At 41.9% G+C, this 288,358-nt stretch overlaps 1 protein-coding gene across 1 annotated transcript; it reads right to left on the reverse strand.

Moving 5' to 3' along the window:
* Positions 1 to 52,161: 52,161 nt before the first annotated feature.
* Positions 52,162 to 184,519, reverse strand: CERK (ceramide kinase). Its single transcript, XM_077470446.1, has 14 exons — positions 184,228 to 184,519; positions 143,634 to 143,705; positions 124,237 to 124,347; positions 117,804 to 117,926; positions 115,822 to 115,947; positions 112,760 to 112,823; positions 110,284 to 110,429; positions 105,546 to 105,620; positions 100,029 to 100,181; positions 70,398 to 70,503; positions 70,142 to 70,218; positions 57,249 to 57,457; positions 55,725 to 55,942; positions 52,162 to 54,637 (listed from the first exon to the last, which is right to left on the reverse strand). Exons 1-14 carry the CDS (start codon positions 184,403 to 184,405, stop codon positions 54,553 to 54,555), a joined length of 1,743 nt encoding a protein of 580 aa, XP_077326572.1. The 5' UTR covers positions 184,406 to 184,519; the 3' UTR covers positions 52,162 to 54,552.
* Between the last annotated feature and the right edge of the window lie 103,839 nt (positions 184,520 to 288,358).

Consider the following 288,358-nt stretch of genomic DNA (forward strand, 5'->3'; position numbering starts at 1 on the left):
TTGGAACTACAAACAGATTGGAGTAGAATCCCTGAAACCTTTCTGGTGTCGGTACAGGTACTATCACCCCGCGCAGCAGCAGGTCCTGTACTGCCCCAAACAGGGCCTCCCGATGAGCCGGAAGAAGATGAAGGTTGGAGGGAAAAAATCTGTTTGGTGGACAAGAAAGAAAACTTTATCTTGTATCCTGAGGAAACCAGTTCGCAGACCCACTGGTCGGAAAGTAGGGAGGTCCACCGGGCTGAAAACTCCCGAAGATGACCCCCCACCCGACTCATGTGGGGGGAAAACCTTCATGCAGTAACAGATTTGCTTGTAGGCTTGTTTGGTTTGTGAAAACCAGGGAAGCTTTTGTCCCTCAGCAGGTACCTTATTGGGCTGGGAATGCTTAGCTGCCGACCCGGGCGGGCGAAAAACCTGCTTCTGAGGGGAAAAGGAGGGCCCTTGCATACAACATGCCTCCTTCCCTTTTCTGCACTGTGTGAGCAATGTATTCTTACCCCCAGTAACATTCTTAATAATGTCATCCAGCAAGGCTCCAAATAGCCTCTCTCCCTGGAAGGGCAAGTCCGCCAGTGCTTTCTTAGATACCTGGTACGCAGACCAGCATTTCAGCCAAATCAGGTGACGTAGCACTACTGCTGATACTGAGGCTCTAGAGAGCAAGGGCGCCGTATCTAAGGCTGCATCACAGACATACTTAAGGCCCTGCACCAACTGGTCCAGCAGCTCCTTGCAGCACGGGGAAGCCTGTTGCTTCTCCAATTCACGGTGCAACAATTTAGCCCATTCAAAAAGCATGTTTGAGACCAGGGCCGTGGCTGACACTGGCAGCAACGCTAACCCCACCACGGTAAACATGGAGCGGGCAACTGCCTCGGCCCTTCTGTCGGCAGGGTCCTTGAAAGCAGCAGTCCCTTCCACTGGAATTGTGGTTACCTTATTTAACCTGGATGCCGGGGGGTCAACAATCGGAGGAGATGTCCATTTCTTCAGGAGAATCTCCTCAGGGGTAATGCACTGCCATGCATTTTGGGACTGAAAAGGCCTGCTGCATTTTTCCCCACTCCTTGTAAATAAACTTATCAAAATAAGTTGGGTAAGGAAACACCTTAGCATGCGGGCCAGCTTTTGGGACCCGAAAGGGACCTACACCTCTATAGATGCCCCGCCATATCTTCCATTTCAGGGTATCCCGCACCTCTGTAATAAGTGCTCCTAAAAGGGCCTGGTCCGCATCCTCTGATACATCAGATCAGGGGCCGCCTGTCACAGCAGTGCCCGAGTCTGAATCAGAGCTGTGGGGGGAGGGGGTGTTGTTTATCCCCCTTGCACCCGCACACCACTTACATCCTGGCAACAAAGGCCTCTAGGACTGCCGACAGAGCGTCCATAGGCACCACAGGTGCAGGGGAACCAGTTGCAATAAAAGGGATGTCTGGGGAAGAAGCACCAGCTTCTGATGCCATGCTGACCCACACTCACTTGTCACCACTTAGGGACCTAAGGCAATCAAACAAAAAGTCCACCCTCCTAGCTGCCACAGACTGAGGGGCCCCCCACAGAACACACCACCCTGACCCAGGTACTACGCTGTGCTGCTGCTGTCTGTTCTCCCCTGTGTCATCCAAGAGGTATCTGTGAGGAAAGTGCACTGTTCTAGAAGGAAACCAGCACCCAGCGCTAGAGGCAAAATTAGCTGAGGCTACTAGAAAATGGGCGCCTCAGCAAAAACGTCTGAGGGCGCCAAGAAAATGGCTGTCGAACTACTAGAAAATTCCTGAAAGGCAACAAACTGGCCGTGGCTACAAAAAAATGGGCGTGGCCCCAGGTAAATGGGCGTGGAGCACACGGCGGCCTCCCCTTATGTCTCACACAGCACAAACACCCCATCATGGCCCAGAAACAGGGAAGAGGATAAGCGGACCCCCAACACCCAGCGCAGCCCCTACCAGGGCACAGAGGACACAGGACACAGAGCCCCGGAGGGCCCCCGGCCAGGTGTGTGCACTGCACCCCTATGTGCCCAGTTAAACAGCGGCACATAGTATGGGGAGGAGGAAAGGGACAGGGAGAGAAGAAAGGGAGAGTGAGAGACCCCCTAGTCGACCTCCCAGGGAATGCCAAGCTGCTCCATCCTGAGACAGGTGGAACCATACTTACCCCTCCTGCAGGGACTGCTGGACGCATTCCACAGACAGACCCATCACTCGAGCAGTACAGGGTGGCTGCCGGCCACGGCATACTTTGACACAGACAGCAGTAGCCAGTCATATGTGTGCCATGCAGAAAAAAGAAAAAAATTCCCAGGACCAATGGTCCCATCGGGAGCCAGGTCCTTCTCCTACCCTAGGCAGAAAAAAACTGAGCTGCTGGATGCAGTGTGAGGGGTTATAGCCAGTAGGACCACCCCTTGTGCAAGTGTTGCTGTTTTTAACACTTTCTGCCTAGTCCTCTTCTAAAGGGGCGATATAACCCTAAGATCAAGAAGAGCTGCTGTGTCTGTCAATGAACGATAGAGAAATATGTTTTCAACCAGATGTACATTACTTGGAATTTTGTGATACAGAAGAGATGCTCACTTAAAAAACTTTTTCAACAATACCATTTGAACCTTAGCAACTATTTAAATTTGTGTGGGTTAGCAAAGAACATTGATGTATTTTTCATCATAAGTATATACTGTACAGCTGTTCAATACATCCACAGATCTAACAGAAACTGATAGGAGGAAATAGCTATCAGCGAAAATGTTAGGGCTATCTCCATTCTGTCTGCTCCGATTACATCCACAGTATCTCAATCTGAACAAAGCAAAAAATATCCCTCAGAATCACTTACACCCAAATACATGGCAGCTATCTAAGTTAATAGTTGGTTACTTAAATCATCTGGTTCCTGAAAAAGATGTCAGCCATATGTCAAAGCACCAAATTTTACAAGTTATAGGTGTATCTATAGTTAACATCAGAGATAAGGTAATGTGAAAATTCTACAAATTTTCAAAAACACAGAATTATTATTGCGCATATCTAGTTCCTGTTATATTAAAAAAGGCTAGACAGGTAAAAACTATTTAATGCTTAAACAATCAGAGTAAAATATATTTTCAGGGATACCAAGCAACTTTGGCAATAAAATATATTACCTCTGACTTTTCTTGTACTTTAAAATGTGTCTATTACTGCAAACATTGAACTGTGACTGCAAGGTATGACAAGTAGGAAAGGAAACTGCTGCAAATAATGTTAAATTCAGTCAGTCTGATTCATTAAAACCCCCCAAAAAAACATGAGGACAAAATAAATTGTTGTCAATATCAACAGCATTTACCACAAATATAAATGTTTTGTGATTTTTGTAAAATATTTATTATAGTCAGGACCATAATAAGAATTTTGGTACTTACCCGTAAATCCACTGAGGGACACAGAAATTCAGAGATTGTTGGGCTATACTGCCACCTACAGGGGAACACTCTCAGCATGCCTCAGTTTTGGAAGAACAGTTAGTGCTTTGAAACGCCTCCCTAACTAAATCAAATAATATACATCTGCCTGCCTGAGATGTAAGCTGCAGACATGGCTGGAATGTGTAGTCCTGCCCTGGACACACTTATTTCTACCTCCCTTTCCAGGGGCGATATTTTTGCTTCTGTGTTTTTAGGGTTTATTTTGAGATATGCAAAGAGAGATCACATGAACACTTGCAGGTACAATTAAACTGTATATAACATTTAAACAAGTAATGCCAGATAGAAGTAACAAAATGTAGAAATGTTGGAAAAATATAACAGAAACCTAACTACAGGTATGATATAGATGCCTTTCCCCAAGAAATCTTGGCCATTTCTAATGGCTTAGCAGATGATCAAGCACATGCATGAAGCAGCTCTGTTGAGAGAATCAATTATTCTTATAGTTCTGGCTGTGGTATATACAGGAGTAATTTGTAGTAATGACCAACTATAACCCCTGGAAAGTAGTATTACCTTTTAAAGAAGATAATACATTCCTGAAAGTGATTTGACAGTTTGTAGCATAAACATTCCTGTAGTATTTGGACAGTTAGGTGAAAACCATCCCTCAGCTACATTATTATGTATTAGTGAGCCATGAAATGGGAAAAAATACAATTTCTCCATAGCCGCAAATGCTTAATGTACACCATTACAGTGGTATTGTCATCCAGTCAGGATGTCTATCATTGCAGGGACAAAAAAAAATCGCCTGAAATTCCAGAAAGTCATTTGGGAGATGAGAGTCCTCTGCAATGACAAAATGTCCAGGACTCGCCAGCACGATAGGCTGTCATTCATCGCAAGGGCCTTCCCAAACTCCCGAGCAGGATGGCCAGGGAAATAGCCACCAGGCCAGGGAAAACCTGGACCATGGTGCTGGGTGAATTGGACTGGACTAACTTTTCCGATGATGAAAGAATGTTTTGTAGAAGGGTTTTGGAGTGGAATTTGGCAAATGCAACTGCCTTAAAAGGAGGCTATTATGAGCCCAGTGACCTCTTATGCAGTGGTGAAGAGTTGGGTGACTCATGGTCTGGGAGAGGGAAGTTTAACCACTTCCCATTCAGGCCAATTTTGAGATTTCTCTTCTACATGTAAAATTCATAATTTTTTGCTAGGAAATTACATATAACCCCCAAAAATTATATATGTTTTTTAGCAAAGACCCTAGAGAATACAATGGCGGTCATTGTAACTTTTTATCTTGCACAGTATTTGCGCAGCAATTTTTTAGAACACTTTTTTTTTAGAAAAAAAAAACAGTTCCATGCTTAAAAAAAAAAAAAACACATTAAAGTTAGCCCAATTTTTTTGCATAATGTGAAAGATGAAGTTACGCAGAGTAAATAGATACTTAACATGTCACGCTTCAAAATTGCACACGCTCATGGAATGGCGCCAAACTTTGGTACTTAAAAATCTCCATAGGCGACGCTTTCAAATGTTTTACTGGTTACATGTTTTGAGGTACAGAGGAGGTCCAGGGCTAGAATTATTGCTCTCGTTCTAATGTTTGCGGCGATACCTCACAGAGACAGGGACACTTATAATTTTTTTTTTATTGTTAATTTTACTTTTCTTTTTTTATTTGGACACTTTAAAAAAAATTATCACTTTTATTCCTATTACAAGGAATGTAAACATCCCTTGTAATAGGAATATGGCAATAAGACACCACATCTCACCTCTAGGCTGGGAAGCCCAAAATAAAAAAAATAAAAATAAAATGATCTCGGCTTCCCAGCCAAGGCTGCACCATTTGTTTGAATGAAGAGGCCACGCCAGACATCATAACATCACGCCCAGCCTCCGAACGATCATAGAGACTTCAGCGACCATCCGGTTCGCTGGAAATCTCTATCGTCACCATCGGGGGGCGGTGGATCCTGTGTCCAACTCACCAATGGAAGCGGTGAGTCGGTAGAAGCACAGGAGGGTGGCAAAAGGGGGTTGTCCCCTTTCACAGCCCATAAGAACGATCAATGGGCAGAACAGCCACTATGATCATTCTTATGGTGCAGGGAATCGCCGGCTGAAAAAGCTGATTTCTGAATGATGCCTGTAGTTGCAGGCATCATTCAGATATACCCCCGCAAAATTAAGGACGCCATATGACGTACCTTGGGTGGGAAGTAGTTAAAGATTCTTCTAAGCAAGGAAAACTCTGGCTTGAGTTGTGTCTAGAAAAATATCCAGATATTCCAAGTGATGAGTTGGTTCCAGCACTGATTTCTAAATAGTCAATACTCAGTCAAACCTTTGCAAGATCCAGATGGTTGAAGCCATATTGTTAATCAGGCTTGAAAAAGGAGCTTGCAGTGTGTACTCTGTCTACAGCGCATGCTCTGAAACGCGACGCAGACTATTGACGTCACAGGAGAGTGCTGCGTTCCAGAGTGCGGTCCACCCCTCATCCAGGTAATTTCCTTACTCCACCACACACCCGGCTGGAATCAGCTCCATGAGTGGCACTTACAGCCCCCTTCTATATTGTTAGTCAGAACCTGTGCTTACTGAATCCTTCAAAAGGAGATCATCCAGATATCTCACAATAGGAATGCCTAAAGAACTCCATGCGCTGGAATCATGGGGACATGTAGGTAAGCATCCTTAATGTCCACAGAGGCCAGAAAGTCTGCCTGATGAAGAGAGAGTATGACAGACCAGGATGATTCCATTAGGGATTTCTGGGCCCAAATGAAAACATTTAGGACCTTGATATCCAAGATGGGGTAGGTGTCCCCTTTTGCTCTGGAAACATTGAATGGGCAGGAGTAGAAACCCTGGAATCCAGCAGTACAATAACCAAAGCTACTGATAGGGATATCCAGTCTGAATAGCTGAAAATAGAGACCAGCTAAAGTCGCTCGGGAGAGATCCTGATTAAAGTGTAAGTTCACTGCAGGCGTGTGTGTGTGTGTGTGTGTGTGTGTGTGTGGTGGGGAGGGACGGGGATGAAGAAGTTAAAGTTATTTACAGAGAACCTGGTAACCCCTCTAAACAACCTTTACACTCTTTGTTACATTTATTACTTAGGAAGGCAGCAGAAAATACCCAAATCAGTCAGGTTCAGACAAAAGACACAAACTGCATCAAATCCTCTTTACACCTGAGTGATCTGTATCATGGGCGGAATTCTCAAAATCGCAGCAAATCGCAAGATGCATGTGCAATGGCCTTACTTCTAAATGGCACCCCAATCATGGCACGATTTTGCCATGATAAATCACGCTACAATTGCAGCAAATCACAACGCGTGACCCTTGTCACTCAAAAAGGAGCAGGAGCTTCTTTTGAGTGACAGCATCACACTTTGCGATTTGCCGTGCAGCAAAATCGTACCGCGATTGGGGTGCCATTAAAAAGTAATGGCATCTCACAAGCATCCAATGATTTGCCACGATTTTGAGTTGCCCAGGTTGCAGGGAATAAGAAGATAAGTAAAACACCTTACACCCTGTTCCAAATTATTATACCAATGATATTTTACGCATTTACCTAAATAATTGATGCAAACAACAGTTAGCATAATTCTCATGTTATCAACTATTAAGAGTACAATTCAAATTTTATTGAACAAACCTCCTAATGATAACAGTTTTTTTTTTTTTCAAAATAAAAAACTTACAATGCACTGTTCTCCAAATTATTACGCACAGTAAGTTTCAAAACACTTTATAGGTTGTAAAGAACTGAAAATTGTCATTTGTTGTGTTTGCAGCATATTTACTGAAATCATAAGCTATTTCAATCAAACTTTGAACAACATTTTAACTTTTTAAACATTTTAACAGGTCACGTTACATTTTAACTTAGGACCCCTTATTTGAAAGTAGCTTCACAAGTCTTGCATCCATTGAACTTGTGAGTTTTTGGACAGTTTCTGCTTGAATTTGTTTGCAAGATGTCAGAATAGCCTCATAGAGCTGCTGTTTGGATGTAAACTGCCTCCCACCCCCATAGATCTTTTGCTTGAGGATGCTCCAAACGTTGTCTATAGGATTGAGGTCAGGGGAGGATGGAGGCCACACCATGACTTTCTCTCCTTTTATCCCCATTGCAGCCATTGATGCAGAGGTATCAGGGGCATAACTAGAAATCACAGGGCCCCATAGCAAAATGTTGTATGGGCCCCCCCTGCATACAGCCCCCCCACAAAAAAATTTCAGGGCTTAAATTAAATAGCGGGCGTGGCTGAAAGGGTGTGGCTCAAAGGGGGTGTGGTTTGAGTCTGAGACGAATGAGAGATGGAGGAAGGAAGGAAGGAAAGATGGAAAGAAAGAAAGGGAGGGAAGGAGAGAGAAGGGATGGAGGGACAACAGGCCCAGATCCTACACCACAATAGCAATATATGTATTCCAGAAAGTTTAACAATCAACAGATAAAGATACTCTAAAACACCTGGTGTTAGCTCTTCAATCATCCTCACCTGTCCCCAATACAGCGTGACCAGTGCCCAATGTGGCTTGCCTGTTCCCAATGCAGCATGGCCTGCCCGTGCCCAATACAGCCTCACTTGTGCCCAATGTGGCCTGCCTGTTCCCAATGCAGCCTCACCTATGCCCAATACTGCCTCACCTGTGCCCAATGCAGCCTCACCTGTGCTCAATGTGGCCTGCCTATTCCCAATGCAACTGCCTGCCTGGCCAATACTGCCTCACCTGTGCCCAATGCAGCATGGCCTGTGCCCAATGCTGCATGTCCAGTGCCCAATACAGCCTTACCTGTGTCCAATGCAGCCTCACCTATGCCCAATGCAGCGTGATCTGCCTGTGCCCAATGCAGCGTGACCTGCCTGTGACCAATGCAGCCTCACCTGTGCCCAATGTGGCCTGCCTGTCCCCAATGCAGCCTCACCTGTGCCCAATACTGGCTCATCTGTGCCCAATACAGCCTCACACGTGCCAAAAGTGGCCTCACCTGTGCCCAATGCAGCCTCACCTGTGCCCAAGCAGCCTCTCCTGTGCCCAATGCAGCCTCACCTGTGCCCAATGTGGCCTGCCTATTCCCATTGCAACTGCCTGCCTGTGCCCAATACAGCCTCTCCTGTGCCCAATGTGGCCTGCATGTGCCCAATACAGCCTCACCTGTGCCCAATACTGCCTCACCTGTGCCCAATGCGGCATGACCCGTGAACGATTCAGCCTCACCTGTGCAGAGTAAGAGGCGAGACAGTGGCAGAACTACCGGGGAGGATGAGGAATGCATACTGCAGCCCTCGAATGGCTGTTGGCGAGCGTGAGGCTGCCTCAGAGTGGGGGGGCAAGCACCACCCGCACGGTCCCCCATCCAGAGCAAGTGAGGAGAGAAAGAGGCAAGCTGTCCATACGAGCAGAGAGCTGTAATAGCTTTCATTTGAATTTCCTGTGTTCCCGGTGCTCACCGTCACATAGCTCCACCTGTTAGCCCGGCACCTTTGATGACATCACACATCCCACATTGGACGGGTGTTCTGTCTATCAAAGGCGCAGGGCCAAGAGGTGGGGCTATGTGACGTGAGGCCCGGGAACACTGGGAGTTCTAATGAAAGCTATTACAGCTCTCTGCTCGTATGGACAGCTTGCCTCTTCTTCTCCTCGCTTCCCCTGGCTGGGGGACCGTGCGGGCGGTGCTCGCCCCCGCAGTATGCATTCCTCATCCTCCCCACGGGCCCCTCTCGGCTGCTGGCCCCATATCGGCCATGTGGGTCGCTATGGCGGTAGTTTTGCCACTGAGAGGTATTCTTTGCAGCATGAGATGGTCATGCACGAAGATGATTTTATTATGGAAAGCATAGTTCTTCCTTCTGTACCAGGAAGGAAGTGGTCAGTCAGGAACTCCACATACTTTGCAGAGGTCATCTTTACACCTTCTGGGACCCTAAAGAGGCCAACCAACTCTCTTTCTATGATTCCGTCCCAAAACATGCTTTGGTGACCACCGCATTGCTGACATTGCAGCCTTGTTGGAACAGGGTGGCTGTCCACCAGCCATCTACTACTCCATCCATCTGGACCATCCAGAGTTGCACGGCATTCATCAGTGAACAGGACTGTTTGAAAATTTGTCTTCATGTATTTTTCTGCCCAATGCAGCCATTTCTGCTTATGAGCACTGGTTAGTGGTGGCCGAATGGAAGGTTTATGCACAGTTGCAAGACTCTGGAGGACTCTACACCTTGATGTCTGTGGGACTCCAGAGGCACCAGCAGCTTCAAATATCTGTTTGCTGCTATGTAATGGTGTTTTAGCAGCTGCTCTCTTGATCCGATGCATGGATCTGGCAGAAATCTTCCTCAATGTGCCTTTATCTGCACGCAACCCGTCTGTGCTCTGAATCAGTCACAAATCTCTTAATAGTGCGATGATCACGCACTATTTCGTGAAATATCTAATGTTTTCATACCTCGTCCAAGGCATTGAGCTATTTCACTCTTTTTGGCAGCATAGAGATCCTTTTTCTTCCCCATATTGCTTGAAAATGGTGTTCTGCTTAATAATGTGGAACACCCTTTTATAGCAGTTTTTCCTTTAATTGGGCTAACCTGGCAATCTAATTATCACAGGTGTCTGAGACTGTTTTCAGTGATCAAAAGAGCCCTGAGACACTATGCCATCCATGAGTTAAACTGAAAAACAAAATATTTAATCTTTGTGACACTGAAATAGAATTTGCATAATAATTTGGAATAGGGTGCAAAAATGATAATGTGCAATTTGCTAAAAAAGGAAAAAATTCTACCTGATCCCATAGGGCAACCAGTTACTTGATGGTTCAAAAATCAACAGTATTTCTTAAATTATTAGCTAGTTATATTTTATACATTTAAACTCATTACATTTTTTTTAAACAAGAGAGTTGGCTACAATTATGCCCCGTACACACAATCGGACTTTCCGACAACTAAACCGTTTTTGATGGAAGAGTGTTGGCTCCAAGTTGCATACACACGGTCACACAAATGTTGACCAACAATTACTAATGTAGTGACGTACAAGACGTACGTGTTATCTCCATTACGAAGGCTAGTTTTACAAGACCGAGCACTTCCGGCTCGTACATGATTCTGAGCATGCATGGACTTTTGTGCGACGGACTTGTGTACACACGATTGGAAAGTCCAACAACAAACATTTGTTGGCGGAAAATTTGAGAACCTATTAGCCAACATTTGTTGGCAGAAAGTCCAACAACAAATGTCCGATGGAGCATGCACATTGTCGGAGTTACCGCTAACAACCTCACCTACAGCATTTTCCATCAGAAAATCCAATCGTGTGTACGCGGCATGACAGTGACCTCTGTTCAACATTTTCAGCTCTTAGCTTGGAAAATATATAAAACATTTGCCAACATAATGCCAACTCATTTTGGGGGAAGGACCTCCCTTTTTTCAGAATTAGCTATTTGAAAAGCAATAAAAAGTAATAAAATATGGTAAATGATAATAATCAATAAGTTATATACCCTATGTAATTTCCATATTTAAGGTTAAACCTCTTTTCCTCCAATCACAGAATGCCACCTTGTCAAATTTGTAAAGTTTACTATACTTTTTTTTACATTGAACACTTTATTGTACATTGAACACATCCATCCTTAACCATTTGAGGACCTTAGGAATAGTAAATGTGCTCTAAAAAAACTTAAAAAAGTTTTTAGGAAGTACAGTCATGTGAAAAAGTAAGTACACCCCATGAAATTGTTGACTTCAACATATTTAAACAGCCAAACATTAGACTTAATTCAAATAGTGATATACTTGAACCAATGACACATACAATTGATGGTACAGCATCTCACAAAAGTAAGTACAACATCACATTTTTGTAAATATTTTATTATATCTTTTCAAGTCACAACACTGAAGAAATTACACTTTGCTACAATGTAAAGTAGTGAGTGTACAGCTTGTATAACAGTGTAAATTTACTGTCTCCTCACAATAACTCAGCACACAGCCATTAATGTCTAAACCGCTGGCAATAAAACTGAGTACACCCCTAAGTGAAAATGTCTAAATTGGGCCCAATTAGCCATTTTCCCTTCCCGGTGTCATGTGACTCATTAGTGTTACAAGGTCTCAGGTGTGAAGGGGGAGCAGGAGTGAAATTTGGTGTTATCGCTCTCACTCCCTCATACTGGTCACTGGAAGTTCAACATGGCACCTCGTGGCAAAGAACTCTCTGAGGATCTGAAAAAATTATTTTTGCTCTACACACAGATGGCCTAGGCTATAAGAAGATTTCCAAGACCCTGAAACTGAGCTGCAGCACGGTAGCCAAGATCATACAGAGGTTTAACAGGACAGGTTCCACTCAGAACAGGCCTTGCCATGGTCGACCAATGAAGTTGAGTGCACGTGCTCAGCATCCTATCCAAAGGTTGTCTTTAGGAAATAGACATAGTGCTGCCAGCATTGCTTCAGAGGTTGAAGGGGTGGGGGGTCAGCCTGTCAATGCTCAGACCATACGCCGCACACTGCATTAAATTGGTCTGCATGGCTGTCATCCCAGAAGGAAGCCTCTTCTAAAGATGATGCCCAAGAAAGCTCGCAAACAGTTTGCTGAAGCCAAGCAGACTAAGGACATGGATTACTGGAACAATGTCCTGTAGACCACAGATGAGACCAAGATAACGTATTGGGTTCAGATGGTATCAAGCGTTTTTGGCGGCAACCAGGTGAGGAGTACAAAGACAAGTGTGTCTTGCCTACAATCAAGCATGGTGGTGGGAGTGTCATGGTCTCGGGCTGCATGAGTGTTGCCAGCACTGGGAAGCTACAGTTCATTGAGGAAACCATGAAAGCCAACATGTACTGTGACATACTGAAGCAGAGCATGATCCCCTCCCTTTGGAGACTGGGCCGTAGGGCAGTATTCCAACGTGATAACGACCCCAAACACACCTCCAAGATGACCACTGCCTTGCTAAAGGAGCTGAGGGTAAAGATGATGGACTGGGCAAGCATGTCTCCAGACCTAAATCATATCGAGCATCTGTGGGGCATCCTTAAATGAAAAGTGGAGGAGTGCTGTGTCTCTAACATCCACCAGCTCCTTGATGTCATCATGGAGGTGTGGAAGAGGATTCCAGTGGCAACCTGTGAAGCTCTGGTGAACTCCATGCTCAAGAGGGTTAAGGCAGTGCTGGAAAATAATGGTGGCCACACAAAATATTGACACTTTGGGCCCAATTTGGACATTTTCACTTAGGGATGCACTCACTTTTGTTGCCAGCGGTTTAGACATTAATGGCTTTGTGTTGAGTTATTTTGAGGGGACAGCAAATTTAAACTGTTAATACAAGGTGAACACTTTACTTTACATTGTAGCAAAGTGTAATTTCTTCAGTGTTGTCACATGAAAAGATATTTTGTGAGATACTGTATATTCATGATTAGAGATGGGCTGAACACCCCCCGGTTCAGTTTTGTACCAGAACTCTCGAACATCGCAAAAGTTAGAGCACCCAAACCATGAACCCTATTAAAGTCTATAGGACTCAAACTTGAAAAATCAAAAGTCCTGATTTTGAAGTCTTATGTGCAGGTTATTAGCCTCAAAAAGCATATAGGGGCCCAGGTACTGCCCTGGTGGACATGTACCAATGCAAAAAAAAGCAGTGATTTTAATGATACTTAAAGTGAAACAATAAAAAAAAGTATTTTAAATATAGTGCCTGGGGGGACCTCTTAGTCTGCCGCATCTGTGCCGTGTATAGAGCCTGCTGCAGCAAAACTGAGATTTATAAAGAGAAAAAAAAGACATTTAAATTGATTTTGCCTGCAAGCTTTCTTTATATGGACAAGCTGGAATTTAGATGCTGGCCATGTGGAAGGCAGGGAGTGTATTTTTTCTTCAATGCAGAAGCTGGGGCAGAGAAATTTGCTTGCTATACTCTACAGCTGGTGGTGTTCTGCTGGCAGATGTATTGCAAGGACCTGTGACGCCCTTTGCTATACCATCATCCCTGTCAGTGGAGGCTGCTGAAAGGTCATGAGATATAGCAGGGGTAGACATGAAAGGTGGAGGAGGAAAAGAATTGTGTCCCTTCTGTGTGGCTTTTAGGTGCTCTTGTCAAGGGGCTGAGTAGTGGGAGGTCAAACGCCATGTCAAGGATGTGGTACCCAAATGGCTGGTGTTTTTTCCACAATTGATCTCTTGCAGCAGATTGCAAAATGCAACAGTGCGATCGGCTGCACATGTGCTATAAAAGGCCCACACAGTTGAGCTGTTGGAAGTGGGCTGGGAGATAACAGCTCCACAATGTGATGGAATAGGATGGCTGCTCTCTACTCTTCCATGATGTCTGCCTCTGGAGGACATCCCGCTCCCCCTCACTTTCCTCCACTGCTCCATCTGACACTCAAGTTGCATCAGGGACCTCATTGTTATCATCCTCTCCATGCTCATCATCACTGGAGCCAACTTGGCAATACACTGGGGAGACATGACTGCCAATTTGTTGTTTATAAGTGTTCCCCCTCTCTGTAGGCTCATGTTACTCCTTTCCTCTACCTCACAACCATCAGAATCAAGTATTGTCTGTGCATCCTCAAGAAGCAAGTGACTGATGTTGTGTTCAAATCATTCAGATGACTCCTCTATGCATGATGCTGGTGCTATGGCAGGAGTATCTGTGGACAATGAGGCAGAATAAGCCACTCAGGCATCTGCAGTGGACTATGCACTAGTGTCAGCTTTTGTCATAGAGGATGGAGAGGAGAAGAATGCGGATGATATAGTAAGCCAGTCCACCACCTCCTCTGCATGCTGTGGTTGGATAGCATGGGCAACATCACTAAATAGAGACAAATGTGCCCTGCCTGAGTATGGACCATGTCCACCTTTGCTTGTGGACACAGAAGCTGTTGCCCCCTCATAGTGGCATGGGAAAATTTACCTCTACTTGTTGGCTTCCCAGACATGATGGGGGAGGCGTATTACCCAAATTAAATAGAAACTGGTAAATGTGTGATTGGATACACTTTATTGAATGCAAAGCCGTGCTTTGTGCACTTTAAAATGAGGACTGATGCTGACAGAAATCTAAAAACTATAAAAAAATATATATATAAAACATTAAAAAAGGGGGAACACCAGCATCACAGTCAGATAAACGAGGCTAACAATTTAAAAAAAAAGGGGGCAGGCAGAGGACAAAAAAAACTAAATGTTATGTAATGCTGTGTTAAACACTACGCTACACTAACACACTACACTATTCTGACACACTATACTAACTCTACACTCAGAGTCACAATAAGTGAACACACTAACTCGCTAGTAGCAAACTCAACCCTGCTCTATATATCTCCACTCCAACACTCGTGGGAAGGAAACTTTTACAGTGTGGGGTGGGACTATGAGCACTGAGCCATGATTGGACATCATCACTTTGTGCAATCGTGGCTCTGACAGTGCTCTGTGCCCTAATTAGCAAAGCCTTGCAACAGCAGTCAGGTGCAGGGCTTCATCTAATTAGGGCCCTACAATGCACTGTGAAGCATGCACAAATTCGGATGTTCACCAACTTTTGCTTGGCCCGAACCTTTCGCCCAGCTCTATTCATGATCTAAATTATTGAAAATGCAGATTTATCAAATGGAAAAAATAAGTACATCCCTAAATTGTAAATCTCAGTTATCCAGGATCTGGTGTTCTCTTTGCTACTGATGATTGTGGGTTCATCATGCTTAGATCAACAAAGCTTTCAAAGGCTCTCACAAAGAACAATGAGGATGCCTAGGAGTCTAGCATGAGTTTTAAAAATATAAAAAAAAAAATCAATCATTCCACTATGAGGAAAATAATATATAAGTGCCATAAATTTCTGACAAAAGCTAACGATTTAATGTTAGAAACCCAAAATGTCATCACCGGGTATTCAGGTAACTTTTATAATGCTTGATGAAAATGTGAGGTAATCTGTTGGAAAGTTGAAGTTTCAATGGAATAATGATCTAAGACACACTAGCAAATCCACCAAAGGCTGGCTCAAAAGAATATATATATAGACTGCTCTACTCACTTACCTCATTTGATTCCCTTTGAAGTTTTGTAGGGGGATTTTGAAATGGGTAGGATGCAAGGAAACCCTGAAAAATCCTACAACATCAATGTCTGAGACTAGTGGACATTTATACAAAAATTGCACATTTTGCTAAAGGGGGCCATGCCAGATTTTGATGCCAAGGGTTTGTTATCTGCAGAATGCTGTCCAGACTCGCATCACACCCTTTGATGTGTACCAGTCTCAGAAGCTTAATTCTGTAAGTATGCCCACAGATAGGGTGAACATTACCTAAAATGTCACCTACAGGCATCAGGCTTTGCATGTGGAAACTCTCTGTTACCTCGGTACTGTGCTTGTTAAGCACAAAGCACTCCCCAATTACACCACTAAGGTGTGTGTCTATTGACCTTCTCCTCTATTTTATGAGCACAGCATACTATTAAGGGGTAGTAATATTTCATATTCTAATATACAGTATAAATACCATCAGATTCCAAGGGGTTACCATAGTGGAGTCTTACATCCGGCATCACTGACGCCTGTGTTGTGAGCATGTTATTCTACACTCCCCATTCCTGCTTTTAAGTGTGAAGGAGGTCTTCCATCATTGTTCTAACTACAAGGGTCACATAACTATTGCCTCATGTTGCAACATGACAGATCCCAAATTCGGAGGAAGCTGCTCTGATGGTTACTCCAGCTCACGATCCACTAACAACAAAATAGCCTGTATTTGATGCTTTCCAGACTGTGTGTATTGTGTCAGTTTGCCAAATATTTTTCTCTAGTTCAGAGCAATGGTGCAGCCTCTGGTGTAATAAAATCTCTGATATCTACATCCCAAGTATTCCATACCCAAACACAAAGGCAGCTACCGAACACTCCAATCAGCCGAACAAGAAACCCATACGAATAATTCTTCCCCAAGTACGAGACGAGCCTCTGTATTGAGGTTTAAACAGGAATTAATTTTTATTTTGAGATCTCACTCAAATATATACAGCAGGATGAAAATACAACCTCTCATCAGAAACCTAATTAACATGAGCTAATTATCTAATCCTTTAGACAGCCTAGGTGACTCAGAGACATGACCTTTAGGACTGACTTCACGTCTCCTAGCTCACCAACTATACAATACACATTATCATACATGTCAACACAAAACTCCTTCATACAATTGCAGGGTTAATTAGCCCAGACAACAATGGCTGAAAGAGAAGCCACACTAGACTCATTTACATTATAGCAGACACAGACAGAGACAGGTGGCTGGAATTGACATCAGCATCTCCTAACAGTATTTGTCCCAGCATTATGAATCAGCCACTATTTCTAATATGGCATATACAGGGTTCATTATTTTCTTGGTCACCCTGCGCCCAAAAGTGACTCCCGTAACACTACCAATGTATGTACACCTATACATGTGTCTTTTGACAAATGCTCCTCTGCATTAAAGTGTTTAGAACCTTATTAAATCAGTTCATTCCTGCCCCTCCCTTTATCAGTCGATAATGCACAGTGTAAGTGTTTATTGCAATGCACGCCTTTTTATTAGAGATGTTCAGGTCGGTGATGTGACTCCTGGTCGCTTTGCTACTCCAATCCCTGGGCAGCAGGAGGGGCCGTGCTCTTCCTCCAATGTCAGCTGGGAGGTCACGTGACCACTGTGCTGGCTGCTCAGCCCCTCCCTCTGTAGCCCAGGATCAGAGTAGCAGAGCAGCTGGGAATCACATGACCGGCCTGAACATATTTGAAAAATTTATTTAGAGGTACTGATTTCCATAAAAATTTGCACTGTGCATTATCGTTGGATAAAGGAGGGGCAGGCAATGAAATTTGATAAAGTTAAATGTACTAAGAATAGCGCCAGAGGGGGGGGGGGTGGAGACAGCTCACACAGACACACAGAGCTGACAGCCAGGGAGGGAAGAGGAGATCTGCGGATGACGAAGGCAAATAAACTGACCACAGTGTCAGGGCTTAGCAGCCATGATAAACCATGGTCAGTTTGCAGGGGGAGGGCAAAACCAGGCAGGATCAGGCAGGTTTTTTTTTACAGTTTAGAGAGGGGCAGGTTAGACAGCACAAGCACTGTGCTGTTTAATCTGCTACAAGAGAACAGGACAAAGCAATCTCCTGCGCTCGGGAGCTTAGTCCATATGTAGTGGTGTAGTCAACCCTTTGGATAGAATATGGAAAGTCATAGGTCTTGTTGCCCTCCTCAAAACAATGGGTGTCCTTAGAGCTGATTAGTCCTTGAGCATTACCAAAGATAAAATTTATTTAAATAATAGAAGAAAGAGTCATACTCCCAAACGTTTAAAAACGCTTAACATTGCTCCAAAAAAATCGGAACTGTATCTTCTGCAACCTGGGCCGGGTGTTGGGGGGAACCAGATGGTGTCACAAACAGCTTATGCGTTACGAGGGAGTACCCTCTTCATCAGAGCCTCAGCAATCGCTGAGGCTCTGATGAAGAGAGTACTCCCTCATAACCCATTCGTGACACCATCTGGTTCCTCCCAACACTCGGTCCAGGTTGCAGAAGATACAGTTCTGATTTTTTGGAGCAATGTTAAGCCTTTTTAAATATTTGTTTGTGAGTATGACCCTTGCTTCTATTATTTAAATAAGGGAACAGGATCCATTTTTTTTAGGGTTACAAGCACTTTAAGCTATCTTATTCACAGAGCACTCTACCATTTCAGTTGTGTCCCAACCGATCTCTGCACTCTTGTATTTTTGAGTGAACCTCTAAACGCTGTTATGAGCTTAATTGTGGCCTTGGGCATTGGGTTCTATATTGTGACATTTACCTCAGAGCCATGGCTTAGCTTCCTATGAGTGAGTTTATTGTTTGAGATTAACATTAATCCTTATATATTTATATGAGTAGTAATCTAAAACTGAAAAAAAAAAGGTAATACCAAATACCAGAAAAGGTAATATATGACCACACAGCCACAGACTACCACTGGTACACTGGTGAGCAGCGCTATATAACAGTGCAACCTTGCTATAAGGACAATCAGATCATAAAATGTTCAAATTGTAAAATGTATATAAATGTGTATGACCGTTACATATATCATACACTGTACAATCACATACTATATTATTATACAGTCCGGGTGAGAATATTTAAACTCTCTCCTTTATTACTCTTCTCCCAAAATCAAACACAATGTCACTGCGGGAGGCACTGCACCAATGTCGCCTGTATGTACAAGCCACAATTCATTCCAGGAGAGTAAAGTCCCACATTTCAAACGAATAGTCTCTTTAGTGTTGGAACAGATTAATCACCGCCACCATTCATCTTATCACACCTCCACACGTGGTTTCCACAAACGGGGGTTCTTAGTGACAGGTGGAAAGAAATCCCCTTTTGGTTAAACTCTTACCGGAATATATAGGTCTAATCCGCACGTCACATATACCCAGCGAGATCCTTTCTTTACATCATCCTCCCATTAGAACATGGTTATGTCTGTTACTTCAACAGTTCCAATGATTGTAACGTGAATGGGAAATCAAAAGATATATATAGTGTGATACCGTAAAACACTCTGATTTATTAAAATATAACAAAGAATACACTCACAAACGAAAATTAAAAGTCAGGCAAATTCAGATTATCATCCCAGCATAATCGACTGGATCACCTTCCCTTGGACAGCATCGGGCATACAATCGAATGTGTACCTCAAACCTTCTTATTATGGTGGTGTGTCCTTGTATCGTTCCCCTGACGCGTTTCGTCCGTTAATGGACATCATCTGAGGGTGCCGATACATCTACTTCCTTCCTATATATACCCTGTGTCATCTAAATAATTTGACACAGCGTATTGGCTCAATTATGTGGTAATTTCCCGCTTACCTTTTCGAAACATACAGCGTCGCCATCTTAGTGACATCACCAGACGGCGACGCGCGTTCACGTGGCAAAACAAAGGTCCCGCGCATGCGCCACTCTATGGATCAGAGGGAGTGTCCCTCCGTCCATTCTTAAATGTGACTACAGCGCATGCGCGCGCTTCGTTCAACGCCATATTGAGATGCTAACATTAAGCCTGAGAGAGATGTACTTCCGCCCATAGTTCCCATGAGCTCACAACCACCAACGCACATGCGCGTTGGTGATAAGAATACTCATAGCAAACTACGATTGGCGTGGAAATGATACTGCAAGTAACTGCTGTAACCTCCCTCTGTGCAATGTGTACAATGAATTCACACAAAATCAACATTCCACTATATCGAAAACGGCTACATATTTTCACTTCCATTCACATCATATTGCAATGCTAGCGCACTGTATATTCTACTCAAACGTTAATGATAATAAAAATTACATAAATGAAAATAAAATTCAAATCGCTGACAATGGTACTTCTCAGAGTGTCTACGACTCTCCATAAAAAGTTCACACTATGGAACATTAACTATTACCAAGTCCAGAATATAGATCCCATATAACTAAAAAAAGTGCAAACTGGAAAAATATATATATATAAAATCCAGAAAGCTAGCTGAATATGTATACCTCTATAGGTGTATATTGACAAACCCTCTCTTATCCTTACTAAGTACAGGTACTAGAACACCACCTAAAATCCCATTAATTATATTTATAGGAGACTCATTATACATATGTAAAAATCCTAAGTGTATGAAAAATAAAAACTTATTTATAAGAACTATGTTAAACATTGTATATGTAAATATAAAAATGGAAAATCCATATATAATTACGAAGAATGATAAAATGAAATGAAGTAAAATAAAATAAAATGAGATGAAATGGACAATCCATAGTACATCTAAAAGACCACACTTGAAAACATACGGAAAAAGACCCCCCAAAAAGGTCCGGTTAGAAAGTCAATAATTGCTAATGAAACAATTTACATCTAGTTCAATATTCAATCCTTTTGGCGATAAAGTGTTCATAGAGTATATCCATTGTGATTCTCTCTTTGAAATCTCCCTAACCATATTTGAACCCCTCCAACTTGGTGAAACCTTGTCTACTCCCCAAAATTTCAACAAAGAGGGGTCTTGGTTATGGTATTTCTTAAAATGAAGGGAAACGTTGTGATCTTTATATCCTATTTCTATATTATACTGATGTTCAGATACCCTCTTTTTTAAGGTGCGTTTAGTTCTGCCTACATACATAAGATTACATGGGCATTGTAACACGTACACTACATGTGTCGTGTTACAAGAAATAAATTCCTTAATCCCAAACGTACGATTATTACCCGATGAAGTGAACTCGGTCAGTCCTCTAATTGGATGTGTTGTCTTGGCACATGTGGAACACCTTCTACAAGCAAAGAAGCCCTCTTGTTCCCAAAACGGGACTGGGCGTTTAGGAGGGTTCAGAACTTTTTTTACCAATTTATCACCCAAGTTAGGAGCTTTCCTATACACGAAAGATGGATTCACTGGCAGAACCTGATTTAAATTCTTATCAAGATGCAAAATATGTCAGTGATCCTTAAAAACTTTCTCTACATCCTTATACTGATGATGGAAGTCTGAGAAGAAACTCCACTCCTGTTTGGATCCCTCTATTTTTGGTTTGTCAATCAGACATTCGGTCCTAGTTAGATTGCCCACTTCTAAAATTGTTTTATTGAGCATCCCTTCATCATAACCTTTCTCTAGAAAACGATTCTTAATCACCTCTGATTGTACTAAAAAATCTTCATCCTCTGTACAGTTTCTGCGTATCCTCATTATTTGCCCTTTGGGGATGTTTCTTAACCATCGAGGATGGTGGCCACTCGAAATCGGTAAAAAACTATTACGATCAGTGGGTTTAAAATACACCTTTGTTACTAACCTTTGATCACGCCTCATTATTTCCACATCTAGAAAATGAATAGTATCTCTACTGAATTCATATTCTAAACGAATATTGTTAGTGTTAGTGTTCAGGTGTCTCATAAAATCATGTAGAGAGGTCTCTGTGCCTTCCCACACCATAAGCAGATCATCAATGTACCTCTTGTAAAATTTTATGGAGCTATTCTGATTGGAAAATACTGCCTTATCTTCCCATTCTGCCATGAATAAATTCGCTATGCTCGGCGCAAATTTGGCGCCCATGGCTACACCCCTTTTCTGAGCATAAAAACTTTGATTGTACCAAAAATAACTATGGGATAAGCAGAAATCTAAAGATTGACCCAAAAACACTTTCTGCTCATGAGGTAAATCCTCTCTTTGACTTAATGCCCAATTAAGGGCTAGGAGAGCATCGTCGTGTTGGATAACACTATAAAGAGAGGAAACATCTGCTGTTACCAAAAAAATCTCCTGGGTATCAGCCAGCATAATTTGATCAATTAGTTGTAATAGATTCTTTGTATCTTTCAAATAAGCTCTTGTGTTCTGCACACTTGTTTGCAAGAAACGATCTAAGTATTGGCCTAATCTAGCCGTTACTGAATCAATACAATTCACGATTGGTCTTGCAGGAGGTACTGTAGGATCCTTATGGATTTTTGGCAATGTGTAAATGATGGGTACTTTGCAAAAACTAGGAACTAAATAGCGACTCTCTTTTTTGTTTAAAATTTTGTTTCTAGAGCCTATAGAAACCAGTTTCTCTAGATTTCGATGATGTGCCGTTGTCGGATCACCACTCAGTTTGACATAAGTGTCCTTATCGGATAACATGATTTGTAATTGGCCCTCATAAAATGATTTATCTAGAATTACCACTCCTCCACCTTTGTCTGCTGGTCTCACTATAATCTCTTTCTTCTCTTCCAGTGATTTAATCCCATCCCTGATATAAAATGGATTAATGTTTTTCTTGGGTACTATAGCTTCCAGATCCCTAATCACTAAATTTTTGAAAACCTCTATGTGGTGGTTAGTGGAGATAGCAGGGTTGAACAGTGATCGATTTTTCAGACCACTGTCCAACCCTATCACACCACCCTCACCTTTATTTTCTTGTACGCGATTCATATTTAAAAAATATTTTTTCATATTCACCTTCCGTATGTACTTATGAATGTCCATATACACATTAAATTTATTGATGGGCTTTTTTGGGGCACACTTAAGACCTAATTGTAAGATATTAGATTCTTGCAAATTTAATGTTACCTTACTCAAATTGTAGATTCCGGTTGGTCGTGCTCCCTTCTTCTTTTTTTGTTGAATTCGTTTGCCTGCTCTACATCCCCTTCTTTTAAACCTGGAGGGAGTGCTATTTTTACTGGTGTCTTTTTTCGGGGTGTTGATTGCCATGTTCCCACTCTTTGGGATAAATTTGGGGGGATCGCTGGTTGCAATGGATCCACCTGATTCTGTGTTGGATTGCTCCAACCTTGATACCCCGGTGGAAACCAGGGTCTTTGGATATAGTTGTTCCTTCCTCTTTGGACCCTTCCTCGCGGTTTCCATCTCCCTCTCCACCCGCCTCTCCCTAAAAAAGGACGGGGGGAATTATGATAATGACCACCAATATCTCTCAGAGCATCAAACCGATTATTCATCGGAATGTTATGATGTTGTTGAGGAGCTGTATAAATATCATTTGCCTGACCCCAGGTATCATTTCTTTTGAAACCATTTCCTCTTTTGTCTTTTCTGATTCCCCCCGGTGCTGTCTGGGAATTTTTTCCCAATTCACCCCGAGATGTTGACTGATGTGTCTGTTGGGAATTATTCTCTGAGGTATGTCTTCTGGGGGGCTGAGGAGGAATGGTCAAGGTTGCCCCGTTCTCCTCTGCTCTACTAGTTAGTCTATTTTGCCACGTATAAATGCTTTCATTTCTGAAATCGTTGAGATCTCTGTGAAATTTTTTTACTTTCTTTTTTTGGGTATCTTTATCTATCTTCTCCAATTTTTTATTGATATGTGTATTAAATTCAACCCATTGTTGTGTTCCTTTTATACTCTCTACTTCCTTCGAGAGATCATCAATCAATTTCTTTAATTTATTCATCTTTCTTTCCTTTCTTCTTAATACCAACTGTTGTAACTTAAAACCTACCCCATTAAAAAAATCAAGCCATTCCCTCATAGATTCTTCATCGTCTAAACCGTCCTGTGGAGCTACTTCCCACCGTAAACTCCGGACTATGATATTTTCTTTTAGATAATGTTCCATAGTGCATATATCCCACCAAGTGCGAACTTGTTTCTCTAGGGCATAGCCCAATTTAGATAGACTCTCTTTATAGTCATCTTTCACCTCTAATACTATATTAGTAGAGAATAGAGATCCTATATCTATCTGCCTGCTTCCAAGAAATTCCACAGCCTCCATAGCTGCCTGTTACTTCAAAACTAATAATCCTCACAATGTTTATACTCTCGTGCCCCAAATCCAAAAAATGTATAAACACAAGCGCTTAGTAGGCAGCAGTGGAAATCACAAACAAATCTGCAGCTGCTCAAACTTACTATTCATATGAGTAGTAATCTAAAACTGAAAAAAAAAAAGGTAATACCAAATACCAGAAAAGGTAATATATGACCACACAGCCACAGACTACCACTGGTACACTGGTGAGCAGCGCTATATAACAGTGCAACCTTGCTATAAGGACAATCAGATCATAAAATGTTCAAATTGTAAAATGTATATAAATGTGTATGACCGTTACATATATCATACACTGTACAATCACATACGATATTATTATACAGTCCGGGTGAGAATATTTAAACTCTCTCCTTTATTACTCTTCTCCCAAAATCAAACACAATGTCACTGCGGGAGGCACTGCACCAATGTCGCCTGTATGTACAAGCCACAATTCATTCCAGGAGAGTAAAGTCCCACATTTCAAACGAATAGTCTCTTTAGTGTTGGAACAGATTAATCACATAATTGAGCCAATACGCTGTGTCAAATTATTTAGATGACACAGGGTATATATAGGAAGGAAGTAGATGTATCGGCACCCTCAGATGATGTCCATTAACGGACGAAACGCGTCAGGGGAACGATACAAGGACACACCACCATAATAAGAAGGTTTGAGGTACACATTCGATTGTATGCCCGATGCTGTCCAAGGGAAGGTGATCCAGTCGATTATGCTGGGATGATAATCTGAATTTGCCTGACTTTTAATTTTCGTTTGTGAGTGTATTCTTTGTTATATTTTAATAAATCAGAGTGTTTTACGGTATCACACTATATATATCTTTTGATTTCCCATTCACGTTACAATCATTGGAACTGTTGAAGTAACAGACATAACCATGTTCTAATGGGAGGATGATGTAAAGAAAGGATCTCGCTGGGTATATGTGACGTGCGGATTAGACCTATATATTCCGGTAAGAGTTTAACCAAAAGGGGATTTCTTTCCACCTGTCACTAAGAACCCCCGTTTGTGGAAACCACGTGTGGAGGTGTGATAAGATGAATGGTGGCGGTGATTAATCTGTTCCAACACTAAAGAGACTATTCGTTTGAAATGTGGGACTTTACTCTCCTGGAATGAATTGTGGCTTGTACATACAGGCGACATTGGTGCAGTGCCTCCCGCAGTGACATTGTGTTTGATTTTGGGAGAAGAGTAATAAAGGAGAGAGTTTAAATATTCTCACCCGGACTGTATAATAATATCGTATGTGATTGTACAGTGTATGATATATGTAACGGTCATACACATTTATATACATTTTACAATTTGAACATTTTATGATCTGATTGTCCTTATAGCAAGGTTGCACTGTTATATAGCGCTGCTCACCAGTGTACCAGTGGTAGTCTGTGGCTGTGTGGTCATATATTACCTTTTCTGGTATTTGGTATTACTTTTTTTTTTCAGTTTTAGATTACTACTCATATGAATAGTAAGTTTGAGCAGCTGCAGATTTGTTTGTGATTTCCACTGCTGCCTACTAAGCGCTTGTGTTTATAAATTTTTTGGATTTGGGGCACGAGAGTATAAACATTGTGAGGATTATTAGTTTTGAAGTAACAGGCAGCTATGGAGGCTGTGGAATTTCTTGGAAGCAGGCAGATAGATATAGGATCTCTATTCTCTACTAATATAGTATTAGAGGTGAAAGATGACTATAAAGAGAGTCTATCTAAATTGGGCTATGCCCTAGAGAAACAAGTTCGCACTTGGTGGGATATATGCACTATGGAACATTATCTAAAAGAAAATATCATAGTCCGGAGTTTACGGTGGGAAGTAGCTCCACAGGACGGTTTAGACGATGAAGAATCTATGAGGGAATGGCTTGATTTTTTTAATGGGGTAGGTTTTAAGTTACAACAGTTGGTATTAAGAAGAAAGGAAAGAAAGATGAATAAATTAAAGAAATTGATTGATGATCTCTCGAAGGAAGTAGAGAGTATAAAAGGAACACAACAATGGGTTGAATTTAATACACATATCAATAAAAAATTGGAGAAGATAGATAAAGATACCCAAAAAAAGAAAGTAAAAAAATTTCACAGAGATCTCAACGATTTCAGAAATGAAAGCATTTATACGTGGCAAAATAGACTAACTAGTAGAGCAGAGGAGAACGGGGCAACCTTGACCATTCCTCCTCAGCCCCCCAGAAGACATACCTCAGAGAATAATTCCCAACAGACACATCAGTCAACATCTCGGGGTGAATTGGGAAAAAATTCCCAGACAGCACCGGGGGGAATCAGAAAAGACAAAAGAGGAAATGGTTTCAAAAGAAATGATACCTGGGGTCAGGCAAATGATATTTATACAGCTCCTCAACAACATCATAACATTCCGATGAATAATCGGTTTGATGCTCTGAGAGATATTGGTGGTCATTATCATAATTCCCCCCGTCCTTTTTTAGGGAGAGGCGGGTGGAGAGGGAGATGGAAACCGCGAGGAAGGGTCCAAAGAGGAAGGAACAACTATATCCAAAGACCCTGGTTTCCACCGGGGTATCAAGGTTGGAGCAATCCAACACAGAATCAGGTGGATCCATTGCAACCAGCGATCCCCCCAAATTTATCCCAAAGAGTGGGAACATGGCAATCAACACCCCGAAAAAAGACACCAGTAAAAATAGCACTCCCTCCAGGTTTAAAAGAAGGGGATGTAGAGCAGGCAAACGAATTCAACAAAAAAAGAAGAAGGGAGCACGACCAACCGGAATCTACAATTTGAGTAAGGTAACATTAAATTTGCAAGAATCTAATATCTTACAATTAGGTCTTAAGTGTGCCCCAAAAAAGCCCATCAATAAATTTAATGTGTATATGGACATTCATAAGTACATACGGAAGGTGAATATGAAAAAATATTTTTTAAATATGAATCGCGTACAAGAAAATAAAGGTGAGGGTGGTGTGATAGGGTTGGACAGTGGTCTGAAAAATCGATCACTGTTCAACCCTGCTATCTCCACTAACCACCACATAGAGGTTTTCAAAAATTTAGTGATTAGGGATCTGGAAGCTATAGTACCCAAGAAAAACATTAATCCATTTTATATCAGGGATGGGATTAAATCACTGGAAGAGAAGAAAGAGATTATAGTGAGACCAGCAGACAAAGGTGGAGGAGTGGTAATTCTAGATAAATCATTTTATGAGGGCCAATTACAAATCATGTTATCCGATAAGGACACTTATGTCAAACTGAGTGGTGATCCGACAACGGCACATCATCGAAATCTAGAGAAACTGGTTTCTATAGGCTCTAGAAACAAAATTTTAAACAAAAAAGAGAGTCGCTATTTAGTTCCTAGTTTTTGCAAAGTACCCATCATTTACACATTGCCAAAAATCCATAAGGATCCTACAGTACCTCCTGCAAGACCAATCGTGAATTGTATTGATTCAGTAACGGCTAGATTAGGCCAATACTTAGATCGTTTCTTGCAAACAAGTGTGCAGAACACAAGAGCTTATTTGAAAGATACAAAGAATCTATTACAACTAATTGATCAAATTATGCTGGCTGATACCCAGGAGATTTTTTTGGTAACAGCAGATGTTTCCTCTCTTTATAGTGTTATCCAACACGACGATGCTCTCCTAGCCCTTAATTGGGCATTAAGTCAAAGAGAGGATTTACCTCATGAGCAGAAAGTGTTTTTGGGTCAATCTTTAGATTTCTGCTTATCCCATAGTTATTTTTGGTACAATCAAAGTTTTTATGCTCAGAAAAGGGGTGTAGCCATGGGCGCCAAATTTGCGCCGAGCATAGCGAATTTATTCATGGCAGAATGGGAAGATAAGGCAGTATTTTCCAATCAGAATAGCTCCATAAAATTTTACAAGAGGTACATTGATGATCTGCTTATGGTGTGGGAAGGCACAGAGACCTCTCTACATGATTTTATGAGACACCTGAACACTAACACTAACAATATTCGTTTAGAATATGAATTCAGTAGAGATACTATTCATTTTCTAGATGTGGAAATAATGAGGCGTGATCAAAGGTTAGTAACAAAGGTGTATTTTAAACCCACTGATCGTAATAGTTTTTTACCGATTTCGAGTGGCCACCATCCTCGATGGTTAAGAAACATCCCCAAAGGGCAAATAATGAGGATACGCAGAAACTGTACAGAGGATGAAGATTTTTTAGTACAATCAGAGGTGATTAAGAATCGTTTTCTAGAGAAAGGTTATGATGAAGGGATGCTCAATAAAACAATTTTAGAAGTGGGCAATCTAACTAGGACCGAATGTCTGATTGACAAACCAAAAATAGAGGGATCCAAACAGGAGTGGAGTTTCTTCTCAGACTTCCATCATCAGTATAAGGATGTAGAGAAAGTTTTTAAGGATCACTGGCATATTTTGCATCTTGATAAGAATTTAAATCAGGTTCTGCCAGTGAATCCATCTTTCGTGTATAGGAAAGCTCCTAACTTGGGTGATAAATTGGTAAAAAAAGTTCTGAACCCTCCTAAACGCCCAGTCCCGTTTTGGGAACAAGAGGGCTTCTTTGCTTGTAGAAGGTGTTCCACATGTGCCAAGACAACACATCCAATTAGAGGACTGACCGAGTTCACTTCATCGGGTAATAATCGTACGTTTGGGATTAAGGAATTTATTTCTTGTAACACGACACATGTAGTGTACGTGTTACAATGCCCATGTAATCTTATGTATGTAGGCAGAACTAAACGCACCTTAAAAAAGAGGGTATCTGAACATCAGTATAATATAGAAATAGGATATAAAGATCACAACGTTTCCCTTCATTTTAAGAAATACCATAACCAAGACCCCTCTTTGTTGAAATTTTGGGGAGTAGACAAGGTTTCACCAAGTTGGAGGGGTTCAAATATGGTTAGGGAGATTTCAAAGAGAGAATCACAATGGATATACTCTATGAACACTTTATCGCCAAAAGGATTGAATATTGAACTAGATGTAAATTGTTTCATTAGCAATTATTGACTTTCTAACCGGACCTTTTTGGGGGGTCTTTTTCCGTATGTTTTCAAGTGTGGTCTTTTAGATGTACTATGGATTGTCCATTTCATCTCATTTTATTTTATTTTACTTCATTTCATTTTATCATTCTTCGTAATTATATATGGATTTTCCATTTTTATATTTACATATACAATGTTTAACATAGTTCTTATAAATAAGTTTTTATTTTTCATACACTTAGGATTTTTACATATGTATAATGAGTCTCCTATAAATATAATTAATGGGATTTTAGGTGGTGTTCTAGTACCTGTACTTAGTAAGAATAAGAGAGGGTTTGTCAATATACACCTATAGAGGTATACATATTCAGCTAGCTTTCTGGATTTTATATATATATATTTTTCCAGTTTGCACTTTTTTTAGTTATATGGGATCTATATTCTGGACTTGGTAATAGTTAATGTTCCATAGTGTGAACTTTTTATGGAGAGTCGTAGACACTCTGAGAAGTACCATTGTCAGCGATTTGAATTTTATTTTCATTTATGTAATTTTTATTATCATTAACGTTTGAGTAGAATATACAGTGCGCTAGCATTGCAATATGATGTGAATGGAAGTGAAAATATGTAGCCGTTTTCGATATAGTGGAATGTTGATTTTGTGTGAATTCATTGTACACATTGCACAGAGGGAGGTTACAGCAGTTACTTGCAGTATCATTTCCACGCCAATCGTAGTTTGCTATGAGTATTCTTATCACCAACGCGCATGTGCGTTGGTGGTTGTGAGCTCATGGGAACTATGGGCGGAAGTACATCTCTCTCAGGCTTAATGTTAGCATCTCAATATGGCGTTGAACGAAGCGCGCGCATGCGCTGTAGTCACATTTAAGAATGGACGGAGGGACACTCCCTCTGATCCATAGAGTGGCGCATGCGCGGGACCTTTGTTTTGCCACGTGAACGCGCGTCGCCGTCTGGTGATGTCACTAAGATGGCGACGCTGTATGTTTCGAAAAGGTAAGCGGGAAATTACCACATAATTGAGCCAATACGCTGTGTCAAATTATTTAGATGACACAGGGTATATATAGGAAGGAAGTAGATGTATCGGCACCCTCAGATGATGTCCATTAACGGACGAAACGCGTCAGGGGAACGATACAAGGACACACCACCATAATAAGAAGGTTTGAGGTACACATTCGATTGTATGCCCGATGCTGTCCAAGGGAAGGTGATCCAGTCGATTATGCTGGGATGATAATCTGAATTTGCCTGACTTTTAATTTTCGTTTGTGAGTGTATTCTTTGTTATATTTTAATAAATCAGAGTGTTTTACGGTATCACACTATATATATCTTTTGATTTCCCATTCACGTTACAATCATTGGAACTGTTGAAGTAACAGACATAACCATGTTCTAATGGGAGGATGATGTAAAGAAAGGATCTCGCTGGGTATATGTGACGTGCGGATTAGACCTATATATTCCGGTAAGAGTTTAACCAAAAGGGGATTTCTTTCCACCTGTCACTAAGAACCCCCGTTTGTGGAAACCACGTGTGGAGGTGTGATAAGATGAATGGTGGCGGTGATTAATCTGTTCCAACACTAAAGAGACTATTCGTTTGAAATGTGGGACTTTACTCTCCTGGAATGAATTGTGGCTTGTACATACAGGCGACATTGGTGCAGTGCCTCCCGCAGTGACATTGTGTTTGATTTTGGGAGAAGAGTAATAAAGGAGAGAGTTTAAATATTCTCACCCGGACTGTATAATAATATCGTATGTGATTGTACAGTGTATGATATATGTAACGGTCATACACATTTATATACATTTTACAATTTGAACATTTTATGATCTGATTGTCCTTATAGCAAGGTTGCACTGTTATATAGCGCTGCTCACCAGTGTACCAGTGGTAGTCTGTGGCTGTGTGGTCATATATTACCTTTTCTGGTATTTGGTATTACCTTTTTTTTTTCAGTTTTAGATTACTACTCATATGAATAGTAAGTTTGAGCAGCTGCAGATTTGTTTGTGATTTCCACTGCTGCCTACTAAGCGCTTGTGTTTATAAATTTTTTGGATTTGGGGCACGAGAGTATAAACATTGTGAGGCTTATATATTTATAACCTTAACCACTGGTCTCTGCTTTAAATAACTTCTCAGTTGCCTGTATTCAATGTTTTGCAGAGTACTCTCTGGTTTTAGGACTGTGGCACAAGCTGTAAGTGAAATCCAGTCTCTCTCATTCATTTATGATAAGACAGTGCGTTACAGCAAAAGGCAACTGTATGACAACTTTAGCCTTTGAATGCCCTTTTTTTACTTAGGTTTACCCAGTGGCACTTGGTACTGTTGTCATCTACTGCTAGTGTGCAACAAGCTTTACCTCGCGAGGAGGAATAATAGCCGATTACCAACTCCGTTGCATCACATGATCAGCTGTCATTGGCTGACAGCTGATCACGTGATAAGGGGTCGGGATCGACCCCTTGCTCGGATCAGTGATCAGGCGAGTCTGAATGTGTACTAAAATTATGGGCCATGCCAATTGGTATTGTCCAATAAAGGCAGCAACCATTGACATTTTCAACAAGGAATTGTATTTGCTTGTTGACAGTGCATATTATAACAATATCATCTCAAAACAGTTATGGGATTTTTTTAGAACTACTTTTCCCAAAACAGCGACCAAAATCCCCCAGGCAGACCTATCATTTCTGGTAATGGTGCCATTACCAAAAATTTGTCCAGAGTTGTGCACGAACATCTGAGACCCTTTGTTACCTCTCTAACCTCATATGTTTGTGAAACCATTCATCTCCTGCAAATAATAGAAGGCAAACATGTGTCTGGGGACTCTATATTGGCTACCATAGATGTAGAAGCCTTGTACGGTTCTATACCACACACTGAGGGGATTGCCTGTATCTAAAAAGTACTATCACAGACTAGTGATCACAAAGAATCTTTCAATGCAATTATTTTGCTATCGCTGGAACATGTATTGAAACACAATGTTTTCTCCTTTGATGGCAGGCCTTTCCTCCAGGTGCAGGAGGGTGGCCATGGGCACTTGTTGTGGCAAGAGAAGAGAGCTGGCAATTAGCCGACAGCTGAGCGGCCAGCCCAGAGGAGGAAGGGCTAAGCCAGCCCTGACACCTCCAAACTGTGAGATCATCATATGGTCTAGAATTCAGCTGTATTTATAATAACTTTCATATGAATATGTTTTTAAGCTAATCTATGTGACATTTATGTCATTTTTTGGGATATATATATATATATATATATATATATATATATATATATATATATATACACACACACACAATTGTGTACTCAAATTTGTACTTTATTATACTTTTTTCTACTCTGTATCTGGTATTTTTCTTTGCCCACAAAATCCCTAGGGGCACCCCCTTTTTTTTCTCGTTGTCATCAACTACAGGCAGCAACACTCATATACTCTCCTTTTTCTCTTTCCAGCCTTAAGCGCACAAGAATGTATTTTCCCACTGCTACCTCTGCTTAGCACATTTGTTTATCTTCCACTGCCTACAACTCTCATCAGCTTCAGCTGCCTGGGTTTGTGAGTATGTATAGCTTGTTTCATTTGGGTCTGTTGATTTCTGCTCTGAAGGGCAACAGGTTTTTTTTTTAAATGTATAGGATCCCACTGTAAAGGGTAATCTTATCCTATACTCCCCTACTGTTTCAGGGAACAGATACCGAGATCCTTGGAAGGATCCAATAATCATATTTGACTTCCTGGGCCCATTTCCATTGAACTGACCTCAACAGCTTTTACAACTCTGCTGTCATTGTCTGAAACCTGCAATACCTAAATACCTAACATATCCGCTTCTGACTTTTGTTAATCTGTCATTCTGTGTAAACTTATCTGTGTAAAACGTAGCTGTTTTTTTATAAGGTCTCCTTTAAGAAGATCAACCTGCTGTACAAGGAAAAGGTTCTCTTTCAACTTTGTCAAAACAAAGGCCTTCTCTACTTCCTCTGTTCGGAAATGGCTTCTCTGAAAACTGGGAAGTACCCCTATAATCATGGCTCGGTTTTGTTTGTGCACATATATGTTTTCCCCACCCCTTGGGATGTTGCTTCCAGGCTTCTCACTGTAATGTCCACTCTAATTGCTCAAATTGGACATCTTGTTCAGTTGTCCTTTCCTTCCTTTCCAAAGTCACTACACCGCAATGTGCTTATTCCCAGACTGTTTAGGTTCCCCACACCCTGGGTCCATTGTTTCCTGCATTCATAGCAACTTGTTTAAGGGTTTTTTCCCCCTCTCTTCCTTTTTCTATAGGGCGTTTGTCATCCAGGATGATTGTACTTCTTGCAGTGCTCAATTATCTTCTGCCATGTCTCTCTTATGAGAAATTTCTCAATCCATTATGTTAACAACACCCAGTTCCTGCTATTCCCTTCCTGAATGAGGCTCAGAGTCCTCAAGTAGTGCTGGACTGTTCTGCAGCACTAGCACGTGAGATGAGGATAGTGTCCTCTTCTACCTTCATAGGAAGTCCACTTTATCTGGACTTTTGCTTCCCCTATAGTATTTCTCTTTCTCTATTCAGTCCCGCTTTTAAAGTTCATGAGTCTGCATTCTGGAATGATTTTCTGAATAGTCTTTTTGGTACAAATAGCTTTGGTTGCTATTGTTTGACTTGTGTGGTTGCAGATTTTACTCCACTAAGGTCTCCTTTAACTTGAGTTTGTTTGACATGGTTACTTCTTCAACTCTAATTCCCTAGATCTTTCACCCCTTTGCTTCTGTTTCAGGTATATCCACTCGTGCCACTCCAGATCATGACACTCCCACCACCATGCTTGACTGTAGGCAAGACACACTTGTCTTTGTACTCCTCACCTGGTTGCCACCACACACGCTTGACACCATCTGAACCAAATAAGTTTATCTTGGTCTCATCAGACCACAGGACATGGATCCAGTAAATCCATGTCCTTAATCTGGTTGTCTTCAGCAAACTGCAGGCTTTCTTGTGCATCATCTTTAGAGGAAGCTTCCTTTTGGGACGATAACCATGCAGATCAATTTGATATAGTGTGCAGCAATCATACATCTATTTCCCAAAGACAATCTCTGGCACGTGCACTCAATTTTTTTGGTCGACCATAGCAAGGCCTGTTCTGCATGAAACCTGTCTTGTTAAACCGCTGTATGGTCTTTGCCACCGTGATGCAACTCAGGGTCAGGGTCTTGGCTTCTTATAGCCTAGGTCATCTTTATGTAGAGAAACAATTCTTTTTTTTCAGATCCTCAGCGTTCTTTGCCATGAAGTGTCATGTTGAACTTCCAGTGATCAGTATGAGCGAGCGATAACACCAAATTTACCGATAACCATGCAGATCAATTTGATATAGTGTGCAGCAATCATACATCTATTTCCCAAAGACAATCTCTGGCACGTGCACTCAATTTTTTTGGTCGACCATAGCAAGGCCTGTTCTGCATGAAACCTGTCTTGTTAAACCGCTGTATGGTCTTTGCCACCGTGATGCAACTCAGGGTCAGGGTCTTGGCTTCTTATAGCCTAGGTCATCTTTATGTAGAGAAACAATTCTTTTTTTTCAGATCCTCAGCGTTCTTTGCCATGAAGTGTCATGTTGAACTTCCAGTGATCAGTATGAGCGAGCGATAACACCAAATTTAACACTCTTGCTCCCTATTCCCACCTGAGTCATTGTAACATTAATGAGTCACATGACTCCGGGGAGGGAAAATGGCTAATTGGGCCAAACTTAGACATTTTCACTTAGGGGTGTACTTAGTTTGTTGCCAACGGTTTAGACATGGCTGTGTGAGATATTTTGAGGGGATAGCAAATTTACACTGTTATACAAACTGTACACTCTATAATTTACAGCAAAGTGTAATTTCTCCGTGTTGTCAAATGAAAAGATATAAGAAAATATTTACAAAAATGTGAGGGGTGTACTCACTTTTGTGAGATTCTGTATTTATAAAGCTTGTTTAGCTGTACGTCTGTGGATCACAGGCGTGCAGTCCCTTCTGCACTCCTGTGAGCCATTTTCAGGCTGTGGAAAGATAGATACACTGAGAGCTTGAGGCAGCCGCTCACCCCTTCCCCCACAGCCCAATGCTCCAAATAGCACGGGGTGGGAGAGGGGGTGCAGAACAGAGAGGCAGTAACTGACACTCACCAGTTTTCTGCTCACAGAACACTGAGAACTGCACGATCAGAGGTCTTTGATCGCTCAGTTCTCAGTCTTAAATCCGGTAGGGGACACCTAGTTAAAAAAAAAAAAAGTATGTTAAATTCTTCTATTTCTGCATGTACTGTATATTAATTAACCCTGTCTATCCTGCAAGGATATACGTTTGTGGGAATAGTTGCAAGGTTTGATTCCTCAGCTCATTTAATGTAATTTTTCCCGTCTCTGAGGGTTTTTTGACAGGGATATATCAGGAAGAGATAAATAGAAATCATCCTGAATCTAATCTGTATCTTTGTTATAACTGCATATTGTATGCTAATACATCTATGTGAGCATTTTCCGATATACTACATTCAACCTGTTAAAGGTTCTGGTATCGCTTTGCTATTATTATATATTTTTGGAAGTAGATAATATTTAAACAATTGAAATAGAACAAACATCCAAATAGAAGGAGGTCAGCAACCAGATGTATGATGCCTATAAAAAAGCTTCTGTATTGCATGCTAATCAAGGACAAATGATTAAATACACATAAAATGCTGTTGTGTTTCTGCCTTAAAGTAGTGATGGGAAGTCTGGATCTTTAAAGTGAATCGGTTCATTTCGAACTGCTCACTGAAATGAACCGATTCAATGAATCGATTCTTCAGTTCTTTGGTTCACTTGCTGAGTCTACTGTCAAGCAAGTGAACCGAAGCTCTGATTCAACCATATTAAATGATTAGAATCAGAAGACTGATTCACACAGAAGGTTGGCAGGTCCTGGGGACGTTTACTTTGATTTAGTTCATCGGCGCAGAGCACAAGTATATTGTTGTCAGATTAGCTCAGTGTCATGAATTTTGGTGATACGCAAACAGCTGTGTTAGGCTGGGTTCACACTTGTGCAATGCGGGAACCCTGCGATTCCACTACGGGTTCCTGCATCGCACCAGACTCGCACAACAGCTCACAACGACATATGCGATCTGCTGGGGAGTGTCATACAATGTTAATGACACCCCCATTTCAGCTCGCATGTCGCACTGCAAAGTGTCAGTTTGAACATGAATCGGATCGCATGAGTGCCATGCGATCCGATTCTGGTGCGGACCAAAAAAAGGGTCCTGTGTGAGTTTAGTCCGAATGCGATACGATTTCAGCCATACTATCTGTATGGCTGAAATCGCATTGCACGGACATCGCCTGTGATTTGCACTGCAGTGCAAATCGCATGCGATTTTGCACTATGCAGCAGTGTGAACTGGCCCTGAGCCTAGGTTTCTGCAAATTTGATGGTTAGCAATGTTAACTGTGAAGTTGCCCCAGAATGCAGTTCACATACACACAAACCCCGCTTTTCATTTAGGCTCTGTTTCCACTTGTGCAACTTGTCCTGCGACTTGGGACTGCAAAGTTGCATGACAAGAAGTACCCAATTTCCAATGAGTACCATTCATATCTGTGCGACTTCAAGTCACAGCGACTTCAAAATAGTGCCTGCACTACTTTGGCCCCATTTTAATGTGACTTGAGGTCCATAAACCTCCAGAATACACAGGCATTGCTTCAAGTCGCAGCAGAATCATGCAACTTTCATGCTTTTTAGGCTAATGCAGCCTGAAAGTTGCACAATTCTGCCGCAATTTTGATGCGACTTTAAAGCAATGCCTGTGTATTCCGGAGGTCTATGGATCTCAAGTTGCATCAAAGTGGGACCAAAGTAGTGCAGGGACTACTTTGAAGTCGCACAGATACGAATAATACTCATTGGAAATCATAGAGTACAAAGTCGCAGGACAAGTTGCACAAGTGGAAATGGAGCCTAAATGAAAAGTGGGTTTTTGTGCATGTGAACTGCATTCTGATGGGCTAACTTCACAGTTAACTAACTGCTAGCCATCAGATTTGCCCGTAGCCTTTACAATGCATGCGCAGGAATGATGATCAGATTTTACTACCACTACCATGGGCGAAGTATCCCTGGTAGTAAAATGCAATCGTTAAGGCTATTTTCACACTTGTGAGACTTGAAAGTCAAGTGCTTTTGCCATGATTTTTGCCACGACTTGAAGCAATGTTTGTGTAATCTTGAGGTCTCTGCCACAAGTCGCATCAAAGTCAGACAAAAGTAGTACAAAAACTACTTTGAAGTCGCACAGATATGAACTGAACTCGTTGGAAATCATGGGGTGTGACTTGTCATGTGACTTTGCAGTCTCAAGTCGCAGGACAAGTCGCACGAGTGTGAAAGGGCCTTAGGCTGTCTGTACCACCTTATTACTGCTGCTACCTCATTAGTTTAGTGTATTGTTTTACTGGTGGTGATTCGTGGTTCTTTCAGTGTACTGTGTTCTAAAAACTGATATGATTCTTTAACTCAGTAACTTGTATGATTCTTTAACTCGTTGTACTGTGAACTCCTGACTCTTGTTTTAAGTTTGTATCCAGTTCCTGAGTGTCACTGTGCTTTGAGTCAGCTGATTGGTTGCAGGGAGGGGCGGAGCTCTCTCACTCTAGGATCATATTACCAGGCCTGCTCTGCTATGTACTGACTGCATTTTGAACTGTTTCAAACTAATCAGTTCACTCAGATGAATCGATTCATCCAGTTCACTGAAAATAATTGATTCAAAAGAACAATTCATTCGTGAACTGGACATCACTACCTTAAAGGCCATTTTTTCTGTATTGGATCCTTTTTGTCCTGGACAGGTATGCAATAAAGAAGCGTTACTGCACATTGTACACCTAGTTGCTGACCTCCTATTTGGAGCCACCTTTACTATCACAGGACGGCCTTGTAACCTACACAAAATTGTAAAGGTACGTACACACATTAGTGGAGACAGTGCTGATTAAGACAGGCTAGATGGTTTTAAAGCTTCTCAACAGCTGTGGCTAGCATTGTTTGACAAAAGTTCAATTTCATTGTACCTTCAGTCTCTTGACTGATATATGTTCGTGAATTCAGCCTGTGTTCCCTAAAAAGAGAAATCCAGGTTTTCTGGAACTTTAACTGCTTGGGCCAGTTGTACCAAAGACATTATGCGCATGCCATAACAGACTGGCTGCTATATGCCGAAGTAGTTTGCACTACTTATAGTAAGCGCCACTGTGTTTGGGGCAGCATTATGATGGACTTTCCCTCTACTCCTGAGTAAAGAGCTTTGGTTGTACTGTTACTCAGCCATTTAGGAAAAGTCTTGTACTTTTTTCAATGAATACAAGGCTTGGAGGTTTCTCCGACGAAGTTCCACTGAAACTGTCCTGCGTACACACGATCACACGAAAGTCCGATCATTAAGAACACAGTGACTTACAACACGTACGACAGGACTAGAAAAAGGAAGTTCAATAGCCAGTAGCCAATAGCCTCCATCTCGTACTTGCTTCAGAGCATGCATCGTTTTTGGTCCGTCAGAACAGCATACAGACGAGTGGTTTTCCAGATAGGAATTGGTTCCGTTGGAAATATTTAAACCCCCAGCCACCGCCTGCAGAGACTCCCACAAACATCTGCCAGTATTGTCGTGAAGTGGAAGAGAACATGGGGACAAGGTGCTTTGAGGGGAAGGGTGTGGGGGCCAAAGAGCCCCCCCACATGTTGAAGGCATGTGGCCTGGTGTAGTTCAGGAGGGGGATGATCCCTTGTGCCCCACCTTACTGATCATGCTCAAATAAGAGTCTGGTATGGATTTTTATGGAGGACCCAGCTTTTTTTTTTTTTTATTATTGGTATGCCGGGTTCCCTTCATTTTTCATTGCCGAAAATTTTTTTTTGCATTCAGCTGTCAGCAGGCAACCCTGCTGGCAGCAGATGGCTCATTGGTTGATAAGAATGCAGTGCCCATGACAGTTACTGGCTGTGAAGGACTCCAGTGGCAGCCCGCTCCTTAACAACATGGTATTTACTACTGGTAATAAATACACCAGCTACCACCAGGCATTAAATTACTGCATGTTTTCACTACTAAAATACTGCATGACTTCATAAAATGTGGTATTTTAGTAGCATTTTTTTAATTGCATGCCAAAAAACTTTATGGAAACCGCTGAGCGGTATATCACTAGATACTCAGATGTGGTAAGATACCGCTTTGCGAATGGAGCCCAGAGTTTACAAACACACACAGTTGTGCTCATAAGTTTACATACCCTAGCAGAATTTATGATTTGTTGGCCATTTTTCAGACAATATGAATGATAACACAAATTTTTCTTTCACTCATAGTTAATAAATGGCTTCAGCCAAACACTATCAACCAAATGTGTTTGCTCTTTTTAAATTAAAATGGCAACAGAAACTATCTAAATGACCCTGATAAAACATTTACATATCCCAGTTCTTAATACCGTGTATTGGCCCCTTTAACATCAATGACAGCTTGAAGTCATTTGTGGATGAGGCTCTTTATCTTCTCAGGTGGTAAAACTGCATATTCCCCTTGGCAAAAAGCCTCCAGTTCCTGTAAATTCTTGGGCTGTCTTGCGTGATCTGCACAGTTGAGATCTCCCCAGAGTGGCTCAATGATATTGAGGTCAGGAGACTGAGATGGCCACTCCAGGACCTTCACTTTATTTTGCTGTAGCTAATGACAGGTCGATATGACATTGTGTTTTGGATCATTGCCATGTTGGAATGTCCAAATAGGTCCCATGTGCAGCTTCCTGGCTGATGAATGCAAATGCTTCTCCAGTATTTTTTGATAACATACTGCATTCATCCTGCCAACAATTTTGACCAAATTTCCTTTTCCTTTGTAGCTCACACATCCCCAAAACATCAGGGATCCACCTCCGTACCCTTCATCGTAGGCCTTGTTGACTCCATGTAGAGTTTATGGTTGTGACCAAAAAGCTCAATTTTGGTCTCATTACTCCAAATAACTTTGTGCCAGAAGGTTTGAGGCTTGTATCTGTGCTGTTTGGCGTATTGCAAGCGTGATACTTTGTGGCATTTGCGTAGTAATAGCTTTCTTTTGGCGACTCGACCATGCAGCACATCTTCCTTCAAGTGCCTCCATATTGTGCATCTTGAAACAGCCACGCCACGTTTTCAGAGTTTTGTATTTCACCTGAAGTTATTCGTGTTTTTTTTTTTTTTTGCTTCCCAAACAATTTTCCTGGCAGTTGTGGCAGAAATTTTAGTTGGTCTACCTGACCACGGTTTGGTTTCAACAGAACCCCTCATTTTCTACTTCTTGATTAGAGTTGGAACACTGCTGATTGGCATTCTCAATTCCTTGGATATCTTTTTATATCCCTTTCCTGTTTTATACAGTTCAACTACTTTTTTCCACAGATCCTTTGACAATTCTTTTGCTTTCCCCATGACTCAGATTTCAGAAACTTCAGTGCAGCACTGGATGAAAGATGCAAGGGTCTGACAGGAGTCCAGAAACTCATTTACCTTTTATACACACAGTCAGAAACCATGAATCAGACTGAGACAGAACTACAGTTAAATCACACTTGTTTAATAATAAAAAATAATAGGATTTTTAAAACAGCTTACCTGTAAAAAGAGTACTTACTACGGGGGTTATATCGACGTATCAGGTGCTGGACATTGGCACGCTCCTTAAGGTGTGAACTTCCCCCATATAACCCCTCCCACTACTGAGAGTCCTCAGCCAAAGTGTATAAAGAGAAGAAGGGAGGGACCTCTGTGTCCCCTGATGTACATCAAAGAAAAGGATTTTACAGGTAAGCCATTTTAAAAATCCTATTTTCTTTTCTTACATCAGGGGACACAGAGCTGTAGTACTTACTACGTGGAATGTCCCATAGCAATGGGAACTGAAAGGGGGAGACACAACAAAAAAGGAAGTCAGAGGACTTATACTGCAGCCTGCAGTACACTGCGCCCAAAGGCAGAATCCTCCTGACCATTGACATCGATTTGATAAAATCTGGTAAATGTATGAACGGAAGACCATGTTGCGGCTTTACAGATCTGAGCCGCAGAGGCCTGATGATGCACTGCCCAGGAGGTACTAATTGCCCTGGTAGAGTGTGCTTTAGTATGAAAAGGAGGAACCTTCCTCTTTAAACCATAAGCCTGTACAATGACCTGACGAATCCACTTAGCAATAGTAGATCTAGACCCTGCCTGTCCATCCGGCAGAACAAAATAACTGTCTTACAAACTAAGAGCGGTTGCTCTTAAATATACTCTGACTGCCCTCATCACATCAAGGGAATGTAGCAACCTCTCTTCCCTAGATTGAGGCTCTGGGAAGAATGAAGGAAGAACGATATCTTGGTTTAAGTGAAAACCTGTCACTACCTTTGGCAGGAATTCAGGATGAGGGTGTAAAACCACATTATCCATAATCAAATATGGCTCCTTACAAGATAGAGCCGCTAGTTCAGAAACTCTTCTGGCAGAAGAAATTGCAACCAGAAAGACTAACTTTCTGGTCAACAGAACCAAGGGAATTTCCCATAAAGGTTCAAAAGGCTGCTTTTGTAAAGCTGACAGGACCAAGTTCAAATCCCAAGGATTTAGGGGTGTCTTGATCGGAGGACTGATCCGTGTTACCCCCTGCACAAAGCTACGCACTAAAGAGTGAGAAGCTAAGGCCACTGAAAGAACACTGACAAGGCTGAGAGCTGGCCCTTGATGGTATTCAAGGCCAGATTCATCTCTAATCCCATCTGTAGGAATTCAAGAATTCTACCTATATTTCCTGCGGTGACAACCCCTGGATCCGCACCAGGCAGATGCCTGATGAAGGAGCACGCATGCTCCGAACGCGTGCAACGTAAACCACAACGAAACGTCATCGCAGTGCGCCCCTCAACATAACAACGAACGGACCTCCCTGACGCTGTTACACCAAGCCGTGCGACGCTGGGAACCACCGGCGCCACCGAACGAGAGATACAGCCGAACGAGTTACCGCTTCTCCTCGAGAGCCCTGCGATGCCCTCTAGATACATGATGTGCCTGAAACCTTCTGGTAGAGTGTGAGTGCATAACTTCACAAATTAAATGTCTTTGATTCAACAATACTGCACTTAGATTGGCGCTGTTTTTTCTTCTGAACATATGCCTTCCAGACTCTATAGTAGATGATCCTGGAAGCTGGCTTCCTGGCGTTAATCAAGGTAGATATGACTGAATGAGATAACCCACAACCCCTTAGGATTTGGGTCTCAATAGCCAGACCATCAAATTTAGCGTCTGTAAGGAAGGATGGAATACCGGACCCTGTGAAAGAAGGTCCGGCCATAATGGCAGAGTCCAGGGAACTCCTACTACCATCCTTATGATCTCGGCGAACCAAGGCCTTCTGGGCCACGAGAATCACCTCCCTTTGTTCCTGCCTGATCCTGCGAAGAAGACGCGGACGTAGCAGAACTTGAGGAAATGCATAGATCAGAGAAAACTGATCCCATGGGAAGACTAATGTGTCTGTTCCACAAGCTAGCGGATCCCTTGTCCTTGACACAAAGTTGTCGACTTTGTTGTTGAATCTGGACACGAACAGGTCCACGTCCGAAGTACCCCATCTCTGACATATCGCAAGAAAGATGTGGGGGTGAAGAGACCACTCTCCTGGAAATAGTTGTTGGCGGCCCAAGTAGTCCACCTGCCAATTCTCTATCCCGGGAATGAACACTGCCGATAGGCAAGGGACGTTGCGTTCTGCCCAAGACAAAATGTGATTCACCTCTCTCTGGGCTGCACGACTCCTTGTGCCCCCTGGTGATTGATGTAAGCCACAGCCATGGTGTTGTCGGACTGAATCCTGACAGGACAGCCATTCAGTCTGACCGCCCAGGCTCTTAAAGCCAGACGGATTGCCAGAATTTCCAAAATATTGATAGGCAAGGTCCTTTCCAACCTTGACAACTTTCCCTGGACAGAATCCTCTTCCAGGACCGCTCCCCAGACTAAAAGACTGAAGTACTTTGGGAGCAAGCTGAATCGGAAAATCTAAGGCCTGAACCTTTTTGTTCCAGGCTGACAGGATTGCGCTTTGTAGCAATCTTGAATGAAACTGTGCGTAAGGGACGGCCTCAAAGGAGGCCACCATCTTCCCCAATAATCCCATGCACAACCGAATGGAAGGCTTTTTCTTTGCCTTGATGAGATGAATTAGTTCTACAATGGAACTGATTCGCTTTGGTAAAAATACCTTTCCCTGCCTGGTATCTACGATTAGTCCCAGGTACTGTAATCTCCTTGATGGCCTCAAGGAGGATTTTTCTAGGTTGAGAACCCAGTCTAGAGATTCAAGGTAGTTTACCAGATTGTGGTCTAACCCAGAAATCAAATGATCTACTAAGAGTAGGTTGTCCAAATAGGCTAGGACCATTATGCCCTGAGCCCTTAATCTGGCTAACGCAGGAGCCAGAATCTTTGAGACTACTCTAGGAGCTGTGGCTAGACCAAATGGCAGGGCCACAAACAAAGTGACGGTTTTCTACTTTGAAGCATAGAAACCTCTGGTGAGTGGGAAATATTGGCACATGAAGATAGGCATCCTTGATATCGATTGAAGCCAAAAATTCTCCTCCTTGGAGGATAGCTACTACCGACCGAATTGATTCCATGTGGAAGGATCGGATGCTCAAGTGCTGATTTAGATCCCTGAGATCTAAAATAGGTCTTACTTCCCCGTTTGGTTTCGGGACCGTGAAGATGTTTGAATAAAAAAACCTGTGCCTTGTTCCTCTAAGGGAACCTCTGATATGACTGCCTTGACTAGCAGATGGTCCAGTGCTAGGAGAGCCTTCTTCTTTTCTGGGTCCTTGGGAACCCCTGACCTTAGAAACCGAGACGACAAAACTCTGAACTCTAGTTTGTAACCTAGAGACACCGCAGAAGCCACCCATCTGTCCTGACATTGCTCCTGCCAGATATTTGAAAATTGCAGGAGCCTTCACCCCACCCGAGAGAGTGGGGGCGCCCCTTCATAAGGAGGCTTTAGTACCCTGCTTGGTGGGCTTCTTTCCCCAAGATCTTTTCTGACCTTGGTGCTGTCCCTGGGGTTTCTCCTTTGAACCTGACGGCTGGGGCCGTCGAGACTGCCTAGAGACTGATGTCCCTGATACAGGAGAAGAGGCCCGCTTAAATTAGAAATGTCTAAATTTCTTCTTTACTGGCAACAGAGAGCTTTTGCCATTGGAAATATTTTGTAAGCATTTATCCAAATCTCCGAATAGCCGTTCACCATGAAAAGGGAAACTGGCTAGGAGCTTCTTACACGGTGCTTCGGCTGATCAACTCTTAAGCCAAAGAACTCTGAGAGAATGCACTAGTCCCAACATCAGACGTGAAATCTGAATGGAGGCGTCTGCTAAATCTGCTGAACCTGTACAACAGGTAAAAATTTAAGCATCTCCTCAAATTGTTCCTTAATGGGATACACCCATTGCGGGCCAGAACCGGCTGCACTGCTGAACCTGCTAACGCCATCTGGTTCTTAGAAAGGTGCTCCAGTTTCTTATCAGCCGAGTCCTTCAACATGAGTGCATTATCAACCGGACATGTGAGGTTCTTATTTACGTAGGTAATCGCAGCATCAACCGCTGGAATCCCCTATTTCTTATAGAAATTCTCTTCCATAGGATACAGTTTGGCAAATCTCTTAGGAGGATAAAACCGCTTATCCGCATGCTCCCACTCTGCGTACATAATCTTTCTTAGCCACGCATGGATAGGAAAGGCATCCCCAGCCGGAGGGGGTTTTAATGATCCTAACTTAGAGATAGGATCATCAGAAGCCTGTGCTGCAGGTAGCAAAAAAGTTGAATGAACCAACTTAGTGAGAGCGTGCACAAGCAAGCTCTCTTGCGGTGATATTCCTTCCGTGTAAGGATCCTCAGAAGAGGATAAGCCAGTATCTTCCATATCTCTAGGAAGATCTGCCTGATCCCCGGCATCCTGAACCTCCAGAGGAGGATCTTGAGCACTTTAAGGGGATCTACTGCGTTTAACCCCGCTTTGAAGGGATAAAATCGCATCAAGCTTTTTCTCTAAGCCAGTAATGGTAGAGGACAACACTTCACGTGTAACATACTCAGGGGCTGAAGCATCTTGAGCAACTGCAATAACAGCTTCCCCTGATGGCTCAATCTGACCGGCCGCAACACTCTCAGAGGAGGAAGACATTCTTTTGGACAGGGTCTTAGTTTGTTGTGACCCCCTAGAACCCTTAGAGGAGTTTCTGGCCCCCTTGCCACTCATAGCTTACAGTACAAAGCAGAGGCACTACCAGCAAAAGAATGTAACACTTGCTAGGCTATAGTTCAGTAAAATAACTGATATTAGTCCTAGCTATACAGTACAATGTTGTCAACAAAAGGTAGATGCCTGTGTCACCAAACCTGACCAGCAACCACTCTGCTCTGTCCCTCCACCGCCAGACTGCAGCTCTACCTGTGTAGCTTAAATTACTTCCTCCACGGGTGACCGGCGTCAGCCACACCCCCCACATGAGAACGCCCCCCCCTTCCTCTTTCAACAGAGAAGTGTGTGAGCGCCAGCATCAGGGTGGTGGGGGGGTAAAACGGCCGCGATTTGCCCAAAAAAAAAATGGCATACAAAGAGTAAAAAACTGCCAATCTGGGGGCCCAGGAAGTGATCAGAACCCCCCTTCATACCTGAGGGCCTGAACGGAGAGGAGAGTGAAAGAGTCTGCTGTTTCCAGCGTCAGAATGGTGAGTGCTCAATACAGCCTCCAGTGGTGACACAGACACGACATGACAACACAATACATGGAAGGAGAGAGTCCTTGCAGAAAATCTCCCCTACCTTTCCTCGCCACAGGGTTTATCAGGGATAAAAAAAACAATCTTCGGCCTTCATGGTAGGCTACGAGACCTTGAAAGGAAACCTTCAGGAACAGGGGTACACTCAGGTAATCCCTTGATCCTGGACCTGCGAGAAGACCCTGCCAGTAAACTTTTATTGGCCTCATTACCAAAAAGTACTGGATCCCAGGGCCCAGTTTTAAAAGCATTCGCAAGCAAAACCTTGTGCCTTCGGATGACGAGGCCCGGGTACCGTTCATTTAGTCCATTACGGAGACAGAGCGGATCCGGTCAGGATGGCTGGCTCTCATCAAAGGATTACTGCCCGTGGAGCTCAGTATACACATCCTTACACGTGCCCAACACCTTAGACACTGGTGAAAAAACGGAGGACTCCCAGTAGTGGGAGGGGTTATATGGGGGAAGTTCACGCCTTAAGGGGAGTGCCAGTGTCCAGCACCTGATACGCCGATATAACCCACGTAGTACGTACTATGGCTCGGTGTCCCCTGATGTAAGAAAAGAAAGGAAAACCGTAAACGTAGTAAAAACATAGCCAAAGTTCAGGAACCAGAACCGACAGACAAGCCAAAACATCAGAGATGAGCGTAGTAGAACAGCAAGCAGGATCTGGAGCCAGAAGCAATGTCAGCCAATCAAGCCTTTAACAGGAACACAGGAGAGCGTCTCTAGAGATGTGACCAGGGCGAAGGCAGCGATCATCTGGGCTGGATGGCTTAAGTAGGCAGGAATGACTAGCAGGATATCATCAACAGCTGAGTCACTGTGGAGAGATAGGAGCTGGCAATTAGCCGACAGCTGAGTTGCCAGCTTAAGAGAAGGAAGGGCCGAGCCAAATCCTGACACACACACACTAATTACAAGCAAACAGATCACAGGTGAGGATGGTTACCTTTAATAGCCATTCAAACTCCTTTATTTCAATTTGTGTGCATGTTATCAAACGAAAATCACCAGGGTATGTAAACTTTTGATCAGGGTAATTTTGGTAGTTTGCCATTATGGTTTAAAGAGTCAACACGGTTGATTGATAATAAATGGCTTCAGCTAAACACTAACCATGAGTGAAAGGTGTTTTTGTAGCAGAATGTATTTTGTATTCATATTCTCTGAAAAATGGCCAAAAAACATCATAAATTCTGCCAGAGTATGTAAACGTATGAGAACAGCTGTGCGTGTGTGTGTGTGTGTGTATATATAGATATATATATATATATATATCTATATATACACACACACACACACACACACACACACACACACACACACATATACACAGTGCCTTGCGAAAGTATTCGGCCCCCTTGAACTTTTCGACCTTTTGCCACATTTCAGGCTTCAAACAAAGATATAACATTTTTATTTTTTGTGAAGAATCACCAAGTGGGACACAATTGTGAAGTGGAACGAAATCTATTGGATTTTTGAAACTTTTTTAACTAATAAAAAAATGAAAAATGGGGCATGCTAAATTATTTGGCCCCCTTGCGTTAATACTTTGTAGAAGCACCTTTTGCTGCGATTACAGCTGCAAGTCGCTTGGGGTATGTCTCTATCAGTTTTGCACATCGAGAGACTGAAACCCTTGCCCATTCTTCCTTGCAAAACAGCTCAAGCTCAGTGAGGTTGGATGGAGAGCGTTTGTGAACAGCAGTTTTCAGCTCTTTCCACAGATTCTCGATTGGATTCAGGTCTGGACTTTGACTTGGTCATTCTAACACCTGGATACGTTTATTTGTGAACCATTCCTTTGTAGATTTTGCTGTATGTTTGGGATCATTGTCTTGTTGGAAGATAAAATCTCCGTCCCAGTTTCAGGTCTTTTGCAGACTCCAACAGGTTTTCATCCAGAATGGTCCTGTATTTGGCTGCATCCATCTTCCCCTCAATTTTGTCCATCTTTTTGCCTATTTTCCCTGTCCCTGCTGAAGAAAAGCAGGCCCAAACCATGATGCTGCCACCATCATGTTTGACAGTGGGGATGGTGTGTTGAGTGTGATGAGCTGTGTTGCTTTTACGCCAAACATATCGTTTTGCATTGTGGGCAAAAAGTTCGATTTTGGTTTCATCTGACCAGAGCACCTTCTTCCACATGTTTGGTGTGTCTCCCAGGTGGCTTGTGGCAAACTTTAGACGAGAATTTTTATGGATAGGTTTGAGAAATGGCTTTCTTCTTGCCACTCTTCCATAAAGGCCAGATTTGTGCAGTGTACGACTGATTGTTGTCCTATGGACAAACGCTCCCACCTCAGCTGTAGTTCTCTGCAGTTCATCCAGAGTGATCATGGGCCTCTTGGCTGCATCTCTGATCAGTCTTCTCCTTGTCTGAGCTGAAAGTTTAGAGGGACGGCCAGGTCTTGGTAGATTTGCAGTGGTCTGATACTCCTTCTATTTCAAAATGATCACTTGCACAGTGCTCCTTGGGATGTTTAAAGCTTGGGAAATCTTTTTGTATCCAAATCCGGCTGTAAACTTCTCCACAACAGTATTACGGACCTGCCTGGTGTGTTCCTTGGTCTTCATGATGCTCTCTGCGCTTTCAACAGAACCCTGAGTCTATCACAGAGCAGGTGCATTTATACAGAGACTTGATTACACACAGGGGGATTCTATTTATCACCATCAGTCATTTAGGACATTGGATCATTCAGAGATCTTCGCTGAACTTCTGGAGTGAGTTTGCTGCACTGAAAGTAAAGGGGCCGAATAATTTTGCACACACCACTTTTCAGTTTTTTATTTGCTAAAAAAGTTTAAAATATCCAATAGATTTCGTTCCACTTCACAATTGTGTCCCACATGTTGGTGATTCTTCACAAAAATTACAATGTTATATCTTTATGTTTGAAGCCTGAAATGTGGCAAAAGGTTGAAAAGTTCAAGGGGGCCGAATACTTTCGCAAGGCACTGTTTATATATACACACACACACACATGCCAGTGGAGTACAAATACATCCCCCCCATGACCCTTTTTTGGAAAGTAGACAGTCCAGGGTATTTAGTAAGAGGCACAGAGTTTTATGAAATTGTATCTTTTTTTGTCACAGTATTTTGGAAAATTAGGTTAAATTCATTTTTTTTCTTTTTTTTATTAAGATATCCAACACATAATAGGCATATTTAGAATTACACCCCAAAAACACCACATTCATAAGACCTTTTCACAGCCTAGCCACATAGAGGGGCCCAAAATCCAAAGAGCACCTTCAGGCATTCCATGGGCATAAACCGGAAATCTAATTTCTTGACTACCGTTCACATTTTTGGAGTCCCTGGAGAACCAGGACTTTGCAAACACCCACAAACTGACCATATTTTGGAAAGCAAACACCCCATGGTATGTTCTAATGGTGAGTCTTTTGAAGTCTTCATTTTTTTTGCCACAAGTTTTTGGAAAATGCATAAAGAAAATTTAAATACACAATAAGGTATTTCTCACACATAGCTTGAGTATATTTAGAATTATAACCGGAAAAAGAATTCTACTACTCAACCAGGGTATGGCGATACCATGTGTAAGACTTTTTCAGTGTCTGGACATTGCATCGTGTTTATCACACAAATCAACCAATTGTGTCAAAACCAGCTTAGTGTAGCAGCTCCTACAGCAGTCCCAGTTCCTATAAGCCAAGCAAGCCTAGCCTACTAGTGCATGGCTGCCCCCCAGGTATGCCATGTTCCCTGGCAAGGAAGTACAGGAGGCTAAAGAAAGGAAAAACAAAACGAAAAGAGTTCCTGTGGTTCTAGGAGTGTAGTTTTCTGCAGGGGATGGCTGGGACTGGTGTCTTGCAGGACCATCGTCAGTAAGATGTGCAGATGGTTCAAGTTCTGGTGGCAGGCAAATGTATGGTCAGAAAACAGACAAATATCAGTCTAGGCAATAGGCCAAGGTTAGTATAAGTGTCAGGCGGAGACAACACTGTTGCTGGCAGCACTGGTCTGGTGACATTTGGACTTGTGTAGTGGTGATCAGGAACACAATAGTCTGGTGACATTTTAGTGCTGTGGTGGTGATCAAAGATAATGCAATATCAGAGCAGCCATTGTACATGATCATCTCCACAATTCCGAGACACATTAGGTCTAAAGATGTAGGCAGTGTGGCTCAGAATCAAGCTCACATGAGTGCCACCATAAGAACCGGATTTCTATGGGGAGACTTACCAAACACTGCACAGAGTAGTATAACACGTTTGTTTTTTGTTTTTTTACCTTTTAAATAGGACTTTAATAATGCAAACAAAAAATGTAAAATGCAAAGCAAACAATTATTCTTGTCTTTTGTGTCCCACTGGAAAGATTTACCTTTACCTCTTGTCTTACAAACACAGAAGGAGACAAGATGATATTTCTTTAAAGCAAGGGGATATGCCATTCTAATAGTTTTTTCTTATTGGAAGATTTCCCCTCATCTTTTTTGGGGACAACACAATCTTTGGAGGGGGGATGATGCTGCAGCCTGTGCTTGCAGCTCTTGGTGTAAGGGATGATTTTACACAGAGAGCTGTCACTGAACACACAAACTGCAGCTGTCCCCACAAAGTACACCAAGCCCCACTGTCCCTGTCCCATGAACATCTGTACCAGAGCACAAAACATCTGTCAGCGTACCATCAGCATCTGTCCCAGTGCACAAAAAACATCTGCAATAGTGTTCCATTTCAACATCTGTTGATGTCCGGTGGATGATCAACATCTGTCAAAGTGTACAAGTGCACAAAGAAATCTTTCAGTGTACCAGTGTCCCACCTATAAATAAATAAAAATGTAAAGCGCCCCGTCCTCCCGTGCAAAGGACAATGCACATGTTGGTCGCATACATAAATGGCAATCGCACCGCGCATCAGAGGTATCGCCTTGAATGTCATAGCAGGGGAGAAAATTCTAGCCCCAGTCCTCCTGTGCAACTCTAAACTGGTAACCAATACAGGCTTATAAAGCATCACCTATAGAGATTTTAAAATACCAGTTTGGCGGCATTTCACAAGCGTGCGCAATTTTAAAGCATGACATGTTTGGTATCCATTTACTCGGTGCAACACCACATTTTATATTTTACCCAAAAATGTGGGTATTATATTGTCTGTGTACATTGAAATTCATTAAATAGATTTGTTAGTGTGTAAAATTGCGTTAGAAAAACAGCTGCACAAATACCGTGTGACATAAAAATTTGCAAAACCCACCATTTTATTTTCTAGGGCCTCTGCTACAAAAATATATGTCTGTGGGGTCTAAATAATTTTCTAGCAAAAATACCGGAAGAAGGCCTGGTCTTAAAGTGGATAATGGCTGAAGATACTTGGATGTTGCGCTTCTCTATGTGGCTAGGCTGTGAAAAGTCTCACACATTTGGTATTGCCATACTCAGGAGTAGAAGAATGTGTTTTGGGGTTTAGTTACAAATATGCCTATGCCGTATGAAAAAAAGAACTTGCTAAAATGAAATTTTTGTAAAAAAAATAATTTTCTTTGTTTTCCAAAGATTTGTGGGAAAAATTACAACTTCAAAAAACGTTCCATGCCTCTTACTAAATCCTTCAGAATGTCTACTTTCGGAAAAAAGGGGTATTTTTTTTATACACCGCTCCTACAGCACCCCTGCCCATTGAAATCAATCGGCAGTGCTGCCGAACCGCCGGCAAAGCGCCGCTTTGCGGGCAGTTTTAACCCTTTTTCGGCCGCTAGCAGGCGCCGACGCCCCCAATGCCTCAGTGTGAAAGCACACTAACTTTCACACATACCAAATATACACTGATTTTGGTTATTTTTTTACCAAAGAAATGTAGCAGTATACATTTTGTTCAAAATCTATGAAGAAAAATTACTCATTTGCTAAATTTTATAACAGAAGAAAAAGCTTTTTTTCAACATTTGTGATGGTTTTTTCATTTGTAGCGCAAAAAAAAAAAAAAAAAGTGGTGATTAAATACCAAAGGGAAGCTCTATTTGTGTGGAAAAAAAATATTAAAAATATAATTTGGGCACAGTGTTGTATGACGAATTATCATTCAAAGTGACAGCACTGAAAGCTGAAAATTTTCTGGGCTGGAAGGGGGTGAAAGTGCCCAGTATTGAGGTGGTTAAATGAAAACACTCAAACATTGTGGATGTCCCATGTTGATTGGTGGTTACACGTTGGCACTCATGTTTGTGTATAGGTCAGTGACCAATCTATGGAAAACACATTCAAACTTAAATATTTCATGTTTGACAACATGCTGTTGACTTAAAGGACCAACACAGTTTTTGGATACTAAAATATTTATTTTCATGATTTAAAAATAGCAGGAATGTTTACGTTTTGCATTGCTGAGTTGCATGGTAAAACTAGAAGAAAAACATTATATAACTATGTAACCAAAGAACCTTTTTATGCAGCATGATTATCTGTTGTAAGATAATAAACTGTCAACACAGCCTGCCAATTACTTTTTATGAACATCTATATTCTAAAGTGTAAACAAATTTAAATTCAGTCATTTACAGTACAAATGAATTAAATGGCTTGGTGGATAGTTGTATAGTTTTGCTAGAATACTGTGTCAATTTATAAGATATATCAGCAATACATTTTATGCTACAAAACCTATTACTGTGCAAATCACTTGAACGTGCAATTTACTACAGGTTAGTCCAACTTACTACAATAGTACCTCATACAAATCAGCTTTCCACAACTAAATTACTTTTTATACATTATAAACTATGGTCAACATAGTGTAAAGAACCTCTAAAGCTGATCTCCAAGAACAACATTTCTGTGCAGGGATGACAGCTTTTTGAAAAATATATATTTATTTTTCTTTTATGGTACATTTCAACTTTTACGTAATTCTGGGCACTTTCAAATATGAGGGCGACTTTTTATCATTTCATTTTCCCTACTGTAGATAGGTTAGGAAGTTGCTTCCTAATAAAGACCTTGCAAAGAAAACACAAAGCTTGAACAAAATAAACAAAAACTCTTTTGTTTTGAATGTAGGGGGCTGACTTAGATCAATGTACTGCAAAAGCCAGTCTAAAGCAGACCATAGATGATGCGATTTTCTTTTCTGCAACCACAGTCTGCATTGATGGAGGAATCCCTCCAAAGGAGCTATTAAATTCTCCTGGTGGGAGGGCGCAGGGAGTTGTCCATGTCAGGAGAACACAGTGGTTATGGTTAGTGGAGCATGTAAAAATGCAGCACGCTAGTTGTACCCAAGGTGAAAGGTGGATCAATTTGGGTACAATCAGCCTGCCCATAAAATGGTTCAAATCTCAGTTGGTCCATGCTGAACCAGACAAGATTCAAACCATATATGTTTGGCTTTGGAGGATTCTTTGGTGCTCCTGAAAATCAGTTTCAAACCAGAGTATTTGCCAACGCACCGAAACTTCAGCATGCAGCAATGCAATGGCTTTTGGCCCCAATCTAAATAACGAGTATTGGCAAATCTACAATCATTAGTGCACATTTTAATAGAAAATCAGGGTCATTCTTTTGATACAAATTGCATACATTTGGGATTATGGTATACATCATACTGATATAGACAACCACTTCCTCTATCTGCAAAATGTTTAAATCTTTTGGGGTTAACAGAAAGTTATACAAAACTATCATGTTACCAAAAGGAATTGTTCTAAATCAGTTACACGTCATCACAATTAGGGTGGGCACGTGTCCTCTCATAAAAAGCTTACATTAAGCCAGAAAAATCTCAAGAAAATGTGACATTATGTGGCAGTACAAACATATAAATGGTCAGCAATATCAACTCTGCTGGGAAAATTGCACACAGCTTGCTGGTGAGATCAGCGAGTCACAAATGACTCACCCTAATGGTGCTTTGTGCAAAACATTTTGTTAAATATTAGAGGTTGCTTGAAAAATCTTTATCTAGAACAGCAGCAGAAATGTATTTTAAATGATTTGCTAATATTATTATAACACAATTATTGTGCCAATCTTTTCCTAGATCAAACAAATGGTATAATTCTCGAGGAACTATAGGCGTTAACATAATACAGTGAAACTTTAAAAAGATATTTATGAAATCAAAGAACAACCATTCTCACCAACATGACAGAAATGACCATTTGCAACTGCTGTTTGGTCTACTGTCATTTTCAGGCCCAGGGCTGAGCCCTAAGAAATATAGCCTCATCTGCTTAATCTAGGCCTAAGGGACTGAAATCACAGCTATTTTGAAATACCACTGTAAATGTGTTTTTTGATTTTTAACTTTACAAAATGCATCTCAGCCTATTATTATTATTCTAGATCACTGTATAACTTCTAAAAAAAGCATACAATTCATTAGATGTTTTAAGCACTGGCTAAAATATGTACTAGGTGGCTACAGAAACACATCTAGTTTGCCTTGAAACTATAGGACACCAAGAGGAGTAACACTTCAGGAAAAAACAAACTGCAAAGCCTAGTAAGAACAATCTTTCAGGTTTACACAAATGTCTTCAAAAGTCACAATTCTGATGTTCATTAAATCACTATAAATTACAGCAACATCAAACTTAAAATATTAGTAGATATTTATCTTCATATTTAGTTTCTTCAAACTGGATTACATCTAAACTGTTAAATAAATAAACAAGGAACACCCCAAAGACTGAACTAAAAAAAGTCCACTATTAAACCCTGCTTGGGTTTTCATCATCTTCTTTATGGAAGTCCTCAATGCCTCGTGCAAAAAGTCTGATAAGCTGACAATGGACCCTGGAAATGAAAGAGAAAGAAAAAATAAATAAAGATTTTTCCTTTTGTAATTTACAAATACATAAAAAATTAAACCTTGCTTACTGAACCCCCAGAACATCCCCTATCCCCTCTTTTTCTTCTCTACCCTTCCTATTTTAAGATGTGGCTTCTCAGACACTCTTATCTTGTAAGTTTGGACTCACCGCATAGTAGGCACTACTGTTTGACGTATATGGTCAGTTAATAACTATGCAGCTGTCTTGACTTCGGATCATGAATTTGTATGTAAGCTAACATTTCTTCCCTTGCTATCTGACTGTTATTGACAATGTCTCATATGTGACGGTCCTTTACGCTGACATTGTGTCCATAGCTTTTGTACTCTGAACTGTTACACAGAATAAATAAAAATAATATTAAACAAGAAAAATTAAACCTTGCTTCTTGAACATCCCAGCTGTACACTATAGAAACCCAAAGTCTATAACTATCTGCACACTGCAAGTCATTCTAATTACATCATAAAACATGGAGTAAAGAGAGATTTATGTATAAAATGTGAACAAATGCACATTCATAAACAGACAACATAGCCCAACATCCCATGTTTCATAATTTCTTACACATTACCTTCTTGTGTAAATCTTCAGGGAATAAGTTTAGGAACATTCTACATAGTGCACACCTATTTCCTACAAAGTTCACTGCGTAGAACTGTACATTAATAAGAGATGTGTGGCATTGACTGTAGCGCAATTAGGGAAGTGGAGAGTTGAACAAAGTTTAAAAAAGTTATTTAACGAGAGTATGTGCAAGATGATGTTTATTATTGGTTTATAAATAGAAACTTCCTGTTTTTCACATATTTTAGTTAGCTGTGCAAGCATAAGTCAGCATCAACTTGTGGTTCACAGACAAATATTCCTTTGCATATCACACACTTTGCAACAAATTATTGTACTAAAAATGTAGGCTGTAAGAACTATAAAAAAGTGCCAACACACTGAACACCTGACCACAGCTACAAAACCCATGACATAAATTGAAGTAAGTTGTAAACGCAGACAGACTGTAGAAAAGTATCATTTTAAAATCTATCCTTTACCTCATTTCTATGGCAGTCTGTTCAAGGGTTTCCCCATCACAATTCCAGACACTGTTCACCTGACTGCAGCCACAAGATGGATGATCTGTGCAGATCTGAGTAAAGTTCTTTTTTCCAATGTTTGCCAAATCAGTGCTCTCTGAATCATTTTCCTCAGAATGTTTTGGAGTAAACTGAAAAGTCTTTATCCGATAGACATCAACAAATGGAAAGTCAAACTAAGAAAGAAGAGAAAAAGGAAAGAAAATGTTTATGCTTGGTGTGCTCACTTTTAACCACTTGCCGACCGCCGCACGCCCATTTACGTTGGCAGAATGGCACAGGCAGGCAAAAGGGTGTACCTGTACGTCCCTTAGAGTTTGCCGCTTAGCGGACAAACTCGATGTTTGCTGGCTGTCCGTGTTTACGGCAAGGACAGGCAGTACGGGGAGATGCCCACGTAAAAAAGGCATTTCTCTGTTCTGCATAGCAACATAACAGGGATCTACCACACTCTCATCAGGAGCAGTGATCTCTGTCATATTGTAGTGAGCCCCCACCCCCCAGTTAGAACACATCCAGGGAACACACTTAACCCCTTGAGCACCACCTGGTGTTTAACCCCTTCCCTGCCAGTGTTTATACAGTAATCAGTGGCTATTTGTAGCTCTGATCGCTAAATGTCAATGGTTCCAAAATAGTGTCCAAAGTGTCCGATCTGTCCGCCATGTCGCAGTTCCAATAAAAAAAATCAGATTGCCATTACTAGTAACACAAAAATGTAATTAATAATAAAAATGCCATAAATCTATCCTATATTTTGTAGACGCTATAACTTGTGTGTACACCAATCAATATACACTTTTTGTGATTTAATTTTTTACCAAAAATATGTAGAATACATCGGTCTTATAGTGCAAAAAATAAAAACCGCAGAGGTGATCAAATACCAGCAAAAGAAAATTGTATTTGTGGGAAAAAAGGACATCAATTTTGTTTGGGTACAATATCGCACAACTGTGCACTTGTCAGCTAAAGTGACACAGTGCCGAATCCCAAAACATGCTCTGGTCAGGAAGGGGTTAAATCCAGGGGTGATGTGGTTAAAGACTACATAAACCTTACAGTAAAACTAATGCCAAGAAAACCCATTAAGGCCATTTCAGATCTATATTTAATGCATATGTATGAGATTTTTGTTTCAAAAGCAAAATGAGCCATACAGTTAAAGAAAGAAAAACAAAAAAACCCTGCCTCTTTAATTTTTCATTGCACAGGTAATTCCCTTGGGTGTTCGAGAATCCAAGGTGCTTTCACAGAAAATTTAGAGGTTTCAAAAGCATATTTAGATTTCCTTAATCCAAAACCATTTGCCAAATAGTATTACTACCTGTATAAATCTTAAACAGTCAGGTATAAGGCCTCAGTGCAGTTGGGCCCCATAGTGAGTGTGTGGTTTGCCATGTTTTTATTATCGTTACACTTTTTATACTGTTCTAAAACATAAAACATTCAAAAGGCTGCATTTACTTTAAAATTCAATACCTGATCACTATTGCTTTTTGTGTGTCTGATAAGGTGCCGTAGGAAATTTAACCTTGAGCATTTACGGACTAAAATGAGATCTGCAGTCCCATCTGCCAAGTGAGCTGCTGGTGAGAGGCCTTTTGGGCTGCGAGGACAGGCACAGCTCATGACGGCCGCGTTAACTGCCATGAATTTTCCTTTAACAGTTTTCCAGTTCTCTTCTTGTTCTAAAATAACAGAAAAGGATGAAATGTAAATTTAGAATGAGACATTAATTGTGATATTAAAATGTACAAATAAGCACCATGTCTGTTGGTGACAATCACAAGGTTTTACCACCCCCCAACCCCAAGTGCGAAAGAGTCCTTGGTCTACATTTGTGCGGTGGCAGCACATTAATTTTAATGGGGGTCGCTACCTGCAGAAACACAGGGAAACAAGTCCCCAACCCTTTTTTTAAAAGCTTGCAGCAAAAAAATGAATGACACCACTGCGCATCTGCTAAAAAGTAACACATTTGTTTGCATGTCGAGAATGCAAATGTGTTCCTTGACGTGCAAAAAGGCAAACCAAGATTTAGACTGGGGTGCCTAGAGACTGAAAAAAAAGTTGAAAAACACTGCCTTTCCAAACCATTTAAGAAAATCGCTTTAATGAAACGTGCAAATGTGGATTTCTTATATACATTGGAGTTGATTTACTAAAGGAGTAGAGGCCGTTTCATACATAGCTGAATGTTACCTCAAACATAATATGAAATATACAGCAAGTTGTTGGCTGCTCTTCCCCTCTGTAAACCGACTACATTTATCATGGCTGCTGATCTGATTGCGCGGTCAGTTTATGTGCCTCCATCATCCTCAGCGTCTCTGCATCTCCCCGTTTCCTCATCCTGCCTATATATAGAGCAATGCAATGCCCCTGAAACTACTTCTCCCCTCCTCTTTATTACACAGTTCCCATGCCAATTCTGACATTTCTCTCCTACATGTAAAAATCCGTTTTTTCAAATGCATTTTTTTGGGGGGGAATAAAATACACTATAATGGATTTTCTTTTTGGCACACAAATACTAAATGATACCCAATGTTTGTTAAAATAAAAGATGCGCATGGTAAACAGATACCAAACATGGCACATTTTAAAATTGCGTATGACCGTGGAATGGTGCCAAACTACGGTACCTAAAAATCCTATTGGTGGCACTTTAAAAGCCTTTACAGGTTACCAGTTTAGAGTTAGGCCCCTTTCACACGGGACGGATCAGCAATGATCCGCCCCGTGATGATCCGCTCGCTCCGTTGTCCCCGCTGAGCCGGCGGCGGACAGGGCGGTCTCTGCACACTGTGCAGGGACCGCCCTGTCAGATCTCCGCTCTCCTCTAAGGGGATCGGATGAGCACGGACCGTCTGTCCGTGTTCATCCGATCCGCTCTGCAGATGGATAGAAAAATAGGATTTTCCTCCGTCTGCAGAATCGGACAATAGCGGAGGCAGACGATATCGGGTGTCTGTGGATGTTCATCCGCAGTCATCCGCTATCCCATAGGAATGCATATATGTCCGTATTTCATCCGCAAACGGATGGATGAAATACGGACACACTGTCCGCATGTGTGAAAGGGGCCTTACACTTCAAGTCTGGTGATAGAATTAGCTCTCCAACATTCGTGGATATACCTCACATGTGGTGTAATCACAATTTACATATGCGAGTGTGACTTAAATATGCATTCACATTTACACATAAGCACTGGGGAGGGTGCACTTTACTATATATTTTTTTTTTTTATATAATTTTTATAATTTTATTTAAAGCTTTTTTTTGCATGGTCACTTTTTTTTTATCAACTTTATTGCTATCACAAGGGATGAACAATCAGACAACCAATCCCTCTTGCAATCGATTGACTGATTCTTTCTTTGACCAATCCTTCCATCAATCGATCCTTCCTTACTTTAAATCCTTCCTGCGAATGAATGATAATTCCTGTGATCGACTGACTGATCCTTCCTTGGATCCATCAATCCTTCCTTCATTATTTTTGTGCTAATCATTTTTTGTAATGTTATCAATTTCCATATAGTATAACACCTGGTTGATCCTGCCTGTTCCCGAGTTCCTGTCTGTAAACTGACTTTCCATCATCCTGCTCTCTGCAGCATCTGTGTTTCCCTCATTTCTATGGTCTGTGTGAAGCCCCTCCTCTCCTCTCCTGAAACACAACCAGCAGAGGGATGTGAGCCCCTACCATTGGAGTCTCTTTAGAGTGCAAGACCCGAGAAAAAAGAAGTGACTGAAGCACTGCTGAGAAAAGTTATTTAGAGATTATATTGTTGGGGGGGAACCACACACTGCCATTACTATTCCCCATAAGGGGAGTTTATTGTTGAGACTTTACAACCACTTTAAAGTGGAACTTTACTCATAAAAAACTTGAAAGAAAAAGCATTTTCTTTTACCAAGGAACATACATTCCACATAAATAAATATGCTATCAAAATGAATGTATGCTGTAAATTGCCTCCAGCATTGTTCCTGTTTCTTCTTGCTGGAGGCTGCAATTCTGCTGAATTTCAGAGCCCCTCAGCAGCAGTAAATTTTTAGGCCGTCAACAGATCGGCCTCTAGTGGTTCTGATTTTTCAGCTCAATGCCTAAAAAAAAAAGAGCAACTGAGCTTGTGCACAGGAAGGTGAGACAGTGTATTACTGGATTTTAAACAGTATAGGCAATCATTTTTAATGTACTTCGCTGTGCCTGTAAAAGGGGCCAGCATAAAGTGATATAGCAGAACTTCATTTTCTGAATAAAGTTTCACTTTAAGGGCAAGTGGAGCCACCTGGGAGGGAGACTTTGCTTCTGACTAAATTCCCTTTAAGTAATGTTACAGGATGCATTTTTTGAACGGATAAGCACTTAAGGCTCTGGTAACATTAATATTATTTTGCACAGATCTGCTAAATACATTCCAAGTGCATCAAAACAAAATATGTGCCATGTCTCATTTTTTCCTTTCAAAGCAGTCACAACCTGAGTGGAAAGGCCTATGTCTTGCCAATATAGATACAAAATAGGACCCTTGCTTTCTGTGAAAAAGGAGTGGTCCCATTACAGGGTTCCGACACCTAATCAGCAGAGGACATCCTGGACCACTGCAAAGAGATTACAGCTTCTCCAGAAAGCAAGGGTCCCAACACAGGCTTTTTTACTCAAGTTGAGGCTGATTTAAAGAAAACAAACTTAAGACTTTTTGTTTTGCTGCACTTAGAATGTATTTAGTTAATTTAAACTGAAAGTTCAGTCGGGCTTTAACAAACCAAGTAGCTTAGCAGTACATTGGGCTACGTTTTTTGTATATAGAATACCTTATTTTTCCAATAAATACACAAAAATCGCTAACATTTTCAACAAACAGTTTATTTAAAAAGGTATAGAATTCTTATTTTGGATACTGCCTCGTTTCATAATACGTGCTGCAATTATTTTAGTAGAGCCAGCTACTGCATTGACATATGCCTAAGCACTAATTAACTTCTTTACTGAAGCACTGAAACAAAGTGATCACTACAGTGAAATGAATAGATTTCTGGTTACTTTCTGCTTACCTAAAACAAAAAGATAATGACGGGAAAAAAAAAAAGGCAGTCTGGCAAAAGAATGACATTCACAGCTGACTGAATCCTTGTTCACAGCTGATTTGGTGGGCTGAAAGAGTACAGATCCATGTCCAGTCTAAAGGTACTACATTTGTATCTATCCTCAGGTCAGTGAAAACTTGCTCGTTGTTCAACATGTGTTTAAAGATCCATGTTACTGTAATTCACTAGTAGTATTATACCACTAGGTCCAAGCCACGCTTGGGAAGACTTATAGAAAATGTCTGGCATTCTGAACCACAAAATTTCTTTATTCTTTGTACAGAAATAAAATAATGTCCTACTGCTTTACACTGTTCTCTTTTTCGGCACAAAAGCTTATCTCACATACCATAGCCTTCACCAAACACTCCAGGTTTTGACAGCTCAAAGCTGTTCCCAAAACAATTTCCAAATATAAACTCACCATGCTCAACCCAGATGGATCCATGTATCAGTCTGCAAAAGACGGTGCAGCGGCTAAGGCTCCCGCAAACCTTGCAGATATATCATAGTAAAAAGCTGGCCCTCAGTCTCAGGCTGTGCAATCTTTTTTTATTAAACAGGGTAAAATCCACAGGCAGTATATTAGTGCTAAGGCGTTTCAGCCAGGAAAGGACTTAATCATAACTTTTTACTATGAAGTTCTCAAAAGAACAATTGTAATATAGGGGTCCTTAAATTATCAAAAGCACAGATATGAGGATCCAAGTAAAATACCTGCAGGCTTCTAATACACACGTTTTTCTTTTAATGCATGTCATACCCTCCCACACTACTCTCCTCCACATTCTACCTGCTGTCCTACCCTCCACACTCTTCTAATAGGCATACAACCCGCTGTCACACCCTTCACACTCCTTTCCTGCACAATGCCCACTATTGTACCCTGCAGTCTGCTATTATACCCTCCACGCTCCACACTCCTGTACATGCTGCCCATCATACCATTCTGCACCCCTCTCCTTCACATACAGACCCCTGTCAAACCCTCTACCTTACTCTTCTGCATATACTACCTTCTGTCATACCGCCATAATTCTCTCCTGCAGATACATAAGCCACTAACATTGTGATAGGAAAAATTGTTACAGCAAATACTGGCATTAAATTTAACATTAACCACTTGACATCCGCGCTATGGTCGAATGACTGCCACAGCGTGGATGTAAATTCCCGAGAGGCCGTCATATGACGGCCACCCCTGTGCCCTGTCTACACCAAGTCAATGAGACTCGGGTGATCACCGATCTAAGGGGCCAGTCCTGGCCCCTTACCATGTGATCGGCTGTCAGCCAATGACAGCTGATCACATGATCAAAACAAAAGCTCGGTGTTCGCTTTTTTTTCTCCTCATGCTGACAGCGGAGAAAAAAAAAGCCGATCACCGGCTCACCTTAAAGGGACATCGGTCCCGAAGCAGAAGAGGCAGTTATGCCTCAAAATTGCCACCTGAAAGTGCCCACAAGTGCCACCTATCAATGCCCACAAGTGGTGCCAATCAGTGCCACCTAAAAGTGCTGCCTATCAGTGTAACCGAACATCGCCCATCACTGCCACCCATCAGTGCCCATCACTGACAACTATCGGTGCCCATCACTACCACCTCATCAGCGTACATCAATGACAGACAAAAATTACCAAAAAATAAAAAAATTGCACAGGTGATCAAATACCACCAAAAGAAAGCTCTATTTGGGGGGAAAAAATTACAAAAATTTCATTTGGGTACAGTGTTGTATGACCGCGCAATTGTCACTCAAATTGCATCAGCGCTGAAAGCTGGTCTGGATAGTTTAAGTGCCCAGTAAGTGGTTAATCTGTCCACTTATGAAACGCAAATTTAGGATTGTGGGTGCAGGTTGGGCTTGAGGTGAGGTGAGTGGTACAACAAAACCTGTGACATATGTAATATGGAATATATAGGAAAGTTTGCAGTAAAGGAAAGATAAAATCAGGAGTTGACACACAATTTTTAATAGTCCTATTCCCAAGGAGCTTTGCACATTCTTATAACATGTGACTTAATATTGTATATGTTACGGTGACAATCAGTGGACAGAAGTTACAGTCTACCTTAACACACACAGAGATACAAGGTTTCTACAGACATAAAAAGCAAACAAGGTGGTAAAAAAGAAATTCAAAAGATATGAAGGAATTGGGGCTATAATACACAATAACCATTAATCTATACCAGGAAATCTTGCTGAACCACATCAGTACAAAAATCACAAATATGAATCTATGATGTGTTGATTTTGGCTCTTCAGACTTCAGGTTGGCTGCAGTATAGGCAAGAAGACATAACACTACTCTTGCCAAAATATAGCAGTACAACATGACTGCCAATACCATAATTGCCTTTTGTTTCCTCAGACATCTGGATAAATCAGGCAGAGCAAACCTGCCAAATACTATAAATCCATTAGTCTTTGTTCATATTAACCTTGTCAAAGGCAGCAGAAGATGGGGTTAATAATGTGTAACGTATGTTCAAACAAACGTCTACAAACCTACACAAACAGTTGATAACACAACATCACAAAGGTGAATAAACAAGCTGCAGACCAATAATGTGTCCTTGTCTCTAGATAAGCCATTTATGCGATTTGCACCTGTGCTGTAATAAGACATTTTAGATGGTAATAGATCATTTATTACCCATCTGTTACAGCAAAGGGCTACCAATATGTACATTACCACTAACATAGAAAAGTTGAATTCCTACTGCTTACATGTAAGAAGTTAATAAAGTCACAGATGACGTAGGTTATTATGCTTTAAAAAAATAAAAATAAAAAAATGCGCGTTATACTTGCAGCGGACTGTGCAGCGGTTTTGCACAGAGCAGCCCCAATCCTCCTATTCTCGGGTCCCCTGCAGGTACTCTGGCACCTCCTTCCTGTCGAGCGCCCCCAGAGCAAGCAGCTCGCAATTGGGGCACCCAAGCAGGCATACTCCCGAGCTGCTGCTCTGAGTGTCTATTCAAACACGCAGCCAATGCTCTGCCAGGCTCCTCTCTCTCCTCATTGGCTCACTGGCTGTGACTGGCAGCAGCAAGAACCAATGGCTCCCGCTGCTGTCTCAGCCAATGAGGAAGGAGAGCCCCCAGAGAGCAGAGACATTTGTGTACAACGCTTTATCGCGATGGAACACAGGTAAGTATTAGGGGGGCTGCTGCACACAGGAGGTTTTTTACCTTCATGCATAAGGGCCAGTTCACACCAAAGAAATGCAGTGTGGATGCGCTCCAGATGCTTTTTTGCATGTGCCTTTTTGATGCATTTCAATGCTTTTTGGTGCGTTTTTGATGCAGTCCAGTGCATCCCCCCCTTTTTTTCCCTTAACCCTAAATAAAAACATGGGTGTTCCAGTGCGATTTTGGTGCATTCCCGTGAGTTTTTGATGCTTTTTACAGAGTTCCATACAGCGCAGGAAAAATGCTGCATGTTCTACTTTTGTTTCTGGAACTGGAATGCACTGGAACGGCACGCACTGGTGTGAACTATGCCATTGAAAACCATATAACCTACTTTCTATGTGTTTTTGATGCAGAAAAAAAACGCACACTGGACTGCATGTGGTGTAAACTGGCCCTAAGGCTGGGTTCACACTGCTGTGGGGGGAGATCCGGATGTGATTCCCCCTGCAAATCACATCCGATCTCCGTAGCGATGCGAGTACAGCCATACAGATAGTATGGCTGAATTCGCATCGCTCCCGCAGCAAACTCGCACGGGACCCTTTTTTTGGTCCGCAACAGAATCGGATCGCATGGGGGTTCACACCATGCGATCCGATTCCTGTGCGAGTCGGCAGATCGCACTGCGATATGCGGACGGATCTGGGGGTGTCGTTAACATATCGACACTCCCAGCCGTCCGCATAGGGCAGTGTGAACTGCCGGCGGGAGGTGTGCGATGCGGGAAAACGCCGCGGATTCGCGGCGTTCCCGCATCGCAGCGGTGTGAACCCGGCCTAAAGGTAAAAAACCTTCAGCCTTTATAACCCCGTTAAGTCTTAGATCAACTAGCTTTTTTCCATTGTTTTTAATATTTAAATGCAACAGTATCATGCAATATCGGTACTAGGTAAAAAAAAAATAAAAAAAAATAAAAAGTGATGTTAAAAAGTAACATTTTAACCTGTTGTCAAATTTTTTAATACTATGACACCATCATGTAAAATAATGTAACTATCAAATCTTTTTTTAATGTATGTGGTGCAGCAGTGGTGAGTTTTTTTTTTTATTATTTTCCTTGCATTCAAAAGTTTAATTTTGTGACCAATGGTCAATGCATATTCAAATCAAATGTCAGTGTTCACTTCATCATCATCAGCACGCGTCACCAATATGGCAGAATTTCTGTGAAAGCTTAGTAATCTGTCCACTGGTAGCACTGGTTTAACAAAGGGGCAGGCACTTGCCCCTGGTAAAAATGGCAGCGATATTGTACAGTCTCTGCGCCTTACCACCTTGGTGAAGCAAGTGTCAGTTACTTTTTCATGTCAATACTTTCAGGAGTAAACATAAAGAACAAAACAGTTTTAACACATAGAACCCTAGAAATCAATCACATTTTAGAGCAGAAATAAACCTCGAAAGCAAACATATTGCAGCTTACCAATTCTTAGATGTGGTAGTTGTATTGGTTTCCCGATTTAGATTTTATTCCATTTTGATCCAGTAATCCAGTGGGCAAGTGTGTTTTTCACAGCACAAACTCTTTAGCAGAATATATCAGTTTACATGGCTAAGGCCGCGTACACACGCGGGGACTGTTCGCCCAACTTTGTCCGTCAAACAGTTTCAGCGGACAGTCCGCTCAAAATTAGCATGGACGGACTTGCCCACACACGACGAACGAACAGTCCGCTGAAACCGTGCGCGATGACGTGAACGGCACGTACGACGGGACTAGAAAACGACGTCCTATACACTGCAATGCAAACTTCGGCAGGTAAATCCTTTCTGAGTATGCACGGAACTTAGTTTGACGAACAAGCCTACACACGAGGGGACTGTTCGCTGAAACAAAGTTTCAGCGGACAGTTTTTCGGAATTTCCGAAAAACTTTGTTCAGCAGACTGTCCGCTGAAACTGTCCGCTGAAACTGTCCGCTGAAAGCCCACACACGAGCGGACTGTCCGCCGAAACACTGTTCAGCGGACAAAGTTGAGCGAACAGTCCCCGCGTGTGTACGCGGCCTAAGACAAGCCACTTAACACTGGCTGGGGTGATTCAATTTTTATTTGTTCATGCAAAACCTTTATCCCAAAAGGAAAAACTGTTTGCTCTAACTGATTATAAAGTGTGAGTTGGAGTTTGGCTTCAATTTGTTGGTGGTTCTAAATCTGCTAGTACATCCAATACTCCAATGCAGTGTCTCTCACTAATACATGTGGTATGTTACCAGATCACCAGGTGAAAACAAAAAGGGAAAAAAGCCAAAGAAAACTAATGCAGCCATCACATCTAATGATTGGTAAGATTCAATATAATATTTTGGTTTTGGGTTTAATAAATATCATGACCAGGCCATTTTTTGTTATACGGCACTGCGCCACTTTAAATGAGAATTGCACGATCATGTGACGTTGTACCCAAAACAAAATTTATGTTTTTTCCCCCCACAAATAGAGCTTTCTTTTGGTGGTATTTGATCAACTGGGGGTTTTTTTTTTTTTTTTTTTTTTTTTTTATAGGGCAAAAAAATAAGTGACAATTTTGAAAATAAAACCTATTTTTTTTTTTTTTTTTATTGTGACTACTGGTAATGGCGGCCATCTGTGATTTTTAGCGGGACTACGATATTGTGGCGGACAAATCTGACCCCAAATAACACTTTTTGCAGACTAGTGACAATATTACATTGATCAGTGCTACAAAAATGCACTGATCAATGTATAAAGGACACTGTCAGGGAAGAGGTTAACACTAGGGGGTGATCAAGGGGTTAAATGTGTTCCCTCAGCATGTTCTAACTGTAGGGGGATGGGCTGCCTAGGACATGACAGAGATCATTGTTCCCGATCACTGGGAACAGCAGATCTCTGACGTACACACTGTCAGAACGGGGAATCGCCTTGTTTACAAAGGCAGATTCCCATTCTGTCTCTGTGTACAGTGATTGCAGCCAATCTCACAGGTACATCGGTTCGTGCAGGAGAGCTGACCTGCCGCAGTATAAGTGCAGTGGCTGGTTGGCAAGTGGTTAACATAATGTGCAAATTTTTTTCTGATCAATGTCCTATTGAAGAACTTCTCCAAGTTGAAGCGCCACTGTGTTATATCCAATATAAGGCATGGAGTGATGTAATAGAAAGTGGTATTAAACCCAAAAGCAAACAATTACATTGCAGCTTACCAATAATTCGTTTTATTTTTAGGCTTTCTTTCTTCTATTATCATTTGATGATCTGGACAGTAAGTTGGTTGCTTTTCAAAAGAACAGATTTATCAGTTACAGAAATGAGACAAACCATTCAACACTTATTTACGTAAAAAAACGTTATCCCAAAAGTAAAAAAAAAGAAAAACATTTTCGCAACTGCTCATAAAGTTAGCTGTAGTTCAGCTTCAATTTGTTTGTGTATTTAAATCTGCTAATACATCCAACACACACCCTTCCCCCAAAGTGACAATGCTGCTGTTCAAAGGTGTCCCCTGTTATTTAAAATGGGGGCACCAACACAGGGGGTGTGTTACTAGCCAGATTACTGTATGAAAATAGAGGGGGAAAAAAGCCTAAATAAAGGAAACTATTGTAGCCACCACATCAAAAGATTGCTAAGCTGCCATATAGTGCAATTTTGGTTTTGGGTTTGCTAGTGCTTGAAATGATCAAAAACCACAATAGGCTTGAAAACAGCAAGAGGTCATTAACCCCCCTAGCAGTAATCCCGAGTCTGGCTCGGGTTGGGATTTTAATTACAGGAGCAGTAACCCCGAGCCAGACTCGGGATGGCTTCGCTCGATGCAGGGGAGGACACAGGGAGAGTTACTCACCTTGTCCCCTGGATCCAGCGATGTCCGCCGCGCTGTGTGATCGAGCCGTCCTGCGCTCGATTCACAGTGCCGAATGCCGCCGAGCTCCGTTCCCTGCGACGTTACGGCGCACGGGAGCGGAGAACGGCGGCAAATTCAAAAAAGTAAAAGTACACAAAACACACACAGCACTGTAACCTGTAAGATTACAGTACTGTATTACAAAATACACACCCCCTTTGTCCCTAGTGGTCTGTGCAATGCCCTGCATGCACTTTTATATTATAAATACTGTTTTTTTTCTGCGTGAAATTTGGAGATTGTCCATAGCAACCAGAAACTGTCCCTTTTTCAGTGTTTTAGGATTTGATTACATTATTGAATATTTTTTATTATTCTTTATTATATTATAAACTTTATCATACCCGGGATGTCTGCTAGACTCTGGTTTGAACAGATTTAAGAGCGTTATTCCTAAGAATTACAGCACTACAAAATAAAACGCCAGATTTCCATGCAAAATAATTGTACCGCTTTCAGCACCTTATTCCAGACTGAATCATACCGCCAGGGAGGTTAAAGGAGACTATGCATGACAGATTTATGACTGGTAGCTCAAAGCAGATGGAAGATGTACATCAACTTACCCGAGCCTGATCTCAAAGCAATGCGCACGAGAGCTGAGGCTCTCTACTCTCTCACTCTTCATTGGCTTAGATACAGCAGAGGGAGCCGCTGGCTCATGCTGCTGTCAATCACAGCCAGTGAGGAAGGAGCGGGCTCGAGCCATGCCGGGAGGAAGGCCAGGATTGCTGGCAGGGGACTCAAGAAGAGGAGGATTGGGGCTGTTCTGTGCAAAACCAACAGAGCAGGCAAGTATAACATTTTTTAAAGAAAAAAAAAATCTGAACGTTTATTATCACTTTAAAAAGGAAAGGCTATACAATTACACACCCGTTATTCTGCCCCATAGCTCTGATACTTCCCGCAGAGATTCTCAATAAAATCTGACATTATTACTGTATATCTTGGAGAATAGGTAAAAACGTATAGAAAGAATAGAAAAACCCATTGAAAGAAAGCAGTGATGAACAGCTTCTTGTCCATTATTATAATCCATATTTTAACACAAATATGTAATGTTTGCATGTTCTTAACCACTTCCCGACCGGCGCACGCCGATGTAAGTTGGCACAATGGCACGGGCAGGCATATTGGCGTACAGGTACGTCCAATTTTAAATGCCGCCCTGCCATCGCATGTGTGCCGCCAGCCGCGGGTCCCGTGGACTTGATCGCCGTGGGGATACCCGAGATCATCTCACAGGGCGGCTGAAAGAGGAGATGCCTTTGTAAACAGCATCTCCCTGTTCTGCCTAGCAACAAGTGACGCTGATCTCTGCTCCATGTAATTGGAGCAGAGATCAGTGTTCACTAAAACAAAGCCCAGCCCCCCACAGTTAGTAACACGCCCCTAAGAACACTTAACCCCTACACTGCCACCCCCTGGTTAATCCCTTCACTGCCAGTGTCATTTACACAGGAATCACTGCATTTGTATAGCAGTGATTGCTGTATAAATGACAATGATCCCAAAAATGTGTCAAAAATGTCTGATGTGTCTGCCATAATGTCGCAGTCACAATAAAAATCGCTGATCGCCACCATTACTAGTAAAAAAAAAAAAATTATTAATAAAAATGCCATAAAACTATCCCCTATTTTGTAAATGCTATAACTTTTGCGCAAACCAATCAATCGCTTATTGCGATTTTTTTTTACCAAAAATATGTACAAGAATACATATCGGCCTAAACTGGGGGGCAAAAAAAATTTTTTATATGATTTTGGGGGATATTTATTATAACAAAAAGTAAAAAAATTATGCTTTTTTCAAAATTTTCGCTCTATTTTTATTTATAGTGCAAAAAATAAAAACCGCAGAGGTGATCAAATACCACCAAAAAGAAAGCTCTATTTGTGGAAAAAAAGGACGTCAATTTTGTTTGGGAGCCACGTCGCACGACCGCGCAATTGTCAGTTAAAGCGACGCATTGCCGAATCGCAAAAAGTGGTCTGGTCTTAAGCCAGCAAAATGGTTAGGTCTGAAAGTGGTTAAATACTGGTTATATAAATATAACATTTAGCCCTGGTGACTTTGTTTTGTTTGACCCTGAACTAGATATCCCTAGCCCTGAACTGTAGAACAGATATTTATCAAAGCACAGAGATTATTTTAGCCACAGTGAGAGTTATCAATTATCTTTTAATTAACATAATCTCACCATTGTTTTGAAACCCACAGGTCTCTGCTCTCTGCTGCTCCCTCAGCTGATTGCTACTTTGCCTGCAAATGTAGCACCTAGAAGGATAAAACAAATACAAACCTAAGTGGGGGAACAATTTCTTTACATTCTGATGACCACATATGACATGTTATACATCGCATAAGCAAAGAACTTTACTTATTGTAGTTCGTGTAAGTGCAAAAAATTATCATAAATTGAGTAGATGTGCGTTTCAATGAATAAAGCAACTTACCCAGATGTGCAACAGACTTTATCCTTTGGGGATCCTACTGTCCACTTTGCTGGCTGGAAAGACACTGTCCCTTCATAGTATCGATGAGATAGAAAAGTCTTGAAGCCTAAAATATACAGTCTCAGTTTTAGCCTTTACCATACAGGTTACATCATCTCAACGAATGCAGCTATGTAGCAATTATAAAGAGGAGAAGCAATAAAAGTTTATAACTGCAATTAGTAATGCTGTTATGTGTCCCAGTATTGGTCCTCTTAAATTAAGTTAGCAGGGTACACATCTTACACTTGGCTTTTTACCCTAAAGCAGACCTTCAGTCATTTTTCATCTTTCCATCTATTAAATCTTCTTCCTTTGTTGTTTTAACTTTGGAAAGTAAAACATTTTTTTTCTGCCAGTAAATACCTTATACAGCCCACTTTCTCTTTCTTGTCTGGTAAAAAGCCTAGGCTCATGATATCATGCACAGCTCTTTAACTCTCGTGAGAGTTTGCCAGGAAGGATGGGGGGATGAGTCATAAGAGGGCCAATGAGAGCTGCAGAGCTGGAGGTGTGTCTGTAAATCTAATAAGTGAACAGGCAGGAGCTTCAGCTTCCAACAGTTAAAATGGATGCAGCCAGACTCAGTGGAGGGAGATATCTGCAGCATACTTGGCAAGTACAGAATAACAGTATAGATCAAATAATATGCAAAGGGTGGGAGGGAAGCTTCAGAGTGGCAAATATGTTTTTATTACAAAATATGTGAGCAGACTGCAGTTCCTCTTTAAGGACATTTTGTAGCTTTTTCCATATGTGTACATTGCACTTGGAATATTATGAATTACTTCCTGGAAATGTTATAAACAATGTAAGGGATTCAAAGGTTAGAAGAGCTTGGTTGGACATTAACTCCTTCACAATGGATAGTAAACAAAAACGTAATGTCTGAACCCAGCTTGGCATGCAATACCAAAGTTGTGCATTTCATTGCAACCACTTCATGTCTGCTGGTAAACCATTATTATATTATTTTCAGGCAAAAAATGGAGTGGGTCTTCATTTGATGCTAAATAGTAATAGATCTCAAGGTTAAAAAAATAAAAAAAATAAAAGAATTTCGACAGGCTTTATAGCACAACAGAGCACACTTACCAGCCAGCCTGCGCTCTGGAAATGTTAGAGTTTGGACTGCAGTATATACAGAGGCGCCTCGTTATAGGCAATGCGACTTATGCATATATTTGAAACTGTGTGCAAAACAAAAGCCCCTGTTTTAACGTAAACGGTTAAACAGGGTCAATTTAGTTGTTTTGCAGGCTGGCAAGTGTGCTGGGAAATTGTTCATATTCATTGACCCTGGATTATAGACTAGTACCTTCAGGTGAGTGTAGACAATGTTTTTAAGGCACACACCTTAGGCATCCCCCAAAACCTCACCTCTCTTTCTCTGAGTCCTCAGTTTTCTAGCAAGCAATGCAGAGTAAAGCAGGCCACAGATTTTCTCGTTCAATTCCCTAGTTACCACAAATCAGTGCAGGGAACCATCCCTGCTGGAAGAGCGCAATGAAAATTGCTAGCGGACATAGCCGCCAACAATTAAATGTAAAAATCTGACATGCTGTCCATGGATGGGTCGAAGCTTGGCCAGTCCCTGCTGAACCAAACAAGATACAAACCATTTATGGTTGGCTTAGCACAGAACAGAGGGGGGGGGGGGGGGGGGGTGGCCTGTGTCCTGTACTCTCTACTGTGCACCAAGATATTGAATTTACAGGTAGGTTTATATTCCTTTTAGCTAAATAGTACAGCAATAGCCACAAGCTTGACATTCATAGACCTTGGGTTGTCCCCAATCAATGAAAAAGAAAGGGCAACAACTGGGCAAACAAAACTGTGCCAACAAGCTCAACAATACCAAGGGTAAACCGGCCCAACTCAAGAGTTCCACTGCAAGAGCCTTGTGGCCCAAATCTGCATCCACAAATAATTTGACAGTCACCTGGTATAGCTTGAAGGAAAAACAAAAAACAAAAAAAAAAACCCAGAAGACCAGATGGTAACCTTACAAAGCTGGGCAAGACAGGCTTGATGTCAGAATACCCAAGAAACTCCCATCAGGTAGAATTAGAGCAGGAGGTGCTCTGTCCTACAGGGTGTAAGCTCTTGAGATTAGTTATCTTATCCACCTAGTGATAATGTATCTTAATGCAGGATGTCCCTTGCAAGGTCCTGATGGTAAAATAGGGAGCCCATATGCTGGATGAAAGCTCTATGGTAGACTGATTGCTCAAGATCACAGCCAGGCAGTGAAGAGCACTTCCCTTTGGATGCTTTGAAGCAGGGTTCTCTGCATCCTCTGCACTTGTGTTCAAGCACCCCATTTCTAAACAGTGCTCTCCTTCAGAAAACCCACCTGCGACCCACTCCAGGAAATAGCTCACCTACAGTATTCTGCCCAGTGCTGATATAATTTAAACTATGCTACTAACTGCATGAAAACACATCCACCGCTGTCCGTGTACATAGAATCTGAGCACTGCTAAAAGGATATTTGTTTCTCCCACTGCTCCATAACATGGCTCTAGCCTGATGTTTTTCAGGCAGTGTCTGTTTCCAGCCACAGCTCCTACCCTCATAAATTGTGCTAGAGTTGTCAAATTGTGCTAACCCCCACCTCTACTGCATGCCATTTGTTGCATTTCTATTGCTTTGTGGTCCTGTTTTATTCTCAGTATACAACTCTCTCTCCCTCAAGATGCACAGTGGAACTCATTATCATAAAAGTATTTTTTAGTGATATTTACAAGAATACAAGGAAAGTGTTTCTCATGAGAAATAAATATTTGTATTAATGACTCTGATGCAAATTTCTCATGAGGACCCTTAAAGCACCCCACTCATTACAATCTGATTGCACAATCATTAGGTCTACTAATAACTGTAAAGTAATGCAATGTCCTTCCTCAAATCAATCTATTCATGTAATCCCAGACAGATTTGATGTTAAGATCAGGACTCTGTGGGGGCCAAACCATCACTTCCAGAACTTGTTTTTCTTTATGCTGAAGATAGTTCCTAACGACACAGGCTGTATGTTTTGGTCATTATCCTGATGCAAAATTTGGGGCCAATCACACTCCACCCTAATGATTTGGCATGATGGAGAAGTATCTGCCTGTATTTCTCAGCATAGAGGACACCATTGATCCTGCCCAAATCGCCAACTAATTTTGCAGAAATGCAGTCCCAAACTTGCAAGAACCTTCATCATGCTTCACCGTTGCCTTCAGACATTCATATTTGCACAGGTCTCCACTCCAGTTCCTATGTTTTTGTGCATCGTTGAGTCGCTTAGCCTTGTTTCGATGTTGGAAGTATGGCTTTTTGGCCACAATTCTTCCATGAAGACAACTTCTGGCAACACAGGTGTACATGGGTCTCACCAGTTTCTGCCAGTTCTGTGCTGATGGCACTCTATGCTGAGGACTTTAGTGACATTGGGGTCATCATGGTAAACAACAGAACACAGAGTCAACTGTCTGCATGCACTCATACTATTATAAACTCAGAACAAACTCATGGTGTTGTTCTATGTACGTATGCCTACAATTTGAAGATTTGGGTTTAAAATTACTGACCATTGATGATTATTGAATTTAACAACTTGGAATTTAAGAATAGTTCACATACAGATCACACTGGAGCTGCATATGCCCCACATTCATTAATATAAAGTTCCTTGCGAAAGTATTCGGCCCCCTTGAACTTTTCAACCTTTTGCCACATTTCAGGCTTCAAACATAAAGATATAAAATTTTTATTTTTTGTGAGGAAACACCAACAAGTGGGACACAATTGTGAAGTGGAACGAAATCTATTGGATTTTTGAAACTTTTTTAACTAATAAAAAAATGAAAAGTGGGGCGTGCAAAATTATTCTGCCCCCTTGCGTTAATACTTTGTAGAGCCACCTTTTGCTGCGATTACAGCTGCAAGTCACTTGGGGTATGTCTCTATCAGTTTTGCACATCGAGAGACTGAAATTCTTGCCCATTCTTCCTTGCAAAACAGCTCGAGCTCAGTGAGGTTGGATGGAGAGCGTTTGTGAACAGCAGTTTTCAGCTCTTTCCACAGATTCTCGATTGGATTCAGGTCTGGACTTTGACTTGGCCATTCTAACACCTGGATACGTTTATTTGTGAACCATTCCTTTGTAGATTTTGCTGTATGTTTGGGATCATTGTCTTGTTGGAAGATAAATCTCCGTCCCAGTTTCAGGTCTTTTGCAGACTCCAACAGGTTTTCATCCAGAATGGTCCTGTATTTGGCTGCATCCATCTTCCCCTCAATTTTAACCATTTTCCCTGTCCTTGCTGAAGAAAAGCGGGCCCAAACCATGATGGTGCCACCACCATGTTTGACAGTGGGGATGGTGTGTTGAGGGTGATGAGCTGTGTTGCTTTTACGCCAAACATATCGTTTTGCATTGTGGGCAAAAAAGTTTGATTTTGGTTTCATCTGACCAGAGCACCTTCTTCCACATGTTTGGTGTCTCCCAGGTGGCTTGTGGCAAACTTTAGAAGAGACTTTTTATGGATATCTTTGAGAAATGGCTTTCTTCTTGCCACTCTTCCATAAAGGCCAGATTTGTGCAGTGTACGACTGATTGTTGTCCTATGGACAGACTCTCCCACCTCAGCTGTAGTTCTCTGCAGTTCATCCAGAGTGATCATGGGCCTCTTGGCTGCATCTCTGATCAGTCTTCTTGTCTGAGCTGAAAGTTTAGAGGGACGGCCAGGTCTTGGTAGATTTGCAGTGGTCTGATACTCCTTCCATTTCAAAATGATCGCTTGCACAGTGCTCCTTGGGATGTTTAAAGCTTGGGAAATCTTTTTGTATCCAAATCCGGCTTTAAACTTCTCCACAACAGTATTACAGACCTGCCTGGTGTGTTCCTTGGTCTTCATGATGCTCTCTGCGCTTTCAACAGAACCCTGAGACTATCACAGAGCAGGTGCATTTATACAGAGACTTGATTACACACAGGTGGATTCTATTTATCACCATCAGTCATTTAGGACAACACTGGATCATTCAGAGATCCTCGCTGAACTTCTGGAGTGATTTTGCTGCACTGAAAGTAAAGGGGCCGAATAATTTTGCACGCACCACTTTTCAGTTTTTTATTTGCTAAAAAAGTTCAAAATATCCAATAGATTTCGTTCTACTTCACAATTGTGTCCCACTTGTTGGCGATTCTTCACAAAAAATTTAAATTTTATATCTTTATGTTTGAAGCCTGAAATGTGGCAAAAGGTTGAAAAGTTCAAGGGGGCCGAATACTTTCGCAAGGCACTGTATTAATCTCCTGCCCCCTGCCAATATTCCAGTTTTTGAAAAGCTGTACATAAGGGAAATAAATTCGATAATCAGCTTTATGAAGAAGGCATCACTTTACTTTATGTGACACAATGATTTGATCTGCTTCTCAAGAGAATCATATACGGTATGTGAACCTTGGTGTGAAAGCCTGTTTTGGTGCATATATTTGGGGTATTGGCTCAGGATATATAACTTCTATGGATGTACAATGACCTTCAGCGTGGTTATTTGTATTTTTTGTTTTTTGGTGTGTTTTAAATGTCTTGAGCGGCTGGGTAAATTTTAAGTGTTTTTATATTTATCTTTTTTATTTTTAAGTCTACAGAAAATAGAGAAAATAAATTTAAAAAAATATATACATTTTTCTAGTTTTCCATGAATTTTAAAGTGTTATGGCTATGAACTGAATGAAAACTGTTGTGTGTAAATTTACGTCTCACTGGTTTTAAGTCCCATCTATAATACTCAGATTGAAAGGTCTTTACACGCAACAGAAAATTTTCTTTGGATTATAAACTGCTTTGGATGTACACAAATCAGTGCCTCCTGTTTGTTAGGCCCCTTTCACACATGCGGACTGTATGTCCGTATTTCATCCATCCGTTTGCGGATGAAATACGGACATAAATGCATCCCTATGGGATAGCGGGTGTCCGCGGATCAACATCCGCAGACACCCGCTATCGTCTGCCTCCGCTATTGTCCGATTCTGCAGACGGAGGAAAATCCTATTTTACTATCCGTCTGCAGAGCGGATCAGATGAACACGGACAGACGGTCCGTGCTCATCTGATCCCCCATAGAGGAGAACGGAGAGCTGACAGGGCGGTCCCTGTACAGTGTGCAGGGACCACCCTGTCCGCCGCTGGCTCAGCGGGAACAACGGAACGATCCCCGCTGAGGAAGCGGATCACCACGGGGCGGATCATTACTGATCTGTCCGGTGTGAAAGGGGCCTTAGTCACTTTTTTTGGTGAATTCTTTTCTGGATTGATCCGATCTTGAGACTGCTCATTATTTTTGTTCATGAACAGACAATGTCTTTTTACACTGGTCTCTTAGTATCCAAAGAGGCATAACATGACTGTGGTGAATCAAGTGTGGCAAGGCCAAGGCTTTTGTGCACAGAAAAACTGAGCATATCAACAATGAGCATACTGCATGAAGCTATAAAATCAGGTGTATGGGAGCCTGGGGGTGAGACATCTTCCATGGCTTCCTAACACTGCTTCTGGGTCCTTTTCATTCCTCTCCCTCTTCTAGAGAAGCTATACTGAGATCTGACCTCAGTGGAGATGGAAAGCTGGTTTGCACACCCCTTTATAGAAAATAAGGGAGGGAAAGGAGTGATGCCTCTGCTTTGTTTTTCCCAACACCTGGTCATCCACCTGAGACTAAGCTTATTGAACTTTAGCACCAAGTTTGAAAAGTTCACACTGTTTACGTGAATATGTTTCAAGCAAAATCACAGTTTCCTAATAGTTTTAATGTATAAACGCATACTAATCAGGATAGACAAATAACATTTTGTCTCATACTTGCTGTGAGACTACAGTAAATGTCAAGGAAATCAGAATGAGTCTGTAAAATGTCCACGTCGCTTGTCACTATTTAGGGCCCAGGCTTCGCCCGTCACTGTGGGCATAAACCAAAGCATCTTAAGCTTCACCAATGTCCAATCACCTGAAGGTACCAGTCTATAACTCAGGTACGATTAAGATACATCATTTTTTAAAATGTAGCTGTATATTTCTTGCTATTACCATGACCCACCACCAAAAATAACCCCAAAATAAATGATCCAACGTCTGTCATTTGCAGCGATACCCCATATGTGTACATTATTTGTGGTTTGTACACATGGTAATTACTCAGACGCAAAATAAAAATATATAATAATCCTACCCTAAAATACACTGCCCCTGACACAAACCTAGATCATGTTCAGATCCAGTTGTTATATTATTTTTTTAAATGTATTAATGTATTCTTAAAATATTTTTTTTTTTTACAAGCAGATTTTTTTTGTCGTTTACATTCTTCTTCTCTGGCTAGGAGAAAGATATACAATGTATTTTTTCGCCAGAGGATTTCTCCGAGTACAAGGGTGGATTTTGCATATTGATTACTGTGACAATCACATTGCATGATCAGGATATGACCCCAGCTCTCATAATTAGTACAAAACCAGAAAGGTGGGTGACAGCTTGGTATCAAAGCTGGGAGCAAGCTTCCAGCACAAACACAGAAGCGCATATATGTTTCATCTTAGAAGAAGGTCCACCTCGGTGATGCTGCATATACAGTGGGTAAAATAAGTATGGAACACGTCACCATTTATCTAGCTAAATGTATTTGAAATGTTTACCCATATGTCAGTATCAACTCATGAAATCCATGCATACAAATAAACCAAAACAAGTGTAGAAACTAAGTTATGTTTTAGACTAGAGGTCGACCGATATGGGTTTTTCTCTGGCCGATGCCGATATTTAGAAATCATGGCGGCCGATAGCCGATATATGATGCCGATTTTTTTGGGCCGATATGTTAAGCCGATTTTATTTTATTTATTAATTTTTTTTCCTTTTTTATTATTATTTATTTTATTTTTTTTAATCCCCCTTGATCTCACACACCTTTCCCACTGGGGCGTTTTTCAGGGGCTTTTGGGCTAAAAATAGCGCCTGTAAAGTGCCTGCAAAATGGCTCCCCTGCAGTCTGTGTGAAAGACAGAGTGCTTTCACACTGAGGCGATGCGCTGGCAGGATCTTAAAAAAAAAAAAAAAGTCCTGCAAGCAGCATGTTTGGAGTGGTGTATACCGCTCCTCCACCACTCCTGCCTATTGATATGAATGGGCACCACTGCCGAAGCGCATGCAATGCGATTTCGCAGCAGTGCTTCATGGGCGCATTTAACCTCTTCCTTGGCCGCTAGCTGGGTTATATGTGCCCCACTAGCAGCCAAATAGCACCGCTAAAATTATGGTAAAGAGCCGCTAAAACTTGCGTTTTACCATCAACGCCTGCCCCGCTCCAGTGTGAAAGCAGCCTTCATAAGTGATACAGAAAATATCTTACATTTAAACATTTATTAAACAAAACAAACCTCCAATCAGTTTACTTGTATGTATGATTTAGATTAAAAAAAAAAAAAAAAATGGGCTAACTTTACTGTTTTTATTTTATTTATTTTTTTTAAATTGTGTATTTTTTTCCCAAAAAAATGCATTTGAAAGACCTCTGTGCAAATGCCGTGTGACATAAAATATTGCAACAACCGCTATTTTATTCCCTAGGATCTCTGCTAAAAAAATATATATAATTTTTGGGGGGGGTCTAAGTGATTTTCTGGCAGAAAATACAGGATTTTTATTTGTAAGCAACAAGTGTCAGAAAAGATTTAGTCTTTAAATGGTTAAACTGAGAACTTCTACACACTGAGATGACTTCATTCATTTAAGTGTAAACATTGTATCATTTTGTTCTTTTCTTGGCAGCCTGCCCAGAGAGGAGTAAAGACGTTTCTATGGCAACTTACACTGACTTCTATGACAGAAGTCATTTCAAAGTCCCGCTGTAGTTTTAAATCGGCTTTTTATCAGCACAATCGGTCGACCTCTATTTTAGACCCCCTTCACACCAGGGCGTTTTGCAGGCGCTATAGCATTAGAAATAGCGCCTGCAATCCGCCCCCTAAAAAAGCTGCACCATTGTCTGGAGTGTGAAAGCCCGAGGACTTTCACACTACAGCGGTGCGCTGGCAGGACGTCAGGGAAAAGTCCTGCCAGCAGCTTCTTTGGAGCGGTGAAGGAGCGGTGTGTTTACCGCTCCTCCATCGCTGCTCCCTATTGAAATCAATGGGGCAGCACTGTAATACTGCCGGCAAAACGCCGCTATTGCGGCGTATTGCTGGCGGTTTTAACCCTTTCTCGGCCGCAAGCGGGGGTAAAAGCGCCCCGCTAGCGTCCGAAATGCGCCGCAAATCCGGCAGTAAAACACCGCTAAAAATAGTAGCGTTTTACCGCCGACGCTATGGACGGTGTGGTGTGAAAGGGGTCTGATACAGTGGAATGACACAGGGAAAAAGTATTGAACACGTAAAGAAAGGGAGGTGCAAAAAGCATGGAAAGCCAAGACACCAGCTGAAATCTATCAGGAGTTATAAAGAAATCCTGCTCTTTCTCAATGTAAATTCATATCAGCTTGTTCAGTCTCAGTAGCAACCGATGGTCAAAAAAAAAAAAAAAGTGTCTCATTACCAAGGTGTTAAGAAACTTCTCCTGATGGATAAAAGAAAAGCACTCTCTCAGTACCTTTGCAACCTTATTGTTGCAAAATATACTGATGGCATTGGTGACAGAAGGATTTCTGAACTTCTGATGTTGCAGTGAGCACTGTTGGGCCATAATCCAGAAGTGGAAAGAACATAATTTCATCATAAACCAGCCACCACCAGGTGCTTCTTTCAAGATTTCTGACAGAGTGAAAAAAAATTATCAAAAGAATTGTCCAAGAGCCAATAACCACTTGTGGAGATCTTCAGAAAGACCCTGAATTAGCAGGTACAATTGTTTAAAAAAAAAAAAACACAACAAGTAACGCACTCAACCACCATGGCCTGTATGCACTCTCACCATGCAAGACTCCACTGCTGAAGAAAAAGGACATTGCAGCTTGTTTAAAGTTTCCTGCAAATCATTTAGAGAAACCTGTGAAATACTGGGAATATAGTCTGGTCAGATGAGACCAAAGTGGAACTCTTTGGATGCCATAATATACACCATGTTTGGAGGTCAAATGGCACTGCACATCACCCCAAAAACACCATTCCAACAGTGAAGTTTGGAGGCAAGAACATCATGTGCGGGGCTGTTTTTCAGGATACAGTACTGGTAAACTTCATTTCATTGACAGAAGGGTGAATGAAAAAATATACCAAAACATTCTTGATAAAAATCTGTTGCCATTTACCAGGAGAATAAAGATGAAAAAGGTGGACATTTCAGCAAGACACTGATCCCAAATGCAAAGCCAAAAAACTCTCAATTGGTTTCAAAGAAAGAAAATAAAGAAAATAAAGCTGCGAGAATGGCTCAGCCAATCACCTGACTTAAATCCAATAGAAAATCAGTGGAAAGAGCTAAAGATCAGGATTCATAGAAGAGGCCCATGGAAACTTCGAGATCTGAAGACTGTGCGGAAGAATGGGCCAAAAGCACACCTGAGCAATGCATGCGACAAGTTTCTCCATACAGGAGGACCCTTGAAGATGTCATTACCAACAAAGAATTTTGTAAAAAGTATTAAATTAATTTCAGTTAGTGTATTCCAAGCTTTTTCCATGTCATTCCATTTTATTACACATAATTTCTGAATGTATTTGTTTTGCTTTATTTGTATGCATAGGTTGTTACTGACATGTGGTGAAAATTTCAGGTCAATAGCAGCTTTTACCACTATATATACAATGGGGCAAAAAAGTATTTCAGCCAATTGTGCAAGTTCACCCACTTAAAAAGAGGAGAGAGGCCTGTAATTGTCAAAGGTATACCTCAACTATCAGACAAAATGTGGAAACAAATCCAGACAATCACATTGTCTGATTTTTGAAATAATTTATTTGCAATTTATGGTGGAAAATAAGTATTTGGTCACCTACAAACAAGCAAGATTTCTGGCTCTCACAGACCTGTATCTTCTTCTTTAAGAGGCTCCTCTGTCCTCCACTCATTACCTGTATTAATGGAAGAAATCAACTGTGGGAGCAATAATTAGAAAATGGAAGACATACAAGACCACTGATAATCTCCCTCGATCTGGGGCTCCACGAAAGATCTAACCCCGTGGGGTCAAAATGATCACAAGAACGAGCAAAAATCCCAGAACCACATGGGGGGACCTAGTGAATGACCTGCAGAGCTAGGACCTAGCAACAAAGGCTACCATCAGTAACACACTACACCATCAGGGACTCAACCTCAAATAAAGTTCAGCTGTTCTAATAGGTTCCAGCGCTGGCGCTTGGGCACGCGACCTCTCATGGCCTACGGCAATCGCGCCTGCAGGCTATGCGCGTGGGGTCCACTGCTGTGCAGCAGGCGTGCGCACACCCTCTGGCGGCTCTTAAAGGGCCGATGAACCCATACGGGATTTTGCGCACATGTGCCACTTTGCCGACGTATTTCGGTGTGAGCCAGTCGGCAAGTGGTTAAAGTGCCTCTAATTAACTTCAAATAAGTTCCGCTGTTCTACTAGGTCTTTCCGGACATCTTCCTAGTCACATCCTACAGCAAAAGCCATGGTCCACAGAGGGCTTCCAAAGCATCAGAGAGATCTCATTGTTAAAAGGTATCAGTCAGGAGAAGGGTACAAAAGAATTTCCAAGGCATTAGATATATCATGGAACACAGTGAAGACAGTCATCATCAAGTGGAGTAAATATGGCACAACAGTGAAAACACCAAGAAGTGGACGTCCTTCCAAAATTGATGAAAAGATGCGAAGAAAACTGGTCAGGGAGGCTGCCAAGAGGCCTACAGCAACATTAAAGGAGCTGCAGGAATATCTAGCAAGCACTGGCTATGTGGCACATGCAACAACAATCTCCTGTATTCTTCATATTTCTGGGCTATAGGGTAGGTAAGATGAAAGCCTTTTCTTATGAGGAAAAACATCCAAGCCCGGGTAATTTTGCAAACACACATCTGAAGTCTCCCAAAAGAATGTGAAAAAATGTGTTCTGGTCTGATGAAACCAAGGTTGAACTTTTTGCCCATAATTTCAAAAGATATGTTTGGCACAAACACAAAACTGTACATGACTAAAAGAATACTATACATGGTGGTGGCATCGTGCTTTGGGGCGGTTTTACTTCAGCTTTACTTAGTCAAGGTAGAGGGAATTATGAACAGTTCCAAATACCAGTCAATATTGGCACAAAACCTTCAGGCTTCTACTAGAAATCTTTCAGCATGATAACGACCCAAAGCATACATCCAAACCAACAAAGGAATGGCTTCACTAAAAAAAGATTAAAGTTTTGGAATGGCCCAGCTAGAGCCCAGACCTGAATCCGATGTGTGGGGTGATGTGAAGAGGGCAGTGCACAGGAGATGCCCTCAAAATCTTAGAGATTTGGTGTGTTTTTGCAAAGAAGAGTGGTCAAATATTGCCAAGTCAAGATGTGCCATGCTGATAGACTCACCCAAAAGGATTGCTGTAATAAAATCAAAAGGTGTTTCGACAAAGTATTAGTTTAAGGGTGTGCACACTTATGCAACCATATTATTTTTTTTTTTATATTTACTTCCCTCCACCTAAAAGATTTCAGTGTGTTGTTCAAGCTAGTTGTACAGTTTATAGGTCACATTAAAGGTGGAAAAAGTTCTGAAATTATTTTCTAAATTTTTTTACATCAGAGAAACCTGACATTTTAACAGGGTAGGCGTTTTATATCCACTGTATATACACATACAGTGGTGTGAAAAAGTGTTTGCCCCCTTCCTCATTTCCTGTTCCTTTGCATGTTTGTCACACTTAAGTGTTTCGGAACATCAAACCAATTTAAACAATAGTCAAGGACAACACAAGTAAACACAAAATGCAATTTGTAAATGAAGGTGTTTATTATTAAAGGTGAAAAAAAATCCAAACCATCATGGCCCTGTGTGAAAAAGTGATTGCCCCCTAAACCTAATAACTGGTTGGGCCACCCTTAGCAGCAACAACTGCAACCAAGCGTTTGCGATAACGTGCAATGAGGCTTTTACAGCTTCCTGGAGGAATTTTGGCCCACTCATCTTTGCAGAATTGTCCTAATTCAGTTACATTAGAGGGTTTTCGAGCATGAACGGCCTTTTTAAGGTCATACCACAACATCTCCATAGGATTCAGGTCAGGACTTTGGCTAGGCCACTCCAAAGTCTTCATTTTGTTTTTATTCAGCCATTCAGTGGTGGACTTGCTGGTGTGTTTAGGATCATTGTCCTGCTGCAGAACCCAAGTTCGTTTCAGCTTGAGTACACGAACAGATGGTCGGACATTCTCCTTCAGGATCTCTTGGTAGACAGCAGAATTCATAGTTCCTTTTATCACGGCAAGTCTTCCAGGTCCTGAAGCAGCAAAACAGCCCCAGACCATCACACTACCACCACCATATTTTACTGTTGGTATAATGTTCTTTTTATGAAATGCAGTGTTCCTTCTACGCCAGATATACTTGGACACACACCTTCCAAAGAGTTCCACTTTTGTCTCATCGGTCCACAGAATGTTGTCCCAAAAGTCTTGGGGATCATCAAGATGTGTTGTGGAGAAATTGAGACGAGCTTTGATGTTCTTTTTGCTCAGCAGTGGTTTTCTCCTTGGAACTCTGCCATGCAGGCCATTTTTACCCAGTCTTTTCCTGATGATGGAGGCATGAACGCTGACCTTAACTGAGGCAAGTGAGGCCTGCAGTTCCTTGGACGTTGTTGTGGGGTCTTTTGTGACCTCTTGGATGAGTCGTCGCTGCGCTCTTGGGGTAATTTTGGGCGGCCGGCCACTCCTGGGAAGGTTCACCACTGTTCCATGTCTTCGCCATTTGTGGATAATGGCTCTCACTGTGGTTCGCTGGATTCCCAAAGCTTTGGAAATGGCTTTATAACCCTTTCCAGACTGATAGATCTCAATTACCGTATATACTCGAGTATAGGCCGACCCGAGTATAAGCCGAGGCCCCCAATTTACCCCCAAAAAACTGGGAAACCTATTGACTCGTGTATAAGCCGAGGGTGAGATATGCCTGTCCATCCCTGTGTGTGTGTCCATCCATCCATCCATCCCTGTGTGTGTGTGTGTCCATCCATCCATCCATCCATCCCTGTGTGTGTGTGTGTGTGTCCATCCATCCATCCATCCCTGTGTGTGTGTGTCCATCCATCCATCCATCCCTGTGTGTGTGTCCGTCCATCCATCCATCCATCCATCCATCCCTGTGTGTGTGTCCGTCCATCCATCCATCCATCCATCCCTGTGTGTGTGTCCATCCCTGTGTGTGTGTCCATCCATGTGTGTGTGTGTGTGTGTGTGTGTGTGTGTGGCCAGCCTACCTGTGTCCCCAGCCTCCGTCCGGTCCCGAGCCTCCGTCCGGTCCCGTCCTGTCCCGAGCCGAGCCTCCGTCCGGTCCGGTCCCGTCCCGTCCCGAGACTCCGTCCGGTCCGGTCCCGTCCCGTCCCGAGCCAAGCCGAGCCGAGCCTCCGTCCGGTCCCGTCCCAGGATCACCGCTCTTCGTCGGCGCCCATTTTCCTGTTCAAATGCCGCGCCTCCCTGTCTGTGATAGGCGGAACACAATTTCCCAGCAGTCTGTGTTCCGCCTATCACGGCCATCCTTTCATCCTCGTCCGTAGTACGAGGATGAGCGGATGTCCGTGATAGGCGGAACACAGGCTGCTGGGAAATTCAGTGTTCCGCCTATCACAGGCGAAGGCGGAGCCGGAGGCGCGGCTTTTGAATTAGAATAGAATGGCCGCTGTCTGTCTGCTCGACACGCTGATCGAGCAGGCAGACAGCGATGACTCGAGTATAAGCCGAGGGGGGCACTTTCAGCCTCAAAAAAGAGGCTGAAAATCTCGGCTTATACTCGAGTATATACGGTACCTTCTTTCTCAATTGTTCCTGAATTTCTTTGGGTCTCGGCATGATGTGTAGCTTTTAAGGATCTTCTGGTGGACCTTACTGTGTCAAGCAGCTCCTATTTAAGTGATGCCTTGATTGTGAACAGGTGTGGCAATAATCAGGCCTGGGTGTGGCTAGAGAAATTTAACTCAGGTGTGGACAACCACAGTTATAGTATGTTTTAACAAGGGGGGCAATCACTTTTTCACACAGGGCCATGATGGTTTGGATTTTTTTTCACCTTTAATAATAAACACCTTCATTTACAAATTGCATTTTGTGTTTACTTGTGTTGTCCTTGACTATTGTTTAAATTGGTTTTATGTTCCGAAACACTTAAGTGTGACAAACATGCAAAGGAACAGGAAATGAGGAAGGGGGCAAACACTTTTTCACACCACTGTACAATCATGATATACACATACAATATATATATATATATATATATATATATATATATATACACACACACACACACACACACACACATATATACACACACACATACATACATATACACACACACACACACACACTCATTCCTCTCCCCTGCCCATTCACAGAAAGGTTTGGATTGGGCAAGGGGATAGGAGGGGTCGACAGTAGGGCTGCCAAGTAGGACACTGGTAGCTGAGGTTTCGTAACTCTGGAATTATAGCCCTATCCACGTTCAGTGAAACTAGATACTGTAGAGAGAGAGAAAAAAAAAAACACCCTCCAGAAGTGGCATACACCTTGTTGCACTTAAAGAGGGATTCCGCCAAAAAAAAAAATATTAAAAGCCAGCAGCTATAAATACTACAGCTGCTGACTTTTAATAAATGGACACTCACCTGTCCCGGGTTCCAGCGATGCCGGCAGCCGAGGCCGATCAACCGCTCGGGCCTCGGCTGCTGCCGCCGCCATTCTAGGTGAGGGAATCAGGAAGTGAAGCGAATCGGCTTCACTTCTCGGTTCCCTACTGCGCATGCGCGAGCCGCGCTGCGCAATAGGAAATCTCCGCGCTGTCACTGGGACCCGTGTGTGGTGGCAGGGCAGGAAATGGCGTAGACTCCCGTGGGAGTCTATGCCCGGAAGTGGGTGAAAATACATGTCTTTGACAGGTATCTCCACCCCCCTCCCCCCTGAAAGGTGTCAATTGTGACACCGGAGGGGGGGGGGGGGGGGGGGTTCCGATCAGCGGAGGTTCCACTTTAGGGTAGAATCCCGCTTTAACACCTTGTATGTCAGCAGATTTCCTGGAGTTCTTTTTTAATATAAAAAAGAGCACTGACTACATAAAACCTGTGAATACTTAGGCCAAGTCACAGAGCCAACTTGGCCTTCAAGCACGATTAGTAGCACAACTGCAAAACACAACCGCCTGTAATCACGCTCTGGGTTAACAAAAGCCAAGTTTAACTGCATTACACAATGTGCTGGTTGCAGATGAAATCTTAATTCCCAAAAGGAGGCAAGAAATGCAGTAATTACGCGTACAAAAATAGCATTCATGAGTGTAAGCTGCAATTTGGTTTCATCTTATTTTTGATATAGGAGTAAATATAACTGAGAAAACTGATGTGATTTATAGTAGCTACAAGTAGAAATTCATAAAAATTTGGAGAAAAAAAAACAAATAGAATTTCCATAATTGCATTTACCAATGTTGGTGCATCAGAGAGCTTTAGTACAGTAAAATGATGGATCACTGTTGCACAGCAAAAGAAATCTTAAACCCACAAATTACATTTACATTTTTAATTGCAATCCACAGCTTACATGGCTTTCTTGTAAATCTGTTTTTAATTTTCCTACTGGGACATGACTTTCAAAAACATTACATCTTACAAAACGGAAGACTTGATAAATGATAAACAAATATAGTTCTGAATTATTTCCAATGATTTATGATTAAAATGTTTTCACCAAAAATGACAGATGCTTCATGGAGATCGGAGAATAATAAAAAATAAAAAAACACAAATATGCTACATTTGAATGTGAACCTGTCCCTACATAAAACTGTTACAAAGGCGGAGTCTCCCAAGATGGCCGCCGGCTTCTAGAGCTCCGCTCCACCACAGCCCTGTAAAGACCACCACGGAGCACAGAGCGCCCTAACGCACAGCAAACAGGCGGATCCGAACGGGGGAATACTCCGGGATCCCGCGGATGGCGACCCCGAACGCCAGGAAGGATCTATCCGGCCGCATGAAGGCTGAAAGCGGCCCTGTCAGTTATGCCAAGATGGCGGCGGCGTCACGAGGCCTCCCGGCCACAGCGCCACAGGACACCTCCATTGCGGATCAGGACCAAGAACATTTGCCTTTCCAAGGTACAGACTGTGCCCCCTTACAGATAGCTAACTCTCCCTCCTCCACTGAATCCCTGCTGGGTGGATTGAGCACAGGATATCCCTCCACCCCTATGAGGGATCCACATACAGGCCTGCTGCTTGCAGTCAGTGAGGCACAAGATGATCTCCCCCCCCCACAGACTTTCCTTCCATGATGACTGCTTTCTCTCACATGTTGTCCAAAAGCCTTGCAGTGCAGGCAAACCAGATCACTACCTCTCTACAGGCAGATTTACAGCAGATAGGTCAGAGACTGGACACTGTGGAACGGAAAACTGACCAGGCAGTATCCCGGATCAACCAGAATTCGGCCAGATTAGAGGAGGTTCAGGACCAACTGGAAACAGCGTTTTCAAAAATCGATGACCTTGAAAACAGATCGAGAAGATACAATTTCAGGGTGAGGGGGATCCCCGAAACTGAAAAAGAGGTACATAAGGTGATGAGATCTCTCATTAAGAATTTGATCCCAGACATCCCAGAGCGCCATTTGGAATTGGATAGAGCTCACAGGGCTCTCCAGGCTCCCCGTACTGACGGCTTACCCAGAGACATTATAGTCAAACCCCATTATTACTCTGTGAAAGAAGAGGTCATGCGTAAATCCAGATATGCGGAGAACCTATCGTTTCAGGGTCACAAGATCCAGATATTCGCTGACCTCTCCCCATACACTATACAGAGGAGACGATCGCTCAAACCATTACTACAAGTGTTATTGGATAAAGAAATCGCATACAGATGGTCATTTCCTTTGCGGCTGAATTTTTCATATAAGAACAAAAGCTTTGGTTTCTCCTCGTTCCAGGAAGGCGAAAAACTTTTGACTCGAATTGGCCTGATACACTTGGAACCCACAACGGAACAATCCAACAGGGGGACCCCTGCATCAGTCAAGAGACCGTCCCCAGCGAGTCCGCTGCAACAGATCTGGCTGACACAAAGCTCCAAACGTTCAAAGGAAAATTTACCACCTTGAGACAGCTTTTGTTTCCCCTTCTGGGGATGCTCTTCTACCCCTTTTTTTTTGAATGGATCCCCTGATTGTACCACGTGCTCTGGGACACAGGGAAATTTGGGAGCCCTCCTCACTCCCTCTTTGATGTTCAGGGAAATATGAGGGAGGTCTTCTCACATCTGGAGAAATACATGTTGGGCCTTTATTGCTCCATTTTTTGGGTGTTTTTTTTTTTTTTTTTTTTCCTACAAAAAAGATCTGTTCTTTGCCATAGATCCAGGATGGCCTCTTTTACTTCCTGTCTGAAGTATCGGTAACTGACTCTCATAACTTTTGCAGTTGGTGAAACAGGCTATTTTCACAGCGGCAAGACCAGACATGTGACTATCCTGTTGGTGATAATATTGGGTCTGCTCTCAGCGGCTACAAGGGATGTCCCAGGGGGCCTGCTTTAGTTAATGTTTATGTTTATCTTGTTGTACAACTCAATACGGGTCCTAGGTAGAGATTCGATAGAGGTTGGGTCAGTGCATCACCATACCTATGTGCGGGAAAGGGGGAATGGGGTGGTGGGACTGGATCGACTTACCGGGTGCATACCTTTTGATATGGGTCTAGAATTTCAGTTACCCTGTTTCAGCTCATTATGGGCGCTCTGTTAGCAGTTAAATATGGGCCCTTGCCGGCCCAATAGTTTATATAGTTAAAGGTGGCGGGGTGGTGGTGGTTTCAGTGCGCTCCTCCTGGTTCAGAGGCACTTTCGGCGCTTCTGAGCCGCATTCGGGATACCCTCTTCTAGGGTTTCCCCGAATTTTTGCAATTAAGGGTTGGTTGGGGGGATTCTGACCTCTCAGGGGGTTTGATGGGGACTGGGGTCGCCTGTAGGAATTTATTTGATAGCATATTGTTCATGCGACATGGTTTTTCTCATGCTACTGTCCGTTCTCCTTTTGTTTTTCCTTTCTTCTTCATGTTCTTTTCTTCCCTTCTTCTCTCTCTCTATGTATTTTGCAGGTATCTCCAATTCAGCTTTGACATCCAGCCTGCACTCCGGGACTTTTGTGGTTATTACTGGTGGCTCATGAATTGCAGACAGTGTGGCCCTCTTCATGGGAGCGGTGAGTCTTTGATCTTTTGTGTAGTTTGCCCTCCTCTGGTCCATGACTGACACACCCATTAGGCCGCCCACCCTTAAAATTCTTTCACATAACACTCAAGGCCTTAACTCCCCACTCAAACGACGGAAGCTCTTCGAACATTACCGCTCCGTACACGCGGACATTATCTTACTTCAGGAAACACACTTCCCTTCTACTTTCAAACCCACATATCTACATCAACATTATCCTCAATTTTTTCTAGCCTCCGCAGAGAACAAAACTAGAGGGGTAGCAGTGTGTATCTCCAAACATATTAACCTATCTCAACCTGAGACTTTTATGGACCCTCAGGGTCGATATATACTGGTATCCGGACACATAGATGGGGAATGCTACACTTTTGTTTCCTATTACGCGCCCAACAAGGGCCAAAGCACCTTCTTTACATCCATGCTGGGGAAGCTGCGACACCGCCTTAAGGGCACGGTGTTTATTGGAGGAGACTCGAATGTAGCATTTGATTTTTCTCTTGACAAGTTAGCATCGGGTAGGTCCAAACCTAAACGTCCGTCGAAACAGAGCGTTAACATTGCCCACACAATCCACTCTGAGGGTCTGATTGATACTTGGAGAGAGATGAACCCACGGGCAAAGGACTATACACACTTTTCGGCCCCACACCACACTTATGCTAGAATAGATCACATTTTTACAAAACCCCAAACGATCCCCTTGCTAGAACATGCGAGAATTCTCGACTCGTCATTATCGGATCACTCCATGGTGGTTGTAGTGTCCAGGAGACCTATGGGTTCAGGGAGTCGCCCGTGCTGGCGTCTCCGGGAATCCATTCTGAGCGATCCTGCACATAGCGCAGATATAGCGGCTTCTATCAGAGAATACTTTGAGCTGAATGATACAGGGGAAATATCGCCGGTTACACTATGGGCTGCACATAAAACTGTAATAAGAGGCAAGTTGATACAGTTGTCCTCTAATCTCAAAGCACAACATCAGGCCGACACTCTCAAATTCACAAAAGAATTCCGTTCACTAGCTAAGGCACATAAACAACGACCCACGGCAGATTCCCTAGCCAAACTAGACGAGGCCAAGGCCCGACTAAACATGTCCTTGACTACAGCGGCTGCTCAACATCTTACCTGGACGGGGGCCAGATTTTATTCTCAGAAGGACAGGATTGGCTCAAAATTAGCGGTAAAACTGACCCCCAAGCCACGTTCACACTCTTTTCCTAAGATCAGGGTTCATTCAGGGGACCTGTCTCAGAATCCCTTTAAAGTAATGGAAACTTTTATGCGGTTCTTCTCGGAATTATATAAACAAGGCCCTGTCCCCCCTACAAATGTCTGCGAGACATTCCTGAATGCTCTCCCATTGCCCGAGATATCCAAGGCACATAAGGATCTGTTGGAGGATCCGTTCACTCTTGCAGAAGTCCTTGACACTATTAAATCTCTCACCGTGGGTTCTGCTCCGGGTCCGGACGGATTCTCCAATGGGTATTATAAGAAGTTTGGCCCTGGTCTGGCCCCTTATCTGGTGAAAATGTTCAATTCTCTCAGGGATGGAGCCTCCTTGCACCCGGATATGAACTCGGCATTTATTTCAGTGATTCCGAAACCCGGAAAGGATGCCAGCGAGGTGGGCAATTATCGGCCTATTTCGCTTATGAATAATGACATTAAAATAATGACAAAAATTCTGGCGAACAGACTTTCAAGCTTTATCCCTAGATACATACACAAAGATCAGGTGGGATTCATCCCTGGGAGACAGGGACCAGACCAGATTAGACGTGCAGTAGATATAATAACACTCCTTAAGGCACAGTGGGATGGGGGTACCCCGCAACAAGGATTTCTGTTATCCATCGACCTTCATAAGGCTTTTGATTCCATTGACTGGTCATACCTAACTGATATTCTGGGGAGGTGGGGGTGCGGCCAGTACTTTCTTAATCTTATATCGGCACTATATTCGCATCCTACGGCTCAGGTACGTCTAATGGGTAGGTACTCTAACGCATTTAGCATCGGTAGGGGGACAAGACAGGGATGCCCACTATCACCGCTTCTCTTTGCCATAGCCATAGAAACTTTAGCCATTGCCTTACGCTCCAACCCCGACATTAGGGGAGTCATGTGCGGGTCTTGTGAACACAAATGTGCTCTTTATGCGGACGACCTCCTCCTTTTTGTTACCTCGCCCTTAACCTCTATGCCCATAATTAACCGGACTTTATTGGATTTTAGTAGGATCTCGGGCCTAAAGGTCAATATGGAAAAATCTTTAGCTCTGAACGTTACGATCTCCGCGGATATGCTCTCCCAACTGTCGAACAATTTTACCTTCTCCTGGGCTCACTCCCAGCTTCCTTATTTAGGGATCAATCTCACGTCGGACATACACACGCTATTTCAAGCTAACTATCCTAACATGGCGAAAAAATGTAGAACGGATTTGACTCGTTGGTCTGGATGTGGGATTTCCTGGCTGGGTAGGATTAATGCGGTGAAAATGACACTTTTACCGCGTCTTTTGTACTTGTTTCGTTCCCTCCCAATTCCGATCCCCAAAACATTTCTGAACAAATTACAAACGGACATTGTGAGGTTTGTTTGGGGAAAGAAAGGTTACAGATGCTCCTCAAACACGCTTTACCGGCTGAAATCTCAAGGGGGTCTGGGTCTTCCCAACTTGTGGGGTTATTATCAAGCAGCGCAATTGGCCCAGATATCTATGGCTTTTTCCGGTTCGGTAAAACCGGATTGGTTGTTGATGGAAAGACAGTCTACTCCTCACCACACGATAGATTTCCTGATGAGTTGCAACCCTAAACGCAAACCGGCGATTCTAGCTCCCACCCTTTCACACTCCATGGCGCTGAGCTCTAACCTTTTTAAACGGGAATCGCTGATCTCCCCACTTAAACCGCTAACACACATTTTCCACAATGGGGATTTCCCCCCGGGGGAAGATATAGAAGCTTTTAAATGGTGGACGGATAAGGGGTTATACAGAATTGGACACTTCTTTTCCCCCACAGGCCCTCTATCCTTAGCACACTGCAGAAAGAAACTAGATATGCCCGATTCGGAATTATACAGATTTACACAACTCTCACACTTTTTAAATTCCATTTGGACCTCTAAGCCACTTCCCCCTTTTATGACACAATATGAACAATGGTGTGCTCAGGCTACGGACCAGAGGGGGGGCATCTCACTGATCTACACGGCTCTTTTGAAGACGGACAATAAGCCCCCTTATGCTCGGGCTTGGGAAGCTGACTTGGGCCACACCTGGGAGTCGAAACAATGGTATGGGGCTGCGATGAGAGCTCACAAAGGTATCCTGAATATCTCGCTCGTAGAGGCGAGTGTCAAAGTTTTATTTAGATGGTACTATGTTCCTTCCAGGCTGGCCAAGATCTTTCAGGGCTCCTCGTCAGTGTGCTTCAGGGGCTGTGGTCTGGAAGGTGACATGTCTCATGTCTGGTGGTCTTGCCCTCGCATCCGCACTTTTTGGCGGAAAGTGTTTTGCACAATTAGCTCCATTACAGGGACCACCATAGCCCCACATCCCAGTACAGCCCTGCTAAATCACATTATTCCGACTCTACCCAAACATTTGCAGCAACTGGCGTTTTTTATTTTTCTTGGAGCCAAAGTTACGATAGCTAAAGCCTGGAAGAAACACACGGTCTCCTTTAAGATGTTTAAAACCAAGGTAACTTGGATTATGGTACAAGAACAAATAGTGGCCAAATGGAAAGACAAAACAGAGAGATTCCGGTTGATTTGGGAACCTTGGGCAACAAAGTGTAATATTTCTCTCATTCCGGGGGTGCGGCCTGGAACCCTGGCCTATGGAGTGAGTAATGCCTGAATAGCAATTTACATTCTTTATTCCTTTTTCTATCATTTCCAACGTTTTCTCTTTTCCCTCCTTTGCCACCTCTCTTGGTGTACTATGTGGCACCCCGAAAGGGGTTAGAAGACAGACAGTAGCTATCTTTTGGATTAGTTGATTACACAATTTTCTAGCGGTACCTCAAATTTTGGACCTCGGATGAGATGGATGGGGAGTGCCCTGGTCTTGGTGAGCGAGCCCGGCCCCTGGTCTGCAGCTTGATCCCGTTTGGGGCATCAGGGGCTACGGGCTTGTGAGCCTTGCCTGGACATTTTCCACGGTTGGGAATTAATTGTATGCTATGGGTCCTTGACACTGCAGTTGATATGGAAACACCATGTCTGGTTGTTATACAGATCTGTACTGTTAGGTTTTTGTCTAGATCTATGTTTTTCTAGATTACCCTTGTATATGCAAAAGTGGATTTTACTTGCTTATTATAAGGAATGTTCATCTATTTTGCTTTGTTATACTGAAAATCTTCAATAAAAATTATTGAAATAAAAAAAGACAGCACTGGAGCACAAAGAGGCTTTCAGGTAGGGATGAGCCAGACTTGCGTTCAACTCGAACATCGAGTGTTCGCCTGCTTGCCGAACAGGGAACAATATGCCGTGTTTGCGGCAAATTTGAAAGCCGCCGGAACACTGTTGGAGTCTGTGGGACACTGGCATGGGGGATCGGAGGTGCTCATTTTGAAGGCTTGTGTGCGATATATTGTCGTGGAAGGTGTTTGGGGACCTGGGTCCGTCCCCAGGGGACATTTTTTGGAAGCGGTGTTTTTTTTAATGCTTAAAGTAAACAATAAAAATGAAATATTCCTTTAAATATCGTGCCTGGGAGGTGTCTATAGTATGCCTGCAAAGTGGCACATTTTCCCATGTTTAGAACAGTACCACAGCAAGATGACATTTCTAAAGCATGGAGAAAGATCACTGCTCCCAAGAAAACTGCAGTTTAAAAAAAAAGAATTTTGCATTGATACATGTCCCCTGGGGCGGGACCCGGGTCCCCGGGCACTTTTTGTGACAATGACTTGCATGTGGGCCTTTGACATGAGCACTTTTGATTGTTCATGTTTGTGTCTCATGGACTTTGATGGTGTTCGTGTGTTCTGCCAAATTTTTTGCCTGTTCGTGTGTTCTGCTGCAAACCGAATCGAAGGGTGTTCAGCTCATCCCTACTTTCAGCCAAGAAATCTCTAAAGGAAATTATGATTTTCATAATTAATCAAATAATGATCATCTGGCAATGTATCCTATAATTGATTAATAAAGGTTACGGCAAAACCATTCTTAAGCAAAAAAAAAAAAAAAAAAAAAAAAGACTTTTGGTACTACGCAAAAAAAATCCATTTATTGAGGAACACAAGATTCAAAGACTATACTGTCACCTACAAAAGGTTTTCAAACGGGGGGGAGCGACCACCCTGATATAATATCTCTCACTCCCAGCATGCTTCAGTTTTTCAGAGGGGTGGGACCTGTATGCCTCAATGAAAGCCAAGAAAAAGAAGATTTTAGTAATCCTATTTTAAGAAGAAATCAAGTATTCCTTTACATTCATTGAGAGACACACGATTGGGATGGCCAACAGCAACACTAAAAAGCTCACACAAGGGAAAAAACAGACGTGGCTACTTGGGGCTGTCTGATTGACCTGAATGGTGGAACAAGAAGCTCGTTAATCTTTTCAAGGATCATCTAATATGACAAAGAGTATAAAGCAGCCCATAGATCACATGTTGAAAACACAAGTCCCAGCGGGCGGAATCCGGCCCTCCAGTCCATTTCCTGTGGCCCTCACAGATGGAATGTGGCTCTTGTACTCTTCTTGTTCACTGTCAATTGTAAACACAAAAGCCTTCTGCGTTTACAAGGGCAGCTTTCCTCTTGGTGGCAATCACAGATCCCTGCCTGCAATGTGGTATGGGGCATCATGTGGAAAGCTACTCTGTGATCCTCATTTGTGCCTAGGGGAACAGATGTTGACCAATGGTCTTGCTGCAAGTGAGAGGCTTAGCTTCCTACACTGCTGGGAGGTACTAGAGCTGTGATGGGGAGGCGACATGTGAGGAAGCCTTTCTGGGGGAGAGATGAGGCAGGGAGAAATGTGCAGAGGTGGGGGATGGGGTTAAGTAATGCAGAAATCAGAGCTGAGGAGGGGTGAAAGTGAGATGTGGACAGCCTCTGAAATAGAGCTGAACCTTGCACACTGTGCATAGCACACCCCTAAACTCTGCACTCCATATGTAGCAAACCCCTGAACTTTGTGCATAGGGCACCCCTGAACACTGCACTTTGTATTTAGCACACTCCTCAACCATGCACTCCACAAACAGCATGCTCCTAGTATTCAATGTCCCTTTGAGATCCTCCCACTGTATGTGCAATTTGGCCACACCCACTGTTTGATGGGGTTTGGCAAACATCTGACAGGTGGGTTTTATGGACAGTTTGTAAAAATCCACATATTTTGATCTGTTCATATATGTCCGGAAAAGGCAACCGATGTGCCTAAAAGATGACCATGGGTTGGCTTCGCATGTGCATTTCTGAAGCCGGTCTAGCTCAGGCAGGGGCAGAATCAAGGGGTGCGTGCTTAAATCATGGTGCCGCTTGGCACCTTTCACAAACTATAAAGAAAGGAGAGGGAGCTGGGAGGACACTGGAGAAGAGGATCAAAGCAATGGAGGACCATCTATCCTCAGTGTCCCTGCTGCCCTTCACCCAGGCTTTCTTATGGAGGAGGTCATTGACAGCTCCAGCCAGGCAACAGAGTCTGTGGGGGAGGGTTACTGACGTAAGGCGACAAGTGAATATGCCAAGGTAAGGGGGACACTGATATAAAAGGTTCACCCTTAGATCACTAACCCCCACTCTTACAGTGCAAGGGGGAACTCTGCAGACCCTGATGCAAAAGGAAACATTGATGTAAATGGCAATGCTGTAGATCCTGATGTAGCTGGGAACACTGATGTAAAGGGGAATGTGGCAGACCATGATGCAAGGAGGGCTCTGGTGACCAACTTTCATCAGAGTTCCCTTTACATCAGAGAACACAGGACTCTCCTTTACATCAGGGTCCGCAGAGTTCCCCCTTGCACAGTTAGTGATCGTAAAGGGGGATCTGCCTGGGTCTGTAAGAATTATTAGAACACCCTCCATCTTGATTCTGATGAGTAGATTTTATGCTAGAAAATTGGTGTACCTGTAAACAAATCTGCTTGGTTTGTTACTGAATCTGGAAACCACTAGGGTCACAATCAGCATCCCCCAGCTCTGATACAGGTCAGAGAACATCTCCAGGTGTGAGGCCAATTCCCCCCTGATCTAGGCATTGTGCAATGAGAAAGTCTGCCTGACCAATTCACAGGCATGTAAACAGTGGATGAGGTTGAATGAAACATGATGTTCTGATCAGGTCCAAATCCTTTCTATGTTACTTAAAGCAGCTAGACTTCTAGTTTTGCCCAATGGTTGATGTATGCCACTACCCTGATGTCTGGACTGGATGACTCTTCAGTTGGTATGTCCATCATTGTAAGGACAACTAAATCACTCAAAGCTTTAGAATGTGGATTGGTTGGTATGCCTGCACCGATTAAGTGCCCAACCCCCCCCCCCCAGCCTGTTAGGGTGACATCTATTGTGAGGGCCCTCTAATGCCCCGTACACACGACCAGACTTTTCAACATCAAAAGTCTGACGGAATGATTCCGGCAAACTATTCGAACGTGTGTGGGCTGCAGCGGACTTTTGATTTGCAAAAGTCTGACAGACTTTAGAAATGGAACATGTTTCAAATTTCTCCGACAGAACTCTGCCGGACCCAGTTCCTACTGAGAAATCCGCTCGTGTGTGTGTGCTAGTCTGACAGACTAAAACCGACGCTAGGGCAGCTATTGGCTACTGGCTATGAACTTCCTTATTCTAGTCCAGTCATAAGTCATCACGTTCAAATCCGTCGGACTTTGGTGTGATTGTGTGTGGCCAAGTCCGTTCATTCGCAAAGTCCGTCAGAACTCTGTCAGAACTCCGTCGAAAGTCTGTCAGACTTAGTCCCTCGAAAAGTCTGGTCGTGTGTACGCGGCATAAGATATCAGAAGGAAGGGTTTTCCCAATTCCTGATCTGAATTCTTGAGCCAACAGGCCAGGGATAACCTGCTCCCTAGTGTCTGGCAAATCCGTCTGTCCAGAGACTGAACCAATTTATGCCACGACAGGATGTTGAGCTGTATAGGTCTGGAGTGAAACTGGCCAAACAAACTGGCTCAAAGAAGGCTACCATCAACCACAAAACTCTCATGTAGAGGAAAAGAGTCAATTGACTCCTGGACTGAAGAGTCTGGGAGCGAAGAAAAACTCTGGCTTGAGGTGTACCTAGGATAAAAGGGCCAGACTAACACCAACTTCTGAGGATTCAGCTTCCAACCAAACCTTTTCAAAGGTCTCAACTGCCCCCACTTCATTGTCAGCCAGTATTTGTGCCAAGTTTTCTCTCAGTAGGAGGTTATCTAGATATTCCACAGCGAGGATGCCCTGGGTATATTAACACAGATGTCTCACAGGTGGCACAGGTCGAAAATCAAAAGGTCATAAACAGCAAGTGCCGGGGACCGACAGGAAAGTTAAGCAATCACTGATGCACTGTAAAAGGGGGGCATGCCCACAGAAGACAAAGTCTCTTTGACAGAGGGAGGCTATAATAGGCTTGTCAGGGCTGGACTCAGCCCTTCCTTCTCAAAGCTGGCAGCACAGCTTTTCGGCTAATTGCCAGCTCCTCTCCTTCCACAGTGACTCACCTGCTGATGATATCCTGCTCATCAGTCCTGCCAACTTAAGCCATCCAGCCCAGATGATCTCTGCCTTTGCTTTGGTCACATCTCTAGAGACGCTCTTCTGTGTTCCTGTTAAAGACTTGCTTGGCTGACATTCCTTCTGGCTCCAGATCCTGCTTGCTGTTCTACTACGCTCATCTCTGGTTCCCTGACGTTTTGGCTTGTCTGACTATCTGTTCTGGTTCCTCAACTCTGGCTGTTTTGACTATTTATTTACTGTTTATTCTGTGTACCTTTACTATTTTTATTAAACAAGTGTGATTTAACTGTACTTCTGTCTCAGTCTGATTCATGGTTTCTGACAACCTAATGGGATTCCATGTGAAATTTCTGGATCTAAATGATGACATTTAGGGGTTTGAGAACCAATACTGGGCTGTAGTTGTCTTGGGACCTCTACTGAATGCTAGACAGGCAGCACTAGCAGTTACAAGTTTCAATAAGAGCAAAAAAGCCTGACAGCAACAGCAGCTAACTGCAACTCCTCAAGGGCATCATCTATCCCTGCTATCGGAGACTCTTCAGAGCCTCCGCAGCGGAAGGATCAAAGGATGCCAAGGCCACAGGCAGATAAAGATTCTGAAGAAGGAACAGTTAGTGGATTGTGAGCTGGAGGGGACCTGGTATAGCTGGACTGCTCATTGTGGGTCTAGGATCTGACATGTGGCGGTGCAAGACAGGGGCATCTTAGCTTGGGATACTAGGCAAAGCCTTGCTGCTCACAAGCTAGCTAGCTAGAAAAGGCTCAGACATTGGAAGGTGATCAGACCACTGAAGTTGGTAGCAAGCACTAACCAAGGTTAAAGCATATGTCTTGCAATTAGAACAGTAGTGATAAGATGCTACCTACCGCAGAATGCTTGGAACAAGCAATGTTTAGTGCCTCAGTGTTTTACCGCTTTCGATGATAAATCAATAACAATGGCACAGTGGAATGGTTGTAAAAAAAGTAGCTCCCAATACTCTGCCTACATGGCCTATTCACAAAGTGAGGGTCACCCCAGAGGCTGTGCCACAACTGTGGACCCAGAAATCACTCCGTGGCTAACACAATACACAAAGGTCTGGAAAGAGCAACAATGCAGGGCCCAGTACTTGGAGGTCACATTCCAGGCAAGTCTTCAACTGATGAGGAGAGAGGATGATACAATAATTGGAAAAGGTGCAAAAAGAGACCTGCTCAAGGAGTGTGTAGATAAGTCTTGACTGAAACCCCCCCCCCCCCCCCAAAAAAAAAAAAAAAAAAAAAAAAAACACATGAAAACAAAAATGGTTAAACTTTCATCAACAGGGAAAAGATGTCACTCCTCTAGACACTAGCCAAAAGATACATACTGTTGGTGGGAACAGTTATACCAGGCTGATCACTTTCAGTGTGTTTTGGCCACTTACAAAAAATGTAGAGGATAGTAAATTGTAATGTCCTGTGTTACTTTACCTGAAAAGTCGTATCTGGCAGGACCCAGCCACCTATTCTTTTCACTGCCTTTCACAACATCTCCATAGAAACCATAACCCAACAATGAAACTGTGTACTTCAAAAATGTTTTTCTGTCGTGAACTGAACTAACATCAAGGGGCTGAGAATCACCTATGTAAAAAACAAATAAAACACCGATTTCTAAAAGCAGAAAAAAGATGACAGAGTTTACATTCACTTCTTATGGTGGCAATATTGCTGTGCCTGCTTGTTCAACCAGATCTAAAATTCCACACAAAAAACAATTAACTTTGCAAATCTTAGCATTTTACACAAAATATGCTCTTGCAGGTAGTACAAATAAGGAACAAATTGTGCACATAAACTGGTTAAGCCCTTACTCTATGTAAAGTTAAAAATAGCTGCATTTAGTTCTAATTCATTGAAACACTTGTCATTTTTGGGGGTTTTGCCAGCTGTGTCCCATTGAGGAGATTTCCTTTCATTTCCTGCCCCACAGCCAAAACAAAGAGAGGAAGTGAGGGAATTCCTGGTCATCATCAGAATTGGTGTCCCCATTGCAGAATTCTATTTAAAATTGAAAATACGGTAAATAAATAAAACTATTTTGCCTGTAGCTACTGTTTAAGTTCAGTGTAAGGGTTCATGCACAGGAATAAAACTCAAAGGCTAGTCAAATGAAGTAGATTTTCATGTACTTCCGAGTTTCTCTGCCTTCAAGTTGCTCAGTGAGGCAATTCAAACTGCTCTGAGTTTCTTTCAGCATTTTGACTTAAAGGCCTCATGCACACTGTATGCTATTGATGCTTTTTACTCCTACACAGTAAAAAAACATTTTTTGCATGGTCGTTAATGCATGTTCATGCACATTCCAATGCCTGGCATTAATACATTGTATTGGCCAGAATCCTGGTCATTAGAATGCATTGATGTGGGAACACGCCTAGTGTGAACGCACGGTAAGAAGCTTGAGCATTTTTTTGCTTAAAAGCTCCTCTCCTGAACGCAGAATTTTTTTTTTTGCCTATAAAAACCCATCACGAACCTTCTGAAAATGCCTATAATGTGCTTGGCCACATAGGTTAACATGGAGGGGAGATTACAGGCAGAGAAATAAAAAGCTCCAATGCCTGAAGGAGCAGCTTTTTTGAGCTGCAGTGTGCATGAGGCCTTATGAACCTTCCTACCTGCACCTTGTGTTTTTCACCTGCTTAAGATGTGCATTGATCATGTAGCTTAATGGTGTCATTTGTTAGCCTGTAAGTACAGCCTACAGTAGAGTAAACCTTCACATTCCAGTGTCAGAAATTTCTGTTTATATTCAATCATGAGGCATGCAGCATAGAACTGCACAAGGTAATGTATGACCTCTGTCTGTAGTCTAAGAACTGATACTTCCTGTGGAGAAACTATATATCCCACAATCCCAAAATATTTCTAGGATCAATATTCATTGTTGCCGCTAAATTGATGATCTGTAGGGCTTTTAAAACAGTTCTATACCCGGCTTGGTCATTTTAACCTGCAAGTAAGCCTAGAATAAGGCTTAACTCTAGGTAAAATCAGTGACCCATGCGCTCTGAAGGTCTGGTGGATTGTACTGGAAATTCAGAGCTCCTTGCTGGAACAGAGGACTCCCGTGCATGACGTCATCGCAGCTCCGGCCACTCTCAGCGCCGGAGCAAGCGAACCCAGAAGAAACAGAGGGAACAGGCATGCTACGGGGGACCTTGTTCTAAGTTAGGTATTTCATAATGTGCTAGCCATTGTCTTGCGGGGGGTTTATTTTGTTTGTTTTTTTTCAGTGGTTTACTACCGCTTTAAAGCATTGCCTATGGTAAATATAGAGTATTGCGTTCAAATTTAAAGTTTGACATGCTGGGTATCTGTTTACTAAGTGCAATCTCAACTTTTATATTTCATTACAAAATTGGGTAATATATTGTGAAACTAACATTTTTTTAGCTACCCATTATTAAAATTTTGCACTTCATAAACCAATGTGCAAATATCATGAGGCATAAAAAAATTGTAACTACTAACATTTTATTCTCTGTGACGGCTTCAGAAAATATGTTTGTGTGTTTAACCATTTCCTGACCGTAGGACATCTACAGCTACAGGCATCATACCAGTATCTATTTCTTAAGCTGGTGATGGACTTATGTAAAAGCAATTCTAGCAGGTAAATAGCAATACAAAACATTTTTATTCAAGACAATCCAAGTTACTTGACACATTTCCTTTATGTTGTGAGTGCTGCCTGACTGCAGGCCATCTATTTCTACAACTTTCTAGATTCAATGAATGCTTTGCAGGTTATTCTCTGCTGTTTACTAAGGATTTCATTGTACCTTGCTGCCTTCAAACAGGGATTCCAGTACAATCCCTGCCTCCTGAAACTCCCCTCAACACTGTAGTTGAGAAGGCAGGCGTTGAATTTTCTGGCACAGCAGACTACCCACAGGGCATAGTAAATAAATGTCATAGAAATCAAGAAAATGTTTGGGGAGATTCACAATGTAGTGAAGTTAACAAACTTCACAATTGTTCAGATTAAGAGGAGTAGGCTAGAAATAACTGAAATACAATGTGTAAATGATTATACAGCGGATAAAAGTAGTACAGAACACGTCACCGTTTTTCTTGGTAAATATATTTCTAAAGGTGCTATTGACATGAAAATTTTCACCACGTCAGTGTCGACCCATGCAATCTATACATACAAAGAAAGCAAAACAAATACATTCAGAAATTAACCCATTCAGCCAAATGACGGCTACAGCACGGACCAACATCATTATGAAATACCTAACTTAAGTGCCCAGTGAGCGAGTGGTTAAGTTATGAGTAATAAAATGGAATGACACATTGTTACTGCTGTTGCCCGGACAATTCAGCACCATGACACACTGAGATCGCCGTTCTGCGTGAGTAGGAGGGAGGAGAAGGAGGTAGGAGGACTGGGGCGTGCCAAGATGACACCCTCGCAATGGGTGGTACCTGTGGCAGATCCCGCCTCTTTTTCGGCGCTCCATTATCAACAGTTTTTTGTCTTTCGGTCGATACCTAAAAACTGTTTTCGGACGATAACCTGAGCAATGCATGCGACTAGTTTCTCCATACAGGAGGCATCTTGTAGCCGTCATTACCAAAGGATTTTCTACAAAGTATTAAATACATTTCAGTTAGCATGTCCAATACTTTCCCTGTATCATTCCATTTTGTTACACATGCTCTATATTACCAAAAGTATCGTGACGCCTGCCTTTACACGCACTTGAACTTTAATGGCATCCCGTTCTTAGTTTGTTTGTGCAGTTATGCACTGATGTGGACGAGAAGGCCTGGCTCGCAGTCTCAACTCTAATTCATCCCAAAGGTTTTCAATACGGTTGAGGACAGAACTCTGTGCAGGCCAGTGAAGTTCCTCCACCCCAAACTCACTCATCCATGTCTTTATGGACCTTGCTTTGTGCGCTAGTGCGCAGTCATGTTGGAAGAAGAAGGGGCCATCCCCAAACTGTTCCCACAAAGTTGGGAGCATGAAATTGTCCAAAATGTCTTGGTATGCTGACGTCTTAAGAGTTCCCTTCACTGAAGGGGCCAAGCCCAACCCCTGATAAAAAACCCACACAATTCCCCCTCCACCAAATGATTTGGACCAGTGCACAAATCAAGGTCCATAAAGACATGGATGAGCAAGTTTGGGATGGCTTGAATGACCTGCACAGAGTCCTAACCTCAACCCAAAAAGAATTAGAGCAGAGACTGTGAGCCAGGCCTTCTCGTACACATCAGTGCCTGAACTCATAAATGCATTATTGGAAGAATGGTCAAATATTCCCATAAACACACTCCTAAACCTTGTGGACAGCCTTTCAAGAAGAGTTGAAGCTGTTATAGCTACAAAGGGTGGGCCAACTCAATATTGAACCCTACAGACGAAGACTGGGATGCCATTAAAGTTCATGTGCACGTAAAGGCAGGTGCCCCTATACTTTTGGTAATATAGTGTAATTTAATTTCTGAACTTATTTCTTTTTATGTATAGACCGCATGGGTTGTTACCGTCATAGTGAAAATGTCATGTTAATAGCACCTTTAAAACTATTGTTACCTAGAAAGATGGTGTCACGTTCAATACTTATTTTACCCCCGTATGATTTAACATTTTCACCATAGAGAAGTTATAACTAGTGCAGTTGTCCATTTTTCCAAGTGCAAGGGAAAATGTGAATATTGCTTAAATAATCATAATCTAGGTCGGTTCACATCTGCCTGCTACAGCAAGATGCTCTTCAAGCTCACTGCGGATAGTTATTGTTATAAAACAAATGGATGACCACAAACCTGCATATCCCAAATGGCTACTTTTTTAATTCATAAAGAAAGTTGTTTCATGCACAAAGACACTAATAACATCTATATTATTGCCTTCAGAATATATAACATGACGGCATATTAGCTAAAAATGTGCATTTAAAGTGGTAGTAAAGTAAGGAGTTACAAAAACCGCAGGCAGGCAGGATTTTTATAGCTGAAGGGGCTCTTCTGTGATAAATATCCCCCTTTGCTTTCAGTGAGTAATGTGATCTGACCCACATATGCTCCGCTCAGACCACATTTAGGGCCCGTTCCGTTTGCAGCGGCAACGCGACTCCCAAGTGCATGTGTGGGAGTGACGTTACCTTGGCCTAGCCATTCAAGCGCCTGAAGATACGAAACCCGGAAGGAAGACCGGCAAAGATGGAAGTGTTGGGGACCAGGGAGAGCCATGACAGTGCAGTGCTGGAGGGCTTGGTTTCTATGCTAGTCTGTCATAATGTACTAGTATGCAGTGCACACTAGTACATTATGACTTAAAGTGGTTGTAAACCCTTATAAACCACTTTATGGCTTACCTGTAGGTCCAAGAAATATCTCCTAAACCTACACGGTTTAGGAGATATTTACTAAAAGACAGCCACAGCTGTCTACGCCGTTAGCAGCATGTCGCTGCCAACGGCGATATGCCGTTAGTGGCGGGTCCCACGCGCATGTGTGGGAGCGACGTCATCGCTGCTCCGGCGCGTTGAGTGGCAAGAAGATGGATGCTCCGAACTACAGGGGACAGCGGTGACATCACTGGCTCCTGTGTCAGGTAAGTGACACATAATGGGCTACTATGCGCAGTATCCCATTATGCTTTACCTTTGCAGGGAGACAAAGAGGAAGTAAACCCATCAGGGTTTACTTCCTCTTTAAACCTGCAGGAGGGCATATGTGTAAACTAAACTAATCTGAACTGAACTAAAAACGGCGTGCCAGAAAAGTGAACTTCCGAAATAACGCTGTTCAAGGTGATATATGTTGTACAAGTCACCGATTTATGTACAAAATATTTTTTTATAGGTTATTAAATATGGCCTACGGTATATCAGGTAAAGGTGGATAATAAACATGCAGACTACACATTTTTACTCTCCAGTTTTATATTTCAGAGCAGTAGACCACAAACTGCACAGTACCTACCCAATATGATGTGCAAAGCTGAAGTTACTGGATCACTGATTCCCACAGTAGCAAAACAAACACAGTCTGTAGAACCTAAAAAAGAAAAAAAAAAGAAAAAAAACAAACACTCGCCATCAGACCAAATTACAAAAACGGAATATTAGCTTTTTGCAAAAGAAGAACTGCACATGACTGCCAGTTGACTATACTACATGAGAATCACATGAACAGGCTGTTACTATTACAATTGTTTCATGGCACTAACATGCAGAGTCTGTCGCCCCTCTCTCCTATTTATATCTCTTCATACCCAGAAATGCTGGAATGAGCCAAGCACAACTCCCTGTGCACCTTCTAGTTCATGGGTACCTTTACACTAATGCTAAACTATCTAATCCTTAAAAATGAACTTTAGTTCTGCTACATCACTTCAGTCTGGCCCCTTTGCAGGTATAGCTATGTAGAACATTAAAAATAAGTGTCTTTACTGTATAATGTCCAGTAATACACGGTCTAATCTTGCTCAGCACATGCTCAGTTGCTCTCCCATTCTAGGCATTTTTAGACACTGCCGAGTTTGCAAAGGTCACCTGCTGGCAGTCTTAAAGCAGAATTAAACCCTCCTATCTTTTACAATCAATCAAGGAAGCTGCTTCTGTCTGAGCTGCAACTGGCATGGTGCTGCACATGTGATCAGTTATGACACCAGCCATTTGATGGTTTGACGGTTTGGTTGCAAACACAAGCAAATGTGACAGTTAGCAATCTTGGCATTCCAAAAATGTAAATGTTTTTTGAAACCGTTAAATTGATGGGTTAGTTCCACTTTATGATTTACTGCTGTTCAGAGGAACTGGGCATCAACAAAATGGCAGCCTCCAGCAAGCAGAAACAGGAGCAACGCTATAGGCAATTTACAGCACACACTAATTTTGGCAGCATAATAAATAATGTGGAATGTATGTTCCTTGCTAATAAACATTTTTTTAATCAAGTTATGGGTACATTTCTGCTTTAATGAAATTAACAAAAGATAAATATTCACAACTGTGTTTAATACTACCATGTTTTGATTTTTATGAGACGGTTGACCTACATCTGTAAATAAATATACTATGAAAAAGAAGTAGTAATTACGATATGAACAAGCATTTCTCATCATCACCATGTTCAAAAAAAAAAAAAAAGTACCATCGCAAAGAATCCAATAGCCAAGTATTAGATGAAAAGTCCATAGCAGAATTGGATGTTAGATCAGACTTCACAGTCTTAAAATAGAAGATGCTTTAGTTGAGGGGAGACAGAAAATTGTCAAGTTTCATTTATTCCCCCTTTTCTGCAGAGAGGAACTGGGAACACTGCCCAGCTCAAGCTACTGTATGTTAAATCCACTTTTACTAAGCTTGTAGTAAAAGCAGCAATGGATCAAAACGCTGTGCAGCAGCAGCCCTAATTCTATCACTGCCCACATAAAAAGTTTAATGTAATTCCAAGGGCATATGTTTCTCAAGAAAGGATTAGTCTGTGCAGCTCTTAGGCAAAAAAAATGGTGCTTCAATAGAACTATACGCTCAAGTCAACACATCAGATAAATCTCAGTCTTTGACATATTACTAATAAAACCTTAGCCTTACAGGAGCAGTAGGATTTCTGTGGTATTTATTATATTTTGAGTTTGTTGCAATAAGTCAAGACCTCGGGAAAAAAATTGTGCTGTGTATGAAAGTAAAACGGGGCGCCCGGGTGACTAATAAGGGATAGCTATATTATCAGTGGAAATACATTTGATAAGGGTATAACAGTGCATTTGAGAAAGCAGCAAAAAAGTAACTGAACTGTTCCCCTTTAAAAATGGCTATATATATATATATATATATATATATATATATATATATATATATATATAGATAGAGAGAGAGAGAGAGAGATTATATTTTTACATATACCTTATATTTAAATGGTATAATTTAAAGAAAAAAAAAAAACACTCTGAACACTTTTTTTTATTTTGAGGTAGAAAAAGAGACTTATTGTAAAACCTTTGATTTTGTCAAGAAACTTTCTTTTTAGGACATTCTCACTAAAAATACCGGAAGACAAGAAAAACCTGTCTCGAATGAATCAAACGAGACATCACAGAACACTGACACTGCCTTACGTCCTTAACTAAATCACTAGGAATTTGTGTTATTCGGTTCTAATATATTATCATCTACATCTGGGTTCGGCAACACGCCGATCGTGGGAAGCCGACGGGTAGATCACGAACAGGGCTGTGCCGATGCTTCCTCCTAGCCGCCACTGCTCTCCTTTTAATAGCAGAGCGGAGTGAGAAGCAAAACAGTGATGGATGGAGGCTGAGAGAACAGGAGCTGCTTTAGGTAACCACTTCAGCCCTCCGGAAGAATTTACCCCCTTCCTGACCAGACAATTATTTCAGATAAGGCACTGCATCGCTTTAACTGAAAATTGAGCGGTGTTGCACCCAAACAAAATTGATGTCCTTTTTTCCTCACAAATAGAGCTTTCTTTTAGTGGTATTTGATCACCTCTGAGGTTTATTTTTTTACATTTTTTTTGAGCTATAAACAAAAAAAAGAGCGAACATTTTTTGCTTTAATAAATATCCCCAATTGTTTTTAAAACACACACATTTTTTCCTCAGTTTAGGCAGATATGTATTCTTCTACAAATTTTTGGTAAAAAAAAATTGCAATAAGCATATATTGATTGGTTTGTGCAAACGTTATAGCATCTACAAAATAGGGGATAGATTTATGCCATTTTTATTATTTTTTTCTAGTAATAGCGGTAGTCAGCGATTTTTATCGTGACTGCGACATTGTGGCAAACAGATCGGACACTTCTGACACTTTTTTGGGACCAGTGACATCTTTTGGGAGCCACGTCGCACGGCCGCGCAATTGTCAGTTAAATCAATGCAGTGCCAAATTCGCAAAAAGGGGCCTGGTCCTTTGGCTGCAAATTGGTCCGGGGCTTAAGTGGTTAAACGGAGCCATGATAGATCCTGGGAGTAAATTCTTTTTTATAATTAAGCATGGGTAAAACATGGTCCAAAACCTTGCACTCACGAGGCCAGGTGACTATCAAGAGGTTTTGTAAAAAATAAGATCATGGTACTTGTCTTTGTTTCAGTGAAAATGCCTGTTGTACAGTGAATGTTCAGAAATATCTGTACATGTACTGCTCGCTTACCCAATCATGTAAAGATTTACCTTGATATTTTAATGAGTTAATGAACAAATTTATACACTGTGCCTTATTTCGGTTAAATGGGTCCGGGGAGAGTATGTCCCAATGGGCTTTTCCTGCAGCAGGGGAAGCACACGAAGTGCAGAAGGTCTTGCTGGCTGCCTTGGCTTACTTTTTCATGGTGGGCATGCGCTCTCCTGATTGTGACGGGTCAGATCTGGGGGACGAGACTCTGCCTCTTCTACGGGTCCTATGCCTCTACTGAAAGCAGCTGCTGCATTGGGCACTACCAATGGGTTTCCCTGCACAGTTGGGAGACCGGGTTTAAGAGGAGTGATGCCCTTCCTTAAAGAGCAATTTTAAGACCCCTTTCTTTTTCAGACCACATAATTGCCAAATATCTTTACCAACTTTATTTATGGTTGTTTTAAGGCCATTGAGCTACTCTGGGACTCCATCTTACCTCACGTGCAATATCTCTTTGCCAAGTGTAGTGACTCCCTGTTTTGTGGTAATGTTGTCCCCAATTCATTTTAACTACTCCTTAGATTTTGGGCATATCTTGTTACAGTTTCAACCTCAGAGTGCCCTCGGGCTATTACTAGCTCCCATGTCCGCCCCAGGGGGGGGGTTTGGTTCCTGGATCTGCCCCTTGATTAAACACCTACATGCATGTTGCAAATAATGTTCTGCTCCTGCTCCGGTCAAAGGCTGAACTGTCAGCATCAGCTTCAAAGTGTAGGAGAGGCAGCCTATAATGGAAGCCCCACAGTAAGTCTATGGATAACATCACTTCCCAAGCATTTCCCAGCCATTGTCAGTTTTCTCCTGCACACAGAAGGCACCGCTGGAGACCGGACAGGAACAGCTTCAAAATAGGCGACCTTTTCATTACAGGGTTAAATAGATTAGGCTTAGAATGGGGATGGGAGCAGGTTTAGCGTTAGGTTTTGCCTTTACTTCCAATTTAATACTGCGGCCCACATTAACATTGTTCATGTGAATATAAACCGTTTTTCATTGCACTGAAAGTTTCTGCAACAAAGAAATACAAATAGCACACTTTTCTTTTACAAACAGAGATTGGTAAGTACTTGCCTGAGCAATTCTAAAATGCTCATTAAAAGGATGGCAGTGTCAAAACACTTAGCACCAAATAATATTCAATTTCAGTAACTAATGTCTATAATTTTGTCTGGGGAAATATTACTAATTTGTGTGCAATTGATAAAATAGAACATTGCAAATAAAATGAATGTAGAAAAAGCTTGACTTAATTAATGAGGTAGGGCACATGACCTTGCACACAGGCAGAAACCTAAAGGGTGTGAATGCAACCAGTTGAATCCTCATTGATGTGAATTTGATCCCAAATATATATTAATTTTGATATGCTAGTTTTGGTCTATAGTTGAAATTATCATAGCAAGGTCACATATGGAATAATAAAATTAGCTGCTTCACTGAGCAGAAAGGGCAGTATCACAAAACCACAAACAAAGCAAAACATGGAGGTTACAATGAACATAAAAAGCCAACTTACCAGCAGGAATAATGCCAATCCTCATATAGCACTGAGATAATGGAATTTTAGGATTGTTATGATCAACACCAGTATCCTTTTGTACTCGGCCTATAAGGCCATGAAGCACTTCACTGAACATTCCATCGCCACCAACACAAACAATGCTGCAGTGATAAAACGTCTCAGTTATAACAGTTATACAGCTGTCATGTTGTGAATGAATAAATACCAACAAACATAACCATATACTTTGGCTTTCACTTAACACTGACACACACAAAATATACACATATTAACGCAATGAAGATGTAACAGGAATAATTTCATGATTTAGTATTTAGAAGGTCCATTGAAAAATATCAAACTTTTTTTTTTGTAAGAACATATGCAATGTCTATTGATTTCTTGGTAAACCTAATAATTTGTTTAGAAAACAAGAAATATTGGTTAGTCAAGGACTCTATGAAAGCGATGCTTAAAGTGGTTCTAAAGGCTCAAGTTTTTTTTTACCTTCCTGCATTCTATGCATACAGGAGACAACCTAATAATAATCTTAATAGCAAGATGGACATTAAAGTCTGTGCCATCTACCACTCAATAAGAGGTTGTATAGGTATCCAGAATGTGAAAGCATAGCAAGACTAGAACAGGAGCCAGTATCATGGTATAAAGTCAAGGTGCAGTGGACAACCCCAAATGGAAATAATAAAATAATCAGCACCTGTGACAAAGAATTACAAATAAATCACAAAACCATATAGTGCAAAATACATTTTCAAAAGTTTAAAAAAATATTAAGTGGAATCCAAAATGCAAAAAGGATAGATTAGACTTCTCATAATCCTGAGCTATATGTGCAAAAGTAGCTTCAGGAATACCAGAGAGCTGTAGAAGAAACCATTTAACCATTTTTATCATAATATAAAATATATGATCATTTCTTTTTGAATGCTTAGTTGAGCACAACTCCTTCTCTTTTTTAAATTGTTCATATATTGCAAACCATAAATATAAAATTGAACACAAAATGAAAACGAAACTTAGGATATCGGTATGAAGTTCTGGCAGACAGTATGGTAAATTCACTAAGTTGCATTCATTATTTTATTTGCATTCATTATTTTACCATACAATTATAACATGAATAATAGAAAGGAAGTTGGAGCTTTGTATGAGGCAATTGGCAGCTAAACACCTGCATTTGTGGGGCCGCTTATTGCTCGGGGGGCTGCGACGCACACTTGGCGCCTTCGCCCTCCTCCCTCTTCGGGGGTGGGCGGTTCTGCTCGCTGTACATCTGCGCCACGCCCATCGCTTCATATTAGGCGTCACTCTGACATCACGATGCGTGCTTCTTTCCACACTTCAGCTGATTCATAGAGGGAGCTTCTCTGCACCATCACAGACGGCGGTGCCGCCCAGAGGTGGATGCCTCTCCTCCTCTATCGTGCCTAGTGTGCCGCTGGAGGTTACCCGTGGGTGGGCTTGATGCCCCAAGGATGCCCTACTGTTTATGCTTTTACCTGCACCCATGGTCACGTTTTAGATTTTGCGCATGTTGTCACCTGATACATTTATCCATGAGGTAGTCCCCTTGGTACATTTGGATTCTTTTTTGCTGTACACAATTTTTCGTTTCTTCAAGTATTCTGGTGTTCATATCCATGACTGTCTTACACACTTTGTACCTTTGCCTCATTCACTTGGGTAAGGTCCTTTGGTTCCTACTGGTATAATATCGTTCTCTTTTACTCCTTTTACTCACATCTTCTCACTGGATTTGGTCTTCACTTGGTTCACACCATCATTATTAGAAGCAAGCTCTGTATAGCATACCCCCCCTTTGTTTTCACAGACTCCCTTGGAGCCTTAGCTTGTGTTACCACCCACACCATATGGGGAACCTAACTTTCTGGTGAGTGTGTTTATGTTTGGGTGTTCACACCGTGTGCAGTGTGGCTTCCTCAGCTCCCGGACCAGACGACTCATTCCAGTGTCCGCCCTGGTTGCAGTTTTACATTTGTTTTCCAGTCCCGTGTAAGTAATGAGACTGTATCAATTTCCATTGCCTTTCCTTGATACTGGAGTTCTTACCAGAACTTACCAGTATCTAGATTTATTTGTTTTACAGACTAATGGATGCATCCATTCCTGATGAAGTGTCTTTACATGAAGCACGCAGATAGGATGCAACCTTATTTAATTATTCTATGAACTGTACTTCTTTCGACATTTACAATATGTAGTGACTTTTAATGTACTGCATACTAAGTGTGATTCTATACCCTCTTTTATGTGAATAAGATCATTTAGTCCTTGTGCCACTCATACATAGTCCCAACTTCCTTTCTATTATTCATTTGAACCAGGGATGAAGGCACATATTATATGTATACCTCATTTAAAGTCCCAAACCTTTTCCCTTCCTTCTTTTTGTTTACAATTATAACATGTTAAAAGAAATAAAATACATTTTTTGCCATGTAATACCCACCCATCATATTTATCCAGATTGACTTCATAAAGATTATCTCTAGCATGGTTTGCATATTCTGTCACTGTGAAGAAAATAAAAGATTACAGCACAGAAGAAACGATTTAGTTGTAAATGACATTTATCAGTTGACACCGAAGGATGCTGAATTTAATTTAGCAGTTTTCATAAAAGACAAAATGGGAACTATTCAAGTATGAACCTCACGTGTATAACAGCCTATGAAGCAAAGATTTATCGTTTACAAATTCCTCATTAAACACTCAAACAAAGAATCTTTTCAAAATCTAAATCTTTACTAAATATATATTTATGGTACAAACACATTATCATTTAAAAGCACACAACTGTATAATTGCAATTTAAGTGGACAAATGATCATATGATGAAAAAGCATTATGACAATTTAAAGCTACAAAATGAACATAATAAATGTTTTAAAGTCTTTATGTTAAACCAGACACACCTGTTCCTAAATTGAATAACACAAAAGGAATAGGAGGCATGTTAAACACATAGGGCCAGTTCACACCACATGCAGTCCAGTGCATTTTATTTCCTGCATTGGACTGTACTGGAGCACGGTAAAACACGTGAAAAAAATGCACTGGAACGCAGTACACAAACAAAAAAAAAAAACACAGGAGGAAGAAAAAAAAAAAAGCATCTGGTAATGCATCAAAAATGCACCGGGGCACACAAAAACCCATCAAAACCACGCTTGCAGAAAAGCATCCGTAACGGATCTGGAGTGCATTTTTGTGGTGTGAACCAGCCCATAATATATACAAACCACATCAAACTCATAGCACAACCTGATTTTTTTTTCTTGAGAAGTTTCTAAAAGTACTTTATTGCATATTTTAGCCAGAATCCTTCAGAAAACCTATTGATATTTTCCCCACATTACCCTTAGCAGCCAGAAAAAAACATTTTATCAGCATACAAAGACTATAATTTAAGCTAAACCTATTATATTTTAAGTATAATATTTAAAAACATTGTATAGCAACAACATAGTACATAAATTATACAGAATCTTAAAGAGGAGATCCAGACTCCTGCATAAACAAATAAAAAAGTCAGCAGCTACAAATACTGTAGCTGCTGCCTGTAAATTTTAGAGCACTCACCTGTCCAGGAATCCAGCGATGTCTTCACCCAAGCCGATTCTTCAATCGGCTATCAGATGCTGGCCTGCCATCTCCAGTTCCCTACTGCACATATCACATTGTGCTCTGTGAATCAGAGGACAGCGGTGGGAGGAGTCAAACCTGTCAAAACTAACCTGCTCCCCCCTAAAAGGTGCCAAATATGGCAGCGGAGGGAGGCAAACGAGCAAGACTTCCCCTTTTGGGTGGAGCTCCGCTTTAACATTAGTTTCTTCTGAGAGGTTTACAATCTAACAAATGTGCTAAAGTCATACAAGTACAAACACTAAGCAGAAGGTTAAATCAGTACTAAACCCAAAAACATATTGCAGCTTACCAAATCTTATATGTGGTGGCTGCATTTGTTTTTTCTTTAAGTGTTTTTTGCCTTTATTTTCACCTAGTAATCCGGTCAGGAAGTCCATTTTTCTATTTTCTTTAACAGACTGAGCTGTCCAACAAAAGTGGCAGTTCTTGCCTGAGCATATGCTGCTCTAAAACCTAGATATATCTTTTGGCATTGATGGTGGCTTTCCAGATGTGCAAGCCACCCATTCCATAGACAGTAATGCACCCCATACCATCAGAGATGCAGGCATTTGAATTAAATGCTGATGACAATCCAGAGGCTCCCTTTCATGTTTAGTAGGAGGAAGTGTCGCAAATGGTTGCCAAAAAATGCCTAACCACAGAACAGTTTTCCAATTTGCAACAGACAATTTTAAATGAGCTTCAGCCCAGAGAAGACGGTGGCATTTCTGGATAATGTTCAGCTATAGCTTCTTTGCATGACAGAGCTTTCTTGCATTTTTTGATGGAACGGGCAACTGTGTTCACAGACAGTTATTTTTTTTAAGCATTCCTGAGCAATGCAGTGATGTCCATCACAGAATCATGCCTGTTTTTAATGCAGTGCCATCTGAGGGCCCCAGGATTTTTATTATGTATTGTAGATGATGATATATTTAAAGTATTTGCAATTTTATTTTGAGCAACATTTGAAATTGTTTTGCCCAGTTCAGACTGAAGCTGCTTCTACTCCTTACATGAGGGTTTTATGTGATGTGTGGCTCTTGGGATGTTTTTCCATTCTTCATAAACTTCTATGGAGCCCTTGCCCTGCTTGCACTCCAAGCAGCTGACCGCAATTTAAGACCTACCTGAGCCTGAAGGGGCACCCTTAAGTTTTTGGATGGGGTCACATTGTGAACTTTTTTGAAACAAGTTGCTGCCATAAATTTTAAAACATTTTTTTCCTTAAAATGGTACATTCTTACTGTTTAAACATTTGAGATGTCTTCTATTCTCTTTTGTGAATAAAATATGGGTTTATGAGATGTGCAAATAATTGCATTCTGTTTTTATGTCCAACTTTTTTGGAATTGAGATTGTATGAATGCTTGGCCTGGGCAAGTATTGAAGCAAGAGAGTCAATTATGACAAGTAGTATTTTCAGAAGGAGAGGTCAGCACTGGCAATCTGTGTGTTACTCCTCATGGCCAGTTACCTTTAACACCCTGGCACCTGTGCCTTTTGGCCCTTTAAGGGGTTTCAGATGCTCGGAGGTGGAGCAGGGTTTATGTTCGTGTAACCTCCATGATTGGCTGTCACATGATCCAAAAGCTTCCAAATGCAAGAAGTGATCAGAAACGTTTAGCTGCCGGTAACTGTGCCGAAGCATGCATTGGCGAGTGCTCTCTGCACGGCTGTGTCTGCAAATCGGTAGGCAAATAAGCGGCCTCTCAGTGCAAAGGCCCACCCGCCAATAGGCCGCATGTTTGCATACCGTCAACACCTAGGGGTTAAGATAAGGAACGCGCTTTATTATTGCCATAAATTAGCTTATGTACCATACATCCTCCAGTGTTCATGGCTGTGGTTTTAGAAGTGATGAAAGACCATGCTTCTTACCAATGACATCTGTAGTGATAGAGGCAAGACTGAACAATGGAGCCACCTTCTTCTCATAGATCTGCCTTCCTTTTTTCTTTCCACCATATGGATTTATATAAACTAGTAAGTGCTTTGGTCTACAAGCTGTAAGAAAACAAATATTCCTTTAAAATATGGATTTGGCTGTAATTATTTTTTCCCAGTATTCCCAGCTAGTCTAACTTTACAAATGGAAAAAAAGTAGTGTTACATCAAGTTTTCTACTTTACCTACAGCTTTATTCTAGTCCATCTAATAATTTATTGCTATTTAAAATGTGGCAATTCCTGTAGGCTTTCAGCCATCTTGCACCCTAATTCTATTCAGATATATATTGTTCTTGGCTGACTTAAGCTGAGGAAATAATGGTAAAATAAATCCTTCACCTATCAATGAGCTCATAAACATACTATATTATACTAAGAACTAGCAAAAACATAAACCTACCACTTGCTGGTTTGTGACTTATCAATGGTAATGATTTTAAAGTGAACCTATGACCAGGTTAAGAAAATCATTCAAACAAGCCCTTGTTGATAAAGGTAGCTGCAGCCACTGCGGGGCAGTGAATTCTCAAACTTCACAGTAATACTTGGGCTTTATGGCTTTAAGAGTGTTATTCATGCACACCACATTAGGCTATTATTTTTTTGAGCTTCAGTGTCTAGGAGCAAAAAAACATGTTTTTGTAGTCTTTTGGAGCGTTGTCTAGCAGAAATTTTTCATCCAGATTTTATAGCATTTTTTGAGCTCATAAAAAAAAAAAATGCTAGTATGCTTGGGTAGAAGTCATTCAAGTATTGCTCTCAGGCAAGCTAAGCTCCCCCAGTCTCATCAGTCACTCAGCAGCCTTCTCATATCTAATGTAAACACAGATCAGGTGCTATGGGAGGGGAGATGGGTGAGCTGAGCTGCCAGAGGAGGACTTGATGAGCCAAAGAAAGCAATAAAATTCCCACTTTCTAAAAAGAATAAATAATTTTTGGCTATAGTTCTATTTTCAAAAGGTACAAAATAGGACAAATAGAGGCCAAAACGTAAAACATTTATTTTTTTAGCATTTACTATATTTATCATGTTCAGTTTGAACACATCAACTTGAGGCCCCACTTACACCTGTGTTTTGCAGTAACGCGTGCAGAAATGTGCCCTTCTGAACACATTTAAGCAATGAATGTCACACTTGGGGTGCATCGATTGTTCATGACATCCCAAACGCAGCTAGGAAATGCGCATTTTGGCCACATGTCAAATGTGCGGTAAAAAGACAGGTGTACCTCACTGCCCGAAAAGATGCTGGAGCTTATTTTGGAGGGTTTGTCACGCATAGGGCAGCCCATTGAAATGTGCTGGCCTAGGCGGTCACACAAAACCAAGCTCCTTGTAAAGGTAGCTGTGACAACAGCACTGTTCTGCTCCTGGCTTGAGCATAAAGCAAAGCTTTCGGAGGGGCCCTCCTGCAGAAAGCTGGAGGAAGGAGCGTAAACAAGACCAGTCAACCTGTACAACAGAGAGTGCAGCAGAGACAGGTCTGTGTCACAGTTCCATTCAGGGTCACTGCACAGATTTGTAAGAAATACACAAAACACTAGCATTCAAGTAAGAAAACCATCTCTTTTACTGAAACAATATTTGCCTTGTTGTTCTGAAGTCTGCAAGTTGCTATCTTGTAAACCACTTATCAGTGTTCACTTAGAACCTTGCACAGGTCTACATTCTTTTTAATAAAGGGGATTTTTATTTCACATAGTGGTATACTCCAAGGAGTTAAAATACATTGTATGAAGTCTGACAGTTGACAAGCCAGAAAAGACTTGAGGTAACTTCAGGTATTTCTGACTCTCAAACTGAAGTGCTAGAATCTTTTTTTTTTTTTTTTTTTGGAAAAGGTAGAATTTTCAAGTTGAACTATTCAGATATAAACAAAAAACAAAACAGTTTTTGTATACTATAGAACATACTCTGTTGCTCAAGTAGATCATTAAGTGCTTGCAACCAATGGCAACACAGAAGCTCGTCACTGCACCAGAAAGTCACTGCTTTGCACCGCCACCGATGTTTCTTCGATCTCTGTACATAGTGCACTAAAAACACAGAAAATGTTATTATAAAATGTTCCCATCACTGTAAAAAGGATAGAAAAATAGATAGATACTGATCGGCCGTAACATTATGACGACCACCCACCTAATATTGAGATATTTAGTAGGTCCCCCTTTTGCCACCAAAACAGCCCTGATACAATGAGGCATGGACTCCATGGACTCTGAAAGTATGCTGTGGTGTCTTGCACCAAGGTGTTTGTAGCAGATCTTTTAAGTCAAGTAGGTTGCACAGGTGGGGCAGGGCACATTATCCTGCTGAAAGAGGCAACTGCCATCAGAAAATACGATCAACCTACTACCACCAGGCCCAAATAAATCAAGACTGAAGTACTGTGCGCTCTGACTCCTTTCTATGGGAACCATTATTAAGTTTTTTAACAATTTAAGCTAAATTAGTTATTCTATGGGATTGGACTACACAGCTAGCCTTTGCTCCCCATATGCATCAATGAGCATTGGCCACCCGTGTTCTTGCCACTAGTTTACCAGTTCTATTTCCTTGGACAACTTTTGGTAGGTCCTCACCACCGCAGACTGGAAACATCTAATGCCGCGTACACACGAACGGTTTTTCTGTCAGAATAAACTCTGACGGTCTTTCCAATAGAGTTCCACTGAAACAGACTTGCCTACACACGATCACACCAAAGTCCGTTCATTTTGGAACACGATGACGAATGACGGGACTAGAAAAAGGAAGTTCAATGGCCAATAGCTGCCCTGGAGTCGTTTTTGGTCCTTCGGAATAGCATACAAACAAATGGTTTTCCCAATAGGAATCGATTCCCTCAGAAAGATTTAAAACATGTTCGATTTCTAGGTCCGTCAGAATTTTTTGAAAAAAAAAAAAAAGTCATATGAAGCCCACACATGATCGGAATATCAGAAGAAATTATTCTGTCTGACCTTTTCTGCCAGAAAATCCGGTCATGTGTATGGGGAACTAGAAAAGATGCAATTTTGGAGTTGTTCTAACCCAGTCGACTAGGCATTACAATTCAGCCTTTGTCAAAGTTTCTCAAATCTTTATCTTGCCCTTTTATTCGGCTTTCAGAACATAATTTTCCAGGACAATATGTTCATGTGCTGCCTAATATATCCCACCCACTTTTAGATGCCATTATAGAAATATATGCAACATTATTTCCCTTAACCTGGCAGTGGTCATAATGTCACGGCTAATCGGTGTAGATATACACACATAGTATAAGATCATTTAGAATCACAGCATTTAGGTAGAAGATGTAAGAAGAAATACCAGACCTAAAATAAGCACACCCAACTTTAAGATTATTCCTATGAATTGAAGTAAAGTGAAACGTAATGGTCCAAAAAATTATAGTCAGCACAGTTCTTTGGTAGAAGAGTATGTCTCATTTGCCAAAAAAAAGTTAATTTATACCTTTTTTTTTTTGTTGTTGTTGTTTTTGCAGTGACTGCCATGCAGTGTTATGCCAAACAACAGACTAATGTTGAAATAATGAAACCCCAGATAACATTTTTGAGAGTTGCATCATTACTGGCTACACAATGGTTGAACAACAAATACACCAGTAGAGGAGCAGAAGGCAACAGAGGACACCAAAAGTAAGCTTGTCATAATATGCAAGTAAACTGTGCATAGTTGCACCTTAGGCCGCGTACACACGCGCGGACTGTTCGCCCAACTTTGTCCGCTGAACAGTGTTTGGGCGGACAGTCCGCTCGTGTGTGGGCTTTCAGCGGACAGTTTCAGCGGACAGTTTGACGAACAAGGTTTTTCGGAAATTCCGTAAAACTGTCCGCTGAAACCTTGTTTGAGCGAACAGTCCGCCCGTGTGTAGGCTTGTTCGTCAAACTAAGTTCCGCGCATGCTCAGAAAGGATTTACACGCCGAAAGTTATAATGCAGTGTATAGGACGTCGTATTTTTCGTCCCGTCGTACGTGCCGTTCACGTCATCGCGCACGGTTTCAGCAAACTGTTCATCCGTCGTGTGTGGCCATGTCCGTCCATGCTAAGTTTGAGCGGACTGTTTGCCGAAACTGTTTGACGGACAAAGTTGGGCGAACAGTCCCCGCGTGTGTACGCGGCCTTAGAGAAAATGCTCCCTTCACCACTAGCCTCAGTTCTACTTTAAAGTGAACCTGTGAGTACAGGACAAGAAACATGCTATAAAATGACCAAAAATGCTAGTTATCTGGCTGCCACAATTGATACCTTGATTTTCTGACCCAGAAAAAGTCTGTGGCATGCGAGTCAGAATTGTCAGAATGAAATTAGAATTCCTGATTAGCATGCTTGCTTCAGGTTATGCCGCGTACACACGATCAAACAATCCGGTGGAAAAGTCCGGCAAACTCAAGTCCGCCAAACAATCCCCCCCGTGTGTAGCCTCCGGCATACTTTTTTGACCCGACAGTACGGCGGACTTAGAATTTCGGTTTGCACAACAATCTGCCCGCCGTACTCGCATTTCGGCGGACAATCCAGCCGTGTGTGTGCCAGTCCGCCGTACTTTTGAAATGAGCGGACTTTTCCCGCCCGGAGAAAAGTCCGCTCATTTCGAGCGGGTCTCCAGGTAGGCGGGGCCTGCGAAGGAGACGTCGCTGGCCCCGCCGCCTGGTATGGACTTAAAGGGGAATCCCAACGCCGAAAAAAAACGGCGTGGGGGTCCCCCCCCCAAGTCCACAACAGACCCTTGTCCGAGCCCGCTACCCGGCCGGCCAGGAAAGGGGGGCGAGCGAGCGCCCCCCCCCCTCCTGAGCCGTACACAACACACGAGATAAAATACTTTATTGCACAGCTCCGAGGGTATTCCGTCTTCGGGGGTCTTCTTGCCGGACTCCTCAGCTATCTTCTTGTAGCTCTTTTACTAGCGGAGGAGCCCGGCATTCTTCTTCGTCGCCGCGGCCTCTTCTTCCGACTTCGGGGGTCTTGTCCCCCTCTTCCGGTCTTCTGTCGCCGCTGCCGCCTTTCGTTCTTCTTCTTCTTCTTCTTCTCCAGGAGATGTTGACTCGACGATCTCTCCGGCCGCAATGCCAGGGACGCCCTGCGCTGCCACTTATATAGGGACAAGGGGCGGTGTCACATGGCTTTATGTCACATGGGTTGGTCACATGGGTTGATGTCACATGGGGACTGTGACATCGTAAGGGGGCGGGGTCACCATGTGACACCAACCCATGTGACATAAAGCCATGTGACACCGCCCCTTGTCCCTATATAAATGGCCGCACAGCGCGTCCCTGGCATTGTGGCCGGAGAGAGCGTCGAGTCAACATCTCCAGGAGAAGAAGGAGAAGAAGAAGAAGAAGAAGAAGAACGGAAGGCGGCAGCGGCGACAGAAGACCGGGCCACCGCCTGTAAAAGAGCTATAAGAAGGCGCGGTGGCCCGGCAGAAGAACCGAAGAGGGGGACAAGACCCCCGAAGTCGGAAGAGGCCGCGGCGACGAAGAAGAATGCCGGGCTCCTCCGCTAGTAAAAGAGCTACAAGAAGATAGCGGAGGAGTCCGGCGAGAAGACCCCCGAAGACGGAAGACCCCCGGAGCTGTGCAATAAAGTATTTTATCTCGTGTGTTGTGTTTTTTTTTGTACTCTTATTTTACAGGTGAATGGGTAGGGGTACATTGTACCCCGTACTCATTCACATAGGGTGGGGGGCCGGTATCCGGGGGCCCCCTTATTAAAGGGGGCTCCCGGATTCCGATAAGCCCCTCGCCCGCAGACCCCGACAACCAACGGCCAGGGTTGTCGGGAAGAGGTCCTTGTCCTCATCAACATGGGGACAAGGTGCTTTGGGGTGGGGGGGCCGCGCGGCCCCCCTTCCCCAAGGCACCCCCCATGTTGAGGGCACGCGGCCTGGTACGGCTCAGGGGGGGGGGCGCTCGCTCGCCCCCCTTTCCTGGCCGGCCGGGTAGCGTGCTCGGACAAGGGTCTGTTGTGGACTTGGGGGGACCCCACGCCGATTTTTTTCGGCGTTGGGGGTTCCCCTTTAAGTCCATACCAGGCGGCGGGGCCAGCGACGTCTCCTTCGCGGGCCCCGCCTACCTGGGGACGCGCTCGAAATGAGCGGACTTTCCTCCGTGTGTGGGCGAGTCCGTTCATTTCTAAAGTACGGCGGACTTAGTACGCCGTATTAGTCCGCTGAAAAAGTGCCGTGTGTGGGCAAGTAGCCCGTTCGAAAATTCCGACGGACAGTTTGGCGGACGTCCGCCAGACTAAGTACGTCGGACAGGCGGCTACGTGTGTACGCGGCTTTAGTGGTGCAAAGTATTAAGATTATTGAATCAACATGAGAGTCAAGAAATTAACATTTTCAGAAGGATTCCTCAGTACAGGTTTCCTTTAAGCTGCCACTTTTGGACCTGAAGTAAAATTGCATGATTTTACACAAAACATGTAAAAGGAACACTGAAATCATAATTAAAGTGTAACTAAAGGCATGTTTTGGCTAGAGTGGAGAGGGATTAGAACTCCTGTCAGCTTTTATTGCTGTCTGTGCCCCCATTAGGTAGATTCATCCCATTATCATTGAAACTGAAAGTAAAAGAAAATGCAAAAATTTGTGTTTACACCAGAACAGTAATAGGGGGGGAATCAACCAACAGAGACACTAGTTTTGGTGACCTTGGTTTCAGCCTGAGATTCTCTCAATTTGGAAGGAATTCCTCTTACTTCCTGTTTTGGTTCACATGAAGTGAAGAGAAATCTCTGATACGGGAAAAAAAACCTGACAGGTGTTAAAACCCTGCCTCCCTCTATTTCCTTTCTCTAAAATGAAAAAAAAAAATCCTTTAGTTCTACTTTAATTCTAGAGCAATGTATTAATGGAAAATACAGTTATTTTATGTTTAAATATTTTCCAACACATAGCAGGGACACTTTTTTTTGCAAATCCTACGACCAGTGATGGCAAACCTTGGCACCCCAGATGTTTTGGAAGTACATTTCCCATGATGCTCATGCACTCTGCAGTGTAGTAGAGCATCATGGGAAATGTATTTCCAAAACATCTGGGGTGCCAAGGTTCACCATCACTGTCATAGACCATCTAAAGCCAAGAAAGCTCACAGGAAAGACTGGCCTCATGCTTGGTATTTTGGCTACTTTAATTATACTTTATACATCAATTGGACAATGACATCTCCCTGTGAAATGAGAGTTCCTTACTGCTCAAAATTTAACTATAAAAGTATAATGTTGGTTGTTAGGACTTAATAATGATGTCAGTGAAGGTCAAGTCCCAGAAACGAGGAAAAACTAAATTTTTCTAAAATAGTTCAATATGGAATTGAAAACAGGTTTCAGTGACATGTGGTTTAACTTTTCGAAGGATCAATGCACAAGTCATAATTGATTGCATAGACAACTTGAGACGACCAAGCATATTTTATCACAGGCTGTACCCATTTCATTTATTACTATATAGAAATCCAAAGGTGTGGGTTTTCACAAAATTCAATACATTAATAAAATTGGATAAAATATTAGGAAATAATTAGCCAGTAAACGGACTTTCTATCATATGATCTAAGCAGAGAGCAAAATTGTGGCTTCCGCCCACGATGCCTAGGTTAAGGCAGGACCATAGACCGTTTTCTTTCCTGCAACCCATCAGTCTTGATGAGGGAATCTCTCCCCCGGAGCTATTGTGTTCTTCCGGCAGGAGGGGCACAGGTAGCCATCCATGCCAGAAGACCACACAGATTATTGCTGTCTGCTATAGCAGCTGGCAATAATCACATGTAAAAATCAAACATGCTGGTTGTACCCAAGTTGATCGATGCATTAACTTGAGCACAATCAGCCTGTCCATAGACGGTTCAACTCTCAGCAGGGATCAGGTGAGGTCATAATACATTTGGTGAGATCCTTGAGAACATTATGAATGCACATTGTGCTGTAGTTTCCTCTAACGAGATCTGAAATACTCATGGTTCCCAGGATTTCGCAAGAAGGACTGTCACATCACAGTGTAGAAACTGGGTGCAAGACAAGTATATTTTCTAATTATTTTTCTCCATGTTTAATACAGTGATTTAATATTAGTGTACCTACATAATAGGGAGACCAATCAAGGTGGAAGGTCTGCTTTAAACACAGACGAAGACAAAAAAACATATTCCCCTTAATTAAGGTGTCAGCACAGGTAGTTGGCATACACCTGCGACCATTTTTACCGAATTTTACCCTTTCTAGTAAATTTCAGATGTTACTAGGTTTTATGATGTGCATAATCACAGCATATCATTTTGATAAATATGGTACAATTACATTATCTGGTTTAAAAGGACAAGAAAAACCTTTACCAGTAAATGCATGAGGTTTGCACATGTGTTTCCACTGCATGCCGTAGTGCTTCTCATCAATTTCCGCTTCTTCAACTGAAACAATCTCTGATACAGGGACAATATGACCAGCTGCAAAACAGAGAAAAAGAATGTAACAAACCAAGATGTTATTAGTCCTGACAAAGACAAACTACAGGCCACTTGCATGGCAGCCTGCCTAGCACGGCATGAACTAAAGATCTGTTAAGTTATGCTTGTCAAGATGTTTGGCTAAAGTAAAACATGTAAAATGCGTATGAAGACAATTCACATGACATAACACAATTACATGAGTACAATAGTTAAAAGCTTCCTAGCTTACCCACGTTATAATTATACACCACAGTGCACCATCAGACTTAATGTTTTTATGAGCATTGTTGACGTGCCAAATTAAAGACCTATTATTAAATTATGTACAGTTGCCTCAGCACATAGAACTACACAGATTATCTTTGAAAAAATATACTGTCCGCTTATCAAACCAACTTTACCAGTATCAACTTTTTAAACAGTCAATGAATAAATTATCAATCAACAATATAAATGTGAAGTTACAAGGAAGATTACTATATGCCAATAGGCAGAGCATAAGATGGGTCTGTTTAACATGCTGAAGATTCTTAACCCGAGAATGATCACATGCATCTTAAGCTTTATGACGTGTCCAGACACCTATAAAAGACTGAAAGATTTCCCTGGAAGAAATATACCAGAATTAGTAGCTTTTAATTAACATCTACAGTTATATCTAATCCACAAGACAAGATAGACTTGTTTGGGTTTGCACCCTATATAATGTATAGTGTTCTAAACCAAAGTGGCAACTGTCCCAATTTTTTAACAAGCTTATAGTTTATTCACTTGACCTCTGGAAGATTTTAACAAATACATCTTTCTTCAAAAATTTAGGCCAAAGTGTATTCTGCTACATTTCTTTGGTAAAAAAAAAAAAAATTGCCCAAACCAGTGTATATTATTTAGCTTGTGTGAAAGTTATAAAATTGATCATTCCCGATGTACTGACAGCCTATCTCATAACCATAGCTAAACCAAAACGCTAGCAAAAATTAAGCCTGCTAAATAAGTTATGCTCTATATAACTTGATAGACCTAAAATGATTGTAGTTTGTGTTACAATAATATTCAGGCTGTCAGATCATACTCTAACAATAGGGTCTTTCAGGGCTTTTTTTCAGCGGGAATGCAGGGAAACGCAGTTCCAGCACCTCCAGCACCAAATGTATGTAATAGCAAAGGATGCGCTGGAGGGTCTATTAATGCTGTCTGCCTGGGGATTTATGGTCACTTGTGGGATCTGTTTTTGTGTGAGTGTCTATTATTGGTTGTGGGGAATCTGTTGTTGCTGGGGGGGGGTCTTATGGTGCTTGTAGGGATCTACTGCTAAGGGAGAGGTCTATTGTTGCTGGTTGCTTGAGGGTCTATTAATAATGACCACTGGGAGATCTGTTGATGCTGCTGGGTGGGGCAGGGTCTAATGTTGTTGAGGTGGATCTTTTGTTGCTGAGGGTGGTATTTTGTTGTGCATGGTCCCTTGTTTCTGTGTGTGTGTGTGGGGGGGGGGGGTCTATTGTTGTGTGGAAAACTATTGTTACTGGGGGGGAAACAATTGTTACTGGAGTGAGGACCACTGTTGCTGGGGGAGTCTATTGTGTGAGGATCTATTGTTGCTGGGGTGGGGTCTATTATTGCTGGGAGGGGACTCTATTGTTGCTTGGGAGGATATAGTATTACTGGGGTGGGGTCTATTGTTGCTGGCTGCAGTGCCTCTATTTGTACTGCTTTTCTGTTATTAGACAAGAACAAATTCCATTCAAATTATTTAGCAAATGATACTTGGGGCAGTACTGAGAGGTGGGTAGGGGGTGGAATCAAGGGATGGTGCTTGGAGGTGGGTAGGGGGTGGAATCAAGGGACAGTGCTTGGAGGTGGGTAGGGGGTGGAATCAAGGGACAGTGCTTGGAGGTGGGTAGGGGGTGGAATCAAGGGACAGTGCCTGGAGGTGGGTAGGGGGTTGAATCAAGGGACAGTGCCTGGAGGTCGGTAGGGGGTGGAATCAAGGGACAGTGCCTGGAGGTCGGTAGGGGGTGGAATCAAGGGACAGTGCCTGGAGGTCGGTAGGGGGTGGAATCAAGGGACAGTGCCTGGAGGTCGGTAGGGGGTGGAATCAAGGGATGGTACTTGGGAGGTGGGTAGGGGTGGAGACAAGGGGGGGGGGACTCAGAAGGGTGGAGTTCCTCCACCTATTCTCTGAGGAAAAAAAGCCCTGGGGTCTTGGGATACATGTAGGCAGCCAACATAAGGCATATGACAGTGGCATTTAAACACATTAATAGCACTTCACATTTACTCAAAACATATACTTTATACTTGTTTGGTGATTAGATTTCAAGGTTAAAGTTTCAATATATTATATTTATAAAACTACATTTTCCAAATAAACAAAAGTTAACCATGATTTCCTTGTTGCCTCCATTCTTCTTAATGTGGTAGTGAACACTACCTTTTGTGAGAGGAAAAATCAAATAGGCAAACATAATTAAATCACACAATGTGATTAGACTTGCTAAGTAAATGTAGTTCTACAAGCACCAGAAAGACAAAAGAAATGCCTTTTAATATGAAAAAAATGTGATAGAAAAATCAAAGCTTGCAAATATACAACCACATCACAACATACAAAGAAAGCTATTCAAAACGGAGAATTACCAAACTACTACCGATGTAAAATGATAGGAAATCTTTTTTAATATTAGAAAAAATAAACAGAGGCTCACTCAGTGAAGACACAAAATGAGGTGCTATACTTGGATGCGCATAAGTGGAATCTAATTGAATCAGAACTAAACTGGCATATTGTGCACACATACTCAGCCTATTCGTACATGATGGCAATCTTACCTTGCAAAGTATCCAGCGATGCAATATTTTTGCCATTGCTGTAATTTTCCCTGACTTATTCTAGGTTTATGCCCCGTTCACATATGGGTGATTTGGAATCATGGGCAGAATTTCTGCGATTCTGCCCGTGATTCAAAATCACGGCAAAAACTAGCAATGCATATTTGGATACCATGGTTGAGTGACAAAACATGTGTAAATCACTGCAAACCACAAGTGCAAAATCACTCCTGGCTCTGGGTCAAAATTTAGTCTCGGAGCTTCTTTGTTCTGCACATTGGGCAGCCCATTCAAGTGACATGTTTCTGCATAAGAATCACACAGGGAGTTTGAACAAGCCCTTGGAATCTTTGATTGTCTTGATTGGTCAGGCTGGGATAATACAACTCCTGCGCACGGGAGTTAGAGAGTCTAAGTCATAGCCCTTTCACACTAGGACGGTGGGAGCGGCATCATTTTAGCAGCACTTTTTGGTTGCTAGCAGGGAGCTTTTAACCGCCGCTAGCAGCTGGAAAAAAAAAAGAGTTAAAAAGCACCCACGCTTCGACGGTGCTGCCCATTTATTTCAATGGGCAGGGGCACTTTAGCACTGGGGCTATAGTGACAGAAGCATTAAAAGTTTAGCAAAACACTGTCAAATTCATACGTGTTTTATGTTTAAAGCATTTATGCAAACCAAACATCTTTATCACCACTTTACAGAATCGTTCTATGGCACTGTACCACTTGGCGGCAGATCTAGTCACCTGCAAGTTTAGCCTAAATTAATGATCAGTGCATTAATTTTCAGCACTGGCAACCCGGTTTGGTATATTTGGACACATGTAGGGGTTACAGCACCAAACAATTGTTAAGACCCATTAAGAACCACCTGAACTAATGTTACATTACCATTGTGTATTGACAGACCATTTACAACCGAAACTATATAAAATCGATATAAAAAACAGAATGCAATGATTTGCAAATCTCATAAAACCATATATATTTTTCACAATAGAAAACATCAAAATGTTTAAACTTAGGAAATGTACAATTTTAAGAAAAAATTAAGGTAATTCTGAAATTGAGGGTAGCAGCTCGTCTCAAAAATTTGGAACAGGGCTATGTTTAAATGTCTGGGAACTGAGACCAGATGCTGGAGCTTTAGGAGAGGAATTTTGCCCCATTCGTGTCTGTTATAGGATTATAACTGCTCAACGGTTCTGGGTCTTTGTTGTTTTTTTCGTTTCATGATGTGCCAAATATTGGTGAATTCAATCGGTGAAAGATCTGGACTGCAGGCAGGGCAGTTTAGCACCTGGACTCTTCTACTATGAAACCATGCTGTTGTCAGAGATGCAGAAGGTGATTTAGCATTGTCCTGTTGAAATATGCAACACCTTCCCTGAAAAAGATGTCTGGATAGGAGCTTATGCAGCTCTAAAACCTGGATATCCTTCAGCATTGGTGGTGCCTTTCCAGATGTGCAAGTTGCCCATTTCATATGCACTAATGCCATCAGAGATGCAGACTTATGAGTTGGTCGCTCTCCTCTTTAGTCTGGATGATGCAGCACCCATGGTTACCAAAAAAAAAAAAATGTCAAGTTTTTCGATTTGTCTGACCACAGAACAGTTTTCCACTTTGCAACAGATCATTTTTAATACGCTTTCACCTAGAGAAAACAGCGGTGTTTCTGGATCATGTTCCGATATGGATTCTTCTTTGCATGACAAAGCTTTAACTTGCATTTTTGGATAGCACAGAGAACTGTGTGTTTATAGAGTGATTTTTAGCCATATTTCTGAGCCCATGCAGTGATGTCCAGTTTAGTTCCGTTTAGCAAAAAATAAAAACCCCAGAGGTGATCAAATATCACCAAAAGAAAGCTCTATTTGTGGGAAGAAAATGATAAAAATTTTGTTTGGGTACAGTGTAGCACGACTGCGCAATTGTCATTCAAAGTGTGACAGCGTTGAAAGCTGAAAATTGACAGGAGTGTGTGGTATTTAAGTGGTTAATGACCGAGCCTCAGATTTGTGGTTTACAATTTAAAGACAGTTTTTTTTTTTGCTAGAAAATTACTTAGAACCCCAAACATTATATATATTTTTTTCTAACACCCTAGAGAATAAAATGGCAGTCCTGGCAATACTTTCACACTGTATTTGCTCAGCGGTCTTACAAGCGCACTTTTTTGGGGGGGGAAAAAACAACACTTTTTTTAATTAAAAAATAAAAGAGTAAAGTTAGCCCAATTTTTTTTTTATACTGTGAAAGATAATGTTACACCGAGTTAACTGATACCCAACATGTCACGCTTCAATATTAAGCCCGCTCGTTGAATGGGGACAAACATTTACCCTAAAAATCTCCATAGGCAACGTTTAAAAAATTCTACAGGTTGCATGTTTTAAGTTACAGAGGAGATCTCAGGCTAGATTATTGCTCTCGATCTACCAATCGTGGCGATACTTCACATGTGTGGTTTGAACACCGTTATATGCGGGCAATAGTCACGTATGTGTTCACTTCTGCATGTGAGCTTGTCGGGATGGGGCGCGTTTAAAAAAAAAAAAAAAAATTCTAATTTGTTTTACCTTTTTTTTTTTACATTTTTAGACTGTTTAAAAAATAAAATTGTTGTCACTTTTATTCTTTTTTTTTTTAAATCAAATAAGTTTTTATTGCAAAACACATATGGTACAAACCAAACATAGGAGTAAAGTACAGTCGTACAGCAGCATTGGTTTTTACATCCAAAGGTATACAGGAAACACAAAGTACAAATAAGCTCGGTTTGTAGACCGCTGAGACATGGAAAATGTCAATGAAACTAAAAAAAAAGTAAGAAAAAGGAACCAAGAATAAAAACAAAAGTAACATTCTCTCAGAGACCACACCGCACCAGGAGACAACCACATAAGTACCAGAATTATGCACTGCGTCCAGCATCCCTCCACCCAGTCCCACTGGTGTCTCCCTACACCCCCTACAAATACCGGGTGAGGGAGAGACATAGAATTAGCCCCTTACCGGGATCACAAGTGTTTATATACCACCATGCACATGTCCTTGGACCTTCAGTCAACCCTGTAAAAGTCTGTCCTGTATAAGTTGGTGGGGAGCTAGTCCCGGAACCTCAAGCCATCCCCCCCACATGGCATTAAATTTGTGCGGTGCATTTCTGTGTTGGTATGTTATCTTTTCCCTGATCAGCACCTGGTTCACCTGTTCCGTCCATTGCTGCCTGGTGGGAACCCTGTGTGTTATCCACAATCGCGCTATTAATTTCCTGGCTACGTATAGCAGCCTAATAATGGCCGTATGAACCGAGGGCGTCAACGATTCTTCATCCAGGGCCCCCAACAGGCAGACCAACGGACACCGCGGAATACCAACAGAGAACACAGAGGATATAGTGTCAAGGATTCCATCCCAATACCGTTTGAGTTTCGGGCACCTCCAGAACATATGCATGAGATCCCCATGGTCCCGCATACATTTAGGGCAAAGGGGAGACCCCCTAACACCCCAACTGTGCAGTTTAACTGGTGTCCTATAAGTCCTATGTAGTAAGTATAGATGAGAGAGCCTATGGGAGGCCGACACCAACGGAGCGGAGGATAAACAAAGGTTCCAGGTCTCCGCGTCCAAGGGCCCCAGGTCCGCCTCCCACTTCTGCCGACATGGAAGACGTGCCGGGTCCTGCACTGCGTCAAGAAGCATAGCATATCCCCTAGAAATCATACCTTTACGTTCAGTCTGCATAAATATCCCCTGTACCACAGGATGGTCCGTTAGGGAAAGCTGCACACTTCGTGCCTGTGTCTGTAGCGCATGACGTAACTAAGTATTTTAAAAAATCCCTACGTGGGATGTTAAACTCAGCCTGTAGTTCCATGAAGGACTTCAGTACCCGTCCACTATACAGCTGCGAGAGGTACCGGAGGCCGCTCCTACTCCAGTTACCAAATCCCTTGAGCTTAAAAAGCTCACCATAATTAGCATTCCGCCAAATAGGGGTGAGGGCAAGGAAGCCACTTATTCGTAATATTTGTTTAACATGGGACCATAGGGTATTCAGCAGCATAATAGTCGGGGAACTCCTGTCCATATGAGGGAAGCCTGCCTCCAACCTGGATAATGCTATGTCCTGGGCGACAGTATCATCCAGTATCCTACGTATCGGGTCCAGGGGATCATCTAACCCCCAACCACCCAGGTGCTGGAGCTGCGAAGCCAAAAAATACATCCTAGCATGTGGTAGTGCCAACCCCCCTTCGTCCTTATTATATTGCAGGGTAAGTAAACTAAGCCTGGCCGTCTTTCTACACCATATTAATTCCCTAAACTGAGAGTCAATTTTATCGAACCAACGTTTCGGGATCCAGGTCGGGGAGTTATGACAAATGTAGAGCAACTGCGGGGCCCATACCATTTTAATGAGGTTCACCCTTCCCACTACCGATAGCGGTAGTTTGCACCAGATCTTACACTTATCCCTGAACTTAAGTAACAATGGCAGAAGATTCAGATTGGCATAGTCCGTCACCTCGGGTGATATCTGCACCCCCAGGTATTTAAAGGACGCAACCGTCTGGATCATGTTTGCACAAGGGGGTAGAGGTGCCGTTAGAGGGGACAAGGGCAGTAGTACAGACTTGTCCCAGTTAATCTTAAAACCGGATAATGTACCAAATAGGGTAATCAAGTGCATAGTGGCTGTGAGGGAGCCCTGTGTGTCCCCCAGGTATATAAGCGTGTCATCCGCGTATAGTGATACCACATCCATTCCAGTGGGCCTGCAGAATCCTACAATGTCCGGAGCCGATCTCATTCTGGCTGCTAGTGGTTCAAGCGCCATGGCAAAGAGCGGGGGCGACAAAGGGCACCCCTGTCTCGTGCCTCTATACAGCACGAATGGGTCGGAGAGCTCCGCATTAGCTCTAATTCTAGCCGTAGGCTTGGCATATAATAGTTGGACCCAGCTAATAAATGTACTGCCCAGCCCCATCCGCTCCATCACTTTCCACAGATAAGGCCACTCAACACTATCGAAGGCCTTAGCCGCGTCCAGCGAGAGGACGGCCTGATTACCGGGGTTATCCACAGGGACCTGTAGGTTTAGGAATAAACGGCGAATATTTAGGGCAGTGGAACGCGAGGGAATAAATCCTGACTGATCCCTATGGATCAGTTTGTGTATTACCAGGGACAATCTCGTCGCCAAGACCCGAGCCAATAGCTTAACGCCTGTCGTGAGTAAGGAGATGGGCCTATATGCATCCGGTGATGTCGCTACCTTACCCGGCTTTAGAAGTACAATTATGATTGCTTCGTTCATAGAAGCAGGCAGAACCCCTGTCTCTAGGGCGTTGTTGAACACTTTCAAAAGGGTGGGCAAAAGAACACCGGCATAACGCTTGTATACCTCGGATGGGAGGCCATCTGCCCCCGGAGCTTTGTTATTATGGGAGTGTTCCAGTGCAGAGGCCAATTCATCCTCCGTTATGGGGGCGTTCAACAGCTCCCCATCCGACGCAGACAGGCATGGGATATCACAACCATTCAAAAAGTCCACAATCTCCCCGTCACCGGGCTGCACCTTGGAGGAGTACAAGTCTGCATAAAAGGACCGAAATGTCACTTTTATTCTTATTACAAGAAATGTAAACATCCCTTGTAATAGAAAAAAAAGCATGACAGGACCTCTTAAATATGAGATCTGGGGTCAAAAAGACCTCAGATCTCATATTTACATTAAAATGCAATAATAAAAAAAAAGGCCTTTAAAAAGAAAAAAAAATGGCCCTTTAAGAGCTATGGGCGGAAGTGATGTGTTGACGTCACTTCCGCCCTGCAGTGATATGGAGACGGATGGGGGCAATCTTCCCCCTCACTCGTCTCCATACTCAGCAAGGGGACAGACGCGATTGTGTCCACCGATGGCTCCGGTAAGCAGCGCCGATAATTTGAATCCGCCGCAGAGAACACTTTTATCTTGTAGCGGACCGCCCGCTGAAGATGAGGATACCGGGGTTATGGCAGATAGCTACTGCCATTCCAACGATATCCTCCTTTCAAGTCATCACGTAAAATGACAGTGGGCGGTCTGGAAGTTAACATTCGGATGGCATGGAAGGCAATTTTCAGGCATTTCACAGGCACTATTTCTAGTGATAAAATGAGTGAAAACTGCCTTGGTGTGAAAGAGCTCTAATACTATCTTCTAAAAATAAATAATAAAAATGTAAAGCCATCAAAAGTATACTACACCAAATTCTTACAGCCCCTACACTGACATTGTAGAGCAATGTTACCCGGTCACTGAAAAATGTTTATATTTATGTTCAGTAGAGCTGCACGATTAATCATTACAAAATTGTGATCTCGATTCACCCCCCTCCCCCCCCAACGATCTCTCCGGCTGAGAGTAGGCGATTCTTTCATATAAACAATTGGAGAGATTATCTGCTCACTCGCTGTCAAAAGAAAGCATCCCGGGCAGTCGGCCAAGTTTAGAACTTGAAACATTGTAACTAACGCTTACTTCTAAGCCCCTATACACACGGTCGGAGATTTCGACAACCAAATCCATCGGATTTTGTCCGTCGGATCTTGTCCGAAACTGTTGCATACACACGGTCGGACTAAGTTGTCGAAAAATCCGATCATTCAGAACATGATGACGTAATTTTATTACGATGGGACTACATTCAGGCTAGTAGCCAATAGCTTTGATGTAGGAATTTGATCTGAGCATGCGTGGCACTTGGTCCTATCAAAATTCTCTACACATGATCAGAGTATGTCCGATCGAACCAGTTGGTCAGGAAATATTTCCAACATGTTGGAAAATTGGGTCCGACAGAATCAGTCCGATGCATACCACACACAGTCGGATTATCCGACGACACGGTCAGATAGGACACATTCCGACGGATTCTCCGACCGTGTGTACAAGGGCTTAGATTGCACACAGGTGGACATCATTTCACTAATTATGTGACTTCTGAAGGCAATTGGTTGCACCAGAGCTTTTTTTGGGCTTCATAACAAAGGGGATACATACGCACATGCCAATTATCCGTTTTTTATTTCTGAAAAATAGATTTATGTAAATATTTTTCTAATTTTACTTCACCAACTTAGACTATTGTGTTCTGATCCATCACATAAAAAACATTGAACTAAAGGCTGTAATGTAACAAAATAGGTAAAAAGCCAAAAGATGAATACTTCTGCAAGGCACTGCAAATTTGTAATAAAACCATCTTTGCCATTCTGAAGCTTCCCTCCAACCTTGCATATGTTATATATTCTGTGATTCTGTACTTGCCAAATATGCTGCAGAAATCTCCGTCCACCGAGTCTGGCTGCAACCATTTTAACTGTGAGCAGCTGAAGCTACTACCTAATAATTTCCTGGATTGACACAGAGGCACACCTCTAGCTCTGCAGCTCTCATTGGCCCTCTAATGACTCACCCCCCCTCCCTTCCTGGCAAACTCCCACAAGAGAGCTTTGCATGATGTCATAAGCCTAGGCTTTCTACCAAACAAGAAACAGGAAGTGGGCTGTATAAGGGATTTCCTGGCAGCAAAAAAATGTTTTACTATCCAAAGTTAAAACAAGGGCAGAAAATGTATTAGATGGAAAGATGAAAAAAATTACTAAAGGTCCACTTTAAAAATACATTCCATTATTTTTTTATTAGCATTGTTGTTATTCTGTATATGCCTATGTGCCTAGAGATCAGCCTTAACCACTTCAGCTCTGGAAGATTTACCCCACTTCCTGACCAGGCTATTTTTTGCTATATGGCAATACGTTATAACTGACAATTGCGTGGTCATGTGACACTGTACCCAAATAAAATGTATGCTTTTTTTCCCCCACAAATAGAGCTTTCTTTTGGGGGCATTTGATAACCTCTGTGGTTTTTATTATAAACAAAAAACAACCAACAATTTTGAAAAATAAATAAATATTTTTTTTACTGTCTGCTATAAAACCTTAACCAATCCAAAAAAAAATAAAAAACAATCTAATATCTTCATCAATTTAGGCCAATATGTATTCCGCTACATATTTTTGGTTAAAAAAATGCCTATAAGCGCACGTTGAATGGTTTGCACAAAAGTTATAGCATCTATAAACTATGGGATTTATTTATGGAATTTAAATTTATTTTTATGAATAATGGCGACAATTAGTGATTTATAGGGGGACCGCTATATTGTGGCGGACAAATTAGACGCTGACACTTTTTTGGGGACAAGTGACACTAATACAGCAATCAGTGCTAAAAATGTAAATCATGATGAAAGTGATCCGCGCAGACTTCTAACACATTAATATTATAGAAAAATAATCCCAAATGGCATGAAAAAAAGTATAGACAATAGCTGAAATCCAAAATAAAATGTGTATACATCAAAACAAAAAAGTCCATCAAAGTGATAGAATAGTGACAATAATCATGAGTGTCCATAATCCTGGTGAATCTTCTAAATAAACAATTGTGTTGTGAAATTGATGTTAATCTTAGTGACTAAATAGTCACGTAATGCTCCTAGCGCCCTTACCTCCAAATGGAGAAAAATAAGTTAAAAACAAGCTATTATATTATTGTCACCAATCTATTACTTTGATGGACCCATTTTTGATGTATACACATTTTATTTTGGATTTCAGTTATTGTGTTTACTTTTTTCACACCATTTGGGATTATTTTTCTATAATATTAATGTGTTAGAAGTCTGCGCAGATCACTTTCATCATTATTTACAGTTTTTTGTGTTTAGTGTACACTTCAGATCTTGCAGCGATTTTACGTACTTAATATAAATTTTCATTGTTTATTAACTTAATTAGTAGCGTGAAGGACCGCACTTTAAATTGCTAAAATTGTGCAGGTCACTGTACTAAGGACACTGGCTGGGAAAGGGTTAACAGGGGGCGATCAAAGGGTTAACTGTGTGCCTAGCTGGTGTTTCACTGTAATGTGGTAGGTGCTTTTACTAGGGGAGGGCATGGATCCATGTTCCTGCTTAGCAAATTACATAGGCAGATCGCCATTCTGTCTGTGCACGAACAGTCAGCAGGTGTCGCTGCACATCGGCTGCGTGGGACCCGCTGATCAGCTCCCAATGGGGGAGTTTACTTTGAATATTAACCACTTGCCGACTGCCCGCCCTCGATTGATGGCAGCAGAATGGTACTCCTGCACAAATCGCCGTAGCTGTACGGCGGGCCCTTTAAGGAGTATAGGGGGTGCCACGTTTCTAAGGAGCTGATGCTCGTGCCCGGCAGCCGCGATGTCCACCGAGCACCCGCGATTGCGCCAAACATTGCAAGAACGGGGATTTGTGTGTGTAAACCTTTCTCTGCCAGTAACATTTATACAGTAATCAGTGCATTTTTATAGCACTGATCTCTGTATAAGTGTCAATGGTCCAAAAAATGTGTCAAAAGTGTCCGATCTGTCCGTCGTAATGTTGCAGTCCTGATAAAAATCTCAGATTGCCACCATTAATTAAAAAAAAAAAAATAATAATAATAATAATAATAATAAAAATGCCATAAATCTATCTCCTATTTCGCAGACGCTATAACTTTTGCAAAAACTTTTTACCAAAAATATGTAAAAATATTTTTTTTTATTGGGATATTTAATATAGTAAAAAGCGATTGTTTTGTTCAAAATTGTCGCTCTTCTTTTATTTATAGCTCAAAAAATAAAAACCGCAGAGATGATCAAATACCACCAAAAGAAAGCTCTATTTGTGGGGGGGGGGGGGGGGAGAGGAAAATGTTGTTTGGGTACAACGTCACATAACCGCACAATTGTCAGTTAAAGCAACGCAGTGCCGTATCGCAAAAAATGGCTTGGTCAGGAAGGGGGTAAATTCTTCCGGGGCTGAAGTGGTTAAAAATAAATTCCTTTTTTTGGTTTGTGGTGCTCAGATGCAGTGTAGATCTGCTTTGAGGATACCTTTGATATTTGATATTTTTATTGTTGGTGTCCTTGTACCATGAAAATCATTCACAACAAATTGTTATCCACTTGTTAATATATAAAGATCATGTTTTTATTTGTTTTTTTTAATTATTATTATAAACACCACTCCTAAGGCTGATTTCTTCCAAATAATTTTTATTAGTTTTACTTGTCCATACAGTTGTCATACACAAGGACCATTGTGGTCAGTCAATATATGGTGAACCATATGCATCTGATAACTGCAGTTTTTGAAGAAAGTGTTTTATGTTAGTATAGGAGTACGCTTCCTATTTAAAAAAAATTATGCCCCTGGACAAATTACGCGCAACCTAATAAAAATTCTGCTCTGCGCTTAGGCAGTCTTTACTGATATATAAAAAGTCTATGTTAAAATACTTTCTCTGCATGTAAAATATTAAGAATACAGTGGTTTACAACCTAACAGGCATTACAATGTGATGATCTATGACCTGCAATGCAGTAATACTGAAATCTTTTAATGCTTTCACATAAAGAACAGTCATAAGATACAATTTAAACACACTTAAAATTATATTGAAAGACCTATATTTACAGGTGACTGGAAAACACAAGTCTTATTATATTTAGAAAATGTGCATAAGGGTCTCTTACCCATAATTACGAGGAAACCAAAAATGTCTGATGTATAAAATTAACTCTATCCCCCTTTTAAACGCCCTTTCCAGTCAGGTTTACCTGTCAGTTTTTCAGTTGGACCTGATCGGAAGCTCCATGTAAGTCTCTGGGCAAGCAAGTGTAAACGGGCACTCATCCACTTACTTCAAAGTCCATCCAGGTTTGGGGGGGGGGGGGGGGGGGGAAATGGAAATGGTCTGCATCCTTTTCCATTTTTCCAGACTTAAAAGAGAAACTCCACTTTTGCTGAGAAAAAAAAAACCAAAAAACATTCCCCTCTGGGTGAACTATGTACATTACAAGGATTTTAACAAACTTTGTTGTACAGTCCTACCTTTTGTTATTCTGACGAAATCCCTGTGGTAAATTAATCGAATGGAAGTGGTTTCATAATTGTCAACCACCCGCATGGCTCTAATGAGGAAAAAACTGCAGGGTCTGCATCCCTTTAGATGTGATTTCCTATTAGGAGTATCTCACCAAAAATTAAGTTTTTGTTGCAGGGGATGCCTGAAATCTGACTTGGTGTAGACTTCTAAGAAAATCACATTCTGTGTACAGAAAACCTCCAGGTAGCCATATTGCATTGCGCTTTACAGAAAATTACAAAGCTGCAGTTAGAAAAAGGAAAGGTAATTTTTAATAACATTTAATTACAATAGGACGCAAGTCGTGATTGTATATGCTATATTATTTGCTATTTTTTGCAACAAAAGTTAACAGATTGGAGTTAGTCTGTTGTAAATGGAGCCACGTCTCTTATTTTGAAATGGAGCTTAAAGCATTTGTAAACACGCTGCTTTAAAAAAATACATAGTATGGCACATAGAATTGAATACATCAGCACATCTTTATTTTCTTCAAATTAAAGATTGAAATAAAAGTTGTTGTTTTTGTTTTATAGCAAGTGATGTCATTGCCGCATCAGTCCTGGATAGATATTTGCCATTTTTATTTATTTATTTTACTAATAATGGTGATGATGATGATGATCAGCGATTTTTAGCGGGATTTCGGTAGACAGATCACACATTTTTGACACTTTGTTGGGACCACTGACACAGCGATCAGAACTAAAAATAACCAATGATCACTGTATAAATGTCACTGGCAGGGAAGAGGTTAACACTAGGGGGTGATCAAGGGGTTAAGTGTTCTGTGGGGAGATAGGACTGACTGGGAGGAGAGAGAGAGCGCGAGCGCGCGCGCGCGAGAGAGCACGAGAGAGCACGAGGGGGGGGAACAGCAGATCTCCCCGTTCAGGCTCTCTGTGGAGCAATCGAGGGTAGCTGGTGGACATTGCCGCAATGGGAGCGTGCCTGCTATTGCCTTTAAAAGGGACCACCGTACCAGTAAGCAGTTAACTATTAGGGGGAGGGGGTGGGGCGCAAGTCTTTTTAGTAAAGGGCGGGCCTAATACACAGTGGAGAAGTTTCCCTAGTTGAGGATTATGTAACGCACAGGTCGGGATTATGTACAGAGTGGGGACATAACTTCCCCAACTGCGTGGGCAGCATTCCAGAACCAGCTTCAACATTGATAGCAGTTTCAAGCGAGCCTCGCTATCACAACTGAAGCTGGTCCTGGAAGGCAGCACACACAGACAGGGAAGTTACCTCACTACTGTGTGTTATAAGCCCATCCTCCTGCCAACCCACTGTGTAATGCAAGACCACCCACTGCCTGCCTATTGTGTGATAATCCCACCCAATGTGTGTGATACAAGTCACAGATGGGGAACTTCCTTATTATGTGTGTAAATAAACCAGCCCTCCTACCTAAACAAGTTGGTGCTTGGGAGGGAGTGCGCAACTGACCACGGGAGATACAGTCATGCTGTACATTAGCACAGCATCCTGTAACTCCCAGAAGTGATCATAGGAACACAAACTGACCAACGCAGCACAAATCTGCTTCTGTGCTTGCTGTGGTCAGTTTAAAACATGGACCCAGGTGAACTGGCCAGATAATCAGTTTTATTTAAAAAAAACTGAAAGAAATAACAAAACAAAAAGAAAACAGAGAGGTATATGTGCACACATACCTATATTTAATATTATTTTGTGAAGTTACAAGCACTTAAAACACCGAATGAACATGGATGTCGTAAAAGTGACATCACACCTGTCATGCTCCGAGCCATCAGAGGATCTGTTAAACGATGAACAGATGGGGCTCATATGAATAGGGCCCAAAAGTATCTACAGCAGTAACGGACTATAATGAAAAGAAAAAAGCAGTGCCAACTACATTTATTAAATAAACAAAAGATGCTGATTACTATGTACTGTGCAAACTAGTCATATACATCATGTGCAAACTCTTCATACATACGTCAAGCGCAAACATAATGTGATCCCAAAGTGCCCCAGTGCTATGATTAAACACACAAATAATAGCAGTCCAAAAAAAAAAAAAACATCTGAGTGCCAATGCAAGTGAATCACTTTAAGAATATATACATGTGATCTAATAGCAATGTTTCAAAATCTTAAAAAGGTGCTCTACTTTAATATGCCATCCAAGTGACCCTTCTGTGTTTTGTGATCCAAAGTGCCCTTTAGGTAGTGCTCACTCAACAGCTACAGTTCATCCTTCACGATTATAAGGAGGTCAATATGCACCTTGTGCTGTATCAAGATCAGTCTTTCCAATGTTCCACCACATAGCTCACGTGTGTGGTTTGACCGCCGTTTTCATATGCGGGCGCTACTACGTATGCGCTCGCTTCTGTGTGCGAGCTCGTCGGGATGGAGGGGTTTTAAAAAAAATGTTTTTTTCCTTATTTATTTTACTTGATTTTATTTATTTTTACACTTTAAAAAAAATAAAAATAATAATAATAATAATAATATTAATGGATCACTTTTATTCCTATTACAAGGAATGTAAACCTCCCTTGTAATAGAAAAAAAGCATTACAGGTCCTCTTAAATATGAGATCTGGGGTCAAAAAGTCCTCACATCTCATATTTGGACTTAAATGCAATTAAAAAAAAATTTAATTTTAAAAAATGACATTGAAAAAAATATACCTTTAAGAGGTATGGGTGGAAGTGACGTTTTGACGCTGCTTCCGCCCTCCTATGGTATAGAGACGAGTGGGGGCCCCATCTTAGCCTCACTCGTCTCCATACCCAGCCATCAGTAGGACCCGATCGCTCCCCACCGCTACCGACGGCTCCGGTAAGCGGCGGAGGGGTGGCACCTCTCCCACTGCCGATAACGGTGATCTCAGGGCGAACCCGCCACGGAGACCACCGTTATCACACACACGACCAGCGCCTGAAGAGATGGATATCTCGGTTGTGGCAGCAGCTGCTGCCGTTACCGAGATATCCCTCTTCAAAAATAGGACGTACATCGGCGTGCGCTGGTCGTTAAGTGGTTAAATGTGGAGCAAAACATTTCAGTAAGGGAATGCACCAGCAATTTCTCAGCCTGTGAAGCTGAAGAGGGTCCTTCCCCACTTGATTCTTCAGAAGAGGAGTCACCAGTCTCTTCCCGCTCCCGAGGGGGATGAGTCTCCCCTTAGCCAGAGTTCCTCTGTTTGAGGGTCCTTGGTGGTAGAAGGGGACCTAATGCGTTTTCTTCCACTTTGTGAAGCTGCCATTAAGGCCACTAATCTTTCCTCTAATCCACTCATGGCTGAGGAAAAAACCTTCTGAGTAATAAATACAGGGGCTGAAATGCCAGAAGCAGTTGCAGACCCTAACCCCCCTGACGGCTCACTCTGACCAGCCTTCCTAGGTCTTTCAGGGGAAGATGGCATTGCAGAGGGGGGTTCCTAAGAGCCTGAGGGAGATCCCTTTGAGCCCCTATTTTTCGGGGTATTTGTACCTCCCCTTCTGCTCATAGTGCTAAGCACAAATGTAGAGGTACTACCAGAAATGCACCCACTGCTGAGCAAAATAGTTCAGCAACTGCTGCTGCTATCAATGCTCAGTCTGATGCTAAGTAAACATGCCTGGCAATGTCTGTGTCACCCACATTCACATGCGATCCATCTGCTCTGTGTCCATCCTTTAGCTGTGTGCACCTGTAAAAAGTGCACCTTTATAGCTATGCATGACCCGCTTTGTGGGCTTTGAACCATGCCAACGCCACGCTGATGCTCCACCCCCCTCCTCCAAACACCCCTTCCACCCCTCTCCTCTTTTTAAAAAAAAAAAAAGACCACTTTCCCACGCAAGCGGGGGCTCCGATCCTACAGGATCACACGTGGAGGGGGGGCTGGGGCTGATGGATGGAAAGCCGCCGTAATGGCGGCGGGAGCAGTGTGGCATACCGCCGGCTGTCCCATGGCCTCTAGCCTGGAAGGAAGCTGTGGGGGGACATTCCTGAAAAGAGAAAACCCCCCTTTACACCTACCTGGAGCTTGGGCTCGAAGGAAGCGTGCAGCTTGTGACACAGAGCAAGACTGACAAGCATGGAACAGGTACGTGCTCTTCACATCCCCCGGTGGTGACTTTAGGCACAGCAACATTTACTTAAAGTGGTGTTTAAGCTGAAAATTTTTTTTTTTTTAAAGTCAGCAGCTAAAAAAAAAGTAGCTGCCGACTTTTAATAAGGAGACTTTTCTTTCCAGGGTGCCCGCGATGTTGGCCGCTGAGGCAGACATGCCCCTCGGCTCTCGGGTCCCAGCGCTGCCATCCTCACTAAGGGAAACAGGCAGTGGAGCCTTGCGGATTCACTGCCCATTTCCTACTGCGCAAGCGCGAGTTGCTCGGCGCTTTGTGAATGGGACACGCTATGTTAGGGAACACACAGTTCCCAGAACACAGCGCGACGAGGAGAGAAGATGAAGATCACCGAGGAGCAGGAAGAAGGCAGATTAGGAAGACTGCCTAACAACAGGGATTTCTGACAAGGTAAAAAAAAAACATTTTTTTTTCCAAATGTTTATTATTATTTTTTTGGGTGGTCCTCCACTTTAAAGGAGAAAACCCATAAGAATTAGAAAAATTCCTTAGGAATCTCCCTTAACTTATCCGCTTATCTGGCTGCAGGATTCTGTGGTAAACCAAGCAGACCCAATCTTTACCACTCATGGTGGGCTCCGTTAAAAAACCTTCAGGAATCGAGGGCCCTTGTTATCGCGACATCCACACTCCTGGGCCTGTAAAGCACCCCTCCAGGAAAATATGGCTGAAGAAACCAAACACCGGATCCCGGGGTCCAGCACTCTAAAAAGAGAAGTGTTACAGGCAAAACCTTGTTTCTTCGCACACGAGGCCCGGGTACCATACAATCAACCTAGAAAAGACACTTTGAATGGATACAGTTGTATGGCTTGCCCTAGCAAAGATTTCTCCAGCGGAGCCCAGCACAGCACATCTTTACTCGTGACCAACACCTTAGACACTGGCAGAAAAATTGAGGTACTCCCAGTAAGGGGAGGAGTTATATAGGGCGCTAATTTTCCTGTCTAGGGTGTGCCAGTGTCCATCACCTAGAGGTGCCTATATAATCCATTCAGTAAATACTGTGCCTCTGTGTCCCGTGATGTACGAAAAAGAAATGTATATACTAAGTGGCATTGCACTGCAATGCACATACAGCCAGAAGTAAGCACATTGTGAGTGTGAAGGGACTCAAAAAAGGTAGGTATACGCACTGGGGTGTGCCTAGGACAAGTTGCAGCGCAGGTAAATGGTTGAGAATTTACTTACAACTGATAAAATCAAAAGAAATCAAAAGAATACAAAAATATTTAGTATGGGGGGGGGGGCAAAACAGCATGGGTTACTTCAATTGCTCCTTGTACAAATAGAAAAAAGTAAAGTATTTTGCATTATGTCCATACCTGAAGGTAACTGATCCGTAAAGCTGCCTGTGAGACCTCTTGCTCTATGGAATGCCCGTGCCAAGCACACGCCTAAAGCAAAAAAAAAAAGAAAAGAAAAAAAAAAAAAAAAAAAAAACATTATAAAAGAGAAACAAAACAAGCAAAAAAAGGCAGACATATTCAAGCAAGTACAGTGGTTAAAAAAAAAATTTGTCAGAATTCTAGATGCTGGAGCATAACCTTAGCACCAAGGAATATGTATGGAAAATGCAATTGCAGTCTCTGGGCATTGTCCCACCAAGCATCAAGATTCTTTCTTGAAATTTTTAACCTGCAATGTAGACATCTGGAACTAGACTGGTTTTTATAGGCCATAAAAGCATTTTTAATACACAATGCCTTATGTTCAGAAAGTAGAATGGGTGCTCTTAGAGGGCCATATGACAGACCTACCAAGAATAAGACAGCCCACACTCAGATGCTGGCCTATCAAAAAAAAGAATATCTTTACAATTTCTCAAATGTCTAAAGTCAAGAGGCTTATCTATAAAAAGGAGACCAACACAGGATTAAAAATGAAAATGATTGGTTTTCTGACAAGTTTTGCCCACTGCAGAATAATGGTGCATTGTAGTTTGGTAGATATGTCACAATTGTTGCTATGTTTATAAACTAGTACGAAAGTGACAAACTGAAACACAAACTTTGGAATTTGTACAAAGGCGGTCTGAGATGAAAGTAAAGGAGTACCACATCTGAACATATCGAAGCATAGAGAAGAAAATTGAAGTAAGCAGGACTACCCAATGATTACACAGAAAAGGCATAAAAGTAAAAATACTAATATTTATAAAATGCATCAACATATCTTAAAAAAAAAATCCCCAACAAACAGGGGTATTCCCAAAAAGCTCCATTATACTGTGTCAGTCTGTTACAATCTTGGGACTGTTGACCTGAGCACCCCTTAAAAACCTCTAGTACTGTACAGGTGGGTACCTGCCTATGTTTTTATATATATATATGCAGTATGGCACACATGGCCTTTTGGCCTCTTCTTTTCCCTTCCTTGGTGTTTTTTGATTGCACCCCTACATTCAACCCAGAGTGATCCCACACTGTGTTCTCCACCCTGATGAGGCATTGGCAGCTGTGTTTTTATCAACATGGATACTAAAGCTGCGCGATTAATCGTTAAGAATCGTTATGGCAATTTTTTTCCCCATTGCGATCTTGACAAAGGATTTCCCAATCTTTGATATGCAGATAAATCTTCTCTCTGCTCTCAGCTATCAAAAAAGTCAAAATCTGGGCAGCCTTCCAAGTTTTAAAACATTCTATCGGTGGAATGTTAAGTCTAAACATTGTATCAATTTGTCTTTTACATCAAAGGAATAGACTTCTGTATGTAAATTAAGAACGTTTAACCACTTAAACACTAAACCTTTTTCTGACAGTTGTTTTCAAGTTAAAAATCTTTTTTTTTTTTTTTGTAGAGACCCTAGAGAATAAAATGGTGGTTGCTGCAATATTTTATGTCACGCATGCATAAAAAAAAAAAAAAACCTAACCAGTAAAGTTAGCCCAATTTTTTTGTATAATGTGAAATATTTTACGCCGTGAGAATCGTGATCTTTATTCTAAGCAAATAATAAAAAACATAATTGTGATTCTCATTTTGGCCAGAATCGTACAGTATTGGTGCAAATACTAAGCATTTGCATGAAACTGATACTTTTGCGTTTTGAGCCCATACAAAATGAATGGGCTCAAATCACACCTCAAACAATCGCATGTGATTTGAACATAAATGCGGTGCGATTCCTGTCCGAATTACATATGGTATCTCCCACCACTCCTGTGTAAACCCAGGTTTGTCAGAGTAACTTCATATCTTTCACATCTTTATATGTGGAGAACACACCTTGTCCCTTATTAGTTTCTACATTAAGGGCCGGTTCACACTGCTGCGATGCGGGAACCCTGCAAATCCACTGCGGGTTCTCGCATCTGTTTCCCAGCGGCTATTAACACTGCGCTATGCGAACTGCTGGGAGTGTCAGGTAAAAGTTAATGACAGGCCCAAATCAGTTTGCATATAGCAGTGCGATCTGCAAACTCTGACTGGAATTGGACCGCATGGATGTGAACACCCATGCAATCAGATTCTGCTGCCGACAAAAAGGGTGCTATAAATAGATTAGCAGAGAGCTTGTCTTGTCACAACACAGCTCTGAGGCTAGGTTTACACTACTGCGATGTACTGGGAATTTGATCCTTTTTTTTTTTTGTCCTGTGTGAGGTGCGAATTTGCCTTGCATTTTGGAGGTAGACAGGTGCGAATTTACCGCAATTTTACCAAGAATTTACTGCAATTTAAGGCAAATTTCAGGAGGCAGACAGTGAACAATTCACAGAGATGTCAACTGTGTGCTGTGAGTTGTCCAAGTTCAATCAAAACCTATGAAGATAAAATTTGCACTGTACCATAGGAATTCGCATCACACCTGCAGTCAACACTCACAGGACCCTTTTTTTTTTTCTCGCACCAAATTCGCAACGCATAGATCTGAACCATAGTCATGGAATACTATGCTTTTTACATGACCTGCCAATCTGTGTGCTCCTAAACATATCGAACCCGCTGTAAATTTGCATCAGTGTGAACCCAGGCTCAAAATATCTTCGTTATTTTATGTGGAGGGGGGTGTATGCCTTTCCTCCAATCAACTCTCACACAGTGTAAGCAAAGACTACACTCCTACCGCTGAATGAGGAAGTAAAAATTCTAACAGAATGAAAGAATTCTAAAGAATATAGCAAGCTGAAGGCAGCAGATATAAAAGTAAAACTTATGTAGGGAGATTTGCTTCATCTCTGTGTATCATCTGAGGCTGTAAACCTCACTAGGTATACTAGAGGGTTTACATCCACTTTAAATTGGAGAACTGGCAAACTTTATAGCTCTATAGAAAAAGGTACTTTCACTACTTTTTCATTTTTTAACATTTTTGTGATTTGTAGGCCTTACAAATAGGGTATTAGTTAATTGCACTTTGGGGGCCTGTCAGATCTTAGCAGTCTGCTGTGACGTGCTACTGCCCATGCATTAATGTGCAATATTTTGCACATTAATATTTGATGTGACAAGACAGTCCATTTAATTTTTTTCAACAGCAATGACTCAAAATGTTGACCTTTTTTCCCCTTAATGGGGCACACTCTTCACGTTGTGTGTAGAGAACCATTGGGAAAGTAAACTCAAGGAGGAAAAAAACAGTCCAAAAATGTAAATTACAGTGTCAGTTTTATGAAAAAAAAAAAAATTGCTTAACCGCTTGCTGACCAGCCGCCATCATTATAATTCGGCAAGTTGGCACGGCCGTGCGAATCGCCGTAGGCGTACGTCGGCTGCTTTAAGAACTCCAACGCGGGCCTGCGTTCGCTCCTGAGAGCCAGAATGGGGATCAGTCAATGTAAACAGACAGATCCCCCTTCTGTCAGGAGAAGAGAGAGAGATCTGCTGATCAGGAACAGCGATCTCTCTCCTACTCTAGTGACTACACCCCCCCCCCCCACAGTTAGAAACACCTCCCTAACCTCCCCCAACCCCTTCCCTGCCAGTGACATGTATACAGTAAGTGGCTATTTTTAGCTCTGATTGCTGTATAGATGTGAAGGGTCCCAAAAAAAAATTAAATAAAATCAAAAGTGTCCGATCTGTCCGCCACAGTCCCGCTAAAAATTGCTGACCACCACCATTACCAGTGAAAACATTTTTTAGAATAAAAATGCCATAAATCTATCCCGTTTTGTAGACGCTATAACGTTTGCGCAAACCAATCAATACACGCTTATTGCTATTTGTTACCAAAAATATGCAGAATACTTTTTCCCAGTTAAAGCGACGCAGTGCCGTATCGCAAAAATGGCCTCGTCATTAAAAGGGGCAAATCCTTCCAGTCCTTAAAGTGGTTGTAAACCCTTACAAACCACTTTGACCTACAGGTAAGCCTAGATTAAGACTTACCTGTAGGTCTAAGAAATATCTCCTAAACCTATACGGTTTAGGAGATATTTGCCCGAAGACAGGCACCGCTGTCTACGGCGCATGTGCCGTAGACAGCGGCACACAGGCGCACTGAGCGTGGCATCGTCAATGATGAAGATGGCGCGCGCGTTGGCTCCCGTGCGCATGCCCTGGAGTGACATCATTGCGGCTTCGCCGAATGACAGCGGCGGAGCTGCGAGACCCCACCGAGAAGATGGATGCGCCGGACTACAGGGGACAGCGGTGACTTCGCTGGCTCCTGTGTCAGGTAAGTGACACATAATGGACTACTATGCGATGCATAGTAGTCCATTATGTTTTACCTTTGCAGGGAATGAAAGAGGAAGTAAACTCATCAGGGTTTACTTCCTCTTTAAGTGGTTAAAGTATATTTACACTTTTGCAGCCCAATTGGGATAACACCTACTTTATATTTGTTACATGTCCTCATTTACATAGCAAAGCTTAAATTTATTTATTTATTTTAAAGTGCAGCTTACCGTTTTAGATGCTTTATAGGGATGGGCGAACGGTTTGGCCCGAGCATGAGTTTGGGCCGAACATTGACTGTTCGCATAACCACCAAATTATCAGGGCGTTCGACCGTTTGCTCAGCCCGCCAAATGACCACAATGCGCTACACCACTGCACACTGTATTGAAAGCCCCAATTGGCTGAAGCAATGAAAGCTTTACCAATCAGGGCACAGAGCACTGTCAGAGCCATGATTGAATGCGGTCATGATGACTCTATCCAATCATGGCTTATTGCTGTTAGTCCTGTCCCACACTATAAAAGTATTCTTTCAATCTTTCAATTTCAGTAGATATCGGTGTGAACAGAGAGATAGAATAGGGCTCTGTTCAGGGCTGTTAGACAGTTATAGCATGCTATTCTGATTCTATTATCCGTGTAGAATATCAGTTTAGTGTGAATCTAGGGATAGTTCAGGATGAGTGTAGTGTGACCATTCATCTTTTCATTATTCTAAATGTAGGGATATTTCAGTCAGTGTGGAGTGTAGTGACTGTTTAACGCAGTATATTTAAATTGCGTTACTGCAAGTTTAACACTGTATATTTCAGTGCATTATATTCAGTTTAACGCAGTATATTTCTGTGCATTATTGCTAGTTTAACGCCGTACAGTTCAGTGCGTTCCTGCAAGTTAAACGCTGTATATTTCAGGATGTCACTTGCCGTTTAACAAAGTACAGTTCTGTGCGTTAGTGCACGTTTGAAGCAGTATATTGCAGTGCGTCAGTGCAGTTTCACTGCAGTATAATAAAGTGCATCAGTGAGTACTCGAGTTAAAGTGCATCAAATACCACATTCCATTGATTAAAGTGCATCCATTTCCACATCTATATTAGATTGTGTTAATAAGCACCCCCCACTCCCATCATGCCTGGGAGGACAACAAGGAGAGGCAGATGTTCCCATGACACTGAGGGGGCCAGCAGCATACATGTCCACAGGCAAAGGTGCATGTGGTCAGTCCTCAGGCAGGGCATCATTTCTTGTTTAGTAATGTTGCCCATGCTATCCAGCCACAGCATGTAGAGGTGGTGGTGGACTGGCTTACTAAACCATCCTCAGTCACCCAAGCAGAGACTGGTGCACAGTCCACTGCAGCTGCCAGAGTGGCTAAACCTGCCTCCTTGTTTACAGCCATTCCTGCCATAGCCCCAGCATGGAGGAGTCAGTTAAGTTATTTGAACACAGCGTCAGCCACTTGCTCCTTGACAATGCACATCTATTACTTGATTCAGATGTTGGTTCTGAGGTTGAGGTAGGCACAGAGGGGAGTACACAAATTGGCAGTCATGCTCCAGCCGCAGCTTATTGCCAAGATGTCTCCAGTGGTAATGATGATGAAGAGATCACTGATGCTACTTGGGTGCCAGATAGAGCAGAGGAGGAAAGCAAGGGTGAGGCACAACCCCAACGAAGCAGCCATCATAGAAGAGTAAAGGGCAACCACCCTATTCTATCACATTGTGGAGGCGTCATCTTCTCCCGACCCACTTCCCACAGCTCAGCTCTCTGGGCCTTTTTTAGCACATGTGCAGCTGATTGCACTGTTGCAATTTGCAAACTTTTGTCTCAAGCACATCAAGCATGGCAAAAACACCAGCTATTTGGGTATCACATGCTTGACAAGGCATTTAAAATTCTCCCAACACTCAGCCCTTTGGCAAGAGCACCTGAAAGCCACACAAAAGGGGCACAAATCCATTCCCCTGCCTTACTCACCTCAGTCTACCCCCGCTATACCTCATTACCTTTCAAGCAGCCACAAATGACAGGGATAATGATATAGTGCAGGGTGTCCAGGGTCCTTGCAGCACATCTGCTAGCAGCACACCACCAGCTGTAGACTATAGCCAGCAAATCTCTCTGCCTCATCTGCTACTGTGGGAAAAAAAAATACAGTCACTGCCACCCACATGCCGAGAGTCTAAATGCAAGCTTGTCAAAGCTGCTGGCTCTACAACTTCTGCCTTGCTGTCAGGTGGATTCTGCACCCTTCCACGAATTTTCAGAATGTGCTGTACCACAATGGCAAGTTCTCAGTCACTATTTCTTTGCACGCAACGCCATTCCGGCTCTGTACCATCATATGGAAGGCAATGTTGTGGCATCGTTGGGCAAAGCAAACAGCCGCAAAGTCCATGTTACTGCTGACACATGGTCCAGCAAGCATGGTCAGGGATGGTATATTTAGTTCAAAGCACACTGGGTAACTCTGCTTCTAACTCAGAAGCAAGTAGGACAGGGCTCAGTACTGCAGCTTGTTGTGCCCCCACGTCTCCATACAGCTAGTAGTGATGCCAGATTTGTCTACCCCTGCCTCCTTCACCTCAATACCCTCTTCTGCTGAAATGTCCTATGAACCACAAGTACCCCCTAAGCATTCAAGGGGCAGGCACAGAGGTGGTTCACGCCACGCCAGCTAGGAATGGTGGTGTGTGATAATAGCACAAATCTCCTGTCTGCCCTTAGATGGGGAAAATTTATACATGTGCCATGCTTGGCACATGTCCTCAATTTGGTGATGCAGGGTTTCCTAAATAGGTACCCAGGGTTGGACTATATGCTAAAGCAGGCCAGAAGAGTCTGTAGCCATTTCAGGTGGTCAAACATAGGCAGTGCTCGGTTGGCTGAAATCTGCCCGAAAACTGCCAGATTTGTGCCATGTCCACTAAGTGGAACTCAACTTTGGCAATGCTGCACATGCAGTAGAGGGCCGTCAATGAGCACCTGTGTGAGTATGTCACAACGAGGAGGAGAAGGAGGTGGAAGGAGAAGGACATACATCAAACAATAAGAGATGGTTATACTTCCGCAAAACCCTTGGAAGTAGTACGTGACTAGGAGGAGGCAGTTCCAGATACTATAATCCTCAGTGACCCGAGGAGTCTGCTTGCCTCTACAAATTTTCAGTGCATAGGCTCCCTCATGCTTCAAAGCCTGTGAAAGGACCTAAGAATACGTGCCATAAAGGAGAAGGATCACTATTGGCTGGCAACCCTCCTTGACCACCGTTACAAGGGGAAAGTACCAGAACTCATCCCATCCCCACAGAGAGTGCAGAAGATAGAATCTCTTGAGGTCACCTTAAAGATGACCTTATCTAATGTTTTTCCAGACTCTGGTAGGTTACAGTGTCATGGAAAACATAGTTTTGAGGCTTCTGTTGATCAAGAGAGGAGCAGTGGAGAAGGAGACCGCCTAAGTGATGCATTTCCCTCGCCACCCAAGGCTGTCAGCTTCCACATCCCCCCGACAGAGTCTGCATTACATGGTGGATGATTATCTAGGGGTGAAAACAGACAGGATAGCTTTCCATTTGATAATCCACTGGCTTACTAGGTCATGAGAATAGACCACTGACCAGAACTTGCCCAGTATGCAATTGAGCTGCTGGATTGCCCTGCATTCAGCATGCTTTCTGAACGGGCATTCAATGCTCCTTGAGATTTTTTTACTGATAATAGAATGCATCTGTCCACAGACTCGGTGGATCGTTTGACATTTATCAAAATGAATCAGTCCTGGATTACCATCAGCTCTGAAGCCCCCAATGCCGATGTCGCTGATTAAGTGTTTCTGGGATGAGGAATCTCTGCAGGACTTCTAGGGTGCCTAGCAATGTGGGTGTTGATTTCATCTGGAATAATTTTTTTGGTGTAGGTTTCATGGGCACAAATAACACCCAAAGAAAGACCATTTTTTCCACACCTGTTTAATGGGTGCATATCATTTTAAATTTTGACAGCAAATCTTTCATCAAGAGTACCTCTATAGGGTTATGGTGTGAAGGCACTACTGACACCAAAAGACCAATGTTTCCACACCTGTTTCTATCCAAAGTCTGTGGAAGAGACACCAAAATGTATCAACAATAATCTCTAATCTTGTTCCCAGCCATAGGGTACGTTATTTGGTTCCAAACTTCCACGTTGTTTGAAAGTTCTGGTGCGAGCCAAACTGGAGGTTGTTCGACCCATCTCTACTTTGGATCCTCCAGCAAGGAAAAAAAAAAAAAAAAAAAGACTACTAGTTTGTCTTTGTTTATGAGTGGGCTGGGTAGCTACCTGACCTAACAAAGTTAAGGGTAATGAAGCGGAGATTCCTGCATTGCATGTTAATGAGGACAGACTTGGGACAGGCTCACCAAAGCTCACTTTGCAGCCTTGTCAGTCATTTGCCGGCCTTCCATTGCAGCCTTGTCAGTCATTTGCAGCCTTGTCAGTGTCATTTGCAGGCTTGCCTTTTTAAAAATGGCGCGGCTGAGATACAGAGCGGATGTCCCATGTACCTCGGTGGCGCTAAGTAGCACTCAGCGGCTTTCGGCCGCACTCGCCCGTTCTTGGCAGCTTTCAGCTTTCCGAAAGCCGCCGAGAGCGGCAGAGAAGCTGACAATCGGCGGGGGATCGGCGTATAACACGCACCCACGATTTTCCCCTGATTTTAAAGGGGAAAGTGCGTGTTATACGCTGATAAATACGGTAAGTACACTGTCAAGTATTTGGTCAATAAGAGAAAAGGGTTAAGAAGATGTTAATCAAAGATGAAAAATTAATTTAATTAAATAGAAGTTTATCCCAGAAAGACACATATACAGAATATTTAATGAAGATGAGCATTATCCTATTGGACAAAGTGAACAGTGAAATAATGTCAGGAAGATCCTCCTCACGGACGTCCGAGCGGCGAAAGTCGCAGAAGATCTTTTGTCCAGTTTCAGGAGCGTTACCGCGATCAGCGGTGCGCGCGTGCGCGCACGCGGGTGCGCGCGCGGCCGTTTGACGCAAATTGGCGCCAATAGCGCTATTTAAACTGGAGCCATGCTTCAGTGCTTTGCTGCCTGATCAACAGCGTTCCTGTGCTTCCTGGTGATCCGTATCTGAACCTGAACCTGTACCTGTACCTGTATCCTGATCCGTATCGAACCCGGCTTGTTCCCGACTCTGCTGTTTGCTGCCTGCCTCCCCGACTTTGGCTTTGTACCCGACTACTCTTCTGGATTCCGTTTCTGTACCTGATCTGCCCGCCTGTGCCTGACCTGGACTGTTACACCATCCGTCAACTGTAAGTTGCTTGCTGTTGTACTACAGGACACCTCCCAGTCCTCCGCAATATTTAGCTGTACTCCTTCTGCGTTTGTAGCCTTCTACCTCTGGCTGCAGACTACTGGACTCTTCCACTTCCGCTTATCCATTGCACCTGCATCCGTTGTTGGACTACAATACCCCTCCGTTGTTTGTCACTTCCTGCAATCACTTGTATGCCGTTGCTGGACTACAGGAACCCTTCTGCTGTCTGCTGAACCTTATCTCACCTTTGCCTGCATTCTGACACCGGACTACAATACACCTCCTCCTTCAACGGTCTTCTGCCTCTACCACCTGCTATCCAGTCAGGCACTTGTGCCCCTCTGTGCTCCTGAGCCCCTGTCACCACTACCAGGGTCTCTCGAGTCAGAGGTCTACGAGAGGCCACTCCCTGCACTCCGGGCTCTGCTTAAAGGTACGTGACAAATAATGATTTCTACCACCAATTAGAAAAAGCTTTGTATTCGTTAAAAGAAAGAACTAGGCAATCTGTGAATGGCGGCAGTGTTAAGCCAGCGACCCTGTGGTCAGTGTTGAGACTGGAAGCATCTCAGAACTGGACCTTAAAAAAAAAACACAGCCATCTCTGTAGTAGTGTTGACTAGTACAGAGATTGCCAGCTTCCCCTGGCTCCAAGGTGGACCAATGCAAGTATGCAATAAAGAGTTCAGCTTTATAATTATTCAATAGATTGTGAAGTGTATTTAGTGTATGTAACCAATTATGTCTTGGTATCAGCCTTACATCAATTCCCTGTACAGCAGCACTGTGAGACAAAGGGTCAGCACTGGTAGCCAATTAGAATGTTACAATGCACTTGCGCTGACAAGAAAGCAGAGAATGAATGAGCTGGGTGATGACAAATCAACATGCCACTGCTCTCTGCTGTCCAAACAACAAGTTTAGAATGTGTTCAACTGGCAATGTGTTCTTTTGATCAAGCTAGGTTATTGCTGTGGTGGGAGTCGAAGATTTGGCTATGATGAATGGTAGGGATTCCTGATTTACAAAAATAGCTTTGCATTGAACGCTTTTGCTGAATGGTTGCTAAACAGGAAAACAGCAATAATAGGGTCACTAAATAGAACCACAGGATGAAGCAGGGGGATCAAAGATTCAACAAACTCCAGGGGTTTTGGACACTGAAGATCCTTTGATGTTTAATAGCTCTAGAAGTGAGCACAGAGCAAAGTCAGCACCTTTTTTTTTTAATATAGTGACAGTCACTTTAAAAGGTAGGTCTAGACATTAGGGTTGTAAAGTCAGATGGTTTTTTATCTGAATACATTCTATGCATTAAGATAAAAAGCTGTGTGTACCCCCCCCCCCCCCCCACAAACACACACACACACACACACTACTTATCTGAGCCCCATCTCTGTCCAGCAATGTCCATGAGTGTCTTAGCCATCCCAGACTCTCCCAGCTAGCCAATCAGGCGAGGGGGGGGGGGGGGTAGGCCCGGGTCGCAGCTCAGTGTCTGACTGGAGACAAGGAGCTGTGACTCAGCTCAGGTGCCACCATAGCAAGCTGCTTGCTGTGTGGTCACTCGACAGGAGGGAAGGCCAGGAGCACTGAAGAGGGACCCGAGAAGAGGAGAATCCGAGCTGCTCTATGCAAGTATAACATGTTTTTTTTTTTTTTTTATATAAAAATAATAAAGACAGATTTTACAAATCACTTTAAGAATTTGGCTGCAAGATCCAGCGCCATTTGGTTATGGAAGGTTTATGATGCAAAAGTGCATGTATTCTTCTACAGATTTTTGGTAAAATATAAAAATAAAAAAAATTGTATATTGATTGGTTTTTTGCAAAAGTTATAACGTCTACAAAATAGAGGATAGATTTATGGCATTTTTATTATTCATTTTTTTGTTTTTTTTATTAGTAATGCCAATGATCTGCGAATTTTATCATGACTGTGACATAATGGCGGACACATCGGACATTCTAATAAGTGCAGAGAGTTCTCACAGCTGGGGAAAAAAATAAAAAATCCAGGCAGCCTGCCAAGTTTTATCACAACACTAGAAACAAAGTATCTTTTTGTTCTTTCATCAAAAGAAAGAGTGTAAAATGAGGGAAGTTTAACCATTTAAAGACCAAATCTTTTCTGACATTTGTTGCTTACAAGTAAAAAATCCTTATTTTGTGCTAGAAATTACTTAACACCCAAACATGATTTTTTTATTTTAGCAGAGACCCTAGAGAAAAAAATGGTGGATGTTTCAATATTTTATGTTGCATCGTATTTGCGCAGCGGTCTTTCAAACTGTTTTTTTTTGTTTGTTAAAATACACTTTAATGAATTTAAAAAGATAAACATTAACTTTAGCCCAATGTTTTTGTATGATGTGAAAGAAGATGACACTGCGAGAATCGTGAGAGAATTGTGATCTTTAGTCTAAGAAAAAAAATTGTGATTCTCATTTTAGCCAAAATACAGACAAAAACAAAAAAAACACGTATTCATCAGTTTAGGCCGATATATATTCTACATATTTGTGGTATAAAATGTTTTCTTTTTTTTTTTTTAAAAGGCATATATTCATTGGTTTGCGCAAAAGTTATCACGTCTACACACTACAGGATAGATTTAGGGAATTTTTTAAAATGTCTTTACTAATGACGGCGATCTGCGATTTTTAGCAGGACTGCGAAATTGCGGCGGACAAATCTGACCCCAAGTTACTCTTTTTGGAGACCAGTGACATTACTACATTGATCAGAGCTATAAAAATGCACTGATCAATGTAAAAGTGACACTGACAGGGAAGGGGTTGACACTAGGGGGCGATCAAGAGGTTAAGTGTGTTCCCTAGGTGTGTTCTAACTTCAAGAGATGTGGGCTGACTGAAACATGACAGAGATCATTGCTCCCAATCACTGATCGTAACGGAGAAATGCCTTGTTTACATATATCCCCATTCTGCCTCTTCTCACCGTGATCGTGGGCCGCCGGTAGACATCAAGTCCCCAGGACCCATGGGCACGAGTGCACTATCATGCTTTTACAGCGGGAAGTACAGGTACGCTCATTTGCGCAGTGGTGCCAATCTGCCGACGTATATCGGCTTGTGCCGGTCAGCAAGTGGTTAAAGACAAATATATTTTATATATATATATATATATATATATATATATATATATATATATATATATATATATATATATATTATTGCTTAGAGTGATTTTTTTTTTGCAGACTGAATATGTGTATATGGTTTTTCATCTACACAGCAGAAATATAAATAATTCATAATAGACTACAAAACATACACCACAGTTTGAATAGTTGGTCCTTGTATGGTTACTTGGAATCTGTTTCATTGAGTTATCGAAAGCAAACACAAACAACTGTAACAAACTACAGCAATGCATGTGGCTTGTTCCAGGACACGGGGTTTCTTGTGTTCTGTCAATAGGTGAACCTCTGCAGATTATAAAAGCCTGAGCAATCTGCCTACATCAATCAGTTACCGTATTCCCAAGTAAATCTGAATCCAAGTTTGCTCTCTGTAAATAAGAAGTTGATGAGGTCAACCTATCAGACATCTGGCTTGCAAAGTACGTTCCATTGACCACTGCACACACAGAAAACAAACTCTCCAATGCATTGGACATTATCAAAGGCAAGTTATTTAAAAGGAGAAGTCCAGCCTAAGCTTTTTAGGCTGGGCTTCTGCTCTGGGTCACAGGAGTGCAATTGTTTTTGCACTCCTGTGACACGTTTTCAGCAGAGAACGGTCTGAAGTCCGCTCTCTGCTGATGTCACTGGCATCAGTCAAGGGAGCCGACTTCCCAAGTCTTGATCTGCCAGATGCCTTCATTGATGGCAGTCTCAGCCTCTCAGTGAGCCGGAGAGACAGCCACTCCCCACCCCTCCACAGCTCAGCACTCCAATGAGCGTGGAGGAGCAGAGAGGAGAGATACTGACAGGCAGCAGCTCTTCTCTGGGGAGTCTGTAAAAACTGAGCCATCGGCGATGTTCGGTGGCTCGGTTCTCAGTGACCAGATGGCGGGGGACAGCTGCAATGTTGGTCTGATGCTGCATCCACATAGGTAAGTATGAATAAAAAAGGAAAAAAAAAAAAAAAAAAAGTCACATACTTCTCTTTTAGGAAAAGGAAGATCTCCTGTGGACAATCCGCTCGTGTGTGGGCTTCGGCTGACTTTTTCTTCCCAAAAGTCCGGCGGACTTAGAAAGAAGAAGTCTTGATTCAAAATTCTCCGGGACTGTAACATCATAAAGGGTGGGGTCACATGTGACATCACCCGGTGACCCCGCCCTGTAACTCTATATAGGTCGTCGCACAACGCGTCCCTGTCATTACAGCCAGAGAGAGTGTTGTGTCAACATCGGAAGAAGAAAAGAAGAAAGAAGGTGGGAGGAAGGAAGAAGGAAGAAGAAACAGGAAGAAGAAGGAAGAAAAAAGAAGGAAGGAGCAAGAAGGAGGAGGAAGGAAGAAGGAGCAGGAAGAAGGAGCAGGAAGAAGGAGCAGGAAGAAGAAGCCGGAGGAAGCAGGAAGAAGCAGGAAGGAGGAGAAGAGGAAAAGTAAGAGGAAGAAGGCGACAGCGACAAGACCGGGCAAGCGCTAGTAAAAGAGCTGGAAGAAGAAAGCGGAGGCCCAGCAAGAAGAACCGAAGAGCAGGACAAGGCTCCCGAAGTTGGAAGAAGACCCCCGGACGGCAGCGGGGACGAAGGAGAAAGTCAGGCTCCTCTGCTAGTAAAAGAGCAGAAGATAGCTGAGGAGTCCAGCGAGACGACCCCCGAAGATGAAAGAAGACCCCCGGAGCTGTCTAATAAAGTATTTTAAAAACCTGTGTTGTGTTTTTTTTTATTAACACTTTTTTTTCCCCCAGGTGAATGGGTAGGGGTACATCGTACCCCATACTAATTCACATGGGGGGCCAGGATCTGGGGGCCCCCTTATTAAAGGGGTCTCCCGGATTCTGATAAGCCCCCTGCCCACATACCCCAACAACCAACGACCAGGGTTGTCAGGAAGAGGCCCTTGTCCTCATCAACATGGGGACAAGGTGCTTTGGGGTGGGGGGCCGCAGGGAACCCCTTTCTCCAAAGCACACCATGTTGAGGGCACGCAGCCTAGTATGGCTCAGAAGGGGGGGCGCTCGCTCATCCCCACCCCGTTTACTGACCAGCCGGGCTGCATGCTCGGATAAGGGTATGCTATGGACTTTGGGGGGACCCCCATGCTGTTTTTTTCAGCGTATGGGTTCCCCTTTAAATCCATACCAGGTGACGCGGCTCGCAAGGTGTCAATCTCGCCGATGGAGGCGGCAACATTGACTTCCTGCGCTAGTCCCGTCTACCTGAAGCCACGTTCAAAACGTGTGTGGGCAAGTCCATTCATTTCAAAAGTCCACCGGAAGAGTCTGGTCGTGTGTAGGCAGGTCCACTCATTCGGAAAGTCCAGAGGACCTCCACTGCAAAGTCCGACGGTTTGTCCGCCGGATAGTCTGATCGTGTGTACGCAGCATTAAAAGGTCATAGCTTTATATTAAGGACAATCTCTGTTGACTGTCACTTTAAAACCTTAAAGAAGTAGTTACTCTAGTATAGGATATGAAAGCGTGAGTGGTATAAATATCAGAAATTAAATGAGCTTTCCTTTTTCAGGGAAATACATGACACGTCACCCAGAGCACTGCACATTTATGCAACACTGCTCAATTACTCCTTATTATTGGACTTAGTCTAATTACCAAGCTGTCAAATTAATATATGAAACACTAATTATGATTTTCTCTCTTAACCGTTCTCTGCACAAGGTTAGAACAAGCATCACTATAAAATCTGTGTTCCTTTAGCAGAGAATTCCATAAATATATAAAAGGCATGTAGGTAAATTATGCTGGACTCGGGTTGACTGCAGTTTAACCACTTCAATACAGGGCATTTCCACCCCCTTCCTGCCCAGGCCAATTTTCAGCTTTCAGCACTGTAATATTTTCAATGACAATTGCGCGGTCATGCAACACTGTACCCAAATAAAATTTTTATCTTTTTCACCACAAATAGAGCTTTCTTTTGGTGGTATTTAATCACCTCTGCAGTTTTTATTTTTTGCTCTATAAACAAAAAGAACAACCATTTTGATTTTTTTTTTTTAATTCTCAGTTTAGGCCGATATGTATTCTTCTACATATTTTTGGTAAAAAATAAATCGCAATAGGCGTATATTGATTGGTTCGCGCAAAAGTAAGAGCGCCTACAAAATAGGTTATTGATTTATGGCATTTTTATTATTATTTTTTTTTTTTTACTAGTAATGGCGGTGATCTGTGCTTTTTATCATAACTGTGATATTGCGGCGGGCAGATCGGAAAACTTTTGACACTATTTTGGGACCATTGACATTTATACAGCTATCAGTGCCATAGATATGCACTGATTACTGTATAAATGTCACTGGCAGGGAAGGAGTTAACACTAGGGGGCAATCAAGGGGTTAAACGTGTTACCTAGGGAGTGATTCCAACAGTGGAGGGATGGAACTGACAAGGGGAGGTGACCGATCGGTGTTCCTATATACTAGGAACACACTATCTGTCTCTCCTCTCTCATGACAGGACGTGGACCTATGTTTACACACACAGATCCACATTCCTGCTCTGTCACGAGCGATCCCGGTTGTCCTACAGGCACGCACATCTGCTCCTCCAGTGGTGTGCAATGGCCCCCTATACTACAAATACTACTACTATACTATACAAACTCAGGATATCTCCCACAACCAACCCCAGCAAACAGCAAAGCAAATAGTTAAAGAGTAGGCAGGGTCCAATCTCTCAATATCGATAGCTACTGACAAATAGCTGAGCCTGTATATGCTTTAAGTTTTATTTACAATTCACGATTTTGTTTCGCAGGCTGCACAACGCGCATATTTGGGTACCATTATATGACAATGCAATGCGATTCTGCCATTGAGGCAAAGCGCTCCTTTAAGGCCTCATGCGCAATGGGCATTTTTACAGCGGCTGTTTTTGGCTTCAGACTTTTTTTTTTATGCAGTCAATAAACTCCCCAGCATGTTATCCTTTGTGTCCATGCACACAATAGGTCATGTGCAGTTTTTGGCAGGAGCATTTTCTAGATGGATAAAAAACACGCCAGAACTAGTGGGTTTTGAGGGGAGTTTTTCAGCTGTGAAAACAGCTTAAAAACGCAGAAAAACATTTTTATGGGAGTATAGTTTTGCTAAAAAAAAAATGTAAAAAAAAGGCTGAAAAACACTACTATAAAAAACACTGAAAAACTCACTCAACAGCTACAGTTTTCTACAGCCGTTACTGGCTTTCATAACATCCAGTGTGCACGAGGCCTAAAAATCATGTTAAGCTGGTCATCCAAAAAGGAGTAGAACCCACATCGGGAGGTCCATTCAAACTTACTCCTGCTACACAACAAAGTGAATGCAGCTTAAGGGAGAGGGTAAGGAGAACCTGCAAATAAAAGACATTAATGGAAACACAGGTGGTTATGTGCTTGTTAAGTACCATATATAAAGAACTGCCTCAGTTCAGAAAGTGGTCACTTCATCCCTATGACAGAAGCTGCTTGAAACTTTCCATTCATTTCCACTGAATTAATGCAGCTTCTGGAGGTATGACTACAGGATCGTATTAGATGGTTCACAAATCGGACAGTTCATTTGAGACCAGACAAAATTCCATCCACCTATGGATTACAATATAGCAATGGGGACGTTTTCTCCATCCACCTTGAACGTGTGTGTAGCGGGGCTATAATTGTGTACTAATGCAATTAATGTGAAGTAAAAATGTATATCTATGGACAATGTTATTCACTAGTATTGGATGCCATTTAGTGACCAGAACTGGAAATGGACTTTAGCTATTTTCCTTTTTCATGGTGTTGGAAAGATAACAGGAAGTGACGGTTTACTTTGGTCATTTTACCTCATCTACCCAGGAGTCTGTGTGACCTACCCATGAACACTTTGATATGCAGTGCATGCTGGGTAGGGTATAAAAAGGACTGCAGCAGCCATATTTGGTCTCTTGGAACCACGTTGCCTGCCTGTGCGCAACTGTGTGTAAGGTTCTCGGACGCATCGGTAGATAGTCACCACAGAGTGCAAACCGGACTGTTTGCTGGGTGACTTGACAGAGCCAAGAGCTGGTAATCAGACTGACGGGGATCGGAGATGCTTGTTGGAGCAGCAGAGAGCCGAATCCAGTCAAAGGAGTGACACGGAGCATCTGGCCTAGTCAGCGGATGCAAGCTGCAGTTGTAGGACTCAAGTCATCACTCAGAACTCTGATCCAATTGGTGAGCAGGTTGCAGCCCTATTTAGTTTAATCTATTACACGTACTTAGACTTACTAATGGGCCTCGCTGGAACCTGTTCCACAGAAGCGTAATTGAGCAACTGACACTTAATAGGCTTGAGGTCCGTTTCACTTTAGTACCTAAGTGTGATTACAAGTTTCTGGAGTTATACCTGGAGTGTCCCAAGTTAACTTTTTCTACTTACCCCTTTGGATTACAATTATTTGAGGAAATATTTAAGCTAGTAAAGAAAGAAGATAAAAGGAGGAAATACATTAAGTGAGGCCTCACGTAGACTTTAAATAAGGGGAGCTCCCAGGTCTAGATAGTGACATATTTACATGTTGTTTATTGTATTCACCTGTTGACTTATGTTGTGCTGACACGTGTGTGGTTTACCGTCTTTCCCCACCAGGTGGAGCCAGAGGATCCTGAGGGATAGACACAAGTATATTATACGGTTTACATTGTACTGTATTATTATTGCACCACAGCTGTGCCAAGGGGACAGAGTCATACAGAAGGGGGGTTTTCTCAGTAGAGTGCAGGCCCAATTCAAATCAGCAGCTCCTTCGGGGGTCAGTGCTACATGTGGATGGGGAAAACCATTTTTTTTTTTCAGCCGGCTGGCTGATCAAAAAAAACAAACAAACTAAAACTAAAATCATCTATGGCCAGCTTAACTATAGCAAAAGGGTGCACGTGTATAAAAGGTGTGGTAACAGCCAGGTAAGGAGAGGTCTGCAGGATGGGTCGATCAGTAAAAAGTATGTATGTTGGAATAGTCATCACAGCTGAAGCTGGCCACACACTGATCAGTTTTTTCTGATCAGCCAGCAGGCTGATAAAAAATAAATAAATAAAAAACCGCACACCAGAAATAATTCTCTCATCCACACGTACAAGGTGAATCTTCCACACTGAGCTATTGTATTCTGACAGTAAGCTCCTGTGCTGTCAGAATATAGTAAACAGCACTGCAAGCGATAAATTGCATGTGCTTGTCAAACTAAAATTTACCAGTGGTCCCATTCGAAAGGAGTTAATCATTAGATTAACTCCTCCCAAACACTAACAGTCACATATGAATCTAGATTTTCAGCCGAACTTTGCTGAACTGGCCAAATTTTGATCCATTTATGGCCAGCTTGACACGACTTCAGGATAGCAACAGTATAGAAAAATAGAGAACTGAATCAGTCTATAACCTTTAAAGAGAAGAGATCAGATGATGATATCTGTCCCATTACTTTCATACAGATTAAGGCTGGGCAGATCTAGGCACAAGAGGGAAAAGAAATCTTCCTACCAAACCACAGCGCAGCAGCACGAAACTGGCCTACGGGGGGGGGGGGGGGGGGGGGTGGGGGGTGTTCTACTAAACCTAAGTGTAGAGAGCATTTTGATCATCACACTAATGTACAGTGAGCTGTAATTATTAGCTTGGGTTCCCCTGAGACCATAAAAGGTATTTCAAGGGTTCCTCTATGTTAAAAAGATTCAGAAAGGCTGATCTAGCTGCTCAACAGAAATCTCATGTGTTCTGAAAGTCTCATTACATTTTCTTAATGGGACAGGGGGTGGCAGAAAACAATCTTAAAAGTGAGATTAATTCAAGAGGCACTCCCTATCACAGTCCCCAAAACAAGCACACATTGTAAACTATATGTAAACCTGCTATATAATTTGATATTACCAAAACAGAGCACGTGACTGTATGAAAAATGTACCAGGTTCTCTAATGTGAGAAATCTATCCAAACTTGCATACAGAAAAAAAGATGCAGAAAACAAAATATCTGCACCTAAAAAATATAAACCACCACTACTGTATGGTATGTCTGGTATGCTTTGAAATGTAAGTTTGTAATTGCTACACTGCGTTAGATTTATCACTGTCTTTGCTGTAAATTATTCATTAATCATTACCATAATGTATGACTACTGCATAACAATACAATTCTCTAGGGACAGATATAGTTAATGAGTCAGTTCCTCCCACTTGTGTATATTTAGCTGCTTGGAGTGATGGGATATATCTGTCTACCTGGCAACCCTGCTGTGCTATACTCAAACCACTCAGAAGAAGGATTACCCAGACAGAGCCTCTTTGGATCAGAAACACGTACATTCACCATCATTTTAAAAGGTTAATTTATAGCTGGGGGCTGACAAAAGCAACTTGTCTTTAACCCTCCAAAAGAATTAAAAGCATCAAATGCTTACATCATTATATGGTGTTACTTAAAGCTCAACGCCATCTTTTGACATACTTGACATAGTTTGTTTGGACCAGCTTGGCCCAAATGAACTACTGGTATATCCCTCACTAACATGTGAGGTTGCTGGATGTGCGGTATAAACTGTATGTAGCTGAAGCTACATACAGCACTGTGTTCATGGTTTGAGCCAAGACTTCCAGTCTCATACCCAGAACACAGTACAGTCTATATCTGATGGGCACACAGCCAGAGAAAGTGATGTATTCTATCAATGAACACAATGCTTCCTCTGATTGGCCGAATCAGAGACACGGGCTGGTGACATCACAACCTCAGTTTTGTATTCATTGATAGAATACATTGCTTACAATGGCTGATCATGGCTGTGATAGCCTCTGTATTCTGGATATTACACAGGAAGTCTTGGCTCAAACCCGGAACACAGTGCAGTATGCTGTATGTAGCCTCACATGTTAGTGAGGGACATAGTTCATTTAGGCCAAGCTGGTCTGTAAAGCATGACAAAAGATGGAGCTGTGGTTGTAAACTCTTACATACATCTAGGGAAGTGACTGTCCTCAGGTGATACACAGAGATGAAACATATCCTCCTACATAAGTTGTACCCGTCTATCTGCAGCACTTTCTTCTCTACATCCAAAGTCAGAATTTTAAAGCTTGCCTGAGCATTCAGAAAAAATAAATAAAAAGGAGGTGGAGAGTTGAAGTTCCACTTTGCAGAGCTCAGCGAGGAGAGCTTTGACAGTGGATTGGAGTGGAAGGGAGGGATCCTGAGAGCTCTCCTGCTGAGTAGGCAATTCTTGCATCCTGGGCAGTCTGCCAAGATTAGAACTTGAAACATTGTAACTAACACTTACATTTTAGTTCAAAGGGATAGAACTTCTTGTGTAAACAAATAATCTGGGCAGTCTGCCAAGCTTTCAACCACCTGTAAATGCAAGAAGTTTAACCACTTAAAGTCTAAATCTTTTTCTGACACTTAAGTTAAAAATCAATATTTTTTGCTAGAAAATTACTTGGAACCCCCAAACAGTATATATTTTTAGCAGAGACCCTAGGGAATAAAATGGCAATTGCTGCAATATTTTACGTCACACTGTATTTGCCCAGCGGTCACTCAAATGCATTTTTTGGGAATAAATACACTTCAATAAATAAAATAAAAAATGAAACCATAAAGTTAGCACCATTTTTTTTTTTTTTGTTTTAATGTGAAAGATGATGTTACGCCACGACAATCGTGATCTATCTTTTAACCACTTTCAGACCGGACCATTTTGCTGGTAAATGACCAGAGGTCTTTTTACACTTTGGCACTGCGCTGCTTTAACTGGTAATTGCGCGGTCATGCAATGTTGTACCCAAACAAAATTTGCGTCCTTTTCTTCCCACAAATAGAGCTTTCTTTTGATGGTATTTGATTGCCTCTGCGATTTTTATTTTTTGCGATATAAACGTAAAAAGACCGCAAATTTTGAAAAAAAATGATATTTTCTACTTTTTGTTATTAGAAAAATCCAATAAACTCAATTTTAGTCATACATTTAGGACAAAATGTATTCAGCCACATGTCTTTGGTAAAAAAAAAGTCAATAATTGTATATTTATTGGTTTGCGCAAAAGTTGTCACATCTACAAACTAAGGTACGTTTTCTGGAATTTACGCAGCTTTTAGTTTACGACTGCCTATCTCATTTCTTGAGGTGCTAAAATGACAGGGCAGTACAAAACCCCCCCAAATGACCCCATTTTGGAAAGTAGACCCCCTAAGGAAATTGATAAGAGGCATGTTGAGCCCATTGAATATTTTATTTTTTTGCCTCAAGCGATTGAATAATGACAAAAAAAAAATTTTTTTTTTTTTTTTACACAAAGTTGTCACTAAATGATATATTGCTCACACATGCTATGGGCGTATGTGAAATGACACCCCAAAATAAATTCTGCTGCTTCTCCTGAGTACGGGGATACCACATATGTGGGACTTTTTGGGAGCCTAGCCGCGTACGGGGCCCCGAAAACCAAGCACCGCCTTCAGGCTTTCTAAGGGCGTAATTTTTTGAGTTCACTTCTCACTACCTATTACAGTTTTGAAGGCCATAAAATGCCAAGATGGCACAAAACCCCCACAAATGACCCCATTTTAGAAAGTAGACACCCCAAGCTATTTGCTGAGAGGCATGTTGAGTCCATGGAATATTTTATATTTTGCCACAAGTTGCGGGAAAATTACAAACTTTTTTTTTTTTTCACAAAGTTGTCACTAAATGATATATTGCTCACGCATGCCATGGGCATATGTGAAATGACACCCCAAAATAAATTCTGCTGCTTCTCCTGAGTACGGGGATACCACATATGTGGGACTTTTTGGGAGCCTAGCCGCGTACGGGGCCCCAAAAACCAAGCACCGCCTTCAGGCTTTCTAAGGGCGTTACAGTTTTGAAGGCCATAAAATGCCAAGATGGCACAAACCCCCCCCCCCCAAATGACCCCATTTTAGAAAGTAGACACCCCTAAATTTAGGGGTACACTAGTGAGACTAGGTAATAAATGGCGGGTGCCCTGAAACTATAAAAAAATAACTAACCAACCAGCGTCACCTGTAACAGTTATATGGTGATCACTGGTGAAAGGGTTAACTAGGGGGCAATCAGGGGGCTTTATGCGGTAGTATATGGGGGTCCCTGGCGCTATAAAAAGCTGCGGCGAACCTAAATACCTACCTGCCTAACTAGCGTCACCTGTGACACTAATACAGCGATCAGAAAAACGATCGCTTATTAGGCTGGGTTCACACTGGAGCGATGCGGGAACGCCACGAATGCGCGGCGGGTTCCCGCATCGCATGCCTCCCGGCGGCAGTTCACACTGCCCTATGCGAACTGCTGGGAGTGTCAGTGAAATGTTAATGACACCCCCAGATCAGTTCGCATATCGCAGTGCGATCTGCAAACTTGGATCGCATGGTGTGAACACCCATGCGATCCGATTCTGCTGCGGACCAAAAAAAGGGTCCCGTGCGAGTTTGCGGCGGGTGCGGCGGGTGCGACACGAATTCAGCCATACTATCTGTATAGCTGAACTCGAATCGCACAGAGATCGGATGTGATTTGCACTGCAGTGCGGTGCGAATCACATCCGTTCTCATAAACCGCTGCAATGTGAACCCAGCCTTAGTGACACTGGCGACGGGGGGTGATCACGGGGTTAAACCTTTATTGGGGGGGTTAGGGGGGTACCTTAGAACTAAAGGGGGCTAACCCTAACTGCCCTAACAGTTATTAGTCACAAATGACACCTGCCGGGTGATCAGGGGGTTAAACCTTTATTAGGTAATAAATGGCGGGTGCCCTGAAACTATAAAAAAATAACTAACCAACCAGCGTCACCTGTAACAGTTATATGGTGATCACTGGTGAAAGGGTTAACTAGGGGGCAATCAGGGGGCTTTATGCGGTAGTATATGGGGGTCCCTAGCGCTATAAAAAGCTGCGGCGAACCTAAATACCTACCTGCCTAACTAGCGTCACCTGTGACACTAATACGGCGATCAGAAAAATGATCGCTTATTAGGCTGGGTTCACACTGGAGCGATGCGGAAACGCCGCGAATCCGCGGCGGGTTCCCGCATCGCATGCCTCCCGGCGGCAGTTCACACTGCCCTATGCGAACTGCTGGGAGTGTCAGTGAAATGTTACTGACACCCCCAGATCAGTTCGCATATCGCAGTGCGATCTGCAAACTCGGATCGCATGGTGTGAACACCCATGCGATCCGATTCTGCTGCGGGCCAAAAAAAGGGTCCCGTGCGAATTTGCGGCGGGTGCGGCGGGTGTGGCGGGTGCGGCGGGTGCGGCGAATGGCTGAACTCGAATCGCACAGAGATCGGATGTGATTTGCACTGCAGTGCGGTGCGAATCACATTCGTTCTCATAAACCGCTGCAATGTGAACCCAGCCTTAGTGACACTGGCGACGGGGGGTGATCACGGGGTTAAACCTTTATTGGGGGGGTTAGGGGGGTACATTAGAACTAAAGGGGGCTAACCCTAACTGCCCTAACAGTTATTACAGTCACAAATGACACCAATGCAAAAAAAAAAAAAAAAAAAAAAAAATGACATTGGTGTCACTGTGACTGGGGGGCAGGGGTAATTGGGGGGGTGATCGGGGGGTAAAGGGGGGGTGTGAGTGTGCCTGGCATGTTCTACTGTGTGTGGGATGTGTTGGTGCAACTCACTGATCCGCTCTCCTCCGTGTCGGAACGAAAAATACCGACACGGAGGAGAGAATACATCACTTCCTCTCCTGTGTTTACATTACAGGAGAGGAAGTGATGTCACCGGGGATTTCCATTCGTCGGGAGCGATCGCGAGGGGGTGGCCATGAATGAATGGCCGTCCCCTCGTCCGGGATCGCTCCCGAACGAAAACCGACCGCCGCAGGCACCGGGCGGGGGCCCGATCGGGCCCCCGACCCGCGGGAGGCAAATCACGTACATGTACGTGCTTATGCCTGCCCGTGCCATTCTGCCGACGTACATCGGCGTGCGGCGGTCGGCAAGTGGTTAAGCAAAAAAAAAATTGTGATTCTCATTTTAGCCAGAATCATGCAGCTCTACTAGCCCCCTCCTTTACACAGCACATGAGAGCAGATCTGGAGTTGCCAATCAGCTGGAGATCCCTCCAGTCACCATTTTTCTCTTGGTGTCAGGAAAACACCAAGTTGGAAATGCCAGTAAAATATTGGCTGTGCCAGCAAATTGTGGGTCTCCTGTCAGTAAATTTCACACTGGCAGATTAGCAATACTGGTACACACTATAGAGGGATATGCTTTGTTCAACCACTTTAATGACCTCTTACTTATGCCAAAGACAGTGTCTTGTTATCCGGAGGTTCCAAGAGTACCCACTACCCATGCTGACCAAATTAAAGGAAAAAAACAAACAAACATGTATACAGTGATGAATGAACAGACTGACTGGCTGGCTTAAACAGGCTAATTCCTTGAAGTGGTTGTAGGTAAAAAGGTGTCTATGTACAGTGTTCAAATAGAAGTGCAGTAAAGTGTTCCAAAAGGTAAAAGGTGTCTGTACACAGTGTTCCCATAAAGTGACCAGAGAAATAATGCAGAAGGTGGGCAGTTGCCCTGTCACCAACTGGTCCGACCTAGAAGCCTTGGAGTCAGCAACCCAGGAATGGACGTTCGTCGATGGAGCTGCCAGTGATGACACAGACGCAGAGTGTGAATGAATGTGATGTCGGGCTGCTGGTGCTGTGAAGATGTCTGGCGAACAGCCAGAGATGGGTCCCATGAGGCCAGGCTGGAGTTTGACACTGCGTGGTAGGCCGCAACCTCTCCCCCCCCCCCCCCCCATCACGGAGAGGTATTCATTATACCAGGTCCAGGAAGAAGAGAGACTGAGACGGAACTCCCAACTCCTTTCTAGTCTCTCCCAGAAGTTCCCTGGGATATGTCGTACTGGTGTATAGTTATGCAATGGAGTTGCCAGTCATAAAAACTACTAGTCCCACGATCTAGTGACTGGTAGGCACATAATGTTACACTTACAGCCTTGCACTGTATTTCTAATACTGTAATAGTTTTGTATATGCCCAGACGGACACTGGCAGCAAAAGCGCCCTGAGACGATTTAGTTTGCATATGTCGTGCTATACAAGTTATTCCTTCGTTCATTCATTCATTATATACAGCATTTTTGTATAGTAAAAGCAGATTTAAACACTGCAGAGGTCTCAGCTTCCTTGCTTACACCGAAAGTAACCTTGCTAGAAATACGCAAGAAAAACAATAACTGAAGTGACAATTCACCCAATTTATTGTGCGAACATTCTCAAATCCTTTAGTAAATCAGCCTGATCTTGTTATAGATTAAACAGTAATTTTTACTGTGAATTAAAAGAAGATGATATCACAGTCCAGAAATCAACAAACATCCGCAAGGGTTCATAATCATTTTGCTACAACTTGTCTGTCATTAAATTAAACTCTTCTGGTCCTTAGGGATATTGATTTCCTGGGACCTCCAACACTGGACATTTTAAAAGAATTTTCCAGGACAGCTAGCTGATTTATTACAATACTTGAAAGGAAATTAGACAAGTGACCTGCTATCAATCAGTCCAATCAATACAGGTTCATAAGAAGTTCAGAGGTTACAGAGAAAACAAAAATCATCCTGTTATATATATATATATATATATATACACACACACACACACATGTCTCTGGTACTTAAAGCAGTATTAAACCCAAAACCAATAATGTAATATATTGCAGCTTAATCAATAGATATGGTAAATGCATGTTTTCTTTTATTTGTAGGCTTCCTCCCCCCGTTTTCACCTGGTAATCTGGCCAGTAATAAGCCTTCTATATTAGTGAGACAAAGCTCTGGAGAAATAAGCATTGGAGGCACAGCAGACAGCATCATGGTCATTCTGGGGAGGGGGGTAATGTTAAATGTACTAGCAGATTTAGAACCACTAACAAATTGAAGCTAAACGCCAGCTTGTGCTTTATATTTTCCTTTTGGGATAAAGGTTTTGCATGAATAGATAAAAGCTGGTCATTTTAAAAATCACCCCTGCTAGTGGTTTGTCTCATCTATGTAAACTGATACATTCTGCTGGAGAGCGTGTGCTATGAAAAACAAAATAGACTTGCTGTCTGGATCACCAGATGAAAAACAAGAAAGAAAGCCCAAAAAAGAAAAAAACAATATAACCATTATAACAAAAGAATTGTTAAGCTGAAATAAACGTTTGGGTTTAATGTTGCTTTAACAGTTAAAAGATGGATAATATTGAGCAAACATTGGATGTCTCAATCCTTTTTCAAAAGAAAAACAAAAAAAGGACCGTTTATACCAGGTCAACATCGACTTCCATGTTATTTTAGGGCTTATTTCACATGGCCAATTACATGCAGCCAACGGATTGCAGAAGAAAGTATCAGTGGATTCTTTCAGTTGACCGGGGCTTCCGAATAGCAGCGGCTGCTCAGCCTATTTAACCAATGACAGGCTGACAGTGGCTGCCATTGTTTTCATGTAGCCACACACAGAGCAGTTAACAGCAGTTAGGGATAGATCCAGATATCCACCCATCCCCTGCATTCAAACCACAGGAGAAGGCTACAGAGAGAGTGGCGTCACATGCCATGGCATTTGCATTTGATTTAGGGCCACTTTACACATGGCCAGTATGTTACAGCTTGTTACTACTCGTGCATTAAACTGCCTTGTGTTAAAGTATTTGTGAATACACAACTACTAAAAGTCATTCTTACAAGGATAAAGTTATTTCCACCCCATATTATTTAAGAAACATCTAGTACCTTTATCCAAAAGTAGTAATCTTTAGTCTTGTAACCACAGCCTCCGTAATCTATTCTAAAAGCAGGGGTTATGTACGCATAGTGGGCAGGTGAAGGGACAGTGTGTGAGGTCATACACAGCAGGGGAGTATGCTCTCCATCTGCCTGCACTGTGGTTTTTACAGTGAGGGCCCTGCTGGGAGCCGCCGACAATCATCACAGAGGTGTGACACCTACAATGAGTAAGGCATATCATCCTGAATATCCAAACAGCAATTCAAAAGACATCAGCAGAGAAGGGCTGGGGGAAGGCCGTGGCACCCGACTACAGGAGATACAGGGGAGACATGCATTGGTGTCCTACATCTCCAAGGAGCAATCCTATGGATGTAAACTGACCTCACCAGTATGATCAGCTTTCCTGCTTGGCATGGTCAGTTTGATAAAACAAGCAAGGGGAGCTAAGGGTCACCAGGATTTTAACAATAAAATAATAAATATATAGAGGCTATATTTATTATTAGGAACTATAAGAATAAGCCTGCAGATATAATGCATATTTGTTTTGGGGTAACACACTTTACCACTAAAGGACCAAGTTTGACACTTGGTGTTTACAAGTTAAAATCTTTTTTTTTTTTTTTGCTAGAAAATTACTTAGAAACCACAAATTTTTTTTTTCAGACACCCTAGAGCAGGGGTAGGCAACCTGGGGCCCTCCAGATGTTGTGGAACTACATTTCCCATGAGGCATTGCAAGGCTGGCCTTTACAATTACTCCCAGAAGCATGATGGGACTTGTAGTTCTGCAACAGCTGGAGGGCCCCAGGTTGCCTACCCCTGCCCTAGAGAATAAAATGGCGGTCGCTGCAATACATTGCGTCACACCACATTTGTGCAGCAGTCTTACAAACACAATTTTTGGGTGAAAATACACTTTTTTTTTTAATAAAAAAAAAAAAAGAAATTAGTAAAGTTAGCCCAATTTTTTTTCTATGTAGTTACATATGCGTTTGCTTCTGTGTGCGAGCATGGAGGGACGGGGTGCTTTAAACATTTATTATTTTACTTTTTATTATTACATTGTCTTTAAAAAAAAATAAATAAATAAATGAAATGTTTGATCAGTTTTATTCCTATTACAAGGGGGAAAAAAAAAAAAAAAAATGACAGGACCTCTTTAATGTGAGATCTGAGGTCAAAAAGACCTCAGATCTCACATTTACACTTAAAAGCAACAGAAAAAAAAGTATATATTTTTTTCAATACAAAATAAATTAAATTCTTTCCTTTAAGGCCATTGGGCAGAAGCTACGTCCCTCACGTCATCCAATTGCATAGAGTCGGGTGGGGGCCATCATTCCCTCACTCAAAGTCCTGCCAATCAGGGGATCTCCACCGCTACCAACAGCTCCGGTCAGTGGAGACATATATTATAGTAGCACAGCGTCTCAGAGAGACGGAAAAAGTCCTGTTCTGGGTTTATACGTCTCCCAGGCTCCTCTCATACACGTTCAGGGATCTCTGATCCATAATCCAGTTTGGATCTTGGTCCTCTCCCCCAGGCCAATTTAAACTCACCTGTGACAGACAGCCTTCGCTCTCTGCCTGGGACACAGGTCTGTGAGAGCAAAAGGTTGGTAAAAAGCTGTATCTGTGGAAGCTGACAAGCTGTAGGCTTGCTTAGCCTGGTATTTAAGGCCTGTATATATTGTGTAGTTAGTGCCAAGACACAGCTAGGTTTTTGTTTGGCTATTTTTTCTTTTGCTTGTTTTTCTGAAACACTGTACAGCACCTATATATAGGCTTGTATAGATCACCAATAAACACTGCACTGTTTGTCACTACCTCACTGGATTTGGTACCTGTGCCTGAAAGACTGTTCATCCCAGGGAGCTTTGTGCCCGATACCTGTCCCCCAGGTTACAATATACTGTGCGAAAGTTTTAGGCAGGTGTGAAAAAAAAAGCTCTAAATTAACCACTTAAGCCCCGGACCATTTTGCAGGCCAAAGACCAGAGCACTTTTTACAATTCGGCACTGCATCACTTTAACAATTGCGCAGTTGTGCCATGGCTCCCAAACAAAATTTACATCCTTTTTTCCCCACAAAAAGCTTTCTTTTGGCGGTATTTGATCCCCCTTGCGGTTTTTTTATTTTTTGCTCTATAAAAAAGTGGCAAATTTTGAAAAAAAAAAAAAAAGCATTTTTTACATTTTGCTATAATAAATATCCCCCAAATATATAAAAACAACATTTTTTCCTCAGTTTAGGCTGATACGTATGCTACATATTTTGGTAAAAAAAATAAATAAAAAAAAATCACAAAAGTTATAGAGTTTACAAAATAGAGGATAGTTTTATGGCATTTTTATTAATATATATATTTTTTTACTAGTGATGGTGGCGATCAGCAATTTTTTTTATCGTGACTGCGACATTATGGTGGGCACATATACAAATGCACTGATTCCTGTAAATGACACTGGCAATGAAGGGGTTAACCTCTAGGTGGCAGCATAGGGGTTAAGTGAGCCCTGGGGAGTGTTTATAACTGTGGGGGGGGGCATGGCTGTGTATGACATGTCACTGATCTCTGCTCCGATCACAGGGAGCAGAGATCAGTGACACTTTCACTAGGCAGAATGAGGAAATGCTTGCTTACATTAGCATCTCCCCGTTCTTCCTCCCCGTGAGACGATCACGGGTAACCCGCAGTGATCGAGTCCGTGGGACCCGCAATAGGACTCACGGAGGTTCCGGCCAGCGCTCACACGATGGCACGGCGGCAAATTTAAAAGGGACGTACCTGCATGCCCATTTGAATGTCCGTGCCATTCTGCTGACGTACATCAGCGTGCGCCGGTCGGCATGTGGTTAAGAATGCTTTTAGAAATATAAGTGTTAATAGTTTATTTCTATCAATTAACAAAATAGAAAGTAAGTTAAAACAGCAGAGAAAGCAAATATCAAATCAATATTTGGTGTGACCACTTCAAAACAGGAAATAAGCAGGTAGGTTGTTCCAAATATCTTGAAAGAACTAACCATAAATCTTCTGTAGAGGTAGAATCCCAAAAATTATTTTGTCTCTTCATGTAATCCAAGATAGACTTGATGTTGAGATCAAGGCTCTGTAGGGGCCAAACAATCACTTCCTGGACTCCTTGTTCTGACCAATGTCATTATAAATGATCTTCAGAATAAAAAATGACAGTTTCTAAAGATATTGGTTGTTTGGGGTCGTTGTCCTGCTGTGGTATATGTTGGGGCCAATCACAATGTTTTCCTGATGGTATAACAATGGATAAGTATCTGCCTTTATTTCTCAGCATTGAGGACACCATTGATCCTGACCAAATCTCCAACTATTTGCAGAAATACAGCCCAAAACTTACAAGAAACCTTCACCATTCATGATTTCCTGCCAACATGTATTATTGTACTGCTCTCCAGCCCTTTGGCTAACAAATTGCCTCCTGCTACAGCCAAATATTTAAAATTTTGACTCATCAGTCCAGAGCACCTGCTGCCAATTTTCTATACCGCAGTTCTGTCAGAGCTGGGTTCAGCTGTCGGCTAATTGCCAGCTCCTATCTCTCCACAGTTACTCAGCTGTTGATGATATCCTGCTCGTCGGTCCTGACTACTTAAGCCATCCAGTCCAGAGGATCTCTGCCTTGGTCCAACATCACAGAGACGATCGCCTGCGTTCCTGTTTTAAGACTTGCTTTGCTGACATTCCTTCTGGCTCCAGATCCTGCTTGCCGTTTCACTACATTGATGCCTGACTTCTGGCTTGGCTGACTATCCATTCCGGTTATTGATGTTTTGACTACGTTTGTTCTTTTTACTTTTATTATTAAACAAGTGTGATTTAACTGTACTTCTGTCTCGGTCTGATGTCATGGTTTCTGACAAGTTCCTGTTCCCAGTTATATACATACACATTTAAAAAAAATGTTATATAATAAATATATATATATATATATATATATATATATATATATATATATATATATATATATATAAAAAATGTATTATTTATTACACACAAACACAGCATATATTCCTGTCTAGAATACATTTTGGAAAACCGCAGCAGCTCTCCTTTGGTTGCACATCTCTTTCTCCCTTTGGAAGGTTTAGCAGGGACCAGCTGAATTTTGAGCAGGGTGTGGCCATCCCCATTCAAGGGACGTGTTGGAAAATTGTCCTTGATCAGTGACTACAGCCTCTGCATCGGTGTATTCTGAAAGCAGCTGGTGTCAGAATACGACTGGCCAGAGGAGGATTTCTCAATTCACCTCATTGGTGTGAAAGGAGGAAGTCCAGTTTTTCCATTCAGCCCACTGTATATGGCCAGCTTTAGTCCTGGAGAAAACAATCAGGTCAAAAGCATATAATTATGAAGTGTGTTTGTTTTAACAGATGACTAAAACTATATTAGTCAGCTGGAAAAAAAAAAAAAAAAAAAAGATTGCATAAGCCACCTTTTGACATACAACACAACATTAACAAACAAGTAGTAACGTGCCTTTGTAAACTGGCAAATGGCACTGCAAGATAAAGCCAATTGTGAGAAAATCACTCCAAGACAGTCCTAAACAAATCTCACCCAGAGCTATGTGCCAGCTTTAAAGTGGTAGTAAACCCCATTTTTTTTTTTCTTTTAAACCCTGCAAGGTAATGGTATAATGTGCTAGTATGCATCGCAGGGCCATGCTGTCACCGATAACAGGCATGGTCTTCCAGCGCCGCGTTGTCACCAATAACAGGCGCTTCCTCCGGCCGTCTGATTGGCCGCGCAGTGACAACGCCAGTCCCCCTCATGTGCACAGGAGTCACAGACCGTTGTACAGAGCTCTGAAGGGACAGCACGGGTATACCGTCCCTTCAGAGCGCATGTGCATGACAGCTACATGCAGTGTGAATATCTCCTAAACGGTGTAGTTTTAAAAGATATTCGCTGTACCTACAGGTAAGCCTAGTAGGTACAAGTAAAAAAATAAGAGAGTTTATTTCCTCTTTAAAAACCTAGGATCCAACACTAATGTCGCATACACACAACTGGACTTTGACGGTCTAGGTCCGACGGAACAAATCCGCCCAACAATTTAATCATGTGTGGACTTCATCGGACCTTTGCTATCTAATAATCAAACGGACTTTAGACTTAAAATGATGTTTCAAATCTTTCCGACGGACTCTAGTCCGGTCGAAAAGGCAGTTTGTCCGTCAGTCTGTATGCTAGTCCGACGGATGAAAACCAATGCTAGGGCAGCTATTGGCTTCAAACTTCCTTAGTCTAGTCCGGTTGTATGTCATCACATTCAAATCCATCGGAATTTGGTGTGCTTGTGTGTGGCCAAGTCCGTTCTTTCAGGAAGTCCGTCGGAACTCCATCGGACCTAGTCCGTTGAAAAGTCCGGTCCTGAGTACACGGCATTAGGCCTCATGTACATGGGGGTATGAAATTTGCATTCAAAATATGCAGCATTTTTTTTCTGCCAGATTTTGGCAGAAAAAAAATGGTTTTAAGTATGCATGCTTATGCGTGCATGGTGTTAAAGCTAAACGCATTCAAATGGCCAGATATTTATTCTGCGAATTGGAATACATTTACGCATATACAAGCGTGTTTAAGCACATAATTTATGTTCAAAAGCGGTTCTCCAAACGTATACCTTTGGTGCATTTTTTCTTTTTTTTGCTTTTGAAATATGCCTTTAAATGCCCGGTGTGCATGGCTTATAGGCTAACATTAGCGCAAAAAATATCAACATATACATAAGTGAAAACAAATAATCGTTGATTGAATGTCCATATAATAGTAAATTATGTGCTCCAATCAATAAAGTGCAATAGTGCTCCAAAATTCAAGGTGCGCCACACCCCCTCCTGTGTCCGCACTCACCCGATGGAATGGACTGAACTTTTCAGTCCAGGAGTCGTACAGGCTTAAAAAGTTGGCCAGCGATGGTGGATTCACTTCAGGATGCAAAGAAGATCTCCCATATTATATCAGTCATATATGAATAATAGTGCCCAAAAGAGATAAAAGAGGAGCAGTAACAGTAACTTTAGTTCACTCATCTTGTCTACCAGGCTCCTCTCATTGGTGAACATGCCACTTAGATTAGACCGGTCACATACTATCCTCTTATTGAGTGATCTGAGAATGCAACTAGGACTTGTTATTATACTTGCCTAGGGTTTATGTGCTTTAGTCAACCTACCACTAATGCCCCCCCAATACTACCCTCTGGAATATGTTTCACGCTGACTATCGTTAATGTCGCCGAGTTAAAACCCCTCTAACTTTTTGGCCATCTTAACTCCCAGCAGATCTGCACCCTCCTCATTAAGGTGCAGTCCGTTCTTTCTATAGAACTGGTGACTGACTGAGAAGTCGGGCTAGTCCTCCAGGAACCTAAACCCCTCCTTACTACCCCAGCTCCTCAGCCACTTGTTTACTTCCCTAGGGATTCTCCCGCCTTTCTGGTGTGCCTCGATGTATCAGTAGTATTCCTGAGAATACTACCTTGGGAGGTCCTTTTCCTCAATTTAGCCAGTTTATCCTAAGTCCCTAAAATTGTTCTTTAGGAAACTTCATCTGCCTCTGACTTTGTCATTGGTGCCAACATGCACCATGACAGCCGGGTCTCCTACTTCCCGGTAATCTGTCCACCAGATCCGTGATTTGCCGAACCCGAGCGTCCGGTAGACAACATACAGTCTGGCGTTTCCGGTCTCTGTATTAAGAATTGAGTCACCTACCACCAGAATTCACACCCCCCCCCCACACACACACATTCACTGGAGGATTTCTTCCCCTGGCAGCAAAGGGAGTCCTTCAGCTCCAGCAGTGCTGATCCCTGGTTTCACCACTGTCACTCAATGGAGCGTACTAGCTTCCTGACACCAATACATATTGGACTAAATTTATGAAGAAATTACATTTTTCTTTTGGATATGTTTTATAGCAGAAAGTGAAATTTTTATAATTTTTTTGCAAACTTGTGGGTCTTTTTTGTTTATAGCACAAAAATTTTTTAAAAAATGCAGGTGATCAAATACCACCCGAAGAAAGCTCTATTTGTGGGGAAAAAAAAAAAGGACATCAATTTTATTTGGGTAGCTTAGCAGCTGATTAGCTCACCAGCGCCTCTTCAGGTTCTCCTGTATGATCGGAGAAGCCGAGATCTGATGCTTCCACTGGGTTACCACGGAGTCAGCCATGGACCAGTTGGCCCCCGGTCATCTCTATGTTCCTGGGAGACTGAGTGATTCCTGTTTTGGCAGATGTAAACTCTGAAGTTTTTTTCATTTTTTTTTTTTTATCTCCCGCTTTCCAAGGTAAAAAGGAGAGATTTGGGGTCTTGTAGACCCCAGACGTCTCCATAAAGAGGACCCATCATGCCTTTATATCACAGGAGATGGTTTAAAATTTCTCGTAATAGGAATAAAAGTGATCAAAATCGCATAAGCAAACGCATGCGTAAACAGTGTTTGTACCATATGTGAGGTATCGCTGAGAAAGTTGGAGTGAGAGCAATAATTCTATCACTAGACTTCCTCTGTAACTCTAAATTGGTAACCTGTAAATATTTTTATGTTGAATCTGTTTTATTAAGTTTCAAGCATTGTTTTTTTTTTTCTTTTTAAACCACATTGAATAAACATAGGCAAATAACATTTCCATTGAGTGTACAAAATATACATTAGGATTAGAAGCACATTAAAAGAACATGCATCACATAATCATAGTCCTGGAAATATCATCAAGGAATGTAGAAATAAGTGAAATAAACCAAGTAATGGTAAATCAAGTAACCAGTAGACCACTATAAACGGTGATGTAGAAAACATAAAAAAACCAAGGCTCAACACATATGGCCTGAAAGTGTGGTGAATAAGAAAAGATAACAAGGAGGAAAAAAAAAAAAAAAAGGAGGTGGGGGGGGGGGGGGGGTAGTAGGGGTATTTGAAAGAAAGGGAAATTGGGTATATCAAGCTACTTAGGAGAGGGCCCAGGGGAAACAGTAGGAGCTGCAAGAAGGAATTATCCCCATCTGTGGAGTGGAGGATGCGTCAGACATCGATCAGGTTGTGCTGAATCAGGAATCCCTTTAGTTTATTGATTTGGTTGTAGGAAATAGAGATTTTACCTGAGGAGGTATCCAAAGTAGGATTCAAAACGCTATTAAAATCTCCAACAGTGAGGATCACCCCTATGGCAAATTCCAATAGCTTGTGTAGACATTGAATAGCATTAGTTATTTGGTCTAGGTTAGCAATACATTTATTAGCCAGGGTGTACGTCTTGCCACTGAGATATTTTCAAAAACAAATACCTGCCATCGGGGTCCGAACAGGAATCTAGAAGACCATAATTCAATGATTTGTGGAGGGCAATTGCCACCCCTCTAGATTTAGATTGGAAGTATGTGCTATGCAGCGAGGTTGGGTACTATTTATTTTGCAATATTGAAAATATGATTTGTGCGGAAGTGGGTCTCTTGGAAGAAAATGTCAAATTTTGGATTTGTGAAAGTCATACAGCATTTGTGAGCATTTAGTTGGTTCATTCAAGCCGCGGGCATCGAATGAGCACATTTGGAGGGTAGCTGCGTCCCTGGATCCTCCCATGGTAGCGAGATCAAAGAGGGGGGGACAAAGAGGGGAAAAAAGGGGGGGGGAGCAAAAACCCTCAGTATATAGTCTAGCACCCCTCAAATACCCTAATCAGGGGTGGCTGTGTAGGCCAATAGGATTCAACTTGTCCCGGAAGGTCAAAACAGGCTGAAACACTAATTTCTACGTGGGGGGGGGAAAGTTTTCTAGCATCGGCATGTCTAAGAAACACCCCACATTGCCATAAAACAAGTTATAGTGCATAATAAAGGAAGAGGACTCGCCATCATTAGAGTGGCTAAGTCATTTAGAACCCTTTTGCGTTTACAGAAACAAAAAAAGTATGTAAACACGTCCCAGCTACATCACTTGCCTTATTGGATTCACAAGAGGGGTATCCTGGTGGGAGAGAAACCACCTGACAAAAAAAAAAAACACGTGGGGAGGGAGGCTCCATAGGACAGTATAGACAATATATTCTATAAGGGGTTTTATCCATCAAGTGGTTCACCGAACAGTATTATGGTAATAGGGCAAGAACCATCCTCTTCAATTGGAGGGGAATTTGGGAAAAATTCCTCTTGGAATCCAAGCTAGGGAAAATACATTCCTAAGTTAACAGAGCCTGCCACAATGCTGACATTACATTCTATACACAAATGAAGGAGCACCAGTAGCCATATAAGTGTTGAACTAAATTTAAGACTAGGGTTCTGGACATTGCTCAAAAGTAAATTGTAGGACACTATACATTAAAGGAAAAACCATCATGTGTTATTGATAAGTTTCTGTATATGCAATAGATTCCCCCTACATTGCGATATTGGTATTGGGGGTGAAGCAATCCAGGGCGATGGTCATTCCCTGTAACACTGGGGGTTATTTATGAAAGGCAAATCCACTTTGCACTGCAATTTCACTTGGAAGTGCAGTCGCTCTAAATCTAAGGGGTAGATCTGAAATTAGTGGAAGCTCTGCTGATTTTATCATCCAATCATGTGCAAATGTATTGCTGGTAGGGAGTCTGGGAGGATCAAGATGGCTGCCATTCCCTGAGACTAGGACCAAAGCCGTGGCCTTTCCTACCGTTTCCCCAAAAATAAGACCTAGCGTGATTGTCAGTGATGACTGCAATATAAGCCCTACCCCCTAAATAAGTCCTAATTAAAGTCCTTGTAGGTCTTATTTTCAGGGTATGGCTTATTTTCGGGGGAACGGGGTAGGGCTTATTTGGGGAGTAGGGCTTCTTTTGCAGTCATCACCGACAATCACGCTAAGTCTTATTTTCGGGGGAAACAGGGTAGGAGCTGCCGCCATGTGGAGGAGCACCACTCACCTTGGACTCCAACCCGATGGAAGCTTGTGGAGCCGGGTTGTTATATGTGGAGGGTCCCAAGAGGGATCTGTCCGGGGCTGTTAGAGCTGCACGATTCTGGCCAAAATGAGAATCACTATCTTTTTTGCTTAGAATAAAAAGATCACGATTCTTGTGATGTAAACTTTTTCACATTATGCAAAAAAAAATTATATGGGCTAACTTTACTGGTTATTTTTTTTTTTTTTTTTAATTCATTAAAGTAATTTTTTTCGAAAAAAAAAAAATGCATTTGAAAGACAGCTGCGCAGATACAGTGCGACATAAAATATTGCAACAATCACCATTTTATTCTCTAGGGCAGTGATGGTGAACCTTGGCACCCCAGATGTTTTGGAACTACATTTCCCATGATGCTCATGCACTTGGCAGTGTGGTTGAACATCATGGGAAATGTAATTCCAAAACATCTGGGGTGCCAAGGTTTGCCATCACTGCTCTAGGGTATCTACAAAAAAATATATATAATAATTTTCTAGCAAAAAAAATGATTTTTAACTTGAAACCAACAAATGTCAGAAAAAGGTTTAGAGTTTAAGTGGTTAAACTTTGTTCACATACACACAGTCTATTCCATTGACAAATTGTTACAATGTTTATACTTAAGTTGAACTGATAAAGAATGTTTTGATTCTGGGGAGAATGCCCAGTTTTTCTTTTCCTTTCTTTTGAGGGCTGTGACATCAGAAGAGCAGAGAGAATGCTTTGCATAGAAAGAATTGTGACGCACTTGAGAAAACGATTTTTGACGATTAATTGTGCAGCTCTACCGGCTGTGAAAGAAGAATGCTGGAGTACAGGATCCCTGAGACACAGGAGTAATTGACGGAGCTCAGGGCACACACGTCCTACTCCATGCCGCGCTAGGCCTCGCCCCCTGTAAATATTTCTAAAGCATCGCCTATGGAGATTTTTAACTACCGTCGTTTGTCGCCATTCCACAAGTGTGTGCAATTTTGACCACTTGCTTACTGGGCACTTAAAGCCTCAACTCAGCGCCGTCACACTTAAGCCTCATACACACGATCGGACTTTGTACAAACTTTCCCATGGACTTTTGTACAAAGGGCGTTGGCTGCAAGTTTGTATTGCATGCACACGATCAGACTTTTTAGGCAACAAACACGAAAGGTAGTGACATTTCATTACTGATGACACTTCAAAAGACACTCCAGTGCCACGTTTGGTCAACTTCTGGATCTGGTCTGATCTTTTACATTGGTTCTGAGCATGCGTGTTTGTACTTTGTACAAAAGTCTGATGGTTTTGCGTACACACGATCAGACTTTGCTCCTTCGGACTTGTCAAAAAGTTTGTCCGTTCGCACAGCCAACAAAGGTCTGATGAAAACCGAAAAAGTTTGTCGGATGGAACATAAACACAGTTGGATGTTGCTCCAAAACAGCTAATTTGCATGTTTGTTGTCAAAAAGTCAGATCGTGTGTGCGGGCCTTTAGAATAACAACTCCGTGGTCATGCAACACTGTACCCAAATTAAATGTTTAGAAAAAAATAAAAAGACCCAGAATTTTGAAAAACAAAACAGTTTTCTTTTTTTTTTTTTTTTTTTTATAAAATTTTGCAAACAGGTAATTTTTCTCCTTCATTGATGTACGTTGATGAGGCAGCACTGAAGGGCACCAATAGGTGGCAGCAATGGGCACCACTAGTGGGCATTAATAGATGGCCCTGATATGCACTGGCAGGTGGCACTGGTGGGCACAGATGCTGTGCCTCTTCCTCTTTGGGACCGATGTCCCTTTCACAGAAGCTGGCTTTTATTTTTACCTTGCACTGTTAGCACGAGTAGAAAAAAAACCTGATTAACGATCTTCTGTTTACATCACATGATCAGCTGTCATTAGCTGACAGCTGATCACGTGGTAAGGAGCCGGGATCGGCCCTTTACTCTGATCAGCCGAGTCTCAGACTTCATGATCACAGGGTGCACGGGCAGCCGTCATATGACGGCGCCTGGCAATGTGGGTCCGCACTGTAGCCGTCATTCGGCAGACAAGGTTAAAGCTTGGCATGTTAGGCATCTATTTACTCTTTCACATACAAAAAAATTGGGCTAAGTGCCCGTTCACACAGGGGCGACGCGACCTGCACACGACTTCAGCGCCGACTTGCAAAACGACTTCTGTATAGAAGTCAATGCAAGTTGCCTGAAGTCGCCCCAAAAATAGTACAGGAACCTTTTTCTAAGTCGGAGCGACTTGAGTTGCTCCTATTAGAACGGTTCCATAGTACAGAACGGAGCGCGACTTGTCAGGCGGCTAAGTCGCCTGACAAGTCGCGGTAGTGTGAACGGGCACTAACTGTACTGTTTTTTTTCTTTTTTTATTGAATATTATATATATATATATATATATATATATATATATATATATATAGTGTATGGGGGTTCTAAGTAATTTTCTAGCAAAAAATACTAAATTTAAACTTGCAAACAAAAAGTTGCAGAAAAGGTTGGTTAAAGTAACGCAGTGGCGTGCCACAAAAAATGGCCTGGTCAGGAAGGGGGTAAATCTTCTGGAGGGCAAGTGGTTAATTAAAGCTACAAATAAAAGAAACAATGAAAAAAAAAAACACACACACACACACATGGATGTGGATAAAACACAATGAGCGATATCCAGTAATGATCACACTCAGTACTGCTGACTATACAGATGGAAGAGGAAACAATAACAATACAAAGTGAGCGGTCTATTAGCTGAGGACAGGACGGTTCTCATAGCACAGAGGAGACAACAATGGGGCCCACACAGCTGTTCTCCCTCTATATACATAATACATATCCCCGGGCCCGTCCTTCTCTATATACATAATACATATCCCCGGGCCTGTATATACACAATCCATTTTCCCGGGCCCGTCCCTGTATATACATAATGCATATCCCCAGGCCCGTCCTTCTCTATATACACAATCCATATCCCAGAGCCTGTATATACACAATCCATTTTCCCGGGCCCGGCCCTGTATACACACTCCAATCCATATCCCCCACACGCTCACCAGCTCGGCTCCGCTCTCTCCTTGGCCTCACTTCCCTCCAGAAGAAGAGCCCTATTGCCGAGTCCAGGGTCACCTCACAGCTGTGACTTCTCACGGCCAGCACCGAGCACAGCACCGGAGGAGAAGGGGCGGGCTGTACGGTCTCCATGGTGTCCCAGCACCGTCCCGGTAATGTCATACCCCTCCGGTCCCCGGCCCTCCTCCGTACATCACTCACATGGCCCCTCCACTCAGCTAGCGGTCCGCCACTGCCATTGTCTATTCGGGCAGCTTCGGAAACTCCGCCCACCGCGTCACGTATGGAAATGAGTCACGGAAGAGGCCGAGGGACCGACACAGTGCAGTGTGGAGGGTGGAGTGTGGGCAGTGGCACAGCTATGGCCAGCATGGCAGAGGGGAGAGCAGTGTGGCCACAGCTATGGCAGAGGGGAGAGCAGTGTGGGCACAGCTATGGCCAGCATGGCAGAGGGGCAGTGTGGGCACAGCTATGGCAGAGGGGAGAGCAGTATGGGCACAACTATGGTCAGCATGACAGAGGGGGGTTGTGGGCACAGCTATGGCAAGCATGGCAGAGGGGGAGTGTGAGCACAGCTATGGCAGAGGGGAGAGCAGTGTGGGCACAGCTATGGGCAGCATGGTAGAGGGGGAGTGTGGGCACAGCTATGGGCAGCATGGCAGAGGGGAGAGCAGTGTGGGCACAGCTATGGCTAGCATGGTAGAGAGGGGAGAAGTGTGGGCACAGCACGGGGTGGGGGGGCAGGAGCTGAGCTCACCTAACAACACACTCACAATGCTGGTATCTCTCATTAGTCCGGCCTGAGGGCACAGATGGTGTTCAGGTATATCCTGCTGCCCTCACTGTTAGTATCTGAGGCTATGCAGAAAGTTTGCAAATAAGAGTCAAATCTTTTTTTAGTGCGTTTTTTTTTGGACAGGGTGAAGATGGATTAGAAATCCTGGCAGCTTTTTTTGCTGTCTGTCCCCATTAGGGAGATTCACCTCTGTTTGTCCTGTTTGCTGTTATCACTGATAGTGAAAGAAAACCCAAAACTTTGAGTTGTCACCCAAACCAAAATAGAGGGAAATCTTCCAATCGGGACAACCAGGGATTCCCTCACTTCCTGTTTTGGCTATTGATGGGAAATGAAGGGAAATCTCCCATTGGGAACACAATAAAGGGGTCATAACCCTCTCCTATTCTATCCAATTTTTTTTAAAATGGCTTTAGTTCTACACGGGCCGCCCGCTGTGTATATATACATCGCTACTTTGACGTTAAATACTGTTGTATTTGGCAGCAGATACCTGCCATAACCCTGGTATTTTTTTCAACGGCAGGTGGTCCATTTTATGATAAAAGTGGTCTTCGCATCAGATTCGCTGCAAGATCACTTTTATCGGCAACAGGAGAGGTGCCTCCGTCGCGCTCTGGTCGTCTCTGCTGCTTACCGGCGCCATCGTATCAGCGGAGACAATCCGATGCTTTCCCTTGATGGGTAGGAAATTGAATGAGGAAATGATGGCCCCCCCACTCAACTCTATGTCATTGGATGATGGCAGCAACGTCAAACGTCACTTCCTCCCAACAGTCTTAAAGGGCCATTTTTTTTTTATTAAGAAAAAAAAGACAATTTTTTTTTTCATTGCTTTTAAGTGTAAATGTGAGTTCTGAGGTTTTTTTGACCCCAGATCTCTCATTAAAGAGGTCCTGTCATGTTTTATTTTATTATTTTTTACAAAGGATGTTTACATTTATTGTAATAGGAATAAAAGTGATAATTTTTTTTTTTAAAGGGACAGTGTAAAAATAAAAAGTAAAATAAATAAAAAAAAAATTTTTTAAAGCGCCCCGTCCTGCCGTACTCGCATGCAGAAGCAAACGCATACGTAAGTCGTACCCGCAAATGTAAACGGTGTTCAAACCACACATATGAGTTATCGACACGATCATTATGCCACGTACACACGATCGAAATTCCGGCCAGAAAAAGACCAATGAGAGCTTTTCGTCGGAAAATGCGACCGTGTGTATGCTTCATCGGAATTTAGCTGTCCAAATTTCCCCCAGCCAAAAATTGATAGCATGTTCTCAATTTTCCAGACGGAAAAACTTTCTATCGGAAATTCCGACCGTGTGTATGCAATTCCGACATGTCAAAAATCACGCATGCTCAGATTCAACTACGAAACAGAAGCTATTGGCTACTGGCTATTGAACTTCTTTATTCTAGTCCCGTCATACGTGTTGTACGTCACTGCGTTATAAATGATCGGAATTTGGTGTGACTGTGTGTAGGCAAGACAGCTTGAGCCGAAATCCGTCGGAATTCCATCGGGAACACCATCAGAGCTTTTTCCGACGAGAATTCTGATCGCGTGTATGTGGCATTAGAGTGAGAGCAATAATTCTAGCAAATACCTCCTCTGTTACTGAAAACTGGTAACATGTAGACATTTTTAAACGTCGCCTATAGAGATTTTTTTAAGGGTCAAATTTTGACACCATTCCACGAGCGGGTGCAATTTTGAAGCATGACTTGTTGGGTATCAATTTATTCGGTATAACATTATCTTTCACAATATAGAAAAAAATTGGGCTAACTTTACTGATTTCTTATTTTTTTATTCAAAAAAGTGTATTTTTTCCAAGAAAATTTGCGTTTGTAAGACCGTTTCGCAAATATGGTGTGACTTAAAGTATTGCAATGATCGCCATTTTATTCTCTAGGGTGTCTGAAAAAATAAATAATAATGTTTGGGGGTTCTAAGTAATTTTCTAGCAAAGAAAAATGATTTTAACTTGTAAACAACATGTAAAAAAATAGGCTTGTCCTTAAGTGGTTAACGTGTATATACCCCAATCAGCCATCATTTTTCACCACCCACCTAATATTGAGTTGTTTCTGCTTTTGCCACCAAAACAGCCCTGAACTGATGATGATTTTATTTTTTTTGCTACAGACATAATAAATTCGCTGACCGTACTGTTAATCTGCAGAGCTTCATTTACAATGCATTAATAATGAAGACAAAAGAGTTCCAATAAAAATGTAATTTTTATAGCTTTTTGTGAATAAATATCTTATTTATAAATACTTGAAAAACATGTCATTATATTTTTCATGCAGATGTATAATAAATAGTCCTTTTGTAAGCAGTTTTTTTTTTCCAGGATGTAAACCTTTGACACGACGGAAAGGTAAATATCTCCACGTCACATGTATGTGCTTTTCACAGAAAATACTTCAGGAAAACTAGAAGTAAATCATTTGGGCATAAAGCGCAAGCTGCAAAGTTTACTCTTATTTGATGTACATGAAAATGGTATATAAAAGAGAAGTGCAAGAATAATTAAACATAAATAAACATACATACTGTACTCACGTAGGTGGATGCTGCATCTGTACCCCACTACCTTCACACTGAGAGCTAAGTGATCAAAGATCGCTGATTGCTCAGTTCACAGTCTTTGATAAAACAGAGAGCTGATGACTAGTCACTGGCACACTGCTCTGCCCCTCCAGTGCTCAGTGCAGTGGTGTATTTAGGTTTTTTGCCACCCTAGGCCTGACTAAACTTGTGCACCCCCCTAATTTAAATATGTAAGACCCGCACTGACATTTCCAGTGGGTACACTACGTCTGAGGGCCGGGGGGGGGGGGAGGCAATGAATTCCCTTAATTTGCAGAGATTTCCTCTCACTTCCTGTTTAGCTATGGGGCAGGAAATGCAAAGAAATTCTTTGCAATGGGACAGAGATGGCACACAAAAAAACTGACAGGGGCTATGACCCTCCCTTACTCTATCCAAAATGAAAAAGAGGAAGCTGTCCGAGCCAACAGCCAATCATAGGCAGCCGCTCTATTTTTGTCAAAATTATGGAGAGGATTAAGGCTGGCCATACATTATACAATTTTCTTCTATAGATTTCCTTTAGATTTACCAAAACCATATAATATGAGGTCAAATCTGAACACTTTCAGTTTGTGTGCAATCAGGCAGTCCCTTGTACTACACAGTTGAAGGTAAATCTAAAGGATATTGAATAAGAAAATTGTAATGGTGTATGGCCAGCTTAAGAGGATATAACAATGGCAGTGGTGCAGCAGAAAAAATATAGCACAGTGATGAAGGTATGTGGTCCTGACATTGCGCAAAGGATGGATTGGGGGTAGGAACAAATAAATCCATCTGTTTATTTTTATCGTCAGCAATCAACAGAAATAAAATTAAGTTACAACTGACACAAGCAAAGTATTGTAGGAGAGTCCTACTACCTACCTGCCAGGTATAGGTGGCCATGTCAGTGTCCCTTGTGTCTGCACCATCTCTAGATTAAAACCCCTTTGGCATTTAGGTAAGTGCCATGCAAGTTTCACCCAAATAGTGTAGCTTTCCTTCTACCCTGGGTACCCCATGCTGTATAATCTAGTCAGCTACTGTATGAACATTAAAGCGGAGTTCCAGCCAAAAATGGAACTTCCGCTTTAATCACTCCTCACCCCCTTACATGGCACATTTGGCATGTCATTTATTTTTTTGGGGGGGAGTGGGGGCTTTGTTAAGAGGGGGACTTCCTGTCCCACTTCTGCCTTCCACCCAGGGACTGCCAAGGCGACGGCCTCTTCTCCAGGTCTCCGGTTCTTCTCCCACTTTCAGGTTCTTTTGCCGGGCTCCTCCGCTACCTTCTGCTCTTTTGCTAGTGGTGGCCCGGTCTTCTCCGTCGTCTTGATCCCTCTTCTATTCTTCCGGTGTTGACACGCCGCTCTCTCCCACTGTAATGCCGCGTGCGAGGTGCGCAGCGACTTATATAGGCATGAGGCGTGGTCACGAGTGATGTCACCCGGTGACGCCGCCCATTATGATGTCACAGTCCCATCATGCCCCAGGACTGTGACGTTTTTTATTTAAAATTTGGCATGGAGTCCGCCCTCATGTTTCATACCAAACATCTCTCAGCAATGCTCATCGGGAAAGGAAAAAACTATTTTTTTATTTCCCGATGAGCGAGCCAGCTCGGAGATTGACACAATATCGCGGTCACCTATTGTATTGTCATAGTGTCTACCAGTGTTAGTTCTCCCGCAACCCGCTCTAAAGAGCTGACTGGGGCAGGCTGATGCAGGTTCAGATCTGTTTGGTAGTGGAAAACTTCCTGAGGTTGGAGAGAAGTGTTTGCAGAGTGGGGATATGTCCGCCAGGGAAGGGCCCCTATGCACAGAACAATCAACTGGGGGGATGTGTTTGCTCTGCAGAGACATTATCGGTTTAGTGGATGTTCGCTTGTGTCAACCCTGTAGGCCTGATCAAAATGTTTAGGGTGCCATGGCGTACACCTGCAGATAATCTCCCATCAGCAGGAACGGTATTTTAGTCCAGGTATGCGTTGTTCTCTGAACAAAGCAGAATAAGGATTCACAAACAAACGGTAAAAACGTGAGTCTTTGAATCGTTGTGATCAGAAATAGTGTTCATGATTTCAAGCTTCCTGTTTCTATCTGAAGATAGCTTACAGAGACAGGGGGCGGGAGACAGGCTGCCCCCGCCTAAACATGCCCATAGGACTCCCATAGGACTCCCCTAGTTATTGTTCATTGGTTGTTGTATAACCCCTCCTGTTTGAGGGAATGCCTGTACTTGATTGGTTAATTGTGAAACCATGAGGCTCTATTGTTTATATGAATAAAGTTGGCTCCCAGGAAGGGATCAGGGCAGGTGAAGGAGCGATGGAGCCAAGATGGTGACTATGTCTGTTTACTGGGGAAATGCGGGAGACATGGATTAAGATCCCAGATGCATTATACTGAAAGGGCGCGTATTAGCGTAGGTAAGATGGATTATACCTTTAGACGAAATGGGCGCAAAAGAGCATGGTGGGTTTTTCCATGACAATACCACCAGCAATAATTATTGTAGAGGGAAAGCCAATGCACTTCATCTCAGATCCGACCCTTTCTAGTGTTTTGGACAAAAAATTTGGACAGCACACACAGGGAAAATTCATATATACAGCTTGAAGTATTGCAGTAAAATACTTATTATAGTATTTATCTCAGTAATAAGCAATTCACTAAAAGACACGTGTCAATGAATATATGCATTGCCCTTTTTTATTTTTTTATTTAACAATATTTCTTTTTCATTTAGAAGCGGTCATACTAGAACTGCTAAATGGGACAGATTCCACTCAGGCCTACTGCTGGTCCACCAGCTTCCTAACAATCATGACTCATCCCCTCCATTCCCATCCATTTGGTTGTCAGCCATTCCTGACCTACAGGTGAATGTAAACAAAAGGCTGGGAGAAAAACCTCTCTCCACCTCATAGTCGTCCCCACTATGATTCATACTCCATCTGCAACCTTATCCTTGCATGCAGCCTGCCTGGCATGCTGGCCCCCCTCCACACTCATATCTTCTGTTTACCTGATTAAGGAGGGACCCCACTTTTTTTTTGCATGGGGCTCTACCTTAAAGTGCTGAAGGGTCTGGTGTAGAATATGGGTGATCCCCACACTGTTTATTTGTGCAGGACCTGCTTTAAAATCCATAACAGAGTCTTGTGTGAATCGTAGGGGGTACCCTTGCCATTTTAAAAATGTTTTTTTGACATGACACAATCAAAGAAATATTGTAACAGGTAACATTTATATCCTTTTCATACTGATACATTGTTTTCTTTTATTGTACACTTCCACTTGTTATTTTGTCCAGTCATAAAATACCAAATGCCTACATCATGAGATACATTTTTATTTTATTTTTTTGTGCGAGTTAATGTTATATTTCACTATTTTAGCAGTATTTACAGCAAATATTTACCATATTTGTAGTAAATATTTTACTTTAATGAACTGGTTCTGTTATTAAATGCAGTATTTCAAAGAAACACAAATATCGCATGCAATAACTGTTAGTGAATCGATCCCAGAGTAATTGGATTTAGTAAAGGAGTTGAGAATCTTCATATAAAAATTGTATGAATGTTCACTTTAATCGTCCAATCTTGTGAAACGCGGATTCCTATTTACTTACAACTATCAGCACATGATTAAATAATTGATTTTAATAATCACCCAATTTCTTTAGTGAAGATCTCAAACTCTTTTAGTAAATCAGCCTTATTACCTGCCAAGTAAACTCAGAGGTGCATTCACCATAGTGGAGGCATTTTTTTATCATTTGTGTCAATGTTTCCACCACACAATGCTCAGTATTCATTAAGAGCTCATTTACACTTGCTTCAGCTTAAACACACATTAAAGCGCTTGCCACCTCAACATGCGTTTTTGGATGCAGGGATTTTGCTTTGTATGCAACAAGAAGGCTTATTAGCTTCTGTTTAACTATGCCTATTTAAGCACCTCCCCCAGTTTTGCTATCTATAGGGTGCTTTCTTTGGTACTTTTTTGTCACAGACTAGAAATCATGCAGATCATGAAAGTTTGAGAAACAATCTATTTTTTTCCAATGTATTTATTCTGAGGCAAACAATTGGTTTCCACAGTCAAGCAACTAGAGTTGTCAGAAAGGGGTATCAGTGACAGATAATCTTCTGTTGTGCCAGGTGTGCCTTCAAGGAAGCTTTCACTAGGAGAAATAAAAAGGTTACCAGTGTGGTCTGCAGGGGCATTGCTAGGTCTACAAAAGATATGAGGCTAGAGCCCATAGCAACAACCCCCCCCCCCCCCCCATTGCATCAGGGTCCCCGGAGAGCCTCCCCCTTACATTGGGGTCACCGGAGAGCTTGTCACATTACCTGCCACAAGATGCAGATTGTCACTTGCCATGCCACCTACCACCAAATGCAGATTGTTACATAGAGAGAGGCTGGGTATATATAAAAAAGGCTAGTGTATACAGAGAGGCTAGTGTATACAGAGAGGCTGGGTATACAGAGAGGCTGGGTATAAAGAGAAAGTTTGGGTATATAGAAAAAAGGCTAGTGTATACAGAGAGGCTGGGTATACAGAGAGGCTAGTGTATACAGAGAGGCTGGGTATATAGAAAAAAGGCTAGTGTATACAGAGATGCTGGGTAAACAGAGAGGCTAATGTATATACAGAGAGGCTGGGTAAACAGAGAGGCTAGTGTACACAGAGAGGCTGGGTATATACAGAGAGGCTAGTGTATACAGAGAGGATGGGTATACACAGAGATGCTGGGTATATAGAAAAAAGGCTAGTGTATACAGAGATGCTGGGTAAACAGAGAGGCTAATGTATATACAGAGAGACTGGGTAAACAGAGAGGCTAGTGTACACAGAGAGGCTGGGTATATACAGAGAGGCTAGTGTATACAGAGAGGATGGGTATACACAGAGAGGCTGGGTATATATAGAGATGTTGGGTATATACAAAGAGGCTAGGTATACAGAGATGCTGGGTATATACAGAGAGGCTGGGTATACAGAAAGGCTGGGTATATACAGATAGGCTAGTGTATACAGCGAGGCTGGGTATACACAGAGAGCAAGGGTATATACAAAGAGGCTGGGTAATGAGGGTGGGTATATACAGAGATGCTGGGTATATACAGAGGTGATGGGTATATACAGAGAGGCTAGGTATACAGAGATGCTGGGTATATACACAGATGTTGGGTATATAGAGTGAGGCTGGGTATATAGAGATGCTGGCTATACAGAAGATAGGCTAGGATAGTACAGTCCCCCCCCCTTTCCTCCATGATCTGCACTCACCTGCTCAGGAGCTCTGTGTGTAAAACTTCCTCCTGACTCTAATATGGGCGGAGCAAGGAGGGGACTTTCACACTGATCTCCCTTCTCTGGCTGTCACTGAAGCATGGACAGAGTGCAGACTTAGTGAGAGTGACGCGGCTGTGCGGGAAGTGCTGTGTCAGGCAGCCGGGATACTTTCATGGTAGGGCCAGCCCTGGACTCAAGGCTTTGGGCCCCAGATTCGGAGCTCTAGCCTCAATGGCCACCCCCTAGTGACGCCACTGGTGGTCTGCCTTTAAAAAACGTTAAATGCCTGGCTTTCTGTGGTTTCAATACTTTATAAGTCACTAACCTGGAACAAATGAGCAGATCAGAAAAATATGAATGAAGTCAGAACTCCTGCTCTGCATATTTTTTCAGGTCAGTGACCTAAAAAGTATTCCCGGCATTAGATCAGAATGACAGCAAGAGATCAAAAGGTGAGGTCATCAATGGTAACCTCTAAATCCCCTTATAGGTTATAGGTTTGCTTTAATATCTACTTAATTGTCCAGAATAGGGATTTGCGTGTTTGAATACTACTCCGAACCAACCTGAAATATCCCACCAGGAAGCTGTTACTGAGGACCACCAATCAAAGTCGCGGAGGCATTCTCCACCCTGCAGCCACATGTATACAATCGAAGTATATATATGAGCAGCTGTGGGGCAGTGAACGTAATTGAAGTAATTTTGACATATTGCATAATGTGGATCACTAAGCCTCTTGCGGTGACAGAGAGCAGAGCGTGTGTGTCTCACAGCAGTCCAGCTACACTATCAGAATTTATAAAGCTGTCAGCCAGGTGAGCCTTGTGGGGTGAACTGTTGGGAAAGCACACTCTATTTTTTTTTTCACAGAGAAGGCTACATTGTTTGATTTTAATGAAAGTGCAGTTTTTAATAAATATTTATTGGTTTTTGAGAAGCAGTGAGCACTATGTGTATTTTATATCTTTTTAATAAATGTTAATGATGTATTTGGTCCTCCAGTAGATCCTTATGAGTAGATTTTCAACCATCCACTGCAGTTGATCCCAATTGTTTAAAGGGGAACCAGCCGATTTGACCTTTTATCATTTAAAGGTCTAGCAAAGGAGGTGGGAGTCTATCCTTTCACATCCTGGTTGGAGGAAAACAACACATTTTTGCACAGGTTGGTTGTTCACGTATTTTTAGAAAAAATTACTCAGTATTGAATCTTGTTTGATTTTATTTGGCACCAATTATTAACTTAGTTTTCTACATCTTTAGTTATTTTATTACATCATATTATACATTATATACTGCAATTTGTTTCATTTTTGTATACAATATTTATTGTGATTTGTTAACCATTGTTGACATGGTTATTAGTCTCAGAGCTATACCAGATTTAAACATTGATTTATAACTGCAATTATTTGGCACACCCAGTTGTCTGGTGTTAGCCAGTGTTTTGAGTGTGGTATAGTTTTTTGCTTGTGATTTTGAATTTTTTTTAAAACATTGAGTACCACAGCTCAAGGTAGTATTCACATAATTTGCAGGGTGGTGATCACGAGGATTTTTGTTTTTTTATTCGTTTCTGAACATGCCTGAGCTCATCCCTAGTCCGGAGCACCGACTGAAAGTGGTTGTCAATGACCACCTTGTAAAACAACCCACTGAGTTTGAAATAGAAATGAAAGGAAAAACATTTGTGTATAGATGAAAAAGAAAAAGTATAAATACCTTTTTTTTCCATTTTTTTTATAAGGGATCACATTTCCTCTGTTCTCAGCTGCGTAAAAGCTGGGGGGAGGAGAAGCAACAGTACACTGAGCTTCACAGTGAATGGCTGAGCAGGAGGGGTGTGTTAGGACAAGTCTGATCTTTGGAGGAGAGCACACTGAGTTCCCCAGACGTTTATGAGAAAAAACACCTCCGGATTTTGCTGCAGGATTACTATCATACTTGTGTTTATGCTCCCTTTGTGAGTAGTTTTACTTTTGACCTATTAAATGGTTTACTAACACTGCACTTAGAGGCGCTGTGTTTCTTTTCCTTTGTTGCATTGCAGAGACTGCTTCTAGCTCTTCACACTGGCTGCCCTTAGTGCTGGTACATGGATTCCTCTCCCTCTTCATCTTAGAGACTGTTGCTATGGACTTCGTCCCTCCTATTGCGAGACTTTATTAATCACATTTGTTTGATCTGTGATCAGGGTCTCTCCTCAAACGAGCGCTCAGTTTATTTTTTGAGTTCCCAGCATACCTACAGTACTGACCACGTGCTCTCCTGCTTAGTGTGGTCAGAATTTAATAGGAAAGCAGAGGGACTGCCAGGAACACCAGGTATTTAGGCACATATCAGGAATATGAAAAGCTGGGGTAACAAACACTTGAAGCAATACGACAATTGTGGCAGGGATAACAACTTTTTAAAAAACAGTGCATTCATAAAGCAAAGAAGACACAATCAGCTATTCCCCAGCAGAAGTCTATTTTCTGAGATTGTATTTTGCCTACTCTTATCCATTAGGATATTAAAAAATCTACATTGTGGCTTTTGCGGGTGCTATTTTTTATTTTTTTTTATTTGTGTTATCTGAAATGATACTTTTGGCATTTCTATTAAGTGAACGGTGACAAATACTCTTACTAAGCTTTAAATCATAAAAGCCGTGCTATATGTGGAAAGGTCACATGTTGTTTTCAGGGGAGTTTTTAATCTGCATAAAGCACAGATATACCGCTGGAGACTTCTTTATTAAAAGTCAAACGTAAGCTAAATTTCCACCTAAATGTGTGCGTTTAGCTTCTAGACGCCTTTTCTATAACTTGATAAATAGCCCCCAAAGTGTCATAATATTCAGCATTATGAATTCACAAGCAGCCCAAGCTCAGCTGCTGTGTGAGAGCCGGAATCAGGTGGCAGGCAGTCTCTCAGCTGCACTGGGGACTTTCTGCTGAATACTAAACAACAAACGCACTCTTAAACCTGCACAGCCTCGCAGGATCTAGACAGCACTCCATGATTTTGCTCAGCTTCTTTCAAAATTTCTCTTTTCTCTGAAGAATTTAACGTTAAGCAGTCCTGAATATTTGCAAGAAACAATGTGCCATAAATTTGTCTCTTCTGGCAAACTCCAGCATTTATATTGCACACTGTGATAATATTACTTCTTCTCAGTTTGTCACTAGAGAAATTAAAGAACTTAAGAAACTGTGACTATCTAAATGTTTTTAAATCCATCTTGCAAAACCTCCCGTGGCTCTATTTTCATATTCCAAATACTTTTCTCACTGAACGTGAATTTAGGGCCCAAAGCAAATGTCAACATCTAACAAGCGAAGAATCTAATTATTAATATAAAACAGAGCTGCCAAAAAAAAAAATTGATGAAGGATTAGAAATGCAAAGAGAACAGAAAAGGCTAAACTTTGGGTTTTGTGTAGAAATAAGTTCAGGGCAGCCAAGCCAAGTTTGACCATTAAATTTCATTTGAACTAATTAGGCATCCTTCACATTCTACAAAAGCCTTCAAACTAGCAGTACAGCACTGACATTACTTAGTTTAAGGCAGTACTTTCTATAGTTTTCAGTTTTCCAAAAAGAAAAAAACACTAAGGGCAAAGCTGCTGAGTGATTTCATGCCTGTTATGCTTTCTGAAGATCTTCTACAAAATTCCTGTATGTATGTCAGGACAAGAGTGTCTCATATTGACTTGACGTCCAATGAATACAACTGTTTGCAGTTGAGTGCTTCTTCTGATATCTATAAGAGCCCGAGCTGAATGTTACAATTTAAAAAGTAGTTTCTAGCAGGTTTAAGACTTCATGTATGGACGTAGGACTAGTTGGTATTGGATTAAACTTATTTGTTTGTAATGAATCATTTGTTGTAAAAAGCAAAAGCCAGAAGAAGGATGCTGGGAATTTTTCATCAGTCCATAATAGCACTTAAACCAAGCCAAAGTATCTGATCAAAACATTTTATTTCTACCATATGATCATGACTACATTTTGTGTCTTGCATGAAGCCCTTTATCAAACTACCTCAGCTTTAATTTTTTTCATAAAAACTGCATAAAACGAATGCCTCATTAGTGATGAAAGAGCCAAATGTAAAAGTCTTGAGTCAAGTATTTTCAAATTCCTTTATTTTTAAGGCTCAGGTGTTCCTTATATGTACACACTTTTTTTCTTGGGGGGGGGGGGGAGGGGGGTACTAAAAGTTCCAAAATTGTGTATACAGTGAGACTGTCAAGGGAGAGCTAAAGGAGTTCAAGGGTAATTTTTGCCAGGTTACCACCTCAAAAAAGCCCACATTTTTTTTACAACATATGTATAAAATATTGAAAACTTTAAGATACAAGTTAAATAGCACTAAAAATAGGTATAGCATTGAGTAAATCGATGAGCTTGTATAATACAAGCAAGATACTGTCAAGTGTGTGGATATGATTACGCGTTTTGTGGTTACATTATGCTTCTTCAGATTTCATGTTCACTTAAGACAGTTATCCTTAATACTCTCTTAAAAACATACAATTAGAAAACACGCATAGGTATATATACCTTTTGATACATATATGTTGTCCCAGAGGCGTAGATAAGGGAGGATCAGGGGGTCCAAACCCCCCCGAGAGTGTCAGTCAATGTCACAGCAGCTAGGCTACTGTAGCCTGTCAGCTGCAGGAGCTGCACTGCCACTGGGAAGACCACTCGCCTCCTCCGTGTTGCTGACAGGCAGGGTCCAGATATGACCCTTGATATCGGATCAAAATACATTTGTTCCCGGCCTGCCTGCATAGAACAACAGTTCTGTACTTGGGAGGGCTATATGATATCAGGAGGGAAGAAGAGAGGCATTTACAATGAGCTTCAGCTAACCATTGGCTAAGGAGACAGCAGGGGGCGGTGCTGCTGCTTCATCAGCCAATGGGTACACAAGAGCATTGTCCTTCCCTTCAAATTCATCTTTCAGGCTTCCTGTGTTAGTGGGTGCGGAATGAAGCAGCTCCAATGTGGGGAGAAGCCTGAAAAAGAGCTGCATGCAATGAGTGGAGGTCCTGCAGTGATCCGAGGTGAGAAATCTGCTACTGACTGCACTGCAATGTATTAAATAATCAGTCTCATCCTTCACTGAGCTCTCTCCACTACCATCAACTTCCTCTCCAGCCTTTGCTCCTGATAATTTCTCCTGATACATGGGCACCTTTCACCCCCATAAATCTGCACTTCAACCCAGGCTTGCTTTTTATGTATTCCAAGTGTTCGGCAGCCTGGTACATTTCTTGCATTCCTTTAAGGAGTAGTACAAGTATACAGTGCATACATTGTCTGCAGCCATGAATAATGCAGCCCTTGCGATAATTATCATGCTGATGACCACACTATACAGCCTATATACACTACAGTAAGATACAGGCTGTACAGTGTGGTCATCAGCATGATAATAATGATCACAGGTGCTGTGGCTGCATTGTTCATGGTTGGAGACAGTGTTTTAACTGTATACTACTACTCTGGGCTTTATTTCAGCTGAAATGTTGGTCTCCTGAATCCTGCACTCTGTACATAATGCACCCCTGAAAGTGCACTCTGTACATAGCACGCCGTGAACCCTGCATTCTACATGAACTCTGCATTCTACATGAACCCTGCACTCTGTACATAGTGCACCCCTGAAAGTGCACTCTGTACATAGCACCCCCTGAACCCTGCACGTTACATGAACCCTGCACTCTGTACATAGTGCACCACTGAAAGTGCGCTCAGTATGTAGCACCCTCTGAACCCTGCACTCTATACGTAGCACCCTCTGAACCCTGCACTCTGTACGTAGCACCCTCTGAACCCTGCACTCTGTACATAGTGCACCACTGAAAGTGCGCTCAGTATGTAGCACCCTCTGAACCCTGCACTCTGTACGTAACACCCTCTGAACCCTGCACTCTGTACGTAGCACCCTCTGAACCCTGCACTCTGTATGTAGCACACCCGCATGTGTGTTTGTGCTTTGGGGTGTGCACCCTAATGCAATAGGCTGCGCACACCCATGGTTAATAGGCTGGATGGCTACACTCAAGTAACCACCTTGAATATAGAAAAAGTCCTTAAAAATACATCAATCACATTGACAGTACAGGAAAAAAAATGCTCATACATTTCATGCTGAACTAGCACTTACACATAACACAATGTGTTATGTATGCATTATGAGTAAGCACTAGTTTAGCACATCAGCAGTTTTTCCCCTACTTTCATATGTATTTTTAACCACCTTCAGACCGGACCATTTTGCTGGTAAATGACCAGAGGTCTTTTTACAATTTGGCACTGCGCTGCTTTAACTGGTAATTGCGCGGTCATGCAATGTTGTACCCAAACAAAATTTGCGTCCTTTTCTTCCCACAAATAGAGCTTTCTTTTGATGGTATTTGATTGCCTCTGCGATTTTTATTTTTTGCGATATAAACGTAAAAAGACCGCAAATTTTGAAAAAAAATGATATTTTCTACTTTTTGTTATTAGAAAAATCCAATAAACTCAATTTTAGTCATACATTTAGGCCAAAATGTATTCAGCCACATGTCTTTGGTAAAAAAAAAAGTCAATAATTGTATATTTATTGGTTTGCGCAAAAGTTGTCACATCTACAAACTAAGGTACGTTTTCTGGAATTTACGCAGCTTTTAGTTTACGACTGCCTATCTCATTTCTTGAGGTGCTAAAATGGCAGGGCAGTACAAAACCCCCCCAAATGACCCCATTTTGGAAAGTAGACACCCTAAGGAAATTGATAAGTGGCATGTTGAGCCCATTGAATATTTTATTTTTTTGCCTCAAGCGATTGAATAATGACAAAAAATAATTTTTTTTTTTTTTTACACAAAGTTGTCACTAAATGATATATTGCTCACACATGCTATGGGTATATGTGAAATGACACCCCAAAATAAATTCTGCTGCTTCTCCTGAGTACGGGGATACCACATATGTGGGACTTTTTGGGAGCCTAGCCGCGTACGGGGCCCCGAAAACCAAGCACCGCCTTCAGGCTTTCTAAGGGCGTAAATTTTTGATTTCACTTCTCACTACCTATTACAGTTTTGAAGGCCATAAAATGCCAAGATGGCACAAAACCCCCACAAATGACCCCATTTTAGCGGCAGGTGCGGCGGGTGCGACACGAATTCAGCCATACTATCTGTATGGCTGAACTCGAATCGCACAGAGATCGGATGTGATTTGCACTGCAGTGCGGTGCGAATCACATCCGTTCTCATAAACCGCTGCAATGTGAACCCAGCCTTAGTGACACTGGCGACAGGGGGTGATCACGGGGTTAAACCTTTATTGGGGGGGTTAGGGGGGTACCTTAGAACTAAAGGGGGCTAACCCTAACTGCCCTAACAGTTATTACAGTCACAAATGACACCCGCCGGGTGATCAGGGGGTTAAACCTTTATTAGGTAATAAATGGCGGGTGCCCTGAAACTATAAAAAAATAACTAACCAACCAGCGTCACCTGTAACAGTTATATGGTGATCACTGGTGAAAGGGTTAACTAGGGGGAAATCAGGGGGCTTTATGCGGTAGTATATGGGGGTCCCTGGCGCTATAAAAAGCTGCGGTGAACCTAAATACCTACCTGCCTAACTAGCGTCACCTGTGACACTAATACAGCGATCAGAAAAATGATCGCTTATTAGGCTGGGTTCACACTGGAGCGATGCGGGAATGCCACGAATCCGCGGGGGGTTCCCGCATCGCATGCCTCCCGGCGGCAGTTCACACTGCCCTATGCGAACTGCTGGGAGTGTCAGTGAAATGTTAATGACACCCCCAGATCAGTTCGCAAATCGCAGTGCGATCTGCAAACTCGGATCGCATGGTGTGAACACCCATGCGATCCGATTCTGCTGCGGGCCAAAAAAAGGGTCCCGTGCGAATTTGCGGCGGGTGCGGCGGGTGCGACACGAATTCAGCCATACTATCTGTATGGCTGAACTCGAATCGCACAGAGATCGGATGTGATTTGCACTGCAGTGCGGTGCGAATCACATCCGTTCTCATAAACCGCTGCAATGTGAACCCAGCCTTAGTGACACTGGCGACAGGGGGTGATCACGGGGTTAAACCTTTATTGGGGGGGTTAGGGGGGTACCTTAGAACTAAAGGGGGCTAACCCTAACTGCCCTAACAGTTATTACAGTCACAAATGACACCCGCCGGGTGATCAGGGGGTTAAACCTTTATTAGGTAATAAATGGCGGGTGCCCTGAAACTATAAAAAAATAACTAACCAACCAGCGTCACCTGTAACAGTTATATGGTGATCACTGGTGAAAGGGTTAACTAGGGGGAAATCAGGGGGCTTTATGCGGTAGTATATGGGGGTCCCTGGCGCTATAAAAAGCTGCGGCGAACCTAAATACCTACCTGCCTAACTAGCGTCACCTGTGACACTAATACAGCGATCAGAAAAATGATCGCTTATTAGGCTGGGTTCACACTGGAGCGATGCGGGAATGCCACGAATCCGCGGGGGGTTCCCGCATCGCATGCCTCCCGGCGGCAGTTCACACTGCCCTATGCGAACTGCTGGGAGTGTCAGTGAAATGTTAATGACACCCCCAGATCAGTTCGCAAATCGCAGTGCGATCTGCAAACTCGGATCGCATGGTGTGAACACCCATGCGATCCGATTCTGCTGCGGGCCAAAAAAAGGATCCCGTGCGAATTTGCGGCGGGTGCGGCGGGTGCGACACGAATTCAGCCATACTATCTGTATGGCTGAACTCGAATCGCACAGAGATCGGATGTGATTTGCACTGCAGTGCGGTGCGAATCACATTCGTTCTCATAAACCGCTGCAATGTGAACCCAGCCTTAGTGACACTGGCGAGGGGGGTGATCACGGGGTTAAACCTTTATTGGGGGGGTTAGGGTGGCACATTAGAACTAAAGGGGGCTAACCCTAACTGCCCTAACAGTTATTACAGTCACAAATGACACCAATGCAAAAAAAATAAAATAAAAAAAATAAAGCAATTGGTGTCACTGTGACTGGGGGGGCAGGGGTAATTGGGGGGTGATCGGGGGGTAAAGGGGGGGTGTGAGTGTGCCTGGCATGTTCTACTGTGTAGTGTAGTGCTTGTGCAACTCACCGATGCTCTCTCCTCGGTGCCGGAACGAAAAATACCGACACGGAGGAGAGAATACATCACTTCCTCTCCTGTGTTTACATTACAGGAGAGGAAGTGATGTCACGGGACATTTTCATTCGTCGGGAGCGATCGCGAGGGGGTGGCCATGAATGAATGGCCGTCCCCTCATCCAGGATCGCTCCCAAACGAATACCGACCGCCGCAGGCACCGGGCGGGGGCCCGATCGGGCCCCCGACCCGCGGGCAGGCAAGGACGTACATGTAAGCCCTTATGCCTGCCCGTGCCATTCTGTCGACGTACATCGTCGTGCGGCGGTCGGCAAGTGGTTAAGGACTTTTTGTAAATTAAAAAAAACTTTGCTTGTCAGGTTTTTATTGCTGTCTGCACTCCCATTAGGGAGATTCACCCTCTCTATTTGTCCTGTTTACCATTGTCCTTGACAGTAAGGCTGGCCATAAATGGTTCAAATCTCGGTCGGTTCAGTAGGAACCGGTCGAGGTTCAAACCATTAGTGGGCAGGCTGAATGTACCAAGTTGATCGATCAATCAACTTTGGTACAACCAGCCTGGCTGATTCTCTTGCAAGTATCACAAGCGACTGCTATAGCTGCTAGTGATAATCACTGTCTTGTCACTGACTGTGTTGATGGAGGGAATCATGCAAATTTCTTTCCAGCAACCTGTGGTTGCCAGCACCCAGTAAATGTGAGTGGTAGATTGGTGTGAATCAACCAGGAGTGGTGTTTATTCTTTTGTCATTAGGTTGGGTTCACACTATCCACTGCTCTGAAACGTGAGCCACATTGGATGGCTTTTCAGAGTGCAGCTGCTGTCCGGTGTTCCGGAGGTGAACCTGTTGTCCCCTGAATGCCTGTTTTCATGCCAAGTGGCAGTGGAATATGGTGCTAATTCACTGCAACCACAAGAAAAATGTTTGGCTCACAGTTGGGGCATGGCTCTATTGACTCGAATGACCAAGTATGATAGTCAACGCATTACACTGTGTCAAATTTTCCACGGCTGTGATGCAAAATTTTCACAGCAATGGCATGTGAGTAGCCTACTTCAGCTGTATTTTAGATTTAAGGTGGGTAACCAGGAGCCATTAAAACTGGGGCTCAGCTTCAGTCTGTACTGGGCCCGTGATTTATAATGGTGGTCGTGCTGGTAGGACAGTGGAGAGCTAACTGATTCACTCCATCGGCAGCCTGATTTCACCCTAACCTGGAACAAGGAGAAAGTGCAGGGGGAGGCATTATGGCAAAGTAGAAGTTATTGATAGGGTCCATGAGCAGGAGCATACAGAGAGAACCAGTAGGAACTGGGGAGCAATGGGTCTGCGGAACATGACAAGTTGATTGGAGAGAGAGAACTCCAGCAGAGAGTGCTGTGAACAAAACTAGGTGAGGCATGAGCATACAAGCCAGTGGAGAGAGTAGTTGTTCAGGCAAAACCACCTGGATGCAGCAACAAATCCTGGGGACGCACAGAGGCAAAGCAGTTCTCTCAGTACATGGTTAGGACACCCCAATTAGCCTGCTGCTCAGCTCTAATTATAAAGAAGAGCCCCTTTGTAAATAGCATGACAGACTGATCTCTTTAGGAACCAGACATTGAAGCCTAAGTCCGTATTTACTATTTCCTTTACTAACAGATGTCTCTTCTGGGGGCTCTGTATATATACCATAATCTGTCACAGCGCGGCACTCTGGGTACTCGAGACTGACTGAACCCCCCCTGGAGAAAAAGTTATCTACAGCCCTGAGTTGTCCTAAATTACCTCCTATTCCCCTTTCAAGTGAGGAAGAGGGAGGAAAGAAGGGAAAGGGAATGGGGTATGGAAAAAAGTGCAAAGGGGATAAAAAGGAGAGGGAAAGAAACAAAAGGAAGAAGCGAGGGCGAGATCCAGGAGGGGAAGAATGCACATAACAAGCCACACGCAAACGTCAAGTACTTACAAAAACAACAATGGAGAGGTAAAATGAAGCAGGACCAATCAGATCGTCCTAGCCCTACAGAAGCTACCTTCTTTAGGGCTAGGCTTTAACCACTTGCCGCCCGCCCTATAGCAAATGGACGGCGGCAAAGTGGTTTCATAGTCCTGACCGGACGTCATATGACGTGATCAGGATTATGAGCCGCTGCGCGCCCCCGGGGGCGCGCATCGCGGCGATCGTTGTTGCGGGGTGTCAGTCTGACACCCGGCAACTACGATCTCGGTAAAGAGTCTCCGACGGAGACTCTTTACCACATGATCAGCCGTGTCCAATCACGGCTGATCACAGTGTAAATAGGAAGAGCCGGTGATCGGCTTTTCCTCACTCGCGTCTGTCAGACGCGAGTAGAGGAGAGCCGATCGGCTGCTCCTCTGACAGGGGGGGTCTGTGCTGATCGATTATCAGCACAGCCCCCCCGAGGATGCCCACACTGGACCACCAGGGACGCCACCAGACCACCAGGGATGCCAAGGACAAGGTATGCCACCCTAGACCACCAGGGATTCTAGTCAGTGCCACAATGGATGCCAATCAGTGCCCATAATGGATGCCAATCAGTGCCCACAATGGGCATCACTGATTGGCATGCATTATTGATTGGCACTGATTGGCATCCATTAGTGCAATATATTATAATACAATGCCGCCTATCAGTTCCCATCTGTGCCGCCTATCAGTGCCTACCCATGCCCACCTGTGCCGTCTACCCATGCCCACCTGTGCCGTCTACCCATGCCCACCTGTGCCACCTACCCATGCCCACCTGTGCCACCTACCCATGCCCACCTGTGCCACCTACCCATGCTCACCTGTGCCGCCTAACCCATGCCCACCTGTGCCACTTATCCATGCCCATCCATGCCAATTTGTGCCACCTATCAGTGCCCATCCGTGTCGCCCATCAGTGCCACCCATCAGTGCCACATATCGGTGTCCATCAATGCCACCTCATCAGTGCCACTTCATTGGTGCCACCTCATCGGTGCCCATCAGTGCCACCTTATCATTGCCCATCAGTGTAGCCCCATCAGTGCCCATCAGTGAAGGAGAAAACGTACTTATTTGCAAAGTTTTGAAACTGAAACAAAAAAAAAACATTTTTTTTTCAAAACTTTTGGTATTTTTTTATTTGTTTAGCAAAAAATAAAAACCGTAGAGGTGATCAAATACCACCAAAAGAAAGCTCTATTTGTGGGAAAAAAATGATACAAATTTCATTTGGGTACAGTGTAGCATGACCGCGCAATTGTCATTCAAAGTGCGACAGCGCTGAAGGCTCAAAATTGGTCTGGGCAGAAAGGTGTTTAAGTGCCCGGTATTGAAGTGGTTAAAATCAGGCAACCTTCCAGGTCCTACCCAGTTGGACCCACTTAATGCCAACTGCTGATCTAAGGCTGGGTTCACACTATTGCGTATTGAATGCGGGTTTCTCCGCATCCAATTTGCATATCAGGAGACTGCGACCAGCTCTCAATGAAGCTGGTTCACACAGCTCTGGGACGGCTGCAAAGTGAATTTCACAGGAGTCCTGTGCACCTTCTAATCCGTTTCAGGTCCAATATAAACTGTTTCCACTCAACAGAACTTGTCAGGCTGCCTGATTATATAGTCTAGTCCTGAAAAAAAGGGTTTTTATGACTCCAATCATTTTTTGCATTATAAAGAACCCCGTACCCCCCACAATGCAGATACTAAATAACATCCACAATGAAAATTAATTAGTGATGAGTACATTATTTGCCCAATCTAGAATTTGCAGCAGACTGGATTGGTTTGCAAGAAGTAAAAATCATTATGTTTTGGTAACCCAAACCAAATCAAATCGCATCCTTTTTTTTCAGTTTGCATGTTTTTGGGCTTCCTTATAACATTTTAGATGCATTTCTTTACAAGGTCTTTGCACATATTATAGCAACCAGTCAGTAGGAGATAGGTGGTTTGCATTGTCAAAAATATTTGCTTTAATTTTCTTATATTTTGTCAATGCATTGTAGAGATAGAAATACATAGCTCAGACACTTAGCAAAGCTTAAAAACAACTTGCTGCCTACCAGTGCTGCAGGGAAGAAGTGGTCTTTTTTATCACCAGTACAGCACTATGGAATGTATGAAAGTAAACAAACCTTCAGCCTTTAGTACCACTTTAAACTGAGAAAATGTACCATTTTAAGAAAAAAAAAAAATCTATCTATCTATCTATCTATCTATCTATCTATCTATCTATCTATCTATCTATCTATATATATATATATATATATATATATATATATATATATATATATATATATATATATATAGATATATAGATATATATCTATCTATATATATATATATATATATAGATAGATATATATCTATATATATATATATATATATATATAGATAGATATATATCTATATATATATATATATATATATATAAAATATAAATATATTTATGAATATATTTAAATGTTTGTTTTGTAAATGCTCATATTTAACATTCAAAATGTCCACTATTTCTTGGCTTTTTTTTGGCAGTTTAGGTGGGAGAAGATCAATACATGCCAGTGCATATGCATGCAAAAAAAAGGGCTGTAGATTGGGGTTGTTCATACCAGTGTGTTGCACTGAGGTGCGCTGCTATGTGCTAAAGAAAGAGTAGAGGATACTTTTTCTACTTTTTTCAGCATCACACAGCACAGTGCAAAGCAAGTTCCAGGACGTGATGACAGAAAGGCTGCTGCAAATTGTGTGCTGGAAAGAACAGTGTGCTGAACAGTGTGAAGGCGAACAGCAAGCATGACATCAAGAGAGTGGCTGGATATGGATGTTATATTAACCCATATGTAGGATCACACCAAGTTGTATGATCCATAGGATCATTTTCCTGCAAGTTTGAAAATTATTAGCTAAGATATTGCTAGACTTAGCAGGCTTCACAAGTTTGTTTCACAATTGCAGCAAGTCTGCATTGCATGACTCCAGATCAACTTTCTTTGCAAACGTTCTGCAAGTCTGCTGCAAGTTCTGATTCAGTTATGTTGTGCAATAGTCATCCCACCGCAGGGATCACTGTGGTTGAATTTTTATGCTATAGACTTACAGAGCTCTGGCTGTAGACTCACCACTGCAACTTTGCTCTTGCTAGAGACTTGGCATGCAAATTTGCAACAAATTGGAAAATTGTCAACCAGAACTTGTGCTTCAAGTGCTCTGCAAGTGTACAACTTGCCAGTAAAAATGTGCAGCAAGTTAACAGACTTACAATTTAACACTGCCACAAGTTTGTGGCAAGTTATCCATGCTATCTGGGTTATATATGGACAACAGGAGGAAGACTTGGGAGAACCTTACAAAGAGTAATCAAGCTGCTACACTTTTGGTGTGAGGCACACCCCCAATGCATTTTTTTTAAAAAGAGACCAAAAAATATATTTTACCTAGAAATGCTTTTCAATAAACAACAAATCATGGTGTAACATAATGCACAACCTAACTCAATACAATTTGTCACACTCATTAATGTAGGCAACGGTGCAAATGATTTTCAGTAATGCTATACTATGAGGAAAACCTTTCCTGCCTCAGGACCTGTCCCATAGGAAACATAAAATATTCAGCCATCTGATTAGAAAGGTAAGGGTGCTCACATTTCCCCTGGCAATTCTCCTTTTAACACGGTCAAGGTTATTGTTTAAGGTCTCAAAGTTATAGCCATCCCTCTCCCTCTCAGTGTTGTGGAGCACACATTCTTTGGGGTTATTTGCATGGCTGTGTGTAGTATACGCCATTTTTTTGCTAGTATACTCAACCATCCTACTTGTGGAGTGAGCCGATAGGTAATTATTCACCTCATTACTCTCATTAGAATTCTACAGTCATTACTGCTTCCAGGAGCCAGAACTTCAATATACGTGAAGTAATAATCTACATCTACAACTGCTAGAAGAACCACAGAAAAAATGCCTTATAGTTGAAAAATCAGTTTTCAGTACCTGTTTGCTTTTGCATTCGGATATGCTTCCTATCAATTGCACCAGGACAATTGGGGAAATTGCATTGTGACCAAAATAATTCCAGAATATCCTTCCACATTGCCACTGTAGGTGTTGGCATGACTCCTTACTGCAAGTTTCACCAGATTTCATTGCAGGTAGAATGTACTATGTAATAGATGGTATATTTTCCTAAACAAAACTCCAAATGGATGGAAGTAAATAAATTGCCAGTTGCAAGAAACCCGAAAAAATACTAATCAATTCCCCCTGTTCTTTTTTTGCAGTGCAATCATTGAAACCCAGACAGTAAACAACACATGACAATTTTCAGAGATCTACGTAAACAACAGACTGAAAATCATGATGGTTCGAACTCCACAACCCCATGCTTATTTTGCACAGCTTGAATTTCTGCACCCTGCCAGGGAGCTTGGTCCCTAAGTACACATAGCTACATAAATACAATCCATGTGTAATCATTTAAAGTTTGTCATCTTTCTTTTCTATCTCTTTGCTACACAGAACTGACAGAAATGTTAATAAAGATGATGAGGAGGTGGTGGAGAGGGATGTTGATGAGGACAAGGAGGATGCTGTGGTGGAAGGGGCTCCAGTAGTCATGTCTGGTTCAACCACTGCCACTCATAATGACGAAGGAGCAAAATCTAAATTTTCACTGCAAAGTGCAAAGTAAGGCGTTTGGTATACCAACATGGAAGTTTGTTGATGGAAGATTTATATTCAAGCACCGAGAGTGTGTGACCTCTTTATATATATATATATGTGGTCTCATCTTTTAGTGAGAAGTTTATTTGCAATGTGTGTGGAGCTGCACAGGGTGGATTGCAAATCTTGGAGAAAGATAATCTATTTGACATTTTATTTGAACCTTATACATATTATGATGTATTTTTTACACATTTATAAGGTTTTTAATTTGTTAAAAGAGCATAGTTTATTATTCACAATTGTAGTGGAGCTCTGCACATTGAGTCACATTGAGTTAATCAAGAGGTGCAGTTCTCCCACCAGCTCGGAGTACAGTGCCAAGGCAAGCCACAAGCAGTACAGTGGCTGCCAGTCGCAGATCCTGATAAACTCATGGATGCACTCATGGATTTTTACATAGAGCAATGCAATGACCTTTATCCCCTTTATGGAGGAAGTGCCCCATCACAGGTGGGTGGATATGTGTAAAGACATGATGGACCTACTTTGATCTTACAGTAGGGACTCCCTGCAAAGGTTCAGTGGGTCCATCATGTCTAGCCCTACCCCCACCAGCACCACCAACAACTTCTCATTACCATCCACAGTTTTGATGCCCACGCTACCCGCATGCCTACTCGCAGCCTTCAGTCTCATTTGCTGACAGTCCCCCACCAACTCAATCATCAATGAGAAGCCAAACCTATGGACAGGAGAGTACCTCGCAGCAGGCTCAGGAAAACAACTCCCCAAACCTATTTTTATCTTTAATCTGATACTCATTTATTGCTGTTGTTATTTATCTAGGTGATGTTTACCTATTATTTTTTTATGAATATTTTTTGCAAGAATAAAATGTAACCTTAAAAAAAATTTAAGACAACAAAAAAACTAAAATATAACCTGAGACACAATAGGGTTTTTGCTTAAAACAAGTTGTTGGCCTTGTTCAGTTATTTTTTGTGTATTTTATTTTAATTTTTTTTCTCACTGATTTTTTTCCAGTAAATTCATTCAACAGAAGCTATTCTAATGACTGGCTTCCATCGAACAGGGAGAGCTACACACAGATCAAAATCTGCTGATTTAACAAATTTTTGAACCAAATGATATTTGCTTAGTGTTGGGGAAGCATTACAAAATTAAAAAATAAGGTGTAAGTTAATAGAAACTTACCAGAGATAAAGTGTTACAAACGTGGAAGAGATAATGTATTTGACTCTTAGTTGGGTTGAAGGAAAAAAAATTGCTTTATTCCCCCATAAACACAGTTAGCCCTTGTAAACACGGTCGGAGAATCCGTCGGAATGTGTCCTATCGGACCGTGTCATCGGATAATCTGACTGTGTGTGGTATGTATCGGACTGATTCCGTCGGAATATCTGTCGGACCCAATTTTTCAACATGTTGGAAATATTTCCCGACCAACTGGGCCGGTCGGACATACTCCGATCATGTGTAGCGAATTTTGATCGGACCAAGTGCCACGCATGCTCAGATCAAATTCCTACATCAAAGCTATTAACTACTAGCCTGAATGTAGTCCCATCATAACGAAATTACGTCATCACATTCTGAAAGATCGGATTTTTCGACAACTTAGTCCAACCGTGTGTATGCAACAGTTTCGGACAAGATCCGACGGAGAAAATCCGACGGAGAAAATCCGACGGATTTGGTTTTTGAAATCTCCGACTGTGTGTACAGGGGCTTAGTGGTGATGAGGGAATCCCTCCCGCATTGCCATTCTATTTTGACAGTGGGAGGTTTCTCCACCATCTGAATACAATGATCACTGCTGGCAGCTATAGCCGCCATCAGTGATCGTACGAAAAAAACAGACAAGCTGGATTCACTGAAGTCGATTGATTGCTGGGAACTGGCTGAGTTTCGATCTGTCTATGGCTGACTTTACCAGAGTGTTACCAGAAGACATTCAGTGGATGACACAGCCCACCTGTAATTTGTGTCCTGCAGTTGAAGATCAAGTGTCGGAAATTTCACAAAGACAGTAAAAAGTTATCATGCTTGCTATTAAAATATATTGCAAACATCATCTTACCTTTCAATTGATATACAGGCAAATTCATTAAATTTTTCTAGATGTGACTGCAAATCATGGTAAAAGGTCAAAAACTGACCACTGACCCCTCTGTTCCCTCTCCATCAAAGGATGATGGACATAAAAATGCCGTCCATGATGTCTATGTCGTAAGATGGTGATCATTTTGACTGCAGTTATGTTTGTCAGAGGTGACATTGACCAAACAATTGAACTTATGCACTAGGAATGCACTCAGTTACAGACTCCAAGATGCATTCCTATGAGGATTTATGAGAAATGTGAGCAACAGGAAAGTACTATCAATGCACCTGCATGTATGTGAGCTCTGACAGACAAAGTGCTGTTTGAATGGACCCTTAATTTTATTTTAATTAAAATTCCATGTTTTTTATTGTGTTTTCAACCTAATACATATCTTTTGTAGTAATATGGCTTAGACATTAAATGGAATAAGTGGGAGAGTGAAGAGTTTCTGCTTTATAGATGTTATACGAAGAGTAAACATTAGAAACATATATTCACATATTGAATTGTTACAGTAATGGAAATACTTCAAGAGTTCCCCTTGATCTTGTTTTTGCCACTTATGCACTATCCTCTTTTAAAATGGTATTTTTCTCTGATATGCTTTATGTTCTTTTTAACCTTTACTTCCAATTCCTCTTTCATTAAAGGTTCTTGACATTTTATAGATAATACAGTTTAATCCTCCAAATTTTCAAAAAGAAGCAATTGTGCATGAAAACATTCCACTTTTTTATTGAATTTGCTAAACTTAAGATGTCATTTTTTAACAATAAATTATATTGCTCCAAGAGCATGCTGATTTCTATCTAATTTTTTATATAACTTTTCTCCATTATTCTCATCATTCAACTGTAAATTCTACCTTAAGCAGGGAGGTGTCAAATATAGAAAAGTGACAGAGGAAAAAAGGTGGCATGGTCCATCGAGTCTTCCTGTTTTTTTTTTTTTTTTCATACACTTTTTTTTGGGGGGGGGGGGGGGGTTGGTTTTTAGATATATGTATAGATCTATGTTTTCCCAAGCATGTTTGAAGCCATTACTCTGAAAGTGCACTTTTGCAGACTAAATTATTATTCTTATATGAGATTGATCTACAGTAGAATTACTATCCTATGGGGTTATATCAAGTATAATAACTTGATTTGAAAAGTGTACTTGCCCAAAGTTTTGTGTCAACACACAACTACCAGCTTTAGTGTCAACCCCCAACTACCAGCTCCAAATTGAAATGATTTGCACGTGTTTGTTTATTTGTTCATGCAGCATGTGGAAAACTTTATCTGAGAATTTGAAAATCTCCAAGGTCTAACTGACCTTACTTTTTCTATTTCTATGGAATTACAGTGGACCTAAATTCTCAGAATGAACCCTGATCCTTTACAACCCATTTCACAAGCTAAATTATAAGCTACAGTAAACACCTAACCAACACTCAGTCTATCTGTGGGTCCTCTCTGTGGCTAGCAGTAGTAACATAATGTCAGAAACCATGAACCAGACCGAGACAGAAATACAATTAAATCACACTTGTTTATTAATAAAAAATAAAAAGGTAAATAGAGTAAGCGTAGTCAAAGCATAGCCAGAGACCAGTAACCAGATCGAGTAGTCAGCCAGTTCAGAGTTCAATAACCAGATTGGGTAATCAGCCAGGCCAGAAGTCAGGGATCCAAGTGGAGCAACAGCAAGCAGGATAAGGAGCCAGAAGGGATGTCAGCAAGCCAGTCTTTAAATAGAACCGCAGGAGATGGTTTCTTGTGATGTGACCAAGGCGAAGGCAGAGATGAAGTGAGCTGGACAGCTTTAAGTAGGCAGGTCAGACAAGCAGGATCAGGAACAGCTGGTAACTGTGGAGAGAGATGAGAGCTGGCAATTAGCCGACAGCTGAGCAGGCAGCGCAGAGAAGGAAGGGCTAAGCCAGCCCTGACACATAAGCACCAATCAGTGGTTCTGCCTTAACACAATTTTTGATTAATTGCAGTGCTCACATCAACATCACATCAGTGCCCAAATCAACAACTGGACTGAGGCAGGATAAATCACTGGCTTTTGGGAAAGGGCCCTTTTATACACAAGGTATCATCTTGCGTGATCGGTGGCTTTCTACTACACTGCATGCAAGGTCAGGAAAAAATTAAAAGATAGTATACACAAAATTTAATTTTTAGTTATCCTAATGATTACCACATTTTAAATAAACATATACATCTACTAGACAGTAAGCCAGAAAGTCCTCAGACTATCACAGATCTTGTATAAAATATCTCCGGTCTAAGCTAATGGAGGGAATCAGGATAGCACAAGGATTCAGGGGCCCACAGTAGACAAGCATGCAGTAGTAGGTGAGTATCAAGGTCCAGATTAGAAGGACAACAGCAAAGGGGGTAGCAGGAGAGCTTACAGAGGAAGCATGAACAAAGAAAACACAATCACGAGCCAATCCTGGTGCAGAGGACCACCAACTATCTAACTTGATGAAACCCTTCCAGTGGGTCCCTCTAACATGATCCTAGAAGATAATCTAAAAGCACCAATTTGAACCAGAAAGTCAGGTTAAAGAGATAACTTCACTATTCTCTTCTAGAAGTGTAGAGAACATGTGGCATAGCTTTTGAAAAGCTCAAGTGTCTCGTTCTAAATAAAGGATAGGTGAGTCAAGTAAAAGAGGGATCCCTCAATACTGAGAAGGCAAAATATAAATAACATGCATGCGGCCAGTTTAAAATAGTGATAAAAAAGTGATAAATATATACCTGTAAAGTGAAAAGGGAAATAATGGTATGCTCTTTTTGCTTTTGGTCATACCGAATATAACAAACCAATGTTCTGTCCCAGAATTTCAGATTCCCAAAAGACTTCTAGCCTTTACATAATGGGTATTGATCCAGGAGAAAACTTTTCCTATGACAGTTAGAAAAATGACCCTCAAAAGAGCAGATTCTGCACTGTAATAATAAAAAAAAAAAGAAAATGTGCATTAGCTGACATTATATTTTTGTGTCTTTGTGTTTTTTAATAATCCTGATGGGGTGGGGGGTCAGGTACTCCGTAGGGTTCATATTTTCCTGAATAAACTAAGTCAAGATTTTTTAATTTGTGTATATTTTGTTGCAACCTGAAATCTACTAGATATAAATGACATCACAACATTATTCCAAACTTTTCAAATCGCATATCCAGTTACACACACCCAAATCCTATTTCAGATGTCATCATTTACTGTATGTTTTCAACTATAGTTATATGGTTCAGTTCAGTGCCCTGATACATCCTATGTAACCTTTATAACAATGCAGTATTCATACAATTTCTAAGGAATAATAAGTAAAAGAGTTGTCACAGTTCCCATTTCCTTCCAGGTTCATAGTGAGCATAGTACATGCACGTTATCAGAAAACCTAGCTGGTGCCCTATTGAGCAGATAAAACAGCAGAATTTCAGTGCTGTTGAAATGATCATATATTTATGGCTCATTATAAGAGTCTGATGTCCTACTGTTCTTTCTTTCTCTTGAAGCCAAGAGTGTAATAAATTATTCCTATTTGCGGTGCAATATATCATGTGGAGATGCAGGCACATAGTACTGGAATGGAAAATGGATCTGTTTAATTAATATTTCAACTTACAACAATATTTTTTATAATGTCCTTACAGTGTACGCAGCTGTATGTAGAAAGACAATGCTGACACTGGGATGCAAAGAGAACAAATGTGTCCCAAATCTTTGTACTGGTATACAGTATGTTTATAGCATATGTCATCCATATAAATACACAATCTGTTATGTTAGCATGGATAAGGATTTAAGAAAAGCCTTTACAGCAAAAACATAATGTTGGGTTATTTGTTAGGGTATGTGAGTGATTTATATCTGGTCTTATTTTCTTCTCACAAATTGCAGATACAGACATACGTGTAGCTATGTTTAATATTAGGACAAATAAATAGTTTGCTGACTAAGTACTGTATCTTGAAAATAATATAACATGAGTAAGTCATTACCGGCATTACAAAAAATATCTATTTGTATCTTCCTGACTTTTTAACCAAAATTGTAATTCCACGTTCCTTATCAGTTATCACTTCCACCTTGAATAAGAGATAGACTTAAGGCCTGTACACACGATCAGACTTTTTGACAACAAACATCCAAATTAGCTGTTTTGGAGCAACATCTGAATATGTGTACGCTCCATCGGACAAGCTTTTTCGGTTTTCATCTGACTTTTGTTGGCTGTGCGAACAGACAAACTTTTTGACAACATAAGTCCGATGGAGCAAAGTCCCATCATGTGTACACAAAACCATAGGACTTCTGTACAAAGCATGCTCAGAACCAATGTAAAAGATCAGACAACAATACAGAAGGTGACCAAAGGTGGCGCTGGAGTAATTGAACGTCCTCTTTTGAAGTGTAGTCAGTACGTGGAAACGTCACTACGTTCGTGCTTGTTGCCTAAAAAGTCTGATATGCAATACAAACTTACGGCCAATGGCCTTTGTACAAAAGTCCACGGGAAAGTTTGTACAAAGTCTGATCGTGTGTATGAGGCTTTAGATTGCCATGTGAAACATCTCAAGCTTGCCTCCAGCAATCCATACATTGCTTTCTTTGGGGTGGTTGGCCTGAGGTGTTTTTGTCAGTATGCAATGGTGGATTGTAATTGAGAACCCCTACAAATGGTTGTAATGTATTTTTTCTCGTGTAGTATACAGTATTCTGTAAGCCTATTTATTAGTTCTAGTTTTAAATATAATTGCACTTTTTAAATTAAGGGCACTAGTCACATCTTTACATTTTCACCCAGTGTGTTTTTAAATCCTGCAGGCAGTATTTTTGCCTAATTTTGATAGAAATCACATCTGTCACACAGGCATGGACATAAAACATCCACAAGCAACACACATACTGTACATGCATTTAAATAAAGGCAGCATAGCAAAAGGTCAGAATTACAGACTCATTTTATGAAATATGATCTAAACAATAAAATTCTTGCAAACTACCATAAACATATACTGACTTCTATCTAGACAGCTGCTAGCACTGATCACGTCCCATATGATAGTGCAAAAGTATTAAAATAAATCCAAAGGTAAGTTTGGCATGTGATATCCATAATAAATTAATACTGCAAATCACTATAAATCATATATTGAAACGGTATCTTAAGTGCTCCAACTATAAACAATACATAAAGTGCCCTAGTGACAGTACTTTTATTGATAAAGTGACTCTGTGCAACAATATAATGTAATGTGTAAAATCTTATCATCACATGTCATCTATAAAAAAGTTTCAATATATGATTTATAGTGATTTGGGATATTAATTTATTATGGATATCACATGCTAATTAAGATACCTTTGAATTTATTTCCTTTCAAAAAATGGCAGCTTTATTAACTTCTTCAAATAAAAGCATTTAAAATAATAAAATAAGGCTGCAGAAATTCTTACATACAACATATGTCTAGCAAACGTCTGATATTGCTAATGCAAAATTGAGAAAGGAAATTTTGATACAAAAAAATCTAGATAGAACATAAGAAAACAATGTGGCTAAACTGTATAAAAGGCAATATGACTGTGTTTTATGAAGGTTCAAAATGAAATGTTTGTGAAATAAAATCAAAGCTATCATAGTATAACGAAAATAATAGTAAAAATGAATACCTAAGTACATAAGGCTCAGTTTTACACTGATACATCATAGGATCCTCCATCTTATGAGACCCCAAGTCGGATGACATGTGAAATTCAATGTTTCCCTATGAGAGCTGTCTCAACTGATACTACACAAGTCTGTCTGACTTTGGAAAAGGTTGCTGCACTATTTTGGTCCGACTTTGATAAGAGTTCAATGCCACAGAGTGTAAAAAGTCACATAAAAGTCGTATCAAAGTCGGACTCCAAAGTTGCACTAAAAGTCGTATGACTTTGGATTTGAGCTAGTCTGAACCAAGCCTAATGCCGCGTACACACGGGCGGACTGTATGGCGTACTTAGTCCGTCGTACAATCCGACGGACAGTCCGTCATACTTTCGACTAAACGGACTTGACCACACACGGATACCCAAACAGTCCGTCGAAAGCTTTGCCGATGACGTGTACAGCACGTACGACAGGACTAGAAATAGGAAGTCCAATACACAGCAAAGCACCCTTCCGCCGTGTAAATCCTTTCTGGGCATGCGCCATTCTTAGTCCATCGAACTAGCCTACTGACGAGCGGATTGTCCGCTGAAACCAATGTACGACGGACAGAATTTCGAAAAATCCGAAATACTTAGTACGCCAGACTGCACGCTGAAAAAGTCTGCTGAAGCCCACACACGAGCGGACTGTCCGCTGAAATGTGTTTCGACGGACTAAGTACGCCATACAGTCCACCCGTGTGTACGCGGCATAATACATGTAATCTAAATAGCATAAATGTAAAATGTACGTCCATTTCTATATGCCGCCCTACCATCGCGTGTGCGCCGGCGGCAGCGCACTAGTGTGCCGGTTGGGACCACTGTGAGTCCGATGTGTCCGCCATAATGTCGTAGTCACAATAAAAATGATCGCCGTTACTAGTAAAAAAAAGCTATCCCCTATTTTGTAAACGCTATAACTTTTGCGCAAACCAATCAATAATCGCTTATTGCGATTTTTTACCAAAAAAATGTCGAAGAAAATGTAACTGACAATTGTCAATTGTCAGTAAAAGCAACGCAGTGCCGAATCGCAAAAAGTGGTCTGGTCTTAAGCCAGCAAAATGGTCCGGTCTGAAAGTGGTTAAAGAGGTTGTATAGTCATATTTTTAACTATATAATAAGGCTTACCTTTAGGTAAAAAGAATATTTCCCGTCAATCAGATATTCCCCCTCGCAATGAGCCCCTGACTTCACCGGGGATTCTCAGCTGAAAATCTGAAAGTCCGGCAGACGCCAGACCCTGTCGGGAAGAAAACTCACGCGTGCATGCACGTGAGTGACGACATTGCGACCCCAGCGACTTACAGCGCCGGAGCCGCGATACCCGGAGGACACGCCGAGGGAGCTGACATGTTCCCTCGGAACCGAGTGAGATGCCAGTGCCTCGTTCTAAGGTAAGTATTTCATAATGATTATTCCTTTTCCCTTACAGGTGTAGAAAAAAAATCTGCGGGTTTACTCCCACTTTAAGATAAAAAGAGGCATAGAATGTTGTTGGTTTTGAAGTTAATATGCTTCTTAATCCATTCCTACCAGCAGCACACATATATATGGCCTCACGGAAGTGGGTCTCTATCCGTAGAGCTGCATATATATGTACCTTTCTTCGTGCAGTCACTCCCAGCAAGAAGACCTGGGTCTTGTACTAACTATTAGGACCCAGGACTCCCAGTTTCTGGTCACCTGATTGCTGCAATAGCCTATGATTGGCCACCACAGTGATCAGTTACTGTGTAGCCTGTCCCTGTGGGGTTTTTTTCTCTTCTGAGTGGATTATTATTATACAGGATTTATATATCGCCAACAGTTTGCGCAGCACTTTACAACATGAGGGCAGACAGTACACTTACAATACAAATCAATACGGGAGGGATTTGAGGGCCCTACTCGTTAGAGCTTACAATCTAGATTATATCTTTGTCTCCGTGTAAGGGAAAAGATGTAAACAAACAGAAGTGTTTAAAAAAAAAAGGAAAAAAAATAGCTAGATCAAGGTTTGATCTAGGTCAATGCCAGGGTTAGCGTCAGGGTCAAAGCAAGGGTCCAAAATCAGATCAGTATATTTTGAGTAGGAATTTTTTAATTAGTATCAGTGTCATTTACTATAAGTGCGTTTTAGGTGGAATAAAAAAAAAAGCAAAATGTGCACTATTGTTTCTGGGCCCTACTACGGGTATAAACAACAAATATCATATGCATATGTGGTATCGTTGTGATCATCAGGAGAATTTATTTTGGGTTGTTTTTTGGTACTACGTTTTTGTAATAGTAAAAAATATACAGCTAAATTTTATTTTTTTACATTTTTTTACTATTTTAGGTCCTGAAAAATACAAGGTATAATCCGCCTGGATACACAAAGTAGTTGCAATGATAAGTACAGTTTTACTAACACATGTCAAAGTTGCAAAATTGTGTTCAGGCATTAGCATTTGCTTTACCCACAGTAACCAGGGGGTTAAAGGGATCCTGTCGTCGTTCCAAGCCTACTAAGGTGAAGATGTTAGCTTAAATCAGTTTCAATGCAAAAGCTTTGGCTGTCTTTCAAGTTCTTCTGATAAAAGTGTCCGCAAACATATCCGATTTTCTGCTGTGCTAACACATAGTGGTTGATTTACTAAACCTGGAGAGTGCAAAATCTGGTGCAGCTGTGCATGGTAGACAATTAGCTTCTAACGTTAGTTTGTTCAATTAAGCTTTAACGTAAAAAAAAAAAAAAACTGGAAGCCGATTGGTTTCTATGCAGAGTTGCACCAGATTTTGCATGCTCCAGTTTTAGTAAATCAACCCGACAGTGCTAGGGGTTTAGGTTTGTTGTTGTAGTCCAATGCAATTTTGACATTTTAACTACGGCCCCACTTTATGACAATAGATTTGTTATCACTTATGATACCAAGGTAATACCTATTCAATTTTACGAGGTGGGGGGGTGCAAATTTCTTTCTTTTGATGATGTGGTCTTCCAAAAAAAAACACCTTTATATAAGAAACAAAAATAAGTAATATACTTGTGATAATTTTGAAAACAACTTGTGTTACTATAGATAAAAAATTCAGATTTTTTATTTGCGCCATTATCCCAATTGCTCCACTGGTATATATTATTCTTTTTTTATTTTATTTAATTTTTTTTAATATCAGGTCAACATTATAGCAATATAATGTGTTTGTGAAGAAGTTAAAAAGTAAAAGAAAAACTTCTGCTGGCAGCAAAATCTTAGCTCTACTGCTATCCATATTAATGACCAGTTAAAGCCCCTCACCGAGATACTTCCCTCTTTCTCAGCAAATCTTTTGCATTCTCATTAATTAGTAATACTCTGAAGAGCCAAGAACCCTCAAGCCCCAAGATCAAACAGGGAAGAGGTGGGAGTTGATTTAGGAACACTGCCAACTTCAGTCATTATGACATTGCAGCTGTTTGGTCACAGATCAAAATGCATGTAGGTAGGTTTATTTTGTTCAAATGGAGAGCATGTGTAAGGCAAATTTGTGCAATTATATTTCAATATTTAGCAAAGAAAGACAAAAAAGACAGAAAAAATGCTAAAATTAATATTTGTTTAAATGATCTAAGTAGTTACCAGCATACAGCCACAAGAGAAACAGATAAAAATACTGCATATAATTGAATTTATAAATATTCGCTTGTATTCGGAGCATCAAAAGTATATGTTTTAGGTGAACTCCAGAACATTTTTTGTTTTAGATAGGGCAGTGAAGGAGGAGAACCTTTATCATTTTTTTTTTTTTTTATTGCTGTCTATGTTCTCATTAGGAAGATTTCCCCCCCCCACTTCTTATCCTGACTTCCTATGCCAGTGGACACATTGGGACTCAGACGGTGATAAATACTTGATAGAGCTTCTAATCCTTTTCATCATGATCTCCTTTACATCTACCGTGGTGACAGGCGTTCATCAGTTTAAGACATAAGCGCAAAAATCTTCCCAAGAACAATATAAATAGAAACCTGGCTACTGTTCTATTTTAGGCCTATGTAAACCTTGATTTGGACAATAAAACAATAGCTTTTCATTCACTTCCATTTCAACTTATTATTAACCCCCCCTGACAGTCTTCCCGAGTCTGGCTCGGGGTGGAATTTTTGTACCATTAGCGGTAACCCCGAGCCAGACTCGGGACCGCATCGCTGGATCCAGGAGGAGGTTTACTTACCTTCTCCATCGGATCCAGCGTTGTCTCCCCGCTGTACGAGCGAGCCGTGCCTCGCTCGATCTATCACGGAGCCGATCTCCGTGCCCTGCGAGCGTTGCGATGCATGGGGACGGAGATCGGCGCCAAATTCAAAAAGTGAAACAGACAGTATACATACAGTATAATGTAATCTTACAGATTACATTGCTGTATGTAAATATTTCACATCCCCTTTGTCCCTAGTGGTCTGTCCAGTGTCCTGCATGCAGTTTTATATAATAAAAACTGTTCTTTATGCCTGGAAACTGGAGATTGTCCATAGCAACCAAACTGTCATTTTACATCAAAAATGGTTTTAGACCAGCTAGAAAACAGCGATAATAAATTGTAATCAATTGAGCGATAGTGATTTGTGGGGAGATCCGTCATCAAATACTGAAAAGTAATGACAGTGACAATTCTGCAACTGAGCAAATTTCAGTGTTTTTGATTTGATTACATTATTGAATAATTTTTATTATTGTTATATTATTATTTGGCACAATTATTTATAGTTATTTATTAGATTATAATTTATGATTTCATTTTTCAAACTTTATCATACCCGGGATGTCTGCTAGACTCTGGTTTGGACAGATTTAAGAGAGTTATTCTTAAGAATTACAGGACTACAATATAAAACGCCAAATTTTCATGCAAAATAATGGTACCGCTTTTAGCACCTAAAATCCAAAATAATCGTACCACCAGGGAGGTTAAAGTAGATCAAACTTTGATCAAATTACATTTAAGGGCACATTTTTACTATAGCCATATCGCTGCTCTAAAATGTGCAGCACATTTTAAAGCACAGCAATTTGCTTAAAGTGTTTGTTATCCTAAAAAAAAAAAGGATCCTGTTCCTTTAACCACTTCCGCCCCAGAAGAATTTATCCCCTTCCTGACCAGAGCACTTTTTGCGATTTGCCATTGTGTCGCTTTAACTGACAATTGCTCGGTCGTGCGATGTTGTACCCAAACAAAATTGACGTCCCTTTTGCCCACAAATAGAGCTTTCTTTTGGTGGTATTTGATCGCCTCTGCGGTTTTTATTTTTTGCTCTGTAAACAAAAAAAAGAATGACAATTTTGAAGAAAAACACATTCTTTTTTACTTTTTGCTATAATAAATATCCCCCAAAAATATATATATATATAAAAAAAAAAAATTTTCCCTCAGTTTAGGCTAATATGTATTCTTCTACATATTTTTAGTAAAAAAAAAAAAAAAGATTTTTATCGTGACTGCAACATTGTGACAGACACATCGGACAATTTTGACACATTTTTGGGACCATTAGCATTAATACAGCGATCAATGCTATAAAATTGCATTGATTACTATAAAAATGTCACTGGCAGTGAAGGGGTTAACACTAGGGGGCAAACGAGGGGTTAACTGTGTTCCCTGGGAGGTAATTATAATTGAAGGGGGAGGGGACTGACTGAAGTAAGTGACGGATCGTGGTTCCTAGTTAATAGGAACACATGATCTGTCACTCCTGTCAGAACAGAAAAGTGTGTGTTTACACACTCACCCCTGTTCTGTCTCTCCTGCTCACAATCGTTCATGACCAGCAGTCAAAGCGACCTGTCGGCCACGAGCACCAGCACACCCGTTCTGCAGCGGGCATGCGCACCTGCTATCCTGACCCGGCGAGACGTATAGCTATGACGGCTCGCACAGGGGAGCCAACCTGCCGCAGTATAACTGCAACGTTGGCTGGGAAGTGGTTAAAGCATGTTATACAGCACGGTGCTTGTGCTGAGTAATTTGGCCCCCTGTGTCACCTCAAATACCTGGCTGATCCTGCCTGGTTCTGCCCTCCAGCCTGTAAACTGATCAGAGTTTATCATGGCTGCTGACACATTGGTCACTTTATGTTTTACCATCATTCACAGCTCTCTTGTCCTCCTCTGTCCTCCTCTCCCCCTCCCTGCCAGCCCCCTTCCCATTCTGCTGCTGAAATTACTTTTAATGTGTCATATAATCCTGTGTTTCCTAATCCTGTGTGCCCCGTCTCTGTGTTTTATAAAAAAAATGCCATCTATACCTGATTTCAGAGCATTGCTCGGCACTCACGTGACCGGTCACCTCTCTCCTCCCGACTGACGTCAGCGGGGGATTTTTGGTCCCTCCCGTTCTAGTTGTCAGATCGAGAGAGGGGAGTGGTGGCCGATCACGTGAGTTCTGAGCGGCATTCTGAAATCAGGTAGACAGTGTTTTTAAAGGAAAAACACAGACAGGAGCAGGCACATGGGATTAGAAAACAGAAAGGATTATTTAAAGATATGACAGTGGCTTAACAACCACTTTAATTAGGCTTGGAACTTCACTTTCTTCAGGACTGAAGTAAGAAAAGCCTATTTCATTTTAATGAATAGAAAAATAATACTGGGGAAGATGAATCTGTTCATATGATTTGTTGAAGTCATGCGACCAGCTTTTTTCCAATCATGCAGCGTTAACTGTAATGTATGCATAGAAGATAGTATGAGACACTATGGGGTTCATTTACTAAAGGCAAATAGACGATGCAGTTGTACCAGAGCTAAGTAAATGAGGGAAAGTTCTGCTGAATTTTATTATCCAATCATGTGCAAGCAAAAAGTCAGTTTTTTTTTAAATTTTCCTTGGATGTGATTGGATATTGAAAAAGGCAAGGGGCACTCTTAAAGCGGGAGTAAACTAAAAAAGTAAGAAAGATCATTTCTGTTTTAGCCAACTCAGTAAATTGCTTCAAGGCTGGATGTATTTCTATATACACAAAGAAAAAGTAACCCCTGTGCTACCACAAAAACTGCCTCTTAAATCTTATTGTAAATGACAATGAAAGACTTCCAAAGTTTATTTAAAGCATAACTCCAGTTTTGTTGAGAAAAAAAACATTCCCCTCTGGGTGATCTACATACATTGCATAGATTATAACAACCTCTGTTGCAGATTCCTACCTTTTGTTATTCTGAAGAAATCCCTGTTTCCTCTGTGAATCTGTGCTCAGTGGGTCTAATGGGCGTGGTTTCATAATTATCAGTCAGCTGTGCAGCTGCAGAGCACTGATGAAGAAAGCTGCTGATCCTGCATCCCTTTAGACGTGTTCCTATTGAGAGTATCTCACCAAAAATGACATTTTTGTTGCAGGGGATGCCCGAAATCTGACTTGTATCTTAGGCAGATTTCTGGGAAAATTAGTAAGCCAATCACACAAGCAGGAAATTATGTTTCTGGGGTGTGTTCAGTACACATGTGTATACAAAACTGCTCCAGGTAGACATATTGCATTGCATTTTCAGTAAAATTACAGCGGCTGCAGATTGAAAAAGGAAAGGTCATATTTAATAACATCCAATTGTATATGCTATATTATTTTTTATTTGCTATTTTTTCCCCCAAAAAGGTGGAGTTACCCTTTAATTTAACACATTCAGCCAAGTCATTCTGTCACGTGGATTGTTCTTTTTGGAAGTATTCTATTTAACCAACTTGAACATCTACACGCATCCAAAAATGTAATGTGTTTGGTCTTTTAAGTATGAATGCATGGCCTATATGAGAACATGTTCAATCTAAATGCACTTGCTTCTGTATTACCCTGAATTTTACCCAAATTCCAAAATGCAGCAGAACGCAACCAGTGTAAGCAAACCTTTAGCGTAATTGAAGGGCCACAAAGACATAGGCAGTTGTGCTCTAAAGAGAATTTGTCCTGCAAGATTGCAAGACAGTTGACCTCTCCTTCTAAAAATGCTAGTTGTTTGGCATTCATGTTGACATTCTAGCTTTAACAAATCTTCGAACCCCCAACAAGTGTGGAGATCTGGAGTCCTGACTTCGTTGTAACTTTACTTGCTCCACCCTTGTTCCGGGTCAGTAATTGAAAATGATTAAGTCTACAGGGTCGCTGTGACAACCAAACAACTATTAATTTCATAGGGAGGTCCGCATTGGCAGCCTGAATATTTCTTTCATGACAGCTTTCCTTTAACAATCCAGTTACTAAATGTTTCACTAATGGTTTGAGTTCATCTTGAATGTCAAATGTCTGGATCAGTGTCTATTAATCAGGTTGCCCTCCACATAAAAAAACAACTGGACAGTGTGATCTGTGCTAAGACAGTCATCTCTAGACAGTCCTGGATTGTTCAAGTCTCAGCTGTAAAACTAGAGCAATAGGCTACAATCCGATTAATGATACAAAGGAATATGTCTGTGAGGAATGGACTATTTTCTCTTGATAAATCGTTAGCCATTTTTTAACCGCGATTTTTCCCTAGTTTTGAAGTCTGCAGCTTGATTAATAGCGATCTAGAATTCTTGGGGTAACGTCTTGTGGATCCTTAAGTAGTTAATTTTCTGAACAGCTTGTTAGCTTATCAGCCTGACAGGTAAGTAAATATGCCTGTCTTTGGGACCTGACAATATATTTTTGCTGAGTAGGCAGGCCTGCTTGATCATTAGCTCAATAAATATTGCTTTCAAAGCCTTACATTAACTATGTGTAACACTTTTCTCATCTCTAAGGGTTGGCTTTCTACAGCCATGGGAACCAGCAATGTAAATGTAGAAAAGTCTGCTGTAAAATTAATCATTTGAGGATTAAAGTTGCCAGGCTTCAGGCTCATTACAATGTAATGTTTATAAAGTTATGCGCCATTATGCAGATGCTGTTTCCATGCATTTGAAAGGTGCTATGTCTGTCGGGGCAAATTTACTTTCTATATACCACTTGAATAATCAGGGAAGTTTAAAAAGGGGGCGAAGTGAAAAGGAGAAAGAGCAGAAGAAGGTCGGATGTGGCATCCAAATACTTTAGTGGTATGCGCAGAACATTGAATATATTTCAGCATTCAGCAGGTAACTGAATGCTGATCGCCTTATTGATTTTCACTAAGACTATAATGACATGACTGACATAACCCAGATACCTCAGGCTAAAGTCATAAAACTATTGACGATAGCATCAGTTTGGCCGTTTGCGTCTTTGTTCATATCAGTAGATATGTTTTATGCTTTATCTTATTCAGGATAGATGTTCTCATGGCTTTTTAATTGCTGTTTCAAGGCTGTGACCTCAGATATAGAATAAATGCCACAGAAATATAACAGTGTTTAGAGCTGTAAAAGTTTTCTTACACTTTGTGTTATGAAATACAGACGTATTACAGGCTTATTTAATGCCCCACTCCAGGCTGCTGTTAAATTTATCCATGCATTGGGGTCCCCCCTCGCACTGCATGGGTTAAATGCTTGTTTGGCTAGGGGTAAAAGGATTAAGTACAAAAACGTAACTGATTCCTCGTTCATGCAGGTGTCCTCCTATCTGTGTAACCTGTTCTCTGAAGCCATTTCACTTCACTGCCTGCCCGGATACAGCTCTCTGACATCATACTGTAAAATGCAGGACCAACAGTCCTGCAAGGCACATCCTGGGAGCATCAGACAACAGATGAGAGTGCCAACTGCCAGGGGAACAAGGTATACGGTAAGCACTATATTTGTACTTATTTCTTTTTTCCTTAGTCAAACAAGCCTTTAACTCATGCAGTGTGGGGGGTGGGGACCCCACTGCATAGGTAAATTTAACAGCAGCCCATAGTGGGGGCATAATGTACCAGTTAGATGTTACCAGTGTAAAGCAAATCACTGAACAAAGTAAACTGTTGATAGGTTACTATATGCAAACAATTTTTTGCCTTATTGTCATTATCAGTTTCCCATTTAAATTTTAAAGAATTTTGTAATTTTATTTATTGTTACCCAACAATATTTAATTATTTTTAGTCCCAGAAAGATATACAATGTAGTAAAGCCATAGTAAAACTCTTTAAAAAAAAACATAGTAAAACCCTAGTTTGCTTACCTGAATCAGCTACATCTCTTCTGGTAATGAAGAAAGGCTAGCGCAAGCTGATTTTCTGTGCAGCCAACCAATCTTGTTGACGCCCCTTACATTGAGATGTCATGACACTGGCACTATAATCATGGACAACCATGTGATTGACCCTTCTGACCAAAGTTTCTACATCATCCAGATGTGACATGTGTACTGCAAGAAGTACCCTACCAGACTATGGTCAAGAAGAGATGTAGTGTCACGTACCTGGTAGGAGACTGAATTGATGAGGTTGGCCTCTCTTGTATCTGCAGCCCAGGCCCCACTGAAGGTGGAACAGATGGTGCCAAGGGACAGGAGGAACATGAGTGCTGACAGGTGTTGATAGCAGAACTTGCAGCAGGAGATTCAGGCTTAAACTTCCTGACGGTTTTCCCCGAGTGTGGCTCAGGGTTAAATTTTGTTACCATTAGCGGTAACCCCTTGGGATTGCATTGCAAGATCCTGCTACAGGTTACTTACCTTGTCCCCAGGATCCTATGATGTCCCCCCACCGTGTCCCCTCCCGATGCCTCTGTGTACTGAGCTCCATTCCCTACGAGTGTCGCGACGCACAGAGGCGGAGTGCGGTGGCAAATTCAAAAAACAGAAAATTCATAACACATACAGTACACTGTATACTGTTTACAGTACACTGTAAACAGATTACATTACTGTATGAAATCATTTCACATCCCTTTTGTCCCTAGTGCTTTGTCCAATGCCCTGCATGCAGTTTTATATCATGTATATAGTTTTTTTTCTGTCTGGAAACTTGAAATTGTCCATAGCAACCAAAAAGTGTCCCTTTATGTCAAAAGTGGTTTTAGACCAGCTAGAAAACAGCGATAGTAAATTAGAACACTTGCAGAAATAAGCAATAGTGAATCATGGGGAAATTCATTTTATTATTATATTATTATTTTTTATAATTATTTATAGTTATTTATGATATTATAATATATGATTTTGTGTTTAAAACATCATACCCAGGATGTCTATTAAGGCCCATACACACGATCAGACTTTTTGACAACAAACATGCAAATTAGCTGTTTTGGAGCAACATCCGACCGTGTGTACGCTCCATCAGACAAACTTTTTTGGTTTTCATCTGACTTTTGTTGGCTGTGCGAACGGACAAACTTTCTGGCAACAAAAGTCCGATGGAGCAAAGTCTGATCGTGTGTACAGAAAACCATAGGACCTTTGTACAAAGTACAAACAGGCATGCTCAGAACCAATGCAAAAGATCAGACAACAATACAGAAGTTGACCAAAGGTGGCGGTAAAGAGCAGAAAAACCACGTGATTTGGTGAAAGTTGGCTGAAAAAGTCCTGCTGTGTGTATGCAATACAAGTTCAGGGCCGACGCCCTTTGTACAAAAATCCAAGGGAAAGTTTGTACAAAGTCCTATCGTGTGTATGAGGCTTTAGACTCTTGTTTGGACAGATTTAAGTGTGTTATTACTAAAGGCCTGTACACACGATTGGACTTTTTGACAACAAACATGCAAATTAGCTGTTTTGGAGCAACATCCGACTGTGTGTACGCTCCATCGGACAAACTTTTTCCGTTTTCATCTGACTTTTGTTGGCTGTGCGAACGGACAAACTTTTTGACAACATAAGTTCCGATGGAGCAAAGTCCGATCGTGTGTACGCAAAACCATCGGACTTTTGTACAAGGTACAAACACGCATGCTCAGAACCAATGCAAAAGATCAGACAACAATATAGAAGTTGACCAAAGGTGGCACTGGGGTAATTGAACGTCCTCTTTTGAAGTGTCATCAGTACGTTGAAACGTCACTACGTTCATGTTTGTTGCCTAAAAAGTCAGATCGTGTGTATGCAATACAAACTTGTGGACTACGCCCTTTGTACAAAAGTCCACGGGAAAGTTTGTACAAAGTCCGATCGTGTGTATGAGGCTTAAGAAGTACTGGCCTATAATATAAAACACCAAATTTCTATGCAAAACAATTGTACCACTTTGAGGTGCAAAAATCTGACATAATCATACTGCCAGGGTGGCTACGAAGTCAAGCAGAACATTAGGCCAGGAGCAGATGTGATGTACGCTGGACCAACTGAGGTTAAAGGGGCATTCCGCATGTACTGCAGGTTCTGGAAGTGTGGCTTGTTAAAGCTCTCAGCAGGCTTTAGCTAGGAACACACTGTGATGGCTGGAGTGGGTATGAAAGACAGCTGAAGCAGGCACTCAGAAGGTAGCCGATGTAAGTAGCAGATGGGCAACGAGGTACAGAAGCGTAGGCAGAAGCGTGGTCAGGAACAGGTGGGCAGAGGTACAAGCAGAATCCAGGAACTGTGGGCATGCTCCAGAGTGCTGAGTGCCAGAACTGTGTGAGTACTAGATGGAGAGAAACACAAATCCTTTGGCAAGGGAACAGCTCTTATATACATATTTTATCTGTCTATTTTTTGCTTGTTTAGAATTAGCAGAACTAAACCCACCATTTTAACAGTTTCCCAAATCAGTTACATTCAAGGCATGGCGTGAAGCATAACTGTCACAGTCGTTTGTGCTTGGTGTGACCAATCACAGTGATCACACATGTAAACAAAGATCGCATGTCTGCAGCATTTAAGCTGTTCCCCCTCACAGCGATTAGTTAGAGAGGGAACTGAATGCTTCCTACAATGATCAGCACTGTAGGAAGCATTCAGTATGTGAAAATAAAGCAGAATCCCCCCACCCCAAGCAGTACAGTGTCATGGTGACACAGTACTGCTCTTTTTATTGAGCAGAGACGTTGGCTGCTGCTCTGATGACACTGTATGCCAGTGCAGCAGACATTGTCAATGATCAATAGCCACCATAATGACACTTCACTGCTCTGGTGACAGCATGTAAAAAAAAAAAATTCGTAATACTGCTGTGGTGGTGATCATGTACAATGACTGGCAACTCTGATATTACTGTATGTAAGTGCCACCACCCATTGCCTCTGAGCGATGTCACTATAGTGATACTGCGCTTGCTCTGATGACAATATGTTAATAAAAATATATAAACTTATATATAGCACCCTCTAGTGCTAGAATAGGTGTATGAAAACGTACTTCACTCATAGTAGTTGGATGAGTCTGTTAATTGGATCAAGGTTCAGATTCAGGTCCGGCTGGAAGGTTCTACAGACCAGGCCTCTATTGCCTCCCCCTGGTTCTGGTTTTCATGGTTCCCCAGGCAGAATACTTGGTAGGGCGGTCAAACAGCCCCATTATTATTGTGGAGCCTCTCTAGCCAGGAGGAAGTCATATAGAAGATGGAGTGAGGAAGCTTTGCAGTTTTTAGCCTGGAAATGAATGGGTCCTGCTTCCCTGGGGTTAAAGGGGCCTTGCCTCCAGGCTGGGAGCTGAGAGTGGAGAAGGACAGAGGGACACTACCCTGTCATCTCTTCTGAGAGACCCTGGCATGCATAGAAGGACCTGCACAGCAGGAGGACTGTGCAGTAATCTATTCTTAAACAGCAGGAATTCCTGGGACAATATGAGTACCTCTATACCCCCAAGGCTTATAAGGAAGAAGTCTGCTAGATGCAGGTTCTTGGCAATTCTTCAGGGGACAGTTTATTGCTTACTTAACCTCTTGCCTTGGGATCAGATGCTATAGCCAGGAGGGCGGGTATTTTTCCACTAAGGGGACCCCGAAAGCTCCTACAAGTTGGGATTTGCTAAAATTCCCTCATAGGACACAGAGTTCCAAAAAGGGTTTACTTTTGTCAAAGATTATTGCTATTCCGGTGGGAATACAGTCAAATCTCTGTTTTTTGCAGAGTGCTAGAGAAGGAAGTTGTCCTCATTTTGTTATTTGTTGAGTCACAGTTGGGCATCCCATAACCCCTTTACCCTATCCAAGTCAAATTTCCTTAATAAATCCTAAAAACCAATGCTTGTTGCCTTGCTGTGCAGGGACAGGGAGACCTTAAAATCAAGCGGACTTCAAGAGGGTAGCGCTACATATATAAAAGCATAAAGAATAACAAGGAGTCCTGGAAGTGGTGGTTTGGCAGGGCCCTGATCTCAACATCGAGTCTGTCTGGAATTACATGAAAAGACAGAAGAATCTGAGACAGCCTACATCCACAAAAGATCTATGGTTAGTTCTCCAAGATGTTTGGAACAACCTACCTGCTGAGTTTCTTCAAAAAATGTGTGCAAGTGTACTTAAAAAAATTGATGCTGTTTTAATTGACAAAAATAGACTATTAATACTTCAATTACTGAGCAGAATGGATTTAGAGGTATAATTCTAAGTAAGCCTATGCTATGTGTTAGAAATATCCATTAATTTACAACTTTGTGTAAAAAAATAGATTTTCATTTTCTTTCCTGCATTTTCCAAAAGCTTGTGGCGAAGATGCATATTTAAAAGGCTCACTATGCCTTTTATAAAAGATATTTGGGTGTTTGCTTGCCAAAATTGGGTAGAAATTTGATAGGTAGTCAGGAAATTAGATGCTTAATTTATGCTTCTTGAAAACCCAAAAAGGTGTTTTTTGGGGATTTTGAGCCCCTATATGTGTCTAAGTTGTGGAAAAAAGTCTGTGAAAAAAGTTTCACACATGTGGTATCCCCATATTTGGAAGGAGTAGCAGAATGTTTTTTGGTGTGTGATTGTCAGTATGCCTGTGCTGGGTAAGAGAAATAACATGTTAAAATGACAGTTTAAATACAGTGCCACTATATAAGCAAAAGAAATATAACAAAGAAGGTACCTACGTCCTATTTGAAATAGAAAGGTTTGTGTTTGAGAGTGGTGGACTTTAATGGTACCGTAACAATTAAGATACAAAATTATATAAAACAAATAAAGCTTTATTAAATTAACATCAGCATACCGGTATTTAAAACATACAAATTTAAGAAGCTCTGTCTATCTAGACATAAAAGGTGCAACTGAAATAGGTGGTAATACCAGTTCACCAAATCTCAATTATGCTTGCATGCTCGACGTGTTTCGCGGAAATTCACTGCTTCTTCAGTAGCTTTCATTTGCATAACAATGTGTTAAAAGAACAGAGACAGTATGTAATACTATGGAAAAGAAAAACAAAATTAATCATAATAAACAAAATATAACATCACAAAGAGTTAACAGTATGGTAACAGAGTCATGGTAAGCATAGTGCTTACCATGGCTCTGTTACCATACTGTTATTTCTTTATGATGCAAGTCGAGCATGCAAGCATAATTGAGATTTGGTGAACTGGTATTACCACCTATTTCATTTGCACCTTTTATGTTTTAATTTAATAAAACTGTATTTGTTTTATATAACTTTGTATCTTAATTGTCATGGTACCATTAAAGTCCACCAGCCTCAAACACAAACCTTTCTATTGTTAAAATGATAACTTTGTGTAAAAAAAAAAAACGCATTTTATTTTATTTCTTAATTTTTCAAAAAATTGTGACAAAAACGTAACAACTTAAAAAACTCATTATGCCACTTACTAAATACCTTGGGCTGTCCACTTTTCAAAAGGGGTCATGTTGGGAGTATTTGTACTGTCCTGGCATTTTACGGTCTTACAAAATGGGAGAGGCAGACAGTACTTCAGGATTGATCAATTTTCAAATGTGTACCATATTTTGTAGACTAAATTTCATGCTAAAAAATATATACACCTGTTTTTTGTTTTTGTTTTTTCACCAAAGAAATGTAGCAGAATACATAATACAAGATTGTTTCTTTGCAAAGTTTTATAACAGAAACTTAGAAACACTTTTTTTTCAATAAATTTCCTTTATATAGTAAAAAGTAAAAGACCCAATAGTTATTAAATACCACCAAAAGAAAGCTATATTGTTCTTAGAATAATCATGCACAATTAATTTGGGTACAGTGTTGTATGATTAAGTAACTGTCATTCAAACTTTTGAAAGTGTGTGTTGAAAACTGTAAAATTGACCTGGACTGGAAGGGGGTGAAACAGTTAAGTCTTAAAGTGGTTAAACATCCAATCAACTGAAGAATAGTGATGGACGAACGTTTCGCCCGGCGGTCGTTTCGCGGCGAATTTCCGACATTCGCGGTCCGCACGTTCGAACGCCTTTTTCCGTCGTTCGCCGCGGCGGACTTACGTGTTTAATGTATACAAGAACTTTAACCTTTGGTGACACGTTTATCATGTGATACAGGACAGCCAATTGAGACATGACAGCACATGGACACTTGGACATTCCCCCTAACCTATAAATACACCCGATCCGGTGGCCATTTTACATTCTTTCTTCTGTTACGATAGGGACAGGTTCCTGTGTGGAGTAGGGAGAGATAAACCACTAGCTATTTGGTACACAAAAGTTCTTTTCAGGACTGGTATAGGTGTTAGGTGTTGATAGGTTTGCTGTGCTGCTGATTCTTGCAGCAGCCTGAGTGTCTTTTGTTAGTTTAGAGAAAGGGAAAGGACGGTGTATGCTACAGGGACAGCCAGATTAGTCTTTCATCATCATCATCATCATCATCATCATTAGCTGTTACTATCAAGGTCCACAAAAGAGCTGTTCCAGTAACCACTAATCGTTCTCTTTTTTTGCCAATTTGTATAGGGACAGGAAGGAAGCAGTGTTGTCAGGCAGTGAGGGTAATTTTAAAGACTTGCTGTTATTATTAGTTCCACAAAGGTTCTTTTCAGGACTGGTATCAGTGGTACAGTAATAGGCTTGTACATGTATAATATTCTTTCTTCCAAATATAGAAAGGATATTATACTTGACTGCTGCCCTTCTGCTGCAGTCTGCTAAACATTCACAACTCACTTGTTCCACAAAAGTTCTTATAAGGACTGGTAACTTGGTATAGGGTGCTACGGTACATAGGCTTGAGTGCGGTACAGTCTGCTGTTCTGTAAGGACCGCTATCGGTCCACAATAGATAGGGTTGACGTGCACCACTGCTGACCGCTGCCCTATACTGCAGCAGTCCTTCAGCGGTATAGGGACTGACGTACAGTCTGCTAAACACTAATACACAACCTGCTTGGTCCACAAAAGTTCTTATAAGGACTGGTAACTTGGTATAGGGTGCTACGGTACATAGGCTTGAGTGCGGTACAGTCTGCTGTTCTGTAAGGACCGCTATAGGTCCACAATAGATAGGGTTGACGTGCACCACTGCTGACCGCTCACCTATACTGCAGCAGTCCTTCAGCGGTATAGGGACTGACGTACAGTCTGCTAATCACTAACACACAACCTGCTTGTTCCACAAAAGTTCTTATAAGGACTGGTAACTTGGTATAGGGTGCTACGGTACATAGGCTTGAGTGCGGTACAGTCTGCTGTTCTGTAAGGACCGCTATCGGTCCACAATAGATAGGGTTGACGTGCACCACTGCTGACCGCTGCCCTATACTGCAGCAGTCCTTCAGCGGTATAGGGACTGACGTACAGTCTGCTAAACACTAATACACAACCTGCTTGGTCCACAAAAGTTCTTATAAGGACTGGTAACTTGGTATAGGGTGCTACGGTACATAGGCTTGAGTGCGGTACAGTCTGCTGTTCTGTAAGGACCGCTATCGGTCCACAATAGATAGGGTTGACGTGCACCACTGCTGACTGCTGCCCTATACTGCAGCAGTCCTTCAGCGGTATAGGGACTGACGTACAGTCTGCTAAACACTAATACACAACCTGCTTGGTCCACAAAAGTTCTTATAAGGACTGGTAACTTGGTATAGGGTGCTACGGTACATAGGCTTGAGTGCGGTACAGTCTGCTGTTCTGTAAGGACCGCTATCGGTCCACAATAGATAGGGTTGACGTGCACCACTGCTGACTGCTGCCCTATACTGCAGCAGTCCTTCATCGGTATAGGGACTAAGAGTTTTGTCACAGGGTCATTTAAAAAATGACAGGCAGAGGAAGAGGCAGGCCCTTCCGCAGGGGTGGTAGGGGTAGGGCAGGAGCAACAGGCTTGAGCCAAAGTGGGAAGTTGCAGAAGGTGCGTTCAATTACTTTAAAGGATGCACCAGACTTGGTTGAGTGGCTCGCTCAGCCTTACTCTTCTGCACCCTCCTCATCCTCTCGATCTGCACCCTCTTCTTCACTCTCTGCTATGTGCACCCCCAAAGACACTACCACCAACAACACGACCACCACCACCACCACCACATACCTTCCGCTTGAGTCACTGGAATTATTTTCCGATCCATATCAAGAGGACATTTCTGATGCGCAGCCACTCTTGGTATTGGATCAGGAAGAGGAGGTAGCAACAAGCGCTACTCAGCAGTCTGACGACAGTACCCAGATCAGCCCAAGGAGGAGGTTGGTCCCCGGTGTTGCTGCCTACTCCGAGATCTCTACTTATAGCGGTGGGGAAGGTGACGTTGATGATGACGTGTCTAGTGATGTCACGTGGGTGCCCACAAGAGAGGAAGAGGAGGGGAGTTCAGAGGGAGATATGGACCAGCAGATAGGGAGGAGAAGCAGGAATAACTTACATTGCACAGGAGGGACAAAGCAGACTGCAAATGTATCAGGAGCGAGTCATCGACCATGTACGGTCACATCTGGCGCTCCCAGGACACCGGCACATGGCTCCGCAGTGTGGGCTTTTTTTAACGTGTCCGCTGCTGACAATAGCGTTGCCATCTGCAATCTTTGCAGTCAACGCGTTAGTCGCGGTAAGCCCAATACTCACCTAGGGACGACCGCCTTAAGAAGGCACATGAGCAGCCATCACCGAGCCCAGTGGGAGCAACGGAACACACAAAGCCACACTGCAGGCTCTCACCGTCCAGCCTCGTCTTCTACTTCTCCTTCTCCTCTCTCCTCACAATTGTCCTCCACTCCACCTTCCATCACGCCAAGCTCACATTTTTCTGCAAAAAGGCAGGCTTCCGTGGGCCTAATGTTTGAGCGTAAAAAAATGATGACGCCGGATAACCCTCTTGCCCAACGGTTGGCGGCTGGCTTGTCAGAACTCATAGCCCGCCAACTACTGCCATATAAACTGGTGGACTCGGAGGCCTTTCGCAAATTTGTGGCCATTGGAACACCACAATGGAAGGTCCCAGGAAGGAAGTATTTCTCAGAGAAGGGCATCCCAGAGCTATATGGCCATGTTCAGCGGCAAGTGAATGTATCTCTGGCACACAGTGTCGGTGCCAAGATACATCTGACCACAGACACGTGGTCTAGCAAACACGGGCAGGGAAGGTATATCACTTTTACTGCCCACTGGGTGAACCTTCTGACGGCCGTCAAGCATGTAACCCGTGGCACCCGTGTAGATTTGGTTTTACCGCCACGGATTGCATGCAGGCCTGACTCTTCTTCTCCTCCTCCTACTCCATCCTCCTCCCTCTCCTCCTCAGCTGCCTCCTCCTTTTCCGCTGCTAGCGTCTCTTCCGCTGCACCGCCCAAGCTCCCCAGAACCTATTCCACATGCCAGGTGAGACGTTGCCATGCCGTGCTGCGTCTGTTGTGCCTGGAAGCAAAGAGCCACACTGGCCCGGCACTCCTTTCAGCTTTGCGTTCACAGGCAGATGAGTGGCTAACACCGCTCAATTTGACAGTTGGTAAAGTGGTGTGTGACAACGGTGCCAATCTGCTTAGCGCATTGAAACAGGGCAAAATCACGCACGTGCCGTGCATGGCACACGTCTTAAACTTGGTCGTGCAGCGATTCCTTGTCAAATACCCTGGGGTCCAGGACATCTTGCGGCAGGCAAGGAAAATCTCGGCCCATTTCAGAAGATCTTACACGGCCATGGCTCGCCTTGCTGACATTCAGCGGCGACACCATCTGCCGGTCAGACGTCTTATTTGCGATTGCCCGACGCGATGGAACTCAACCTTCTATATGCTTGATAGGCTGCTCCAGCAGAAACGTGCAGTTAACGTCTACCTGTATGAACTCTGCGAAAGAAACGGTTCTGGGGAGCTGGGTTTTTTTTCACCGCGCCAGTGGCTGCTCATGCGCGACACATGCAGACTTCTGCGGCCATTTGAGGAGATCACCAAACTGGTCAGTCGCAGCCATGGCGCCATCAGTGACATGGTACCTTATGCCTTCTTTCTGGAGCGTGCATTGCGTCGTGTCATTGATCAGGCTGTGGAGGAGCAGGAGCGGGAAGATGAGGAAGTCGCAATGCTGGATGAATTCCCAGGGGGGGCTACTCTATCTGAGACAAGTCAACAACAGGAGTCTGATGAGGAGTCAGAGGAGGATGGTGCCGGGGCGGATGAGCAGGAGCAAGAAGAGCATGCTTTAAACCTTTCTGGGATCCCTGTTGTGCGAGGATGGGGAGAGGAGAATGAAGAGGACGACATTATCCTGGATGATGAGCAGGAGCCAGGCCACCACACCGCTTCCACTTTAGTGCAAATGGGGGCCTTCATGCTCCAGTGTTTTAATAGGGACCCCCGTATAAAAAGCATGAGGGTCAAGGACCAGTACTGGGTGGCAACGTACTTAGACCCCCGGTACAAACACAAAATGGCGGAAATGTTACCGCCGTCGCAGAGGGCTGTCAGAATGCAGCACTTCCAGGCCTTGCTTCGAGAAATGCTGCATTCTGCTTTTGCGTGCGCTGGCAGAGGAGCAATTCCCACTCCCAGAGAAGGATTTGCGGGTACCAATCCAACAGCGCCTGCAAGAAGAGGCCGGTTTGAAGATGTGTTGGTGACTTCGGATATGAGGTCATTCTTTCAGCCGACCCATCGACAGGTGTCATCCGGATCCAGCATCAGGGAACGCCTAGACCGTCAGGTGTCCGACTACATTGGGTTAACGGCCGATGTGGACGCTCTGAGGAGTGATGAACCCCTAGACTACTGGGTGGGCAGGCTTGACCTCTGGCCAGAGCTTGCCCAATTTGCAATCGAACTGTTGGCTTGCCCCTCATCCAGTGTCCTGTCCGAAAGGACGTTCAGCGCAGCAGGGGGGATTGTGACCGATAAGCGTACTCGCCTAGCTCACGACAGTGTTAACTACCTCACATTTCTAAAAATGAATGAGGCATGGATCTCGGAGGAATTCAACACATGTGACCAGTAGACCATGTATATGTCTATAAACTATTTTTTTAATCAAGCACACAGACCTTCTTAATTCATTTGGCTCACTTCCTTGACCCAAAAAAGCACACCGTACTATATGCCCCTACCCTCCTCTTTGAAGAGGTTGAGCGGTGTCATATTTCTACTGGGGCTGCTTATGATATCCCTGTGCTGTGCTGACTTCCTCCTGGGGGTTCTTATTATGAAGGGATCACACTATCCCTGTGCTGTGCTGACTTCCTCCTGGGGGTTCTTATTATGAGGGGATCACACCATCCCTGTGCTGTGCTGACTTCCTCCTGGGGCTGCTTACGGTGCTGCTGTCAGTGCTGTATGTCACGGTGCTGCTGTCAGCGCTGTATGTCACGGTGCTGCTGTCAGCGCTGTATGTCACGGTGCTGCTGTCAGCGCTGTATGTCACGGTGCTGCTGTCAGCGCTGTATGTCACGGTGCTGCTGTCAGCGCTGTATGTCACGGTGCTGCTGTCAGCGCTGTATGTCACGGTGCTGCTGTCAGCGCTGTATGTCACGGTGCTGCTGTCAGCGCTGTATGTCACGGTGCTGCTGTCAGCGCTGTATGTCACGGTGCTGCTGTCAGTGCTCTGTATTACGGTGCTGCTGTCAGATGCCTCTATCACGGTGCATGTGTCATTCCGGTATGTCACGCTGCTGGTGATCATCTCCTGCACCCTCTTCTTTGCCTACCCTGGTCCCTGACCTTCCCTCTCCTCCATTGCCTTCATTAGCTCCATAGTCCTGAATTGTTAGAACAATTTCCCAAATAAAATAAAAATGCTTGTAGTTATCGATCCCAAATTCACCTCATACATGTATTATGTCATTGTCCAGATGGTGGGACTACGTTTTACCCCCTAATAATTACCACGTGGCCGCAAATTCGACATGAAGGTTTGCAAAGTTCGCCTCCCATTGAAGTCAATGGGGCCCGCGGCGAACGTTCGGTTTCGCGAACGTTTGAGTCCGTTCGCATTTCGCTTTCGCGAAACGTCCCGTCGGAAGTTCGTCCATCACTACTGAAGAAGATCTGTTTTCCAAAATTTCCCTTTACTCCACTGAATGTTTGCAGTGCACAAAAATTCCCTTAAGCTCACTAATACTTTAGTAAATCAGTTCTAGAATCGCTTTGCTCCCGTGGATATCGCCTCACTTCACAGTTTTTTCACACTTGTGTAAATTGGATCCCGCATCTAAAGTTTTTTGTAGAGGACTGTTGAATTTAGGTGGATATGATAGAAGAAGCAGTTCTTGCTAAAGAAAATTGAGAATGATATTGAAAATGGAAAATGATCTGACATCAGCAATGAAAATATATATATTACTTTCAACAGCATATCATTTTTACAATTATGAACAAGGTTTCCATTTTCATTATTTTTTCGATGACTTTCAAATCTTAAAAATATACTTAGACTGTGCCCTGGGGATTTTCCCTCGACTTTTTAAATATTTGATAATGTTATAAAAGTGCCTGTGATCTTGTTTGCATCAATGTATCAAATGTTCTCATCTCCTTTTAGCCTTGTGTGTCACTTTTGATTTAGTAAGTCTCGCGCAGGAGGATTTAGGGAGGAGTTAAGAATGTTAAAGTATGGTGAAATCTGTCAAATTCACAATCTGTAAAATGAGAACAAAGTCTGTCATTCAAGGATTTCTCAAAATAAGTATTTTGTCTTGCAAAATATTATGCAGGTCAGAACACTTTTTTTAAGGTTGTCAAATATAAATGCTTTTGCTTTATCATTCATTTAGCAAATCAAGGGAAGGACTGGACCTGCGGCTCGGTAATTCTGGCATTTATTTTTATAGCTATATATGCGTATTAGTGGGATTATATTAGCCATAAACGATATACTTTATATTATGCAAACACTCTATTTAAATATTATTAAAAGCAGTAGTACCAGAGAATTACTGTTAGATTTGGTTTATAACAGATAAAAAAATAGATTGTTGAGATCAGTGGTAATACTGCTAGAACACATGTAGCACTACTCTTCCTAGGGTAGTGTAGGGTAACCCCCAAAGTAGTCTAGCAGGCATACATCTCTGAATGGCCCAGCCCTCTTACTTTCCTGTAGCTCCCTGGCACATCTACTCTCAGGGCAAGGATCCTTGGAATGTAGTGGGATAAATATATTTGATACCAGTCACTTTGGTAGATTTTAAAGTTTTTTTTTGTTGGTAACCCAAATCAACAGAAGCACAGCAAATTCCTGATACTCCAAATGGTACAGCAAGGTAACCCCCTGGGAGAGTGCTTCTCCTAGGGGGTTATACAATGCAGGAAGGAGCTACCAGAGCCAGCGGGGGACCCCAGAAGACGATGATTGGGGCTACTCTGTGCAAAACGAACTGCACAGTGAAGGTAAGTATGACATGTTTGTTATTTAAAAACAAAAAACAAAGCTTTACAATCACTTTAACTTCTAGGCCTTAGGCACACACATTGGTTGAAGCACAGTTTACAAACCCAGGATTCTTCTGTCTGTTTCATTCTTTTGACAACTCAATGGCTCTTTATAAGCAACCATGTGTGCCTTTATTTCTCTGGACAGTGCAGGTCCCTTGGCCTTGTATAGGGAGCCATGGGTACCTTACCCAGGATGCAGTGGATCTTTTTATCTCTAATCTAGCTGCAGCATCAGTACAGCTCCCTCCAGATAGGATCTCAGTAGACAAAATCTTCTAGCAATAGTCTAGCATATTTTCTCCCAGAGCAAGGGACACAGATCTTGCTGAGCAAAGCCCAGAGGTAGGAAAAATACTCTGGAAGGTTGTTTCAAACCTGTATGACCTTCCCTCTGTTCTTGCCAATGAGCCAGCCCCTCAGTGATTGGCTGGGGAAGAAAACATTTACAACGTGGTTATAAGAATTTCCCACTCACAATCCAGGAGCCTCTTAAATACTGATAAGCTTGGGTGTGGATTGAGTTTCAACCTGAAGTTAGCTGTCATTGCTGGGCCAGTAACCTGCGAGTGACAGATGACCCCCCTGCAGCTGACATACACAAGGTTCAGACCAAATTCAAGCTCATCCATATTACTGTAGATGGTAGAACAGTAGATGGTAGAAGTAATCAATAACCTGAGTTTTTTTTTTTCATATACAGTGCCTTGCAAAAGTATTCACCCCTTGGCTTTTTACCTAATTTGTTACATTACAGCCATTAAAGCAGCCATGACACCTGCAGCTGTAATGTAACAAATTAGGTAAAAAGCCAAGGGGTGATTGGCTGGGGAAGAAAACATTTACAACTTGGTTATAAGAATTTCCCACTCACAATCCAGGAGCCTCTTAAATACTGATGAGCTTGGGTGTGGGTTGAGTTTCAACCTGAAGTTAGCTGTCATTACAAAAGCTCTTGTGCAACCAATTACCTTCAGAAGTCATACAATTTATGAAATGATGTCCACCTGTGTGCAATCAAAGTGTCACATGATCTGTCATTGCATATACACACCTTTTTGAAAGGCCCCAGAGGATGCAACACCTAAGCGAGAGGCACCACTAACCAAACACTGCCATGAAGACCAATGAACTCTCCAAACAAGTCAGGGTTAGGTTATAAAAAAAATATCCCAATCTGTGATGATCCCTTGGAGCACCATCAAATCTATCATAACCAAATGGAAAGAACTTGGTACAACAGTAAACCTGCCAAGAGACAGCCGCACACCAAAACTCACGGATGGCAAGGAGGGCATTAATCAGAGAGGCAGCACAGAGACCTAAGGTAATCCTGGAGGAGCTGCAGAGTTCCACAGCAGAGACTGGAGTATCTGTACATAGGACAATAATAAGCCGTACACTCCACAGAGTTGGGCTTTATGGCAAAGTGGCCACAAGAAAGGTATTACTTTCAGCAAAAAACAAAATGGCATGTTTTGAGTTTGCACAAAGGCATGTGGGAGACTCCCAAAAAGTATGGAGGTGCTCTGGTCTGATGAGACTAAAATTGAACTTTTTGGCCATCAAAGAAAACGCTATGTCTGACGCAAACCCAACACATCACATCACCCAAAGAACACCATCCCCAGAGTGAAACATGGTGGTGGCAGCATCATGCTGTGGGGATGTTTTTCAGCAGTCAGGACTGGGAAAGATGGATGGTGCTAAATACAGGGATATTCTTGAGCAAAACCTGTACCATTCTGTGTGTGATTTGAGGCTAAGATGGAGGTTCACCGTCCAGCAGGACAATGACCCAAAACACACTGCTAAAGCAACACTTGAGTGGTTTAAGGGGAAACATGCAAATGTGTTGGAATGGCCTAGTCAAAGCCCAGACCTCAATGCAATAGAAAATCTGTGGTCAGACTTAAAGATTGCTGTTCACAAGCGCAAACCATCAAACTTGAAGGAGCTGGAGCAGTTTTGTAAGGAGGAAGGACAAAAATCCCAGTGGTAAGATGTGGCAAGCTCATAGAGACGTATCCCAAGTGACTTGGAGCTGTGATAGCTGCAAAAGGTGGCTCTACAAAGTATTAACTTTAGGGGGGTGAATAGTTATGCACATTGACTTTTTCTGTTATTTTGTCCTATTTGTTTGCTTCACAATAATAAAAAAAAATCTTCAAAGTTGTGGGCATTTCCTGTAAATTAAATGATGCAAATCCCCAAACAATCCATGTTAATTCCAGGTTGTGAGGCAACAAAACCCGAAAAATGCCAAGGGAGGTGAATACTTTTGTAAGGCACTGTATATTCCCTTGCAGATTAAAGGCTAACCAATTAAACACAATGGTGCGAATGACCCAATTTTTCTGTATTTTTATAGTGTCAACACCATATGCATTTACAAAGCAGATAGCACCAAACATATCAGTCCCTGGCTATCAAGGAGCTACCAGTCAAATGTCATAACCATACTTACTGTATGAATATTCTAGGGCAAATTTTATGAAGTGCCTATAAACTTACAAGTATGTTTCTGAAAGAAAACTACAGCAGCCAAAGGAGACTCAGTCATGAACAGAACACAACATATTCATGCAATAGAACAATTTAATTTTATGTTGATACCATAATATAGGATTTTGGTAGAAGGTGAAAGGAGTTCATGCAGACAGAATGTGTACCTATATGTCCCAATGGTTGCTAAATGCAAAAAAAACAGGAGGTGAGCATCACAAGCAAATCCTCTTTTTATTACTAGTCAAAGAACTTTTTAGTAATGCTCTCTTTTAGCATGTTAATAATATGAATTATGTTTACTCGGCTCTGTTCTGTCTTCAGTTTGATGCACCACAAATTCTAAAATTTATTATGAAATCCTTATAGTCCCAATGCAAATAAAACAACACATCATTTTACATATATACACCACATTGTAAAATACTCACACCACAAGGAAAACTGTTAACCATAAAATGGTATGCAGACATTTTGCCCAAAGTGACAATAGTCAGTGTTTAAAACTTGGCAGGGCATATTGTACTCTCTGGCCACACATGATACAAATTTCAGCTGAATCAGACAATTCTGAGTCATGAGGTGACACCACCCAGCTCGCCACACATCAATTGAAAAATCTAAAGAGGGAAGTGGAAAATTTGGGCTGAACAGTAACTACATCCAATCATATATTCAAGCAGCTGCAGGTGTCATGGCTGCTTTAATACAATAGCCAGTAGTGGGGATTCCCTCATTGTCCCTCATTGTCCCTCATTGTCTAGTGTAGATGGAGGAATCTATGACATTTCTAGATATCTATGCAGACATGATTAGCCTTAGAACCATGTTGATGTAACAGTAAAATGTTATTTAATCAATAGCAATATTTCTTATTCATTAATAGATCATCTATAAAACAATGTTCTAGCCTTGTACTGAAAACAGAAGACATTTTTGGTATGCAAGTTAATAAACAAATAGTTGTTGTGGGACATGCTAGAATGTACAGTTTAACAATAAAACTAATATTAATGATGAACCATCTTACAAAAGAGGAAATGAATACAGGATATTAAGTACTTCAGCTTTACTGCCTTTAGAATCAATAGGAAGAGCATATAAAGTGACATGCTTAGCTCAGACCCCATTGTGAATCTTACATTCTATAGCAAAATGATAAAAAGATAATATATTAAATATTTATGTATGATTATTTAGGAAATGGGAACCAAGTGAAATATTTAAATGGGAAATTTTTATCTACCTGCTTCCAACTAGTTTGTTAAATGGAGTTTAGCTGCATTTATGATGTAGAAAAGTATAGAAATACAAATGACTTGAATCAAGATTAAAGTGATGCTAAACTCTGGATTTAAAAAAAAACATTTTTTTAGCAAGTATTCCTAACTTTAAAAAATAACCTTTGTTTGCTCTCAACATTCTTCAAATCTCAGAATTCCATTTTTTATTTTTTATTTTTTTTCTGCTGTGATCCAACCCCCTGTTAAAAAGTAGCCATCTACTTTGGCTCACTCCTGGGATAGACTTGGGTCTATGGACTATGAACTAGGGGTAAAAGTAAAGATTCAGAAGCTCCTGGAGGACATTACAAGGCAGAAAAACCCTGCAACATTAAGTGCTGTTTTTTTTTTCTCTCATACATGCGACCAGCTGGTTCAACAGAGCTACAATGAGTCTTCATTACCCAGGTTTGGTCCCCTGAGTCCAACTGAAGATATTCTTGGTGTTTGATTTCACTTATGCTGACTGCTTGTTACCCGATACACCCATACTTTAACCTTCTTTTGGTCTGGCTTGTAACACTGAGTGTTTAGCGGGCAGCCTCTTTTGGGCATTCCTTGTATGTGTTCTCAGTCCCCATGCATGGAAGAGGTGTCAGATGGAGATCCTTACAATTTGGGCATGTGGTTTTATGTTAAAGATGGCTGACTAGGTGTAAACTGTACATTTTCCATGTATCCACTATTTAACCCCTGAAGAAGAGCTAATTTGAAAGGTGTTGGGTCTTCCACACAGCTGTCATAATTGGAGATACCTGATCTCATATAAGATTTGTTTATAGTCATGTGGTATGTAAAGTAGTAAACAGAATGAATCTCTATGGGAGTCAAAAATCTTTGTATTCTCGTGCCAGCCTGTTTTTTATTAACAATGTTTTATTACATGTGCAAATAAAATTTGAATGTATTAAAAAAAAGAGGTAATATTACTGTGTGTAGGCATTGGTTCATTTTTTTGTCAATATAGCCCCTCCCACTTTACAACATTTTTGTTCTTTACTCTTTAACCTCTTGGCACTGGAGCCTCCCGGCCCTTTAAGAAGTTTATGACGCTAAGGGTCGGGGCACGGCTTAAGGTCACGTGACCATCATGATTGGCTGTCACCGCGGTCACCTGGTCTGAAAAAGCCCAATCACAAGGAGCAAATATGAGCTTTTAGTAAAGTGATGGCAACTGTGTCGGGAGCGCACAGTGCGCGCGCTCTCAGCACAGGTGTATTGGGGGCAATTAACACACTAAGTGTACAGATATTAGTGCTATATATAGGTAATAGAACCCAGTGTATAGAGCTCAGTGTTATATAGTCCTATTACCTATTTATAACACTGATCACTATACACGGAACACTATTACCTATACATAACACTGATATCTTTATGCAGAGTGCTATCATTAATATAACACTGATCTCTATGCACACCACTGACCATTACTAGTCCACTTACTGCACAGGATCCTGTACTGATGGAGATCATAATAGTGTAGAGATCTCTTAGAATTGTTCTTGCTTACAGTAATGTATTGTTAGTATTGTAAGCCTTGCTCTCTGCAACTATATTTACTGTTCACTTTGTGGATTCAACCGGAGTCCATCCTAGCATTTAATATACACACAGGCTTTTGATGTTGCCAATTATACCAAGGGCCATTAATTATAGTGCTTTTAATATGCCAAAAGTTGCTAGATTATTCTTATTGGGAGTAATAAATAAAGCCATTTGTGCTGTAACTCCTTTGTATTCTGTTTTATTTTTTAACCACTTGGCTACTAAGGTGCATTTATAAACAGCATTGTAGACAAGTGGTAAAATCAAGCTCACAGCTGCTGTGGTGAAGGGCTTTCTGATAAAAGTGATTAGGTGGCTCTAGAGCCGCCCGGTTACTTTTATGGGGCTGCATCATGGAAAACAGCTTTTCCAGTGTGACTAATGCCCCCAGAAGTGATATGTATTATGTCACGGTCACAACTATTATTCCTTGGCTACTGTAGCTGAGGATGCAGCTATTTAAATACAATCTCTGTTTGAATAGCTGCATTGGAGGGCAGGGGAGATATTAGGGGGTCTAATAGTACCTGTCACCTGCCCATGCTGTCACATAATGGATAACTTGATAAAGTTTAAGAAAGTCCATCAAAGTCCTCAGCACCAGGCCCATGATGCTCTTAATCTGGCCCTGAGGACTGGATGTACAGGTATTATAAAGATACTGTTTAGTGTCACTTTAAGGTCTTGAATCATGAATCATATGCTGGAACGCTGAGGTTTAGTAATAGTCTAACAATTAATTAACCAATTAACTAAGTAAAAAAGTGCCTTCCACGCTAATATGGATTCACAAAATCATAGGTATTAAACTGATGGACCTTACAAAGGACCTTACAAACTCCATCAGCTAGACAGCACAAAATTCTTTACACCGTGGTATCATTTAATCAAGTATTGCATATTGAAATTCCCTCTTGGAGAAGGATCCATTTACCATACAGGCAACTTATCCATGGGTTATACCATATCATATACCAGGTCTAAACCAGCCAACTCTGCTGTTTATGGTGATGTCTTTTCTTGCTGAGCCTCCCGGAATGCTGGACAGCTCCCTGGACGTTTCTGCTGACCCATACCTGCTATATCTGCCATGGAACCCTGCATTGTTCTTGTTGGTACTAACACAAAAATCATCTCCAACATCTGGAGCTCTGGTAAACACCAGTTAGTACTTAGACTGCATACCTTAACCTCCCTGGCAGTATGATTCAGTCTGGAATAAGGTGCTGAAAGCGGTACAATTATTTTGCATGGAAATCTGGCGTTTTATTTTGTAGTCCTGTAATTCTTAGGAATAACGCTCTTAAATCTGTTCAAACCAGAGTCTAGCAGACATCCCGGGTATGATAAAGTTTATAATATAATAAAGAATAATAAAAAATATTCAATAATGTAATCAAATCCTAAAACACTGAAAAAGGGACACTTTTTGGTTGCTATGGACAATCTCCAAATTCCAGGCAGAAAAAACTGTATTTATAATATAAAAGTGCATGCAGGGCACTGCACAGACCACTAGGGACAAAGGGGGTGTGTATTTTTTAATACAGCACTGTAATCTGTAAGATTACAGTGCTGTGTGTGTTTTGTGTACTTTTACTTTTTTGAATTTGCCGCCGTTCTCCGCTCCCGTGCGCCGCAACGTCGCAGGGAACGGAGCTCGGCGGTATTCGGCACTGTGAATCGAGCGCAGGACGGCTCGATCACACAGCGTGGCGGACATCGCTGGATCCAGGGGACAAGGTGAGAAACTCTCCCTGTGTCCTCCCCTGCATCGAGCGAAGCGATCCCGAGTCTGGCTCGGGGTTACCGCTCCTGTAATTAAAATCTCAACCCGAGCCAGACTCGGGATTACCGCTAGGGGGGTTAAGTGAGCCCATGTCATCAGCCAGGGTGAGCTGCTTCTGAACCTATTCATTGGTCGGTGGGTGCCTCTCTACTGCTATACCTACTGGCCTCCAATCCATGACAATCCCCCTTACCAAAATTACTCATCATAACCTCTTTTTTTCTCTTTCCTCTTCTTCTTTCTCTCTTTTTCTTGCCCTTCCCAGTTCTCCAATCCAGTCCAATTAACCTACTTCCTGAAGGGATAAGGGATAAGCTTTCGGTTTGGGTCAAATGTGAACCAAGTCTGTTTGTGTTTCCCCGAGCTATCCAAACTAAGTGACCAAATAAGGCCAAGTTTTTTTCCCAAACAGAAATCATTTTGGATTAATCATCTATTGATATATGACCCGAATTAAGGAGAGTTAGGATTGAAATGAATTCTGCCTTCAAAAAAAAAACAAAAAAAAACTCAGTAACAAAGGTATAGAAGGCTCTTCTATACCTCAAGGGTTCTGGTAAAAAAAAAATATTGAAATAGGTAGTCTGTGTGAAGTGAATATCATCCTGGTAAATAAAATTTGATCTTTTATGTAACTTGATGTCTTTCTTTCCACTGTAATAAATCCTTTGCTAAGTGCTAGTCCCTTTTCTCTTACAAGCATCTACTAGAAAATTACCTTATGTAATAGTTAACCCCAATACAAAATTTGGTCCACCCTACACAACCATGCAACTTGTTTCCTCACCCCAATAACAGACAAGGTTGGACATTTTGTACGATTCTGGTCTGCTGGCTCATTATTAGTTCCACTACTCCTCAGTCCACAACAGCAGGGCCTGGGGATATTCATGCAAATCAGAAAGGGGTGTTGATGCAGGATATTCTACTCTCTCTCATAAACACATAGCAATCAATGACCAACACCATTATTATTTATTAATTTTGGATATGGTAGTGATTGTTTAACCCCTCTTTTTTCCTGTGTGTCCCATTGGGGAGATTTTTTATCACTTGCTGTCCTAGAGACACAAATTGGGAGTAAATCTCTGAAAAGTGAGGGAATTGTTGTCTATGGAATAAGTGTTCGCATTGGATGACTTCACTCGCCTCCTGTTCCAGTAGAAAAAAAAATGATTTCCTATTACTTTCTTCCCCACTGTCCCAGGGACATAAAAAGATGGCAAAACGTTCCTGTGGGGATAAAAGTAAAAATCTACATAGATTTTAAAACTTTTCCACAAAATCCCCCAAAAAAAGTTTTGACATCACATATACTTGAAAGATTATTTTAGTACACCAGCATTAGATGGTCATGTTTATATTTTCCATGCAAGCTTTGTGGTGTATATTCCACTTTAGCTCTTTGCATCACGGTCTTTGCATTCCTTTTATCCACTATTTATTTAGTGTACTGCTTATCCTCTATCCATAGGAAGACTTATGTACAGTGTCCTGCAAGAGAACTAATAGCTAGGCATACGAAGACAAAGGAAGATAAAGAGATGCTGTGTTTAAGCTTGAAGTTCCATAATACAATTTCATGCCCAAAGGGAGTTTTGAAAACTTACATAAGGGAGCGTATTTCATGAGAGAGACAAGTAGCGTGTAGCAGAACTTTCCCCTTGGGAATTATCTGCTATGAGAAAGTCTTTCGTCTTTGACATTGGCATTTCTGCACTACAATGAAACACATTTTTTTCAATCCCCCAAGCCGGTTGCCTGGATACGGCGCTCTTTTGTGAGATTTTAGCTGAAAGAACTACTGCAGCAACTTAGCAACTTTGAGTTTAACTAATTAGATATTGCTCGAGTAAGTCATAACTCCTTCTGTCCACTAAAATGTATCTTTTTGAGCTCATAAAAGGTGACATATTAAATTATATCCCTGCAATCTGTCACTCTCTTCCTGTGCCTTAGGCTTATTTTGAAGCTGCTTGGCTGCTTTGTGCCAAATTAGAAGACTATACTTTAACAAAGTCTAAAGCATACAGATAAAACTAAAGTGTATGTACTCTTCAGCCTTTATGTGAGCTTCTTGCAGTCGTACAAACATGTAGCAAAAGCTTTGCTAAATTACTGAAAAGTATTTAATGCCACAAAATCCCGCTTATTGATCTACTGTGCATGTGCATCAAGTTTTCTAACTTTAAATTATGTGTAAAGGCAAATCTCAGCTCCAGGGATGCCACATAAGACTCATGAATATGCATTAGGAGGCTTTACATTTTTGTCTCTGAACCCGCTTGTTATAATAATATGCTTTTCTATAGTTAGACTTTTGCATTAGTGCATGTAGAATACAATAAGGTGAGAGCCCAAACACTTTATAGTTAACCTTCGGCACATCAGTTAGGCTGGCAAACAACCCCCCCCCCTCCCCCAGACAGCACTTCCGACACTTACCCCATCGTAGCAGGTGGCAGGCAGTGTAATGCACGGCTCAGCTCAAAGTCCTCTCCTCCATAGCGGCTTCCAGCTCCTCCCCTTCCCCTAGACATCCAATAGGATTGCCTGATATTTCAGCCAATCGGGTGACCAGTGTCAAAACCTGATTTATAATTGGCCAGGGAGGAGGCTCAATGAACAACAGCGAATATACATTCTCTGTTGTAACACACCTGGGTGGGCTTGGTTCGCATTCTCTGCGACCCAAGCCCACCCTATATTGAAGCATATTAAAGCCTCAGCTCCTCCCCATTGGAATTCATGCGCTGATGTCCTAAAAGGGGCCAGACACATGGATTGGGGAGGCAGCAATGGACAGGGAGGACGCAGCCTGTGCACCCTTAATGCATGGGCTGTCCCTGCTGGCCATACATTATACAGTTAATTTTATTCCCTTTATATTTACTTTCAACTATGTAGTGAAAGGGCCTGACTCATTGCATACAAATTGAAAGTGTTTAGGTTTGACCTTATGTTATATAGTTTTGTTAAATCTAAAGTTTTATAGTTTTTGGTAAATCTAAAGGAAAACTGTAGAAGAAAGTTGTGTAATGTATGGCCAGCCTTAATTGACATGGTTGTCACTACTGGAAGTTATTTATTGTATTTAGAATTTTGTATTTGGGACAGGACTTACAAACTTGAGGAAAAGCATGGCAAGCAAACTCTAATGGTAAAGAGATATACACTCACTGGCCTCTAGATGCCTGTAGATACAGGGATTTTAGTGTTAGGCTGGACTTACACTTTAAGCTATTTGTGGTGGTAGTACAATTCTTACGGACAGATTCAATCATAACATATTCTAGCATCACATTTTGCATGTATAATACACAATTTTACTTTAACACTGTTTGACTTAAATACTGCAGCACCACCCCAATCTGATTATTTGTTTATGAAAATAGGCTTTTTTTTGTAATATTGGTACTGACACCTGGATTTTTTCCTTCTGTAATAGAGCTGAATTAAAAAACAATTCCTACACTAAGTGTACCTGAAGAAAAAATACATTCTAAAAAAGCAGCAGACTAATGGTCCAAATACAAGAACTAAAACTCTACTGTGAAATAGTGCACTAATAAAACTTGGTTGGTTTATAACAATCCCAAACAACAATAAAACATGTGATAACAATAATAAACTATATGTGCTAAAATCATAATAACGTAGCCTACAGCAATATTATAAGTGAATAAACATAAATAACACAATTTATGTGCAAAGATTATTTCACAATAAAGACAGTGCTATATAGCACTAAATATGAAGAGCCAGGTGCAGTGCCACAGGTAACACTTCAAAACCATATGTTGTTGAGTTACTAAAACTGGAGACAATCTCCTGTCATGCGAATTGGATGCAAAGAAATCTGCATCCAATTTGCAATGGTGTGAACCCAGCCTCAAAAAGATCTAAGAATGCCTGGCTGACATAAATACACTGGAAGTACTGCGGCGGTCAACTTGGATTTTCTTCTGCTGGCTTTTCTGTGTTTTTATTTAAAATACTAAATTAGTGGATGTGCTTTTATATTCCTCTCTCATTACATGTGTTTGTGAGCTCAAGCTGATGTTGCTGGATACTGCAGGTTGTCAAAGCTGTGTGTCAGCCAGGCAATCCTAGATCTCTTTTAAATGAGAGATTCTACGGTTCTGGTAAGAGCTCCGCTGCACTTGGGAACACATGTCATGGTATATAGCACTGTCTTTATTGGGGGCATTGTCAGTAATATTTGCACATAAATTGTTATTTACCATATGTTTTTTTCATATATAATATTGCTGGAAATTGCTTTATTATGAATTGTGCACATATTGTTCATAATATTTTATTGTCATTTTGGGATTGTTATAAAACATCCACGTTTTATTAGTGACTCTAATAGACCTGAATTGACTAGTTGGAGGTAGTATCCACAACAGCTATTAAAGCTATAGGAAATTGTACATTTAAAAGAAAATAAAGCTAAAATCCTCAGCTTGTTATTAATTGGACAGTGGCAAAATGAGATGGCAGGCTAGAGTAAGAGACTTACAGCAAGGTTCAAGTCTAATCTTGGTCATTCTTAGCATGACACCATGACCCTCTTCCATATATGATGTGCCATAAGGTATGCCTCACAAGCTCCCTGTCAGACTTCCCTCCCCATAACTTGAGGCTGAAGTTGTTGCAGAAGATAGAGATGGAGAATTTTGTGGAGTGGGGAAAAAAATCAAAAGGGAGAAATGAAGAGGGTGAGTGCAGGCTTATTGTTCCCAACTGGTTGTCATTGGGGTACTGCTCCCATACAGCTTTTTAGTGCAGAATCATCTGTTACATAGTTACATAGTAGGTGAGGTTGAAAAAAGACACAAGTCCTTCAAGTCCAACCTATGTGTATGATTTTTATGTTAGTATTACATTGTATATCCCTGTATGTTGTGGTTGTTCAGGTGCTTATCTAATAGGTTTTTGAAACTATCAATGCTCCCTGCTGAAACCACCGCCTGTGGAAGTGAATTCCACATCATTGCGGCTCTTACAGTAAACAACCCTCTACGCAGTCTAAGGTTAAACCTCTTTTCTTCTAATCTTAATGAGTGGCCACGTGTCTTATTAAACTCCCTTCCATGGAAAAGTTTTATCCCTATTGGGGGGTCACCAGTATGGTATTTGTAAATTAAAATCATATCCTCTCCCAAGGGTCTCTTCTCCAGAGAGAATACGTTCAGTGCTCGCAATCTTTCTTCATAATTAATATCCTCCAGTCCCTTTATTAGTTTTGTCGCCCTTCTCTGTACTCGCTTAATTTCCAGTACATCCTTCCTGAGGACTGGTGCCCAGAACTGGACAGCATACTCCAGGTGAGGCCGGACCAGAGTGGGAGAATTATCGTTTTATCTCTGGAGTTGATCCCCTTTTTAATGCATGCCAATATTCGATTTGCTTTGTTAGCCTCAGCTTGGCATTGCATGCCATTGCTGAGCCTATCATCTACTAGGACCCCCAGGTCCTTTTCCATCCTTGATTCCCCCAGAGGTTCTCCCTCAGTGAGTAGATTACATTCATATTTTTGCCACCCAAATGCAATATTTTACATTTTTCTACATTAAACCTCATTTGCCACGTGGTTGTCAACCCCATTCATTTGTTGAGATCTTCTTACAAGGTTTCCACATCCTGCAGAGAAGTTATTGCCCTGCTTTGCATAGTATCGTCTGCAAATACAGAGATTGACCTGTTTACCCCATCCTCCAGGTTGTTTATGAACAAATTAAATAGGATTGGTCCCAGCAAACCTTGGGGGACCCCACTTTTCACCTCTGGCCATTCCAAGTACTCCCCATTTATCACCACCCTCTGAACTCGCTCTTGTAGCCAGTTTTAAATCCATGTACTGACCCTATCGTCTATGCCAACGGACCTTACTTTGTACAGTAAACGTTTATGGTGAACTGTGTCAAATGCTTTTGCAAGATCCGGATACACCACATTTATGGGCCCTCCTTTTTCTAGATGGCAGCTCACCTCCTCATAGAATGTTAATAGATGGTTTGGTAAAAATGATTCTTCGTTAATTCATGCTGAATACTGTTAATGATACCATTTTCATGATTAAAATCTTGTCTATAGTCCCTTATCATCCCCTCCAAGAGCTTGCATACTATTGATGTTAGGCTAATTGGTCTGTAATTCCCAGGGATGTTTTGGCCCTTTTTTAAATATTGGAGCTACATTGGCTTTTCTCCAATCAGCTGGTACCATTCCGGTCAGTACGCTGTCAGTAAAAATTAGGAACAATGGTCTGGCAATTACTTGACTGAGTTCCCCCAGGACCCTCTGGTGCAAGCCATCTGGTCTCAATGATTTATTAATGTTAAGTTTCCCAAGTCTAATTTTAATTCTAATTCTGTCCTCTGTTAACCACTGCAGTTTTGGTTACTGAAGCCCCCCGATTCCCTTGTGAAGCCTGAGAAGAAGAATACATTCAATACATTTGCCATCTCCCCATCCTTTGTAATCAGATTTCCTTCCTCAATTTTTATCGGGCCAATATGGTCTGTCCTCCCTTTTTTACTCTTTATATACTTAAGGAATTTCTTGGGATTTTTTTTGCTCTTCTATGCTATGTGTCTTTCGTGTTTTATCTTAACCACCCTAAAGTCTGAATGCTGGTGATGATCCCTCATATTTTTTGAAGGCCTTCTCCTTTGCTTTTATATGCATTTTTACATTGGAGTTAAGCCATCCAGGACTTTTGTTTGCGCTTTCAAATGTATTTACCAATGGGATGCACTGGCTAATGCCCTTATTTAATATGCTTTTAAAGCAAACCCATTTTTCCTCTGTGTTCTTTGTTCATAGAATTTTATCCGAATTTATATCTTCTAGCAAGGTTCATAGTTTGGGGAAGTTTGCTCTTTTGAAATTCAATGTTTTTGTATCCCCCTTATGTTTTCTATTTGTTGATTTATACTGAAGCTAATTGACCTGTGATCGCTGTTTCCTAAATTACCCCTTATTTCCACATCTGTAAACAGGTCTGTATTGTTGATAATCAGTAGGTCTAGTAACGCTTTGTTTCTAGCTGGAGCATTTACCATCTGACTCATGAAATTGTCCTGCAAGACATATAGAAACTGGCAAGCCTTAGATAAATGCATGGTTCCTTCCACCCAGTCTATGTCTGGATAATTAAAATCCCTCATTATAATGACACTTCCCATCCTTGCTGCTAATCCAAAGTGCAATAGGAGGTCCGTCTCCACCTCCTCCCTCAGGTTAGGGGGCCTATAGCATACTCCCACTATTATTTTCCCCTTAGTTTCATCCCTTTGGAGCTCTACCCATAAGGATTCCACCTCCTCCCTAGCTCCCTTAGTGGTGTCATCTCTCACATTCACTTGTACATTATCCTTGATATACAGGCATACCCCACCCCCTTTTCTACCCTCTCTATCCCTGCAATAAAGGGAATACCCTTGAAAGGTTGCCAGCCAATCATAAGAGCTGTTGAACGAAGTCTCTGAAAGTCCCACAAAATCTAAGTCCTCCTCGTACAACAGTATCTATAGTTCTACCATTTTATCTGCCAGGCTCCTGGCATTGGTGAACATGCCACGCCGGTCGCATACTGTCCTCTTATTGGGTGTTCTGAGATTGCAAATAGGACTTGTTACTATACTTACCTCGGGTTTATGTGCTTTAGTCAACCTACCACTGATGCCTCCAATACTACCCTCTGGAATATGTTCCACGCTGACTATCTCTACCTCTAGACCCTCCCCCCCATTGCCTAGTTTAAAATCCCATCTAACTTTTCGGCCATTTTCACTCCCAGCAGATCTGTACCCTCCTCATTTAGGTGCAGTCCGTCCCTTCTATAGAACTGGTGACTGACTGAGAAGTCGGCCCAGTTCTCCAGAAACCCAAACCCCTCCTTACTACACCAGCTCCTCAGCCACTTGTTCACTTGCCTAATCTCCCTCTGCCTTTCTGATGTGGCTCAAGGTACCAGTAGTATTTCTGAGAATGCTACCTTGGAGGTCCTTTTCCTTAATTTAGCTCCTAAGTCCCTAAAATTGTTCTTTAGGACACTCCATCTGTTTCTGACTTTGTCATTGGTGCCAATGTGCACCATGACAGCCAGGTCTTCCCCAGCCCCTCCCAGTAATCTGTCCACCAGATCGGTGATGTGCCGAACCCGAGCACCCTGTAGACAGCATACCGTTCGACGCTTCAGGTCTTTGTCAAAGATTTCCCTCTCTGTCCTTCTAAGAATTAAGTCCCCTACCACCAGAATCTGTCTTCCCTTTCCCTTCGCTTCCACCCACTCTCACTGGAAGAGTTCTTCCCCTGGCAGCTAGGGAAGTCCCTCAGCTCCAGCAGTGCTGGTCCCTGACTGATTTCACCAATGCCACTCAGTGGTGCATGCTTATTGGGATGTTCCAGCCCAAGATCGGCCTCCCTAGCACTTTCCCCTCAAACCTTCCTAATTGTCACCCATCTACTCTTTTCTAGTCCCTGTACCTATTTGTCTTTACCCGCTTCTGTGCTGGCCCCTGCGGGCACCTGCTGTGTACATTCCTGGCTCTCCTTTAGTATGAAGGGTCTTCTCAGTGCTGACAGTTGCTTCCCTAGATTCATAACCTGGGCTTCCAGGGAAACAATGTGCTTACATTTTACACATCAGTATTCACCCTTGATCCGATGATAAAGAAACGCATACATGCGGCAAGATGTCCACCGAGTCACATCTCCACACCCGCAGGGCATCGTACCTACTAATTTAACCCTGGAACCCTTGTTTCTGTGCATGTTAGACTGCAGAGCATGAAAAATATGATTTGTGACATACTGTAAACCCGTTTCTTAGCATACATTATGGGACACAGGATGAAGTTTTTCAGGTACATTGGGTTATGCTGCTTACCTTCAGGAGATTGGACACTGGCAAACAAAGCTCTAAGGACAACACGTTATTATTCTTCCCACACCCAAAGTACCTCAGTTTTTTATCAATCATTAGTAATAATAGATCATAAAAGAAGGGGGGAGGAACCAGTGTCTCTCAATGCACTTTTTTTTACAGTAAGTAAAAAATCCTAATTTCTAAAAGATACAGAATGATGTAATTCAACTGCATTGGGACCTACAAAATCGGTCCAGCAGTGATATGGACAACACAGCAAAGAAAAAGCTATTGGGCCCCTGAAAACCAACAGGTTAAAAGAGGGGGGGGGGGGGGCTCAACAGAATCTACAGAGCCACCTGTAAAACCTTACAATCAAAGACAGTATCAGCTGAAGCTTGATAAATCAACCTATTACCTAACAATAAGGTGAACCGAAGACCTGATGGCAGCCCTGCAAATCTCAGAACACAGATACCTCATACTGAAAAGAAGCACTAACTGACCTGGTGGAATGGACTTTGACAGGGAAAGGTGGTTATTAGGTCCATTAGCCTAAATGACGAGCTGCCGATTTCACCTTACAATAGCGAAGCAATAAGCAGGTCGTCTCCTGTGAGGAACTTTAGTAATCACAAAAAAAAGAGTCTGACTGTCTAAAGGGAGCTGTGGCTCAGAAACAGAACAATCAGTACCAGACATAAATCTCCTTTGGATGTCATGGAGCAGCCACAAAGAAGGTAGAATAATGTTCTGGTTAAGGTGAAAGGAAGAAACTACCTTGGGAAGAAAAAAAGCCTGGAGCCTAAAGACAATCTTATCTCTACATAGCACAAGAAAGATAACCATTACAGGTTAAGGCTGCCAACTCAGAAATTCACCTTACAGAGTGAAAGCAGACAGGTGAATATTCCTAAGCGGTTTAACCACTTAGCGCAAATTGGCGTTATTGTACGTTGGTATTTTGATGTTAGATAAAGTTGTTATAGAAATAGCTGCCATAACCCTGGTATTTTAAACAACGGTGAGTGGCTGGCTTTCATATAAAAGTGGTCTCCGCTGTGGATTCGCCACAAGATCACTTTTATCAGGGGTGGGAGAGGGCCCCCCTCCCACCACATTACAGTTATCTCTGCCATTTACTGGAGCCATCGGTAGTGGAGGAGACAAACCCGTCCTTTCCCCTGACAGGCATGGAGTTGAATGAGGGAAAGATGGCCCCTACTCAGCTTCATAACATTGAATGGCGGAAGCGACGTCAAGTGTCACTTCCGCCCAATGGTCTTAAAACTGATTTTTTTATTTTTTTTGCAAAAAGAAATTACATTTACATTTTTTTCTTTTAATTGCATTATAGTGTAAATGTTAGATCTGAGGTCTTTATGACCCCAGATCTCACATTTAAGAGGTCCTGTCATGCTTTTTTTATATTACATAAAAATATAAAAGTGACCCATTTTTTTTTTTTTAAAAGAGAGTGTAAAAACGTTAAATAAATAGGAAAATAAATAAATAAATGAAAGCACCCCGTTCCGCCGAGCTTGCGCGCAGAAGCGAATGCATATGTAAATTACACCCGCATATGAAAACGGTGTTGCATATGAAAACCACACATGTGAGGTATTGCCACGATCATTAGACCAATAATTCTAGCACTAGACCTCTGTAACTCTAAACATGTAACCTGTAGACATTTTTAAATATCGCCTATGGGGATTTTTAAGGGTAAATATTTGTCACCATTCCATGAGCGGGCGCAATTTTGAAGCATGATATGTTGGGTATAAATTTACTCGGTGTAACATTATCTTTCACAATATAAAAAAAAAATTGGGCTAACTTTACAGTTGTCTTATTTTTTAAGTCAAAAAAGTGTATTTTTTTCCAAAATAATTGCGTTTGTAAGACCACTGCGCAAATATGCTGTGACATAAAGTATTGCAACAATCGCCATTTTATTCTCTAGGATGTTTGAAAATATTTTTTTTGGGGTTCTAAGTCATTTTCTAGCAGAAAAAAAGATTTTAACTTGTAAACAAGAAGTGTCAAAAAGAGGCTTGGTCTTTAAGTGGTTAAATGTCAGTTTCGGAAGAACCAACAGAACCAGTATGAGATCCCACAATGTGACTGGGGAATGCACTGGAGAATAATGTGAGTAACACTCTGTATAAAAGCCTGGTATGGCCTGGGCTTCAACAGCCAGGCCAATAACGTAAGCAGCCAAGAAGCAGGGTGGCAAATTGGTCCTTGAGATAGAGCATCTGGATGATATGGGAAAGCCCACAGAGAGTTTGCCAAAAGTATGACTGGGTCTAAATATCATATCACCGGAATGCCCTCCATCTCGGCCCTGCAGAGTAGGCAAGGAAGAAGTTTCAAAGGAAGAAAGGCATAATTGGTTAGGTTAAACTGTACCCATGGATTCACCAGAGCATCAACTGCAAAGGCTAGAGGAAGCCTGGACCTGTAAACAAACCTGCTCAATTTTCTGTTGAAATTGGAAGCCAGAAGACCGATGTACGCTGTTCTTCACCTGAAACAGTGGTTTGGTATCACCTTGAGGTGAAGAGTTTTGTTCAGAGTCCAAACATTTATGACTGAGTACTTTTTTTTGCCTGGATTGTGCACAGAAGACAGGGATGACATATGATGTTCTGCACAAACGAAGATTTGAAACACTTCTCTTTGAACTGCTAGATTTCTGGTTCCTCCCTGATAGTTTATATAAGCCACTGCCATGGCATTACCCAACTGAATTCTGGTCGTATGACCTTGCAACTGAGAGCTCCAGCGTTGAAGGGATAACTAAAGTGCTCTGAGCTCCAGGATGATTGGAAGATGAGCTCCGCAAGGGCAATCATAGAAGAAAACCTGTTAGAGTCTGCAAAAGACTTGAGACTGGGGCAGAACTTCACCTACCAGCAGGAAATCGATCCTAAACATACAGCCAGAGCTACAATGTAATTGTTTAGATAAAAGCATATTCGTGTGTTAGAAGAATGGGCCAGTCACAGTCCAGACCTAAATCCAATTGAGAATCTGTGGCAAGACTTGAAAATTGCTGTTCACAAATGCTCTCCATCCAATCTGACAGAGCTTGAGCTATTTTGCAAAAAAGAATAGGCAAAAATTTCAACCTCTAGATGTGCAAAGCTGGTAGAGGCATCCCCAAAAAGACTTGCAGCTGTCATTTCAGCGAAAGGTGGTTCTACAAAGTATTGACTCAGGGGGGCTAAACACAAATGCCCCCCCCCCAAACACACACACACTTTTCACATATTTATTTGTAAAAAAAATGTTGAAAATCATTTATAATTTTCCTTCCACTTCACAATTATGTGCCACTTTGTGTTGGTCTATCACATTAAATCCCAATAAAATACATTTACATTTCTGGTTGTAACATAATAAAATGTGGAAAATTTCAAGGGGGTGTGAATACTTTTTCAAGGCACTGTACCTTCAACTTTCTTCAACTACCTTTAATATTCCTTAACTTCATCACTATGGTCTCTATAGTTCAGTTAAATACAGCTGCATCAATCTACACATTGCAAGACACAGGCAAATCTACCTGGAGTGAATTCATACTGTATGTTCCATTAGAAGCCTAACCTAGACTACAGTCCTGTGTTCTCAATAACAGCTGGGCCTTACTATAGTTATATTAGAAACACTGTCACCTCCCCACAAATCACTCACCCCACCTAGTCAAAAATTGTTATTAACGTTTAAATAATTTACATAATTTGGCTAATGCAATTTCCCATATAAAGTATTCAAGTGGAACTCTTGGATGATTTTTTGTCTAGTTTTGGATAGAATGTAGTAGGATCTAATATCTTATGCATTTAATACTGTCTGTGTCTGTCTTGCGAGCTTTCCACACCCATTTTGTCTCAGTGACCACACGGGAAATTAAGGAAATCTTTCGAAATGGGGACAAAGACAGCAATAAAATGCCGACAGAGGCTCCGAATATGTCCTGCTTTATCCAAACCTACAAAAAGCAAGGCATTTTAAGTTCATCTCTTCAACGTTAAAAAAAATGCAATTTACTGCAATTTTTAATAACTTCTGTGGATATTGCTTAACTATTGCTTAACTATAGACTTTTCTTATTAAAAAACAGCTTACTTCATAAAAAATCATTGATGCATGAATATTTAAACGCAGCCTGTAGCACTTGCAAGCAGTGACTGTAAGATATTTGTTGAAAATGAGCACAAAATTGCATCTTGTTAGTTTCTAGCTTATTTTAAGAGACAGGAAGATTTCTTGAATGTGTATGTGAGCTGTGCACTTTTTCTTTTTTTTTTTTATAAAATCCTTCCAAATTACACTTACATAGCTTATCCTTCAAAATGTAAGCACTCTTGTATCCTATTAAGGTTGAGCTTTAGGTTTGGGGGAAACACATGGTTAAGATTTCTTTTCACGGTTTACTTAAACAGGCAAAATAAATGGCCAGATTTAACTGGTTTGCCCACCTACCTCCCCAAACCTCTGGCTGCTGCAGCCAATTAAGTACAGTGCAAATCAATTATGTACTGCTCATTTTGATTGACCTTGGATCTATATCATTGGACGATGTGATGTGATTGATGTTGGATTTACATTGTAGGAGCGCTCTTTTTAAATTCTGGAAAGTCTGGAATGGATTTTGTGGGGATTCAAGACCCCAGTCAATATATTGCTTATTTGCATAGGCCCCCTCAAAATCCATACATAGCTAAACAGTTTATAAGGTGAAAGAAAGACACAGGTCCACAGAGTTCACTCTATACATGTGTGTGTTTTTGTGTGTGTGCAGTATTTGTGTAATTTTTATTCTCTAACAGTTCCCATAGCCCTGTATATTCTGCTTTCTGCATGTAAAAGCTGTCCACGCTAATAGCTAGTACCACTTCCTGGGGTAGGGAGTTCCACATTCCACATTTAACTGCTCTAACAGTAAAGAATCCTTTCCACAATCTAAGGTTAACCCTCCCTTCTTCTAACCTCAAATTGTTGCTGTGTCCTCTTCAAGGACCTTAGAGTAAGCAGTTCATTATTTAGCAATAAAATAAAATTGAGAATGTTTAGTGGCATAGAGCGTTAAAGACAATAAATGTAGCTTTTTGTATGAGGGGTGATACTAAAGGACCGTTTATTATTTTTCTTAAATGACAAACATGTCATACTTACCTCCACTGTGCAGTTCATTTTGCACAGAGTGGCCCCAATCCTCAACTTCTGGATCCCCCCGGCTGCCCTGGTATAACCCCCTAGGAGAAGCGCACTCCCGGGGGGGGGGGGGTTACATTGCAGGTGTGCTCCCAGGTTCAGTATTCGGCCACTGAATGTAGGACTCCGGCCCGCCACCCGTGCCCACGTCATTGGATTTGATTGACAGCAGTGGGAGCCAATGGCTGCACTGCTATCAATCAATCCAATCAAGAGCTGAGAACCCCGGGCAGAGAGGAAGAGCGTGTCTCTCCAAGGTTCCAGAAAGCAGGAGGATTTACTAGAGGTGCTGCTTAATGAGTCACCCAGCCTCCCTGAGTCACTCATCCCTGACCAAGGTTCAACCCAGGCCTGATACACATTAGTATTCGCATCTTTTTGATGTGTTATATGTAGCACAGTTAAATTTCATATATAAATATTCACCAATTATTTATGGACTGCAATGACTAAAAACAAAAGATAAGCTGATAGGAAAAACAAGAAGCATTGGGACTGTACCAATTTGGTTAGGAATTCAATTAGGAATAATAAATACTTCAAGTGTTCAAAATAGGTTATGTATTGTTTTACCTAAAACAAATAAACCTTTTTGTTAAAATCTTATAACAAAACTGATAGATGTTGTTCCAGACTGTACTGCCCAAATGGAGTTTACCAAGCCTTTATAGTAGTTTTCAGCCAAAGGCTGTATCATAGCCCCCATAGGACCAAAACAATTATTCATCAATGAACCATGGCTATTTCCCAAAGCAGAGTGAAGGCAGCTGTGTTCAAAGCGTTTTGAAACCATGGGGGCTATGGCACAGTCTTTGATCTATAAATCCAAATCTATATGTGCTCAGTGCACAGAGATTAAGAGGAGTTGGCTATCAAAAATATTGATGTACATTGGAATATTGCCATATATGAAACTGTGCAGCTTCCACTTTTACACTTTTATTGTTACTAGGTGTTTTTTTTTAACTTCTCTGCAAAAAAAATCTTATTTTTGACAATTTTGACAGTCAGTTCACTTGTGGCACCTAAATCACACACACATATATATATATATATACATATATATATATATATACAGTGCCTTGCGAAAGTATTCGGCCCCCTTGAACTTTTCAACCTTTTGCCACATTTCAGGCTTCAAACATAAAGATATAACATTTTAATTTTTTGTGAAGAATCACCAACAAGTGGGACACAATTGTGAAGTGGAACGAAATCTATTGGATATTTTAAACTTTTTTAGCAAATAAAAAACTGAAAAGTGGTGCGTGCAAAATTATTCGGCCCCTTTACTTTCAGTGCAGCAAACTCACTCCAGAATTTCAGCGAGGATCTCTGAATGATCCAATGTTGTCCTAAATGACTGATGGTGATAAATAAAATCCACCTGTGTGTAATCAAGTCTCTGTATAAATGCACCTGCTATGTGGTAGTCTCAGGGTTCTGTTGAAAGCGCAGAGAGCATCATGAAGACCAAGGAACACACCAGGCAGGTCCGTAATACTGTTGTGGAGAAGTTTAAAGCCGGATTTGGATACAAAAAGATTTCCCAAGCTTTAAACATCACAAGGAGCACTGTGCAAGCGATCATTTTGAAATGGAAGGAGTATCAGACCACTGCAAATCTACCAAGACCTGGCCGTCCCTCAAAACTTTCTGCTCAGACAAGGGGAAGACTGATCAGAGATGCAGCCAAGAGGCCCATGATCACTCTGGATGAACTGCAGAGAACTACAGCTGAGGTGGGAGAGTCTGTCCATAGGACAACAATCAGTTGTACACTGCACACATCTGGCCTTTATGGAAGAGTGGCAAGAAGAAAGCCATTTCCCAAAGATATCCATAAAAAGTCTTGTCTAAAGTTTGCCACAAGCCACCTGGGAGACACACCAAACATGTGGAAGAAGGTGCTCTGGTCAGATGAAACCAAAATCGAACTTTTTGCCCACAATACAAAACGATATGTTTGGCGTAAAAGCAACACAGCTCATCACCCTCAACACACCATCCCCACTGTCACACATGGTGGTGGCAGCATCATGGTTTGGGCCTGCTTTTCTTCAGCAGGGACAGGGAAGATGGTTAAAATTGAGGGGAAGATGGATGCAGCCAAATACAGGACCATTCTGGATGAAAACCTGTTGGAGTCTGCAAAAGACCTGAAACTGGGACGGAGATTTATCTTCCAACAAGACAATGATCCCAAACATACAGCAAAATCTACAAAGGAATGGTTCACAAATAAACGTATCCAGGTGTTAGAATGGCCAAGTCAAAGTCCAGACCTGAATCCAATCGAGAATCTGTGGAAAGAGCTGAAAACTGCTGTTCACAAACGCTCTCCATCCAACCTCACTGAGCTCGAGCTGTTTTGCAAGGAAGAATGGGCAAGAATTTCAGTCTCTCGATGTGCAAAACTGATAGAGACATACCCCAAGCGACTTGCAGCTGTAATCGCAGCAAAAGGTGGCTCTACAAAGTATTAACGCAAGGGGGCCGAATAATTTTGCACGCCCCACTTCATTTTTTTATAAGTTAAAAAAGTTTCAAAAATCCAATAGATTTCGTTCCACTTCACAATTGTGCCCCACTTGTTGGTGATTCTTCACAAAAAATAAAAATGTTATATCTTTATGTTTGAAGCCTGAAATGTGGCAAAAGGTTGAAAAGTTCAAGGGGGCTGAATACTTTTGCAAGGCACTGTATATATATATATATATATATATATATATATATATATATATATATATATATATAGAAACTTCTGCACTACCATGTGTAATCTAACAACGTATAAACCTAAAATGATAAGAGGTTGCTGCTCAACACTAACTGTGTTTCCACATAAAATGCTCCAAGTGAATAATAAATAAGTGAAGCGCAACCCCACCAACTGTCAACTTTGACCAACTTTGACCCCATAGGGTATATAATATTAATAACACTCTAATCAGTGGCTGCTTAATAGAGCCTAAATCCCCACATATAAGTGACAATATAAATATTGACCCCCAGAAAGGTCTCAAATGACCGTGTAAATCAAAATGATAAAATATGCTTTCAAAACAATTAAACAATCAAAGTGCCCATAGTAACCATTTAGCAATGAAAAGTGATAATAAATATCAAACAGTAAACTATCCAGTCCATTTAATTAGTGCAGATGTCTATACATGCTGTGCAAGTGCTTATACATCAAATGGTGAAAGATTCCGTGATAATCATGTGCTACTGTGCAAATCAGAAGTGCCCTCCACCGGTCACACTATGAGCTCACCTCCCATTGAGACCCTGTCAGGGTCTTCCCTAGCTTCACTAGCAATCTTTCCACTGCACACTCTCTACCAGGGCCGTCTTTAAGGCAGGGCAAAAGGGGCAGCTGCCCTGGGCCCTGTCATTGTTGTGGGGCCCAAAGCAGCTGCCTCATACTTGCCAACTATCCCAGTTTACATTCCCTTGAAGTTTTAGTCCTGTGCTGCTACTAATGCTCCCCAGCTCTGCCCTATTGTTGTGTACAGATGACTCACCTGCAGACCTGTGTTTACATGTAAATACTGGCATTCATATGTAAATAGCAGTGACATGCATATGTAAATAGCTGAGGCCAACTGCATTGATATGTAAATAAAGGCAGCATTCATAGGTATATCATGCCCCCCTGCAGTGAGGAGAATATGTACTGTAACCTATAGCAACCAGTGAGCAGTATTACTGTACAGCAATCTCTAGCAGCCAATCAACAAGCAGAAATGTGCTGTAACCTGTAGCAACTAATCAGTGAGCCTTAAGAAGTGTTGTAACCTCTAGCAACCAGTCAGTGAGCAGTAATGATATGCTGTAACCTCTGGCAACCAATCACAATCGCTGCCTGATCTGATACAGTAAACTGATTTTAAGTCTAGCTGCTATTTATTGTATGTCTCAGAGAAGGTGGAGAGCGAAATTGCATGGTGGGGGGAGGGGGGCCCTAAGAAATTTTTTGCCCAGGGTCCAATCAATATTAAAGACGGCCCTGCTCTCTACTTCCCCTTTAAGGGACAGAATAATTTAAATTTTATTTTAATAAACTTGCGTTGTGTTGCGTTGATGTGCATTGGCACACATTTCATTACAATTCATACATATAGCATTTTAATGCAACACACTGCACTGCATTCGACACCAGCATTGTGGTGTGAACAGGACACATAGAAAACAATTGTGATCTGCATACTTCCAATGTGGTAAAATACAGGTCAATGCAGTATGTGTGAGCAGGGCCTGAAGAAAGTCTGCGTACAGGTCCAATGATGCTGATTATTTGTTGAATGTATTAGTAGGCTGTCAATAAGAGGAATACCAGTACATTTCATGTTCTTTGACTCACATGTCTCTGCTCAATGAACACATTAGAGTACCACGGGGGGGTTGAGGTGGAGCTATTAGTAGAGAAACATTTGTACAGTCTCTCTGAGGAAAAGACCAGCCCCACTACTTCACACAGCTTGGTACTTCCTGAAATGTTGAAGTTCCTAGAAGCCAAGCTCAAACCATGAGCTGAATTTTAGGAATAGGATGAAAAATGTTTCTCTGCACCACTGCTTTCAGGAGTCGAAATCTGGTAATGCAATTAAAAAAATGGCTGAGCTTAAAAAAATGTTGGGAGGAAAGCCCAGGGACATGACCTGTTAGATAATTTGATGATCTATCCACCAATCACGGGAGGTCCAATATTCTTCCAATGAAAGAAAATTTGTGCATTGTGCAAATGTCACAACTAATGTCCTTCTGACTAAAAAGCATAGGTATGCGAAAGATACATCTACTTTCCACATAGATAAAGCATGTAAAAACAATTTGATTGCCTTTTTGGAGCCAATGGGGATATTCCACACAAACCATCTGTACTAATATGGCATCTACAAACATTTGGTGAATACTATTGCTGCATGTGTGAGAATACAGAGTATTCCATTTATGATTAGCTGGTGTCTCAACACTAGCGGTCATGTGTACTTGTGTACTTTAACACAGACAATTTTTTTTTTCAACTTCTATGGTAAAGCAGGGCCATTGTTTTGTTAAGAACAGGCCCTTTGGCATAAATGCATTTTTAAAGTAATGTGCAGTTTATCTATGTTACAAATTGATTTGAAGTGCATATGGTTTGAATACGCCCTAGGGATTGTCAAGCCACAGAGGCTACTAGTCAACCAATAACATCTTATTTTGAATTCAAATATTGTATTATCTCCTTGTATGAGTAAAGAATGTTTATGTGTCATCAGGGGACACGTGCACTCTTGCAGAGTATTTGATTGCTGAATATGAATTTAAAGGGGTTGTAAAGGCTCCTGTTTTTTCACCTTAATGCATCTTATGCATTAAGGTGAAAAAACACCTAGCAGTCACCGGCCCACCATTACCCACGTTTTACTTACCTGAGCCCCGAATTTCCATTGGCGCATTCCCTTCTCCACGGGTTCCCGACTCTTGATTGGATAGATTGATAGCAGTGGCTCCAGCTGCTGTCAATAAAATCCAATGACATGGGTGCGGGGGGGGGGGGGGGGCCGAGTCCTGCATTTGGCCTCAATGGACGCTGAATGCTGGACTCAGGAGCGCGCAAGTAACCCCCTCGGGAGAGTGCTTTTTGAAGGGGGTTATCTAATGCAGGGAGAAGCCGCAAGAGCCGCCGAAGGACCCCAGAAATGGATGTTCGGGGCCACTCTGTGCAAAACGAGCTCACAGTGGAGGTAAGTATGACATGTTTGTTATTTAAAAAAAATAAAAAATGATCCTTTAGTATCACTTTAATAAATCCCTCATACAAAAACCTACATTTATTGTCTTTAATGCTCTATGCCACTAAGACATTCTGAATTATATTTTATTGCTAAAGGATTTTCACCAAATTAAATATCAGGCTTTTGAACATATTGCCAAGGTCTTCATCGATTTTAACTATCATTTTTGTAGTTTGCACCCTGACACCTCTCTTTCATTTAAAGAACATAACCGCCAGGTGATCTTCAACTACATAGCTGAAAAGTTGAGTCATAAATGCCAAACTAAATAAAAATGTAATAGAATTTGAAGATAATACTGTCACCTATGAGGAGGTAGATTTAGAAGTCTCTAAAACAGCAAAAGGCATACGTTTCAGGCCTTAATGGCTATGGGTTACTTACTTCCTACAGTTTTTTTGTCCCTGCAATTTTATGCTTTCAATTCTTTAAAGGGGTTGTAAACCCTCATGGTTTTTCACCTCAATGAATTTTATGCATTGAGGTGAAAAGTCTCTTGCAGTGCAGCAGCCCCCCAGTGCCCCAGTTTTACTTACCTCGCCCCTCTCTTTCTTGCGGGATGAGCACACATGCTCTAGCCGGTGTCTCGTGTCCTGACTGGCTAGATTGATAGCAGCACAGCCATTGGATTCTGCTGCTGTCAATCAAATCCAATGACACGGGCACCGGGGGGCAGGGCCGAGTCCGGCATTCGTGTCTGTGGATGCAAATGCTGGACTCGGGAGCGTGCCCGCAAAGTAACCCCCTCGGGAGAGCACTTCTCCTAGGGGGTTATCTGATGCAAGGAGTAGCCACGAGAGCCGCTGGGGGACCCCAGAAAAGGATGTTTGGGGCCACTCTGTGCAAAACGAGCTGCACAGTGGAGGCAAGTATGACATGTTTGTTGTTTGTTATTTACAATGACTTTAACTTCAAGTAATAATCCTCAGATACTGCCTACCAAGGTCCACAAGGCACTTTTCTCTGTTATATCTAAAGCAGGCAAAAATCTACTTTCCATTATCAGTTACAGGCTAATTTCCCTCCTAAATGAAATGTAAAATTGCTAATATCACCCAACCAGTCTTCTTTTCCTTGTATGTTATTATCAGATAAAATCATTTTGTATTGAGGAATAAAGGATGGAACTATCAGAATATTAATTTTGCATAAAAAATATAGGTCATTTTATGTAAAGAATTGTGTCTTAAGACATAAAATGATGTAAATGATCTAAGTTTTAAAGTGTTGTAGCCCAGATTCAAATCTGGTATGGTCACTCTTTAAAGCTGAACTCTGGCCATATCTTCAGTCTTGCACACTGTGAACTGAGTAAACTAACTAATTTTCTGTTCGGTTGAAGTCCATAATCTAGCTTTTTTTCTTCCCCAGCCTGACTGTCCCTGGCCCATGCATTTTATTCATTGGGTTTAAGTGCTTTCAATCACAGAAGCCCATCATCACTTGAGGGTGTTACCTTGGGCAGTCTGTATGCAAATCCACTTCTAAAGACTGACACCCTCCAAAAAAAGGCAATTTTATATTTGCATTACTCCTCCCGGGAGCTATCCCACTGTTTTAATCAGGACTGAGAGCTCTGGAATGGGGTACGGAGATAGGGTACTGTGATGTCTTCACAAAATTATGTACAGCGCCCTGCCAACTCTTCCCACTGGCCAGAATGTGTGTGCAGTGCATAGAGAAGGACATAAAGAAAGTATTTCATAATAATGAATGGTGTTCCTTCAAATATTCAGTAGCATGTTGATGAGGGGGGAAAAATGGAACCAGGCAAGGCAAAAATTTATCAAATTTTCTCTTGCATTGATATTCAAGTGGTTGTAAAGCCTTAAGGTTTTTCACGGGGGTCAGGGCCGAGTCTCGCTGTCTGTATCAATGGACACAGCAGTGGGACTCAGGAGCGAGCCCGCGCAGGTACGGCCATGGAAAGTGGCTTTCCGTGGGGGCACCCAATGAAGAGGAGGAGCCTGGAGCACCAGCAGGGGACCCCAGAAGAAGAGAATCGGGGCTGCTCTGTGTAAAACTATTGCACAGTGCAGGTAAGTATAGGCATGTTTGTTATTTTTACTTAAAAAAAATAGGGCTTACAACCCTTTTCAGTTTGCTAAGTGGATAAACGCTGTTCCTTTAGAAAATCAGCTCTCTAGGTTTAGAGTTATATTTTTTTCTCTGCCATGCCCAAGTATGACTTTATCTATAGTTTACAATTCAGTTCACCAGATGTCCTGGAACTTAAAAGAGGGACCATTAAATAAAGGTCGTATTCAAGGTGTTTATCAAAAACATTGGTATGTTTTTTGTTGGTACCTTCCTTAAAGCTCAAGTTTTTTTAAAATGTCTGGCCTCATATATTTTAGGTCCATAGCCCTTACAAAACCTTTTATCATAGCAAATACCAGGTAAATAATAATTATATATACAGCTAACAATACATTAGCATGATCAGAACGTTGAAGATATATGAATAAAATAATTAAAAATATGTTGAATCATTTTTTCAACATTCAACAAAATAGTTTTTAGAAATAATCATGAAATATAATAAAAGGTTATAAAAGAAACCTAGACAGTGAAAATTTTACAGTCCTTTTTATCAGTGGGGATGCTGCTAACATCAGTGGTCAGTTCAGAAATTTCACCTACATTGGTATTTAGTGAAGAAATGTCCCCTATATTGGTAGCCATTGAGAAAATTCCTCCTTACATTGGTGGTCATTGGAAAAGTGCCCCTTTGCATTGGTAGTCAGTGAAAAAGAGCCCCTTTACAATAGAGTTCAGTGGAAGTAAGATCCCTTACATTGCTGGACAATGGAAAAATGCTGCAGAGAACATTCTGTGATAGGAAGAGAACTTGATTGAATGACTTTGACAGGTCAAGATACTGGGCTCTTCTCCTCCAGGTACCATTATACCTAATACTTTAAAATTAAAGGGGTTTTACTTGCTTCAGAATCCGATTGTATTTTTAAAGCAGTGGCAGGATGGAAGCTGTTGCCAACCACCTTATTACCAGGGCCCACATTGAGTAACTGAAGCAAGTACCGGAGCAACATTCTCACCGAACAGGCATGGTGAAGAATCGGGTAACTTCAGGTGGTGATCAAGTCAGGGACCCAACTAGCAGAGGTGACTCTTGCGGAACAGCCTTGTGAGTCAAGCCAGGGACCGAGCCAGTCAGCAGGGGTGAAGCTTGAGAAGTATCTGGAGTGCCAAGCTAGGGACTGAGCAGGGAAGCGTGGGTGACGCTTAAGGGAAATACCACAGCAAAAATTGGAGGAGCTCAAGGGATTCAAAGTCAGTGAATCAGAGGGTCTAGTGAGAGACCGGGAGCTCAGTATTGAAGAACTACAAAAGGCAGTTGTAGTGAAGCTGAAGGAACCATTACATTTGAATTGTACTAAATTGTAATGTAACTGTAATGTCTGCCTTTATTTTGTTTAGAGCTGCGCAACCTGTATAATAATAATATAATAATAATAATAATTTATAATAATGATTTAGGAACTGTTAAAGACTGTTGCCATAGGAGACAGCATTCCTGCATGTGCAGATGTGGCGCCTTGCTGGGGCCTTTCCCTGCATGGCTGTCCTCCTATTGAAGTCTCGGAATCTACTTAAGGGTGTCCTGACCCTAACCCTCTTTCCCCAAAAAATATAAAAAGGAATGTTAATAGAAATAAAACCTCTTATACGTCCAAGAAGTGTCTGACACCCAATAACTATAAAGTTCTCATTAGATTGGACAAGGCCAGAGACTTTGCTACACACATATATACACATTTGTAAGCTCATAAATTAAGTCTAAACAAAAGGGAAAAGTACATTTTCATAAAACGTAGTTATGTACATGAAGGTATCTTTTCACATTTATACATCTAAGTATTTTCTTGATCATAAAGCAGGAACTTTTCTCCTAGAAAACACTTGAAATAAAATCAATAACATTTTTACAACCATGTAAATGAGGCCTTAGGCAACACAACACAATCACTTTATGCTGACCAACCACAGCAGCAAATTAAAAACATTGTGCATTGAAGTCATTATTATATTATTTAATGCATACTTTGGCTCTCAGGGTTATTGTACCATGCATAGGAAAAGGAGAATCCAGACGTAAATCTGATATCTCCATCTAGCTCTGCTCACTCTGACCACTCTGATTGTTGGCCAATCAAAGATCCTAAAACTGACCCTGCCTAAAGCTTACTAACCCGCATGTGTGTCAGTTGTGATATCTACAAGAAGTGAGAAGACATACAAATTAGCTGTAATGAGAATAGACAGCTAGCAGATGGACTGTGAGTGTGATTAATGATGAGATCATTTATAGCACTTAGTGAGAACTAAGATAAGTTACTGACAGGACAGATGTACTGATCACTGCAGTTTAACATACGAACCTTAACTATGATATGGGGATGATAATGAGTGAGAGCATTTCCCCAGTGCACGCTGCAACTTTCAAGCATTGTACCATTAGACACTAAGCACCTTTAGGAAGTCTTGCTTAAAGCATATTTCCACTTTTCCATTCAAATTTGAGAAATCTCCACTACATGTTTACGTGTTCTCATCCACGCAGCATACCTAAAAAATGTTTTTAACTCATTTGTCTTACCTTTTAGATCTTTCTCAGGAGAAGGCCTCATTACAGATTGTTAGTATTTCTAATGCCGCATACACACGACCTGACTTTCTGGCAGACTAGATCAGACGGTCTTCCTGACGGACTTTTCAGCAGAGTTCTGACAGACTTCCGAACAAACGGACTTGGCCACACACAAACGGACTAAGTCTGTTCGAAAGTCCGTTCATTTTGAATGTGATGACATAAGGCAGGACTAAAAAAGGAAGTTCAATAGCCAGTAGCCAACAGCTTCCCTTGCTTTGTATTTGGTCCGTCGGACCAGCATACAGACGAACGGTTTTCCCGATAGGAATTGAGTCCTTCGGACAGATTTGAAACATGTTCTATTTCTAGGTCCGTCAGATTTTTTTTTAATGAAAAACGATCGGATTAGCCCACACACGATCTGATTGTCCGACAGACTGATTCTGTCGGACCTAGTCTGCCGGAAAGTCGGGTCGTGTGTACGCAGCCAGCTTTTAATACTTTAGCTCTTTTGGTAAGACAAACAGTGTTCAGATCTAGTTTACAACTGATAATGAGATCTGCTAGCACAGTACAGGTATAATAATGGCAAACACAGCTCCCTAGCCCCTTATAAACAAAAAGACTTAGGTAGGGTTTTGTTAGAGTTACGAGACAAGAGCATCTAAAATGGTGAGCAGAAAGTTATGCTATGTGAATAGAAACATATAACAAATATAAAGTAGGTGTTCGGTAGGTGTCCTAATTTGACTGCAAAAGTGGAAATATACCTAAAGAGTTTAACCCATAACAGTAAAATCAGTCTGTATATGCAGTAAAGCATGCTTGTTATACTCACGGTGGAACCTAAGGGATTATTCCTGTGTATTGTGTAAAAAGGCTCTTTGATCCTGTGTCCTCTTATCCTCCCCTCCTTACATTGTCCCCTATTCATCTCCTGATAGAACAGAGCTTTGGGGGCGCTCTGCACATGCTCGGTTTGGTATGTATTGCTAGAGATTTTTTTTTTCTTGGGAGGGTGAATGCGATCAGTACATTGCCAATCAGCACTGTCCAGACAGATGGTCAGGGGTCCTGCAGCATCATAAGACAATCTGGGGAGAATGGAAACTCCTACAAGCTTTAACCAGACACTTACAGAAGTCACAAGACTGCTATATACTGCTGATGAGAAAATGTATTTGGCAGTTTATATTTACTAAAAGAATTGCATTCCCATGTTCTTTATACTGTGCAAGACCAGATATAGTGAATGCAGGGTCCTGAGTTTAGTAACACTTTAACTGTGCTCAGAAAAGGTACCTGCTGCTCTCTGAAATGCTTTTATTGTTTGTTTTTTTTGCCTAATAATATAACTCCCCTTCTAATTGGCTGTGATAAAGAACACAAGTGGAGGGCATCAAAGACTGCATGGGGTAGGCTGCAGATTAAAACAATGGCTATGAACCTTTATAAAATTGTGGATATCCACCTTTAGACCATATTCACTTAATCAAACCAACCATATTAAACGAACCATTTAATATCACATTTAGCCTGGGTTCACACATATGTGAACACGGACATCGCATGGGATTCACACCCACATTGCGGTGCCGATCACATGCGATGTCTGTGCAATGCCAGTTCAGCCATACAATTTGTATGGCTGAACTCGCATTGGATTTGCACAAAAAATATGCAGGAACCTTTTTTCCCTGCACTGGAATCTGAACGTATGGGTGTTCACACCAATGTGATCTGATTCCTGCCCAAATTCACAGCTTGCACTGCGATCTGTAAACCAATCTGGGGAGTGTCATTAACTTTGTATTGACACACGCAGCAGTATGCAGAGGGCAGAGTGAGCTGCCTGCGAAGAAGATGTGATGCGGGAAGCGGCACTAGAATCGCGCTGGTTCCCGCATCGCATATGTTTTAACCCAGGCTTACTGAGAGTCCCTTGACTTTACAGTAAATCCAGCAGATGTAGCTTTATGGTTTTGGCCTACAGTCTTGCAAGGGCCTTATCTCCATTTATCTCTCTATCGATCCAGTTACTGTGAGTAAGTGTTTTTAAATTGGGCACTGGTTAAGTAAGAGGCCTGAAAATTTTTCCTGCATAGGGCCCTTTGATAAATTTTAAACCAATGTGGACTTCCTTACTTTTTAAGGCACTGACCCAAAGGTAGCATGACGTTTACAAAATATGAATTCCTAATCTGCACACTCACTTTATATGAGTGACAAAAGAGGTTCTGATGTCAATGCATCAGCATGACAGTCATAGAAATAGTATTTTCAAGATGGAAGGTCAGTAATGGTAGATTCAATGCTAAATAAAGTACTTCCTTTAAATAGTGGCTTTATAGCTACTGTATATCTGTATATAGCTACAGAAAGGAAAAACATGCGTAACTTTCTTTACCCTTACAATATTTTCTTGCTTTGGCAAAGGGTATGTAATATGTTAGATATGAACAACATAATTCTAGACACTGCTATGAATGAGGTCAGGATACATCTATAAATACCATTTTGGTCAACAGAATAGAATGACAGAGTAAACAGGCTTTCTGTAATAAGACTACCAGTGCTGTATTTATTTAATATCAAGATAAATGGATGTCATAAAGGGACCCTTTCAAAGAATTCATGTATTTTCTCTGGACACAAATTTGATATCTAGGATTTATTTCTATCTTTTGTTGCTCAGAACAATCCATAGATTTTCCAAATGGTCCATACCTCCCTCCAGTGTCCTATACTTAGTTCAAAATAAATCCCCCCATAGAATGCCCCTTTTGAAGCAGGTGTTTAAAGAATAAAAATATGTTATGGCAACATACTGTGCTTATGGTGTAACAGACTGCTACCTATATCTACAGAAAACTGTAGCATTTTAAAATATCAAAGCAGTTTGTTAGGAAGACTACATTAAAGAGAATATTAAGGAATGTATATATAGGTAATGAATGTGATAAAATATGGGTACCAACATCCCATATGACTTAGAAATTAAACATTTTTTTCACGTATATTTTAAAGAAATTCAAAATTGTTATTTTTACAATCTAAAGCTAAAGTATAAAAAAAGAGTTATGCAAAAGTAAGATCATATAAGAACAATAGACAGCCAAACCCTTTCTTCCTCTGCTTTGGGGCTGAAAATGATGAAGATAACAGTGGTGCAAAAGTAGAATTCATGCTAAAAAAAGGCAGACAATTAGATTTTATAACCCCAGCTAAACACTGCTAGGAGCAACAGTTCCAATGTTTGGTCCAAACTTAGGAAGAGATGGTAGACTCAGAATTTCTGGATATTTTTCTTTTTTGATGTTTAAGCTCAAGTATGTATAAAATAAATTCTAATATATTTGCACATTTTTCTAATTATGAATACAGCAAAACATTTCTGTTATACATAAGGTGAGCAAGTTAAAGTCGATTTCCAAATCACACATCCAATGCAATGCTGAAAAAAAGAAACACAATTTACTATATGTGCAGCCACCATTGGCTTAACCATTAAAAAAAATACTGAATTATATTGGCCAAAACCAGATCACTTGACCCTTCATACCTTTTTCCAAGTTGAATAGTAGCTGCCCAGCAGAATGAATCTCTGTGAAGGTTCATCATCTTGCCTGACATGTTTCCTAGAAGTCTATGTCAGAGAGTGAAGTCAAGGCTAGGTCGTGGGTGTCACACCACTGAGGGTGCCTCTGATTCATCTTTGTATGGATCCAAGGGGACGGGCTAGCCTCCATACCATTGATTGTACATGCTGACACCTGTTCTGTTATCATGTATTCCTCACGTTACGCCATGAGAGGCTATCGCATCCAAACATTGGTTGATATGTTCTTGTTTTGTTATGGTTCGCTTTTCAAAATCTCAATAAGATTCTTGAAATTAAACATTGGTAGGATGAGCTTCTAGTCCTCTGCTGTCGGCCACATGTTAAAAAAAAAACGGCATCAAAATACAAAGGAACAATATATAATTAATACCATGTAATTGATTTAAATCATTATACAAATATGTATTTGAACTCAAATCTTTATTATTTTGTGCAAAAAAATGGTGTGGGCTATCTGGGTGGGAGGTTCTGCCAATCACAGCCTGTTACACACCCCTTCACTCCAGCCTGTTTCTATTGTTTGTATGTGCTTAGAATTACAGGGAGGTGAAGCCTCCATCAATCAACATATAATGTCCCATCCCCTTTGTGCTTAGCTGTTTAGTGGGCATGTTTAGTGGGCAATGCAAACCTCATTGTTTTACACATATTCATTTCAAAGGATCCCATGCTGTGATATGCAATGAAGGGAGGCCAATACTTAACTTCCCGGGAAAATTCAAGTCAATCTCCTGCCTTAATAGTCACAAGGATTTGCATTAAAGGGGGCTGACTTATGGAAAGTATAGGAAATCTCACCAATCAGAAGCCACGCTATGCCAACCAATGAGGCATCAGCCTGTATTGATATACACCGACCAGATGGGAGAAAACGTTCTCTTTATGGGAACGCAGCCATCAAGGTGGAACTTTGGTGAGAAAGGGTAATTATGGGAAAGGTCTGCCCTTTACTTGTAACTAAATATGTTTGTAGATTAATGTTTTAAGGAATATACTCTTTATTCCTTCATGTAATTCTCTTATTTTAACCGAATATTCTCTTCCTTGGTGTAGACTATAGATAGATGGTTGTGTATTAGATAGACTTTCAACTACTTACCAATAAATGTTGTTATTGTGTTAAAGCTTTCAGTCTTGGTCAAAGAACTCTCATTTAACCCACATCATATCTTTGAGATATTAAATCTTAAATATAATCAACAGGTAACAGTTTTATTGATGTATGTTAAGTGAAGTTTAGGTGCTGATACTTATAATCGTTTTATTTTCTCTGTTTTACATGAATTAAAGCAAACACACTAAAAGGTTTGTGTAGCAATTATACTTCTTATATTTATTTACACACATGGACTTATACTTTAAAGCAGAGTTCAACCCAAAAAGTGTTGATGGCCCCCTGACATACCTCATTTGGCATGTCATTTTTTTTTTTAGGGGGAGCGGGTACCCTGTTTTTACAGACACCCAGCTCCCACTTCCTCCCTTGGCACCACGATCACCTCTCCCTGCAATCTTCTGGGACATGTCACAGGTCCCAGAAGATTGCCCGCCCAATCACAGCATGCAGTGTGGCTCGCACAGTGCACGCTCAGCTGTGAAGCCACAGCCGGGCACTCACAGTTAGAATGCTGGTGCCTCAGAGAGGAGGGGGAGAGGAGCGGGGCACCCACATCGCTGGACTATAGGACAGGTAAGTGTCTGATTATCTTCAGTCTTCTCCTCTCTATACCCCTTCAAAAGGACAGAAAAGTATTAAAATCTTTCTTCATCTGTCAGGGTCACAGACGAGGGGTGGAGAGGCTGCAGTAACAGTGTGTGAGAGCTGATTGGAGGAAAGGCACACATCCCCTTTCACACAACAGAAAAACTGTGTTCTGAATAGACAAGTTGCCTGCTGAGCTAACCTCCCTCCCAACACAAATTTATCCTATGTGACAGGAAAACCTCTTAGATGCGATTCATGCTGATAACATAGGAATGAAGCCCCAGAGAGAAACTACGCTTAGAGCTTTGGAGAGAGATAATTAAACACTACAGATAAATGTGCTTTGCTCAGATTGCATAACTGAGGTTTACAACAACTTTAAGCTGGCCACACATATCTGTTGTTTTGACTTTAGCTAAAAAAAAAAAAAAAGAAGAGATCTACCTATTTTAAATATACATACAGTAAGATGATATTTATGAATATCTAAAGAGGAACTTCAGTCCAAATAAAAAAAAAAGAAAAAACTAACAAAAATAAATTATTTAGCAGCCAAATATATTGTTAATGACAATAAGGGACTTCATTTTTCATTTACCAGTGAATCAGTTGTTTTTACAATGATTACCTATACTCTGTCATTGGCCATTTGCAGTAAGGGCAGCTGAAGCCAGCACCCATTTCTTTTCCCTGATCTTCAGCAGCTCAGAACCCATCCCTCCAGCTATAGTGGCTGCGGGAACTCAGAATGGAGCTGGGCCAAAGGCAGTGCCTCTTCTGCTGGTGCTTTTCTTTTTCTCCCAAGGATGGCAAAAAAAGTGCCTAAAGACTCCTGGGATTTGTGACAATGATATCCCAGGAGTCAACAGGACTAGAAACTAGGGGGCAAAGGAAGACATGGGGGGGGGGGGCAATAATCATTTATTTAGAGCTCAAAGAAAGTGATTCTATCCAAATATTTTAGAGGAGGGGGAGATAATTACAATTAGAGGAAATTTAAAAACAGAGTGAAAGTCTGCTTTAATCTGTTCTGATTTTTCAAGAGGTTTATTTGCTGAAGCTTTGGGCAACACAAAAAAGTTACCTAAGCCAAAATGTTAAATCAAGCTCTGCAGGCTTAGAAGTAAAAAAATAAATAAAAAGGAGACTGAAATTTATACCCCATAGTATGGATCCCGTGGACTCCAGAAGGAAAAAGAGTGGAGTAAAGGTGAAAAGAGTCAGACAGTAGATTAGAAGAGAAGCTTAAATAGAGCAACATAAGAAGGCCGAGTGATACTCGGAGCAGTGAAGATCCATGTAACAAAGTAGCATTGGTTAGTGGGACGAAAGGCCCACTGGTGGGTAGGAGGTTGGCCAAGACTAATGTCCCGGTCAAGTTTGGGTGCATTTGGGGGAGCAGTGATCGGAATCACTCATGGGCAATTTTCTAAAACAGTAGAATATAAAAAGGTAGGCACATAGTATATTAAAAACATTTTAAATGACACAACAAAATAAAATAGAGGAAAAGCCTATTAACTATAAAGTTGCAACTGTATTAATGAAGTTGGTCGCCAGTGCCCAGGGGCACCCCGTACAAGTGAGGGGACCCAAGGCAGGCGGCCAACGAGTAGCAGGTTAACCATCAATGGTGACCAAATCAAGTAGAGGCAAACATAACAATATAACAGTAAAATGATTGTCTTGGGTCAACAATAATACTGAACTCCGGAGCCCGGGACCACTAGGCCACAGCCCAAGTGCAAAGGGTCATCATCATCAGTCCACAGTGAACAATGAACCCCCAATATCCACATGGTAGTAGCCAACATAGGAGGTCAAAAGATCATAATACAGTTCTGAATTACCATAACCTAGTGCTGCCATCTCACAAGTGGGGCAAGTGGGGCAACCCAGGGTAGAAAACAGTAAAAAGAAAAAAAAAGAGGTATTTAGATTCAGTGAGTGACAGCGGGTGAAAGGCACTAAGCAAAAGTGCCTAAGCTCAGTGCGGATCGGTGTTCACAATAAACAGTGAGATCTAGTGATCATTTCAAGTACTCAGATTCAAGGTGGAGGGGCCCATACCAAGCAAATCATGTCAGCTTTGTCATCCACTAAGCTCATCCTGAAAGCGTTGTGCTTGAAGAAAGTGAAGGGCTTGAGAGCCAGGCTGGGACATCTGGGAGGGCTTACGGGAGGGCCGCGAGGGTCCCGGGCGAGCAGACGGGGATGGCGATTCCCTTGAGACGGGGGATGTCAAACTGCAATTCCTGGAAATGTAGGTCATTTCAGGTCATGGCAGCGTAGAAGCATGAAACTGGCGGTCTTGATGAGAGAATGAGAGTTTCAAGGGGAACCCCCACCTGTACTGGATCCCCTGGGTTTATAAGACTTGCAGACTTAAGGCTTTAGGCTCCTCCGCTTTGTGATAGTAACCAGGGAGAGGTCTGCAAAGAGTTGCAGGGAGTTACCCTGGAAAGAGAGGTCTCTTGCAGCTCGCAAAAGTCTCTCCTTAGTGCAGTAGTAATGAAACTTGATAATAACATCCCTAGGGGGGCCCTCGGATGGCTTAGGGGCTAAAGACCTGTGAATATGGTAGAATTCTAAGCGTTCAGAAGGGATGTCAGGAGCAAGCTCCTGAAAAAAAAAGTGGCATTTCCTTGAAGATCAGTGAGGGTCTCAGGGAGTCCACGGATGTGGAGATTATCTCGGCCCTGTTCTCTGCATCTTCTAATTTATCCTGCAAGCTCACAAGTTCCATGTACAACTTATCAACCTCTTCCTCAAGCCCTTCTAATACTGTCATTCTCAAATCCATGCGTTGCTCAAGCTGATTAGTGCGGTGGCCTAGCTCTTTAAGACCCTTCACATGGTCTGCAGAGAGCTTGCGGGAGGCTGTTGTGATTTTGTCCCGCACTATGGATCGGAATTTTAGAAGCAGGGAGTCAGGGTCCACTGTCACAGAACTTATCAGGTCAGATGGGAACTGGTGATAACTGTCCTCTGAGAGCCGCGTGGTGTTGCCTGGCTCTGAGGGCTCGGACGCCATCTTGCCCTTCCCCTTTCCCTTTCCTGTGGCTGGAGAAGCCTTCTGGCTAGAGTGGTATCACTGTCGGTTCTTGGGCTTGTTATTCATGCCCACTGTGAGCCCAGTGATGTCCACAGCCTCGGGAGCAACTACAGCTGTGTCTGGGAGCAGACTGTGCCTTGTCAGCTGGGGCTTAGGATCCAATGGCGCGGAGCGAGGAGTTCAGGCATCCATCATCCTCGTTCCCGCGCATGCGCCCTCCGTATCTACATACTTTCAAGGGTGAATGTATCTCCCTTTCCATAGAGAACTTGTAAGCACTGGAAAGATGTCCAATTAAATATGTGACATATGGACAAGTAAGCATACCTTCTTTGAGTGCATATTTTATTACAGAGGGTGTAATAGTTCAACAATGCATGATATTTTTGAATAGATAAAAAATAGCCATTCTATCAAATACAAAACAGAGTCCAGATGGTGATGTTTGGATTATGTGAGAACAGAAAGAAATGTGAAAGCGCCTAAATAAAAAGGAAACAACTGCGGAGGAACAATAGTAAAACAGCACGCATCAAATTGAATGCAAGAGCAAATGTGTACAAGCAAAAGGAGCACAACAGGAAAGTGGAAATAGTAAAATCAGCTGACAGTGAAAAAGGGCAACAAAAACAAATTAATACTAAAAGACATGGGGATGTCTACACAAACTAATGAGCTATGTTCAGACAGAAAGCAATGTGTGATATAAAGTGAAGGGGCTGATAGGCAAAGGTAATACAAAGCACCAGTAGCTGAACGCGCACACAAGAGTATTGGATAATTCAAGCTATCGGTGTTCTTGCTAGGAATAAATCTCTCTGCATCCACATGCTTATATAATGAATTTCCTGCCAGCAGTTAGGTGCTGGTCCAGCTGGATCCTTTACATCAAAAAGAAAAAGTTGACAATACAGAGGGGAAACACTGGCCGCTATAACTTATGAGATCAGTACAGACTATTTCTTGCTTAAAAGACAGATCAAACAGAGGTAATTCTTCTTTTTCACGCTGACACCTAAACTATTAAATGACCGCTTTTATTCATATTCTTATGTTACGCAAATCTGCTGCACAAATTTGATGTTTTTTTTTATATCACTTTGAACTATTTTATTCACTTACTACATAAATTATGCTGAGGTTTTGTTAGCGACTTTTGTGCTCATAACATATATTTGCAATACTAATGCATCTATTTGCATTTCCCTTCACTTGAATGTGGTTTTGAACTTCCCTTAGTAAAAAATATGTGACTGTAGCAAAAAAAATGTCATTGGAATGAAGCATGCCAGACTCATTTCATGCTATGCTATATAGGCACTGAAATGAAAATTGTTTTTTTTATGAGGCACTAGTTCTCAATTTCTGTTGATGAAACTTGAAAATTGAAACTTCAAAGTATAGCAAGCTTATATTATTTTCTTCAGTCTGTATAGCTATGTTCCTCAAAACATTGGAGAACTACGGTAAAAATCCACTACCTGTAGGAACGAATAGACTGTAAGCACTTGCACACAAGGTGTTCTTTCCATGCGTTTTGTGTTTTGCTGCATGTGTGTTTACTTATTGTTCATCATATGCTGGCAAGTTATAAAATGGTAATATTAAATATAACAACTTGCTAGGAGGCATGACCATGTTCCCTGTTGCTGTTTTACCTAATACATGCCTCGATTAAACCGCTTGCCGACCAGTGCACAATGATATATGTTGGCACAATGGTACGTCCCCTTTAAGAAGCGGCATTGTGGGCATGTGCCCACCGCATGCTTCGTGACCGTGCCCGCAGGACCCGCGGACTCGATGTACGCCGGTGTCCCACGATCGTGCCACAGAGCGGCAGAATGGGGAGATGCCTATGTAAACCAGGCATTTCTCCATTCTGCCTAGTGACAAGACACTAGATCGACTGCTCCCTGTCATCGGGAGCAGTGATCCCTGCCATGTCCTAGGTAGCCCACCCCCCCCCCCCCACAGTTAGAATCACTCCCTAGGACACACTTAAGCCCTTGATCACCCCCTAGTGTTTTAACCCCTTCCATGCCAGTGTCATTTACACAGTGATCAGTGCATTTGTATAGCAGTGATCGCTGTATAAATGACAATGGTCCCAAAATAGTGTCAAAAGTGTCTGATATATCTGCCATAATGTGGCAGTCATGATAAAAATCACAGATCGTCACCATTACTAATAAAAAAATTATAATAATAAAAATGCCATAAATCTATCCCCTATTTTGTAGATGTTATAACTTTTGCACAAACCAATCAATATATGCTTATTGTGATTTTTTTCTTTAGCAAAAATGTAGAAGAATACATATCGGCCTAAACTGAGGAAAAAATATTTTTTTTTCATATATTTTTTGGGGATATGTATTATAGCAAAAAGTAAAAAAATATTGTTTTTTTTTCAAAAGTATCGCTCTTTTTTTATTTATAGCGCAAAAAATAAAAACCACAGAGGTGATCAAATACCACCAGAAGAAAGCTGTATATGTGGGAAAAAAAGGACGTACATTTTCTTTGGGTGCATCGTTGCACAACCGTGCAATGGTCAGTTAAAGCGATGCAGTGCTGTATCGCAAAAAGTGCTCTGGTCAGGAAGGAGGTAAATTCTTCCGGGGCTGAAGTGGTCTAAAGAGACCTTGTCACCAGGGGTGACTTGTTAGGGTGATAGTAGTATAAAAAATTTTAAGTATGAAAAAAAAACTTTACTTTGCCTAAATAGTTTTTCTTAAGACAGCTAGAGATCCGTTTATCCAGAATAAACACTTCTAGGAATTTTAGAACATGCAGGCTATATACAGGCTACTTGTGATCACACACCACTCTCTGACATCATTGCTCTCTACTAGAGCTTCAGCCCTTTGAGTTCAAGTCTCTCCATCATCCCTATATAGATTTTTTTTCTTCCCGCTTTCCTAGTATTTATTGTGATACGCCTTCCATTTTTAGCCTGGATGAATTGTGAATACACAATATGATCCTGGCTGAGAATCAGAGAACAAAGAACACACATTCCTATGCTGCATTCATCCTAAAATATCTGCAGTAGTGGCAGGGTTTATTTAAATTATTAATTTAGATAGTACTAATAACTGTATTATGTAGCATTTTCCAGACAATATTAACTATTCACATCATACCCTTTAGAAAAAAAGTTCACAATCCAAAGTCTTTGTGACATTTATGCAAGAAATCACACATTAGGGACGACAAGGCCACCATTTAACTTACCATTATAATCAGATGGTGAGAGAAAACAAGAGCAATCCAAGAATATCTACATAAATGCTATCCTGTCATTAATTTTCGCTGCACGTGCCTGTTACCAAACTTCACAGTGCTTAGATGTTTGATACAAAAGAAGAACTACCTTATTATGTAGAGAAAATGGAAGAAAGTCATGCAACTGTACAACAGTTTGGCCTCAAACCTAAAAATGAAAACGGGGAAAGTCTGAAGAGTAATGGTATATAGGTGCGTGAAAGTCAGAGGATTACACAGAGTCTGCAATGCCTCTGCCACTGTGACATCAAAACAGGGGGTGGAGCATTCATAAAGGCTGTAGACTACTAGCTAGCCAGAAGGAAACTGTCACGTACCTTAAGGCAGAGCCCGGAATGCAGGGAGCGGCCTCTCGTAGACCTCTGACTCGGGAGGCCCTGGTAGAGATGACAGGGGCTCGGGAGCACAGAGGAGTACAAGTGCCTGACTGGATGCTTGATGTAGGAAGCAGCAGACCGTTGGTAATGGGAGGTGTCCTGTAGTCCAGCAGCGGAGTGCAGGTGATGGCAAGGTACAGCAGACAGCGGGAGGAGTCCTGTAGTCCGACAGCAGAGTGCAAGTGGCTGCAGGGTACAGCGGACAACGGGAGGAGTTCTGTAGTCCAACAGCGGAGTGCAGGTGCAAACAGGATATAGCGGGAAGTGGAAGGAGTCCTGTAGTCGGCAGCAAGAGATAAGAGGCAACAGGTCACAGTGGAAGACAACAGCCAGGTACGGTGGCGGACTGGGAGGTGTTCTGTAGTCCAGCAGCGGTAAACAGGAAACTGGCAGGTAACAGAGTAGTACAACGGTCCAGGTCAGGCACAGGCGAGCAGATCAGGTACAGAAACGAAATCCAGAAGAGTAGTCGGGTAGGAAGCCAAAAGTCGGGGGCAGGCAGCAAACAGCAAAGTCAGGAACAGGCCGGGTTCAATAGGGATCATGATACGGATCAGGTGAATTCAGATACAGGATACCAGAGTACACGGGAACGCTGTTGATCGGGCAGCAAGGCAGTAAAGCAAGGATCCACTTTAAATAGCGCTATTGGCGCCAATTGCGTCAAACGGCCGCGCACGCGCGCACCGCCGACCGCGATAACGCTCTTCTTACCGCACAGATGATCTTCTGCGTCTTACGCCACTCGGATGCCGGTGAGAAGGATCTTCCTGACAGAAACACAAACTGCATTTTATTCAACAAGTTTGCATCAGTTTTTTTTTAAGCTTAAAGTGATCGATACATTTTATTGTAATGAGAAAAGTGCTGCACTGCTAACCAATTTAAATAGAGTAGTACAAAGTTAACCATATGCAATTATATAACATGTAAAACACTAGTGTTAGTCCATCAATATAATCCAATCAAAGAAAAGGGAAATCAGGTTCGGAGGGCAAATACAGCCACAAGTACATCAACTGACATAAATTGATCCAAAACTAGTGTAAAAATCAGTACAGCACTATAAGCGATGTGAATAACTGAATTATAAGTGACAAATTATACACATGGGAAGTTATCAACTGGCCCAGGGAAGAGGTATAAAGTGAGAATAGGAGGGGCCAAAGGACGGAGCCTTGGTGTACCCCAACAGAGAAAGGAAGAGGAGCAAAGGAGATGGAGTTGTAAGTGACACAGAAAGTGCGCTGGGATAGGTAGGAGGAAAATCAGGATAAAGCAGAATCACAGAGGCCAAGGGAATGTAGTTTGCTGAGGAGGAGCAGGTGGTCAACTGTGTCGCAGGCAGATAGGTGTAAGAGTTTGAATATGGAGTAATGGCCATTGGTTTTAGCAGTTAGGTAGTAGGTCATTGGTGAGTTTTAGTAGGGCAGTTCCAGTGGAATGTTGCGGACAGAAGCCGTACTGTAGGGGGTCCAGAAGGTTGTTGTCCGTGAGGTGGCGACTCATTCGGTCATGGACAAGGCGTTCGATGAGCTTGAAGTATCAGAGCTTGACATGGTATCAGAAGCGTCTAGCATTCTCCCTGTGATTAATGTGGTCAGTCTCTGGGTGGACACCACACTGTTATAAGCCAGCCAAACCATCCGTCTCATGCTTGTGGTAGAGAGTGATAATGTGTGTAATATCCAATCAAGCCCCCTGTCTGTGAAAGCAAGAGATACGCCGCTCCAGGTGAGTGAATCCAGGTGAAGTGAATTCAATAATGAGGATTTCTCTTACAGGTGCGTTGCTCAGCTCGCCTGCCATAGAGATACACATGAGAAAGTGAAGGGCTGCACATGAAAATATCAAAAGTCCTTTTATTGCATTTTCCCATAAAAGTACAAGACAAAAATCTCATTGAGTATGCACAATGTAACTGTTTGAAACGTGTCAACCTGTCCTGCTACTATCCTGTGGTGTTTGTCTTGTACTTTTATGGGAAGATGCAATAAAAGGACAATCAATATTTCGGTGTGCAGCCATTCCTTTTCTCACAAGCCCCCTGTCTGTCTGCCTTGCTCTGCTAGATTGGTATTCCCTGTGTATGGCCTTGGACCGGATAATGACTATTCTCTGAACACTGCCTGCCTTTTACCTGAACTCTGCCTGTCTACCAACTACAAATACCGGTTTACTTTGCTCAGTTCACACCTGCACTTGCGTGGAAGCCAGGGACTATAGCATTGTGTATAAGACTTAGGGGCGACCAAGTACGGGTAGGCCTGCTTGCCTTATGGGAAAGAGGGCTGCTATAGCTGAAGAACCCAGTAGCCAGCTATAGTGTCTGACCACCTGTGTAACTATGTAACCTGATATCAGCCTTTTGTCATTTTCTGTACAGTAGAACTCAGAATAGGTCAGGGAAGGGCAGTACTATGAGTTAATCAACTGCCAGGAGGCGAGGGCAGAACTGGCCTCATAATTTTATCTCTTCTCTTTCACTTTCCAGACAGTGCGATGGGGGTGGAGAGATGACGCCACTCCATTCCTTAACTATCATAGATGGTGGTATCATAAAAGTGGTGTCATCTGCTGGCTGTGCCCTGTGATAAGGCTATGTAAATATCATAACTGAATAGACAGAAATACAAATAATTTTGTAGGTAAAATAGCTACTAATATGCATTTCATCTTTGTAATTAGATGCTTGCCTGACGTTTAGCTTAAATCCATATACAGTAAGCAATCAGCAAATTTAAGGTTAAATATTGTTTTAACCACTTCCCGACCAGCGCACGACGATGTACGTCGACAGAATGGCACGGGCAGGCATATTGGCGTACATGTACGTCCAATATTCGATGCCGCCCTGCCATCGGGAGCGCGCCGCCGGCGGCGCGCTCCCGCGCTGGTCGGGACCCCCGTGAGTCCGGTCGCGGGACTCGATCGCCGCGGGCATCCCCGCGATCGTCTCACGGAGCGGCCGAATGGAGGAAATGCTGTATAAACAACATTTTTCCATTCTGCCTAGCAACTAGTGACGCTGATCTCTGCTCCATGTGATTGGAGCAGAGATCAGTGTACACTAAATAAAAAGCCCAACCCCCCCACAGTTAGTAACACACCCCTAGGAACACTTAACCCCTACACTGCCACCCACTGGTTAACCCTTTCACTGCCAGTGTCATTTACACAGGAATCACTGCATTTATATAGCAGTGATTACTGTATAAATGACAATGGTCCCAAAAATGTGTCAAAAATGTCCGATGGGTCCCCGACAATGTCGCAGTCACAATAAAAATCGCAGATCGCCGCCATTACTAGTAAAAAAAAAAATTATAAAAAATTATTAATAAAAATGCTATAAAACTATCCCTATTTTGTAAACGCTATAACTTTTGCGCAAACCAATCAATAATCGCTTATTGCGATTTTTTTTACCAAAAATATGTAGAAGAATACGTATCGGCCTAAATTGAGGGAAAAAAATGTTTTTTTATATATTTTTGGGGGATATTTATTATAACAAAAAGTAAAAAATAATGCGTTTTTTTCAAAATTGTCGCTCTATTTTTGTTTATAGCGCAAAAAATAAAAACCGCAGGGGTGATCAAATACCACCAAAAGAAAGCTCTATTTGTGGGAAAAAAAGGACGTCAATTTTGTTTGGGAGCCACGTCGCACGACCGCGCAATTGTCAGTTAAAGCGACGCAGTGCCGAATCGCAAAAAGTGGTCTGGTCTTTGACCAGCAAATTGGTCCGGTCTGAAAGTGGTTAAATTCTGCTATTATAAGTGCTCTATATCAGTGGTCACCAACCCTGTCCTCAGAGCCTACTAACAGGCCAGGTTTTATGTATTACCTTGGGGAGATGCAGACTAGAATACTGCAATCACTGAGCAGCAAATGATATCACCTGTGATGTATTTCAGTTATCTTGCAAACCTGGCCTTTTAGTGGGCCCTGAGGCGAGGTTGATGACCACTGCTCTATATCACTATATCAGCATCTAATAGTCCCTACTCACTAGACCTTACTCTGATAGATGGAGTGCTAGCTGAACTAGTCAGGTTATATTTCATTGCATAAAGCTGTCAGTCTAATATTTCCAATCACTGGGAGCTTACTTAGAGAAGGGGAGAATACAGGGAGCACCCAAACATTGTCATGATAGTACTTCACTGTTCAGTCATCAGACAGGGCTATGTTAGATGAAAGTGAGGTCATTCCAATGGCTATGCAGTGTGGTATAGGTGTATGAATTACAGGAGTGCCTAATTACGAATATAGATATTTTGGCAGGTAAAACAATCAAATATATTTGTACAAGGGTTCTTCAAAAAGTTTCTGCATTTTTTTAACTCTATTAAATATAAAAAAAAGTGTGAAAACGTTTTTAAAGACCCTCGTGCAAGTAAACATTTAGGGCCCATTTACACCAGATGCAGTTGTATGTGATTTTTTAATGCATTCCCACACCATTGAAATTCAAAACACGTATGAAGAAAACACAATGCAATGGGACACATTACAAAATATAAATTGTGATCAATCGGTGCAAACAAATAACCTAACCTAAA

This window comes from Lithobates pipiens, unplaced genomic scaffold (assembly GCF_037356315.1).
Source record: "Lithobates pipiens isolate NorthernLeopardFrog02 unplaced genomic scaffold, aLitPip1_a1.2 Scaffold_8, whole genome shotgun sequence".
Lineage (NCBI taxonomy): Eukaryota > Metazoa > Chordata > Amphibia > Anura > Ranidae > Lithobates > Lithobates pipiens.

Excerpts from the sequence above, each read along its gene's own strand:
- CERK (XM_077470446.1), bottom strand. The coding sequence starts at position 184,405 with ATGACATTACCGGGACGGTGCTGGGACACCATGGAGACCGTACAGCCC. Across the intron at positions 117,927-124,236 it reads CAAACCTCATGCATTTACTG|TGCACTATGTACAGAGATCG; the intron begins GTAAAGGTTTTT and ends CTGTGTTTTTAG. Across the intron at positions 112,824-115,821 it reads TATCACTACAGATGTCATTG|TGACAGAATATGCAAACCAT; the intron begins GTAAGAAGCATG and ends TTTTCTTCACAG.